The following is a 288,358-nucleotide window of genomic DNA, read 5'->3' on the forward strand; positions in this document are numbered from 1 at the left end:
GGGGGAAATTACTCTAACAAGTCAAAGTCTTAACTAGGTAAACTGATCTGACCGATCCTCAAGTCACATAGTCAGATCAAGAAGAGACTTGCACTTGGTCCATGGAATCACCACTTTTTTCCTCATTTACGAGGCCGCTAATCCCCTCCCACATAACAAGGTCTTCTCAGGATTTAAACTAATTAACATAACTAATCGTATCTAGTTGTTTCTTAGGAATCCTCTGATGCAGCCCATGGGTTAGCCACCGACCATTGTATTGGTGGGACTCCTTTATAAATATTTGGTTGTGTTTTTTCCCGGGTACCGAGGAAAAGAGTTCCTAGGCCTCCTAGCCGGCGATTCATGCAAAAATTAAGGTAGGCATACCACGTACACACCCAATATGAAATTACCATTTATAACAGATTCGACTGACTTTAAAACAATCCTTCAATAGAAATCATAATATTTTTGATCATCATTTTTCAAAATTTTGAGTCCATTGTATTACAATAATATTCTCTGGACTCTCCGTTGAAGACCAGCTGACCAACCAACGAGATTCAGTATCAAAATTTAGTTCCCAAAAATCTTTCCTTTTAGTCCATCCGAAATCTTCCTTAACGTACGCATGGGTGTCCTAGCAATCTCACGAGCCCGTGCATCACCTGGTCAGAACCCTCTAGGATCCTCCTTAGGTGTCCTAGCAATTCACTCAGGGACCGCTTCGTCTCGGTCCTCGCCCATTGTACCGGAAGCGCACCATTTTAACCGTACCGAGGCTGGTCAAGACCTCGGTAGGCTTTGCCGCGAGCAACGTCCCTTGACGACTCCCTGCCAATTGTTCCAACGAACCTCCTCTTAGAAAAACATAAGCCAAATACTTCCTCCAGCATTCTGGCATAAAACAGTCCTTTGAATAAAAAATAGAGGTTCCAATGCAAGTGAAATTCCAATTTGAGATTAGTTCCAAAAACCCTTTTTCCATAATTCCCTGTTTCAAAACGAAGATCCTTGATCTCTCATCAGTGGTGGCCGAACAGGTAATCAAAAATATGGTCAGCAGCAACAATAGTCCCAGGATTCGCAACAACAACACATAGGTTGAAGAGGCTAGTTTAGAGGCAGGGGGAGTCAAAGAGGTCATGGTAATTGGCAAAGTCAGCATAATGATACACGAGGTTGTTTTTACTATGGTAAACCTAGCAACAAAGTGGTAAGCCTAGCAACAAAGTGGGCAGAATGATACACGAGGTTGTTTTTACTGTGGTAAGCCTAGCAACAAAGTGGGCAGAATGTTTACATTGAATGTAAATATGCCTGAAGTGAGTGCTGCATTGTTTGCAAATGGTTCAAGAGTTTTTGCAGATACATACATTTGGCATAAGAGAATTGGGCATGTAAATGTGCAAAGAATGAAGTCTATTTAGACTAAAGAAATTGTAACAAGGCTGCCTAAGTTCAAAGTTGAAGATATGCAAAAAGTGTGTGAAGCATGTCAATTCGGAAAGCAAACAAAGCATGTATTTCCACATGACAGAAATGTGAGCATGAATGTACTAGATGTTATGCATTCAGATGTATAGGGTCCTGCGAAGACTATCTCTATGGGTGGCTGCAAGTACTACGTAACATTCATTGATGACCACATGAGGAAAGTGTGGGTGTACTTCATGAAGGAGAAGAGTGAAGTGTTCACTCATTTTCAGAATTTCAGAGTGATGGGCTGTAAAACAGACAGGAAAGCATGTGAAGTGCCTAAGGTTAAATGTATAGAGTCCTGCAAAGACTATCTCTATGGGTGGCTGCAAGTACTACGTAACATTCATTGATGACCACATGAGGAAAGTGTGGGTGTACTTCATGAAGGAGAAGAGTGAAGTGTTCACTCATTTTCAAAATTTCAGAGTGATGGGCTGAAAAACAGACAAGAAAGCATGTGAAGTGGCTAAGGTCACATGGAGGGGATGGTCCTAGTTTGTTGCTTCCTCTGCTTTTCTTTTTTTTTCTCGATCTTTGTTTTCTTTTGCGTTGTGTTTCATATCCCTAGTGAACTTACGTTCTTGGGATGGGAGTACAATAACCTGTAACATATAAACTTATGGTAAATCCCCACTTTTGTATTGCATAGAAAGAGAGAGAGAGGTAGAGAGATCAGTGTTCAGACTTACAAAGTTTCAACCTCTTCCAACTCTTGTAGTTCCACCATGTTTCTCTTTTGTGTATTCAGTTGTACAGAGAAAGAGAGTATTCAGTTGTCTCTGTGTGTGTGTGTGGGAGGGGGAGAGAGAGAGGGGGGAGAGAGAGAGAGAGAGAGAGAGAGAGAGAGAGAGAGAGAGAGAGAGAGAGAGAGAGAGAAAAAGACAGAGACAGACAGACACACAGACAGAGAAAGATAGTATTTAGCCATCTATGTGTATGTGGGGGGGAGAGAGAGAGAGAGAGAGAGAGAGAGAGAGAGAGAGAGAAATGCAAGCTTTGTTTGTGTATGGGCACATGAGCATGAGAGAGAGAGGGAGAGAGAGGAGAGAGAGAGAGAGAGAGAGAAATAGAAAGGAACTCTAGCCCACGACGTGGAAGAAGGAAATCATGAATTGTAAAACGTAAAAGTTTGAATAAACTCTATTCCACAACATGGGAGAAGGGAATCATGAAGGTTTTAAAACCTAAAAGTTAGAATTGTGAGGTCTTTTTCATAGAGTAAAATGGATTTCTTAAAATCTAGCTTTACATCTTTCAAAGATCTAGTTCACTACCCAAATAGCATTGTACGAGACACAGCTTTTGTGTAAACATATTCATTCTTCCACCCTAGTACCTAGAGCCCCCCATAGACATAGTCTTCAAAGGACCCCATACATCTGAATGCACAAACTCTAGTACATTCCTGCTCATATTTATGTCCATGTGGAAATACATGCTTTGTTTGCTTTCCAAATTGACATGCTTCACATACTTTCTGCATTTCTTCAACCTTAAACTTAGGCAGCCCTGTAATAATTTCTTTAGTCTATATAGACTTCATTCTTTGCACATTTACATGCCCAATTCTCTTATGCTAAATGTCTGTATTTGCAACAACTCCTGAGCAATTTGCAAACATTGCAGCACTCACTTCAAGTATATTTACATTCAATGTAAACATTCTGCCCACTCTGTTGCTTTTTGCAACCAACCTGCACGCACTTATCTTTAAAGTCTTCTACATAACAGCCATCAGGCTTAAACCAGACCTGCAAACCCTACTCAATCATATCGCCAACAGAAACCAGATTCTTTGTAATGTTTGAAACATGAAGTACATCTGCAAAGTTACTTCACCTTACCATCCTACATAGACAATGGCACACCTTCAACATGGGCAATCGGATGAGCAGTATCATCTCCTATTTCAACAAAACCTAGTCTTTCAAGACTCTTCATTTCCTTGAACCACTCACCCTAACTTGTCATGTGGTTTGAAGCACCTGAATCAACATACCATACATCATTCTTACATGCTGCTACATCATTTCCATACACAGCATTAACTATATGTTGCATAACAAATAACCTCTCATTATCCTCATTATTTCTGCTAGAGGATGCATAGTTGTTTTGCTGCATTTTTCCATGAGTGGTTTAGAGTGCTTGACAGTACTAAAATTTTGTATGATAGGACATTAGAGTGCTTTACCATGCTTCCAAATGTTTGCAAGTGCCTCATAGTGCATTACAATGCTTAACCATGCACTATAGTGCTTTACAAAGCTTTACAATTGATTTCAGATGCTTCTGAATGCTTCATGGTGATTCCAAGAAATTCCAAGTCATGAGTGCATCTTAGTGCTTTTGAGCATTTTTAGACCACTTCTGAGTGCCTGACAGTGCACTATATTGCTTAACCATGCTTTATAGTGCTTGACATACTTCTTCACGTGATCACAAGTGCTTCTAAGTGGTTCATAGTGGTTCCAAGTAATTTTATGTCATTCCAACTGCATCTAAATGTTTCTGTGTGCTTCTAAGTGCCTTTTGTTGCTTCTGAGTGCTTAATAGTGCTTCAAAAAGCTGCCAGCACAGCAGGTGCCTGAGAGTTCTTCCAAATGCTTCCATTGTGAAAATGCATTCCAAGCCAAGCATCATGCTCATCCCTCACATTGTGCAAGAGCATAGACTCTATTGTGCCTCTTGGCCTTCTCCTCATCGAAGATGAACTAACCTCCATGGTATAAGCATAGTAGAGAGAGAGAGAGAGAGAGGCGTGAATAAGATGAAGGTCTAAACACAGTAGAGAGAGAGAGAGAGAGAGAGAGAGAGAGAGAGAGAGAGAGGCGTGAATAAGATGCAAGGTCTAAGCACTGTTGAGAGAGAGGGGGGAGGGAGGGAGAGAGATTATTGTAGGCGGGCATAAGCTGCAGGACTACGCACAATAGAGAGAGAGAGAGAGAGAGAGAGAGAGAGAGAGAGAGAGAGAGAGAGAGCTATGGAGATTTGATATATATATATATACCTAGATGAGTCCAGGAACATGCCCAAATTCACCTTTTAGGAACGTGCATGTTATATACTCATGGTAGTCACCCCACAAGACTATATAACTATCAACTCCATTATACATAGTATGGACTAGATACTACGACATCCCCACTAATGTCATTAGTGCCCAATAGTGGGTGTAGAACTCTGTATCAAGATGTTGGAGGGGAGAATGGAGTGTAGGCTGATGTTGGAGGGGTGAATGGAGTGTAGAGAGAGAATGGAGTGTAGGGTAATGTTGGAGGGGCGAATGGAGTGTAGAGAGAGAAGATGGAGGCAAAAAAACCCTTTTTTAATACAATATCATTTGGTTTGGGTTTTTAGGGGGGGTCACTTTTTTGAAATTAAAAAAAAAACCCATTTTTAGGGTTTTTTGACCCACGAGAATGATGGGGGCTGAAAATGATGGAGCCCCCTACTTTTAGTTACCTACCCCCCCCATTTATGAAGGCTAGCCCCTACTTTTTGAACCCCATATTTATATTAATGAGCAAGATAAGCCTAGTTTCCTCGTACTTTTGGAATAGACAAAATGTGCACACTTCTATCTTCTCATTGGTCCATTGCTAATGAGGGTCATTGCAAAGGGCCCAAAAGATGTCCAAAGGTTTTCTAATGGCATTTGCAGTTTTGTGTCTCTAAGAATATATTGAAGAGTGGCTGATTGAGTTTTTTGCAGATGTGTATTTCCTCGCTTCCCATGCCCATATGCCTACAATAATGCCTAGGGATTTCGATACAATCCGTAGATTGAGGTACATATATGACAGTTTATTAGCACCTATTTCTATTAGCAATTGTTGTAATATGCTGGAGATCCCGACGATCCTACCCCTCCATCCTCATGCAAGGCTAGTTGTTGAGAACACCCATGCTAGTCATGATAGGGACACCCGCTCTCGGACTTAGAGAAGAGTAAAAGCACAAGACCAGCCGTAGCAAGCTGCCGCACAATCATAACCTCATACACAACCAGAGCCGGAGGCACAACCACAAAAACAATCGAAGGCTGTTGCTGCACAACCACAACCCTCCAGTTCTGTCAGTGATGGTGATAATTTTAGTGATTGATCTAGAAAATGTTGATGCAGGCCAAGAAGCCAACAGGATTCGTACAGAAATTAACATCATTGAAGTAGAAAATATCAGAGAATTAAGGGATTTGGAGAGTATTACACCCGCCAATATGGCATTTATAATTCGGGACACAAGGCTTGTTACCAGCTTAGATGCACGTGTTTTGCGATGTTGCAGGATATTGGAAGTCACAAACACAGTCATGAATGTAGCACTATGGTATGTTGGCATGATTGTGTTGTATTCTATTTTCTAATTCTAATTCTATTTTTCTCAAATCCTAATTCTATTTTCTCACAAATTATAATTCTATTTTCTATTCATTGTTGCTTGTAGGTATTGTTTACCACTTCTACCCCCCAGAAGAGATACAAAATACTACATATGTTATTAATCCCCTCATATCAGGGCAATTGCAAAATGAGGGGACATCATTTTTGGACCTCATGGTCTGGTTTCAAACGGTCAACCTTGATCATGCAAGAATTATTGTCACGCCTTATAACAAAGAGTGAGTCTCATGTTAAGTTATAGATTGACAACATATATTAGGTATTTTGTATGTGTTTTTTTATAACACCTATGTCCTGTTTGTTTTTTGAACCAACATTGGAGTTTGCTTCTATACGACATTGCCCAAAATATATGTTACTTTGCAAAATTTGTTCAAGGATATCATGGTCATGTTAGAGAGTAAGTTCATATTGACATTTCCCTCTTCCACAAGCATATGGATAGATTTATTTAAGTAGGATAAACTAATGCTTGTTTTGTCGACCTCTCAGATGTGCTCAAAAGTTTGCATTAGTTGTGGAACACCTTGTATGGGAGCCAAATCGTTTTTAGAACATGAGATATCGAAGGATAAGGGTGCCAGTCTAGCCTACAAATGTCAACTATGGATGGAGGATGTGCCTAAACACATTTCTTTTGTTAAAAAATATTGTTAATATTCCTGGTGTAAGAGATGTTTATAATCTACATCTCCATCATCTAACGTAGCTATGAGGTTTCTGACAAAACATTTCCTTTGTGTACAAGAACTTAATATACACAAATATAATCCATTGCACGTAAAACAACTCATGACCAAAGCTATACACAAAATTATTTTGGTGGTCCATGATCATGTAGAAGAAGAGATCAGATAGGTAGGTGAATTCGCAAGCAAAGGCATAAGTAAGAGGAACAGTACCAAAGGGAAGTTGAAGCGCACCAAGTTGCTATCAAAGAATATTAAAGGTGCACAACTGAGGTGGAGGAATGGATGGAATTTAGGAGGCAAGATGAGCTGGAGGCCCAGAGGCAAGAACAAGAGGCTAGCAGGCAAGCACAAGAAAGATTGTGGATTGTGGGAAGAAATGGAAAGAGCGGAAGAGAGCCTTAATCTAAGGCCACCCCAGTCAAAGTCACATTCACATTCATCACAGACATCTCGCCACCGTCCCTCACAATCTTCTTCTCGTCATTGCCCCTGAAATTCTCCCACATATACATAGAGTGACACACATGTATATTTCCTGGAATATATGAATACATCAGCTAAAATTCACAAGATATTGAATATTGTTGTCTATTTTGTTTCATTAGAAACATGTCAAGTATGCTAACAATTGGATGGCATGATGTTTTACAAAACATAATGTATCTAACAATTATGCTAAAAATTTAATGGCATACTATTGTACACAGCATCATGTACCTCAGGGGATAGGACAAACAAAGTTTTGTTAATTGGGTGTGGGTCCATTGGAAGTTTTATTGCTCGTACAAGATGCGTCACTATCAAGGCCTCCGACTTGTCATCCCACAACTCATAGGTTTGCTTGTCTTTAGGTGCATAGAAAAACCCTTTCACAATAAAATAACCTAGTGCAATGGCATTCCTCCATCCATCCTTTGTAAGTCTCTTGCAGAGCTCTTTCTCCTTTGTGCATTTCAAGACGTAGAAGTCCACATTTTCTAGATTTCCTTTTTCAGCCTGTCACCATGAAATTGTCTCCTACTACAAGAAAGACATCACTAAGGGTATCATGGTGCCCTTTGTGGGTGGCCTCCTCAATGTTTACGATGTTAACATCAATGTCAACATTGTCTTCTTCAGTGCCATCAACCCAATGGCTCAAGGGCAATGTAGTCCCAGCTATGAATATGAGACTGATTACTGCATCTACACCATAAGTGTTTCATACAATTACTACAATAACATGATAATAAACCGATGCACTCTTAATGCTATTGGATCATGATGAGAGTATGCAAAGACTGAATGTAGGGATCTTGTGTTTGTTATATTCTTAATATTCTATGCCTCATCTCTATCTATATCACCCAACTTTATCTCCCCAAAAGACTCTACTAACGTATCGAGCTTGTGATACATATGTGGACTCGGCTCTAGTGGGTGAGCATTTCTTGCAAAAACTTTATGACATTAGCTACATATTGGAGATTAGCACCATTGGGCTTGAGTTTTTCATGAGTTAGTGCTCTCTTCACTACATCCCCTGCATCGTGCTCTCCCTTTCCATGACCAGAGCCAAAGAAATTCCAAGTCATTTGCAGCCCTATGATGGCAGTGTACCTAGAAACAAAGTAGAAAGTCCTTTTTGCTTTGAATTGAGATGAAGCGCCATTAGACCAAACCAATGACATTGTAGGGGAATACCAAAGGGTAATACCCAATTATAATGTATCATGAAACAATGTTGCACAAAATGGATATCATGCTTCTCATCATCAGAGATATAAAAGTGTTATCATTTTGTGGATATCACTTGTAATGCAAAAGTATGTAATATGCACAAATATGGACACTTGTCTTCAATACCAATGCATTGATTGTATCTCATTTCGCTCCTTAAAAGAGTAATTCTCAGCAAAGTCTACAACAGATATTACCACATCTTTGGGGGGGAAATTGGACAAGCAATCTTTGTATTGCTCAACTTGCCACTTGTACACAAAATTATGTTTGATAAACTTTCCGATCTGATCGTTGAACATTTAATTTAGTGCCTTGCATGACATTTCCTGTTGTATTAACTCTTTCCTCTTCTTTGTCTTGCCATCATCAGTGGTTCCACATTCTATGTCCTGAAAGATCTTCACGGTGACAAGCCGACCAACATATGCAGATTCAACTAGACAAATTGCTATGTTTCGAGGACCACAGCCAATGCAAATCCCCATCAGATACTTCAAAGCATGGAAAATACTACCTTCAACTTTGGGATATAAGATTTACTCCCATGCGCTTGTAATGCTCTTGTAGGACTTCTTTGCAGCCTTGCACCCACTTGGCTAAGAACCCACATTACAAATGACACAATCACATTGACATGCTTTGCCATGCAACCCAAAAGTAGATCCTCTAATCTGGTTCAAGGCATCTTTTAAGAATGACATCTAAACATGTGTTATGACATCTAAACATGTGTTATGTAACAAGTGTATCGATCCTTAAGCTTGCACACAAAGTATGCCTTTAATTTCTCGAAATCTCATTGATAAACTAGTGCCTATGGATGAATCTCCTTAAACAACAAATATAGTTCAGCCCCTGCAATACAAAGCCATCGTAGCAAGTTAAACATTTGGTTATAGGTTCCTAGGTGTATGCAGCTGGTTCACCAAAGTGATATCTTATTGGTTTAACACCAATATCATATTGTTTCAAAACTGGTGTTGCCTAAAGAAAAGTTGATATTTACCTTATATCTAATGCATGTTGCATAGAGCTAATGTTCCAAACGGTATCATACTAGTACAAAACAGTGGTATCATATGGCCACCCCAATCTATCCTTCTAGTCTTTACCTAGTATCATACCAATGTTGAACCGATATAATACCAGTTAGAAAATTTGCTAAATACAGAGTACATTAGAGGATACCATGATTTTAAGCCAGTATGATAGCAGTGTTTAACTAGAAGCTGGTCTTTTCACTATCTCAGTAGTGTTAGTTGTATACAACTATCATTCCACAAATGGTATCATATTGGTTTGGGACCGGTATGATACTGGGTGAAAAGCCCATTAAGTTTGTTTTTGCTATAGCCTAAGTCTATACAACTTGCTTTCCATCAAACATCTTACTAGTTTAACACCAATCTCTTACTGGTTTTACACCGGTTTTCTTGGTTTTGTTTATTGCCGCCCAAGTTGAAAACCATTTCAAACCATGCCCTACCTTGTGAGGGAGGACAGTTTCTTTTTATATGCTAGATTTTCTAGTCCTAAACTTCCCCAAGTAGTCCAAGAACTAATTGAAAATCTGACAGTCACACATAATACACACACACGATAAAAGAAGGAAACAATGCATAGACAAGGATGATAGAATCATAGAAGAGTAGAGAATTTGGCATTTGTTTGTATACCGGTTGGAAACATCTAATCTAGTATTTGGCATCATCACAAAGCATTTGAATCTATACTGAATGAATATGTAATGTATAAAAGAACACCAAATCAGCATTGGTGTTGGAGCACGAGTTGTTTATGTTACCTAAGATTGATCGAGAAGGTGTGTCGGATGCTTAACATAATATTTTCTACCAAGGCACTTGCAACATACATCCTTTTATTGGGTGAAACACGAGTATGGCTTAACCAAAAATTGAAAACAAGCTCTTTCATCTCTTCACTGATTATGCCCACTACACGGTCTTGCTATGGCATGAAGATAATGGCAAAATACCATCAGCAGAGGTTTTCAAATGCTCTCTAGCTGCATAGAAATTGTCTATGTATGTTCAACTACCTTGAAGCATCTGCAATGTTAAGAGAGGATGTATTTGTTCTGGCGCCGTTCATAAGAATGATTGGAATAGACCTTTTAAAAAATAGATCCTCAGAGTTTTTAAACACTTTCATTGCTTCAAGTGTATTTCGTATGCCCTCTATTAGACTTGTCTGGCTCCATATTGGAAAACTACTAGAAATTTCCTTCATGGAGCAATGTTGGAGAACCTGAGATAATATATCAAACCTCGTCTTCTCATCTAGACCCTTGGTCCGCTGATTAAAGTACTGAACAACATCATTGCATATTTTTTGACGCATCTCCTCGTTTACACCATGAATTGCATTGTTCTCTTGTTCTTCTTGTAGCTTAGACATCATCCTTGCACATTATTCTTGCTTCCTTTGCGCATGATAATCCTTGATTGCATTGGCAAAAAACTTTACACATGACTCGCAACCATCTACATAGCCTGAACTTCTACATCTGCCTCTAAATGCATGGGAATCTATGATGGTGGGTGAAAGGTCCGTGCATATGTGTGTGTCAGTGAAACAACATTAAGAGGCTTGCAATAGGCAAAGAGAGAGAGAGAGAGAGAGAGAGAGAGAGAGAGAGAGAGAGAGAGAGAGAGAGAGAGAGGTAAGCAATAAGGCAGCAGTGATGCAAGTTTAGGGTACAGAGGAGACGGGAAGAGATATAGTGGGCAAGTGAAAGAGAGAGAGCTTGTGAGAGAGAAAGAGAGAGAGAGAGAGAGAGAGAGAGAGAGAGAGAGAGAGAGAGAGAGAAAGGTGGCGGAATGAGTGCACCATGAGCTACTTGTAACTATTTTTTTTGTTTTTAGGCTTTTCAAACGTACAAAATGTGGGAGAAAATGAGGGAAAATGACTTTTTCAAATGTCTAAAAGCCAGTTTAAAAGCCATGTCCCCAGGACATAGGTTTTGAGTCCACCTTACCATGCATCCACCCATGTAGAAGATGGACCAGCAGGGTGCAAAAAAGACTTGTGCGCGAGGCCTGCACAAAGGCAATTTTCGCACCCCTAGTTGGATTTCGATGTTTTATGAAAGAATTAAATAACTCAAAATCTCATGTCAATTCTATTCATTTTTGCATCTCAAAGTAATCGTACCATTTAATTTGTGAAAAGCCTTCTCTCTTTATTGACCTATCCACATGACGGATCCGAAGGGTGCGAAAAAGGCGTGTGCCGGAGACCGGCACAGGGCATTTTCACCCCTCTGGCCCTTTGGATTTCGATGTTTTGTGCAATGTTTGTGATTTTTTAAATGTAAATAGTGATGTTTACATTTAAGATGGATCAAAAAATTATGGCCCCTTTGGATTTCGATGTTTAAATAACTCAAAATCTCGTCAATTCTATTCATATTTCCGTCTCAAAGTGAAAAGCCTTCTCTCTTTATTGACCTGTCCACATAATGGGCCAGAAGGGTGTAAAAAAGGCCTATGCAGAGGCCCACACAGGGCATTTTCGTACCCCTCTGGCCCCTTTGGATTTCGATGTTTTGTACAATGTTTGTGTTTTTTTTTTGTGCAAATAGTGATGTTTACATGTAGGATGGATCAAAAAACAATAATGCATCCATGCAAGAATTAAATAACTCAAAATCTCATGTCAATTCTATTCATATTTCCACCTTAAAGTAATCGTACCATTTAATTCGTGAAAACCCTTCTCTCCCCTAAGCTATCCATGTAGTTCTGGATGCACATGAGACTTTATGTGATACACATATCAATGTTTCTGGATTTTTTTCTGCATATCAATGCTTTAATATGTGTCCAAAGATTGCTATACCACGTTTACTAGGTAAGAAGATTGGTCCACATGATAGGCCAGAAGGGTGCAAAAAAGGGCTTTGCAGGAGGCCTGCATAGGGCATTTTCGCACCCCTATGGCCCCTTTGGATTTTGATTTTTTGTGCGATTCGAATGCGCGGATAAGCTCACAGAGAACAAAAAAAGGCGAATCATATACAAACTCCATAAAAGATGAATTGCAATTTGAGAGAGCCATTTATTTGGATTGCAATATAGTTCGACAACGATTCATAGAGATTGCAAAACAAAACATTTTGAAAGAGATCATTTACATAAGACTTTACATATGAGATGGTGGGATTCGTCCTACAAGGGATGTCCGATGCTTTTTAGCTATGGGTAGTTACCCTATTAAGATTGCTTCTGCTATGTCCTTGGGCAAGTTTTGGCCTACGGATTGTGCAATTCCTATTTGGGCTAACACCTTGCCTCTATAGTTGGTAATATCACATAGCTACTGACTGGCCTAAAGTGGCCACACAACACAGCTACTTTGCAAATGCTTTCAATGCAAAAAGTGGGAAAGTGGCAGATGGGGTGAAGTCCTTATGGATTATAACAAAATCATCCACAAGGAGATGGGGAATATAATGGTTTAGGGCTGGGTATGGGCCAGTGCAACTACACGACCCCCCACCTCGCATGGCCCAATTGTCAACCTCCACCACAACTTCCTAATTTTCATCTTCATCTTCATCGGCTTTGCGTTCCAAATAAATCTTGGACCTCGTCTTATCCAAATATTCCCTCTTTGGACTCCCGCCACCCATCTCCCAGCACGGCATGACCACAAGTTAGAGATTTTTATGGGGTAGTCTAAAACTCCTCGTCAATTACATGAGCTTGTTCCACGCTCTTCGTTGCCTCTAATGCAATTACCACTATGTCCTCCATGGAATCTATCAATGGTAGGAGCATATCCTTAAGGTAGCCTATACCAGAATCATCAATAGGGAATTCGCATTTCACTTTGAGCATGCTAAGGCACTCATCCATGCGAATCCCACAAGATTTTTTGATGTTGTGCAAAAAGAGAAAGAGCTCCGCCCCAACCACCACTAGACATAAAGTTTAGATTTATATTTTTGGAATGGGGGCAGAGTCATCTTCGTCTTCGACCACCCTTCCGCTAGCATTGGCCTTCAAGTAATGAGGGTTCTCGACCAATCCTCGTGCACCCTCAGGGAAGTCTTTTTGGATGAGCACTGATTCACTGGGATCGGTAGTGGCTACCCTGTGTTGCTCACCCTTCCGTGTGGTGACAAAGCCCCCATAGCCGGGGGAGCTCAACCTCACCTTCCTCCTCTCCTTCAAAAATGTGGAAGACAAAACATGCCATGAGAGGAAGTGCTGGCCAATATCCCCTTTACCGAGCTTGCAAACTTATTTTTTTCAAGCTCTATGAATTAATCTGAGAGTGCCGCCATACGTTGAAATCTTTTAAGCTATTTTTTGAAGGGTTTTTTCATTGTGGACTATGTTCTCAAGTAGTTTACATGGCACCCATAAGCCATCATCATCCCCTACTGCTAATGAGTGCAGCCTCAGGTGGGTCTCCATGTAGGTGAGTGTGTTAGCAAATAGATCTGACTGCAATTGAATGGTGGAGGTCCATTCAACCACACGAGTGAACATAGAGTGTAGGTGCATGGCCTCAGGGAAGTCAATCTCACGTAGGAAGTCCATGAATTGCTCTAGGGGCATCATGTGATGAGGAGGGCTGTTTAGGTTCTTTGGTGCTCTAGAGAGTGCAAAGAAAAAAATGAAACATAAAAGGGGCCTTGGGTATTTATAGAAGGTTTGCTTCCTATCACACTAGACCAAAAAAAACCCTAAAACGGGCCTTGGGCATTTATAGAAGGTTTGTATGAAAATAAACCAACCATACCACAAAACCACAATTTCACTAAACCAAAATGCCTATTCATTAAACCAAAGTACCATAAAAAATAAATATATTTATAAAACTATGTAACGGAGTGAGATTACAGAACAACTCCAAAATGGAGTGAGATTACAAAATGGACACTACTGGCTTAGGTCCCTTGAGCCAAAGTGACATCATCCTACCCCCAATCCAAGGACACCTCGGTTTTTTCTGCTAGCCACCTTCCAACCTATCCAAACACACCTCATTTTATAAGTGAACTATGATAGTTATATGCAAATACATTTGTTTAAAGAGCAAACAACCCTTACCTTCTTGCCTTGGAATTTGAAGCAAGCATTGCTGATTCCCTCGTGCCCCAAGATGCATAGGTGATCGTGAACATTCAATAGGCTCCAATGCTTGCTTGCTTGGACAATCTCCCACCCCACATTTTGTAAGCATATCGAGAGAGCTATGGGCTATGCAACCTCCTCTTAAGCTTGTAAGGGAATCCATGCTCCCTTCTTCCTCATCCACCGCTCATAACAAAATTGAATACACAAAGTGGCACGTGCTCCCAAGAATCAAAAGGGGACACTGGACTGTACTACATTGCACTTGAAATTCTCCCCTTTTTGCTACTCCTCCACAAGGTCCCACCCTTGGCCAAGTAAATTGACCATCTCTTCAACACCCACAACCTTGCACATGTACATGGTGGGTGTTTGTGTGCACTCAAAGGCCTGAAACATGTGGAAGAACACATGCATAGGGCATGCCCAAGTAAGACCCACTGATCTTGAGGCCTTGGTGTACTTCAAAGAGGCTTGTATATCACTAGCCATATTTGCCTTAAGAGAAATCGTAGTCTAAACATTAGGCGTTGGCCCCATTCAGTGCTAGAGAGAGGAGGGGATGGGATTTCTTCAAGCTTACCAATCCCGTTGGCCTATGTGGGCACTACATAGTTGTGTGTGTAGAAGAAAACTTTCCGACGAGCAAGGTTAGAAGGGGAAATGTTGGAGAGCATTCCATCCCCTATATGAGCATAAACGCATAGAATGTCCTTATTAGGCTTTGTACATGCTACTTCTCAAAATGAAGGGGAAATGTTGGAGAGCATTCCATCCCCTATATGAGCATAAACGCATAGAATGTCCTTATTAGGCTTTGTACATGCTACTTCTCAAAATGAAGTTGGAATGGGAAATATCTAGAAACAAACAAACCCATCAATTGAGGTTGAAAACAAGATCCCATGTAAACCAACCTACTAGAGATAAATCCATACAGTTATTACAAGGAAAAAGAGGAGTGTTCTATTGGGGCCGCAATGAAATATCTATCTATTGCTGAGTACACATGTTGTACAAGAGCCACCAGCCCATCACGCCAGGATTCCTTGAAACCTAGTAGATGCCCCTTCCAATGGTGCTTAACCACATCTCGACGTCAAACTCGATGGGGTGGTCCAATGGCATTGGGTTACACAAATAGACCCAATCTTTCTTTTGAAATTGAATCCCAATCCAAGCATCATGCTCATCCCTCAAATTGTGCAAGATCATAGGCTCTATCATGTCTCTTAGCCTTCTCCTCAATGAAGATGCACTACCATCCATGGTTGCTTATGCTGCAATAATTGGAGAGAGAGAGAGAGAGAGAGAGAGAGAGAGAGAGAGAGAGAGAGAGAGAGAGAGAGAGAGAGGCGTGAATAAGTTGCAGGTCTAAGCACTGTAGCGAAAGAAAGAGGGAGAGGAAGGGAGAGGGAGAGGGAGAGAGAGAGAGGGAGAGAGATTATTGTAGGCGTGAATAAGCTGCAGGACTAAACATAGTAGAGAGAGAGAGAGAGAGAGAGAGAGAGAGAGAGAGAGAGAGAGAGAGAGAGAGAGAGAGCTATGGAGATTTGAGTTGCTAGTTTTGGGGGGGATGGAGTATAGGGTGATGCTGGAGGGGAGGATGGAGAGAGAAAGAGATTATTGTAGGCGTGAATAAGTTGCAGGACTTTACAAAAGTAGAGAGAGAGAGAGAGAGAGAGAGAGAGAGAGAGAGAGAGAGAGAGAGAGAGAGAGAGAGAGAGAGAGAGAGAGAGAGAGAGAGCTACGGAGATTTGAGTTGTTGCTTTTGGAGGGAATAGAGTGTAGGGTGATGTTGGAGGGGAGAATGGAGTATGGAGAGAGAAGATGGAGGTGAAAAAAGCTATTTTTTGATACAATATGGTTTGGTTTGGGTTTTTAGGGAGGGAGGGGGGATCACTTTCTTGAAATTTTTGAAATAATCCATTTTTAAGGGTTTTTTGACCCACGAGATTGATGGGGGCTGAAGATGATGGAGCCTCCCAACTTTTAGTTACCTACCTCCCCTCCCCCAATTTATGAAGGCCAGCCCCTACTTTTTGAACCCCGCATTTGTATTAATGAGGAAGACAAGCCTAGTTGCCCCCTACTTTTGGAGGAGACTAAATGTGCACACTGATCTCTTCCCATTGGTCCATTGCTAATGAGGTTCATTAGGCAAAGGGCCCAAAAGATGTCCAAATGCTTTCTAATGGGAGAGTTGAGCTAAGTAGATTCTCCAAAAATTGGCTTAGCCAATGATTGTTAATATGAGGAGAAATCAAAGTTCCAATGGCAATGAGTTATGAAGGAGAAGAAAAAAAAACCTAAAAATGAGAAAATTGATTATTTCCTAATCATGATTAAGCTAAAATGATTAAGAGCTTGTTGTGAGCATAACGGTTGTGGATCAGGACTCTAATTGGATAATTATTAAAGAGCTTGTTGTGAACATAATGGTTATGGATTAGGGCTCTGATTGTATGTTATAATTGGGTGGGGGGGCTAAGTCTTGGGTGGGAAGTCACCCATCCTAGTTGTGTTCATGCCAATGCGCACTTAATTGTGAAGTTTCCACAAATCAATCTAGCCATCCAAACCACAAAACCTTAAGTCATTGGGGAACCTTCAGTTTATCTATTTTTTGGAAATCTCCTAGTGCTATGCTTTGGCAACCACTTTTCTAAGGACCCCCCCTTGGTGCCAACTTGTCCATGTTTTCTTAGCTTAGAGGTTGAACGTGTCAATGCTTTTTTTCCCTCAACACAAATGAGAGGTTTTTAACCATACCATATACATGAAAAAGGAGATTAAAACAAATAGATGTTTAGTGTAATGCATTTACGTGAATTTATAAAAGGGGTCATTTAACTCAAAATTCAAACATGTATAAACAAGGTTCAAATTATACAGTGCATGCAACCACATTTTGATACCATGCTTCATTTGATGACAAGTCTATTAAGGGACTTTTTTGCTATTTGGACTTCATCTAACAAAGTCAAACTCCCAAAACTTAATCCTATGGCATCCTCATGTTACTTTACCTGTTAGCTTACTAATCTGTGTACCATTCATAAGCTCCACTCATTTGTCATCCATAGTTCCTACTTCACTCTATATATAGGTCTTATGTAGGAGGGATTTTCTATTCTAGATCTTTGAATAATGCGAAAACCTTCATCTTTACAACCGTAAAATATTTTCGCTCACTAAATCCACAAACAAGAGATCGATGGAGAGCCTTTAGCTCTTTCAAACTCCATAGAACCTACAAACTAGAAAGAGCACTTTGTAACATAGAAAAATGGGAATCCATAGTAAGAGAGAAAGTAAGAGATTCATTCACATTGCAAGTTTAAGCATTTAATAGTTCCTCAGAGTGTAGAGAAAATGGCTTTTATGCAAAATTCTTCACATATGGCCTTATAATTCTTAGTCCTTTTATACCTTAGTTTATATTAAATTCTTTTTCTCTCTATCAAACTAGTAAAAAAAAAAGTATTTTCCAAGACACATATACTGGCAAACCCTTATGCCCTTCTAACCTTTTAATCTATGACTATGTATCCAAGTAGTGTGGTGGCATTGAGCATAGTTTTGTGTCACAAATTTGATGGTGTATGTGCCATGGTTAAAACGATTAGGTGCACCTGCTTTAAGAGAGAATAGAGAAAAAAACTTGTTTATATAATCTTCAATAATTTTTTATTTATTCTATGAATAGACTGGGACACTAAAAAATCAAAGTACACATTGTTTGATTACCAATTGCAAAATAAAATTTGAGCTCATTTCACATAGTCAACCTTGCTCATTATTTAACAAAACAAAAATTGTGTTCATTTCACACAGTAGTTGATCTTGTAACTCATGAGTAACTCATAGTGTTTAGGGAAACTTTATAAGGAATGTGTTGAAATCAAGTGTTGGCTTAAGGTGAAGGGGGTTAATCCTTATAGTTTATGCATAGTATTTGAAATGTTTATAACTTTAAATTATGGTTAGTGAATGGTGTTACTATATTCAAAAACTTTCAAGTATAATATAAACATCATAGTTATTAATTTTCTAAAACAAACATTGATAAATATTTGTATACACTTTAAAGATGTGGTTAAATTGAAAAAGCTAAAACCACTTTGAAGATTTTGTGATAGAGCACATGCTTTTATATAGAATCATTTAAAAAAGAAGATGGAGACATAAGAAAAATCCAAAGTGTGGATAACAATCATATGCACGTGTCTATTCCCTAATATGCTAAAAATGAAAAATGTATATTTAATTAATAAAGAAAAGTTAGGAATGCATATATTAAAATTTGAGAAAAGGGTCAACATTGCGAATCTCACGTGAAATAACTGTACCATGCAATCGTGAGAAGTGTAGGCTGAAGCAAATTAATAACTTTAGTTTAAAAAGGTGTTGCCAAAATGTAACAAACCCTAGTAGCATGAAGTTAGGTTTTTCTATAGAATGGAGTAAGTAGGGCACGTGCTTGAAGAATATTTATGTATAATGGGAAGACCTAATGATTTCCTAAAATCTTGGTAGATAGCACATGGGTGGGTGGGTGTTAGTAGGTGTACATCTGAAGTATGTTCGAAGCTTTAACATTGTTAATGTTTGAAGCCTCACCATCTATTTTGAGCAGGTTACATTGAAGATTCTTCATTTGGTGGATGCGTTGATGGGTTTACTATGAGTCCTAATGTGTACACTAAGGTTCTTGTGAATAGAAGTGAATAGGATCAATTAATGCCTTTGAATAGAAATCAATCCCTCAATGAAGGATACTTCATGACTTGGTCTCTCTCCTTTGAGCCTTTCACAAATAACCATCTCTCCCCCAAGGACAAGAAAGCACATAACTATCTAGCAAAAGAGAAGACGAGTCTAGAAATGTACAAAGATGTCATATTAATAATGGGAAAAATGGTGCGAGTACAATCAAGTACCCAAGCACCTTAACTACCTCACTCACTTTTACATTTACTATTGTCTAACATAATGAGTAAAAAAATTTATTCTCAAAAGTTGTGTATAGATTTTACAATGCCTCTCTCCCATTGACATCCTTAGTTGTAATCGTGAACTTTGGGTAAGTGCATATGGGAGACTATCATACTTAGACTTTACTGCTGTAACTTTGTGCTAGGTCCAATACAAACATTGTGCAACTCAAGAAAGGCATCGATATGAAAATAAGATGCGAAATTTTTCTTCGCCTATCAAATGCTCAAAATTTAGCACTTTTCATCTGAATTGTATGTAGCCACATGAGTGCACTATCATCAGTTTAAGCATTTGGTGCACTTTCCTGCATGTGCTCAACAATTTGGTGTCGAAGGGATGTTTGCTCATCAATTCTAGTGTGGAGGAGATGCATACAATCGATTTTAAGTTGAAGTGATGGCTAGATGTATATTGTAGGCTTATGAATGTTGCAATGCATGCTAACACGTGCTTCACATGTATATAATCCCCAACTTTTGTTTTGGAAATTTCTAGAGTTATAGGATCCCACTTGTGTTTAATTAAAAACACAAATTTGCAACAAAATTTGATTACTTTTAAAGCCTAAATGATTGATTTTTTGGTCAGAAATATGTGTGTTTAATTAAAAAACACAAATTTGCAATAAAATTTGATTACTTTTGAAGCCCAAATGATTGAATTTTTTGTCAAAAATAATTTGAGCTATAGCTTGGAAGGAACTCAAGGCATCTACTTCAAGATAACCAATGATAGAAAACTACATATAGTAGAGTCCTAATAGAAAACAATTTCCAATGCAACTTGCAATGTGGAACTAGTAGAATAATACATTGTTCAGAATCTGAGAGCACAACACAACACAATTTATTCCACTTTAATCACATCTTAAGACTTTTTGCAAACTTCAAACGTAATACAAACAATGAGCTAAGAGTAAGAAAGGTGTTTTAATTGTGGGTGGTTGGCCTCATGAAATGCATGATGCCATTGGAGCACCTTGGTGGTTTACAACCATTGGCAGTCAAATTATTGTGAGGTGAGAACATGCCCCTTAATAGATTATATCTTGAAGACATATTGTCTTTTTTTATTGGATGGTTTTTTACTAGAGCTACTTTCATCTCAGCTCTACTTTGAACATATAGATTTCGAAACATACATTTAAGAGTTATAGTTAATCAACAACCCAACTGAACATTTTCAACATTATGATGGGATGTTTGAGACTTGTGGTGGGGAGTTTTGATGGGTTACCCATGAGGGGAGCGAGTGGAACCAACCTAGAAAATGGTGGTTTTTTCCTAGAGCTTCTTTCATCTCACCTTTACTTTGAACATATAGATTTGCAAACATGCCTTTAAGAGTTATAGCTAGTCAACAAGCCAACAGAACATTTAGAACATTTTCAACATTATGATGGGATGTTTGAGACTTGTGGGGAGTTTTGATGGGTTAAGCATGAGAAGAGCGAGTGGAACCAACCCACAAAATGGTGGTTTTTTACTAGAGCTTCTTTCATCTGACCTTTACTTTGAACATATAGATTTCAAAACATGCATTTAAGAGTTATTGCTAATCAGCAAGAATTTTCAACATTATGATGGGATGTTCTAGACTTGTGGGGATTTTGACTCCTCACCTTTTTAAAGGCACCCTAGGATTCCTTTTTTGAAATAGAGAGAAAAATAATTATGTTATAGAATAAGGAAGTATGTAGTATGTACATCAATGATCAGCAAGCATCCTTGAAGCGAGATGCTGTACCGAATTGACACCCTAAGATGCCTTTGATTTATGGGATGAGAAAGAAAAATTAATTTGTGCTTAGAGAAAAGTCGAGAAAAGAAGATTAATTTTTGGAGATGGGAACTTGGGAAGGGTGACAAAAACAAAACGGGGTGCGTCACGGGAATAACGTCGAACTTAGACGGCGCGTTGACGGCATTGGGAACTCAAGTAAGTTGCAACCGTCACGTGGACTAATGGCCTTGCGACACATTTCAAAGCGCCCGTATTCAGCTGAGCTGGCGGCAAATCTTGCCGTCGCTGGTAGGCCCCGCAAACGATGGATTGGCGGACACGTGGAAATGACCCCAGCGGAATAAAGGTTCGCTCAAACGCCCTTTTTTCGGACGGACAGTTTAAAAAACGTGATAAACTGTTTTTTTTAATGGGGCCTTTTGCTGAGATGTCGTGTACACGTGCCTTGCAATGGTTCGCTTTGGGCAGTGTATATATTTCGCCCCCGCCGCCGCCTACACCTACCCTTCCAACTAACTCTTTGCTCCCTCAATCGTGATTAGAAACCTCTTAATCTCTATTAGCAGCAGCAAGTCCCGTCTCTCCCTAGGCTTCATCCTCACTTTCAAGTACATTACCAGCAATTAATCCGTCACTAATCCTTCCTTTAGTTCACATTTTCACCTCAATGGAGCAACTAATCCGCAAAAGTACTCAACCGTTAAGAAGCTATTCTGCCTAATTCAGTCTACCGCACCTATAACAGCCCTCCAATTTATCGCTCAATTGTAAGCAACCGTCTTCATTTTTCTCCGGAATTATTGTCATTGTCCATAATAATGTCTCTAAGGTTATGGAATATGCAGCTAGTACTTGTAGATCATGTTTCTAAGGTTATGGGCTACTAACTAGATTACATAAATCTCTACTAATTGCTTCATCTTTATTATATTCCGGTCACAGGTTAATCGCAATTACTTCCATCAAATGGGAGGATCAAGTGCTTCAGCAACTGACAGCAATATTTACTATTCACATGATCAGCTAGTTTATTACAATAAACCTCCTGAAAACATTAGGATATCTGTGGATGGTTATCCGAGCTACGGGGGTACTCCAAGCTATGGGGGCACTCCACGAGCCACTCCGGGCTGGGATGCGACGACCCCGACTAGCTGGGGCTCATTAACCCCTGGAAGAAAATCAATAGATCCTAATCTCGGATTAGAGGGCCCTCGCAGATCTGCTTCTCTCATATTAAAGGGGGCGCTCTCTAGTGGGCGAAAGGTAATTAGTGGGAGATTAAGCGATGCTGATGAGCTGCAAAATCAATACAATGCCTATTACGAGGAAGCTCGTCTCTCTAATGCTAGCCCGATGAGAATTCCCTTCTCAATTTCCGGCCCTGTTCAAATCCCCGAAACGGATCTCTACACAGACGGTAATAATTATAACCCACAAAACAGTCATTAGTTTCCTTGATTTTCTATCTAATTAGGAAGATAATGTAACAATCCTTTGCTTAGTGCTGTAGTAATTAGCGTTGCTGCATTATGGTATAATTAACCACAATTCGTGATGAGAGCATTATATATTGATGCTAATTGATGGGTGCATGGTGTCATCCTGTTCCAATCATTCAATTTAAGACGGGCTGGATACTAATTCTAATTAATATTTGCTTAGTTTTGATATAATCTGAGTGTTGTTGTTTCATAACTACGTGCAAGTATTTACTTTATCTGAGCAAAATATCCTTGTTCCTTCGCGTTTGATGATGCAAAATATGCGTCATTGCCCGACTCTAGTTTTACTATTGAGAAAGCGTGATATCTGGCAGTTAGAACTCCATCGATTAATTAGAAATTTTAATGTGCTAATTACGAATGATTGCTTGCAGTGGAGGCTGCCAGAGCTTATGCGGTGACTGCTGTAGGAGAAGAGCCTGAAGACATAGAAGTGGACATTGGCAAGCCTGTTAAGGATGAGAAGCCTCCTCTACGAATCGATTTAAAGGTACTAACTAAAATTTCACATTTGTAATTGCTATTCCAATAGGATTAGCAGTGCAAGTGTGTTTAATGAAAAACCTTCTATCAAATAGGAGTTATCCTTAATCTAGCACATTTTCTTAACGCAAAGCTACATCTATGGAACTCAATTGTGCTATAGTACATAATTTATAATCATGTATATTAGCAACTCCATTGAGAGTTCTTATGCTATCTAACACTCCATGTAAACAAAAATCCATGATTCTATCGAACTCTTGTGCTGGCTTAGATAATATTTTTGGATTAACTCTTGTGTTAGGCTTACTAGATAATATTTTTGGGTTAACTCTTGTGATCACCTATGGTATGGGATAATCTAGTTCTTTAAGCTCTTGCCTTTGTGTGGATGCAGTTTACGGATGTGAAGTACAAGGTGGTTCTCCAAGAGGGAACCAAGTGGAGAGGGAAAGTGGCTGTGGAGAAGGAGATTGTGCATGGCATCACGGGGTGTGTGGCCTCAGGGGAGATGTTGGCTATAATGGGCCCCTCTGGAGGTGGCAAGACAACCTTCCTCAACCTCTTGGGTAGCAGAAAATCCAATCCCCAAAATGTCACTGGATCAATCCTCTACAATGAGCTCCCTTACACCAAAAACTTGAAAAGAAGGTATCTGAAGTAGCATCAATTCTGTTGGAGCTGTCTCTAATTCCTTCATCTTCTTCTTTCTCTGCCCCCCCTAAAATGCTTCTTATACAAGTGGCATATTATAACGAGTGCACATGATTAACATTACTGGCACCGCAAAGAGAATCATTAGACTTGATGATTGAGCCCTTAAACTTGATGATTGAGCCCTTAAGCTTTGCCCATATGGATACTAGCGATGGCTTGGCAATTGACGCATTCATAACTTTTTAGCAACTTTTACATACATGCATGCTTACATACTTGACCGAGCCCAAGTTTCATCGAATTTTAATGCACGAGCTTTGCACAAAGGAATGCATATACAGCAATGGCTTGGCGCTTAAAGAATTAGATTGCTCAGGGATTATGCATGGGTAGAGCAATGATTCCCTTCATCAATAATGTGGGTGTTAAGCTTGGCACAAATGGATGCTAGCGATGGTAACGTGCAGGCATTTGGAAAGTTTGATGTTTTAAGCAGCAAGCAATCATACATGGGTGGAGGAGTGATGATTTTCTTGCTATAGTTTGATTAATGCGGCGGGTAACTTTATGTGCAGGATGGGGTTTGTCACCCAAGATGATGTGCTGTTCCCTCACTTGACTGTGAGGGAGACACTCACATTCTCTGCACTCCTGAGGCTCCCCAAGAGGCTGACGAAAGAACAGAAAGTTGAGAGGGCAGAGAATGTGATGGCGCAGTTGGGCTTGCAGAGGTGCTGTGATACGGTCATTGGCAATCAATTCTTGCGTGGAGTCTCCGGGGGTGAAAGGAAAAGAGTGTGCATTGGCCAAGAAATACTCATAGACCCTTCCCTCATCTTCCTGGATGAACCCACCTCCGGTCTAGACTCCACAACTGCTTTACGTCTAATTAAGCTCCTCCAAAACATAGCGCATGTAAGCTATTGATCAAACTACTCGATTAATCTAATGTATGCTATCAGTAATTCATATAAGTATTATTCTGATCATCACGTGTGTGCGCGCGCGCGCGCGGATTGCAGTGTGGGGGATCCAATTTTAATTGAAAACATTGTATAAGGTTGGCTCTAAACATGGTCATTGCTTGTTTATGACACAACCAGGAGGGTAGAAGCGTAATTACTACAATTCATCAGCCATCAAGCAGGGCATTCCACATGTTTGACAAACTATTGCTACTCTCAGAGGGCAATTCGGTTTACTTTGGCGAAGCCAGGGGGGCAATGACTTACTTCGATTCCATTGGCTTCTGCCCTTGCATAACCATGAACCCAGCTGACTTCCTATTGGACCTCTGCTGTGGCACCACCGCTGATATCTCCCTACCCTCCAGCCTGATCAAACAAATCAATTGTTCGAAGCAGCAAATTAAGCCCGGCAGCATCGAAAACACGAGTGTACCTCCTCCAACCCCCTCTACCCTCCTTGCAAAGGACGTGAAGAAGGTAATTATAATTTCAAATCACAACTTGTCGTGTTTAAAGCTTTGATGGCTTGGATTAGCGTGCATTTAGCTTAATCCTTAATGATGCTATTGGCTGGTTGATTGCATTGTTAAGGCGAGGGCTAGATATTAAATAGCCATAATTGACTAAACACACAATACACGTATCCAATGCCCATTGATGGCGCATATATACATATATATGTAGCATATATCTATCGATGGTTTTAAGGTGTATATTTATCTTAGCCAAAGCCATCGGGCTTCATGATTAGAGCTGAATCATGAGAAACCGATTCACTAATGGAATGTGCATGGAGTAAGCATCATTTGGGTAGCGTGATCATGGACTGTAATTAGGGTTAAGATTGATTGGATTAATGAGGATTAAGCATGGATGCGTTGATGATGGGATGGGGATGGATTACAGTATTTGGTGGAGTGCTGCGAGAATCAAATAACTAGCATGGAGAAGATGGCAAAATCAGTGGACGGGGACAAGCTGGAGCGGCAAGGGATATTCCATGAAGAAGAGGAAGATGAGAAGGGCGGAGCGGCGTGGGATCAGCAGAAGCGCATGTGGGGGACAACGTGGTGGGAGCAGTTTACGATTCTGCTGGTGCGGGGCTTCAAGGAGAGGAAGCACGAGTACCTTGGCGTGCTTCGCATCGTACAGGTGGTGGCCTCCGCACTCCTTGCCGGTTGCCTTTGGTGGAAATCCAAGCACTCCACCCCCCCACAACTACGAGATCAGGTGAGCTAATCCTAGCCATCCACGTGTACGATTCTATGGCATCCTAATCTTTCATTCAGTCGCTTCACCATATAACTTATTAAAGAACTTAAGGGGAGATAAACAGCTTTTGAACAGCTTCCGTTAATATATATAATTATTATTGATCCTTCATAATTTAAAAAAAAACTTAAGGGGACTCAAAATTAATTCAACCCACATGATGTCTCCCATTTACATGGTCCACTCTAATCCTAGAAAGAAAGTATCGCCCTTTAGTGTATTTTCCACATCAAAGAAAAATAATACGGTTGAAAATTCGGCTTGCCTTGAGTCAATGAAATTAATGGCTAAGATGTTGAAAAAGTTTTGAAACCGATGAATGTGTAGATGTTTGAACAGAAAACCGGCCAAAGGCCAACAAGTCTCCTTTCTTCTTGGACTTTCTAGGAAAAATGCACTAGTCCACCCAACAAATGGTACAAGGTCACTTTTGCGACGACCAATATAGAATCTAGTTATGGGTAAATGTCAAAGTGTTGAAAGTCTTGGCTTTGATTATAAGTGAATATAAATGCTCTTACACATATTTACAAACTGTTGGCAGGTGGGTCTCATCTTCTTTATGGCAGTGTTTTGGGGGTACCTTCCACTCTTCAGTGCCATCTTCACATTCCCACTCGAAAGGGCAATGTTAGCCAAAGAACGTGCTTCAGACATGTATCGCTTGAGTGCTTATTTCATGGCTCGCACTCTAGGTGACCTTCCCCTAGATCTAGCACTCCCCTTTGTGTTTATGGCCATCTTGTATTTCATGACCAATCTACGAAGAACTGCCACTGCTTTTCTCTTGACCCTTCTTACAATCTTCCTCACAGTGATCACATCTCAGGTAACTATTTGTGTAAGCGTTTTCATTGCTTTTGGTAGTGTATGTGGAAATTTGGTTATCAATGGCGTAATGGTATTTTTAGATTTGATCATGGATCGTTTTTCAATTGGCATAAAAATAGGATAAGAGCATACATCATGCATGATATATAACCTTATGTAGCCACTCAAGTTTACACTTAATTGGTGAGAAAATGGTTGTCATATGGGGCCTTGAAAAGCATGATAAATGCATGCACGAAAGATTATTTATGTAGCCACTTAAGCAGCTATTACAAATCCTATGAGCACTTAATCAATCATTGAAAAGCTAATAGATAGAATCCACATATTAAAATGGTCTAGCACTTTCATGTGGCCATTCTAGGCTAGTGCAAATGGCATAAACACTAATGATTGCTATACATAGTTTATAATGTGATAATTGTAAAAATGTGGGATAACTAGACATTTTGATATGTATTCACAATTGCTTTCAAATCTTATATTGCAGAGTTTTGGGTTGTTTATTGGTGCTGCCATGATGGATGTACAAAAAGCAACTACTTTTGCTTCTGTAGCAATCCTAGCTTTCATGCTAACTGGAGGCTTCTTTGTGAAGGTGCTACTCTCTTTCCTTGGATCCCACCACCTAACTTCTAGTAATTTTTTAAACTTTTCTATACGTCACTTTTGCATGACATTGTATGCTTTGCTTTTGTTCTTTTTGATTGATATTGAAGTTCTTTCCTAATGAGTACATCAACCACATGTTTAAAGAATTCTTCTATTATAAAAAACACATCCTAATGGAGTATGCTAGTATCACTATGTTTTTCTCCATGATTTTTTGCAATAATCTTAACTTGGTCTTTCATGAATATTATGATTAATCTCAAAGGAGTTTGTTTTGGTTGTTTTAGTAGTTCTTGATTTTACATCTTCAAGTAAATAACTTTGATATTGTATTTTTGTTTGCAGTATATTCCACCTTTTGTTGCTTGGATCAAGTACTTCTCTTTCCAAGCACACACCTACAACATTTTAATCCAAGTCCAATATGCAAATGACAAATCATACAATTGCACAAGTGAGGGTGGTTGCCAAAGCATAGAAACATCCCCTACTCTACACAATACATCTTTGCATGGTGGTGTGAAGGCAATGTTAGCCATGTTGGTTATGGTCGTTGGATACCGTCTTTTTGCATACATTGCTCTTCGTCGCATGAGAACGGCTGCTTAGAGGGTGCAAGAAGTCACAAAAATTTAGCGACTCTAACAAAAGGATTGGAGTGACAATAATGATGGGTCTAATCAAGCACTTTTGATAAAAATGACCAAGTCACTATCTCAAAGAAAAGTGAATATGATGGACGCCCACATTGATCTTTAAAATGGATTCAAGAACACAATTCTTTAAATTCAAAAATTTAGCGACTCTAACAAAAGGATTGGAGTGACAATAATGATGGGTCTAATCAAGCAATTTTGATAAAAATAACCAAGTCACTATCTCACAGAAAAGTGAATATGATGGACGCCCACATTGATCTTTTAAAATGGATTCAAGAACCCAATTCTTTAAATTTTAGGCAATATTTTCCAATATGAGCTATCAAAACAAACCCTTACCTTTGTTGGTCTTACAAGAACACTTTTCTACAAAAGAGAATCTAGATAAAGTATTTGTAATGCCTACCTTGACATGACATCACATCTTGTTGCCTACCTTGACATCACATCACATCTTGTAGAATAAACACATGCCGGAGGAATAGTTTTACTCGATTAAGAAATCTAATCTTAAAAGAAAAAGATTCACCTCACCCATTACTTTTACTTGATTATGAAATCTAATCTTAAAAAAAAAGGATTCACCCACTATGTTTTACTCGATTAAGAAATCTAATTTTAAAAGAAAATGACTCACCGAATACATTTTATACATTCACAAAAAAGGTTGGTCTTGTTTATTTCCATCTTTATCCCTTGGTGGTTGGCTCACTCCGCTTTAGTTTTGTTTTCTCACATGGTTATGAAGGGCTCATGATTCATTTAAAGATTTGTGATTCTTTCAAAACGACATTAAAGGAAAATAGTTGTCTCACTAGTCCCTCTTGCTTTTATATATTTTAAACTTTTTTTAATGCATAATAATGTTGCATTTTTTACACTACCATATTTTCAACGACCATTCTTTGTTGTAGTTATTGATGCGAGTGGACAAGGCTTTGGTGCTGTTCTTCTTATGGAAGATGGACATCCCATTGCTTATGAAAGCCATAAGCTTAAACCAACATAAAGAAATTATAGTACATATGATGAAGAATTAGTTGTTGTTGTGCATGCTTTAAGACTTTGGAAACATTATTTAATGGGATTTGAATTCTTAATCAAGACAGAGCAGCACAACATTCGTCATTTGTTGACCCAACCATTGATCTCTGATCGACATATCAAATGGGATTCATTTATCCAAAGCTTTTAACCCATGATTCAATATCAACCAGGCAAAGAAAATGTAGTGGCAGATGCTTTAAGCAGACGTCCTAGTGTTACAACATTTCTGTTATTCAAAGTGAACCATTGAGTCCTATGAGAGAATACTATGATAAGGACCCAAATTTTGCTGAAATTTGGATTAAACTTAGAGACAATTATTGGAACCCTATTGGTGATTATTCATGCCATGATGATTATCTTTTCTTCCAAAAGTATTACACAATCTTTCAGATAGTTCATATTGGAGGAAATGCATCAACCACCATATATGGATCATCGAGGTGTTTTAGTTACTCTACAATTAGTTTTTAAAGAATTCTTTTGGCCTTATCTTAAACAATATGTAGAAAAATTTGTGGCTGAATGTTCTATTTGTCAGAAAATTAAAAGCTACAAAGGTAAGACCCAAGGATTTGTTACTCCTCTACAAATCCCTAATGATAATTGGGAACAAATATCTATGGACTTTGTTACAGGTTTGCCTACTACATCGACTCATATTAAGTAAGCAAGCATATTTCTTACCTTCTAAGAAAACTTTGATTTCTCAGCAAGCCGCGATTATGTTTATCAAAAAAATCTTTGGACATCACGGATTGTCAAAAGTCATTGTTTCTGAGACAGAGACTCAAGGTTTTGTAGTAACTTTTGGATCACTCTTTTCTCCAACTTAGGTACTAAGGTCTCCATAGCTTTCCATCCGAAAATGAATTGACAAACCGAGGTTACTAATAGTACTATCATAGTATTCTCTAAGTTTAATCCAAATTGTCTCTAAGTACATTCATCTTCTCTAGTTTTCTTACTACTCCTCATTCGGCTACTGGTCGAGCACCTTTCAAAATTATGTATGGAAAACCTTTTCTTATTCCGGCAACTAGACTTTCCCACAAAATCGAGCTGCTGATCAACTCACTATCGGTTTTAGTAGCATTTTGAATGATATAAAACATTCTATTGCTCATGCTCAAGAACAACATGGTAAAAAAGCAAACGGTAAACGTAAAGCAATATCTTTTAAAATTGGAGATTAATATGTACTTTTGAGAATTTAAAAACGTCGACTTAAGAGTGTTGAAAAATTTCCAGCTTGTTAAGCTTGCCCTAAGATTTTATGGACCTTTTAAGGTGATTCATAAAATTAATGATGTTGCATATAAACTTGAATCAGTTTCTCATTGGCAGATTCATAACTTATTTCATCATGTGAGTTTGTTAAAACCTTTCAAGGGACCACTTCCCACTCACCCTTTATATGAGGAACCACCTCTTATTTAGAGTGAGAAAGATTTTTTTCTTCCAGATACTATCATTGATCATCAGATTACATCAACTCATAATGGAAATCAATATATCCAATATTTAGTGACTTTCCAAAATCATCCTCGTGAAGATGCAAGATGGGTGCTTGAGAAATATTTTTGTGTCTTCCCTGAGATCCTCCGTTCTTTTCAACAAACCCGCAATTGAGAGCAATTGCAAACTCAAGCAAGAGGGAATGTTATGGGAATATATTCAAAGCCCTCTTAAAAATATTATTCTACTCTCTTAGATAGTTTAGGGATGCTTGGATTATCTTTGCAGCATCAAACCAAATCATGTTAATATCATGAGTTATTCCATTATAAATATCAATACATTTGGTGTATATCGACATACGGTTGGGGCCTCCAATGTTTGTTTTCAGTTAGTTTATATGGAAGGATGATTCTCGGGTTACTTACGCTTGGCAAACATGTGTGTGGTTATGTTTTGTATACTTATGAAATATTTTTTTACCAATTTATTGTTGGAAGAGGATTCTAAAAATTGAGGAGAATTTGTATATAATTACTACTTGGCACACATTTTTGTAAACAAGCATTGTATATACATGTACTAGCTTGTGCACATTTTGATTTATTTTGGAAAGCCTTAGTTTATCAAGCATAGACTTGAACTTTAATATTTTGTAAAGCGTTATATGCTTTAAACCCTAGCCTCAATTTATGGACACTCTATTTTGAGCATAAGAGAGTGTCGTGCAAGAAAAGCACCGTTTTGTATTTTTGGAGGCTATGGCCTAATTTGGAATAAAGTATTGCATAAATACTCATGTGTGTGGGAGAGGTCACACATATGAGGGGGGATGATTGCACCCAATCTTGGAGTCGTGATTTGTGAGCAAAGTATTATTGGTTATTCACTCAAATATTGAACATGTGATTTTTGATGAATTATTTGGTTTGATTTAATCAAATTCTTGCAAGTTTCTTTTAACTATATTTTCCTAGAATTGGATCCGTGTCACCCAATCTTGGAGTCATGATTTGTGAGCAAAAGTATTATTGGTTATTCACTCAAATTTGAACATGTGATTTTTGATGAATTATTTGGTTTGATTTAATCAAATTCTTGCAAGTTTCTTTTAACTATATTTTCCTAGAATTGGATCCGTGTCACCCAATCTTGGAGTCATGATTTGTGAGGAAAGTATTATTGGTTATTCACTCAAATATTGAACATGTGATTTTTGATTAATTATTTGGTTTGATTTAATCGAATTCTTGCAAGTTTCTTTTAACTATATTTTCCTAGAATTGGATCCGTGTCACCAATGCCAACTCCAAGCTTGCTCTCTCTCTCTCTCTCTCTCTCTCTCTCTCTCTCTCTCTCTCTCTCTCTCTCTCTCTGCTCAGTCCACCACTGGATCTATTAGCTGTGGGGCTAGGATCTACTAGATCCGCTAGATATGCTAGATATACCCCAAGTCCAGCTCCTTAACCACTAGATCGATTGGTTGTGGGCTAGGATCTAGTAGATCCTTTAGATATACCCCCCCTCCAATTTTGATAAAAGGGGTTATTTCTACTTTGGGGGGATGTTCTACCTCATTTAGCAGCAAAATTAAGATAGTTGTCCAACTAATAAATTGCTTGCCAATGTTGAAGTATCCCAAGTCTTTGATCTTCTTTGTCAAGAACTTTTTGACATGTTTTGCTATCAGATTTTCCATTAGGCATGTAAGTCTACGTGTGGAAAATCAAGCTCTGCATTGATGTGGATGAGGAGGTTACAAGGGACCCAATTTTCATCCGTCCTTTTGAATTGCATAACAAAAGGTTTGATGTGCTCGTTCACATAGCTAATATGTGGGTCTAAGTCGCATGTGTGCCATGAGATAGTGTCAAAGAAATTAACTTCTTGATTGAAGATGCAATAAAGCTCTTCTCTTCCTTTCCACTCAATTTGAGCTAGAAATTGAGTGAATTTGTCAAAGGGAGAGTTGTCCATGGCTAAGAGTAGTCGAAAGGTAAATAGAAAGTGAGGAGTGGTTAGAGAATTCTACAAAGTGTCAATAAGAATAAGCAAAAATGAACCAGGACACTCTCCCTTTTCTAGACCTTTTAGGGTGTGGGCATGCTCATACTAGGTGCCCAATGTAGTACATGTGAACATAACTATAATTAAAATTTATAAAATAATATAATTTGATACAAATATAATCAAGATCTCAAAGTTGTTTGACAATGAAAAAAAATATGAGAAAAAGGAAAGATATTAACAGAAGCCATTTTTTCATCTTGTACATGGTGTCCGAAAAAGAAAAACATTTTACATAGTCAAGGATTTCTTGTTTACAAAACAACATCAAGGACATTCAAATAGTTTGAAAACATGAAAGTTTTCTCCAAACATTTGCTCACCTATTTATTATCAAGCAAAGAATATGTGTGAATAAGACAATAATCCCAATGCTAAAGAAAATCAAACTCACTAAAAACAATTCAAAGAATCACCAACCTTTCTATGTGCTACTCAATAACTTGTATTCTCTAACTCAGGTGCACCCATTAAAAAAATGATCTTGAACATTGAATAAACTCCATCACAAGTATTCATTGAAACTAGCTCTATAGTCCCGGCATGTTCACTTGGAGATATATGGGTGTCCCAAGGTATATATACCTTGGACTCCAATGGTATCCAAGTGTTGTCTTTCTTCATCCAATGTCAGTAGTAGAAGCGTATGTACAATGTATAGTGCATTATCAAATATGGAAACATGATACTTGATGTAGCCACCCTACAAGAGTACAAATCACCCTTGTGTATTCCATCAACTTTCTCCCAACCTTCTTCTTCTAAGATAGATTTCAAGAAGTGCTCTTTGACCTCTTTACAAATGAACATGAAGGGGCTTCGATGTGGGTTCAAGAGTTGAAAAATATGAACAAAAACATGAATTGGCACAATCCAAGATAGACCAATAGACCTTAAAGCTTTTGAGAATATAAGGAAGTTATGGATATCAGACATCATCCAGGATTTCAAGAGTTCTATAGACCACTTATCAGGGATAGGATAGGCCATTCTAAAGAACCCAAAGAAGGACCAAGAGCTGATTCTAGACTACCATATTCATTAACCAGTAGTAGGAATAACATAATTAAACTTGTAAAAAAAGATTTTGTCACTTAAAAGAGATACACTCCCAGCAAACACAAGCTCGCCCACAATCACGTGAAAAGCCTCAAATAACCCTGTCAACCTCATCATGGGTTGGTCTTCCACCAAGTTTCAGAGAAATATCTATTTAGGAAAACCATAGGCAAAATTGTCAAATAATATTAGAGTTAACAATACTAATATCAGCTTGAAAAAACATTTAAAGGCATACAAGGGAAGATAGGATTCCTAATGTTGGGACCAAGTTTTAAGTCATGAGCAGTGAAGACATGTTGCACGATAGCCACTAGATCGTTCTCCCTCCTTGTTTCCTTAAAGGCATACAATTACAAGGGAAGATAGGATTCCTAATGTTGGGACCAAGTTTTAAGTCATGAGCAGTGAAGACATGTTGAAAACATTTAAAGGCATACAATTACAAGGGAAGATAGGATTCCTAATGTTGGGACCAAGTTTTAAGTCATGAGCAGTGAAGACATGTTGCACGATAGCCACTAGATCGTTCTCCCTCCTTGTTTCCTTAAACCCAAGTAGATTTCCTTTTCCAATGATTCTCTATTACACCACGATGGCTACCCGAGGCTACATGTATACCCAAGAGTCCTTCTTGAATGTTAATGCGTGACCATTATCATCTTTGACATTGTGAAGAATAACTAAAGTAATAGAGTCTCTAGGACATCTTTGTGAACCTATGGAAGCCATTGGAGATCAAAAGTCTAAAAACACCTAATGTTGGATCTACAAATAGACTAGATACAAATGAAAACAAACAAGATTCCAAGAAATTGAATCTTCTATGCATGTCACACAATATTAGAGGTTGGAGAATAATGAAGAAAATTGTTGAGAGAATGGATGATTTCTATGGGTAAAGACGCTTGGAAATATTGTTTTGACCATATATTGGTGCAAGAGGGACTTCAGAGGGGAAGGGGGACGTTTTTTAGTTGGGCTTTTTTAAATAAATTTTGGGGCCACTTTTGCGCGAGTCCAAATGTGGGACCTCTCTACTCTCTTTTGTTGGGGGGTGGTGGGGGGTAAAGTGTTAGACCTAGGGGGGTAAGTGGAAGAGTGGGGAGACAAGCCTAGGGAGTGGGGGACCAGCCCAAAATCTCCTCCCCAATGAGGTTTGAGTGGACTTTTAAAAATGTGCACATCACCTAGGGGGGGTAAGTGGAAGAGTGGGGAGACAAGCCTAGGGAGTGGGGGACCAGCCCAAAATCTCCTCCCCAATGAGGTTTGAGTAGACTTTTAAAAATGTGCACATCACCTCTCTCCTATTGGTTCACCTCAAATCTTTTCTCATTAGAAAAGGGACTAAAGAGGTCCTTTCATAGTCCATTCCACCCCTAATAAGTTGCAGTGCCAAATAGAATAGGTACAAAATGATGAACCCATACTATATAAGACAAGTAAAGGAAGAAATAGACAAGTTGCTCAAGGTAAGGTTAATTTATCCCATTGATAAAACAAAATTGTTGTCACCCATTTTGACAGTGCCGAAATAATGGGAAGATGAGAGTCTATAGTAATGCCAAAATAATGGGAAGATGAGAGTCTACAGCAATTACATAAAATTGAATGCAGCCACAAATGCACATCCCTTTATGTTGCCATTTATTGACTCACTTCTGGATGCACTAGAAGGACATGAGATGTCCTACTTCCTAGATGCATTTAGTGGTTACAACAAATGCACATCCCTTTATGCTGCCATTTATTGACTCACTTCTGGATGCAGTAGAAGGACATGAGATGTCCTCCTTCCTAGATGCATTTAGTGGTTACAACCAAGTCCAAATGGATCCAAAAGATCATGAAACCATTGAATTCATCATATAATGGGAAGCATTCGCATCAAATATAATGAATTTAAGCCTTGGGAATGCACCACATCAACTTTCCAACGGCGGATGGTACAAGAAATATTTGAGGAATATCTCACCACATTCAGGAGGGTGTTTGTTGATGATATTAGTGTGTTTGGAAAGAAGATTGAACATTTGCATGACCTGATGCTATGTCTAGAAAAGTGCAAAAAAGAAAGACTAACAACAAAGTGTGCATTTGTAGTGAGACTAGTGGAGCCCTACTAGGCTATGTGGTGTTGGGAAGTGGCTTGGCAGTGTGGATCCAACCAAGGTGGAGGTGATTTTGAAGCTACAAGCACTAAGAAACATAGAAAACAATCCAAATTTCTTGTCCAAATCAAGTGTCATAGTAGGTTCCTCATATTTTTAGTAGATTTAACAACACCACTATACTGCTTGACTATAGAAAACACTGAGTATACTTGGTCTCGAAGATGTCCAGGGGCATTCCAAAATCTGAATAAAATGTTAGAATTTGTACCCATCTTGCAACAGTAGGTAACCCAACTTTGAGCTAATCTTTCATATATTTGTGGATACATTAGATGTAGTAATTGGGAGTGCATTAATGTAGGAAAGCACAAAAAGGTTGGTTCTGGCCAGTGTATTATACAAGTAGAAGACTTGCAAAGGCAGAGAGGAACTACTACACCACCCACAAAGAAGGAAGAATTGGGAATGATCTACTCCACCAAGAAGTTTAGGCATTACCAGTTGGGAAACCTATTTGAATTTCATGTGGATCACAAGACATTATTATACAACAAGGAAGCATTGGGAATGATCTACTCCACCAACAAGTTTAAGCATTACTAGTTGGGACACCTGTTTGAATTTCATGTGGATCACAAGGGATTATTGTACCTGGTGATGTGAACGAGCCATATATCTAGCAAGAAAATTGGCAAGGTGGATAATGTTATCATAGGAATTCACCTAAATTATCACCAAGCACATGCTAGGCAAGGAACATGTGGTGGCAGACTTCTTATCCAAATTAGAGTGTGGTGAAGCCTCTGTGGGAGTAGAAGATGTTTTTCCATATGCACATCTATTCCCAGTAGATTAAGACAAGAGTAACTAGTATGATGAGATGCTGCAATTCTTGGCAGATCTCTCTTTTTTAGAAAATATGTATAGAGAGCACATGAAAAATTTGGTCTTGAGGAGAAACTCATTCATGTGAGGATAGCACGGAAGTTGTACAAAATGGACATAGACCAAATATTAAGAAGATGTGTTCCGGATCATGAACATCAGGCTATCTTGGACACCAAAGCACATCAAGGAATAAGTGGGGGTCACTTCCCCGAAGACATAACAAGAAAGAAGGTCTTCCAAGTTGGATTGTGGTGGCCCTTTCCCTTAAGGATGCTCACAAATTTATAAAGGAATGTGATGTGCTAGAGAGTGGGATAGTCCAATGCAATAGATAGGATGCCTCACCAACCCATATTACCTCTAAAACCATTCAACAAGTGGGGCTTGGACTTTGTAGGGCCATTCAAACTTGTAGCCTAGAAAATAGGCAATAAATACATCTTGGTGGCAACAGATTGCACCAAATGGGTGGAGAATATGGCAATGAGGGATTGCAATAAATACATCTTGGTGGCAACAGATTGCACCAAATGGGTGGAGAAAATGGCAATGACGGATTGCAAAAGGTAGAGCCAAGCTCCTGTATAAAGTTATTATGACAAGGTTTAGGTGCCCAATTGAGCTAGTAAGTAATCAAGGCACCAACCTCCTAAATGCAGTGATCAAGAAGCTAAACGGAAGAACACATGGTCATGCATAAGAAATCCACAGGTAGCTGGCCAGGTCAAGTCAGCCAGCATGATCATGAAAGGAATTTTGATCAAGATAATGAATGAGAATAGGAATGATTGGGACATGAAACTCCACTATGCATTATGGGTGAAATTTTTGAAAGAACACACCTTTCACAACATGGTGTATGGTCTTGAGGTAGTGGTACCCATGGAATTATTAGTGCCTAGTCTCAGAATAGCAGGATAGCTATCATAAAAAGGTTGAGTCTAGAAGACTCATAGAGCCGCAGAATTCTACAATTTTGCTAGGGGCTGCATGAAAAAAGACTACTTAGTGCCTAGACCGTTGAGATAGTGTAAAAGAGAAGGAAGATGCAAGTCGACAAGAATAGCAAGGTTAAAATCTTTAAAGAAGGAGATACATTTCTATTATTCAAATCAAGGTAGACCCCTCAGTAATGGATATAATCTCAAGAAATATCATGGTCTTATACTAGGCAAGAGCACCAAAAACCCCAATCGAGATGTTACCTAAATTGGTAAATTTCTAAAATTATTTTTAGAAGAAGAAAGGGACCAAAATGAGATGGGTGTGTTGGGAAAAGGAAGAGCAAATGTTACCTAAATTGGTAAATTTAGAAGAAGAAAGGGACCAAAATGAGATGGGTGTGTTGGGAAAAGGAAGAGCAAATGTTACCTAAATTGGTAAATTTCTAAAATTATTTTTAGAAGAAGAAAGGGACCAAAATGAGATGGGTGTGTTGGGAAAAGGAAGAGCAAATGTTACCCAAATTGTTAAATTTCCAAAAGAAGAAAGGGCCCAAAACAAGATGGGTGTGTTGGGAAAAGGAAGAGATAGATATCAAACTCGCAACACAAATAATAGGGGAAGAGAGGGCTACATGTAGAATTTCTCAGATGGCGACGAGGAAGGAAACAATGGCATTAAATACCCATCCCTAACCACTCATTATTTCCATAACTTTTGGGTGGTTGCAAGATGAGGTTATCTAGTTTCATGTAGTGGCGCCCTTGGCTTTAGCTGGAAAACAGGCACTAGCTGGGCGCCCTTGGCTTTAGCTGGAAAATAGGCATTAGCTGGGCGCCCTTGGCTTTAGCTGGAAAACAGGCATTTTTTCAAGAAGAATAGCCAATCTCTCCTAGTTAGCCAAGGAGTTTCACTTCAAGGTCTTCTAATGAAACATCATATGCAAAGTTGGGCACCTAAAACTATAATCTGATCAAATATCCAATAATTTCAAATCCCCTTTTCTTTGGGAACCAAGTTTGTATACAGGCCCTGTCGTAGGTTTAGACAGGTACAGTGAATGTGAGTAAATTGCCTATAACTTTTACATTATTACTCATATGATGTTCCCACTTTGCATATCACAAATACAAATAACATAGAGCTTAACTTGATTTATCGAGTAATTTTTGATGTGTTCTACTATTTTCTATATTATTTAAAAGGTATTAGAATTGTTAAAAAATATATTATTTTATCCTCCCACCACATCTACCATTTAAAATGCTCAAATTGTATGGATCTAGTGATGATTAGATTGGGAAAGATTAGTATAATATGGGTATAAGGTAAAGTTACAAATCTAACAGTTGGATTTTTGTAGATTTACTTTGGAAAATTTGTTATGACTATCAGAGGCCCATTGAATCAATTGTAATTTAATTCTAGAAAATTAAATATTCAATCTTTAAATCTAAAAACTCTAGGGATCAATACTCTTGTTGCCATGAATTTATTAAAAAAATTAGCTTAATTTGATTATGGGAAGGTCCATTTTCAATCCCCCCAAGTGAAAATTTCCATATTGTGTCCACTCTCCCCTTTTCAAGTCTAAAACTAATCCTAGTTAGGTTTGGAAATCTAGGCTTGGTAAACTTCAAAGCTTAGGTTTCATTCCATGTGTGAGGCTTGGGTAGGCACAAATCTTATATATGCATGCCACTTTATGTCCACATGAGCTTCAAGAGGATCCACATAAGCAGCTTGCCACCTCAGCTTGCCACCTCCACCCTCCATGTCAACATGGTCAACCTAGTTGACTCCCCACCTCATCATCCTAGTTATCATTAATGCCACATCTTCTTGCCACCTTTGCATGCCACCTCGCACTTGGTGACATGGCATGCCACATCATGCACGCATGTGACACGTGGCACCTCCTTCCCACCTCCCCTTTTTTTTTCAAAAACATATTTTTGAAAAAGTTAATTTAGTAATTTAGAGAAATAGAATATAGAATTTTAAATAATAAAATATATATAACTTATTAAATAAAAGAATTTAAAATCACTAATTTTAAAGGATTATATTTTGGGATTAGATCAATAATAATATTATTAAAGTTCATATTATTTAATTTAAAAAATAAATTTTTTAATTTAATATTCCTTGAAAAATTTTTATGTAGAATAAACATTTGAATAAAATTTTAAAAAAATACTTTATGTAGAATAAACCTTTGAATAAAATTTGAAAAAAATACTTTATTAAAAAAAGCAGTTGTATAATTATAAAATAAAAGATAAATTTAAAGATATATTTATATATCTAGTAATGATAAATATTTAGATTGATTAATAAATATTATTAATAATATTAATTTTTAAGTGGATAATAGTTTATCTTTATGTTTATCTTAATTATCCAATCAATCTTAGATAGGAAATCCAATGAGATTTGAAGTGGATAACCTATATTTCCTATATAATCACATCTCTAGTACTATCCCACACTTATCTCTAGTACTATCCCATCGTTGAGCCTTTATAATATTTTCTCTCTTAGCTTCCTTGAGAATGGGTTCTCAAAGTCGTAGGAGTCGGAAATGTGATAGGACTAGACTTCCCCCCGTCCACCAAGTTCAAGAGGAGGAGAGGAGAAGGGTAGCTCGTGAGAGAAAGAGAGAGTGGAGAGCACGTCAACGAGCAACACCTTCCGTTGGGCGATGATCTAAGCCTTGCTCCTCCTCTTCCACTTTCTCTCCCTCCGCACTCGTCCCCCCCACTACCCCTTAGTTTAGATAATCCACATGAACCCGCCCTTCCTGAGTCCCCTTCTCTTCTACAAGAACCCACCCCCCCTGGGTGCCCCTAGTGTGGATAGGAAAGAACTATCAAAGTCAGGGGCACATCGTCGTGCCCATGCAATCTTCCATTCCTATTTCAAAGACCTCACGCCTTCATCACAAGCATGTGTGCTTGATGCTTTGATTGATCTGCCCAACGTGGCCAACTCTGCAGGGCACTTTCCGACATTGGAGGTCGAAGAGAGAGGAGAGCTGGCATGGCGGGGCTACAAAGTGTTTGTCATTCCTATATAGTTAACAAGAAGAGGAACTCTGCGGATGCTTTGGCTACTCGACGGGCTATTGTGGCAGCCATAAGTAGCTCCCAAATGAAGGGTAAGGTTAGTGCCACATCTCGCATCCTTTCCATAGCACCACACGCACTTAGAGTTGGGTCTATTAGGCGACAAAGTTTAGATGCCAATGAGGTTGGTGCTTTGTGGGCGAGTAGTGGTCGTGAAGCTAGGCATGATCGCCTACTAGATGAAACCACTAGAACCTTGATAGAAAGTTTTTGGGAGGAGAATTGTCGTGCCTCACCAGTTTTCAAGAAAGCTTTGCATAAGAGAGTGACAAGAGGAGTGTTCATTGAGCACGGTGCTTGCTTTCTTGAAATGACCCAAATTGAGTTGTATTCTCAGTTTGTGGCTTCGTATCCAGAGCTTAAAAATGGGCAAAGGTCATTTGAGGGGTGTAAGCCTTGGTTTGTGAGGTACTCACGTCAGCGTGACACATGTTGTTGTCGCTACCATGTTGAGTTCAAACTTTTTTATGATGTGTTCCGTTCTCTTAGTGGGCATAGAGAGTTGCCTCGTAGTCCTCCTGATTTCATCCACTCTCTTTTGTGTGCACGCACGGAGGATGCCCAGTTCCATAGGATGCCTTGTGTGGAGAGCAATTGCACATCATGTGGTTCACTTGCACATCTACAGATGGTAGATCTTGATGCAAGTGACCAAGAGATAGTGGCATGGCAACATTATGAGTATGTGACACACCAGCTCCAGAGTGGTGGGGGATAGTCCAGGAAGTTGCAGCTCGTGGACAAACATACACCACGTTGTCACTTTCACAACCACATTTAGGGAGCAAATCTACCCCTATATACGGCACAGTCATTGTGCCAAGTGGCAGGATCGTCAGTTCCGAGCATGCCTGGCAGAGTTTCCTATTGGTGTGGTCATCTCTGTGATTGATTTTGCAGAGAACTATACCTTCACACCTTTTTCAGGAGATACAATCTGAGTATTACTTCTCGGAGCAGGTAATGGTTATATTTCATAATATTTGTTTCGTGTTTGAGCTACATTACTTATTTGATTTTTTGTGTCTTTAACGTCTGTATTGCTTACCTCACCAGGTTGCTATTATGGTCTAGCTATCGACATGCAGATGCTCATGTAGATGGGATAGCGAGTACCCCTGAGACCCGTGTCATTATTCGAGAGTATCATTTCTATATCAGTGATGATCGTTCACATGATGCACATTTTGTGCAACACTAGTTTCGTCTCCATGATGATTTTTCAGGAGATTGTGGGATCATACGTGGCCAGCGATGGGTTTGGTCGGATGGTGTGCCCCCACTGAGGAGAGCTCAGGTATTTCTCTTACGAGGGTGTATGCCCCAGAGTAGGAGATTGAAGGAAGGTGTTTCCAGTTTTTTTTTTGGTTTGAAGGTGAAGCTTGGGGATCAAAATGATGTCATATCCGGAGTTTTTTGGTGGTCCTAATGAAGATGTGGCAGATTTTCTGGAAAGGATGGAGGTTGCATGCATAAGCAACCACATCAATGAGCCGGCACAGGTATTGCGGTTGCTGAATATATGCTTGAAGGGGGATGCAAGGATTTGGTACTACAGAGCTTATGAGGAGTCGTTTAAAGGATGCTGAGCCACGCATTCCAATGACTGAGGATGGATTGAAGACTGCACTTTTGAACAGGTTCAAGAAGATTGAGGATCCAGATAGGGTTTGGCATGAAGTGCAGGGGTTGATACAGGGCGAATTGGAGCCAATTGAGGATTATGTGAAGAAATTCTCTTTGTTGTGGGAGACTTTGTGCAGGGCTTTGGGGGAGGATCAAGTACCTCCAGACATGATGAAGAAGGATCGTTTTATTGCAGGATTGAAGGGAGGTATTCGCTGGAAGGTTGAGTTAAAGAAGCCCAGGTCTTATGAGGATGCAGTGGAGATTGCTGAATCAAAGGATTGGAAATTGCAACGGATGAACCAGCTGGGGATGGTTCCAGTGGGGCAGTGAGGCCTGAAATGAGAAGGGTAGAAGCGGTACCGATGAGAACCGTGTTGGAAAGAGTGCAACCGACAGAAGCTCAGGTGAATAATGCCACACCACAGGGGACAAAGGTAGCACCCACAGCTGTTACAGCTTCTGATGAAAGGCTTCAACAGGACATGAGACAAATGGTGGATTGTATGAAGAATCTGAGTTTGAAAATGATGGAGAACACAGGTGGTGGACGTGGCTGAGGTAGAGGTTATAATCAGGAAGGGGTTGAAGGTCAGCAGCAGCAGACAGCACGCTATGGAAGTGGCCGTGGTTTTGGCAGGGGTAGACGGTTCATTCCTACATGTTGGAATTGTGGTGAACTTGGACATCTAAGTACAGATTGTGATAAGCCTCAATGAATGGGAGGTGATATGTATCCCTTACCCTCTCAGATTCCCAATAGGGAAAATGATTATGGAATTGAAATAAAAGGTGAAGCAGGGACCAGTGGGTTGACAAATGAGGAGAAAGGTAAAACTAAGGTGATAGATGTGGTCACCCTTGAGAAGACAAAGGAAACGGAAGAAGATGTGATGCCTTTGGGGAAACGGATGCCACAGGAAAGGGAAAGCAGGGATGCTGTAGGACCCATCAAGAAGAAAGGTAAAGTGAAGGAAGGAGGATATGTAAAGGTCAAGCAGAAGAGAAAGTCTCGTAGGAAGTTTCAGGTGACTGATTTTCCGCTGGGGGTTGGGCAGGATAGCTACAATTTGCAGGAGGACATGGCTGGAAGGAAAGCTAATATTACTTTTGGGCAATTGATAGAGTTAGCTCCCAACTTGAAGCGTCAGTGGAAAAGACTTGTGAACCCGAGAGAGAAGGAACCTGCTGCCGCTGATGACTGTTTTATCTGTTCAAGAGTTGCCTGATATATGTCCTGTGGTGAATGTATGGTACAAAGGGAAGAATCTGGGAGAAGCATACATAGATGGTGGTGCACAAATTTGTGTAATCACATTGGCAGCTGTGGAGAGGCTTGGTCTTAATTTTATTGAAGCGTCTGGTTTTCGTATTTGGCTGGCCAATCACCAGAAGGTCAAATGCTTAGGTATGATCAAAGAGTTAGAATTGCAAGCTTTTGATGTAAAGGTGCTTGTGGATTGTCATGTTATGCCGGCAGGAATGGGTGCATTCCCCATCATTTTGGGAAGACCATGGCTGAGAGCGGTGAAGGCTGTTCAAGATTGGAGGAAAGGGGTCATTACTCTGTATGACAGAAGAGGGGATAAAAAACAGTTTAATATGGATAACCAAAAGCCTGTTCATGATGAAAGGGAAAGTGAAGCTGATTCGAGTGTTGATGATACGACTAGTAGCACCACTACTAGTGAAGGAACAGAAGACACTTCATCCACCAGTGAGGAGGATGCAAACATGGATGCCCTGGTTATTGATGAGGAAGTGCTTAGTGATGAGGTTTCCCAACAAGAAGAGGTCATACAGGAAGAATGCGAGGAGGTACAAGTGAATCATGAGCAAAGGTATGCATGTGATGTGAAAGAGTATGCTTTGAAGTCTTTGGATGATGTACCGTTATGGGATGAGTGGGATATAGAAAGTCTGCAGGATGATGAACCTGAGTTGGAGTTGGATGATTAGATGTGCATTAATGTTAAGAAAGCCATGAGCAGAATTGATGCTATGGATGATTATGGATGAAGGAGGAGCAACACCAGCAGTCTATGGATGATGTTGATGCTATGGATGAGATTATGGATGCTGTGATAGATGAATTTCTTATTGGCCTTGATAAAGATGAGCATATAGGAACTGAGGTGGATGGTTTGGCAATGGTGCCTTTTGAAGGGGAGTTTGTTTTGCCTGTAGTGGTTGGCTTTGATGGTGATGTTTCTTATGTTGATGGACAGGAAAGTGTTATGGCACAGCAGGTTTTTCTTGATGAAGCTTTCATCACTTATTACCCTCAGCAGGAATTGCTTCACTGGTTCTCCAATATTGGTGTTGGCTACATCAGTGATTTTGGAATTGAGATGAGGTAGGATGGTATGTATGTCAAGAGCTTTATTTTCAGAAGTGCTTATGTTATGCTGTGGGAAGTGGGATGGCAAACTATGCCTTTGGAAGATGATAGTGTTTCTTTAATCACATGGAATAGAGATGTTTTGGTTACATTGTATGATGCTAAAAGGATTGATGGAGGGAAACGTGGTCATTTGCTTGCTGCTGATCATGAATGATTCAGCAGGCTAGGGGTTGGGCAAAGTATGTCAGGTAAAAATCTGAAAGGTGTTTTGGGTCTGTGTACATATGGATGCGTGGTTTGTGAATAAACTTTGCCCTGAATGCCTTGGCAAATGTACAGAGCGGGTGGTTTTGCAGTGAGCTGGTATGCATGTCGTTTTTTTTTGGGAGCAGATGCTGGAGATTTGGAAGTTTTTTTATTGCAGCAGTATGGTGTGCGGGTGGTTGCCAAATGCAGGGCACCGACTGATTGGGAAAAAGTGGCAGCTGGTGTGAAGGTGACCGCCTCTGAGAAAGAATGGATGCTTCTTTTGTTGGCGACGCCGGATAGCTGAAAAGTTGCTTTGGGGGTCTCTGTTTAAGTGGCCATCTTCTAGGCTTTAAAGGAAAAAAATAAAAAAATAATATAAGTGTGGCCAGCTTGGGAATGACCACATGGAAGTTCTTTTGGCTGCCAGCAAGACCATCTGGAAGGCTGGCGAAGACACGAAGAGAGTGAAGGTGGCCGCTTTGAAAAAGTGGAGCTCGGGTCCAGAAAGAGATCGCTTGCTAAGGCGCTGCAGAGCGTACGGCGAAGACAGTGAGCCGCCTTGTGCTAGAGCCTCTGGGGTGGTTCTGCTGACAGGCACAAAGGAGAGGGCTGTAGTGAAGAGGGTAGCCGCCTTGTGCTAGAGGCAGCTCTGGTGATTCAGCGGCGACTGCTCGCGGTGACTAAGCGAAGAGGGTGGCCTTGTTGTGTGTGGTTGGCACAGCGACTGGCAGCTGGCGAGACGGGAGAGAGATGGTGCTGCGTTAACCTTAGTTGGCTGTGGTGGTGGCAGCAAGAGGGACCGCCTACAGAGGGAGTCTTGTAGAGACGGGCTGGTGTGGGCCGCGTGGGTGAAGCCGTGGTGGTGACTAGGGAGCACTGAAAAGGAACCGACGGGGTGACTGAAGTTGAGGGTGGTTGGGCTGGATGCAAGAGAACGTGATGCTGCATTGAGCAGTTGGTGTTGGTGCTAAAGAGATTGTGCAGAGGCTCTGTGGTTGGCAAAGCTGCTGGTCACGACACACAGAGAGTGAGAGCTGCTGGAGTTGAGGGTTGCTGGTGGGGCGCCCTCTGAAGAGTGAAGTGGCTGGTTTTGTGTGGGCGACGACTGCAGGCAGAGAGTCGATGCTGACCAGAGAGAGAGCCTAGAGCACAGTGCAGAGTTGGAGGCCGTCTCGAGGGTCACTGGCACGTAAAGCAGCTGCAGAGGTGGCTGGTAGTGCCGAAGATAGGTGAGAAGTGGCCGGTTTTTTGTGTGTGTTGGCTGCGGCAGTGAAGCATAGGAAACTGAGGGTTGCTAGTGGGGCGCCCTCTGAAGAGAAGCAGAGACCAGGAGACAAAGGCTTGGTTGTTAGACGCAAGGGTTGAAAAGATGCAGGGGGGAAGAGAGCTTGAGCTCTTGCAAGCACACACACACACTCACAAAACCCTAATAGAGAACACACAAGGTGAGAGGCTGAAAATCTTCTTCTTCTCTACTCAACACTCAACAAAACCATATACAAGATAAGAGTACACAATAATATGAAAGGTACTCAACCAAATACATACACGGTTTCTCTATAGTATGAACCCGACTAAATGAGCTGGCGCTATAACTATGCCAGTCTCTAGAGTGGCTGTCACACAGCCTGTCATCCCACTGGCCGCATATCTCCCATGATCTCACCAACCATGCCAGTGGTGTAAGTGCGGGGCCTATCCCCCAGGCGGGTCATCAGTGGTGGCCACCGCCTCACTAGACGAGCTCGATATCTCAACACTCCCCCTCGAGCTCAACTCCATCTCATGTACACCAAGCGAAGCCCTGAATCTGCGGAGCTTCTCTGTAACCAATGCTTTGGTGAAGATGTCAGCTACCTGATCCTCTGTGCTGACATAAACAAGGTCAAGGTCTCCTGCCAAGACCTTCTCTCTGACGAAGTGGTAGTGGACCTCTATGTGCTTCGTACGAGCATGAAAGACTGGGTTCCTGGCCAACTGTATACTGCTAATGTTGTCACAGAAAATGACAACTTGTCTATCCACTGATAGACCCAAATCTGCAAGTAGCTTTTTCAACTAAGATACCTCACATGCTGCCATAGCAGCTCCTCTGTACTCGGCCTCCGTACTCGATAGAGCAACTGTAGGCTGCTTCTTGCTGCTCCAAGTCACAGCAGCACTCCCCAAAGAAAACATGAATCCACTGGTAGATCTTCTGTCTGAGATACTACCAGCCCAATCAGCATCTGTGTACCCATGTACACATATCTCTGTCCCAGTCTCATAGAATAGTCCACAATGCAAAGTAGACTTCACATACCTCAGTATGCGTCTCACTGCATCCAAATGCGGTTTCCGTGGAACCTGCATAAACTGACTCACCAACCCAACAGCATAGCTCAAATCTGGTCTGGTGATCGTCATGTAGATTAAACTTCCTACTATGCTCCTGTACATAGTAGGATCCTCCAAGATCTCTCCTGAATCTGCACTCAACTTGCCATTCTGATCCAATGGCACAGAAATAGGCTTACAGCCTGTCATACCATACTTGGACAACATGTCCAAGCCATACTGTCTCTGCAGTAATCCAATACCATGTGGTGACCTAATCACCTCAATGCCCAAGAAATATCTGAGCTCCCCCAGATCCTTCATCTCGAACTTCTGTCTAAGCAAGATCTTTACATCAAAGATCTCTGCATCATGGTCCCCCGTAATGATCAAGTCATCTACATAGATGACAACAAGCACAACTCCTCTATCACCATGTCTCACATACAATGAGAAATCTGCATTGGCTATATGAAAGCCAATAGTGACAAGATATTCAGAAATCTTGTCAGAACATGCTCTTGGTGCTTGCTTTAAGCCATACAAGGCTTTCTTCAACCTGCAAACATGCTCGGGGTGACCCACATCCTCATAACCAGGTGGCTGCAACATATACACCTCTTCTTGCAAATCCCCATGCAAGAATGCATTCTTTACATCCATCTGATGTAAAGACCATTGCTTTGACGCAGCCACTGCTATCACAACTCTCACCGTTGCCATCTTGGCAACTGGGCTGAAAGTTTTCTCATAATCAATCCCATATGTCTGCGCATATCCTTTGGCTACCAATCTAGCCTTGTACCTGTTTATGCTTCCATCACTGTTATGTTTTACTTTGTACACCCACTTGCATCCAATGGCTTTCTTGCCTTCAGGCAATTGCACTAAATCCCAAGTTTCATTTCCATATAGTGCATCCATCTCCTCATCCATAACTTTCTCCCAACACACATTTCCAACAGCCTCATCAATGCATGTGGGCTCAACAACCTGCACAACCTTTGCCATATATGCATAGTGATGTGCCACATAACCATCATAGGTAAATCTCTGCACAGGATTTCTCACTCTCCCAGATCTTCGCAGCTTCTCATTCATGGCTTCCATAGCCTTCTTTACACCAGGTGTTCTCATAGCTGGGATTCCAAGCTCCTCATCAAGGCTCATATCTGAGCCACTAGAGTCTCCATCAACATGAGAATGCCCTGCAAAAATGTCAGGCATATTTGTAGGACTAGTATTATGACGCAGCCTGCCACTCCATAGTCTATCAATAGACCCACTAGATGAGGACTCTCCTGGTCCACTCAAAGACTGTGATTGCTGACCTGCATTCTGTGCAACCACACTTCCACTCACATCAGCCCCAACAGCTTCTTTCTCAGCAGCATACCAGCTGCTCATCTCATCAAAGACAACATCCCTGCTTACCCTCAACTCACGTGTAGCAGGGTTATAACACCTGTATCCCTTTTGCTCAAGGGAATATCCAATAAACACACATTTTTCAGCTTTCGGATCCAGCTTAGTTCTCAGCTCATCTGGCACATGCACATATGCAATGCATCCAAAGACTTTCAGATGAGATAAATCTGGTTTTCTGCCAGTAAACCTCTCCTCTGGAGTTACATCATGTATGGCTGCACAGTCGGAGTCCTGTTCATGATGTATACTGCTGTAGAAACAGCCTCAGCCCAATAGAAATGCGGCATATTCTTCTCTTCCATCAATGCCCGCGCAATCTCAGCAATGTGCCTGTTTTTCCGCTCAGCAACTCCATTTTGCTGCGGAGTGTATCTGCATGTATACTGTCTCCGAATACCATTCTTCTTCAAATATTCAGAGAACTCATTGGAGAAGTACTCTCCCCCTCCATCTGACCTTAGGCACTTTACATATTTTCCTGTTTGCTTTTCAACCAAAATTCTGAAATTCTGAAAATGAGTGAACACCTCACTCTTCTCCTTCATGAAATATACCCACACTTTCCTTGTGTGGTCCATCAATGAAAGTCACATAATACCTGCAACCTCCCATAGATATGGTCTTCGTAGGACCCCATACATCTGAATGCACAACATCTAGTGCATTTCTGCTCACATATCTGGACGTGGAAACACATGCTTTGTTTGCTTCCCAAATTGGCATGCTTCACAGATTTTATGCATACCTTCCACTTTAAATTTTGGCAGCCCTATCACAATTCCTTTTGTCTGCATAGACTTCAATCTCTGCACATTCACATGTCCAATTCTTTTATGCCATATGTCTGTGTCTGCAACAATTCCTGAACCATTTGCAAACATCGCAGCACTCATCTCAGGCATGTCTACATCCAACGTAAACATTCTGCCCACTCTGTTGCCTTTTGCAACCAACCTGCACTTGTCTTTGAAATCTTCAACATAACACCCATCAGGGTTAAACCGAACCTGCAAACCCTGCTCAATCATCTGGCCAACTGAAACCAGATTCTTTGTTATGTTCGGTACATGAAGTACATCTGCAAGGTACTTCACTTTGCCATCCTGCATAGACAATGGCACATCTCCAACGTGGGCAATTGGATGAGCTGTGTCATCCCCTGTTTCCACAAAACCTGGTCTTTCCGGGTTTTTCATCTCCTTGAACCACTCCCCATGACTCGTCATGTGGTTCGAAGCGCCTGAATCCACATACCATACATTATCTTTTTGTGCTGCATCAACATTTTCAGACATGGCATTCACAACATGCTGCATAACAAACAACCTTTCATTATCCTCATTATTTCTGCTTGAGGATGCATAGTTGTTTTGCTACACTTTCCCATTTTGCATGTCAGCCTGCTTCTTATAACATTCTGACTGCACATGTCCAGGCTTACCACAATAATAGCATTCATGTGCATCATTATATTGCCTTTGCCAATTTCCATGGCCTCTTTGACTCCCCCTGCCTCTGAATTTGCCTCTTTCACCTGCGTGTTGTTGTTGTTGTTGTTGATTCTGGGACTATTGTTGTTGCTGCTGCTGCTGACCATAATTCTGATTACCTGTTCGGCCACCTCCTTGACCGCGTCCACGGCCTCCTCTACCTCGTCCTCTTCCTGAACTCGTGTAGAAGGCCTATTGCTCTGAATGGTTTTTGCTTTGTGAAGACTGTTGGTCTTCACCCAAGCTCTTCTCTTTTATAATCAGCATAGACACCAAATCTGTAAAGTTGGGAATGTTTTCCCGAGTCTGAATAGACGTCTTAAACGCCTTGTATTGTGGCCCGAGACCACGTAGACAGACTTCCACCTTGTCATCATCATCTACTGACACACCAATAGATGCAAGGGATTCCACAATACCCTTTATCTTCAACGCATAGTCATTCACAGACATGCTCTTTTTCTCCACAGTATGAAGTTCATTCTTCAACTGTATCTTACGTACCTTGGTGTTTGTTTCATAAAGCTTTACCAAGGTGTCCCACGCCTCCTTGGGGGACTTGGCATCCTGAATGTGCCCAATCATGGTGTCCTGTATACTAATGGAAAGCCAATACATAACCTTCCTGGCTCCTTGGTTCCAGTCTTTAAACTCTTTCACATCTGCAGCAGCAGTCGGTATATCCGGTATCTCCGGTGCCTCTTCATGCTCACCTTCTATGTAGTCCCAATAGCCTTTTCCCATCAGGAAATTCGTCAACCTGAACCTCCAAGCATGGAAGTTATTCTTATCCAGCTTCTCAGCCACAATCTGTGTTATGCCATCATTAGACATCTTGCCAAACACACAGTTTTACCAGAAACTGCACTCTGGTTTTTTCTGCACAAACTGCTGTATTTTCTGCACAGCGGTACTATCGTACTCTCAAATGTCACAACCACAGTGACGTCAATGTGCATACATACACCCAATGGAAACTGTAGACCTCTTTGCAGCACCCACAGTGTCTGCACAGTCAATCTGTCTTCCTGCAGTTCTTAAAACAGAGTTCTGCAGAGAATCGATGACTTACCCGCAGTGCTCGAAATCGCATGCTTTCTGAAAAACGGAGGTCCAGACGCGCCCGAAACGCGTTTTCGGCCCAAAAATTTTAGTCCGAAGGATTGTATGGTTGCCTTATAGCTTTACTCCCACGAAGAAAGCTCCTCAATCAGAGATCGTTTGCCGGTGCCTCCCGTAGAGCTCCCGACAAGGGTGTAGTCACCAACACAATAGGGAAGAGTAGTTGAAGCTCTTACCCTCGTACCGCTTCTTGTGGTTCTCTTGCTTGTAGCTCAGCCCTTAGCATGAACCAGGCTCTGACACCATGAAAAGATGCAGGGGGGAAGAGAGCTTGAGCTCTTGCAAGCACACACACACACTCACAAAACCCTAATAGAGAACACACAAGGTGAGAGGCTGAAAATCTTCTTCTTCTCTACTCAACACTCAACAAAACGATATACAAGATAAGAGTACACAATAATATGAAAGGTACTCAACCAAATACATACACGGGTTCTCTATAGTATGAACCCGACTAAATGAGCTGGCGCTATAACTATGCCAGTCTCTAGAGTGGCTGTCACACAGAGCCTGTCATCCCACTGGCCGCATATCTCCCATGATCTCACCAACCATGCCAGTGGTGTAAGTGCGGGGCCTATCCCCCAGCCTCACTAGACGAGCTCGATATCTCAACAAGGGTGAATTTCCTTGGTAGTAAATCCTAGCCAGAGTCTTTTGGTTTGGTGTAATTTCTGAGTTTGTACAGTGTGTATGGTGCTGTGTGTTTCGCTGAATGATCACTGTCTATCGTGGTTTTAAGCTATCTTTCTGGTGTGGGTGGGTGGTGAAGTGTGAGAAGTGTTCCAGCCGGTGGGGCTGGTGGTGCCTCCGTTGTGTTTGTATTTTCAAAGTTTGGGAGGTGAAGGGCTATAGAGGCGTGGTCTTTTTTCTTTTTTTCACCTCACAACGTGGACGGTGGAGATGGGCTAGTCAAATATGCCTAAGGGGATACAGCATGGCCGTGATGTGGATCCGAGTGGCATAGATATCTCGATCGAGATAATGTGGTGGCGGTGACATGTAATGGTGACATGGATGATGACTAGAACCCCGAACCTGCTAGCGTGGCATTAGTTGGTATCTCGATCGAGATATGTCGATTTAGGCTTGGGAGGCACGTGTCGTGTTTTAATTCAGGGCGATATCACGATCGAGGTACTCCACCCGAGATGCATGGATGTCCCAATTTTAGGGAGAGTGAATGAAAGTGAGTACCCTCATCTTGCAACCTCCCATGTTACTACCTAACATGCCAGCATATGGTGCAGCTGGCACATGCTGACATCGAGCTTGAATCTCAAGAAAACGTACCTTCTCAGCCCCATCATTCTGTTTCCTAACCCATGCATCTAGGTTTTCCCCAGTGATTGCTCTATCACCATGTAGAGAGTCCGAGAGGTCAATGCGTGGTCGAGGTCCAAAGACCTCCTCTTGCAACCTCTTAAATTCTCCATATGAGATATCATAGTCAAGAGCAGCTTCTGCAACACTTCTTTGGATGTGGATGATTCCAAAGACATCATCCATGCTCGTGCCATCCTATCGGCCAATCTCAGTTACTTGTGGAGGGACATCCACAGTGTCAAAGTCAATGAGTTCTTCATCAACATCCCAGACAAGGTGGTAGTACAGCTCTTCCTCCCTCAAATCCAAGCCCTCAAGGACATCCTGCATGAGCAAGTACTCAACACCATCTATAGTGATGACACTCAATGATGCACGTTTTTCATTCTCAGTAGTAGGATAAGATGTCTCCTAGTGGATAGTCGACAAGTCCAAAGACAAGCTACGTGCCTCCTCCTCTTGCTTGTCCAGGACTATCTCCTTTGGCTCCTTCTCTTCATAGGTGAGAAGAGGCACCACTTTTCCTCTTGAAAATCAAAGCATAATATACAAATAGCAAAGGCAATATCTCGCTCGATGAGATCGATCGGGTATGCCTCCTCAAAAGTGAGGGGCATAGAGGTAGATCGGAAGGGAGGGGGAATGTGCAAGTGCTCTTTGCACAACCTTTCTATGGTTGTGTCACCTCTCGGGTTTTCCACTTGATTCCCTATCTTTCTTGAGTTCTCAACCATTCAGTATATTTCTCTCTACCTGATGAATTCTCAAATCGTGCCTTTCTAACCTCACATATGACTCTTTGTATTGCCTATGATCCATTGGACATAGGTTTCTTCTCCTCTAACCTTATTACTATCTTTCTATACCACCATAGAAGTAATTTTTTGGATTGACATCATAGATTCCACCTCCATGAGCAGTTGTCTTTTGGAAAGCACATCATGCTTGCCAATGAGATCCCTCCATGCCCTGTATAGACCATATCTCTAAACTTCCTTCATTTGCAAAGTAAGGACTATGAGCATGCAATATATGCTACATCAATAAACAACATAATCATAGTTAGTGTCTAAAACCATATAAATTAATTGTAATGTCACACTTATTATAATGTCACACTTACCATGTAATGTGCTATACTACTACTTGAAGTCTCGGCTTCAACAACTAATGCATAGAATATACTAATCACCTTTTTGAACTCCTTGGAATAATTTGGTCCAAATGTCATCTTCTGTAAAAGCACTGCCAATTTATCAAGAGCAATCCACACATTTGCTTTTTCTACTCTAGTCTTTCCTCCCTCCATTGCTTCGATCAGGAACGGCCATATGTAACTTTTTTCATGCTTCATATTTCTTTGGTTGTTGTACTAGTAGTTCTCCATTTTCATTTCGTGGTGTAGAGAGGAGTTTCCTTGCTTTTGAGCCGCCAAAGCAAGGCTTGCATGCTACATTGCCGCTTGCTCTCCGGACTTTTTTTCATCCTTCTTTATTTCTACCTGGCCTCAATGTAAACCCATCCCAGATAATACTTCTTCCACCCTTTTACATGTTTCTTGGGCATCAGAAGCTGGTTGCATTTTATAAGCAAAACACACATATTCATAAACCAATTTGTCTATGATCCTCACTAGTGCATGCAAAGTGCAAAAGTGTACTCTCGTCAAGGGGATGTCAAGAATAGGATCCCACTTAGGATCTACTTGTACCATTTGGCTCCCATAGCAAACAAATTGATCACGTGTAGGACACCCTTCTCTGCCTATTTCTTCACATTCTTACCTTTCTTTCTAGACTGCATACAATATATGCAAGAAAACTCTACATTTGCTACCGTGTCATTTTTTGTAACTGTGCAAAGAGCTTAATGATAAAAGAGACATAGGATGACCCGATATTATGGCTTGTGTAATGCCGATCATAGGAAATAGTTGTACATAGAGCTAGGAAGACTAGTTTTGGGACCCCAATTGTCAATGGGTGGCCAACCATTGTAAACTAAGAGCTTTTCTTTATAAGACATTTTATGAAATATGAAAAGGGAAAATCCCATTAGCCTCATTTGAGTTTTGCCTCTCTCTCTCTCTCTCTCTCTCTCTCTCTCTCTCTCTCTCTTGAGCTTGAGCTTGTGGATGCATGTTTTCTTGGTTGCTGCTTGCATGCTTGATTGTTGTTGTGTATGCTTATAGGGATGGTGATGATCTAGCTTCTCCTCTCCTCTCTCCTCTCTTTTCTCTCTACCAAGGTCCCTCTTGCATGCATGTGGCATGGAGTGAAGTTTGAGCTTTCCATAGCTCCCTCCTTCTTCCTCTCTATCTAGATCTTGAATCTCCACTTGGGTGACACAGGTGGATGTGAGCAGCCTCACAAAGGGGAGTTAACCCTCATTAGGGTTGGCTAAGTGCACATCTTCGAACTCGACCCTTGCAAAAATTTAAGAAAATACCTGAAATTGTAAAAATTAGAGGAGGAAACAAGGCAAAATTCCATTCTAGATGCTTTTCTGAGAAGCAAACTGACGTTCCCTTCACAAGCCACATTGGTGGAAAATATGCCATGCCTGTACCATTCCATCTGGGCAAATCTTAGAAAATCTTCCACCTTGAATGTGGTAGTTAGCATTAGAAATATAATATTTGCATTAAGCAGGTATAAATTATATTTTTTAAGGGGGTACAGCTGCACAGGGAATATTGTAGGTGGCAGTCAGAGTTGTAGCCTTAAATTCTCTAAAATTTGACAATGCCACGACTGTTCCATTTTTTCCATGTCCGTTCCATTTTTGCCATGGCCATTCCTTCCCAGAGCATATGCCCGTACCAATGTGTTCCTCTCCCCTGCCATGTCCGTGTAAGTTTTGCCATGCCCCTACTCCTCCAGTAAGCATATTCTCGTATACTAGTTCTCTTTTCTCCCTTCCCCAGCAAGCATATTCTCGTACCAGCTCTCTTTGCCCCTGCTCCAGCAAGTATATTCTCATACCAGTTCTCTTTTCTAAAGCGTACGCCCATGGGGCAATGTAGGATCCCAGTGCCCTCTCCGCACACCGGATTCCCGGTAGCTGGCAGGCAGAAGTATCTCCCTCATGTGCGGGGCAAGGTTTCCCACTCGAGGCCTCACCCTTGAATGTCTAGGCACGAGACTAAGCTGGTGGTCATTCCGAAAACCGAAACCGGAAAAATTTCCTATGCCCAGAAAACAGGGACGATTCCACCATTTTGAATTTCTTAATGAATTTTTCTAACGAGGTCAAGATACTGAACTAGCCTTGATCTGAATAAACCAGATAGAAGGGAAACTATTATAGACGTAACTTGAAGGGATCGACGCTTTTTTCCTGATTGAATCAGGTAGAGCCGTTGATCTATTCATTAGAGAAGTCTTCAGGCTTTTATTTAACTACTCGAGTTCTAAACATATTCCTATTAATCAATTTTATTATTAAAACTCTACTGATTCCAGCCTACCCCATCTAGCCCATGGATTAGCCACTGCCTAGCCGCTGGAATTGGTAGAACCAGACAAGTACTCACCCACCCATAATTGAATGCCTTTCTTAACTTTTGCTCTTTAGAATACAGATACACACACTCCTCTTTAAACTTTAACTTTTAAAACAATCCATTAACAAATAATTATTGGTTACAGATGTCATAACTCAAAATTTTCATTCAATCCTTATTTATCTCACAAACAGTATCACTCTAGACTCTCCGTTGAGACCAGCAGGTCAGCAAACGAGATCCAATAACAGATTATAATAATTTTCTCGTCATCATACATATATATATCTTCCACGACATAGGCATGCGTGTCCTAAGCATTGCAAGCCCGTGCATCACACCTGGTCAGAACCCTCTAGGATCCTCCTTAGGTGTCCTGACACTTCAATCAGGGACCACTTCGTCGGCCCTCGCCCATCGTACTGGAAGCACACCATTTTTCACCATACCCAGGCTGGTCAAGACCTGGGCAGGTTTTTGCCGTGTGAGCCGTCCTTTGAACACTGCCCGCCAGCTGTTACAACCGAACTTCCCTTAGAAAAACACATATACCAAATGCTCCCTCTAGCATACTGGCGTAAGATAGTCCTTTAAGAAAAATAGAGTTTCTATGCAAGTTTTCAGTTTTGATTTTCTTTTGAATATAATGAGTATATCTTAAATCTGTATCCCAATACTTCTAGATCATAGATCGCAGGTTTGAAATCCAACAGAATTTCCTGAATTCTATAACCTTGATCCTCAGATCAGAATCAAAGGGTCTTAACTTGATTTCAGATTTGGTGGGTGATTTGAGTGAATTTTCTTGAATTGGTCACATCGTCTTTTCCTGAAACTGATGAAGGAGATTAAGTCTTGGTCGTAGTCTGATTCAGGGAAAGGTTCTCCCTGAACAAACTTTCTCAAAGGGTAATATTGTAATTACTACTACTAAATTTCAATCATTGAGTATTTTGCTTGACTGAATTTAAAACTAATCATGAGTATTTTACTTGACTGAATTTAAAACTAATCATGAATTCCTATGAGGAATAAATTAATCATTTATCTAAAATTTCGACTTCGATAGTTTTTCTGAATTTTCTCATTACCATCCTAGAGAATATGAAACGGTAGAATTTTCTCATTACCATCTTAGAGAATATGAAACGGTAGAATTTTCTCTTACAGAGTATTTACTTATTCATTTACCAATATTTATGGGATTTAAACCTAGGATTAAAGAGAACTCTTATTTTGATATAAAAATTATGTATGCATCTATTTATGCATAAAATCCAACTTCTATGGAAATAACACTTTTATATAAAAGAAAATCCTTTTATGCATCTATTTATATAAAAATTTTAATTTTGATGAAAGTAATACTTTTATAATAAAAAAAATAACGAATATGCATCTTTCTATGCATAGAATTTAAATTTTAATGAAAATAACACTTTTATAATAAAAATATTTCTACTATGCATTTTTCTATGCCTTGAAAATAACACTTTTAGAATACACAAATGGTGGGGATTACTCTTTTTGAATAATAAAAGATAAAACTTATTTCACAAAATTTAAGAAAATTTTGCCATAACCTCCTTTGTATGGCTGGCCATTTTTCAATTTTTTCTATTCTCAAGCTACTAAAAAATTATCCCAAATGGTTTAAAGCATTCTAAACTAATCAAATTCCACTTTTAAAAGAGCAACAATATGAAAAGTTTAATTCTAGAAATTTGATTACTTATCTAGGATAAAGAAAGGCTAAATTTAAGAATGAAGAGATGGGGAAAGTCTTTCCAACAAGGCATAACATCATTTTTTCATTTTAAAGAAAACAAAAATTAGAAAACCATTAAAAGAAATAAAGAAAAAGTAGGATTTCTAGCTTACTTGAATTTCTGTGAGCTTTCCTTTGGCTTGATGGTTTGAAAGATCTACTCTTGTTTGCAACAACAAGAGTGGCCACCAATTCTTTTGAAGAGGGAAAGGTCAAAAACTAATGAATTATCAATAAATTCACTGTTTTTGGCTCTGGGGTTGAGTAGAGTAACAGTGCATAAAACACTATTAAGCTACAACAAAGGGGGAGGCTTCTATTTATAGGAGAAAGTGAGCTTCTAACAAGCAAACTGATTCTAGAATTTTCCAAATCAGTTTGGTCAATTTTTGACCATTTTTGGGTCAATTTAGCTTACTTTTTGGAACTAGACTTGAATTAGGAGAGAGGAGAGATGAAATATCTCAATATTTGAGAATTTAAAACTCCACCACACATGTGAAATAGGCGCCTCCTTCATGAGGGGGAATCCCCACTCCGAGGTGTCAAAAATTCATTTTTTTAAAGTATTTCCTTTGGTCCTAGTCCACTCTTCATCTTATGTGAGTATTTACTCATTTTTGGGGGGATTTTCTTTATGTCTTCAATTTATCTCCTCCATACATTTGGATGAATTTGATTGGCCCCTGAGAACCTTAATTTAAAAATTTCAAAAAATCTGGACCCTTAGGATAAGGTCTTTTGAACATATTATAATTTATTTCTAATGCACCTTCTGAAAATCTTTTTGAACTTCTATTTTGGGGGAATTTATTTTAACAAGAAGAGATATTTTTCCATCCAAAAATATCTAAAATCTGAATAATCTCTCTCTAGAACATTTTCTCTCTCTAATCTAAAATAGGTAGAAACAAGATCTTTTATTATTCTGAAGAGGGAATTGATTACAAGGGAAGATACTGGACATCTTAAGGGGCTGGGGAGGAATCTTACAGGCAAACTTGCCATGCATGTACCTTCTCCATCCAAAAGCGCATGCTCGTTGCTTCTTGAAGCCATGCCCATTTTTGAGGAGGAAACAAGGCAAAAATCCCATTTTGGGAAGCGAATGGATGTTCCATTCACAAGCCACGCCAGTGGTAAATATGCAATGCCTATACCATTCCATCTAGGCAGATCTTGGAAAAATCTTCAGCCTTGAATGTTGTAATTGTTGAGATATCGAGCTCGTCTAGTGAGGCCGTGGACGCTGATGACCCGCCTGGGGGATAGGCCCCACACTTACACCACTGGCATGGTTGGTGAGATCTTGGGTGATATGCGACTAGTGGGATGACAGGCTATGTGACAGCCATTCTAGAGACTGGCATAGTTATAGCGCCAGCTCACTTAGTCGGGTTCACACTATAGAGAACCCGTGTATGTATTTGGTTGAGTACCTTTCATATTGTGTGTACTCTTATTCTTGTATATGGTGTGTTGAGTGTTGAGTGAAGAAGAAGAAGATTTTCAGCCTCTCACCTTGTGTGTTCTCTATTAGGGTTTTGTGAGTGTGTGTGTGTGCTTGCAAGAGCTCAAGCTCTCTTCCCCCCTGCATCTTTTCATGGTATCAGAGCCTGGTTCGTGCTAAGGGCTGAGCTGCAAGCAAGAGAACCACAAGAAGCGGTACGAGGGTAAGAGATGCAACTATTCTTTCCTATTTGTGTTGGTGACTACACCCTTGTTGTCGGGAGGTCTACGGGAGGCACCGGCAACGATCTCTGATTAAGGAGCTTTCTTCGTAGGAGTAAAGCTATAGGGCAACTATACTGTCTTATCGGACAATATTTTCTGGACCGAAAACGCGTTTCGGGTGCGTCTGAACCTCCGTTTTTCAGAAAGCAGGCGATTTCGAGCACTGCGGGTAAGTTATCGATTCTCTGCAGAACTCTGTTTTAAGAACTGCAGGAAGACAGATTGACTGTGCAGACACTGTGGGTGCTGCAAAGAGGTCTACAGTTGCCCCATTGGGTGTATGTATGCACATTGAAGTCACTGGTTGTGACATTTGAGAGTACTACAGTACCGCTGCAAAAAATACAGCAGTTTGTGCAGAAAAACCAGAGTGCTATTTCTGGTAAAATCGTGTGTTTGGCAAGATGTCAAATGATGGGATAACCCAGATTGTGGCTGAGAAGCTTGATAAGAATAACTTCCATGCTTGGAGGTTCAGGTTGACAAATTTCCTGATGGGAAAATGTTGAGATATCGAGCTCGTCTAGTGAGGCGGTGGCCACTGATGACCCGCCTGGGGGATAGGCCCCGCACTTACACCACTGGCATGGTTGGTGAGATCTTGGGTGATATGCGGCCAGTGCGATGACAGGCTGTGTGACAGCCACTCTAGAGACTGGCATAGTTATAGCGCTAGCTCATTTAGTTGGGTTCACACTATAGAGAACCCGTGTATGTATTTGGTTGAGTACCTTTCATATTATGTGTACTCTTATTCTTGTATATGGTGTGTTGAGTGTTGAGTAGAGAAGAAGAAGATTTTCAGCCTCTCACCTTGTGTGTTCTCTATTAGGGTTTTGTGAGTGTGTGTGTGTGCTTGCAAGAGCTCAAGCTCTCTTCCCCCCTGCATCTTTTCATGGTATTAGAGCCTGGTCCGTGCTAAGGGTTGAGCTACAAGCAAGAGAACCACAGGAAGCGGTACGAGGGTAAGAGCTTCAACTACTCTTCCCTATTTGTGTTGGTGACTACACCCTTGTCGGGAGCTCTACGGGAGGCACCGGCAAACGATCTCCGATTGAGGAGCTTTCTTCACGGAAGTGAAGCTATAGTGAAATTTTCGGGCCGAAAACGCGTTTCGGGCACGTCTGGACCTTCGTTTTTCAAAAAGCAGGCGATTTCGAGCACTGCGGGTAAGTCATCGATTCTCTGCAGAACTCTGTTTTAAGAACTGCAGGAAGACAGATTGACTGTGCAGACACTGTGGGTGCTGCAAAGAGGTCTACAGTTGCCCCATTGGGTGTATGTATGCACATTGAAGTCACTGGTTGTGACATTTGAGAATACTACAGTACCGCTGTGCAGAAAATACAGCATTTGTGTAGAAAAAACCAGAGCGCAGGTTCTGGTAAAATTGTGTGTTTGGCAAGATGTCTAATGATGGCATAACACAGATTGTGGCTGAGAAGCTTGACAAGAATAACTTCCATGCTTGGAGGTTCAGGTTGACGAATTTCCTGATGGGAAAAGGCTATTGGGACTACATAGAAGGTGAGCATGAAGAGGCACCGGAGATACCGGATATAAATCCAACTGCTGCAGATGTGAAAGAATTTAAAGACTGGAACCAAGGAGCCAGGAAGGTTATGTATTGGCTTTCCATTAGTATACAGGACACCACGATTGGGCACATTCAGGATGCCAAGTCCCCCAAGGAGGCGTGGGACACCTTGGTAAAGCTTTATGAAACAAACACCAAGGCACGTAAGATACAGTTGAAGAATGAACTTCATACTGTGGAGAAAAAGAGCATGTCTGTGAATGACTATGCACTGAAGATAAAGGGTATTGTGGAATCCCTTGCATCTATTGGTGTGTCAGTAGATGATGATGACAAGGTGGAAGTCTGTCTACGTGGTCTCGGGCCACAATACAAGGCGTTCAAGACGTCCATTCAGACTCGGGAAAACATTCCCAACTTTACAGATTTGGTGTCTATGCTGATTATCGAAGAGAAGAGCTTGGGTGAAGACCAACAGTCTTCACAAAGCAAAAATAGTTCAGAGCAACAGGCCTTCTACACGAGTTCAGGAAGAGGACGAGGTAGAAGAGGCCGTGGACGCGGTCAAGGAGGTGGCCGAACAAGTAATCAGAATTATGGCCAGCAGCAGCAGCAACAACAACAGTCCCAGAATCAACAACAACAACAACACGCAGGTGGAAGAGGCAAATTCAGAGGCAGGGGGAGTCAAAGAGACCGTGGAAATTGGCAAAGGCAATATAATGATACACGTGAATGCTATTATTGTGGTAAGCCTGGACATGTGCAGTCAGAATGTTATAAGAAACAGGCTGACATGCAAAATGGGAAAGTGCAGCAAAACAACTATGCATCCTCAAGCAGAAATAATGAGGATAATGAAAAGTTGTTTGTTATGCAGCATGTTGTGAATGCCATGTCTGAAAATGTTGATGCAGCACAAAAAGATAATGTATGGTATGTGGATTCAGGCGCTTCGAACCACATGACGAGTCATGGGGAGTGGTTCAAGGAGATGAAAAACCCGGAAAGACCAGGTTTTGTGGAAACAGGGGATGACACTGCTCATCCAATTGCCCACATTGGAGATGTGCCATTGTCTATGCAGGATGGCAAAGTGAAGTACCTTGCAGATGTACTTCATGTACCGAACATAACAAAGAATCTGGTTTCAGTTGGCCATATGATTGAGCAGGGTTTGCAGGTTAGGTTTAACCCTAATGGGTGTTATGTCGAAGACTTTAAAGACAAGTGCAGGTTGGTTGCAAAAGGCAACAGAGTGGGCAGGATGTTTACGTTGGATGTAGACATGCCTGAAATGAGTGCTGCGATGTTTGCAAATGGTTCAGGAATTGTTGCAGACACAGACATATGGCATAAAAGAATTGGACATGTGAATGTGCAGAGATTGAAGTCTATGCAGACAAAAGGAATTGTGACAGGGCTGCCAAAATTTAAAGTGGAAGGTATGCATAAAATCTGTGAAGCATGCCAATTTGGGAAGCAAACAAAGCATGTGTTTCCACGTAACAGATATGTGAGCAGAAATGCACTAGATGTTGTGCATTCAGATGTATGGGGTCCTACGAAGACCGTGTCTATGGGAGGCTGCAGGTACTATGTCACTTTCATTGATGACCACACAAGAAAAGTGTGGGTATATTTCATGAAGGAGAAGAGTGAGGTGTTCACTCACTTTCAGAATTTCAGAGTTTTGGTTGAAAAGCAAAAAGGGAAATATGTAAAGTGCCTAAGGTTAGATGGAGGGGGAGAGTACTTCTCCAATGAGGAGCGGAAAAACAGGCACATTGCTGAGATTGCGCGAGCATTGATGGAAGAGAAGAATATGCCGCATTGCTATTGGGCTAAGGCTATTTCTACAACAGTATACATCATGAACAGGACTCCAACTGCAGCCATACATGATGTAACTCCAGAGGAGAGGTTTACTGGCAGAAAACCAGATTTGTCTCATCTCAAAGTCTTTGGATGCATTGCATATGTGCATGTGCCAGATGAGCTGAGAACTAAGATGGATCCAAAAGCTGAAAAATGTGTGTTTATTGGATATTCCCTTGAGCAAAAGGGATACAGGTGTTATAACCCTGCTACACGTGAGTTGAGGGTAAGCAGGGATGTTGTCTTTGATGAGATGAGCAGCTGGTATGCTGCTGAAAAAGAAGCTGTTGGGGCTGATGTGAGTGGAAGTGTGGTTGCACAGAATGCAGGTCAGCAATCACAGTCTTTGAGTGGACCAGGAGAGTCCTCATCTAGTGGGTCTATTGATAGACCATGGAGTGGCAGGCTGCGTCATAATACCAGCCCTGCAAATGTGATTACTACATCACGTAAAGGAAAAGAGAAAGTGGTTGAGCCCCTTGGTATGCTTGACATTTCTGCAGGGCATTCTCATGTTGATGGAGAGTCTAGTGGCTCAGATATGAGCCTTGATGAGGAGCTTGGGATCCCAGCTATGAGAACACCTGGTGTAAAGAAGGCTATGGAAGCCATGAATGAGAAGCTGCGAAGATCTGGGAGAGTGAGAAATCCTGTGCAGAGATTTACCTATGATGGTTATGTGGCACATCACTATGCATATATGGCAAAGGTTGTGCAGGTTGTTGAGCCCACATGCATTGATGAGGCTGTTGGAAATGTGTGTTGGGAGAAAGCTATGGATGAGGAGATGGATGCACTATATGGAAATGAAACTTGGGATTTAGTGCAATTGCCAGAAGGCAAGAAAGCCATTGGATGCAAGTGGGTGTACAAAGTTAAACATAACAGTGATGGAAGCATAAACAGGTACAAGGCTAGATTGGTAGCCAAAGGATATGCACAGACATATAGGATTGATTATGAGGAAACTTTCAGCCCAGTTGCCAAGATGGCAACGGTGAGAGTTGTGATAGCAGTGGCTGCATCAAAGCAATGGTCTTTACATCAGATGGATGTAAAGAATTCATTCTTGCATGGGGATTTGCAAGAAGAGAGGTATATGTTGCAGCCACCTGGTTATGAGGATGTGGGTCACCCCGAGCATGTTTGCAGGTTGAAGAAAGCCTTGTATGGCTTAAAACAAGCACCAAGAGCATGGTCTGACAAGATTTCTGAATATCTTGTCACTATTGGCTTTCATGTAGCCAATGCAGATTTCTCGCTGTATGTGATACATGGTGATAGAGGAGTTGTGCTTGTTGTCATCTATGTAGTTGACTTGATCATTACGGGGGACCATGATGCAGAGATCTTTGATGTAAAGATCTTGCTTAGACAGAAGTTCGAGATGAAGGATCTGGGGGAGCTCAGATATTTCTTGGGCATTGAGGTGATTAGGTCACCACATGGTATTGGATTACTGCAGAGACAGTATGGCTTGGACATGTTGTCCAAGTATGGTATGACAGGCTTACACTGTGCCATTGGATCAGAATGGCAAGTTGAGTGCAGATTCAGGAGAGATGTTGGAGGATCCTACTATGTACAGGAGCATAGTAGGAAGTTTGATCTACATGACGATCACCAGACCAGATTTGAGCTATGCTGTTGGGTTGGTGAGTCAGTTTATGCAGGTTCCACGGAAACCGCATTTGGATGCAGTGAGACGCATACTGAGGTATGTGAAGTCTACTTTACATTGTGGACTATTCTATGAGACTGGGACAGAGATATGTGTACATGGGTACACAGATGCTGATTGGGCTGGTAGTATCTCAGACAGAAGATCTACCAGTGGATTCATGTTTTCTTTGGGGAGTGCTGCGGTGACTTGGAGCAGCAAGAAGCAGCCTACGGTTGCTCTATCGAGTACGGAGGCCGAGTACAGAGGAGCTGCTATGGCAGCATGTGAGGTAGCTTGGTTGAGAAAGCTACTTGCAGATTTAGGTCTATCAGTGGATAGACAAGTTGTCATTTTCTGTGACAACATTAGCAGTATACAGTTGGCCAGGAACCCAGTCTTTCATGCTCGTACGAAGCACATAGAGGTCCACTACCACTTCGTCAGAGAGAAGGTCTTGGCAGGAGACCTTGACCTTGTTTATGTCAGCACAGAGGATCAGGTAGCTGACATCTTCACCAAAGCATTGCGTACAGAGAAGCTCCGCAGATTCAGGGCTTCGCTTGGTGTACATGAGATGGAGTTGAGCTCGAGGGGGAGTGTTGAGATATCGAGCTCGTCTAGTGAGGCGGTGGCCACTGATGACTCGCCTGGGGGATAGGCCCCGCACTTACACCACTGGCATGGTTGGTGAGATCTTGGGTGATATGCGGCCAGTGGGATGACAGGCTGTGTGACAGCCACTCTAGAGACTGGCATAGTTATAGCGCCAGCTCATTTAGTCGGGTTCACACTATAGAGAACCCGTGTATGTATTTGGTTGAGTACCTTTCATATTATGTGTACTCTTATTCTTGTATATGGTGTGTTGAGTGTTGAGTAGAGAAGAAGAAGATTTTCAGCCTCTCACCTTGTGTGTTCTCTATTAGGGTTTTGTGAGTGTGTGTGTGTGCTTGCAAGAGCTCAAGCTCTCTTCCCCCCTGCATCTTTTCAAAAAAGGCTATTGGGACTACATAGAAGGTGAGCATGAAGAGGCACCGGAGATACCGGATATACCGACTGCTGCTGCAGATGTGAAAGAGTTTAAAGACTGGAACCAAGGAGCCAGGAAGGTTATGTATTGGCTCTCCATTAGTATACAGGACACCATGATTGGGCACATTCAGGATGCCAAGTCCCCCAAGGAGGCGTGGGACACCTTGGTAAAGCTCGATGAAACAAATACCAAGGCACGTAAGATATAGTTGAAGAATGAACTTCATACTGTGGAGAAAAAGAGCATGTCTGTGAATGACTATGCACTGAAGATAAAGGGTATTGTGGAATCCCTTGCATCTATTGGTGTGTCAGTAGATGATGATGAGACAAGGTGGAAGTCTGTCTACGTGGTCTCGGGCCACAATACAAGGCGTTCAAGACGTCCATTCTTCAGACTCGGGAAAACATTCCCAACTTTACAGATTTGGTGTCTATGCTGATTATCGAAGAGAAGAGCTTGGGTGACGACCAACAGTCTTCACAAAGCAAAAACAGTTCAGAGCAACAGGCCTTCTACACGAGTTCAGGAAGAGGACGAGGTAGAGAAGGCCGTGGACGCGGTCAAGGAGGTGGCCGAACAGGTAATCAGAATTATGGCCAGCAGCAGCAGCAGCAACAACAACAGTCCCAGAATCAACAACAACAACAACACGCAGGTGGAAGAGCCAAATTCAGAGGTAGGGGGAGTGAAAGAGGCCGTGGAAATTGGCAAAGGCAATTTAATGATGCACGTGAATGCTATTATTGTGGTAAGCCTGGACATGTGCAGGCAGAATGTTATAAGAAGCAGGCTGACATGCAAAATGGGAAAGTGCAGCAAAATAACTATGCATCCTCAAGCAGAAATAATGAGGATAATGAAAGGTTGTTTGTTATGCAGCATGTCGTGAATGCCATGTCTGAAAATGTTGATGCAGAGAATAAGAGTACACACAATCTGAAAGGTACTCAACCAAATACATACACGGGTTCTCTATAGTGTGAACCCAACTAAGTGAGCTGGCGCTATAACTATGCCAGTCTCTAGAATGGCTGTCACACAGCCTGTCATCCCACTAGCCGCATATCACCCAAGATCTCACCAACCATGCCAGTGGTGTAAGTGTGGGGCCTATCCCCCAAGCGGGTCATCAGTGTCCACTACCTCACTAGACGAGCTCGATATCTCAACACTCCCCCTCGAGCTCAACTCCATCTCATGTACACCAAGCGAAGCCTTGAATCTGTGGAGCTTCTCTGTACCCAATGCTTTGGTGAAGATGTCAGCTACCTGATCCTCTGTGCTGACATAAACAAGGTCAAGATCTCCTGCCAAGACCTTCTCTCTGACGAAGTGGTAGTGGACCTCTATGTGCTTTCTACAAGCATGGCCAACTGTATACTGCTAATGTTGTCACAGAAAATGACAACTTGTCTATCCACTGATAGACCCAAATCTGCAAGTAGCTTTCTCAACCAAGCTACCTCACATGCTGCCATAGCATCTCCTCTGTACTCGGCCTCTGTACTGGATAGAGCAACCGTAGGCTGCTTCTTGCTGCTCCAAGTCACAGCTGCACTCCCCAAAGAAAACATGAATCCACTGGTAGATCTTCTATCTGAGATACTACCAGCCCAATCAGCATCTGTGTACCCATGTACACATATGTCTATCCTAGTCTCATAGAATAGTCCACAATGCAAAGTAGACCTCACATACCTTAGTATGCGTCTCACTGCATCGAAATGCGGTTTCCGTGGAACCTGCATAAACTGACTCACCAACCCAATAGCATAGCTCAAATCTGGTCTGGTGATCGTCATGTAGATCAAACTTCCTATTATGCGCCTATACATAGTAGGATCCTCCAAGATCTCTCCTGAATCTACACTCAACTTGCCATTCTAATCCAATGGCACAGAAATAGGCTTATAGCCTGTCATACCATACTTGGACAACATGTCCAAGCCATACTGTCTCTGCAGTAAGCCAATACCATGTGGTGACCTAATCACCTCAATGCCCAAGAAATATCTGAGCTCCCCCAGATCCTTCATCTCAAACTTCTGTCTTAGCAAGATCTTTACATCAAAGATCTCTGCATCATGGTCCCCCGTAATGATCAAGTCATCTACATAGATGACAACAAGCACAACCCCTCTATCACCATGTCTCACATACAGCGAGAAATCTGCATTGGCTACATGGAAGCCAGCCATACAAGGCTTTCTTTAACCTGCAAACATGCTCGGGGTGACTCACATCCTCATAACCAGGTGGCTGCAACATATACACCTCTTCTTGCAAATCCCCATGCAAGAATGCATTCTTTACATCCATCTGATGTAAAGACCATTGCTTTGACGCAACCACTGCTATCACAACTCTCACCGTTGCCATCTTGGCAGCTGGGCTGAAAGTTTCCTCATAATCAATCCTATATGTCTGCGCATATCCTTTGGCTACCAATCTAGCCTTGTACCTGTTTATGCTTCCATCACTGTTATGTTTAACTTTGTACACCCACTTGCATCCAATGGCTTTCTTGCCTTCAGGCAATTGCACTAAATCCCAAGTTTCATTTCCATATAGTGCATCCATCTCCTCATCCATAGCTTTCTCCCAACACACATTTCCAACAGCCTCATCAATGCATGTGGGCTCTACAACCTGCACAACCTTTGCCATGTATGCATAGTGATGTGCCACATAACCATCATAGGTAAATCTCTACACAGGATTTTTCACTCTCCCAGATCTTCGCAGCTTTTTATTCATGGCTTCCATAGCCTTCTTTACACCAGGTGTTCTCATAGCTGGGATCCCAAGCTCCTCATCAAGGCTCATATCTGAGCCACTAGACTCTCCATCAACATGAGAATGCCCTGCAGAAATGTCAGGCATACCAAGGGGCTCAACCACTTTCTCTTTTCCTTTACGTGATGTACTAATCACATTTGCAGGACTGGTATTATGATGCAGCCTGCCACTCCATGGTCTATCAATAGACCCACTAGATGAGGACTCTCCTGGTCCACTCAAAGACTGTGATTGCTGACCTGCATTCTGTGCAACCACACTTCTACTCACATCAGCCCCAACAGCTTCTTTTTCAGCAGTATACCAACTGCTCATCTCATCAAAGACAACATCCCTGCTTACCCTCAACTCACATGTAGCAGGGTTATAACACCTGTATCCCTTTTGCTCAAGGGAATATCCAATAAACACACATTTTTCAGCTTTCGGATCCAGCTTAGTTCTCAGCTCATCTGGCACATGCACATATGCAATGCATCCAAAGACTTTCAGATGAGACAAATCTAGTTTTTTGCCAGTAAACCTCTCCTCTGGTGGAGTTACATCATGTATGGCTGCAGTTGGAGTCCTGTTCATGATGTATACTACTGTAGAAATAGCCTCAGCCCAATAGCTATGCGGCATATTTTTCTCTTCCATCAATGCTCGTGCAATCTCAGCAATGTGCCTGTTTTTCCACTCAGCAACTCCATTTTGCTGCGGAGTGTATCTGTATGTAAACTGTCTCCGAATACCATTCTTCTTCAAAAATTCAGAGAACTCATTGGAGAAGTACTCTCCCCCTCCATCTGACCTTAGGCACTTTACATATTTCCCTGTTTGCTTTTCAACCAAAACTCTGAAATTCTAAAAGTGAGTGAACACCTCACTCTTCTCCTTCATGAAATATACCCACACTTTCCTTGTGTGGTCATCAATAAACGTCACATAATACCTACAGCCTCCCATAGATATGGTCTTTGTAGGACCCCATACATCTGAATGCACAATATCTAGTGCATTTCTGCTCACATATCTGTTACGTGGAGACACATGCTTTGTTTGCTTCCCAAATTGGCATGCTTCACATATTTTCTGCATACCTTCCACTTTAAACTTTGGCAGCCCTGTCACAATTCCTTTAGTTGCATAGACTTCAATCTCTGCACATTCACATGTCCAATCCTTTTATGCCAAATGTCTGCGTCTGCAACAATTCCTGAACCATTTGCAACATCGCAGCACTCATTTCAGGCATGTCTACATTTAATGTAAACATTCTGCCCACTCTGTTGCCTTTTGCAACCAATCTGCACTTGTCTTTAAAATCTTCAACATAACATCCATCAGGGTTAAACGGAACCTGCAAACCCTGCTCAATCATCTGGCCAACTGAAACCAGATTCTTTGTTATGTTCGGTACATGAAGTACATCTGCAAGGTACTTCACTTTGCCATCCTGCATAGACAATGGCACATCTCCAACATGGGCAATTGGATGAGTAGTGTCATCCCCTGTTTCCACAAAACCTGGTCTTTCTGGGTTTTTCATCTCCTTGAACCACTCCCCATGACTCGTCATGTGGTTCGAAGCACCTGAATCCACATACCATACATTATCTTTTTGTGCTGCATCAACATTTTCAGACATGGCATTCACGACATGCTGCATAACAAACAACCTTTCATTATCCTCATTATTTCTGCTTGAGGATGCATAGTTATTTTGCTGCACTTTCCCATTTTGCATGTCAGCCTGCTTCTTATAACATTCTGCCTGCACATGTCCAGGCTTACCACAATAATAGCATTCACGTGCATCATTATATTGCCTTTGCCAATTTCCACGGCCTCTTTGACTCCCCCTGCCTCTGAATTTGGCTCTTCCACCTGCGTGTTGTTGTTGTTGTTGATTCTGGGACTGTTGTTGTTGCTGCTGCTGCTGGCCATAATTCTGATTACCTGTTCGGCCACCTCCTTGACCGCGTCCACGGCCTTCTCTACCTCGTCCTCTTCCTGAACTCGTGTAGAAGGCCTGTTGCTCTGAACTGTTTTTGCTTTGTGAAGACTGTTGGTCGTCACCCAAGCTCTTCTCTTCGATAATCAGCATAGACACCAAATCTGTAAAGTTGGGAATGTTTTCCCGAGTCTGAAGAATGGACGTCTTGAATGCCTTGTATTGTGGCCCGAGACCACGTAGACAGACTTCCACCTTGTCATCATCATCTACTGACACACCAATAGATGCAAGGGATTCCACAATACCCTTTATCTTCAGTGCATAGTCATTCACAGACATGCTCTTTTTCTCCACAGTATGAAGTTCATTCTTCAACTTATCTTACGTGCCTTGGTATTTGTTTCATCGAGCTTTACCAAGGTGTCCCATGCCTCCTTGGGGGACTTGGCATCCTGAATGTGCCCAATCATGGTGTCCTGTATACTAATGGAGAGCCAATACATAACCTTCCTGGCTCCTTGGTTCCAGTCTTTAAACTCTTTCACATCTGCAAGCAGCAGTCGGTATATCCGGTATCTCCGGTGCCTCTTCATGCTCACCTTCTATGTAGTCCCAATAGCCTTTTCTGAAAAGATGCAGGGGGGAAGAGAGCTTGAGCTCTTGCAAGCACACACACACACTCACAAAACCCTAATAGAGAACACACAAGGTGAGAGGCTGAAAATCTTCTTCTTCTCTACTCAACACTCAACACACCATATACAAGAATAAGAGTACACATAATATGAAAGGTACTCAACCAAATACATACACGGGTTCTCTATAGTGTGAACCCGACTAAATGAGCTGGCGCTATAACTATGCCAGTCTCTAGAGTGGCTGTCACACAGCCTGTCATCCCACTGGCCGCATATCACCCAAGATCTCACCAACCATGCAAGTGGTGTAAGTGCGGGGCCTATCCCCCAGGCGGGTCATCAGTGGCCACCGCCTCACTAGACGAGCTTGATATCTCAACACTCCCCCTCGAGCTCAACTCCATCTCATGTACACCAAGCGAAGCCCTGAATCTGCGGAGCTTCTCTGTACGCAATGCTTTGGTGAAGATGTCAGCTACCTGATCCTCTGTGCTGACATAAACAAGGTCAAGGTCTCCTGCCAAGACCTTCTCTCTGACGAAGTGGTAGTGGACCTCTATGTGCTTCGTACGAGCATGAAAGACTGGGTTCCTGGCCAACTGTATACTGCTAATGTTGTCACAGAAAATGACAACTTGTCTATCCACTGATAGACCTAAATTTGCAAGTAGCTTTCTCAACCAAGCTACCTCACATGCTGCCATAGCAGCTCCTTTGTACTTGGCCTCCGTACTCGATAGAGCAACCGTAGGCTGCTTCTTGCTGCTCCAAGTCACAGCAGCACTCCCCAAAGAAAACATGAATCCACTGGTAGATCTTCTGTCTGAGATACTACCAGCCCAATCAGCATCTGTGTACCCATGTACACATATCTCTGTCCCAGTCTCATAGAATAGTCCACAATGTAAAGTAGACTTCACATACCTCAGTATGCGTCTCACTGCATCCAAATGCGGTTTCCGTGGAACCTGCATAAACTGACTCACCAACCCAATAGCATAGCTCAAATCTGGTCTGGTGATCGTCATGTAGATCAAACTTCCTACTATGCTCCTGTACATAGTAGGATCCTCCAAGATCTCTCCTGAATCTACACTCAACTTGCCATTCTGATCCAATGGCACAGTGTAAGCCTGTCATACCATACTTGGACAACATGTCCAAGCCATACTGTCTCTGCAGTAATCCAATACCATGTGGTGACCTAATCACCTCAATGCCCAAGAAATATCTGAGCTCCCCCAGATCCTTCATCTCAAACTTCTGTCTTAGCAAGATCTTTACATCAAAGATCTCTGCATCATGGTCCCCCGTAATGATCAAGTCATCTACATAGATGACAACAAGCACAACCCCTCTATCACCATGTCTCACATACAGCGAGAAATCTGCATTGGCTACATGAAAGCCAATGCAGATTGGCTACATGAAAGCCAATAGTGATAAGATATTCAGAAATCTTGTCACACCATGCACTTGGTGCTTGCTTTAAGCCATACAAGGCTTTCTTTAACCTGCAAACATGCTCGGGGTGACTCACATCCTCATAACCAGGTGGCTGCAACATATACACCTCTTCTTGCAAATCCCCATGCAAGAATGCATTCTTTACACTGATGTAAAGACCATTGCTTTGACGCAACCACTGCTATCACAACTCTCACCGTTGCCATCTTGGCAGCTTGTGTAAGATCCTTGTTCCCACCGAGCAACGGATTCGGGGTACTGGCAGCGGAGGTAGCGCTTCTCGCGCGGAACAGGGGTCCCACACTCGGGGCCTCGCCCACGGATATCCGGATAAGCGACTAATCCGTCGGTTGTTCCAAAACCGAACCCGGAAAAACTTCCATTACCGGAAAGCACGGGTGATTCCACCAGGATAACTTTTTACTCTAACGTAGTCAAGATCATTTCTGATCGAGATGATCCAATTACATCTATAAGATACTTAGTCAATTCAAGGAAGAAACTTGCACTTGGATCATTGGGATCAACGCTTTTTTCCCCATTCAAGAGGCACAGCTGTTGATTCCTATCCATAGAACGGTTACTGTCCGAGATTTATTTTTTTTCTATCGTAAAAACAAAAATTTGAGTCTCGATTTACGGATCCATCAGTCCAGCCTAACCCCATCCAGTCCCATGGGTTAGCCAACCGCCCAACCACTGTAGTGATGGGATCCAATTAAGAATTTGGTTAGGTTTTGTCCCGTGTACCAAGGAAAAGAGTTCCAAGGCCCCCTAGCCGGATGTTCATGCAAAATAAAACTAGTCACACCACTCACACACCCAATATGAATTTACCTTTTCACAGATTCAACCAATTTAAAACAATCCTTTAGTAAAACCATAGTATCACTGATCACCATCTTCCAATTTATCCAGTTGATTCTTAATTTTTCCATCAGTCCTTCATCAGAGTATCTATGGCATCATTGGCAACTAGGACGCTCACCACCTGTCCACTCAGGGGCCGTTTCTTAGTTCCTAGCCCTTAATACTCGGTAATATAATCACTTATCAAGATGGACTCTCGTTGAAGATCAGCAAGATCAACCAACGGATCCATATAAGGAGCCATGGACTCATCCATTGAAGACCAGCAAGGTCTATCAACCAGATCCATGCTCGATTTCAGAAAACAACTCCAACTCTGTTCCAATATCTTCCTCGACGCACGCGTGGGTATCCTAGGCGACCCAGAGCCTGAGCACCGTATGGTCAGCACCCTCTAGGATCCTTCGCAGGTGACCTAGCGCTTCACTCATAGGCCGCTTCCTTGGCCCCTCATCCACCGTACCGGAAGCTCACCATTTTAATCGCACCGAGGCTGGTTAAGACCTCGGCCGACCTTGCTACGCGAGACGTCCTTCATTGACTCTCCGTCAGCAGTTGCAACATTATCAGCTAGGTCTCACGACCTTAATCACAAGATAGTCACAATGCTCCCCCAGCAATCTTGACATAAAACAGTCATTTACAAACAGCATTTACAAACAGTTTACAATACAGTTCCTATTTTAACTTTCATTTTTCCACATTATCTCTCATCAATCCACATTACTTATTCCATATTCCATTTATATGTATACTCATCCCATCACATCATTTTCCATCTCAACACTTCATATTCCTTCACATCACATATCGTATATTCACATCCATACATATATCCACATCCACATCCACATTCACATCCATACATCCACATCTACATCCATACATCTATTTTCACATCCACATCTACATGCACATTCATGCATCCACATCCATACATCCACATCTACATGCACATTCACATCCATACATCCACATCTATATGCGTACATTCTCATCTACATGCATACATCCACATCTCTATGCATACATCCACATCCACATTCACATTCTCCTCATACATCTACATCTACATGCATACATCCACCTCCACATTCACATCCACATCTATACATCTACATCTACATGCATACATCCACCTCCACATCCACATCCACATCTACATCTACATGCATACATCCACCTCCACATCCACATCCACATCTATACATCTATATCTACATGCATACATCTACATGCATACATCCACCTCCACATCCACATCCACATCTATACATCTACATCTACATGCATACATCCACCTCCACATTCACACTCACATCAATACATCTACATCTACATGCAACATCCACATCTCCATGCATAATAAAATTCTTTTAATTAATCTAGGATGATAGTTCCTAGAATATGGTAGGAAGTCCTCTTTTTATGTTTTGAATGAATTTATTTTATGCGTAATTTCTATAAAAATTTTGCCATAGCTCCGCTACTATGACTGATAAATCTCAATTTTTTTTTTCTAAGGGATAAAGCTTATCATTAAGGATATAATTAGAATGGTCTCTAATTGGGTCATCAATCCATAAGGGATTGAATCCTCAATGTGCATAAACTAAAAGTATAGAAAAAAGCCATTAATTTGGCCTCAAGCATAGCTTAATCTTGGATTAAGAAAAAGCTTTATGAAAAGCTTCATTTGGATTGAGAATGGGTCATGAGTATGACCCTTTCTTGAGTGAGAGAGAGAAATTACATAAAAACCATTAGAATTTAAACATAAATGGAAATTAACTTCAATAGCATTTATTAAATTAAGTAACTCTTCACTACTATTCACTAATTAACTTCAATAGCATTTAAAAAAAACCATACCAATTAAGCTTCTCAAGCTTGAGAGGGGTTGAGAAGAGAGAATCATTGAGAAATTATAGAAAAGATCAAAATTCAATATACTTACCTTATAATTTGCTTGATTCTTTATTCACAGTAGAGGCCCCCAACCAATCAATTGGTTTAGTATGTTGATGGAGCCACCAATGGGGATTGAAGAAAGAGAGAAGTATCAAAAACTAGTGAATTATTAAAGAATTCACAGTTCTTGGCTTAGGTAGAGTAGAGTAACAATGCATAAGACACTCTATATTTTGGCTTAGGTGGAGTAGAGTAACAAAGCATAAGACACTATATATTTTGGCTTAGGTGGAGTAGAGTAACAAAGCATAAGACACTATATATTTTGGCTTAGGTGGAGTAGAGTAACAAAGCATAAGACACTATATATTTTTCAACAAGGGGAGGCTTCTATTTATAGGAAAATTTGAGCTCCTAACCAAACAAACTGATTCTAGAATTTTCCAAGTCAGTTAGGTCACTTTTTGACCATTTTTAGGTCAGTTAAGCTAACTTTTTGGAACTAGACTTGAATGAGGAGAGAGGAGAGATGAAATATCTTAATTTTTATGAGTTTAAAACTCATTCAAACATGTGAAATATGCACCTCCTTTAAAGAACTCCCCTTCCTTACATATGTGTCAAAATTCTATTGCTCATAGTTTTTTTTACTAATAAACCTTGTACATTTTCAACTCTTCATCTTATGTGAAATATGCACCTTCTTTAAAGAACTCCCCTTCCTTACATATGTGTCATAATGAAATCATTTTAATATTGCTCATAGTTTTTTATTAATAAACCTTGTACATTTTCAACTCTTCATCTTATGTGAAATATGCACCTCCTTTAAAGAACTCCCCTTCCTTACATATGTGTCATAATGGAATCATTTTAATATTGCTCATAGTTTTTTACTAATAAACCTTGTACATTTTCAACTCTTCATCTTATGTGAGCATTTAAGGCACTCCCCTTCCTTACATATGTGTCATAATAAAATCATTATTCCCAAAATATCTCATATTTTTAATATTGCTCATAGTTTTTTACTAATAAACCTTGTACATTTTCAACTCTTCACCTCATGTGAGCATTTACTCATTTTTGGGTATTTTCTTTTTTACAATTTGGATTTATCTCCTCCCTACACATGGATTGATGCTATTGGCCCATAGAAACCTTACTTGGACCATGGTCTAAAGATTTCTGAAAATCTAGACCCTTAGGCTAAGGTTCTTTATACCTATTTCCAATTAATTCCAATTGCACATTGGAAAATTCTTTTTAAATTTCTGTTTCAGGGGAACTCATCTGAATTATAAGAGATATTTTTCTATCCAAAAATATTCAAAATCTGAATATTCTCTCTCTAGAATATTTTTCTCTCTCTAAGCTAAAACAGTTAGAAACAAGGTCTTTATATTTCTGAAGAGGGATTGATTACAGGGGAAGATACTAGACATCAAAAAAGGGTTGGGAGAGGAATCTTACATTCTACCCCACTTAAAAAACGCGAGATGTCCTCATCTCGCAGGTGGAGTATGCTCTCTTTCATCATCTTTTTCTTCTTCAATCACATTCAACGTTACGCCTTGGAAGTGGACGGTCGATTTTTCCCTGGTATTCTGCTGGATTATGGATGACTTGAGAATTGTCGGTTAAGCCCTTGGTTTTTTTTTTTTCGATTGCAATAAGGATCTGCCCTTCTTTCCTCTTCTACTTCTTCTGCAATTGTGACTGCTCTGGCTGCTGCAGTCTGAGGTGGAATTCTTTCTCTTTGGTTGCCCCTATTCTGGAAAGGAGTTCTGAGGTTACTCTGGATAGAGGCAGATGGTTGATTTGGAGTTCTTCTGGGGTTATCCTGGCTTGGGCGAGACGGACCCTGATTAGACTGGTATGAAGGAATTAGTCTCTGAATTCGGGGTCCTAGACTTCCCTGTCCCCTTGACATGGCAGGAGTTTGGGCAGTCTTTTAACTGATGACCAAAACCTTGGCATCCAAAACACTGGTTCTCACTTCTGGTCTCATTGTTCTGCATCCTTAAAATAGATGGTCCTCCTGAGAAAGTATTCTGGGGGAAGGATCTTCCTTCACTTTGGAATCTTCCTACATATTGATTCTGAATTGGTCCTTGCTGCCTCTTTGGGGGTGGAAAGTTTGAAGTACCTTCCTGGGCTTGGAATCTTTTAAAGTTAGAGGGTGCAGGCTTTGGCGGGACCTTTACTACAAAGGCCTTGGCAAAATCCTTTGCCATTTTTACTGCTTCAGCCATGGACACTGGTTTGGCATTTTTGACCAATGTGTCTAAGGGTTCGTTCATTCCCTGAATGAACCTGGCCATGAGCTGTTCTTCATCTAGAGGTGGTGAGTATTTGAGTAGAAGAGCAAAGGCCTGGTGATATTCTTCAATGGTTTTGTTCTCCTGCTTTAGTTCTAAAAATTCGTTCATTTTGGTTTCCAAAAATCCAGGGGGACAAAATCTCTTTCTCAAATAGGTTTTTAGGTCATTCCAAGATTGAGTATTTCTATTCAGACGGTTGGTGTCACAGTGGTTCCTCCATGCTACCCTGGCTGTTTCCACTATTTTCAACCAGCCAAGAGCCATTTTGCTCAGCTCATTATAACCTGTGACGTCAAAATACTCTTCCATGGCTTCCACCCATTTCTCCACAGTCTCACCCAGGTTCTCCCCTTCTCCTTTGAAGGGTCCTGGCTGAGTCCTATGAAGAGCCTTGCGAACATCAGGGTCAAGTTCGTTATCTTCAAGGATAGGGTCTGGCTGCTGCTGACGGCTACGGTTTCCTCGTCTCATGATTCTATCAAAATTTATATATTAGAGAGAGAATAGTTATAAGATCAGAAGGGAGATTCTTATTTTTGAATACTTCAATAACTGGGGAGAATTTTTACATTCTACCCCACTTAAAAAAGTGCGAGATGTCCTCATCTCGCAAGGTAGAGGATAAATCTTTTTCTTAAGATCCAATTTTTATTCTGGGGTTGCTTATATTCTGGTCAACCCAACAGAACACTGGGATAAATATCCCTTATATAGAACTCATCATTAAATAACAATTCATTTAACATGATAATGGTCCATTAGACCGAAAAGTTTCCTTCGGAACATTCCTCCATGGAAACTTCAGTCAAGCAAGTTCTCAATTTGACATCCCTTAACTTGATCTACCGGTCAAGTATTAATAGCAGCAATCTGACAGCACAACCCACTAATCTCATAGTGATTTGCTGAATTCATTATCATCATTCTAGTTATGAATATCATCACAGGGACTCGTCCCATTCCCCCTCATTGTGGTTTCATTATATTTCAACTAAATTTTAAAAATCATCATTTTTCAATCAGAATTTTCAACAAGAATCCAAATCAATTCATCAATTCTCAAACAGAATTAAAAATCATATCAATCACATTCGAAATCATCATCTGGATAGCATTAACGCTTATAATTTCAAGTCTTAGATTTACTCGTATATACTGTCAGTAAAGAGCTGCAGTATACTCTCGGTATATACAGGTAGTCACGGCCCTTGGAATTATAAGGTAAATACTATCATGTCTAGGCCTCAAGCAAGTCAAGGATTCTATATAATTGCGGTGCTTCCATTTGAAGACCCAATTACCAAATTACGAGTTTCAGTTTGAATATCAATTTGTATGAATTATATCACACAATTATAACCTTTTTGTCTTTCTAGATAAATTTTTGACATATTTGTCTTCTCAGTTGATCTTTATTAACCAAAGGCTCTGATACCAACTGTAAGATCCTCGTTCCCACCGAGCAACGGATTCGGGGTACTGGCAGCGGAAGTAGCGCTTCTCGCGCGGAACAGGGGTCCCACACTCGGGGCCTCGCCCACCACGGATATCCGGATAAGCGACTAATCCGTCGGTTGTTCCAAAACCGAACCCGGAAAAACTTCCATTACCGGAAAGCACGGGTGATTCCACCAGGATAACTTTTTACTCTAACGTAGTCAAGATCATTTCTGATCGAGATGATCCAATTACATCTATAAGATACTTAGTCAGTTCAAGGAAGAAACTTGCACTTGGATCATTGGGATCAACGCTTTTTTCCCCATTCAAGAGGCACAGCTGTTGATTCCTATCCATAGAACAGTTACTGTCCGGGATTTATTTTTTTTCTATCGTAAAAACAAAAATTTGAGTCTCGATTTACGGATCCATCAGTCCAGCCTAACCCCATCCAGTCCCATGGGTTAGCCAACCGCCCAACCACTGTAGTGATGGGATCCAATTAAGAATTTGGTTAGGTTTTGTCCCGGGTACCAAGGAAAAGAGTTCCAAGGCCCCCTAGCCGGATGTTCATGCAAAATAAAACTAGTCACACCACTCACACACCCAATATGAATTTACCTTTTCACAGATTCAACCAGTTTAAAACAATCCTTTAGTAAAACCATAGTATCACTGATCACCATCTTCCAATTTATCTAGTTGATTCTTAATTTTTTCATCAGTCCTTCATCAGAGTATCTATGGCATCATTGGCAACTAGGACGCTCACCACCTGTCCACTCAGGGGCCGTTTCTTAGTTCCTAGCCCTTAATACTCGGTAATATAATCACTTATCAAGATGGACTCTCGTTGAAGATCAGCAACATCAACCAACGGATCCATATAAGGAGCCATGGACTCATCCATTGAAGACCAGCAAGGTCTATCAACCAGATCCATGCTCGATTTCAGAAAACAACTCCAACTCTGTTCCAATATCTTCCTCGACACACGCGTGGGTATCCTAGGCGACCCAGAGCCTGAGCACCGTATGGTCAGCACCCTCTAGGATCCTTCGCAGGTGACCTAGCGCTTCACTCATAGGCCGCTTCCTTGGCCCCTCATCCACCGTACCGGAAGCTCACCATTTTAATCGCATCGAGGCTGGTCAAGACCTCGGCCGACCTTGCTACGCGAGACGTCCTTCATTGACTCTCTGTCTCAGCAGTTGCAACATTATCAGTTAGGTCTCACGACCTTAATCACAAGATAGTCACAATGCTCCCCCAGCAATCTTGACATAAAACAGTCATTTACAAACAGCATTTACAAACAGTTTACAATACAGTTCCTGTTTTAACTTTCATTTTTCCACGTTATCCCTCATCAATCCACATTACTTATTCCATATTCCATTTATATGTATACTCATCCCATCACATCATTTTCCATCTCAACACTTCATATTCCTTCACATCACATATCGTATATTCACATCCATACATATATCCACATCCACATCCACATTCACATCCATACATCCACATCTACATCCATACATCTATTTTCACATCCACATCTACATGCACATTCATGCATCCACATCCATACATCCACATCTACATGCACATTCACATCCATACATCCACATCTATATGCGTACATTCTCATCTACATGCATACATCCACATCTCTATGCATACATCCACATCCACATTCACATTCTCCTCATACATCTACATCTACATGCATACATCTACATCTACATGCATACATCCACCTCCACATTCACATCCACATCTATACATCTACATCTACATGCATACATCCACCTCCACATCCACATCCACATCTACATCTACATGCATACATCCACCTCCACATCCACATCCACATCTATACATCTATATCTACATGCATACATCTACATCCACATCTATACATCCACATCTACATGCATACATCTACATCCACATCTATACATCCACATCTATACATCCACATCTACATGCATACATCTACATCCATATCTATACATCCACATCTACATGCATACATCCACCTCCACATCCACATCCACGTCTATACATCTACATCTACATGCATACATCCACCTCCACATTCACACTCACATCCATACATCTACATCTACATGCAACATCCACATCTCCATGCATAATAAAATTCTTTTAATTAATCTAGGATGATAGTTCCTAGAATATGGTAGGAAGTCCTCTTTTTATGTTTTGAATGAATTTATTTTATGCGTAATTTTTATAAAAATTTTGCCATAGCTCCGCTACTATGACTGATAAATCTCAATTTTTTTTTTCTAAGGGATAAAGCTTATCATTAAGGATATAATTAGAATGGTCTCTAATTGGGTCATCAATCCATAAGGGATTGAATCATCAATGTGCATAAACTAAAAGTATAGAAAAAAGCCATTAATTTGGCCTCAAGCATAGCTTAATCTTGGATTAAGGAAAAGCTTTATGAAAAGCTTCATTTGGATTGAGAATGGGTCATGAGTATGACCCTTTCTTGAGTGAGAGAGAGAAATTACATAAAAACCATTAGAATTTAAACATAAATGGAAATTAACTTCAATAGCATTTATTAAATTAAGTAACTCTTCACTACTATTCACTAATTAACTTCAATAGCATTTAAAAAAAACCATACCAATTAAGCTTCTCAAGCTTGAGAGGGGTTGAGAAGAGAGAATCATTGAGAAATTATAGAAAAGATCAAAATTCAATATACTTACCTTATAATTTGCTTGATTCTTTATTCACAGTAGAGGCCCCCAACCAATCAATTGGTTTAGTATGTTGATGGAGCCACCAATGGGGATTGAAGAAAGAGAGAAGTATCAAAAACTAGTGAATTATTAAAGAATTCACAGTTCTTGGCTTAGGTAGAGTAGAGTAACAATGCATAAGACACTCTATATTTTGGCTTAGGTGGAGTAGAGTAACAAAGCATAAGACACTATATATTTTGGCTTAGGTGGAGTAGAGTAACAAAGCATAAGACACTATATATTTTGGCTTAGGTGGAGTAGAGTAACAAAGCATAAGACACTATATATTTTGGCTTAGGTGGAGTAGAGTAACAAAGCATAAGACACTATATATTTTTCAACAAGGGGAGGCTTCTATTTATAGGAAAATTTGAGCTCCTAACCAAACAAACTGATTCTAGAATTTTCCAAGTCAGTTAGGTCACTTTTTGACCATTTTTAGGTCAGTTAAGCTAACTTTTTGGAACTAGACTTGAATGAGGAGAGAGGAGAGATGAAATATCTTAATTTTTATGAGTTTAAAACTCATTCAAACATGTGAAATATGCACCTCCTTTAAAGAACTCCCCTTCCTTACATATGTGTCAAAATTCTATTGCTCATAGTTTTTTTTACTAATAAACCTTGTACATTTTCAACTCTTCATCTTATGTGAAATATGCACCTTCTTTAAAGAACTCCCCTTCCTTACATATGTGTCATAATGAAATCATTTTAATATTGCTCATAGTTTTTTATTAATAAACCTTGTACATTTTCAACTCTTCATCTTATGTGAAATATGCACCTCCTTTAAAGAACTCCCCTTCCTTACATATGTGTCATAATGGAATCATTTTAATATTGCTCATAGTTTTTTACTAATAAACCTTGTACATTTTCAACTCTTCATCTTATGTGAGCATTTAAGGGACTCCCCTTCCTTACATATGTGTCATAATAAAATCATTATTCCCAAAATATCTCATATTTTTAATATTGCTCATAGTTTTTTACTAATAAACCTTGTACATTTTCAACTCTTCACCTCATGTGAGCATTTACTCATTTTTGGGTATTTTCTTTTTTACAATTTGGATTTATCTCCTCCCTACACATGGATTGATGCTATTGGCCCATAGAAACCTTAATTGGACCATGGTCTAAAGATTTCTGAAAATCTAGACCCTTAGGCTAAGGTTCTTTATACCTATTTCCAATTAATTCCAATTGTACATTGAAAAATTCTTTTTAAATTTCTGTTTCAGGGGAACTCATATGAATTATAAGAGATATTTTTCTATCCAAAAATATTCAAAATCTGAATATTCTCTCTCTAGAATATTTTTCTCTCTCTAAGCTAAAACAGTTAGAAACAAGGTCTTTATATTTCTGAAGAGGGATTGATTACAGGGGAAGATACTAGACATCAAAAAAGGGTTGGGAGAGGAATCTTACAGCTTGGCTGAAAGTTTCCTCATAATCAATCCTATATGTCTGCGCATATCCTTTGGCTACCAATCTAGCCTTGTACCTGTTTATGCTTCCATCACTGTTATGTTTAACTTTGTACACCCACTTGCATCCAATGGCTTTCTTGCCTTTAGGCAATTGCACTAAATCCCAAGTTTCATTTCCATATAGTGCATCCATCTCCTCATCCATAGCTTTCTCCCAACACACATTTCCAACAGCCTCATCAATGCATGTGGGCTCTACAACCTGCACAACCTTTGCCATGTATGCATAGTGATGTGCCACATAACCATCATAGGTAAATCTCTACACAGGACTTTTCACTCTCCCAGATCTTCGCAGCTTTTCATTCATGGCTTCCATATCCTTCTTTACACCAGGTGTTCTCATAGCTGGGATCCCAAGCTCCTCATCAAGGCTCATATCTGAGCCACTAGACTCTCCATCAACATGAGAATGCCCTACAGAAATGTCAGGCATACCAAGGGGCTCAACCACTTTCTCTTTTCCTTTACGTGATGTACTAATCACATTTGCAGGACTGGTATTATGACGCAGCCTGCCACTCCATGGTCTATCAATAGACCCACTAGATGGTCCACTCAAAGACTGTGATTGCTGACCTGCATTCTGTGCAACCACACTTCTACTCACATCAGCCCCAACAGCTTCTTTTTCAGCAGCATACCAACTGCTCATCTCATCAAAGACAACATCCCTGCTTACCCTCAACTCACATGTAGCAGGGTTATAACACCTGTATCCCTTTTGCTCAAGGGAATATCCAATAAACACACATTTTTCAGCTTTCGGATCCAGCTTAGTTCTCAGCTCATCTGGCACATGCACATATGCAATGCATCCAAAGACTTTCAGATGAGACAAATCTAGTTTTTTGCCAGTAAACCTCTCCTCTGGTGGAGTTACATCATGTATGGCTGCAGTTGGAGTCCTTTTCATGATGTATACTACTGTAGAAACAGCCTCAGCCCAATAGCTATGCGGCATATTTTTCTCTTCCATCAATGCTCGTGCAATCTCAGCAATGTGCCTGTTCTTCCACTCAGCAACTCCATTTTGCTGTGGAGTGTATCTGTATGTAAACTATCTCCGAATACCATTCTTCTTCAAAAATTCAGAGAACTCATTGGAGAAGTACTCTCCCCCTCCATCTGACCTTAGGCACTTTACATATTTCCCTGTTTGCTTTTCAACCAAAACTCTGAAATTCTAAAAGTGAGTGAACACCTCACTCTTCTCCTTCATGAAATATACCCACACTTTCCTTGTGTGGTCATCAATAAACGTCACATAATACCTACAGCCTCCCATAGATATGGTCTTTGTAGGACCCCATACATCTGAATGCACAATATCTAGTGCATTTCTGCTCACATATCTGTTACGTGGAAACACATGCTTTGTTTGCTTCCCAAATTGGCATGCTTCACATATTTTCTGCGTAACTTCCACTTCAAATTTTGGCAGCCCTGTCACAATTCCTTTAGTTGCAGAGACTTCAATCTCTGCACATTCACATGTCCAATCCTTTTATGCCAAATGTCTGTGTCTGCAACAATTCCTGAACCATTTGCAACATCGCAGCACTCATTTCAGGCATGTCTACATTTTAATGTAAACATTCTGCCCACTCTGTTGCCTTTTGCAACCAATCTGCACTTGTCTTTAAAATCTTCAACATAACATCCATCAGGGTTAAACGGAACCTGCAAACCCTGCTCAATCATCTAGCCAACTGAAACCAGATTCTTTGTTATGTTAGGTACATGAAGTACATCTGCAAGGTACTTCACTTTCCCTTCCTGCATAGACAATGGCACATCTCCAACATGGGCAATGGGATGAGTAGTGTCATCCCCTGTTTCCACAAAACCTGGTCTTTCTGGGTTTTTCATCTCCTTGAACCACTCCCCATGACTCGTCATGTGGTTCGAAGCACCTGAATCCACATACCATACATTATCTTTGTATATGGTGTGTTGAGTGTTGAGTGAAGAAGAAGAAGATTTTCAGCCTCTCACCTTGTGTGTTCTCTATTAGGGTTTTGTGAGTGTGTGTGTTTTTGCAAGAGTTCAAGCTCTCTTCCCCCCTGCATCTTTTCAGCAGTTAGCATTAAAAATAGAATATTTGCATCATTAAGTAGGCATAAATTGTATTTAACCAAGGGGGTATAGCTACATTGCTAGGGAATATTATAGGTGGCACGTCAGATCTACTGCCTGCAGCCTTAAATTCTTTGAAAAATCTCTGAAATTTGATAGTGCCACAGTCATTCCATTTATGCCATGGCTGTTCCATTTTTGCAATGACCTTTCCTTCCCAGAGCGTACGCCCGTACCAATGTGTTCCTATCACTTGCCACGTCCATGTTAGTTTTTCCACGCTCGTGTCATTCTCTTTGCCCCTGCTCGAGCAAGCGTATGCTCGCACAAGTTCTTTTTCTAAAGTATACTCCCGTGGTAAACTTGCCATGCCCATACCATTCGCTTGCCATGCCCATACCTTCTCCATCCAAAAGTGCACACCGGTTTCTTCTTGAAGCCACGCCCATGTCTAAGGAGGAAACAAGGAAAAAAACCCATTCTATATGCTTTTTTGAGAAGCGAACAGATGTTCCATTCACAAGCCATGCTTGTGGAAAATGTGCCACACCTATACCATTCCATCTAGGCAATCTTGGGAAATCTACAGCCTTGAATGTGGCAGTTAGCATTAAAAATAGAATATTTGCATTAAGTAGCCATAAATTGCATTTAACCAACGGGGTACAGTTGTATTGTACTCAAGTAATATTGTAGGTGGTAGTTAGACCTACAGCCTTAAATTCTCTAAAAAATCTCTCAAATTTGACAGTGCCACGATTGTTCCATTTTTGCCACGATCGTTCCTTCCTAGAGCGTATGCCCGTACACCACCGTGTTCCTCTCACTTTCCACGTCCGTGCCAATTTTACCACGCCCATGCCATTCTCTTTACCCTTGCTTGAGTAAGTGTATGCCTGTACTAGTGCTTTTTTCTAAAGCGTACGCCCATGGCAAACTTGTCATGCACATACCATTCGCTTGCCATGCCCGTACCTTCTCCATCCAAAAATGCACGCCCATTCCTTCTTGAAGACACACCCGTGTCTTTTAGGAAGTGTACCTTCGTGCCATCCCCTCTCCCTAAAAAGTTTATGCCCGTTCCCTTCTGAAGTGTACACCTGTACCATCTCAAAGAGTACGGCCGTATCATTCCCAAAATCAAAACATAGAATATTCAGAGAGGGGTTCTGCACAGTAGTTCCACAGATTCATGCACCCACGTTTAGGTAAATTGGTGTGAAACAACCTTCTCTTTTGTTTGCGAGGGAAATGGCCGCTTATTCCCCTAGAAACCTACTGAGAGTATGTGGCTATGCACATAGCATACACTAGGTGGATACAAATCCAACACAAAACAGACACAACACATAGGCCATTGAAAACTACTGGTGATTTCCTAATGAACAATGCAAGAACAAGATGACTTAAAAGATAACTCTACCAAATATAACATACAAAACGGAAATGAATACACAAAGGCACAGCAAGAGGTGCATGTACAGAAGAGAGAACAAAAAAGAAGAACGGTCTTGCTTCCCAAAAGGAATATGATACAATTGGCAGCCAACCTTTACAAAGTTCAAGAACCATCCTTTTATACTACCTGCTTGCAGTATCCATTGGTGTTGTGATTCCCTTGGTGATAATATGTGTCGCTTGGGTGCTAGGGAAGCGCCATTCAAAATAATAAAGTATTATAGCTACCATTTGGCTAGCCTTGATAATTGGCAGTGTTGACATATGACTATCCGACTGCTATGCTATGCCACTATCCCGCGGCACAGGCTAGCCTATGGCTAACACTTGGCACGCCTAGTGGGTCAGATTCCCAATTTGACTACTCGAACCCAAAAAGTTGTAGTCATCTAGAATTTTAGACGCCTTTTAGCCACTTGGTGAGTTGTGATTATGGCTTGTAGAGGCATTACTGATTATCTCTAATTTGGCACTTTTAGTGGTGGCCACATCCTGAATCCTGTGGTGGCAGGAACATCCTAGCTTTTGATGTGGAAGGGCGAGTCTAGAAGGTGGAAGATAAATAACTCCTTCCACACAAGATGAATTTCGGAGATTGATTTTCAGAAGCAGACTTCTGGATAAATTATTCCGGAGTAGTACTAGCTTCTTCCCAATGTGCTTGCCTTGAGTTCCTTGTTTTGGTCGAGGATCTTGTTGCTGCCGTGGTTGTTTTTTTGGCGCTACTCTTTGTAAGACATCATCATGGTGATTAGCCAATCATGGCGCTGGTCATAGTTCTTCTAGAGAGCCATGGCATAATCATTTAGTAATTCTAACAATTGTAGATTTTCCATGTCGATAGGAGTCCTTGGATTTTATTCTGTTTTGTCGGGTTTTTCAGAGTGCAAAGGAATCCTCTCTTTGGGATGATGTGAGGATGGCTCTGCCTCTTCTAGTGATATCCCAGTTATACCTGGTAGTAGCACCAACATGGGAGGTGGAGGAGTTTCCCATGATCATTGAATATGATCCCTCTAGCTTTCAAGATGCTGGCTTCTTTACTCTCTCACAACAGAGTAACCTCTCCTACCACCGGCGGACCCATGGCTTCCCCATGCTTCACCGCCATGACAACCAGCCCCACCTTGGCGGCTTTCATAGTGATAAAATCACTATAGCTGAAAAGGGGCCTTTTGATCCCACCCTACGATCTCCAGTCCTGCAAAGCCTAGTGGTGCTCTTTCTGGTCATCCTCGGCCTCTCCCATTGTTTGTAAGGGTCTTTACTGCCCGCCACCAGATGACTGGCCTTCACTGTAGAAACTCCTATGAGAGGCCTAGAAAGGTGTTGTAAGGGTCTTTACTTCTCGCCACCAGATGACTGGCCTTCACTGTAGAAACTCCTATGAGGGGCCTAGAAAGCTGTTGTAGGTATTGCCTTCCCTTTTAGGGTAATAGTAAACTCGGCTTGCGTACCCAAAATCAGAAGAAGGAACTAGGGCCTGTTGAATTTCTGGAGTGTGTTGTGCCTCATGGGGTGTGGGTGTACAGATGGGTGGTTCTTTGGTTTTGGTTATTGTGGCTAGGTTTTCAAGGGTTAGTAGCTAGCCCTTTGGTATATATATGATATTCTTCATGGCTGGGTGTAGTGGCTTCTAGAACCGTTCTCCGAGCGTGCCGAGTAAGACGGTGCCATCATAGAATTTTTCCAATATCCTAAATAGTCTTGTCCACCGAAGCTTCAATTTTCTAGGATGCAAACCCATGCGCAACTGAAATAACAGGACTGGATCTTCTTCCTCGAACATGTGGAACTTTGAGTGGTAGTCGACCCACTTCTTCCTTCTTTTCTAGATGACTATGGAGATGAAGAAACTCTTGAAGCGCGCTTCATCCAGTGCAAGGAGCTAGTCTAGGTTATGTTGCAACAGGGACTCTGCCAAGCTTAACTTTTCTCCAATGGCAATGCGGAGACTTGGTACTAGGAATTCCATTGGTATGACTACCTCTGTGTCATATACTAGTCTGAATGGGGTCATTCCAGTCAAGATCTTGTAGGCTATGCAGAATGCCCATAAAGCTGAATACAACTTCTCATCCTAGTCATTGCAATTTTGATTGACCAACTTTGTGAGGATCTTCTTGAGGATTTTGTTGGTGGACTCGCCTTGACCGTTGGTTTGCGGGTGGATAGTACACTATGGAGCATTTACGGATGATGAGATGTTGGGTAACCAATTCTTTGATGACATCATTGACAAAGTGTTTGGCTTGGTCACTAATTAGCTCAATCGGGCATCTGAAAAACGAGTGATTTCATCTCGTAGAGGAATTTGGCAATTGACTTTGTTGTATTATTGCGGGAGAGCACGGGCTTCTACCCACTTGGTGTTGTAGTCTGTGGGGCTACCAGGATATACTTGTGACCAGTGACACAAGCTAGCGGCTAAAATGGTGGTGGGCGATAAAGTTGAGGCCCCATTTCTGCAATGGTTCTAGGGGGAGGAGTGGGTTGTGCAGCATCTTGTCTCCATCTATTGGCTAGCTAAGACATTGGCATACATCACACTACTTGGCCCATCTTTAGGCATCACCAAGTATTGTCACACTAGAGTCCTACTTCGGGGGTTTTCCTTTCGGTGACTTCTCTAGTGAAGTGTCCTCCACACTAATTCTTTGATGAGCTTCTCTGAGCTTCCTGCTCATGTGGTGGGATGCACCTTCGGAGGATTTGGTCAATCCCCTTCTAGTGTATAACTGGTCGGCTATGACTTAGAAATGTCGGCTCTATAGACCCTAATCCACTTTTGCTAATCTTTGGAAAGATCATCCTCCATCAAACCTGTGAGACAAAAAATGTTAGCATTTCACCATATCATGTCTGGGGGACGGGGATGACTGTGCCAGTTGAATATCTCAGCATCCGATAGGTCATCTGCTACTTGGGTTGGCGGACTCCAATTGGGATAGATAGTCTTCCACTATATGATTGGTGCCTGGGGTGTGCACTATTGTGAACTCGAATTCTTAGAGGATTAAAATCCATCTAGCTAGTTTTCCTGCTAAACTTTACAAATACAGCAGCGCGGAGTGATCCACATGAAAGGTAAACTTATTACCCTATAAAAGTAGTGCTGAAACTTGGTGACTAAGTAGATCATGCCAAGAGCTTTTCTGTGTGGTTGAGTAGTTACATTTGTCATTTGGAGATCCTTTGATTGGCATAGTAGACAGGCTAGAACCATTTCTTATTAGCCTCTTACATCAAAACACTACCAATTGCCACATTAGAGGCATCCACAAAGACGTGAAAGGGAAGTCCCCACAGTTCAGAGCTTGGACAACAGGCACTTCCGACAACATGAGCTTGAGATGCAAGAACATGATGTTGCATTCTACTATCCAGTTGAAATTTTCTTGCCTCAACTGCTTAGTCAACGATGTTTTGATCGGTAAAAATGTTATGGACCATGCATTGAAATGTAGTGGGGACATTATTGAGGCCAAATGTCATGAAGTTTGATGCAAGGCTTTCAATTCTATGATAAAAGCTATTTTTTGTCGATCTTTAGGGGCCATTTGAAATTGTATATATCCACTGAACCCATCTAGGGATGAGTACATCTTATGGCATGCTATGTCATCAAGCAAGAAATCCGTGAATGGCAAAGGGAAAGGATCTGGAGATGGTTGTGGCATTCAACTTTCAGTAATGTACATAGATCCACAACTTTTGGTTTTTCTTGGGCACAATCATGATTGGGGACAACCATGTTGCCCGATCAATCAGATATATAAATCCGACTTGTAGCAGCTTGTCTATTTCTTCCTTCACCTTTTGGCATAGTTCGAGTTCATTTGGTGTCTTTGTTGCCAATAGGGATGGCATCCTCCTTCAGATTTATCTGGTGTTGGTTGAAGCTGGGATCAATCCCTTTCATCTCTATGTAGCTCCATGCAAACACATCCTTGAAGGATGTGAGCAACACCCGGACTTCCTCTCTAAACACAGTGTCCAGCTTGGCACTGACCCGGACCATCTTGGGGTCATCATCAATTCCCGAGGTTCATCTCCACCATCAATTCATCCTCTTTGACCCTCTTGGAGTGCTTGAGATCTTTGTCAAAATCCTTTTCTGCTCAGTGAGCTATTGTAGGCTTAGAGGAGTGTCATCCTAGGCCAGAGCCTCACAAAAATCTTTTGCTTTTTCAGACTATGTCCTTCAGTCCGCATAGCAGAATTATCCTTGGGAACCTCATCCTTGTGCGAAATGCTAAAGATAATGTGGGGGAGAGAGAGAGCTTCAACAAACCCTAGCAAGCAAACACACACACACAAGAGAGAGCAAGACACAAGAGAGATGGATAGCTAAATTTTCTTCTATCTTGTTCTTCTCTACTCAACCAACATAACATAAAGATAAGAGTACACACTATATGGGTTAGTACTAAACTACTACGACATACAAGGGTCGTTCTATAATGTGAACCCAACTAAATGAGATAGTGCTATAACTATGCCAGTCTCTAGTAATCAAAAATGGCTATCACATAGCCTGTCATCCCACTTGCTGCATATCACCCATAATCTCACCAACCATGCTAGTGGTGTATGAAAGATACCTGTCCCCTCCGCGCAACGAATTCGGGGGTACTAGCAGCGGAAGTAGCACTTCTTGCGTGGGACAAAGCCTCTCACTCGGGGCCTTTGTGCCACGGATATCCGGACAAGAGACTAATCCCTTGGTTCTTCCAAAAACCGAACCCAAAAAAACTTCCCTCGCCCAGAAAGCACGGGCGATTCCTCTAGGATATTTTTACTCTAACGTAGTCAAGGTTATAACTAACCAAACTGATCCAACCAAACCCATAAGTCACATGGTCAGATCAAGGGAAAGACTTGCACTTGGATCATAGAGACCAAGGCTTTTTTCCTCATCGAGAGGCAGAGCCGTTGATTCTTTTAAATAGAACAAAGGCTGTCCAAGATTTACTTCATCTATCGTACCATAACAGACTTGAGTCTCATTTTAGGGATCCATCAGTCTATCCTAACCCCATCCAGTCCCATGGGTTACCCCACCACCCAGCCACTGTAGTGATGGGATCCATTTAGGAATTTGGTTAGGTTTTGTCCCGGGTACCAGGGAAAAGGGTTCCCAGGCCCCCTAGCCGGATCTTCATGCAAATTTCAAGCTGGACACACCACTCACACACCCAATATGAAATTGCCTTTTTCACAGAACTGTCTTTAAAACAATCTTTTAATGAAACCATAGTATCACTGATCATAATCCTCCAAAATATCTGGTTGAATTCTAATTTCCAATCATTCCTTCATCGATGTACCTATGGCATCATTGGCAACCAGAACGCTCACCACTGTCCACTCAGGGGCCTTTTCAATAGTTCCTAGCATAGTACCTAGAAATATTTTCACTTATGAAAATCCAGATGGACTCTCCATTGAAGATCAGCAAGATCAACCAACAGATCCATATAAAAGAGCCATGGACTCATCCGTTTTGACAACGACCAGCAAGGTCAATCAACCAGATCCATGCCCAAATTCAGAAAACAACTCTTACTCCTTATTCCAATATCTTCCTCGATGCACGCATGGGTATCTTCAGAGACCTAGAGCCCGAGCACCGTATGGTCAGCACCCTCTAAGATCCTTTGCAGGTCACCTAGCGCTTCACTCATAGGCCACTTCCTTGGTCCCTCATCCACTGTACTGGAAGCTCACTATTTAAATCGAACCGAGGCTAGTCAAGACCTCGGCCGACCTTGCTACACGAGACATCCTCAATTGACTCTCCATCAGCTGTTGCAACTTTTCACTTAGGTCTCCACCACGACCTCATTCACAAGACGGTTAAAATGCTTCCCCAGTATTCTTGACAGAAAACAGTCATTTAAAAACATGTCATAAATACAGTTTCTATAACGAGCTCTCGTTTTTCCACATTGTTTTACACCAATCCACATTACTTAATCCAAGTCCAATCATATGTATTCCCATCATCCTTCATCCGTTCTCATCCAATCACATCATTTTTCATCTCATCACATCCGTTCTCATCCAATCACATCATTTTTCATCTCATCACATCTTTCTACATTACTCAATCCAAGTCCAATCATATGTATTCCCATCGTCCTTCATCCATTCTCATCCAATCACATCATTTTTCATCTCATCATATCTTTCCACATTTATACTCATCACATCTCATCCACCCATATCCACATAGCATTTGCCTTCGTTTTTTGCACGTAATTTTGGAGTATATTTCTTGTACTTTTGTACATATTTCAACTCGAATACCTAGTTGTTTATGTATCTAGGTGAGTTATTTTTCTACGCTAGCTTTATTGTGTTTATTGGGTAGTTATCATTAGAAAGGCACCAATAATTCAATTTATTTTCTAATGATGTACTTGGAAAGAGTTATTCCTTGATATAGTCTCAGGAATATAGAGACATGCTTTAGTATGTGAAAGTCTAGGACAAGGCCATCCTATTCCTTTTATATAGGATTTTATATTTCCTAGACAGCATACTAGGGAGTTTTCAATTTGTTAAGGTATGTATGGGTGGTATCATGGTCGTATGGGGGATGCTAGTGATCCCTCACATATATTATCTTATGGGATAATTTGGGCTCAAGATTGTTGGTTTGCTTACATCACTTAGCATGTTGACCTCAACATTCAAAGACGATCTCATTTTCTAAATTCACTAAAAGTTATAGTGTGGGCATTCTCTAGATAAACTTCTTTTATCTATAGCCTACATGTATTGATGAGTCTAATCTTGTCGGCATTTTCACTTGTTGAAATCTTTTTCTTCAGAGTTCAACGAGTTTATCTTATTGTGTTCGGATTAAGGAAATTTGGATTTTTCCTTTTGTTGGCATTTCTTTCTCTAGTTTCGTGCTTTAGGTGATTTATACAATCAACCTGATGGTTTACAGATGGACATATGTGACTCATCGAGACACTGATGGCTCTCTATGTTGATATGGGTAACTCTGGACATCGATTATTCCATGTGCAGATGTGGGTACGTCGGGGCGCTGATGAATCCATGGTTCCTACTATTATAATGCAATGTTTTCCTACTTTATTTCGAATGGTTTACCAACAACGAGGAAATCACTTTGAGTATGAATTCCTCTGATCATCCGCAATCTGATGGGCAAACAAAGCGTATGAATTAGATTGTAGAGGATATGCTTTGTGCATGTCTCTGGAAAAGCATCAAATTGGGAAAAATATATTCCAATGATGGAATTTGCCTATAATAGTTTTAAACATACGGCTATTGGTTTTAGACCGTTCATGCTTATGTATGGGTATTAACCTAGGGCACCTATTGATGTCGGTCTTAAGGACATCGAGCTTGATGTATCGAGGGATTTCGTGCATGATATGCAGGAAATGCTGACCGAAGCTTGGGATTCTATCAGGAGTGCTCAGGATAGGGCACGGTTCTATGCTGATAGAGGACGCTCAATTTGGTCTTTTGAACCAGGAGCGTTGGTTTATTTAAAAGTTCCTAAAGATTCTCAGACTTTGTCAATAAGAAAATGCTCGAATTTATCTCCTAGATATTGTGGTCCATTTCGATTTATACATCGGATTGGCACGGTAGCGTATGAACTTAAACTACCTCCACATGTTAGAGTTCATCTAGTCTTTCATATCAATAGATTGAAAGGAAAATTGGGAGGTGAGGATAACATAGTTACTCCTCAAGAACTTGTTGAAGTCGAAGAATTATCCTATGTTCCACATGAACCTGATAAGGTACTTGAATTCAGGGAAAGGAAACTTTGAAGTTGACTAATCCCCGAGGTTAAAATTAGGTGGAAAGATAGGGAAATAGAGGATTCGACTTGGGAGTCGGTTGATATTGTTCAGTGCAGTTCTCCTTTTTTTCATTGTAAGAGTGCAATGTTTTGAGAGAGGGGAAGTATGTTATATGCACATTATGTGTGCATATACTAGGAGGCTAACCCACATTAGATTTGTGAGCATGAGAGCATGGGAACAAGCTCTAGTGGAGCATGGGTTAGGACTAACCTTAAGGGTTAATGAAAGATCCATGTCCCCTCCACACAACGAATTCAGGGGTACTAACAGCGGAAGTAGCACTTCTTGTGTGGGGTAGGGTCCCTCACTTGGGGCCTCACCCACGGATATCCGAACGAGAGACTAATCCATTGGTTCTTCCAAGATCGAACCCGGAAAAACTTCCCTTGCCCGGAAAGCATGAGCGTTCCTCCAGGATAATTTTTCTCTAACGTAGTCAAAAGCCTTAACTAATTGAACTGATCTGACCGAACCCGTAAGTCCCATAGTCAGATCACGGAAAAGATTGCACTTGGATCATAGAGACCAGCACTTTTTTTCCTCATGAGGCATAGCCGTTGATTCTTTTCCATAGAATAATTTTTGTCCCGGATTTACTTCATCTATCGTACCATAACAGAATTGAGTCTCAATAATTGGATCCATCAGTGTCCAGCCTAACCCCATGGGTTAGCCAATTGCCCAACCACTGTAGTGATGGGATCCAATTAGGAATTTGGTTAGGTTTTGTCCCGAGTACCATGGAAAAGAGTTCCCAGGCCCCCTAGCCGGATATTCATGCAAACTTAAAACTAGTCACACAACTTACACACCCAATATGAAATTGTCTTTTTCACAGATTCAGCCTGTGAAAAATAATCATTTAATGAAATTGCCACAGATTCAGCTGTCTTTAAAACAATCATTTAATGAAATCATAGTGTCACTGATCATAATCCTCCAAAATCTTTGGTTGAATCCTTATTTCCAATCATTCCTTCATCAGTGTACCTATGGCATCATTGGGAACCAGAACGCTCACCACCTATCCACTCACGGGCCTTTTCGATGGTTCTTAGCTCATAGTGCTCGGAAATATATTCACATATCAAAATAGAATCTCCGTTGAAGATCAGCAAGATCAACCAACAGATCTATATAAAAGAACCATGGACTCATCCGTTGAGGACCAGCAAGGTCAATCAACCAGATCATTGCCCGAATTCAAAAAACAACTCTTACTCCTTGTTCCAATATCTTCCACGATGCACGTGTGGGTATCTTCGACGACCCAGAGCCCGAGCACCGTATGGTCAACACCCTCTAGGATCCTTTGGAGGTGACCTAGCACTTCACTCATAGGCCGCTTCCTTGGTCCCTCATCTACCGTACCGGAAGCTCACCATTTAAAAAAATCAAACCGAGGCTGGTCAAGACCTCAGCCAACCTTGCTATGCGAGACGTCCTCCATTGACTCTCCGTCAGCTGTTGCAACTTATCAGATTAGGTCTCCACGACCTCATTCACAGGACGGTCAAAATGCTTCCTCAGCATTCTTGACATAAAACAGTCATTTAAAAGCAGGTTATAAATACAATTTCTAAAATGAACTCTCGTCTTTCCACATTGTTCCACATTATTTAAATCACATCCATTTCATAAGAATTTCCATTCTCATCCGATCACATCATTTTCATCTCATCACATCTTTCCTCATTTATCCTTATCCGATCTCATCCACTCGCATCTACCCATCTCCACATCTCATCACATCACATTCATTCACATCTCATCACATCACATTCATTCACATCTCATCCATTCAGATCCCAATTCCCATCACATTCACTTAAATCCATCACATTCATTCTCATCACCATCCTATCACATACATAACATCACATCACATCTATCCACATCATATCTCATTCATACACATCCATCCAACCGTTCACATGTACGACTACCCACATCTATTCATATATTCATATCTATCACTTCACATCCACATATATTCATGTCACATCAAATCACATTCTTTCACACATACACATCCACATCACATTCTTTCACATACACATCCACATCCATTCTTCACATACATAACCACATCCATTCTTTCACATACATCCACATCCATTCTTCACATACATAACCACATCCATTCTTCACTTATACATTCACATCCATTTTCATCACATATCATTCATTTACATCCTAATTCACATGACATCACATCTCATCAATTCATTCACATCCATTTTCATCACATATCATCAATTCATTCACATCCATTTTCATCACATATCATTCATTTACATCCTAATTCACATGACATCACATCTCATCAATTCATTCACATCCATTTTCATCACATCTCATCAATTCATTCACATCCATTTTCATCACATATCAATTCATTCACATCCATTTTCATCTCATCAATTCATTCATTTACATCCTAATTCACATGACATCACATCTCATCAATTCATTCACATCTATTTGATTCACATCACATCTCATCACATCTATTCACCTCACATCTCATCACCTCTATTCACATCGCATCCATCCATCCATTCATTCACACCTATCTGATTCTCATCACGTCTCATTACATCTATTCACCTCACATCTCATCACCTCTATTCACATCACATCCATCCATCCATTCATTCACATCTATCTGATGATTCACATCACATCTCATCACATCACATCTGATTCACATCACATCTATCTAATGATTCACATCCACCATCCATCCATTCATTCACATCTATCTGATGATTCACATCACATCACATCTCATCACATCTATCTGATTCACATCACATCTCATCACATCTATTCACCTCACATCTTAATACCTTTATTCACATCACATCACATCCATCCATCTCATCACATCCATCCATCCATTCATTCACACCTATCTGATTCACATCACATCTCATTACCTCCATTCACATCACATCTCATTACCTCCATTCACATCACATCCATCCATCACATCCATCCATCCATTCATTCACACCTATCTGATTCTCATCACATCTCATTACATCTATTCACCTCACATCTCATCACCTCTATTCACATCTCATTACATCTATTCACATCACATCCATCCATTCATTCACATCTACCTGATTCACATCACATCTCATCACATCTATTCACCTCACATCTCATTACCTCTATTCACATCACATCCATCCATCCATTCATTCACACTTATCTGATTCTCATCACATCTCATTACATCTATTCACCTCACATCTCATTACCTCTATTCACATCACATCCATCCATCCATTCATTCACACCTATCTGATTCTCATCACATCTCATTACATCTATTCACCTCACATCTCATTACCTCTATTCACATCACATCCATCCATCCATTCATTCACATCTATCCATCCATCCATTCATTCACATCTATCTGATTCACATCACATCTCATCACATCTATTCGCTTCACATCTCATTACCTCTATTCACATCACATCTAGCCATCCATTCATTCACATCTATCTAATTCACATCACATCTCATCACATCTATTCACTTCACATCTCATTACCTCTATTCACATCGCATCCATCCATCCATCCATTCACATCTATCTGATTCTTATTACATCTTATTACATCTATTCATAGAATTTAAACATAGAATTTAAGAGAATTCTAATTTTGATATAAATATTCTTTACGCATCTATTTATGCATAAAAATCAACTTCGTGTGGGAATAACACTTTTATAAAAATCCTTTTATGCATCTATTTATGCATAAAAATCAACTTTAATGAGAATAACACTTTTGAAATAAAAATAAATCCTTTATGCATCTTTCTATGCATAAAATCAATTTTAATGAGAATAACACTTTTGAAATAAAAATAAATCCTTTATGCATCTTTCTATGCATAAAATCAATTTTAATGAGAATAATACTTTTGAAATAAAAATAAGTCCTTTATGCATAAAATCAATTTTAATGAGAATAACACTTTTGAAATAAAATTAATCCTTTATGCGTTTTTCTATGCATAAAATCAAATTTAATGAGAATAACACTTTTGAAATAAAAATAAATTCTTTATGCATCTTTCTATGCATAAAATCAATTTTAATGAGAATAACACTTTTGAAATAAAATAAATCCTTTATGCATAAAATCAATTTTAATGAGAATAACACTTTTGAAATAAAAATAAATCCTTTATGCATCTTTCTATGCATAAAATCAATTTTAATGAGAATAACACTTTTGAAATAAATAAATCCTTTATGCATCTTTCTATGCATAAAATCAATTTTAATGAGAATAACACTTCTTAAATAAATAAATCCTTTATGCATCTTTCTTTGCATATATAAATTAAATTCAATGAAAATAACACTTTTATAATAAAAATTTCCATTATGCACCTTTCTATGCATAGAAATTAAATTCAATGAAAACAAAACTTTTATAATAAAAATTTTCATTATACACCTTTCTATGCATAGGAATTAAATTCAATGAAAACAACACTTTTATAATAAAAATTTTCATTATGTACCTTTCTATGCATAGAAATTAAATTCAATGAAAACAACACTTTTATAATAAAAATTTTCATTATGCATCTTTCTATGCAAAGAAATTAAATTCAATAATTAATATTCGTGATATCCATGCAGATTCATAACACAAAATTCTAGAAAATTTTGCCATAACCTCCTTTGTATGGTTGACCATTTCTCATTTTTAACATTCTATTTTCAATTTAAATTAACCCCAATTAGATGTAAAGGACTCTAATCTACACAATTTTTAATTTCCAAGAGAGTAAACAATAAGAAAAGTTTAATTAATCTTTTTGTTAAACATTCTAGGATAAAGAAAGGCTGAATCGTAAAGAAGAGAAGGGGATGGCCTTTTCATCAAGGCATAGCATTAGAATTTACTTTAATCAACTAAATAAACAAAAAAAATAAGAAAACCATAGATTTAAAATTAAAAAGTAAGAAAAACTTAGCTTACATGGGGTTGTAAGCTTTCCTTTGGCTTGAAGGATTGAGGGTTCTACTCTTGTTTGAAGCAAGAGTGGCCACCAATTGCTTTGGAGAGGATTAAGGTAAAAATAATTAAATTATCAAGAAAATTCAATGTAAATGGCTCTGGGTAGGAGTAGAGTAACAGTACATAAAACACCATTAAGCTTTTACAAAGGGAGAGGCTTCTATTTATAGGAAAAAGTGAGCCTCTGACCAAGCAAACTGATCCTAGAATTTTCCAGATCAGTTTGCTCAATTTTTGACCATTTTTGGGTCAGTTTAGCTTACTTTTTGGATCTAGTTGAAATGGGAGAGAGGAGAGATGAAAATATCTCATTATTTTTTAGTTCAAAACTCCTCCATACATGTGAAATATGCACCTCCTTCATGAGAGGAGATCCCCACACTGAGGTGTCAAAATGCATCATTTCCTCTAAATATCTCTTTTTTTTAAACTAATAAACCTTGTCCTTAGTCAACTCTTCATCTTATGTGAGCATTTACTCATTTTTGGGGGATTTTATTTTATTCTTCAATTTATCTCCTCCCTAATCTTATTGGTCCATAGGAACCTTAATTGGACCATAATCCAAAAATTTCTAAAAATATGGACCCTTAGGCTAAGGTCCTTTATACCTATTTTTAATAAATTCCAATTGCACATTGGAAAGTTATTTTTGAATTTTTGTTTCAGGGGAAATCATTTTACACTAGGAGGATTTTTATATCCAAAAATATCTCAATTTTGAATTACCTCTCTCCAGACATTTTCTCTCTCCAGGCCAAAACAGGGTAAAACAAGATCTTTCTTTTATTTCAGAGAGGGGAATAATTATAAGATCAAAAAGGGAGGTTCTTACACCTGCACACCTCAAAAGGTGGAGGGAGGAATCTTACAGTCAAGGTTAGGGTCAAGCATCCAAGGGTCACACATGGGAAATTGAGAGTTAAGAGTCACTTGAGGGCCCTCCTATATGATAGGGGCATGGGGCACACTCAAGGGAGGCTAAGACTATGTTAGCTTGAGGTTAGGTTATGTTATGCTCTCTAGTGTAGAGGATCATAACTACTCACCTACCATTTCACACTATAGCTACATGCTATTGGATTGGAGTTATACCTCTTGATGGTATGGGACATCAAGGTAGAAGTATGATGTATTTCATTATATTTCATGTGTGCATCCCTTGGGCTCAGGGGTGGTGAGTGGATGAGTTTATGCATGTTTATGCATAACAATTATCTAGAGAGATCTTAGGGTTTTAACAATGGTGCTCATCTTTGACAGTACCAGTGACAAAGAAGACCATTCGAGCACAGGACAAGAAACTCCTGACCTCGAGATAAGAGAACCCAAAGCAGCTGAGTGTATGGACAGACCACCTGTCCAAGAGAAAGACCCTACCTCTCTCCCACACATTCGCAGAGAAGCCTTTCTTTGAGGATTTGTAACTTTATCCTGGGGAACACATGTTTAGATTCAAGCTCGATGTCAGCTTGTGCCAGTTGCACTATGTGCTGGCATGTTAGATAGTAACATGTGTGAGACATAAATGACCACATCCAGCTGGTCATAGTGTGTGGACAGTAGCTAGGGTTAGCTGTGTGTGGACACAACACATGTAGTGTGTTGTAGCTTATGGATTATGGCTTTATGCATTGTGTGAGAAGGGACATGGCTTCCCTCCATGGTTAGGGTTTGACTAATACATTAGGGTTTGCTCCTATCTATGTGTCTCCTCTCCCTCTACCTGTTTTTCATCATGGTATCAGAGCCTGGTGCTCTCTATTAGGATTTATGAGTGAGTGAGAGAAGAGGGAGAAGACGTTGTGAAGAAAAGTTGTGGAGCTTGCCATTGGAGCTGTGAAGCTTGGAGCACACCGATTTTCACCAAATCTAAGAGCTTGGCCCACCGGGTAAGGAACACTAAACATCCTTGAGCAGATTGCATGTGCAAAAACACAAACAACGGAAAGAAAGGAGTATTCATGATTATGTACAAGAGATAAAGAAGGATGCAGATGCATTGGCAACTATCAATGCCCCCATGCCTAATGATGATTTGGTAGACATTGCCTTGCGTGGTCTTGGCAAGGAGTACAAGTCTTTTGATACATCTATCTCTGTTCGGAGTACAGGTTTACCAGATTTTGATGAGTTGGTTTCCCTCTTGCTTGTTGAGGAAATCAAACTCAGTGACTCTTTTCATGATGCATCTACTAGCCATGACTATAATGGCACAAATCAGGCTTTCTATTCACAAAGGGGATTTAGAGGCAGGGGGAGATTTGCATCATGAGGTCATGGTAATGGTCGTGGATGGCAAGATAGGTCACCACAATAGAATTTTTAGCCTTCATATGGTGCTAGAGGTGGTCGTGGATATACACCTCAGAGAGGCAGAGGTAATCCTTGTGGAAGAAGACATTGGCAAGGCCAACAAGCATCTATGCAAAATGTGGACTGCCATTACCGTGGGAAGTTTAGTCATATGGCACGTGATTGTTACCGCAAACAAAATGATTTGATAGGGGGTAGAGCACAACATGGTGGGCATTTTGCATAACATGGTGGGGAAATTATGCAAATGGTGGCAATTTTGCATCAAGCTGTCATGATGGCAGTGCAAATCACTTGTTTGCCATGAAACATGTCGTGGGATCTATGATGACAAATGGTGACAGTGATGACACTTGGTATATGGACTCTGGAACATCAAACCATATGACTTGTCATGGTGGCAAATGGTTTGAACATATGAAGCCAATGGATGTGAAAGGCTATGTGGAGACAGGTGATGATTCCCAACATGCTATCACTCATGTTGGGAGTGTACCATTGGTGATGCACAATGGTGAAACAAAGTCTATGGCACAGATGTCTTGTATGTGCCTTCTATTACAAAAAGTTTGGCCTCAGTTGGTCAAATGGTTGAACAAGGTTTACAGGTTCGGTTCAACGAGCATGGTTACTTCGTTGAGGATTTCAAAAATGGATGTAGAGTCATTTCCAAAGGCAAGAAATAAGGCAGGTTATTTAAGTTGGATGCTGGGATTCCTGAGTTGAAATCAGCCATATTCTTTAAAAGCTGAAATGTGGTACAAGACATTGAAATGTGGTAAAAGGATGGACATGCGAGCATACAAAGGTTAAAGAACATGCAGGCAAGAGGCATTGTTTGTGGGCTGTCTAGATTCAAGTATGATGGGAATATGCATGTCTGTGATGCTTGCTAGTTTGGAAAGCAAGCAAGGTTGCCATTTCTTAAAGAAGGCAACATGAGTAGCAGGCCACTTGAGATAGTTCATAGTGATGTATGGGGTCCTACTTAAAACCCATCCATTAAATGCAGCTTATATTTTGTGACATTCATTAATGATTTCAGCAGAATGACTTGGATTTACTTTCTCAGATAGAAAAGTGAAGTGTTGGATTCAAAGCTTTTGCAGAGAAGCAATACGGCTCTTAGATAAAATGTTTGAGGACAGATGGAGGTGGTGAATACACCTCACATGCTTTTGAGAATTTCTTGAGAAAGCATGGCATAAGAAGGTAGCTAACTTGCATGTACACACCTCAGCAAAATGGTGTTGCTGAGAGGAAAAATAGAGTCATTGGTGATGTGGCTAGGGCAATGCTCAATGAAAAGAGCATGCCAGACTATTATTGAGTAGAAGCGTGTGCCACAGCGGTGTATGTACTTAATAAGACACCCATAGCTGCCATACATGGAAGTACGCCAGAGATGCATCTTACAGGTTTTAGGCCAGATATTGGACACCTCAAAGTGTTTGGTAGCATAGCTTATGTGCATGTGCCAGATGAGAGAAGGAAGAAGTTGAGGCAGAAAAGTGCATTTTTGTTGGGTATGCACAAGATCGCAAGGCATATAAATGTTACAATCCACATACTAGGCAAGTGGTTATCTCACGAGATGTGGTGTTTGATGAACTTGCTAGTTGGTACAAGGCAAAGAATGAGGGTGTCATTGATTCCGTTGATGTTGATGTGCATGTGAACTTGCCACAAACAAGTTCTATTTCTATATCTAGGTGAGCAGAGTCTAAGAGTAGAACTATACGTCCATGGTCAGGATGCTTGAGACATGAGAGTGTGAGCACTGGGAGTAGTGCTGTGGATAAAGAGAAAAAGAAGGTTGAAGGAATTGACATTACAGGTTATGAGTCGTCAAGTTCAAAAAGTTTGGATGAGGAACTTGGCATACCAGTTTTACGCACACCAGATGTGCAAGGCAAAATATAGAGGCTAAATATAGGGGAGCAGCTATAGCTACATGTGAAGGAGTATGGTTAAAGAGTCTCTTGGCTGATTTGGGTTATTGATGGCAAGGTTGTCATTCATTGTGACAACATGGGCAGCATACGTCGGCCAAGAATCCATCTTTTCATGCGCGGACCAAACACATAGAAGTCCACTATCATTTTATCAGAGAGAAAGTGTTGGATGGTACAGTGTATTTGCAATATGTGAAGAGACTGAAGAGCAAATGGCCGACATCTTTATAAAGCCACTTAGCAAGGAGAAGTTTGAGTACTTTCGTACTATGTTGGGAGTACATGGGATGAGCTTGAGGGGGATTGTTGAGAGCTTTGATAGCCCAAGCTCATCTACATCTTCATCTATGGCAGTACATCATGAGCTTGAGAGGGGCTGTTGAGATTCAAGCTTGATGTCAGCTTGTGCCAATTGCACTATGTGCTGGCATGTTAGGTAGTAACATGTGTGAGACATAAATGACCACATCCAGTTGGTCATAGTGTGCGGACAATAGCTAGGGTTAGCTGTGTGTGGACACAACACATGTAGTGTGTTGTAGCATATGGATTATGGCTTTATGCATTGTGTGAGAAGGGACATGGCTTCCCTCTATGGTTAGGGTTTGACTAATACATTAGGGTTTGCTTCTATGTGTGTGTCTCCTCTCCCTCTACCTGTTTTTTGAACATCAAAACAACACACAGTCGAAAGAGCCGCAGCCCAAGGCGAGAGGTATGTAACATCAACAAGAAAGTGAGCCCAAGGCGAGAGGTATGTAACATCAACAAGAAAGTGAGCCCATGCCATCTCTAGATCCTAGAGTGGAAATAGGGCAGAGTGAGAGCCATCAAACCCAAACTCAACCACTAGTCTGGAGAGCCATGCCTGTCTCACTGATTCATATAGGGCCCAAAGACCCATACAAAACCTAGGGCCAGGTCCATCATCCCAAGGATTGGAAATATCATACCAAAGAGAAAGGGCCTACCCGGCGCAATCTCATCAGCCCAGTCAACCTTTATATCAACAGTACCCACCACAAGGAGTATACCCAAGGTACCACATGGGACCACAAGGGGCACAACCTAACCCACCCATAAGACAAGGACCTCCAATGGTCTATTATCTGCCTGGCCCTGCTCCTCCTCCAATCATTCCTCAACCAACACCTGCTCCAGCCATGGTAGGGCTAACACTAGAAATGTTAAGATTAGCCATGGAAATAGGGAGGGGGTGGCTGTGGTATCACACCCCCCCTCAACCAGCACCAGAACTCAGAATATAGCAGAATAAACCCAAAAATATCTCAAAGATAATCACTAAATTTGATGGGAGATTGGAGACCCCATCCCAGACTTAGAGATGTTCAACCAAATCTGTGAAGCCTTTGGCCACATGGAAGATCAAGTTAAGGCAAGTGCCTTTGGTAAAGCTTAGGTCCTTGAAATCTGAGGACAAATCCACCATTAAAGCCTTGAAAGAGGCCTTCAAGGTAGGATATTCTTGTCAGGGTACTGATGGAATCCGGTGGAGCAGCTACACAACGTTAGACAAAGGCATGGTGAAACCATCCGAGACTATATTAACAAAGTCAGATATCTCCACTCCCACTGCAGTGCCAAAGACAAGTTCTCTGATGAAAGATTAATAGGGAGATTTTTGATGGATGACTTACCCTTACATAATTCATTGTGTATTCCTTGGCCCATACCTCCTTCGAGCAATGCTGCAGTAGTGCTATGGACTTTGAGGACAACTTCAAGGGAACATGTTCCCGAGAACTTCTTGAGGGTACATCAGAAGCCTCATTCAAGACCACCAACATAAAATCTGATAAAAAGAGAAAGGAGTCCACATCTAGACAGCAAGTTGAGCAGTTGGTTGCTGCATTAATATAGCAAATGACCCAACATTGGAGAACTGGGCAAGGTCGGGATTGGGTCGCGGACAATGGGTCGCGGACAATACCATCTCTATCCAAAGAGGGAGCTAGTATGGTGCCTGATATGTCAAGCTAACCATACCATCAACAAGGAGTGTCCACATTTGCAACTGTCCCACCCTCTATTGCACATATTTCAAAAGATGGGGCAATCACAAAGTCACGAATTGCTATCAGCAAAGGGCTGCTCAAGCCCACACTCTACCTCAAGCCTTCCTTGCAAACCCAAGGCAACTATTGGCTTTGCACCTTCTCTCCACAATGCACCTCAACTAGGCCAAGAAGTGTCCCCCCAAAGAGAAATTCTAAGGGTACCTAAAATGTACTTACCACCCCTAGTTCTTCCACCTCAACCCCCATTGTCGCGAATCACACCTATTCATCAACTAACCTTGACAAAAATCTTTGAGGAAGGGGATGAGGGGGAAACTCCTAAAGGTCCTACCTATGAACCCCTCGAGCCAACTAGTCCATCGTCTCAAATTCTAAGCCACTACATGATGGAGGGAGACCAAATGTAACCAGTGTACTTAGCTGTCCCAATGCCATGGGGCCGAGACATCAATACAATGGCAAAATGACCACCCATGAAATGCTATCATTGCGCACGACCTCACCGAGTGGCTGAGTGTCCTATCAAGAAAGGGATGGCAAGTAACTCTGTAGTAGGTGCTCTTGCATTAACCTGTTTATGCGCGTTGGGTGTGGAATTGACCATATGTATAAAGACTTTCCACTGAGACCTGGAACAACAAGGAAGGCTCGTGAAGCCAATCCCAACACCAACATTAACCTAATGAGTGTAAGAGATGGCTTCATCCACATGGTCCCTCTACGTGCTATAACTAGATTACAAAATAGACAGAGGGTCGCAACTCATGCAGTAGAGGCATCAACCTCACAAGACCAGAGATAGGAAGAGGTTGGCGAATGGGGGGGCTACGTTGGGGACAAGGAGCTCTAGATGCCTATTGGTGAGGGGGATGATGGGACCTTTTGGGGATCCACATTTTAGATGCTCCCTCATAGTAGCCTTGTCCTGTGAAGTTGCTTGGGAACCCTGGTGGAAACTCGAGAATGAGCCACACTTTGTTGTCATCGGCGGTTGAAATTTCATGCCTAGAGATAATGTTTCGAGAATGTTTCTCAAGATCACACCATGTCAGACCCAAAATTAACATTTGAGAGGGCTCAACGAGATGCGATATAACCTGAATCTTTCTAGCACTTTGCGCAGACATACTAGGTGCTCCTTTCTAAGAGGAATTGACACAAAGGTCATCCATAAGACTTCAAGGAACTTCCATAGATATTCCTTGTAAGACGTACACATTAGGCATTGGAAGGTTCCGGGGGCATTGGTCAACCCGAAGGCATGGCTCGATATGCATATGTACCCCATTCTGTGGGCAAAGTCAGTTTTGTGCTGGTCCTTGGGATCAATCAACACCTGGTTGTATCCTAAAAATCCATCTACGAAGCTGTAAACTTCATTTTCGGCTACTCTTTCTAGCACATGTTCAGTGAATGGGAGGGGATAGTGGTCCCTAATGGTGGCGGGATTAAACTTTTTGACCTGGATTAAACTTTTTGAGGTCAACACACACAAACAACCTCTCATTATCCTCATTATTTCTGCTCGAGGATGCAGAGTTGTTTTGCTGCACTTTTTCATTTTGCATGTCACTTTGCTTCTTATAGCAATCTGCCTGCACATGCCGAGGCTTACCATAGTAAAAATAGCCTCATGTATTGTTATGTTGCCTTTGCCAATTACCACGACCTCGTTGACTCCTCCTACCTCTAAACTGGCCTCTTCCACCTGTATGTTGTTGTTGTGAATCGTGGGGCTGTTTGCTGCTACTGACCATAATTCTGATTACATGTTCTGCCACCACCTTGGCCACGTCCACAACCTCTACCTGCACTTGTGTAGAAGGCCTACTGCTCTGAACTATTTCTGTTTTATGAAGAGTGTTGATCTTCACCCAAGTTCTTCTCTTCAATGATTAGCATTGACACCAAATCTGTGAAGTTGGGAATGTTCTCCCAAGTCTGAATAGACGTCTTGAATGCCTTGTATTGTGGTCTGAGACCACAATGTTCTCCCGAGTCTGAATAGACATCTTGAATGCCTTGTATTGTGGCCCGAGACCACGCAGGCACACTCCCAATAGAAACACCAATCAATGCAAGGGATTCCACAATGCCCTTGATCTTTAAAGTATAATCATTCACAGAAATATTCTTCTTTTCCATAGTATGAAGCTCATTCTTCAACTGAATTTTTCGTGCCTTGGTGTTGGTTTCATCAGCTTCACCAAGGTGTCCCATGCCTCCTTAGGTGACTTGGAACCCTGTATATGCCAATCATAGTGTCTTGTATGCTGATAGAAGGCCAATACATGACTTTCCTTGCTCCTTGATTCCAATCCTTTAACTCTTTTATATCTGTAGTAGCAGTTGGATTAATCTCTAGTATCTACGGTGCCTCCTCATGTTCACCTTCAATGTAGTCCCAATAACCTTTTCCCATCAAGAAATTTGACAATATAAACCTCCAAGCATGGAAGTTGTTCTTGTCAAGCTTCTGTGCAAACAATCTGGATTATTCCATCATTTGACATCTTTTCTGCAACACAAATTTACTAGCACAACAACACTCTTGCTTGACCTGCACAAACTGTAGTATTCTCTACAACAACGGTACTATACTGCACCCAAATTGTCACAACCAATGACCTCATAGCATATATACACCCAATGGAAACTTTGAGACCTCTTTGCAGCACACATAGTGTCTGCAGCACAACCAATATGCATGCATATTAGAGCATTCACATAGATCTAATATTATGCATGCATGCATAGGAGTTTTAAGTACTTATATTTATGCATGAATAGATGTCAAACAATTTGTCGTGCGATGTTACACTTAAACAAGAGTAGATATCCCAACAATCTTTGTAATTATGTTGCCTCGAATTCTATCTTACCTTTTAAGAAAAAAAGGTTACCTTATAACAACATTAAATATATGATAGCTTATTTGTTTGTATGTCTATAGCTTGAAGTAGTGGACCGCCTCCCTATGGAGGATGAATATGATTTTGCATTACAACGGGTTTTGGAAGCTCTCTTTGAAAGGGTGCAAGACAAAGGATGGATTGTAATTTCTGGAGGCCATGCTTGGCAAGCATGGCAAGTAAGCACATTCCTAAAACCATAACCTCTTTGTTTTATCCTCACTTGTGTTAGTTTTGTTGTATTTTAGTATCATGTTACTATAAACTATGCTACTGCAAATGGTGCAAATGTGCAAGCAAGAAGTAATGGAAATGTGAGAGAAGAGGGTGGAGAGTTGCAAGGGACAATAATAATCAAAATGTGAGATGTAGACCCCTCGATGCAGCCCCTACCTTTGTAGATTTTCATTATGCTTTATTTTGTATGTGGCCTTTTTGGACTCATACACTTATGTAAATTTGCCACGTATTGTAATATAATTATGACATTTACCAAATGAATTGAACATCTTTTTTTTTGTATTTGTAATGTTTTATATTATATATGTACAAAAAAGGGGACAAAATGGGAGAGATGTGAGGGTCCAAACTTGTGCAGGTCGTGATCTTCATGTTCTCATGGTCACCACAAAGTCACTCTTATGAGCTTTTGTGGTCTGAAATACACTAGGAGTATTTGGAGCTGCCTTGCATCATATACAATTAGCATGTCTTCATATGGCATGAATTTGAATTATGAGTCACTTCAAAGAGAGACAAGAGATTAAAGAGATAGGAACCGCACTTATATATCTGGTAGACCTTACACTCATGGAAATATAGTTGGACTTATAAATAGTTGTAGAGTATTGTATAGTGTACAACCAAATTGTGCTTTTGTGGAGCGCACATGTTGTGAGGAGTTTAACAAGCTTTATCATGTCAAAAGGGCGATGTTTCTACCTTACCCAAACCACAATCAAAATCTGCTCTCGAAGCTCCAAAACAAATGATGTGGATAATTGATGAGTACTCAAGTGAGGGCCATGGCTGGCATGTTCCAACTACTCTAGTTGCTGCTCAAAGAAGGCCAGGTAAGAAGGAGTTATCAATGTGGCTACCCAAAGATGCGTACAAACTTGTACCATCTAGTCCAGTTGCTAAGCCTCCTAAGAAGCACATCATTTCCAAGCCTAAACCTCGGGATGGGTCCCAAAACATGTTCTTAAAGCACAAGGCTATTATGAGGGTGCAACAGCAATTTGGCTTCCAAAATGCTATGCTTTGACAGGGGTAAAAGAGTGTTTCAGAAAGATTCCAAAAACCACCCTTGATTGTCCATATCAGTGGGTGCAAAAGAAATCAATGCAAACTCTTCAAGAAAGGAAAGGTGGCCGTGATAGCACCTACAAAACAACTTGTGTTGATCTTCCTAAAACATGTATTGAAACACCGGTTGTCCCGATTTCTCCTTGTAACACAATTCAACCATCAACTTGTGTACCTACGACAAGTCCAAATGTGTCTCATTTGAGCATAGATTCTAGCATTTCAAAGCCTAATTCCTCTTATCTTGCTCAAATTCCAAGACAATTGCTAAAGTTTCCACCGCTTAAAAAGGATATACCAAAAACTAAAGATAAGGCATTAACACTACAATTAAAGCTCTTTGGTAGATCAATGTTTGCATAGTGTGGTTCCTTATGCCTTTAAAGGATTATGTTCTTTTTAAGATGATCTCCACCACCAGCGCAAGGGTAAGTTTAACAACTCCATAATAAGATCGACAAGCCAGGGCACTTTTCTCCCATTGGGTTTTTCCCCTAGGCTATATTCGGTGTTTGGCACCAATGGCAAATTTTATTTTATTTTTTATTTTTATTTTTTTTCTTTCTTCTTTTCTTTTCGTATTTGTTAATAAAAATTTTGCAGAAATCTTCGCTAAAACAAGAGCATCAAACACGCCCCAATAGTCCACCTATCGTGCAAACAAACTAGGAAGGGGGGAGACATGCTACGCTTACAAAGATCAAGGAGGAGCAATCTGCACAAAATCAGCAATGCATCAATGCAAACGAACAACATCAACAGGGCACTACAACAGGTGTATTCAAATCTTAATCTTTATTTCTTTATGTGCTTTTATCTTTCGAGTATATGGTTTGCATGTTCACACAATGTTGGCTGATTTAAGTTTTTGATTAGTTGTTAAAATATGGTGAGTGAATTCTAGAGTCTTAGAAGACTTAGGAAAAGATATTTCTATCTAAAGACAGTGTAGGATATATACCAAGGGAATATGACAAGTTCTTATGCTTTCAAGGTATATTAGTTATCCTTAGTGGTGGCTACCTCTTAGATATGAGCTAGGTGCTAGGAGTAATAATAATTTATAAAAAAAATTATACCCTAAAAAAATATATATCCAAAGTAAATTGAGACATGACGTGTCTACAGCCATGAGAAATGCTTGGTAGGACCTGGGGTTGTCTTAGCACCTTGGGGCCGATGCCTTGGTTTCCATGGGGTGAACACTGATGTCGAAAAGCTTCAGAAAAAGACCTTTGAGGAATCTATCGCCTTGATGGATGTTGGTAGGACTCGGGGGTACACTATGGGCCCTCGAGACCGATGCCCTCATCTTCATGGGGTACTCCTTAGGTCATAAAAGAAAGAAAAAGGGTCTATCGCCCTTGAGATACTTAGCGGTCTTTAGATTCTCTTGGCGGAGGTCTCTTGGCCATTGCTTGGGTCTCTTTGGGATAGAACCTTAATCTTTATCACCTTCTACACACATATTAAGAAAAAAAAGAAAAGAAGAAAAAAAGAGTTCCAATCACCTGTGCTCATATTTAGGAGTAGGTTTGCCACTTAGGAATAACTTACATACTTGTAGGACATTGAGACTGCAGTCATAACTGGCAGTAGCAGAGACTTTCTCTACATACAGTGCTGTTGTGGATGCATTCCTATAGTACAAATCATCTAGAAGATCACGTGGTTGTACCATTCGTATAGGAATAATATCATATCCATCTGAGTCACAAAATTGAATTGGCTTCGGTAAAGCACATGTCGATAATGTTGCAAGGACATGACTCCATTCTAATGGATCAATTAAATGCTCAGGGAAGGGTTGTGGAATGTATGCCTCGTCTGATACACTTCGATTACCTTTAAGTCTCTCGGTGTTGAAATTCCTACATGAGGCTCCGCACATCCATAGATCTTCTCGCCCATCGGACAATGTAACTCTTGAGCCCTCAGATGAAACAGAATCAAACTCATCTATTGGAGACCTTGTTACATCACGATATGAGTGATTCCTTAGGTTGACCCTTGTGATGACAGAATCATGTCGGAGGTACAAATAATTGTATCCCCAATCTTGAATCATTTGAAATTGTCGCATGAATGGTCTACCCAATATTACTTCGTAGTTTGGATGTTTTCCAAAATCCACTACTGCAAAGGTGTGCTCATATTCAATCCCACATGTGGTGACCAATATGTTCTCAAGCAGCCCAAGGGGATGTTCTAAGCTTCCATCTGCTAGCTGCAAGCGCATCCTGGTACTCCTAATAGCTGGTTTGTCCCATTTTTCCCAAATGGACCTTGTGACAATGCCCACTCCTGCACCACTATCAAGTATTGCAGTTGAAGATACTTTTCGCACTTCTAATGGGAGGGTAGCATTTCCCTGATCGTCCTCACAAAATTTTCCTACTTTGTTGATAGGAACTGGCATAACATGTTTTGTCTCAGGGTGTATAGTACACTCATGGTGACCCTTTTGTAGCAATACCTGCTCTGACAAACATGTGGCAATATCATTCCACAACTCAGGTCGAATTTTTATCAAATCGAGCAAAGGTAAGGTACAAGCCACTGGTGCTGACAAAATAGCCTGCACCATACTCATATCTTTCTCCTTTGTCAACCTTTTATGCATGGAGGGTATCCTCAAGGTTTGAGAACAGTTCTCATATTCTCCCAGATATGATGGTAAGGTTTTCATTGTATGCTTACTTCTAGGAGAAACATTTGTTTGAACTTCCTCCTGGATGCTTGGGTGTCTAAATTTATTTTCCGTGCCCCTGGTAAAATCCACCTCAGAGAATGGAGGCGAACTAATGGAAGACATGTTCTCATGAACTTTCTCATGAACTGCGGCCCACATCTCATTTGCCATGTCCTCATTAGCATCAATAACTTCATCATTGCATGGGAAGACAAGGCTAGGTGGTGGCAGATTACCCCCTTTCAATTGGGTGTCAATTGGTGCAGACCTTTCACTATGAGCTTGTGAAATGAGCTCACTTTTCATTTCCCGACTTGACGACACTTCTGGTATGGTTTCTAATGTTGGCTTAAGAGAGGTTGGGCCCCGAGGAATAGGTGGTGGTGGTCCCTCAAGTATTGACTGAGCTTCCCTAATGAGTTGCTGATGTACAGCTAAATTGATCTTCTCCTCACGAGGGTTTGGGTATTCTTGAAGCTTCCTGGGTAGCTCAGATAAAGCTGCAATGCGACTTCTATGAGCATCAATGATGGCCTCTAGAGTCTCATTCACTTTATCCACAAAAACAGAACCCCCAAAACTAACCTCAGTCGTACTAGCCTCATCTTGTTTAACACTAGGCTCAGGTTGAGGTTGATGTTCCTCACGCACTTCTTGGGATGTAAAAGTTTGATCCCTCATGTTTTGTTTAGATGCTTCTTGAGAACCAGTGGATGTACTTTTAGTTTGTTTGTTTCGGTTCTTCTTCCTCCGAGTGGTCTTTTTTCTACTGGACTGTAGGGTCTTGTCCACTAGATTTGTCTTTGCATCCCTAGTTCGAGGTGTCTCATCAGTTTGCATTTCTGCATTTCGTGTCTGTGATCTAGTCATGACTCTAAGTGGCACGACATCCTCATTCTCAGATGAAGGTGGCGATGGAACTGTGCCTACAAGGTTGAGTGATACCTTTGGTTGAGAGGTGCCTTCCTCATGTGGTTTCAGCAGACAATCCTTTGGGAAGTGTTCTACACAACACCCTAGACAATATCTTTCAATTGGTGGAAACTGTTGTACTGTTGTATTGGACCGAGATGCTTGCCTAGAGCGATGTGGACAATCACGAGCCCAATGGGGTTCCCCGCACTCATAACAGGGGCCCATTGGTTTGGCCTCTACTTTCCTTGGCTGCCATTGACCTGAGGGGCCTCGAGTCCTAGGTTGGTAGCCGCCTAGCAACATTAAAGAGTTTTGTTCCCCTGGTTGAACGTCTAGTGCTGGGCTTGGGTATGCGGGATTTTCAAAGATATTTTCTTTGGATGAATATGATACATATTCTTCCTCCACATAACCTGGGTTTACCAATTCTCTACACATATTTGAATTGTCGTAGTCGACTACCCCTCACAGGAGCAGTCCCTGGAGCAGGAGGTTGAGCACCAAGAACAGGTCGTGCTTGCTCTTGTGCCATCGGTGGCTTACGTTCAAAATTAGTATACTGTTGATACATTTGTGGATCCACTCCACCCCTTGGCTGCTCACGTTCTTGTCTCATTCTCGCAATGCGAGTGCACTCCTGTGTGGTATGGGTAAAGTTCCAAGCACAGGCTTGGCACCACTTCTTTGTGGGTTGGTTTGTGACTAGAGGAGAAAAGGTGTTACAATCCTCTGTTTTATGGTTACCGCCACATGCTCCACAAAGATGAGGACCTGTAGGAAGTACACTCCTCATTCTCTGCTGCTGTTGTTGTGGCTGCATGGGTGGACGATAGGTCTGTCCCAATCTCCGTAGTACTAGGTTAGCTATCTGGTCTGGATTTACTAGCGCGCTAGACCCTGAACTTTGGTCATCACCCCACTGATCTCTAGGTTTCACCTCAAGGCCAGAACCATCCTGGAATTTGAAGTTATCGGTGAAATCCATAGCATCATGGCAACACTCATTGAAACTTGTATGCTTCTTCGCATAGAGATGTGTATGCAGTGTCGAATTTTTGAGTCCTTTTAAGAAGAGAGAAATTAATCGACTTTGGGCGGGCTTCTCATCTTCTGGGCAACGATTAATGTACTGCTTCATTCTATTTACACAGTCTCTAACACTCTCATTCTCGCCTTGTTTGAAAGAGTAGATGTGTGCTACCGTGTCATGTTGAATTCCCATCAAGGAAAAAGCAGCAATGAATCTCTCTTCCAAAACTCGTAGAGAAGATTTGTCTGAAGCCTCTAATGCCTGAAACCAAGCGAGGGCTTTTCCTTCAAGAGTGAGCCCAAATCCTTCAATTTGAGTATGCTTATCAGCCACTTGCTCAGCTCGAACTGCTTGCCTAAATGCTGCTACATGGTCGTATGGATCTCCCGACCCTTCATACTTCTTTACCAGTTTCTGAAGAGTTGATGGCCTTACTTGTCTTGAATACTCATCATAGGGCCTACGGCCTCTCATTCTCAGTGGGAATTGTTCCTCTCGTTGGAAAGATGGTCCACATGTTTCCAAAATTGGTGTGGGTACCCTATTACCAGCCTCACCAAACCCCTCCAAAGATCTTGTCACCCGCATTTCAGGATGTGCATTAATAGGAGGCCGAGTTGGCTCCCCTATCCTCCGATTGTTATAGTGAGAAAGATGTTGGTGTGGTGTGACCTGTGGTCGCACATTTGGTGTAGGACGATATCTTGGTGCTAGAGTTGGGCTACTAGCAGTGGTCCACTTAGATGTTGAAGGTCCCTCTCTAGTGAACTCTCGTAGGGGAGGAGCAACAGTTTCTCCAAGAAAGGCTGTCTCTCCTGGTTTGGCTGTATTTGTTGAGAACACTTCCATAAATAATGGTTGTCCTTTCCACGTGAGTTCCCGAATCTCCTTCCAATCTAAGGTTCGGTATTCATTGGCCCATTTATCAATTATTCTGTTCATGTGTCCTGCAAGCTTCTCAACTACCACCACATGAGCTAGAGGAAGATCCAGCTGTGGCAATCTAGTTGTGGCATAATATCCCTCTAACGAGTCCTTATAGACCTCTTGAAGTGGGTCATCCTGTAAGACCTTTGTCACAGGAATTTGTCGTACAAACTCCCATTAGCATTCAGCCCCCTGATCCAGTTTACACTTGCCTTTCCTATCCCTTTCCAAATTTAGATCTACAAGAAGTAAATCATCAATGGATGGCTTTGAGGACTGGGCATTGGATGGTCCAGGCATGTCCGGCTCGATGAGCCAGTCATCTCTAGACTCCCTTGCTCTGGAAAGTTCTGATAAGTCTACGAACTCGGTTTTAGAGAGCTCCCCTAATTTGTCTACCTTTTCTGGATGGTAGGTCATCTCCACCCATGTACATGTTACCCTGGTCATTGACTAGAGGTGCTCTATCAAGTTCTGAGAAAATGTCTGCGATCTTAACAAGATACCGTTGTTGTGGGTCCCTAAAGATCTCAGCTCCTTGAGCATTTGTGTAGACATATTGGAGTCTCACATTGAGTGTTAACCCCATGGTGTCAGCTTCAAATGGATTAAAGGATCTTGTGGGTGTCCTATTTGGGGCTACGGGATGACTATTTGTCGGCCCTAGATTGTCCATGGACAATGAACTAGTTGTTCTAGAGGAAAGGGTATCGGATTGGGATTCAGAAAGGGTTTCAGCAATATCTGCCAAATTGCCTACCGATTGGGTCCCACTTTCTTGCGTAGGTACTCTAGAAGGTGCCCTAGGCTCTATGGCAGAATCTACAAGACGTCCCGACCGCAAGTGCATAAGGTCAAAAAAATTTTTGGTTTTTTATGTGTTTTTTTGATAAAAAAATATATATATATGTATATATATATATATATTTTTTACCCTACCTAACCACTAAAGGCAACTAAAAATGGGTATGTGTGGTGTACTATCTATCCTATTTTTTTATTATTTGTTTTTTAAATGGTTTTTTTTAATAATTTTATGATTTTATGATTTTTACTTTTTTTTTAATTTACACAAAAATTATGAATCACACTAAAAAATACTAATTATGCACAAAGTTACAAAAAATTAAAAAAAATGCAGGTTACACTAATTATGCAAAAAATTAAAAAAATGAAGAATTACAAAATATGCAAAAAAAATAGACTCCTAAAAAAAACACGTAAGTTAAATTTTTTTTTATTTTTTATTTTAAATTTTCTTTTGTTTTCTTTTGTTTTTTTTCTCCTTTTCTTGTGTTTTTGTTTTGTTTTGTTTTTTTTAAATAAAATGAATAAATTTCGTGCCAATTACAAAGAATATAAATCTACTAGTTATGCATGCAACTACAAAAATAAAAATAAAACATGCAAGCTACTTTAATTATGCAAAAATTTAAATAATGAACAATGGATTCAAAAAAATAAATTTATTATTTTATGGGTTTTTTTTCTCTTTTTTTCTTTCTTTCTTTTTTCAAAAAAATATTTTTTTTTGTTTTTTTATATTTATTATTATTATTATTTATTTAAAAATACAAAAAAACATGAAAAAAATTAATAATAAAAAAATAAAAAATAAAAAAAATACACCAACCTTATCTTCCGCCTCCCGGCTCGCCCGGATTCCGCGTTGGCGCACCCACTTGGATTCTTCAATGCACCAGCTCACCACCGACGCCTTCCTCTCCCAACTGGCCAACCTTCACAACTGCTTCGATGCAGCGACGCCTCTGCTCCTCAACAACGGCCTGTTGTGCCTTTATATTCGACCACGTCAGCTGCTGCAGGTGCTTCTGTTCGACGGCCTCTCCACACTTCGACAGCTTTTGCTGCCCCTTCTCCAGCTGCCAGCCGCCTCCACTGCTCGCTCTTCCTGTTGCGCCACCAGCTGCTAGCTGCTTCGACGCTTCTCTTCGCACCCGCCTTCTTGCCTCCACACGGCCTCTCAAGCCAGCCACGCAGGTCTACTCGCCAGCCGCCTTCAGCTTCACGCCTCCATCTGCGCTTCTACACGCTGATGTTTGGCCGCCTTCCACAGCTTCTACACGCCACACGGCCACGTCCTGCCTTCAACTGCTGCGCTTCAACGCCTTCACTTCTTCAGTCTTCTTCGCCGGCTCCAGCTGCCTCCACGCAGACCTTCTACTGCCACTGTCCGCCTTACAGCTGCAACACCACCGGCCACACTGCTCGCCGCCTACGCCGACGCCTTCTTCCACCTTCGCTTGTCGGCCTTGCGACCGCCACCTCCACTCCACACGATCACCCCTCCTTCAGCCGACTTCCACTGCAGCAGCGCCTTCACCACTGTTGGCTTCTTTTTTTTTTCTCTTCGTCGCTTTTCGCGGGTGAGCTGACGCCACCCGCCTCACCTTTCCACCTTCGCTCCTCCCAGCTGTAGCAGCCACCTTCGCAACTGTTGGCTTTTTTTTTTTCTCTTCGTCACCTTCCGCACCTTCCGCCACCGCCTACTGCTCTCCTCCCGCCTCCTTGCAGCCACCTCTCGCCGGCAGCTCTTCCTTTTTGCGTTCGCCTCTTCCCGCCTTGCTTTCAGCCGCCTCGACGCCTCCTTGCCCTGCTTGCAGCTACAGCCACGGCCACGTCAACGTATAGAATATATATATATATATATATATATATATATATATATATATATATATATATATATATATATATATATATAAAACCACCGTCTGCTCTCCTTTCAACCGGCCTTCCAACAGCCGCACACACACACACATATATATATATCTAAATAGATATATATATATATATATATATATGTTTATTTATTTTATTTTTTTTCCTGCTGCGACGCCTCCCCACAAAACAACAAAACAACAAAACAATAAAGGAAAGAAAGCCGCTTCACTACTTCCTACCTATCTCTCGCCAACTTGCAACAAAAATACAAAAACAAAAAGTACTTAAATTCTGATTAATGGCGGGATTACTCAACCGCAATGGGGTTTAAATTTTTTCTTGCTTCTCATAAAAAAAACGAAAACACACAAGGCACCCTTGAGATCACACACTCAATGCCCTAAACCTCAAAACAAAAAGAAATAGTGGTAGTAATGCAAGCTTCTCAACCGGTTTTGAGTCTTCTCCCCGGCAACGGCGCCAATGGAGAGACGGAAAAACTCTCTCACTTGTAGCAAGAGTAGTATGATCCACACTTAGCTCAATCCAATGGGATTTGCATCCCTTTCGGAGCTAGGGATTCAACCCGTACCGGTGCACAAAAGCTTATCCATTTGATGGAGAGATTGCTAAGAAAACTACTACTATTGACATAGACTCAACACACACTCAAGCTCAATCTTGCTATTGCTCACTCAACTCCACATTCCACTCATCCATACATCCAAGCAAGAAGAAAGCTTAGCTATTGCTTACACAAGATCAAAGCATTCTTCATTCTCAAATACTCATTTCTCTAGCATGCACACAACCCTTGAAGCTATCAATAAGAAACATGCATACTAGAGAATTGACATGAGAAGAGAGACAAATATCAACTCATTGCATTGAATTAACAAAAGAATAGAACTTACAACAATGTAGATGGGGAGAGAGAAGAGCTTGCACCTCTATGGAAGAAGAGGGAGAGCTAGTCTCAAGAGAGCTCAAACATGAGTTTGCCCAATGTGTCCATGCTCTCAAATGAGTCACCTTTTATACAAAAATTCTAGAACTCCCAAAAGTTCCCATGTGGGATTATTGTCAAGACCTCTCCCACATTCATCTACAAAGTGGAACTCTTTACAAGAGCCCTAAGTATCTTTTTTTGTTGCATCCTTGTATTAATCTTCATTTGTCATGCAACAGTCAACAATATGTAGTAGTTATCGCTACACGTTCTCTGCAGGTTGGAGAGGAGCTACTCAAAGACTACTCATTTCAAAGACCTCTTCCTACTTGATGTAGATGTGAGTAAGTAGGGTTAACATTAAATGTACCATTAGGATGCCAGCCGTCTATGCCTAGGATATAATGTTGAGATATCGAGCTCGTCTAGTGAGGCGGTGGCCACTGATGACCCGCCTGGGGGATAGGCCCCACACTTACACCACTGGCATGGTTGGTGAGATCATGGGAGATATGCGGCCAGTGGGATGACAGGCTGTGTGACAGCCATTCTAGAGACTGGCATAGTTATAGCGCCAGCTCATTTAGTCGGGTTCACACTATAGAGAACCCGTGTATGTATTGGTTGAGTACCTTTCATATTATGTGTACTCTTATCTCGTATATGGTGTGTTGAGTGTTGAGTAGAGAAGAAGAAGATTTTCAGCCTCTCACCTTGTGTGTTCTCTATTAGGGTTTTGTGAGTGTGTGTGTGTGCTTGCAAGAGCTCAAGCTCTCTTCCCCCCTGCATCTTTTCATGGTATCAAAGCCTGGTTCGCGCTAAGGGCTGAGCTGCAAGCAAGAGAACCACAGGAAGCGGTACGAGGGTAAGAGCTTCAACTACTCTTCCCTATTTGTGTTGGTGACTACACCCTTGTCGGGAGCTCTACGGGAGGCACCGACAAACGATCTCCGATTAAGGAGCTTTCTTTGCGGGAGTGAAGCTATAGGGCAACTATACAGTCCTACGGACTTAAATTTTCGGGCCGAAATCGCGTTTCAGGCACGTCTGGACCTCAGTTTTTCAGAAAGCAGGCTATTTCGAGCACTGCGGGTAAGTCATCGATTCTCTGCAGAACTCTGTTTTAAGTACTGCAAGAAGACAGATTGACTGTGCAGACACTGTGGGTGCTGCAAAGAGGTCTACAGTTGCCATTGGGTGTATGTATGCACATTGAGGTCACTGGTTGTGACATTTGAGTGGACTGCAGTACCGCTGTGCAGAAAATACAGCAGTTGTGCAGGAAAAACCAGAGTGCAGTTTCTGGTAAAATTGTGTGTTTGGCAAGATGTCTAATGATGGCATAACACAGATTGTGGATGAGAAGCTGGATAAGAATAACTTCCATGCTTGGAGGTTCAGGTTGATAAATTTCGTGATGGGAAAAGGCTATTGGGACTACATAGAAGGTGAGCATGAAGAGGCACCGGAGATACCGGATATAAATCCGACTGCTGCAGATGTGAAAGAGTTTAAAGACTGGAACCAAGGAGCCAGGAAAGTTATGTATTGGCTTTCCATTAGTATACAGGACACCATGATTGGGCACATTCAGGATGCCAAGTCCCCCAAGGAGGCGTGGGACACCTTGGTAAAGCTTTATGAAACAAATACCAAGGCTCGTAAGATACAGTTGAAGAATGAACTTCATACTGTGGAGAAAAAGAGCATGTCTGTGAATGACTATGCGCTGAAGATAAAGGGTATTGTGGAATCCCTTGCATCTATTGGTGTGTCAGTAGATGATGATGACAAGGTGGAAGTCTGTCTACGTGGTCTCGGGCCACAATACAAGGCGTTCAAGACGTCCATTCAGACTCAGGAAAACATTCCCAACTTTACAGATTTGGTGTCTATGCTGACTATCGAAGAGAAGAGCTTGGGTGAAGACCAACAGTATTCACAAAACAAAAACAGTTCAGAGCAACAGGCCTTCTACACGAGTTCAGGAAGAGGACGAGGTAGAGGAGGCCGTGGACGCGGTCAAGGAGGTGGCCGAACAGGTAATCAGAATTATGGCCAGTAGCAGCAGCAGCAACAACAGTCCCAGAATCAACAACAACAACAACAACACGCAGGTGGAAGAGGCAAATTCAGAGGCAGGGGGAGTCAAAGAGGCCGTGGAAATTGGCAAAGGCAATATAATGATACACGTGAATGCTATTATTGTGGTAAGCCTGGACATGTGCAGTCAGAATGTTATAAGAAGCAGGCTGACATGCAAAATGGGAAAGTGCAGCAAAACAACTATGCATCCTCAAGCAGAAATAATGAGGATAATGAAAGGTTGTTTGTTGTGCAGCATGTTGTGAATGCCATGTCTGAAAATGTTGATGTAGCACAAAAGGATAATGTATGGTATGTGGATTCAGGTGCTTCGAACCACATGACGAGTCACGGGGAGTGGTTCAAGGAGATGAAAAACCCAGAAAGACCAGGTTTTGTGGAAACAGGGGATGACACTGCTCATCCAATTGCCCACGTTGGAGATGTGCCATTGTCTATGCAGGATGGCAAAGTGAAGTACCTTGCAGATGTACTTCATGTACCGAACATAACAAAGAATCTGGTTTCAGTTGGCCAGATGATTGAGCAGGGTTTGCAGGTTCGGTTTAACCCTGATGGATGTTATGTTGAAGATTTTAAAGACAAGTGCAGGTTGGTTGCAAAAGGCAACAGAGTGGGCAGAATGTTTACGTTGGATGTAGACATGCCTGAGATGAGTGCTGCGATGTTTGCAAATGGTTCAGGAGTTGTTGCAGACACAGACATATGGCATAAAAGAATTGGACATGTAAATGTGCAGAGATTGAAGTCTATGCAGACAAAAAGAATTGTGACAGGGCTGCCAAAATTTAAAGTGGAAGGTATGCAGAAAATATGTGAAGCATGCCAATTTGGGAAGCAAACAAAGCATGTGTTTCCACGTAACAGATATGTGAGCAGAAATGCACTAGATATTGTGCATTCAGATGTATGGGGTCCTACGAAGACCATATCTATGGGAGGCTGCAGGTATTATGTGACTTTCATTGATGACCACACAAGGAAAGTGTGGGTATATTTCATGAAGGAGAAGAGTGAGGTGTTCACTCACTTTCAGAATTTCAGAGTTTTGGTTGAAAAGCAAACAGGGAAATATGTTAAGTGCCTAAGGTCAGATGGAGGGGGAGAGTACTTCTCCAATGAGTTCTCTGAATTTTTGAAGAAGAATGGTATTCGGAGACAGTCTACATGCAGATACACTCCGCAGCAAAATGGAGTTGCTGAGCGGAAAAACAGGCACATTGCTGAGATTGCGCGAGCATTGATGGAAGAGAAGAATATGCCGCATTGCTATTGGGCTGAGGCTATTTCTACACAGCAGTATACATCATGAACAGGACTCCAACTGTAGCCATACATGACGTAACTCCAGAGGAGAGGTTTACTGGCAGAAAACCAGATTTGTCTCATCTGAAAGTCTTTGGATGCATTGCATATGTGCATGTGCCAGATGAGCTGAGAACTAAGCTGGATCCGAAAGCTGAAAAATGTGTGTTTATTGGATATTCCCTTGAGCAAAAGGGATACAGGTGTTATAACCCTGCTACACATGAGTTGAGGGTAAGCAGGGATGTTGTCTTTGATGAGATGAGCAGCTGGTATGCTGCTGAAAAAGAAGCTGTTGGGGCTGATGTGAGTGGAAGTGTGGTTGCACAGAATGCAGGTCAGCAATCACAGTCTTTGAGTGGACCAGGAGAGTCCTCATCTAGTGGGTCTGTTGATAGACCATGGAGTGGCAGGCTACGTCATAATACCAGTCCTGCAAATGTGATTACTACATCACGTAAAGGAAAAGAGAAAGTGGTTGAGCCCCTTGGTATGCCTGACATTTCTACAGGGCATTCTCATGTTGATGGAGAGTCTAGTGGCTCAGATATGAGCCTTGATGAGGAGCTTGGGATCCCAGCTATGAGAACACCTGGTGTAAAGAAGGCTATGGAAGCCATGAATGAAAAGCTACGAAGATCAGGGAGAGTGAAGAACCCTGTGCAGGGATTTACCTATGATGGTTATGTGGCACATCACTATGCATATATGGCAAAGGTTGTGCAGGTTGTTGAGCCCACATGCATTGATGAGGCTGTTGGAAATGTGTGTTGGGAGAAAGCTATGGATGAGGAGATGGATGCACTATATGGAAATGAAACTTGGGATTTAGTGCAATTGCCAGAAGGCAAGAAAGCCATTGGATGCAAGTGGGTGTACAAAGTTAAACATAACAGTGATGGAAGCATAAACAGGTACAAGGCTAGATTGGTAGCCAAAGGATATGCGCAGACATATGGGATTGATTATGAGAAAACTTTCAGCCCAGTTGCCAAGATGGCAACGGTGAGAGTTGTGATAGCAGTGGCTACATCAAAGCAATGGTCTTTACATCAGATGGATGTAAAGAATGCATTCTTGCATGGGGATTTGCAAGAAGAGGTGTATATGTTGCAGCCACCTGGTTATGAGGATGTGAGCCAACCCGAGCATGTTTGCAGGTTAAAGAAAGCCTTGTATGGCTTAAAACAAGCACCAAGAGCATGGTCTGACAAGATTTCTGAATATCTTGTCACTATTGGCTTTCATGTAGCCAATGCAGATTTCTCGCTGTATGTGAGACATGGTGATAGAGGAGTTGTGCTTGTTGTCATCTATGTAGATGACTTGATCATTACGGGGGACCATGATGCAGAGATCTTTGATGTAAAGATCTTGCTTAGACAGAAGTTTGAGATGAAGGATCTGGGGGAGCTCACATATTTCTTGGGCATTGAGGTGATTAGGTCACCACATGGTATTGGATTACTGCAGAGACAGTATGGCTTGGACATGTTGTCCAAGTATGGTATGACAGGCTGTAAGCCTATTTCTGTGCCATTGGATCAGAATGGCAAGTTGAGTGCAGATTCAGGAGAGATCTTGGAGGATCCTACTATGTACAGGAGCATAGTAGGAAGTTTGATCTACATGACGATCACCAGACCAGATTTGAGCTATGCTGTTGGGTTGGTGAGTCAGTTTATGCAGGTTCCACGGAAACCGCATTTCGATGCAGTGAGACGCATACTGAGGTATGTGAGGTCTACTTTGCATTGTGGACTATTCTATGAGACTGGGATAGAGATATGTGTACATGGGTACACAGATGCTGATTGGGCTAGTAGTATCTCAGACAGAAGATCTACCAGTGGCTTTATGTTTTCTTTGGGGAGTGCTGCTGTGACTTGGAGCAGCAAGAAGCAGCCTACGGTTGCTCTATCGAGTACAGAGGCCGAGTACAGAGGAGCTGCTATGGCAGCATGTGAGGTAGCCTGGTTGAGAAAGCTACTTGCAGATTTGGGTCTATCAGTGGATAGACAAGTTGTCATTTTCTGTGACAACATGAGCAGTATACAGTTGGCCAGGAACCCAGTCTTTCATGCTCGTACGAAGCACATAGAGGTCCACTACCACTTCGTCAGAGAGAAGGTCTTGGCAGCAGGAGACCTTGACCTTGTTTATGTCAGCACAGAGGATCAGGTAGCTGACATCTTCACCAAAGCATTGGGTACAGAGAAGCTCCGCAGATTCAGGGCTTCGCTTGGTGTAATGGAGTTGAGCTCGAGGGGGAGTGTTGAGATATCGAGCTCGTCTAGTGAGGCGGTGGCCACTGATGACCCGCCTGGGGGATAGACCCCACACTTACACCACTGGCATGGTTGGTGAGATCATGGGAGATATGCGGCCAGTGGGATGACAGGCTATGTGACAGCCATTCTAGAGATTGGCATAGTTATAGCGCCAGCTCATTTAGTCGGGTTCACACTATAGAGAACCCGTGTATGTATTGGTTGAGTACCTTTCATATTATGTGTACTCTTATCTTGTATATGGTGTGTTGAGTGTTGAGTAGAGAAGAAGAAGATTTTCAGCCTCTCACCTTGTGTGTTCTCTATTAGGGTTTTGTGAGTGTGTGTGTGTGCTTGCAAGAGCTCAAGCTCTCTTCCCCCCTGCATCTTTTCATATAATTGTAGTCCATTTTGATACAAGCTATATAATGGTTATCATCATCATGTTTTATTTCCCTAATTGTTTCATTCTTGGATTGAATGGTTAAAGTTTTTGGAGATAATATAACTTGTGATAATATGACTAAATAGTATTATCTTATATTGAGTTATTGAATGTTTTAGAGAGGAATTTATTTAAGATTGTGACTTTTTATGTTTTAGATAAATGATGATATAGATGAGGTGGACTTAAGAAACCATGGCCTTCATCGTGGACCACATATTTCACAATTTTCACGAGATCATATCAAGATGATAAGACAAAGAGAGCTGGCACAATATGAATCACTAAGATATGGGGGAGCCCATATGGAAGATCTTGATTCGCTTGACCTTGATGACCCCTTCGATGATGGGGTTGGTAATTTATTAGGCAATTGGTTTGACCATGATACATATGACATGGATAACATCAAGGTCCAACAAGAAAGGTAAAAGAATCAAAAAGATGTGAGTAGTTACAAATGTAAGGCAAATTACCAATGTTTAAAGATGCCCACACATCTCTCCCATTCTGTCCCCCTTTTTTTTTACACACTACAACACCACTATAGATGTGGCTACAGGCACGGCTATAGGCGTGGCTATGCCCCTAGTCATGTGCATATCCATACCTATAGTCGTGTGAAGGATTTGTTTTCTAGCAGGTTTCTTTTATAAGCGCATGGTTTTGAACGCGTCTATGCTCCCCATGTGTTATAGTGTAGTTCCGCTTCCAATTGTACATCACTTCCATGCCACATCACTTCCACACCACTTCCATTTCCATGCCACTTCCACATTCCACATCACATGACTTCCACTTCCTCTTCTACACCACTTACATGCATCATCACTTCCACACCACTTTCAGTCGTACATCACTTCCATATTTCCATGTCACTTTGCAAACCACTTCCATTTCCACAGCACTTCCATGTCACTTCCATGCCACTTCCACATTCCACATAACATGACTTCCACTTCCTCTTCTACAGCACTTCCATGCCTCATCACTTCGACACCACTTCCACTTCCACATCACTTCCATGCCATGTCACTTGCACACCACTTACACGTCACTTTTGCACCACCTCCACATCACATGACTTTCCCGCCCCACTTCCATGACATGACCCTTCCATTTCCTTTTTCACTTCAACACCATGCCACTTTTGCACCACTTCCACTTTCACATCTACACTATGTTCACACTCCACTTCCATGCTACTTTTGGACCATTTGTGTGCCACTTCTCATGTCTTGATTGGATCATGGATTCACTCAAGGTAGGGAGAGCACTTGAGCTTGGAGACTCAAAGTGGATGAATTAGCTAGCGGCTAGAGTAAGTAAGATGGAGAAGAGAGGATGAGGCAATTCATGTCTTTGAGTAGAGAACTTGGTGTTAGTATCTCTCTCAAATTTGGTGCTAGCTCTTCCACATGACTATTAGAAGAGGGAGGAATGAGTAGATCAAACAGTTCTCACCTCAACAAAGTAGTTACTCACGTGGCTAGTGAGGGTTAGCTTTTCTAAGTGAGGTAGGAACAAGTAGATCATGATCTTCATGTTCTCATGGTCACCACAAAGTCATTCTTATGAGCGTTTGTGGTCTGACATACACTAGGAGTATTTGGAATTGCCTTGTGCATCATATACAATTAGCATGTCTTCATATGCCATGAATTTGAATTATGAGTCACTTCAAAGAGAGACAAGAGATCAAAGAGAGAGGAACCGTACTTATATAGATGGTAGACCTTACACTCATGGAAATATAGTTGGACTTATAAATAGTTATAGAGGATTGTATAGTGTACAGCCAGATTGTGCTTTTGAGGAGCGCACATGTTGTGAGGAGTTTATGGGCCAACAAGGTCAACAATATATAATAGTTATCGTTACACATTCTCTCCAGGCTGGAGAGGAGCTACTCATAGACTACTCATTTCATAGACCTCTTCCTGCTTGATGTAGATGTGAGTAAGTAGGGTTAACATTAAATGTACCATCAGGATGCCCGCGTCTAGGCCTAGGATATGATTGTAGTCCATTTTGATATGAGCTATATAATGGTTATCATCATCATGTTTTATTTCCTTAATTGTTTTGTTCTTGGATTGAATGGTTAAAGTTTTTGGAGATAATATAATTTGTGATAATATGACTAAAGAGTATTATCATATATTGAGTTATTGAATGTTTTAGAGAGGAATTTATTTAAGATTGTGACTTTTTATGTTTTAGATAAATGTGGTGATTTATTAGGCGATTGGTTTGACCATGATACATATGACATGGATAACATAAAGGTCCAACAAGAAAGGCAAAAGAATCACAACAGATGTGAGTAGTTACAAATGTAAGGCCCTATACCAATGTTTAAAGATGTCCACACATCTCTTCCATTCTGTCCCCCTTTTTTTGTTACACACTACAGCACCACTATAGATGCAACTATAGATGTGGCTACAGGCACGGCTATAGGCATGGCTATGCCCCTAGTCGTGTGCATATCCATACCTATAGTTGTGTGGAGGATTTGTTTTCTAGCAAGTTTCTTTTATAAGAGCGTGGTTCTGAACGCGTCTATGCTCCCCGTGTGTTATAGTGTAGTTCCACTTCTAATTGTACATCACTTCCATACCACTTCCACATTCCACATCACATGACTTCCACTTCCTCTTCTACACCACTTACATGCATCATCACTTCCACACCACTTTCAGTCGTACATCACTTCCATATTTCCATGTCACTTTGCAAACCACTTCCATTTCCACAGCACTTCCATGTCACTTCCATGCCACTTCCACATTCCACATCACATGACTGCCACTTCCTCTTCTACACCACTTCCATGCGTCATCACTTCCACGCCACTTCCACATCACTTCCATGCCACTTCTACACCACTTCCATGCGTCATCACTTCCACTTCCACTTCCACATCACTTCCATGCCATGTCACTTGCACACCACTTCCACGTCGCTTTTGCACCACCTCCACATCACATGACTTTCCCACCCCACTTCCATGACACAACCCTTCCGTTTCCACTTTCACTTCAACACCATGCCACTTTTGCACCACTTTCACATCTACACTATGTTCACACTCCACTTCCATGCTACTTCTGGACCATTTGTGCGCAACTTCTCATGTCTTGATTGGATCATGGATTCACTCAAGGTAGGGAGAGCACTTGACCTGGGAGACTCAAAGTGGATGAATTAGCTAGCGGTTAGAGTAGGTAAGATGGAGAAGAGAGGACATGTCTTTGAGTAGAGAACTTGGTGTTAGTGTCTCTCTCAAATTTGGTGCTAACTCTTCCAGAAGAGGGAGGAATGAGTAGATCAAACGGTTCTCACCTCAACAAAGTAGCTACTCATGTGGCTAGGGAGGGTTAGCTCTTCTAAGTGAGGTAGGAACAAGTAGATCAAAAGTGGTAGTGACGTAGTGATGGTTAGCTCTTCTAAGTGAGGTAGGAATGAGTAGATCAAATAGTTCACCCACCTCAACTAAGTAGCTGCGTGTGTGGCTAGTGAGCGCAACCTCGCGCAACCTTAGAAAGAATGCCATTTATACACCCGCGGTTGGGTTAACTCGCTTATGATGGTCAAATGGAAAGAATAGATCCCATGCAAAGCTTGTAAGTATTTTCACCTCTCATAAGTGGTCCAATGGATTCCATGCACAACTGGTAAGTGTTCTCATCTCTCATTAAGTGTACTTTGATTACTTTGATTTTCTAATTGGTATGCATATATATGAGTTAATAATCAGGTAGCAATTAGTCAATATCTCACAGAAGTTGAATGTTTGTATTTATCCTCACATAGTCTGTGGATGCTTTTCTTAAACATGCTAGAGGTTGATGGTGTGAGACTCAACAAATTTGCATATCCAAGGGATGACTAGCTATTTAACTTACAAAAAATTTCATTCTTCAAGATTTAATTGCACATATGCACACATTCTACATTTAGAGAATAGTACCTTGAAAATTCTAAATAACAACTAGTCACCTTATGATGATGCTTGAACATATGCTTTTGTGTAAGTGCATGTCCAATTGTGGCCAAACCAAACTTCAAAGCTAGTACTTCTTTTATTGTCAAATCTTTTGTATCACCTCCTTATTTTTCTTCTTTTTTTTTGGAACGGAGGGGAAGGGGGAGGGGGGGATATATATCCAAGCTAATAGCAAGGCTTTTGTGTTGCTTGCAGTGATATCTGTCGGACTTGCTATAAGCAAAGGAATTGCTAATTATATACCTCCCATAGGCTCCATACATTCAATAATTATGGCTTTACATAAAAACGCATGTTAAAATGCCTATTAAATAGCTTGAATTATTACTATTGTGGACAGACATAGCTGAACATATAATATAATCCTTTGAGTAGTGGGTGGATCTGCAATTCAGAATGGCAAAACTAAACATCTAATACCTTATGCTGGCTCGGAATGGTGATTTATTAACTCTTATATGGGATTCTTTCTCTAGCCTGATGTGCATGTAGAAGTTGGTGATAAAAGCTTCGGCTCGCCTGTGGAGCTCTTCCAAGGACATGGCTGGCTCTTTGTTAATCAAGCTGCCTTGATCTTCCCAATTATCATTGGCCAGGGGGCCTAATCCAACACAATTATCGTCTACATCATCAATACTGGCAATTGATTTCTTCTCCAGATGGTGTGTGGGGCAGGTTGTAGCTGGCCATGTACTGGGTGCTTGAGCACAAGCAGGAGATGCATCCTCATGCTCATCATCAGCAGCAGCATTATCAGATATAGAAGCTGGAGCACCAAAAGCAATAATCTTCTCCTTACTATTTGCAAAAGAGGCTTCTTCATTATGGCTTAACGCAGTAAAAGCATTTGAATAAGGAGAGCCTTCAACTTTATCAACAAATACAGAATTAAGACCCTCTGAGCTCATCATTGAGCTTAATTCAGTTGCAATAGGTATACTACCAGGCATACTGTTGGCTAATTCATCTGCTGAATCACTTGTTATAGGACCCTTGCAGTCTATATTATTTGACACAGCTATAGCCACTATGATCAGATTTAAAAGCAAGAAAAGTAGAGTTGGGCTAGTCAAGCTGGGGAGGCCCTTCCAAATCTGTTGTAACATGTCCTGCATGCATTCAAAATGCAGCTTAAGAGATGTGAGATCCATGAGCTGCTTTAAATAAGGCACGAGGGCAGCACCCATAAGCAAAAGAAGGAATGCCGCTTGCCAAATATAGTACATTACTATCATTTTGATCCTGGTGACCTTTGAAGAACTCCAGAAACCCATGACCTCCTCTCTCTCTCTCTCTCTCTCTCTCTCTCTCTCTCTCTCTCTCTCTGTTTCAAGATAATTTGTCAAGACAAAGGTAAACCTGATCTGATCTCGCTTCAGGAATGGGCCGGAAAGTGAAATAAAAACATGCAGATAATATGCAGTAGGGTGAAGAACCCTAATAGAAATATACAGCCTTGATAAGCCATTTAATGAGAGCTTAATTATATCACACTCTAAACAGTGTTATAAATGGAATGGCAATGAAACGATGGTCTAAAGACTGATCACTGCAAGTTTTGCATGCAGGATGGAAACTCGCAGTGAAATTGAAGGGGTTTATAAGGGGAGAAACCGGGTGTGGGTCTGCTTATTGATGAATCAGAAACCTCCTAAGGATACATCAATATACTAGAGCCCTCTAAGAATAGCCTAGCCTACATTAGCATTACGGTAGTGGGGCTAGCCTACCCTACATAAACATACTAGAGTAATAAGCTTTAAAAAAAACCCTTTATAATGTACTGTCAATAATGACAAGAGATAGCTAGTATAGTAATAAGGTTTATAACCCTTCATTCAATCATAAGGTTTAAGACCCATTGGATTGGACGCCTGCAACATACTCTAGTAATAAGGGTCAAAAACCTTCTTATGGTACTGTGTGTGTGTATATATATATATATATATATATATACATATTTTGCAAAACAAAACAGACCATTATACGTATTATAAGAAACACGTGCCTGAGCTTGCATCTATCATCACTACAAAATATGATACTTTAGAGGGACGTTCATGCATGCATACAAACAGCCAGAAACTACAAGTTGATAAGAGAAGCATGTGGTGCATACCCTAATCTAGGGCACCTTTTGTGCTCAAGAAGCCTAGTGCATAGAGGCTCTAAGTTCAAATCCTCCCTTTTTTTTTTTTGAGATACCCTATCTAGTGTGTGTTCACGTGCAAGTTGCACGTAGCCGTGATAGTATCTTTATCCCACACATTAGTCAAGTCATCGTTACATCTTCTAGGTGTTTCCATCTCATTATTGACAATCCCACGGTGATAATAGTGTGCCATGCTTGCCTCTGAAGCTTTCACGATGGTGACTTCGACAATGGTTTCAAAAGTGGCCAATATTTGGAAAATGTTGTGGCACTCTGGTGTTGTATGTAGAAGTACCCAACCACTGTAGGGTACACATAGAACCCTATCTTTAAAAAAATAAAAAATAAAGATCCATGGATACAATCAATAGTTTGGGTCTAGGTAATTAAGACCTTATTAACATTGTAAGCTAGACCTAACTTTGTGGGTTTGATAAATTTGATAATCAGGGATTGAAATTGGAAGCTTGTGACACCATTTGCACGTCAATATTGGAAGTTTAGTTGAGAAGGTGATGTCTGTATGGGTATTCTATAGTCTATTGATTGAAGTGGCCTAGAAAATTAAATATCAACTCTTACTACTATAATGAACATGGTATTTATTTAAGTTAAGGATTGTTATTGACTGGGTGGTGATGATTGTAATTTGTGCGTATGTAGAGGGGGGATCTGGAAATTAGATTCGGTGACTTTTTTGAGTTGGTATTAATTTTTATTTTGGTTGTGTGTGTGTGTGTGTTTGTTTTTGTTTATTGAGTTGAGGTTGGGAAAAAAAAAACTTTTTTAGTGTTTTTTTAAAAGAGTGATCAAGAGTACTCTTTGGAGAGTACTCTTTCGAGAGACAGCGCATGAGCCCGGGATTCCTTTGCGAGTTCCGAAATATGAGAGTTGTTTTCCCCTCTCTTTTTGTGCACGGGCATCAGCCTCATTTTGCTCTCCTCTGGATCCTCACCCAAAATTTATTTTTTTTTTTTAAAGAAATTTTGAGGAGACCTTGCAAGTTACTAGAGTCAAGCCATCCTCCAATGGGAAGGAGCCGGCACCTTTTCCATCTAAAAATGCACTCCCAAAAAGCCATAAAAACTAACAATTCCTCAAATAATCATGTACCCATAACTATCCAAATAAAAATTCCATAAATATAGGCCTAAATAGGTCACGAAATAAAAATTCCATACATATAGACCTAAATAGGTCACGCTTCACACCTTATGAGGTTCCATGAGAGAAGGACTTTGCCCCCAAAAGACAATGAGGTTCCATGAGAGAAGGACTTTGCCCCCAAAAAAAAAGACCCTTGAATGCATTAACTAAAGCAACATTATTTCGCATGACTCTCTCTTTGAAGGTCCTTCTTGGGTGAGCTCATTTGGATCGTCTTCATTGAAACCAAGCTCCAATGCCAATGGGTCATTAAACTAGAGAATGCATCCACAATTCTAGCCATTGGAAAACTCGCAGGCTTCAAATATGGCTCCAATTTAACCCAAAATAGCATTGTTCTTTAGTTATTAAACCAAGACGAACCTGCAAAATTCTCTCTCTCTCTCTCTCTCTCTCTCTCTCTCTCTCTCTCTCTCTCTCTCTCTCTCTCCATTCACTAAGTAAAGAAGATATCAAGACAAGATATACTATTTGTCTTTTTACAATATGCACCACCTTCTTCTTTCTTATTATGGAACTTTACTAGAATTCTTCACTATGCCTTCTTTCATAGAAGAAGATAGCATAAATGTGTGCACATACATACACACACACATGCACACAAATGTACACGTGCACGCATGCACATGCATATGCACACGTGCACGTGCGCACACACACACACACACACACACATATCATATATATAGCATCATATATATAGCACCTCTTGTTTCCTTATGTAACTAAGTCTTTGGGAAGATTATCAGTATACACTATTCCAAAATACAGATTCATAGTTGGTATAAAACAATACCTCATCTAATATAAAGATTAAGCATTTCTCTAGGTTGCATAAAATTTTCAAATAGTTTTTTTAAAACATTATATTTATTTAAACAATCTTAAAAAGTTATCTCTAAAAGATACCCTTATTTTTATTTATCAAATTATGCTTCGAAAAAAATGTAGGATTTCAAAGTGATTTTCTAAGGAGTCTAAGTTTGAAGTCAATCTTGTTCTTAATATGTAATGGCTAAAAGTTTTGTGCATTTTCCTTCCTTTTAAAAAGAAATGGTACTCAATGAGTTGATGAGAGTTATCAACCTACAAATTTTTATCAAGTTCTCGTTCAATTTGAGGGCCTTGTGTAACAAGTTCTAGTTCAATTTGAGGAGCTTTCTTCGTGGGAGTAAAGCTATAGGGCAACTATACTATCCTATATCGGACTTATTTTTCCGACCGAAAACGCGTTTCGGGCGCATTAAGAACTGCAAGAAGATAGATTGGTTGTGCAGACATTATGTGTGCTGCAAGGAGGTCAACAGCTGCAGATGTGAAAGAGTTCAAGGATTGGAACCAAGGAGCCATAAAAGTTATGTATTGGCTCTCTATCAGTATAGAGAACACCACGATTGGGCACATGCAGGATGCCAAGTCCCCCAAGGAGGTGTGGAACACCTTGGTAGAACTCTATGAAATGAACACCAAGGCACGAAAGATACAGTTGAAGAATGAACTTCATACTGTGGAGAAAAAGAGTATGTTTGTGAATGACTATGCATTGAAGATCAAGGGTATTGTGGAATCCCTTGCATCTGTTTCAGTAGATGATGATGATAAGGTGGAAGTTTGTCTACGTGGTCTCGGGCCACAATACAAGGCATTCAAGACATCTATTCAGACTCGGGAAAACATTCCCAATTTTATAGATTTGGTGTCTATGTTGATTATAGAAGAGAAGAGCTTAAGTGAAGACCAACAGTGTTCACAAAACAAAAATAGTTCAGAGCAACCGGCCTTCTACACAAGTTCAGGAAGAGGACGAGGTAGAGGAGGCCGTGGACGCGGCCAAGGAGGTGGCCGAACAGGTAATTAAAATTATGGCCAGCAGCAACAACAACAATAGTCCTAGAATTCACAACAATAACAACATGCAGGTGGAAGAGGCCAATTCAGAGGCAGGGGGAGTCAAAGAGGTCGTGGAAATTGGCAAAGGTAGTATAATGATACACGTGGATGCTTTTATTGTGGTAAGCCTGGACATGTGCACACAGATTGTTATAAGAAGCAAGCTGACATGCAAAATGGAAAATTGCAGCAAAACAACTATGCATCCTCGAGCAGAAACAATGAGGATAATGAAAGGTTGTTTATTATGCAGCATGTTGTTAATGCCATGTCTGAAAATGTTGAAGCAGCACATAAAGATGATGTATGGTACATTGATTCAGGTGCTTCGAATCACATGGCAAGTCATGGTGGGGAGTGGTTCAAGGAGATGAAAAACCTTGAAAGACCAGGTTTTGTGGAAATAGGGGATGACACTGCTCATCCAATTACCCATGTTGGAGATGTGCCATTGTCTATGCAAGATGGCAAAGTTAAGTACCTTGTAGATGTACTTCATGTTCCGAACATAACAAAGAATCTGGTTTCAGTTGGCGAGATGATTGAGCAAGGTTTGCAGGTTTGGTTTAACCTTGATGGTTGTTATGTTGAAGACTTTACAGACAAGTGCAGGTTGGTTGCAAAAGGTAACAAAGTGGGTAAAATGTTTACATTGAATGTAAACATGCCTGAAGTGAGTGCTGCGATGTTTGCAAATGGTTCAGGAATTGTTGCAGACACAGCCATTTGGCATAAAAGAATTGGACATGTGAATGTGCAGAGAATGAAGTCTATGCAGACTAAAGGAATTGACAGGGCTGCCAAAGTTTAAAGTTGAAGGTATGCAGAAAATATGTGAAGCATGCCAATTTGGAAAGCAAACAAAGCATGTATTTCCATGTGACAGAAATGTGAGCAAAAACGCACTAGATGTTGTGCATTTAGATGTATGGGGTCCTACGAAGACCATGTCTATGGGAGGTTGCAGGTATTATGTGACATTTATTGATGACCACACAAGGAAAGTGTGGGTATACTTCATGATGACGGAGAAGAGTGAGGTGCTCACTCATTTTCAGAATTTCAGAGTTATGGTTGAAAAGCAAACAGGGAAACATGTAAAGTGCCTAAGGTTATGTTAGATATCCGTAACGCCACTACGGGTGTTACCACGAGAGGGGACGGCCTCTGGCTCACCACCCAGGCATAGAGGAAGAATGAGGATTGCCCCTCATCCCCCAGGCTATATAGTGTGTGGCCTGCCGTCTACACTAGCCTGGCCGCCCATGACTCCGCAGGGGCGTCCTCTCCCACTGAACCCCGGATATGGCCATCCGGTCTGCCGTCGGTCACAAGCATTACAGCCTACGTGACATTACCCCCCCTTAAGAAGAGTTTTCGTCCTCGAAAACAAACTGGGGAAACCTTATGAAAATTGCACTGCGGCGTTCCCAGGTAGCTACCTCCTCATCCCATCTGTCCATTTAACAAGTACCTCCTGGTACACTTTATGTCGGATCTGTCTATCACGATACTGTAGAATCTTTTCAGGTTCATGTGGTATCTTTGGTGGCTCTATCAAGTCCACCAAAATCTCTGGAGAAACTGCGTTCTCTAACCCGTGAACTAATTTCTTCAGTTTACTGACATGGAAGACAGGATGGACTTGAGAACTCTCTGGTAACTCAAGTTTATATGCTACGTCCCCAATCTTCTTAAGGATTTTAAAAGGACCACAATATCTTGGAGAAAGTTTATTACACTTTCCCGTTTTCATGGTTTCTGACTGCGCAGAAACCTTGAGGAATACAAAGTCACCTTCTGCAAAGGTCACCTTTCTTCGTCCTTTATCCGCATAAGTTTTAGCGCGATCCTGGGCGCTACGAATGCTCTCACGTGCGGCTCTGAGCATATCATTCATATCTTCAAGGAAATCCTTGACAGATTGAATCTTCTCCTTTTCTAGGCCTACAGCCATCGGAGATCTCGGCTGGAATCCATACATTAACATGAATGGTGTAAATCCAGTCTCGCTGAGTGTTTGGAGCTATTATAGGCAAACTCCAGTAAGGGTAAGTACTCTTCCCAATTAGATTGCTTCTTACTAACATAAGAACGCAACATATCCTCTAGAATTTGGTTAACTCTTTCAGTTTGACCATCAGACTCCGGATGATCTGCCGTACTCATACTCAGAGTAGTATCCAACTTTTTGAAGACTTCCCTCCAAAAATGACTGTTGAACTTTCTATCTCTATCCGACACTATATCTGCGGGCAGGCCATATAGCTTGTAGAGATGTTCAATAAAGAGTTTTGCCAACTCTGGCGTTTTAATAGTTTTCTTCGTGGCAATAAACTTTGCCATTTTAGTTAACCTGTCCACTACCACCCACACCGAGTCATTCCCTCGACTCGTCTTGGGTAAACCAGTAATGAAATCCATGGAAATGCTTTCCCATTCCCCTTGAGGAATCTCCAGCGGATGGAGTAGTCCTCCAACCTTAAGACGTTCATGTTTATTGACCTGGCACTTACTGCATTTCAGCACATAAGTCTGGATGTCCTTAAACAAACTAGGCCAATAAAACTGTCTTTTTACTAGTGCATAGGTCTTCTGAATCCCGGGATGACCCGCACTTGGACTATCATGACTTTCTTTAAGAATTTGGGCCCAAAAGTCACCAATAGTTGGTACACATATTCTACCCTTGTAGAGTAAGTACCCATCGTCAATGGAGTAATTAGCATATTTCTCCCTCCGACGAATGACAATTGTCAAAACAAGTGCAGCTGCTACGGTCACCTTGAGCTTGTCAAAGCTCTTCTGTTGGGCGTCCCCCCAACTAATGTTTTTTGTTTTTGACCGTAACTGGTCAGTCAACGGGACTGCGATCTTCGCGTAGTCCTTCACATACTGTCAGTAGAACCCCGACATGCCAAGAAAAATCTGCAGTTCCTCAAGATTCTTCGGCGCTGGCCATTTAAGAATAGCCTCTACTTTTTCTGGCTCCATCCGCATACCATCGGCGGATATAATATGGCCAAGGTAGTGAATTTCTGTTTCAAAAAATTCACATTTGCTTTTCTTCGCAAATAATTTGTGCTCTCGCAACAACTCAAACACTAGACGCAAATGCTCTATGTGTTCTTTCTGTGTCTTACTGTACACAAGAATATCATCTAGGAAAACTACTACGAATTTTCCCAGATATGGACGTAAAATACTGTCCATTAGCGTCATAAACGTCGCTGGAGCATTGGTTAGCCCAAATGGCATAACCAAAAACTCAAAATGCCCGAAACGGGTCCTAAATGCTGTCTTCGCAACATCTTCTTGTTTAATTCTAACCTGATGATACCCAGATCTCAGGTCTATTTTCGTGAAGTATCTCGATCCATAGAGTTGATCAAACAACTCATCCATACGTGGCATCGGATACTTGTTCTTAATCGTTATTTGATTAAGAGCCCTATAGTCTATGCTGTTGAAATTTGAGCTAAATGATGAGCTATGGTGGATCAAACACTAGAATCAACATAATTAACAAAGTGATTAGTAAGTGATTAAGACGTAATTAGTGAATAATTAGCACGTAGATTAATGTAGGCATGGATACTCAAAAACCAGCAAATTCTCATTAGGGCTATGCCTCAATTTATAGAGTTTACATCAAGCATCTAATCCCATTGATTTCTCCATGATTCACTCCCTGAATATCTCCACCTCTTGCCTGATTCTCTCCACCTCTTCTCTTTTCCCTGATTATCTCCCAGAATAACTCCACACTCCTAAATTCCCTCATGCTACCCATTATTCTCTCCCAGTAGATTCTCCTAACCTTTTCACAGGTTCTTTCACAATTACATCTCCTCTTTTACAGCCTCTATCCAAGAGCTTGTTCCCACACACACCTATTCACTTGTATATTTCAACACCTCCCCTCAAGTGAATAATCCTAACACACCTGGACCCTGTATCAAGTTTCCCTCTTACTTGATAGCCCGCGACCAGTGCCTCAAGTCCCTAAACTCCATAGTCCTTGACACTCTCTCTCTCTATGTGTCCAAGGCTACTATAAGTGCCCGCGACCTTGACTAAAGTGCTCACACATACATCTACCACTTGGCCTACATCATCGGTGGCTCAGAGGTGGTTTTACTTTATTGGGGTAGGTTACATTGGGTTGTGGGGTCTCTCTCTCTCTCTCTTTCAGAAAAGATGATCCGACTCCACTTCTCTTGGAGCCTCCATGAAGTTTGCCGATGTCGTTCCTTCTTCACTGGGTTTGTTGTAGTAGTCTCTCGCCATGTGTCCTGGCTTTCCACATTTGTGGCAAGTGAAGGTCCTCCCTCCTACTCTGCCTCTTCCTCGTCCTCGTCCTCGAGAGAATCCTCCTCGGGTGAAGAATGCTTTTTCCTCTCCTGCTGTTGAGTCGAGCTCTTTCTTCTCTTTGCCTCTGCTCTCTTTCTCTAGTAGAGCTGCTTCTATCTCATGTATCTTCAGTTCAGGTACATTCTTTAGTGTTGCTACAATGTTTTCATAATCGCCTTTGTCCACACTCTTCAAAAGTACAGCTAATGCTTCATCATCTTCTACCTTTTTGCCAAGAGCTGCCAGCTGTTGCTTAATGCTTTTATATTTGTTCAAGTGTGTGATTAAAGGTTCACTTTCTTTCATGTCCAGTTTGTAGAATTGCATTAATAGATTTATCTTAGAATTTTTTGCTTGTGTACCAAATAATTTATTGAGTTCATCCCATGCATCTTTTGCCCACTGTATCCCTGTGATATGATGAATGATCTCATCATTTAAACTGAGTGCAATAAGCCCCAATGCTTTTTTATTCCTACTCTTCCACTCATTTTCCCCTCTCTCTGGGCATTCATCTCTCCCTTCAACTAATCCCCACAGATTTTTCCTCATCAGCAAATACATGGTTTTTGTTTGCCATGTATAAAACTGTTCCCCATTAAATTTGGCTATTTCCTGTGCTGAATTCATGGTGATGTGAAGGGGGTCTTACCTCTTGATCCAAATTCAAGATTCAAGGGCAGTGTCTACCCTTTTACAACTCAATCTGGTGTTTAATAGATGATTACAATAATTTTATCAGCATAAAATCACCAGAAATTACATTAAATTGAGAGTAACCAATTTGTACGGGATGGTTGGAGTATCAAACCAACTCCGATTTGCAATCTGAAGCTTTAGGGATCTGTATCAGATACCTAATGGTTAATTTGAACCCTCAATTGCACCAAAGTACAGTGATTAGCACTGATTAATCATTGATTAGCAAATTAATGCTCTGGTTTGTGTGCAGAAAACAGAGTATGCGGGGAGCCCAGATCTAGTGCCTTCCACTTCAAATGAGCTCAAATGCTTTCAAAGGCATCAATAGCAATGAGTCTAGTAGAGGATTAAGCCAAGAAACACAAGATTTGACCAAATAATGAAAGCTTAATCTCTGTTTTACCAAAGTCACCTGCAGAATTGATGAAGAGCTTGGATCTCTCTGTAGACTTGATGAAATTGATTTCTGTCTTCACCAGCTTGTAGAGCATGCTTGATTACCCCTTGGGCTAGGAGGAATTGAAGTAATTTGACTTGAGCAAGTAGTAATGGCAAAAACTGCAGAGAAAAAAGGCGCCTGCAAAAAACGCGAAATCTCCTGATTCCTTCGACGGTTTGCTGCGCCGTTTCGATGGGCTGGTAGACAGGGTGTTGGCTAGCTTAATCTAGAAGCTTGTGACCTAATGTGATGTGTGCTAAGTGCTAGAGACCCTCCACTGGCTGGGGGTGAAGGGGAAGAGTGAAAACTCACTAAAAAACTTGATTTTTTGCTAATTACCTACTAATCCTGATTAATTCACTAATGGGCTCATAAATCTAGTTGATTCTAGGCATGGCTCTGATACCATGTTGAAATTTGAGCTAAATGATGAGCTATGGTGGATCAAACACTAGAATCAACATAATTAACAAAGTGATTAGCAAGTGATTAAGACGTAATTAGTGAATAATTAGCACGTAGATTAATGTAGACATGGATACTCAAAAACCAGCAAATTCTCATTAGGGCTATGCCTCAATTTATAGAGTTTACATCAAGCATCTAATCCCATTGATTTCTCCATGATTCACTCCCTGAATATCTCCACCTCTTGTCTGATTCTCTCCACCTCTTCTCTTTTCCCTGATTATCTCCCAGAATAACTCCACACTCCTAAATTCCCTCATGCTACCCATTATTCTCTCCCAGTAGATTCTCCTAACCTTTTCACAGGTTCTTTCACAATTACATCTCCTCTTTTACAGCCTCTATCCAAGATCTTGTTCCCACACACACCCTATTCACTTGTATATTTCAACATATGCACATCCGCATAGATCCGTCTTTCTTCTTTACCAGAAGAATAGGTGATGCCCACGGACTTGAACTAGGCCGAATAAAGCCTTTGTTCAAATATTCCGTCAATTGTTTTTCCACCTCCTGTGCCTCAGAGTGGCTTAATCTATAAGCAGGTTTGCTTATAGGTTTTGATCCTGGCATAACTTCGATGCCATGGTCTACTTCTCTAGATGGTGGTAAACCATCTGGTAAATTATCTATAAGCAGGTTTGCTTATAGGTTTTGATCCTGGCATAACTTCGATGCCATGGTCTACTTCTCTAGATGGTGGTAAACCATCTGGTAAATTATCAGGAAAAACATCCTGAAATTCCTCTAATAAATTCCTTAAAGTATCTACGTACTTTTTCTTTAATGTCTCATTCACCTTGGATTTTTTCTTGTTTGAATCACATGCATGCCAAACAGGGTTTTCAAACAGTGGGTCTCGTCCAAGGTTATTTTGTTTTTCTTGTTTGTCTACGCAAACATCATTTATCGTTTCATCTACGGAAACAGAATTCAAAAGAGGGTAACAAGCATATACCTCTGCTATCTGGTCTCTACGGACCGTTGTACACAGCTCCATGGAGGAAATAAGTGATGTGGCAGGGACAGTACGGTCGCCCTGCAGGGTGATGACTCTACCTCCGTGCTCAAAACATAGCGTATTATGTAAGTAATTCCGAGCTAGACTAGGGCCCAAGCCATACAGCCACTCCCTGCCTAGATATACGTCTACTCTGGCTAAGTGCATGACCTGAAAGTCAAGCGGAGCCTTGTAGTCCTGTATAGATAATGGGACCCCCAATACTACGGTATTCCATACCGTTTTGTCATATCCGTTGGCTAGGCCAACAGTATACTCATGATCACTCCGGGTCTCAGTCAATCCCAACTTCTTGACTAACGAGTAGTTCAAGAAGTTGTGACTAGCTCCATCATCAATAAAAACTGTGACTCTACGGCCACCTATGGTGCCATACATGCGCACCATGTCATGCGGACCTACAGTAGGCTGCCACATCGCTGGTGTCACTGAACAAGCGTGATGCTCATCACAATGACACACTGTCACCTCTCTGAACTCTGCGGAACTGAGAGGGAGTCTCTACACTGTATGCAACTGCCTAGAAGATTTACCATCTTTTTTGGGCTCGTTGCCACTCGTGCTGGCTTTAAGCTTTGGACACTCAGCCTTCGTGTGTCCTACTTCATTGCAATTAAAGCAGTGATTTTCCTTTCGCGCTTTAATATATTGCTCTTTCTTTTGGTTTTCGGTGTCTCTTTTTTTCCTGGATGGTCGCGGTTTTTTAAACCAATGACCACCCTGTCCTTCCTGGTGGTCCATCCTATCCCCTTGTTTGTCACTGCGGAACCCTTTTCTTTTGAGGCCTGACCTTCTCTTTTCACTACCCTCGGCCTTGCTACTAGAACCACCACGCGCACTACAGCGCTTGATGTCATCGAATATCTGTGCATATTGAATTGCCTCTGCTAAGTCTTTAGGCTGTAGGGGTTCTACGTACTCAAGGTAATCATCTTTGAGGCCTCTCTTAAAGCCTCGCAATGTCTGGAATGCATCGATTCCCTTTAGCTTGAGTACTGTCTCCCTGTAGTTTGAGATGTACTGAGTTAGGGATTTGTTCTCCATCGAGCACTTGTCCCATAACTCCCAGCTTCTCTCTGCCTCATTAACAGGCAAAAATTCTTTTCGAAACATTGTTTCAAATTCTGTCCAAGTGGCAGGGCGAGTTGTCAAACTCATCCACCACTTGTACGCTTTGCCGGTTAATGAGAGGCTAGCCTCTACGGGCTGTATACGGCTAGGTTGCTGTCGCAACGTGTGCAAATCTGACCACTTCGCTAGAAACATATTGACTGAGTCCTTGTTTCTCTCCTTTTCCTCGCCACCAAAACTAGGCGGCTTTAAGTCTTTTAACAACGACGAAGCTGTCGCTATGGACGGCCCCGCAGGCGCATCAGCCTGTACTCCTGCAACCACTGGCGAGGCTACGCTTACCCGTGCCGCAGGAGCTCGGCTACCACGAGGAGTCGGAGTATTAGCTGAGGCGGCTGTCAGTGCATCTAACCATATGGAGATGCTCTATAGCATCGTGACTAAATCAGCCTCGACTTTACCCATAGTGTTCAATTTGGCATTAAGATATTTAAACAGTCCACTAGAGAGCTCCGTCTCTGTCAGGACATCAGCAGGGTCCAATAGGTCATAGTCATCGTCGTCATAATCCAAGAGGTCCTCCTCGGTCCCCTCGGCGACGTCAGTGTTCATGTCCTCTGGCTCATCGGCCAGAAAGGGGTCATTAGCCAATGCGGCCGCTGCGGGCTCGCTGGGTCCTAAGGCAGGGTCAATAGACGAGGAGGGCGCTGGCAGATCACGAGTGATCGATAAGCGTGCTCCGGACCGAACAACGGTCGGGCGTGTACGGCCTGACAATTCGGTCGGGATCAAACCCGCGACCGAGGACAAGAGACTGGAAAAACCTAGACAAGTAGAAGGCGGTGGGGACACACTATGCCTAGCAGACATTTTTAATTCTTGCAAAAAATAATGCGAGAACTCGAAAATTACTAAAAAAAACGCTAATAAAAATGAGCAATGGTGGAGAGAGAATAATAGTCACCCCCCTTTATGGTCGCCTGTCGAATTGTTGTGCGTTGCGGGCCTCTACCAGGATGCTTCCGGGATGCTCCGATCCACGAGAAAAATGCCTGCAACTCATAACAAGAATTTAAATGATCGAGAGGTGCCTTGTCGGGATTATTTCTTGCGGGGATGATTCTCCTCCCCAGCCAAGAGAGAGTGTTTTCTTGAATTTTTTGATTTTTAATTTTCAAGGAATGAATAATGAAAATTAAATTTAAAAAAATAATTTTTTTAAATCTTTTTTTTGGGTGTCTGGCCGCTGGTGGGTTGGATGGCGTGTGCTGGCGTTGTGGCCCTTGGCCGCCGCCGCCGTTGGCTGGCCGCCCAGGGCTGGCCTGGCTGGCTGGCCGCCGCCGCCGCTTGCCGGCCTGGCTGGCTGGCCGTGGCCCTGGCCGCCTCCTCCCCGCAAGGCTGTACGACGGCGAAAATCAGACGTGGTCTCCTGCGCCTCACACTCGTCGCTGTGGTCTCCTGCGCCTCCCCCCCTCTACACACGTGGGCTTTGGGGTTGATGTGTGGTTGGCTCCTCCCCCCGCTCTCTACACAGGTCGTGGGGAATGCTCTTTGTCCCACACACACACACGAGCTTCACTCTGAAAACCTTCTCTCGTGGGGTTTTCGCCGCCCCACCCCCACACGCGTTTTTTTATTTCATGGGGTTGGTCTGCGCCCCCCCACCTCCACACAGGTTTCAATCTTTTCGCAGCCATTCAACGGAGAGCATTTCACAGCCATTCAACGCAGAAAACAAAAGAAAACAACCAAAAATTTTCTTACCTGCGATGTTGTGTGTGTCGGGGAGAGAGAGTGAGAGAGAGAGAGAAAGAGTTCTTCCCTTCAAAAGGCTTGGCCCTCCTTCCTCCACACACTCCCTTGTGGAGATAAGGGTGAGAAGATTGTGGATGAAAACCATCGAGTGGGCTCCGGTCCCCCGTTCGCGCGCGGACTCTCACGATCCCCTCGAACCACGCTCCGATACCAGTGTTAGATATCCGTAACGCCACTACGGGCATTACCACAAGAGGGGACGGCCTCTGGCTGACCACCCAGGCATAGAGGAAGAATGAGGATTGCCCCTCATCCCCCAGGCTATATAGTGTGTGGCCTGCCGTCCACACTAGCCTGGCCGCCCATGACTCCGCATGGGCGTCCTCTCCCACTGAACCCCGGATATGGCCATCCGGTCTGCCGCCGTCGATCACAAGCATTACAGCCTACATGACATTGCCTAAGGTTAGATGGAGGGGGAGAGTACTTCTCCAATGAGTTCTCTGAATTTCTGAAGAAGAATGGTATTCAGAGATAGTTTACATGCAGATACACTCCGTAGCAAAATGGAGTTGCTGAGTAAAAAAACAGGCACATTGCTGAGATTGCGCGAGCGTTGATGGGAGAGAAGAATATGCCGCATAGCTATTGGGCTGAGGCTGTTTCTATAGCAGTTTACATCATGAACAGGACTCCAACTGCAGCCATACATGATGTAACTCCAAAGGAGAGGTTTACTTGCAGAAAACCTGATTTGTCTCATCTGAAAGTCTTTGGATGCATTCCATATGTGCATGTGCTAGATGAGCTGAGAACTAAGCTGGATCCAAAAGCTGAAAAATGTGTGTTTATTGGGTATTCCCTTGAGCAAAAGGGATACCGGTGTTATAACCCTGATACACGTGAGTTGAGGGTAAGCAAGGATGTTGTTTTTAATGCAATGAGCAGCTGGTATGCTGCTGAAAAAGAAGCTGTTGGGACTGATGTGAGTGGAAATGTGGTTGCACAGAATGCAAGTCAGCAATCACAGTCTTTGAGTGGACGAGGAGAGTCCTTATCTAGTGGTTCAGTTGTTGATAGACCATGGAGTGGCAGGCTGTTGTCATAATACCAGCCCTGCAAATGTGAAGAGAAAGTGGTTAAGCCCCTAAGTATGCCTAACTTTTCTGCTGCAGGGCATTCTCATGTTGATGGAGAGTCTAGTGACTCAGAGATGAGCCTTGATGAGGATCTTGGGATACCAGCTATAAGAACATCTGGTGTAAAGAAGGCTATGGAAGCCATGAATGCAAAGCTGCGAAGATCTGGGAGAGTGAAGAATCATTTGCAGAGGTTTACCTATGATGGTTATGTGGCACATCACTATGCATACATGGCAAAAGTTGTACATGTTGTAGAGCCCACATGCATTGAGAAGGCTATTGGAAATGTGTGTTGGGAGAAAGCTATGGATGAGGAGATGGATGCACTATATGGAAATGCGACTTGGGATTTAGTGCAATTTCCTGAAGGCAAGAAAGCCATTGGATGCAAGTGGGTGTACAAAGTAAAACATAACAGTGATGGAAGCATAAGCAAGTATAAGGCTAGATTGGTAGCCAAAGGATATGCGCAGACATATGGCATTGATTATGAGGAAACTTCAGCCCAGTTACCAACATGGCAACAGTAAGAGTTGTGATAGCAGTGGGGCTGCGTCAAAGCAATGGTCTTTGCATCAAATGGATGTAAAGAATGCATTCTTGCATGGGGATTTGCAAGAAGAGGTGTATATGTTGCAGCCACCTGGTTATGAGGATCTGAGTCCCTGAGCATGTTTGCAGGTTGAAGAAAGCCTTGTATGGCTTAAAACAAGCACCAAGAGCATGGTCTGACAAGATTTCTGAATATCTTGTCACTATTGGCTTTCATGTAGCCAATGCAGATTTCTCGCTATATGTGAGACACAGTGATAGAGGGGTTCTACTTGTTGTCATCTATGTAGATGACCTGATCATTTTACGGGGGACCATGATGCAGAGATCTTTGATGTAAAGATCTTGCTTAGACAGAAGTTTGAGATGAAGGATCTGGGGGAGCTCATATATTTCTTGGGCATTGAGGTGATTAGGTCACCACATGGTATTGGATTACTGCAGAGACAGTATGGCTTGGACATGTTGTCTAAGTATGGTATGACAGGCTGTAAGCCTATCTCAGTGCCATTGGATCAGAATGGCAAGTTGAGTGCAGATTCAAGAGAGAATTTGGAGGATCCTACTATGTATAGGTGCATAGTAGGAAGCTTGATCTACATGATGATCACCAGGCCAGATTTGAGCTATGCTGTTCGGTTGGTGAGTCAGTTTATGCAAGTTCCTCGAAAGCCGCATTTGGATGCATTGAGATGCATACTGAGGTATGTGAGGTATACTTTGCATTGTGGACTATTTTATGAAACTAGGACAGAGATATGTGTACATGGGTACACAGATGTTAATTCGGCTGGTAGTATCTCAGATAGAAGATCTACTAGTGGCTTCATGGTTTTCTTTGGGGTGACTTGTAGGAGTAAGAAGCAGCCTATGGTTGCTCTATCCAGTACAAAGGCCGAGTACAAAGGTGCTGCTATGGCAGCATGTGAGGTAGCTTGGTTGAGAAAGCTACTTGTTGCAGATTTGGGTCTATTAGTGGATAGACAAGTTGTCATTTTCTGTGACAACATTAGCAGTATACAGTTGGCCAGGAACCAAGTTTTTCATGCTCGTACTACAAAGCATATAGAGGTCCACTACCATTTTGTCAGAGAGAAGGTTTTGGCAGGAGACGTTGACCTTGTTTATGTCAGCACACAGGATCAGGTTGCTGACATCTTCACCAAAGCATTGGGTACAGAGAAGCTCCGTAGATTCAGGGCTTCCCTTGGTGTACATGAGATGGAGTCGAGCTCAAGGGGGAGTGTTGAGATATCGAGCTCATCTAGTGAGGCGGTGGACACTGATGACCCGCCTGGGGAATAGACCCCACACTTACACCACTGCCATGGTTGGTGAGATCATGGGTGATGGGATGACAGGCTGTATGACAGCCTGTCTAGAGACTGGCATAGTTATAGCGCCAGCTCATTTAGTTGGGTTCACACTATAGAGAACCCTAGTATGTATTTGGTTCAGTACATTTTCATATCATGTGTACTCTTATCTTTGTATATGGTGTGTTGAGTGTTGTGTGAAGAAGAAGAAGATTTTTAGCCTCTCACCTTGTGTGTTCTCTTTTAGGGTTTTGTGAGTGTGTGTGCTTTTGCAAGAGCTCAAGCTCTCCCCTGCATCTTTTCAATAGCAACTTTCAAGATGTGGAGGCTATGGATGAAGAATTTTTAGGTAAGCATGGATTATTATTGGAACTTGAAGATTTATTAGCTCTCTCCTCTCGTTATGTGTCCTTTGATATTTGACTAGCCTTGGGGCCCCAAACTTGTTTACTTGATGATAATGAATCTTGAGTTTGGATCTGCTTTCCTTTGTGTGGCAGACTTAGAATGCTAGTGTCCATATTAAGGCTTTGGTTTAGATGCAAACACTATGGTAGAGGCTTGAGACCTTCCTTGTGTGGAAGCATTGGTGACTTGTTTTCGATTTGGGATCCATATCCAAGAATTACCCTCGTAGATAGGTAGCCTTGTGTTGCTAGAAGTTTCACTAGGACCCAACAAGGGTAATTTGTTGCTTGGATATTTTATCGCAGGCTGTTTCTCCCTCTATTGTGGGCATTTGCTGTTTCTCCCCACACTTACACCACTGGCATGGTTGGTGAGATCATGGCTGATATGCGGCCAGTGGGATGACAGGCTGTGTGTGACAGCCATTCTAGAGACTGCTAGCATAGTTATAGCGCCAGCTCATTTAGTTGGGTTCACACTATAGAGAACCCTAGTATGTATTTGGTTGAGTACCTTTTCATATTGTGTGTACTCTTCTCTTTGTATATGGTGTGTTGAGTGTTGTGTGAAGAAGAAGAAGATTTTTCAGCCTCTCACCTTCTACGTTCTCTTTTAGGGTTTTGTGAGTGTGTGTGTGCTTGCAAGAGCTCAAGCTCTCTTCTCCCCTGCATCTTTTCAGTATCCTAGATAAAGATCTGAAGGAGGGAGTGATGAAACTTATACCAGAAGGCTGCATGTTATAGGTTTAACCACTGGAGACCGATAACTTTGCTAACTATAATCTACAAAACTCTGGCCAAAGTCATTTTTTTAAGGATTTCTCATATTCACCAAGATATTGTGTTTAGGAAACAATATGGTTTCATAAAAGGTAGATCCATATATGATAACATATTTTTTTCTATGTTATGGAGGGATGTGGCCCAAAGGACTAATTAGAAATGCATTCTACTTCAGCTGGATTTGGAGAAAGAATATGATAGGATCCATTGGTCTTTTGTGGTGGCAATGGAGAAATTGGGCTTTAGATTTAAGATGGCTTCCTGTATCTACACACTTACTCTTTGGGGACACTTTAAATTTCTTTTGAATGGCAGACTTGTGGGAGGGTTTGAGGTCAAGAGGTCAGTGAGACAAGGATGTCCTCTTGCCCCTTTGCTTTTTGCTATTACCTCTCACCCTCTCATTGTGGCCCTTGAAGATGCTAGTGAAAAAGGGAGGGTGACTAGACTAAAGCTGAGGAGTGGTGAACAACTAGTAATTCAATGTTTCGTTGATGTATCATTGCTTTTTCTGAGAGCAGATAATGATAATGATCATTTGAGGAAGAAATTATCCATTATACATGAATGTGTTGAAGCTTATGGTTCTAGATTCAACATTCCTAAATCCAAGATAATTAGTCTGACTGATGAGGATAATGATTTTGATCTAGAAAGATGGGGATGTGATAATCAAGAGCGTGTTTCTCACTGATTTCCTTATTATTAGAATGGCAAAATAGCAGTCTGGTGTGGCAGACTAGTCAAGCAATGTCATGGGAGACATGAAGACTCCTGCCAGAGGTTCAGGGTTCAAACACCAATTTTAAAGTGGTTGTGGGGAATGCTCCGGACTTCTCTCTCATGGGAAGGCTTGAGTGTTGTGAATATGCATCACTCCCTTCCTCGCTCAGCTCTCACACTTAGCATGTACACATGAGCAGAACTACAACATAATCATTCACTATACAGAGTAACAATTGACACGAAAAGGAAGAGTAATAACAAGTATGCCTTTTGTTCCATTCCAAAAGTATTATAAAGTGAGACAGAAGACATTTGTAAGACTTTATTCACTACAGAGTAACAATTGACACGAAAAGGAAGAGTAATAACAAGTATGTCTTTTGTTCCATTCCAAAAGTATTATAAAGTGAGACAGAAGACATTTGTAAGACTCTAACACATTAAAATCTCCATGACATGACAATCAATTAACATTGCAAGCTTATAAGGCTACACTGTAGTACACACACCATGAGTCTACACACGCACATGCCAACACAATCTCCTCATCTATCTCTCTCTTTTTTGCAATAGTTGATCACTCTTTTAAGTTGTGCCTTCTTGATCTTGGCAACGGCTCCAAGGTGGTTACAGTCCGTCGCCTCTACACATGTGATACCAAGGTGGTGCTCACATCGTGCGTTGTGGGTTGACTGCTCCGCCAATTGCCACTGACCCTTCTGCTACTATTGCACCACCAAACGCAACACCTAGCACACCCGGTGATAGAGCTTCTACTTCCAAACCAGTTCCCTTGATAAATTTTTTCTTAAACTTAAAGAACATCTCTGGGGAGTGTGATCCGGGATGTAAATTTTGTCAGAGTAGGTGGCACTTTTTTGAATCTTTTTCATCTTCTCTACATGTTCTTCTGAATAGCCCAGACCCCTATTGGTTGCTTGTGATTTCCTTTCATCAAAAAGTCTCACCACCACTGGTCTAAGTGGAGTTTTCCCTAGAATCTGCTTTTGTGCCATTAGTATTGGTGTCCACTAAACCTGGGTGGCCTCCTCATACTCTTCCGGATTATCTGAAGAAGGGCTTTTTTTTATTTCCCGCTACTGCTTCTCCGGTGCTCCATTCCCATGTGTTGATACTTACGGGTGGTTGCATTTTGGGTGGAAGCATTATCTTTCCCTCGGGTTTCCTCATGAGAAAAAAAATTGGGTGCACGGGTGCTCCAGGGGAAGAGGTTTTTGGGTAAGTATAGACTTTATTCTTTCTACATTTTTAAAGCACTACGGCAACTCTATATTCACCTTCAACAATTCAAAAAACATTACATGACATGCCTCAAAGAATGGGTTGTCTATGCTGGCCCATAGAGCTAAGGAACTGTTGACCAGACAGTCTTCAAGAGTTCATTTTCTTGAGTAAAGCTTGGTTGGCATCCTGCAGCTTCCAAACCTCAACCAGTAGTTCACCTCGTTCCTTTTTGGGTACACCGGGTGACAGAATCTGTGTGTTTTCAGTGCGCTCAGCTCCACATCTACTCTTACTTTTACATTCTCTGCTTGGAGTTTGGGCGAGTGGAGATTTAATGATGCTATGACACTTGTCCTTCATATGCAATCATCCACGTGGCTTGGGTTGGCACATGTCTGGTCACTTTCTCTTTTGTCATTCAGGCTATAATTTGTTACAGTATCCAAGGATTTAGTGGTTTGATAATTCTTGCAGGCTAACCACTCTTCCGTAGTCTTGTGATTTATATGATCTTTCGCATTGGCTTCCACTAATGAAATCATGCCGGAAAATGCCCCTTACTGTCTCTTGATCTTCCTCTTCTTCTCCTTCTGGCGGGACTTCCACCAGATGGCCTTTATACGTGCTCATCCTGAAACCATTAACCGTTTTCAGGAAGGGCGTACCATCCAATTTCTCTAGGGAAAAAGCATTTTGGCTAATCATGTCTTTCACTTTGAATGGTCTTATCCACTTGATCTTGAATTTCCCCAAATGGGGTCCGAGTTTGGCATTGTAAACTAACACAAAGTCACCTTTTCCAAAAATTCTATGCTTGAGATGTCTGTTTGTCCAAGCCCCTTCTTCGTTGCACTATTTTTGCTTTCAACAAGGAGTTGATTTGTCTTTCTTCTTCTAAGGCTAGGAGGTCCTGTATTCTATGCTCCTATGATTCTTCCATTGGAAGCTTCTCTTGAATTGCTATTCCAAATCATAAACCATTTTGAAAGGCGTTTGCCTAGTAGCAACCTTGAATGTTGTCCGGAATACCAATAGGGCAGCATCTAACTTCTGGCCCCAATCATTCTTGTTTCCATTTATGATCTTCTTCAAAATCTTGGTAAGCACTTTGTTGGTGGACTCTGCCTGACCGTTGCACTATGGATAGTAAGGTGAGGACTTCTCGTGATTAATCAAGTATCTTTCCATTAATCCCTTCATCACCTTGTTCAAAAAATGTGATCCTTGGTCATTGACTATTTCTACTGGCAACTGGTGCCTTGTAATAATGTCTTTGAAGAGGAACTTGCAATAATGTCTTTGAAGAGGAACTTCACCACCTCTTCTGGCAGAGTTGCTTTTCATAGGCTTGGCTTCTGGCCACTTGGTGAAGTAGTCTATTGCCCATGATGAGGTATTCACATCTGCTGCCTTTTATGGGTGGTTTGATAGGTCCAACAAAATCCAATCCCCACTTCATGAATGGTGCTAGGGGAAATATGGGTGTGATGGGTATCCTATCAGAATTTCTGGGTTGGCCCATTCGGCTGACAGACATCACAGTTCCTTGCTTCCATGTTGGCATCTGTCATGACAGTTGGCCACCATAGGCCTACTTGTAAAAATTTTTGGGCTCTTATTTCGCCACCCCTCTGATGATGCTGCAGTGCGCTTCCCTTAGCATTGCTAGTAGTTGTTCATGATCGGAAATGCATCTTCTCAAAGAATTTTATCTATCAACCACTGTAGTGATGGGATCCAATTAAGAATTTGGTTAGGTTGTCCCAGGTACCAGGGAAAAGAGTTCCTAGGCTCCCTAGCCGGATATTCATGCAAACTTAAAACTAGTCACACCACTTACACACCCAATATGAAATTGCCTTTTTCACATATTCAACAACAGTCTTTAAAATAATCATTTAATGAAACCATAGTGTCACTGATCATAATCCTCTAATTATCCAGTTGAATCCTTATTTCCAAACATTCCTTCATTGGTGTACCTATGGCATCATTGGCAACCAGAACGCTCACCCCTTGTCCACTCAGGGGTCTTTTTGATAGTTCCTAGCTCATAGTAACCGGTAAGTATTCACTTTAACAAAAATGGAGTCTCAGTTTTGAAGATCAGCAAGATCAACCAACAGATCCATATAAAAGAGCCATGGACTCATCCGTTGAGGACAGCAAGGTCAATCAACCAGATCCATGCCCAAATTCAGAAAACAACTCTTACTCCTTGTTCCAATATCTTTCCCAACGTACGTGTGGATATCTTCGGTGACCCAGAGCCCGAGCATCATATGGTCAGCACCCTCTAGGATCCTTCGTAGGTCACCTAGCGCTTCACTCATAGGCCGCTTCCTTGGTCCCTCATCCACTGTACTGGAAGCTCAACATTTAAATCAAACCGAGGCTAGTACACGAGACGTTCTCCCCATTGACTCTCCATCTAGCAATTGCAACTTTAACAAATAGGTCTCCACGACCTCATTCACAAGATGGTCAAAATGCTTTCCCAGCATTCTTGACATAAAACAGTCATTTAAAAACAGATTTCACATACAAATACAGTTCCAATAATATTTCCATCTTTTCTCATCACTCCACATCCTTTCACATTAGTCCCTATCTTTTCTCATCTTCCCACAATTTTTTTTCTTCATCGATCCCTATCACATCACATCATTCCCACATCAAATCACATCCAATTGCATCATCCACACATCAATCCACATCATCCATACATCCATCCACATCATCCACATCATCCACATCAATCCACATCATCCATACATCCATCCACATCAATCCACATTATCCACACATCTTCCATACATCAATCCACATCAATCCACATCATCCATATATCCATCCACATCAATCCACATTATCCACACATCAATCCACATCATCCATACATCCATTCATATCAATCCACATTATCCCCACAAATCAACCCACATCATCCATACATCCATCTGGGAGTTGTCCCATTCATACTCATTATGGTTTTGCTTAGTTTATTACATTTCAACCAAAATTCAGGAATCTTTATTTTTCAATCAGAATCTAAATCAACTCATCGGTTCTCAACCAGAATTTAAAATCATATCAACCACATTCGAATTCATCGTCTGCATAGTATTAATGCTTATAATTTCAAATCTTAGATTTACTCGTATATACTGCCAATAAAGAGCTGTAGTTATACCCTCGGTATATACGGGTAGTCACGGTCCTTGGAACTATAAGGTAAATACCATCATGTCTAGGCCTCAAGCAAGTCAAGGATTGCATACAATTGCGGTACTTCCATCTGAAGACCCAATTACCAATTTACAAATTTCAGTTTGAATATCAAATTGTATGAATTTTATCACACAATTACAACCTTTTACTGCTTCTTCATAAATTTTTGACATTTTTGGCTTCTCGATTGATCCTCATTAGCCAATTCACTCTGATACCAGCTGTGAGGTCCCTATCCCCACCACGCAATGAATTCAGGGGTGCTAGCAGAAGTCGCACTTCTTGCGCGGGGCAAGGTCCCACACTCGGGGCAAGGTCCCACGGATATCCGGACAAGAGACTAATCCATCGGTTCTTCCAAAGCCGAACCCGGAAAAACTTCCCTTGCATGGAAAGCACGGGCGATTCCTCCAGGATAACTTTTCTCTAACGTAATCAAAAGCCTTAACTAACTGAACTGATCTGATCAAACCCGTAAGTACCATAGTCAGATCAGGGAAAAGATTATACTTGGATCATAGAGACCAACACTTTTTTCCTCATTGAGAGGCACAACCGTTGATTCTTTTCCATAGAATAATTTTTGTCCGGGATTTACTTGATCTATCGAACCAAAACAGAATTGAGTCTCAATTTAGGGATCCATCAGTCCAACCTAACCCCATCCAAAGCCCCATGGGTTAGCCAACCGCCCAACCACTGTAGTGATGGGATCCAATTATGAATTTGGTTAGGTTGTCCCGGGTACCCAGGGAAAAGAGTTTCCAGGCCCCCCAGCCGGATATTCATGCAAACTTAAAACTAGTCACACCACTTACACACCCAATATGAAATTGCCTTTTTCACAGATTCAACAGTCTTTAAAACAATCATTTAATGAAACCATAGTGTCACTGATCATAATCCTCTAATTAAATAGTTGAATCCTTATTTCCAAACATTCCTTCATCGTGTGTACCTATGGCATCATTGGCAAAACTAGAACGCTCAGTGCTCACCCCCTATCCACTCAGGGGCCTTTCCGATAATTCCTAGCTCATAGTAATCGGCCAGTATTTACTTTAACAAAAATGGAGTCTCCGTTGAAGATCAGCAAGATCAACCAACATATCCATATAAAAGAGCCATGGACTCATTCGTTGAGGGGGACCAGCAAGGTCAATCAACCAGATCCATGCCCGAATTCAGAAAACAACTCTTACTCCTTATTCCAATATCTTCCCCGACATACATGTGGGTATCTTCGGTGACCCAGAGCCTGAGCACCGTATGGTCAGCACCCTCTAGGATCCTTCGTAGGTCACCTAGGGCTTCACTCATAGGCCGCTTCCTTGGTCCCTCATCCACTGTACCAGAAGCTCACTATTTAAATCAAACCGAGGCTGGTCAAGACCTCGGCCGACCTTGCTACGCGAGACGTCCTCCGTTGACTCTCCGTCTCACAACAGTTGCAACTTTAATGGATAGGTCTCCACACGACCTCATTCACAAGGCGGTCAAAATGCTTCCCCAGCATTCTTGACATAAAACAGTCATTTAAAAATAGATTTCACATACAAATACAAGTCCAACAATATTTCCATTTTTTCTCATCACTCCACATCCTTTCACATTAGTCCTCCCCATCTTTTCTCATCTTCCCACAATTTTTTTTCTTCATCGATCCCTATCACATCACATCATTCCCACATCAAATCATCAGAAGGGGAGATTCTTACACCTACACACCTCAAAAGCCGGAGGGAGGAATCTTACAGTTTCTTTCCACTCTTGTGAGAGCCTTGCTAGCATAATGTATAGACTACATGTACCCTTTTTGTTTCTCTTGCATAAGTGTGCTGCCTAACAGCTCTATCTGAGGCATCTACATAAACATGAAATATTTGACTCCATTTAGGATTGATCATTATCGGTGAAGAAGATACCATGCACTTAAGCCAGTGAAATGTCTTCTCACATTCTGGGCTCCATTCATATTTAGCATCCTTCTTTGTTAGAGCATATAACGGATATGCTACATGAGCCAAATATTTCAGAAACCCTGTATGCCATTTCACTTTGCCAAGAAATGTTTCAAGCTGCTTTATGTTCTAGGAGGGGACATTTTGGTTATGGCCTCCACATTAGCTGGATCTATGGCCAACCCTTGGCCCGACACAATGTGTTCTAACAGAGTTCCGAATTTTACTGTAAATGCACACTTGATCGGATTTTACTATAAATGCACACTTGGCCGGATTTAACTTCAGCCTTGTGTCCCTACATCTCTGCAAACATAACCTTAAGTGATAAATGTGTTTAGCCTTATCCCCGGACACACTGAAATCCTCCACAAAAGCTTTCATAAAATCTATCAGGTAGTCATATAATATTTCCTGCACCATTCTCTGGAAAGATCCTGGTGCATTCTTCAAGCCAAACATCATGACACTTGCCACACAAAGACCCCCCATTCAGTGTCTTTTCTCGATCTTTCGAAGCCATCTTCACTTGATTATATACACCACTGAAACCATCTAAGAAGGAATACATTTCCTTTCCGGCGGAAACCTCATCAAGCCGGGAGTCCATGAAAGAGAGCGAAAAAGGATCTGAATTGGTTGCTACATTTAGTTTGTGATAATCCACACATATTCTAATCTTCATGTTTGTGAGACCCCTACCCCCTCTGCGCATCGACTCTGGAGTGCTGGCAACGGAAGTAGCAACCTTGCACACAAAAGGCAGAGCTTCCCACTCGAGGCCTTGCCCACATGAATGTCCAGACACAAGAGACTAATCCGGCGGTTCCTCCGAACCCGAGTTTGGAAAGACTTCCCTTGCCCAAAAAGCATAGGCGATTCCTACCACGAAAAATCTTCTGACAAAAATTTTATCTAACGGGTCACGGCCTTAACTAGATTTTCTATTCCGACGACCCAACCCATAGGTCACATGGCTAGATCAAGGAAGGGACTTGCACTTGGTTCATAGAAATCATCGCTTTTTTTTCCCTAAGCGAGGCGGCACAGCCGCTGACTCTTTTCCCACAGAACAAGAATCTTCTTGGGACTTATTCTAACTAACGTAACTTGAATGTATCTAACTGTATCACAAGAATCCACCGATCCCACCACTCTGTTGGTGGGATCCCTTTATATAAACATTTGGTTGTGTTTTGTCCCGGGTACCAGGGAAAAGAGTTCCCAAGCCCCCTAGCCCCGGCACTCAAGCAAAATACAAAATAGACACCACTTACACACCCACCAATATGAAATTGCCTTTTTCACAGATTCAGCTGTCTTTAAAACATAATTGGAATGAAACCATAATGTTTCCATCATAAGCCTCAAAATTCTAGTCCAATATTTTACAATCAAAATGTCATCTGGACTCTCCGTTGAAGACCAGCTAGTCAACCAACAAGATCCAAATTCAAGTTCCAGTTCACATACATAATTCCTTATCAGTCCATCGATATCTTCCTCCACATACGCATGGGTGTCCTAGCAACCGTGAGCCCGTGTATTGCCTGGTCAGAACCCTCTAGGATCCTCCTTAGGTATCCTAGCACTTTACTCAGGGACCATTTTGTGGCCCATCATACCGCAAGCGTACCATTTTAACCATATCGAGGCTGGTCAAGACCTTGGCAGGTTTTGCCGCCAACAAGCGATGACGACTCCCCGCCAACAGCTATTACAATGTAACTCTCCTTAGTTTAAACCATAAACCAAATGCTTTTGCCAGCATTCTCACATAAGACACTCCTTTTCAAAAAATAGAGTTTCTATGCAAGTAAGAAGTTTCCGTTGACTTTGATTCCACATGACCCTTTTTCTCAAAATCCATATTTTCTTAATGAAAATCACGAATCTCGTATTTTGGTAATCCACCCATCAATTTTAATGAATTTCTGACTTATTTCTCAATGATTTTAGGTCTTAAGGAAATTTCTCTAAATCACCAGTAATCCATTCTTCGTATTGAAGAAATGGGAATGGTCACAAGGTTTTGCTTAATTTCTGATTCGAGAGATAGGTAAGCATCTTACTGGCCCACCGTTCTCACGTGGTCATGGTCTAACCATAAATTACTCGGATTTAATCCTAGCTTAGATTCCTAAGGATTTTTCTTCTATTTATCTGATAAATTTACAAGGATTTTCAATCGTACGAAAAAATTTAAAATTATGAAAATTTATTTTTTCCTGATCACAATAGAACTATAAATAGTTCTATTCGAGAATAATGGAATTTTATAAAGATAACTCTTTTTCTAATAATCCATTTGTGAATATGCATCAATCATTTTATTGATTTATTCACATAGAAATATCTTAAAATATTTTTCTCTCTATTTTCATCCTCAACATTAATATACCATAGTTTTTTACATGAAAATATGGTGAAACCTTCTCTTTTAACACCGAAATTAATTTATGCATTTTCTAATTAAAGTACGATGAGAATTCCTTTTTTAAATAAATAAAAATACCGTGTAAATGCCGTTTTTGGCAAGGACTGCTGCCATCGCTTCTTCCTGCTGCCACGCCTATGCAACCTTATGCCAAGACCTAGAAGAAGCCTAATCACACCGTCATGCGACGTGACAGTTGACACTAGGTTAGAGCTATGTTCCACACATGGCACCATGAAACCTTTGCCCCACAATGTTGAGAGAGTCCCATCATGTTCAAGCCTTGGGTTTACGATATGAAGGATAGCATCTGACTCTCCGGAATCACATAAATTTTACAAAATCAAAGGATATTCGACTCCTTTTGTGATTTTTTTATTGTTCACTTCTATCCAAGGCACCACCTACTCTAACCCATATACGAAGAGAAATTTTGGTTGGCGTGATGGATAGTCAACATGATTACCAGCGGTACCATGGGCAATCCTATCAATGAGTGTAATTGTGATCTTGTGAAACATTAGCGTACATAGCCATGATTGACTAATGGGCAAGGCAGCATGGACATCATGTAGGGGACAACCGCTATTGTGACATGACTACATTCCTAGTGTGTCCTTCAACCCTAGGCATGAATCCATGATGTCAAGGTTTATTTATTTATTTATTTTTAAAGATAGTGCCAATTTCCTTCTTGCACCATACAACAAGTGCACACACACAATCTCTCTCACCTACTCTTTCTCACCCCATACAGCCCTACACATTTCTCTCTCTCCCTCGCCCTCTTTGCAATGCATGAAACTGCAAAAAAACAAAAAACAAAAAATCACGTGGTGCAAGGAGATTGACATCGTGACATCTCCACAAGCATAACCTATAAAAGCATTTTAGAGGCTTCGGACCTGCACCATCTTGAAACAAGCGAGAGCTTTACCAGCTGCATCCTTTCCATTCGCTGGTTGGATAGTGACACTTTTTGTATTACACTAGTTGTGTGATAGGAAATTAGTAGCCAGGCACAAGCCAACTGCTCCATAATCTTGAGTGGTCTGATATAAGCTTTGTGGAAGCTGATGAGAGAGCTTGTGTTGCTAATGTCCTGACAATCCACATCACATCATGGGAGCATCTGTAGAGGCAACCGCTTTAGCTAAAAGAGGGAAGGTCAAAAAATTCATCCTCTACCTCATAAGGGAAACACCCACATAACAAACCATCACCACATCTAAACACCAGTGGAGGCCGACTTGGTTTTCATCTTGATCAATAATGCACTAGTATTTGGCAGCCTTTCTTCAATCTGACTGGTGTCTTGTTACAATGGAAACTTGAGTTTGTGAATGCCATCGAAGACGAGCACTGAGTCCATAAATGATGCAGTTATGGTAATAAGAAGTATGATAGAAGATTCTAAGTCTAAAGCTAGACACCCCACACAAAAACAATTGCCACATCTAACTTTCAAAGATATTTGCAAGGAGGAAACTTCAACATCAAGAAAATGTAATGTCACCTCCTTGAACCCACCCACACCAACTTCACCTAGTAGTTCACAAGTCTCACCATCCACATCTAGCTCTCCAAAGAAGAAGAACCATAGAAAAATTCAAAAAAATCAACCGCAACTTGCCTTTCAAGAGTCATAATATATAGTCTCTCCACCTACTGACAACATCAGCAAAAATGCCCACAATAGAGGGAGAAACAGCCCGCGATAAAATATCCAAGCAGCAAATTACCCTTGGTTGGGTCCTAGTGAAACTTCTAGCAACACAAGGCTACCTACAAGGGTAATTCTTGGATATGGATCCCAAATCAAAAACAAGTCACCAATGCTTCCACACAAGGAAGGTCTCAAGGCTCTACCATAGTGTTTGCATCTAAACCAAACCCTTAATATGGACACTAGTATTCTAAGTCTGCCAACAAAGGAAAGCAAATCCAAACGCAAGATTCATTGTCATCAAGTAAACAAGTTTGGGGCCCCAAGGCTAGTCAAATATCAAAAGACACATAACGAGAGGAGAGAGCTAATAAATCTTCAAGTTCCAATAATAATCCATGCTTACCTAAAAAATCTTCATCCCACATCTTGAAAGTTGCTATTGAAAAGATGTAGGGGAGAAGAGAGCTTGAGCTCTTGCAAAAGCACTCACACACTCACAAAAACCTAAAAGAGAACACACAAGGTGAGAGGCTAAAAATCTTCTTCTTCTTCACACAACACTCAACACACCATATACAAAGATAAGAGTACACACGATACGAAAAGGTACTCAACCAAATACATACTAGGGTTCTCTATAGTGTGAACCCAACTAAATGAGCTGGCACTATAACTATGCCAGTCTCTAGAATGGTTGTCACACACAGCCTGTCATCCCACTGGCTGCATATCACCCATGATCTCACCAACCATGCCAGTGGTGTAAGTGTGGGGCCTATCCCCCAAGCGGGTCATCAGTGTCCACCGCCTCACTAGATGAGCTCGATATCTCAACACTCCTCCTTGAGCTCAACTCCATCTCATGTACACCAAGGGAAGCCCTGAATCTGCGGAGCTTCTCTGTACCCAATGCTTTGGTGAAGATGTCAGCAACCTGATCCTATGTGCTGACATAAACAAGGTCAACGTCTCCTGCCAAAACCTTCTCTCTAACAAAATGGTAGTGGACCTCTATATGCTTCATGCGAGCATGAAAAACTGGGTTCCTGACCAACTGTATACTGCTAATGTTGTCACAGAAAATGACAACTTGTCTATCCACTAATAGACCCAAATCTGCAACAAGTAGCTTTCTCAACCAAGCTACCTTACATGCTGCCATAGTAGCACCACTGTACTCGGCCTCTGTGTACTGGTGGATAGAGCAACCGTAGGCTACTTCTTACTGCTCCAAGTCACAACAGCACTCCCCAAAGAAAACATGAAGCCACTAGTAGATCTTCTATCTGAGATACTACCAGCCCAATCAGCATCTGTGTACCCATGTACACATATCTCTGTCCCAGTTTCATAAAATAGTCAACAATGCAAACATACCTCAATATGCATCTCACTGCATCCAAATGCGACTTCCGAGGAGCCTGCATAAACTGACTCACCAACCCAACAGAATAGCTCAAATCTGGCCTGGTGATCGTCATGTAGATCAAGCTTCCTATTATGCACATATACATAGTAGGATCCTCTAAAATCTCTCCTGAATCAGCACTCAGCTTGCCATTCTAATCCAATGGCACTGAGATAGGCTTACAGCCTATCATACCATACTTGGACAACATGTCTAAGCCATACTGTCTCTGCAGTTATCCAATACCATGTGGTGACCTAATCACCTCAATGCCCAAGAAACATCTGAGCTCCCCCAGATCCTTCATCTCAAACTTCTATCTAAGCAAGATCTTTACATCAAAGATCTCTGCATCATGGTCCCCCGTAATGATCAGGTCATTTACATAGATGACAACAAGCACAACCCCTCTATCATTGTGTCTCACATACAGCGAGAAATCTACATTTGCTGCATGAAAGCCAATAGTGACAATATATTCAGAAATCTTGTCAAACCATGCTCTTGGTGCTTGTTTTAAGCCATACAGGGCTTCCTTCAACCTGCAAACATGCTCGGGGTGACTCACATCCTCATGACCAAGTGGCTGCAACATATACACCTCTTCCTGCAAATCCCCATGCAAGAATGCATTCTTTACATCCATCTGATGTAAAGACCATTGCTTTGATGCAGCCACTGCTATCACAACTCTCATTGTTGCCATCTTGGCAACTGGGCTGAAAGTTTTCTCATAATCAATGCCATATGTCTGCGCATATCCTTTGGCTACCAATCTAGCCTTGTATCTGCTTATACTTCCATCACTGTTATGTTTTACTTTGTACACCCACTTGCATCCAATGGCTTTCTTGCCTTCAGGAAATTGCACTAAATCCCAAGTCTCATTTCCATATAGTGCATCCACCTCCTCATCCTCCATAGCTTTCTCCCAACACACATTTCCAACAGCCTCATCAATGCATGTGGGCTCTACAACCTGCACAACTTTTGCCATGTATGCATAGTGATGTGCCACATAACCATCATAGGTAAACCTCTGCACAGGATTCTTCACTCCTTCACAGCTTTGCATTCATGGCTTCCATAGCCTTCTTTACACCAGGTGTTCTCATAGCTGGTATCCCAAGATCCTCATCAAGGCTCATCTTTGAGCCACTAGACTCTCCATCAACATGAGAATGCTATGCGGAAATGTCAGACATACTAAGGGGCTCAACCACTTTCTCTTTGCCTTTATGTGATGTACTAATCACATTTGCAAGACTGGTATTATGACGCACCCTGCCACTCCATGGTCTATCAACTGAACCACTAGATGAGGACTCTCTTGGTCCACTCAAAGACTATGATTGCTGACTTGCATTTGTGCAACCACATTTCCACTCACATCAGCCCCAACAGCTTCTTTTTTAGCAACATACCAACTGCTCATCTCATCAAAAATAGCATCCCTGCTTAACCTCAACTCACGTTGTCGTGTTGTGGCACGTCTATGCAGTGAAAGCATGTTCATGGAACAACTTATGTGGAATCTGGGCCTTGAGCAGCAAGGACAGATATGGAAGGTATTCACTCAGATACAGTGGCATTGGAAGCTGTATGAAGGTGTATGGAGTGGGCACTCGTATACTGTGTTTGAAGTTGTACTGGAAGCGTGGGCGACAGTTTGTCCAGGAAAAATACAAGGAAGAGGAGGAGCCATTGTATTGTGTGGCCATTATGAAGCTTTAAAAAAGAAAATAAATGAAAAATGTACAATATAATGTGGCCAACTTGTGGACCACGTGGAAGATATGGTGGCTGCCAACACGTAGCCTAGAAGCTGGCAAAAAATCCAGAAGGTGGCCGCCCAGAGGAGAAACCGCCGAGTAGAGAAAGAAGGAGGGGGGGGAATCGCCTTACAAAAGGCGGCAGGTAACCAGGGAAGGGGGGCCGCCTCGTTGATGAGGAGAGCCCTGTGTGTTTTGTGTGGGGCGCTGCAGAAGATAGGCGCTGCTGCAAAGGGGGGGAAGCTCTTCACTCAGTGGCAGCTATGGAGGATGCAGGCCGTCATGGTAGAAGAGAAGCCATGCCAGGCTTGATTTCAGATGTCTTGGTGCCGGAGGAGGCCGATGTGTCGCTGCCGGATGCTCAGGTTGATGCAATCCATAGCTCGCTCTTCAAGGGATGAACCATCGCCTTCAAGAAAGATCCGAAGAGCATTATGGTGATAGTCAAGATCAATTTTACAGGCAGTATGATGGCTCTGTCCAGGCAGGGCTTCTGGATCTCAATAATTACTCAGATGGTGAGGATGAAGTCGAACATGGTGAAGCAGATCATGACTTTACACCCTCTGAGGCAGCAGAGGGGGTTGATGATGCTGGAAATAATCTGCATGTTCACAGACATGACTCTGAAGTGCTCGAAGCTCAGAACATGCCTGTTGGTAACGATGATGGAGACACTTATGTTGGGAACCCAGGAGATTACTTGGATGCAGAAGGCCTCGAGGTATTCATCCAACAGCTCATTCATAATAATGATTCTAACAGGGGATCTCCGCCAGCTGCCAAGTTAGCTGTGGAAACACTTCCCTCAGTCCTCATCAAACAAGAGAATATAGATGATGGTTCTGCTTTGTGTGTTGTTTGAAAGGAAGTATGTTGCTGAGGAAGACCATGAACATCTATGTCTTTTTAGGAAGCCTGTGAATAGTGAAGGTGACAGGCTTCTGTGGGCCTGTTGGCTATGGTTTAAGGTGTTTATGGGATTATGAGCTATCTTTGCTCATGGTTTTTATTGTGATGATGATTATATAAATGTGGTGCCCCTTGAAGTTCAACTACTACTCTCACAGCCAGACACCCAGTGTGTTCCCGGCTAGACCGCACACGTCACGACAGCTCTTTGGTGAACCCGACGTGAAATTGCTGGGGTGAGAGTGTGGTGAAATCCCCGTGAACTATGTATGTGATGATTTCAGCATATGTATGAGGCAGAAAACCTTGATGGCCTATGATCTAGAGGGTATTCCTTAAGGGTACAGGCAGCAGAGCCTGTATGATTTGTTGGTACCATTTGACCCAGGTGGATTAGGGAAGAAGAAGGATTACAAGGGCTTATGACACTTGTTCACCTCAAGAGAAGGGGGTAACAAGGAGCTTGTATAGACTTGTAGTTCTCTCTTAGGACTGTAGAATGGGCAACAAGGGCTTGTGACACTCATCCTTCTCAACAGCTGAGGAAGGAGAGGAGCTTGCAATGACTTGATCCATTCCTGCCACTTCAAGGGCCTATGACACTCATCTATTCCAATAACCAAGGATAGAGAGGAGCTTGTAGTGACTTGAAGCTAACCCTTTGTCTCAAGGGCTTACGACACTCGACCTTTTTGATAGCTGAGGAAGGTGAGGAGCTTGTATTGACTTGAGGTCTTCCCTACAAGTTGCAAAACAGTTAGAATGCTCAAGAACTTATGAATGCCGGAAAGGTGGACACTTCTTTGTACTCTAATTGTCGGAATATCTGAAAGAAACTCTTTGAAAAACAGGGCTAAATGTATGCAATGATAATCTGAATGAATGGTTCGACATAGAGAAAGCCCAAAACATCAGAAGGATAAAAGGAATGCCAATGCAGAATGCTGTAGAATTGAGTGTATGAACATGGAGATTAAAGCTCTACTCGTTGTTCAGGAAAGCCATATATGATGGCATTATATGTACACATGGAATGCTCATTTGTAATACATGAATAAACTATGTGCCAGTTAATGGCTGCAACCAGTTAGAGTCTTTGAAAAGAAGCTCATGGTGATTTGAAGCAGTACAGGGCATCGGTGGAAGGGGAAGGCAGGCGCATGCATAACCACGTTATGGTCAATGCATTTGAGTCAGACCTTGTTGTGGGAACAGCTCTTTTGAACATGTATGGCAAGTGTGGTATGTTGGAGGATGCTTGCAGAGTATTCAAGAATATACCCCAGCGGGATGCAGTTGCATGGACAGTCATTGTTGCAGCACATGTTCAGCACGGGCATGCCAAGGATGCCCAGAGACTTTTGGACCAGATGAGGCAGGAAGGAGTGGTACCTAATGAAATCACCTTTGTTAGTATACTTAATGCATGTAGCCATTTTGGCTTGGTGGATGAGGGTCGCCAGTGGTTCAGATCCATGAAGACAACTTACGGCATCACACCGGTGGTGGATCATTACAATTGCATGATTGATCTCCTAGGGAGAGCAGGACTGATTGAAGAAGCAGAGACTCTTATTAATGAAAAGCCTTATACTCCCACTTCAATAACTTGGACAACTCTGCTTGGGGCATGCAAGGACCAGTTTGATGTACCAAGAGGTGAACGTGCTGCAGAGAATGTGTATGAGCTGGCTCTGGAGAAGGCCTCACCATATGTGACACTATCAAATATCTATAGCGCAGTGTGCAGAGGCAATTGTGCAGCAAAGCTGTTTAAGCCTGAAGGGAAGTACATAGTGGGGCAGTATAAAAGAAGACAGCACGACTAATGGTACATTTGCCACCCTTGCCTCCTTGGCACTTGCCCTTCTTTTTCTTCACACATATATGAAATCATGTGACACACATCAAGGGAGGAGGTTTTTGCATATCGCCTTACATACCCATCAAAACCTTATGTGTCGGTCACAACAACGAGGGTCTCCATGGGATGCTGCCACCTATGCTTCTCTTTTGAAGAGGTGTGACAGCTTAAAGGCCTTATGTGATGGCAAGTACATCCATGATCACATTGTCAGAAATGGGCTTGATCAAGTTCTACCTCTTAACAACCTCCTCTTGCAGATGTATGGAAAATGCGACTCTGTGGAGATGGCAGATGGGCTTTTTGCTCAAATGGGTGAAAAGGATCTATACTCTTGGAATTTCATGATAAGAGCACACACCCGGCAGGGGCAGTGCAAAGATGCTTTTCTCCTTTTCCGACGAATGCAAGCAGAAGGGTTGATGCCAAACAAGTACATTTTTTCTAGTCTTTTATCTGCATATGCCAGCCAAGCGGCTTTATCTGAAGGCCAGCAAGTGCATGTCCAAGTTGCAAGTAGTGGGTGCATGGATGATAATTATGTTGGCACAGCACTGGTCGGCATGTATGGAAAATGTGGCAGCGTGGAAGATGCACGGAGAGTGTTTGTTCAAATGCAAAAACAAGATGCCATCTTCTGGAATACAATGATTGCTCTCTATATTGAGCATGGGCTCATTGTAGATGCTTTGGAGCTTTACTGTAGAATGCTATGGGAAGGAACATTGCCGAGTGATGTTACATTCATCAGCATTCTCGATGCATGTAGTAGCATGGAGGCCCTAAGTGAAGGCAAGCGGATACATGTGCATGTTTTGTTTAGTGAGTACAAAAAAGACACTGTGGTGGGGACTGCCCTCATGAACATGTATGGAAAATGTGGTGTATTGAACAAAGCATGGAGGATGTTTGATGAGATACACGAGAGGGATGGGGTATGCTGGAATGCCATGGTTGCAGCATATGTGCAGAATGGTGAGAGTAAGGCCGCCCTTCAGCTTTTTCGCAGAATGTGGCAGGAGGATTTAGTCTCGGATAAGTTCACTTTCTGTAGCACTCTATCTGCATGTGCTGATGAAGGGGCTCTAGCAGAAGGCAAGAGATTTCATGCTCTCCTCTCAGCGCATGAATTTGATTCAGATACCATGGTGGGGAATGCCCTTGTCAATATGTACGGAAAATGTGGCAATCTAGAGGGCTCATGGAGAATGTTCTGCAGTTTACGCGATCGTGATGTTGTTTCATGGAATGTCATCATTGCAGCCTATGCCCAGCATGGCAAAGATAGTAGTAGTCTCCAAATCTTTGAGCAAATGCAGCAAGAGGGAGTACTGCCAAACAGTATCACACTCGTCAGCATTTTTGAGATATGTGGCAGCCAGGCTGTTCAAGGTAACGGTGAGCGATTGCATGCTAGTATTTTTGGCAGAGGACTTTATTTAGATACTGCTGTGGGAAATGCCCTTGTGAACATGTACGGAAACTGGGGCAGGCTAAAAGATGCTCAAAGTATACTTGATGAAATGCCTAAAAGAGACAGGACCACCTATATAAACTTTCTTTTGGCATGTGCAAGCAAAGGATCACTTGAGGAAGGCGAGGAGCTGCATGCCCATATTGTTGCTGTTGGGTTTGACTCTATGCTTGCAGTGGTGAGTGACAGCTATTGTTACCATGTACGGCAAGTGTGCAAGTGTGGAGGATGCATGGGTGTCGTTTGTTAAACTGTCAGAGCGAGATGTGGTCTTATGGACTACCCTGAGCGTAAGGCACCAGCCTCTGAGACAACAGGGAAGGTTAATATCAATGGGGGTTCAACACCATTATCACTAGAAGGTTTGAACGAGGATGATGTTGGCTTAACCATGCAATATGGGCAATACTACGATGCAATGCTATCTTTTGCAGATATTCTCGACACGCATGGGGAATCTAGAAACACAGTTGTGGACTGATCTGAGAACAATCAAACTGTATCTTATGAAAGTAAAAGCTGTGAGAATTTCAACTAGGGGAATGCCAAACCAACACTTGTGTAAGTTGCATTAGCTGGCAAAGAGAATGGAGATGGAGTTTTAACAACCCTTGAAAATAGGCTTCTTATGAGCAGGATGATCAATACAGGAAATTCAACCAATCAGGAAAACCTTGATGATGATTTGGCACATACCAGAGGATGTGCAGGTTTAGAGGGGGTGGATGTCGTGCTGTGGCACGTCTATGCAGTGAAAGCATGTTCATGGAACAACTTATGTGGAATCTGGGCCTTGAGCAGCAAGGACAGATATGGAAGGTATTCACTCAGATACAGTGGCATTGGAAGTTGTATGAAGGTGTATGGAGTGGGCACTCGTATGCTGTGTTTGAAGTTGTACTGGAAGCGTGGGCGGCAGTTTGTCCAGGAAAAATACAAGGAAGAGGAGGAGCCATTGTATTGTGTGGCCATTATGAAGCTTTAAAAAAGAAAATAAATGAAAAATGTACAATATAATGTGGTCAACTTGTGGACCACGTGGAAGATATGGTGGCTGCCAACACATAGCCTAGAAGCTGGCAAAAAATCCAGAAGGTGGCCGCCCAGAGGAGAAACCGCCGGGTAGAGAAAGAAGGAGGGGGGGGGGATCGCCTTACAAAAGGCGGCAGGTAACCAGGGAAGGGGGGCCGCCTCGTTGATGAGGAGAGCCCTGTGTGTTTTGTGTGGGGCGCTGCAGCAGATAGGCGCTGCTGCAAAGGGGGGGAAGCTCTTCACTCAGTGGCAGCTATGGAGGATGCAGGCCGTCATGGTAGAAGAGAAGCCATGCCAGGCTTGATTTCAGATGTCTTGGTGCCGGAGGAGGCCGATGTGTCGCTGCCGGATGCTCAGGTTGATGCAATCCATAGCTCGCTCTTCAAGGGATGAACCATCGCCTTCAAGAAAGATCCGAAGAGCATTATGGTGATAGTCAAGATCAATTTTACAGGCAGTATGATGGCTCTGTCCAGGCAGGGCTTCTGGATCTCAATAATTACTCAGATGGTGAGGATGAAGTCGAACATGGTGAAGCAGATCATGACTTTACACCCTCTGAGGCAGCAGAGGGGGTTGATGATGCTAGAAATAATCTGCATGTTCGCAGACATGACTCTGAAGTGCTCGAAGCTCAGAACATGCCTGTTGGTAACGATGATGGAGACACTTATGTTGGGAACCCAGGAGATTACTTGGATGCAGAAGGCCTCGAGGTATTCATCCAACAGCTCATTCATAATAATGATTCTAACAGGGGATCTCCGCCAGCTGCCAAGTTAGCTGTGGAAACACTTCCCATCAAACAAGAGAATATAGATGATGGTTCTGCTTTGTGTGTTGTTTGAAAGGAAGTATGTTGCTGAGGAAGACCATGAACATCTATGTCTTTTTAGGAAGCCTGTGAATAGTGAAGGTGACAGGCTTCTGTGGGCCTGTTGGCTATGGTTTAAGGTGTTTATGGGATTATGAGCTATCTTTGCTCATGGTTTTTATTGTGATGATGATTATATAAATGTGGTGCCCCTTGAAGTTCAACTACTACTCTCACAGCCAGACACCCAGTGTGTTACCGGCTAGACCGCACACGTCACGACAACGTGTAGCAGGGTTATAACACCTGTATCCCTTTTGCTTAAAGGAATACCCAATAAACACACATTTTTCAGCTTTTGAATCTAGCTTAGTTCTCAGCTCATCTCGCACATGCACTTATGCAATGCATCCAAAGACTTTCAGATGAGACAAATTAGGTTTTCTGCCAGTAAACCTCTCCTCTGGAGTTACATCATGTATGGTTACAGTTGGAGTCCTGTTCATGATGTAAACTGCTATAGCCTCAGCCCAATAGCCATGCGGCATATTCTTCTCTCCCATCAATGCTCGCGCAATCTCAGCAATGTGCCTATTTTTTTGCTCAGCAACTCCATTTTGCTGCGGAGTGTATCTACATGTAAACTGTCTCCGAATACCATTCTTCTTCAAAAATTCAGAGAACTCATTAGAGAAGTACTCTCCCCCTCCATCTGACCTTAGGCACTTTACATATTTCCCTGTTTGCTTTTCAACCATAACTCTGAAATTGTGAAAATGAGTGAACACCTCACCCTTCTCCTTCATGAAGTATACCCACACTTTCCTTGTGTGGTCATCATAACACCTGCAGCCTCCCATAGACATGGTCTTCGTAGGACACCATACATCTGAATGCACAAACATCTAGTGCATTTCTGCTCACATTTCTGCTCACATTTCTGTCACGTGGAAATACATGCTTTGTTTGCTTTCCAAATTGGCATGCTTCACATATTTTTTTTTCTGCATACCTTCAACTTTAAACTTTGGCAGCCCTGTCACAATTCCTTTAGTCTGCATAGACTTCACTCTCTTCACATGTCCAATTCTTTTATGCCAAATGTCTATGTCTGCAACAATTCCTGAACCATTTCTGCTCACATTTCTGTCACGTGGAAATACATGCTTTGTTTGCTTTCCAAATTGGCATGCTTCACATATTTTTTGCATACCTTCAACTTTAAACTTTGGCAGCCCTGTCACAATTCCTTTAGTCTGCATAGACTTCATTCTCTGCACATTCACATGTCCAATTCTTTTATGCCAAATGTCTGTGTTTGCAACAATTCCTGAACCATTTGCAAACATCGCAACACTCACTTCAGGCATGTTTACATTCAATGTAAACATTCTGCCCACTCTGTTGCGTTTTGCAACCAACTTGCACTTGTCTTTAAAGTCTTCAAACATAACAACCATCAGGGTAAATCGAACATGCAAACCCTGCTCAATCATTTGGCCAACTGAAACCAGATTCTTTGTTATGTTCGGAACATGAAGAACATCTGCAAGGTACTTCACTTTGCCATCCTGCATAGACAATGGCACATCTCCAAACATGGGTAATTGGATGAGCAGTGTCATCCCCTGTTTCCACAAAACCTAGTCTTTCAAGGTTTTTCATCTCTTTGAACCACTCCCCACATGACTTGTCATGTGGTTCAAAGCACCTCAACGTACCATACATCATCTTTATGTGCTGCTTCAACATTTTCAGACATGGCATTAACAACATGCTGCATAACAAACAACCTTTCATTATCCTCATTGTTTTTGCTCAAGGATGCATAGTTGTTTTGCTGCAATTTTCCATTTTGCATGTCAGCCTGCTTCTTATAACAATCTGCCTGCACATGTCCAGGCTTACCACAATCAAAACATCCACGTGTATCATTATACTACCTTTTCCAATTTCCATGACCTCGGTCTCTGAATTGGCCTCTGTGTTGTTGTGAATTCTGGGACTATTGTTGTTGCTGCTGCTGCTGGCCAAAATTTTGATTACCTGTTCCACCACCTCCTTATTGACCGCGTCCACAGTCTCGTTTACCTCGTCCTCTTCCTGTGAAATAAAAATAAATCTTTTATGCATCTTTCTATGCATAAATTCAATTGTAATGACTCTTTTGAAATAAAAATAAATTTCTTTATGCATCTTTCTATGCATAAAATCAAAATTTATGAGAATAACTCTTTTGAAATAAAAATAAATTTCTTTATGCATCTTTCTATGCATAAAATCAAAATTGATGAGAATAACGCTTTTATAAAAAGAAAATTCTTTTATGCATTTATTTATGCATAAATTCAATTTAAATGAAAGAACACTTTTATAGTAAAAAAAATCTTTTATGCATCTATTTATGCATAAAAATCAATTTTGATGAAAGTAACACTTTTATAATCAAAATATTCCCAATATGCATCTTTCTATGCATAGAAATTAATTCTAAAGAAAATAACACTTTTATTATAAAAATATTTCTAATATGCATTTTTTTATGCATGGAATAAAAATAACACTTTTACAATACACAAGCAGTGGGGATTACTCTTTTTCAATAATAAAAGATAAAATTTATTTCACAAAATTTAAGAAATTTTTGCTATAACCTCCTTTGTATGGCTGGCCATTTTTCAATTTTCTTCATTCTTAAGTTACTTAGAAATTATCCCAAATGGTTTAAAGCATTCTAAACTAATCAAATTCCACTTTTTATAAAGAAATAATATGAAAAGTTTAATTCTAACAATTTGATTACACATCTAGGATAAAGAAAGGCTGAATTCAAGAATGAAGAGAGGGGAAAAGCCTTTCCAACAAGGCATAGCATCATTTTTCATTTCAAAGAAAACAAAAATTAGAAAACCATTAAATGGAATAAAGAAAAAGTAGGATTTCTAGCTTACATGAATTTTTGTGAGCTTTCCTTTGGATTGATGGTTTGAGAAATCTACTCTTGTTTGAAACAAGAGTGGCCACCAATTCTTTTGAAGAGGAAATGGTCAAAAACTAATGAATTATCAATGAATTCACTGATTTTGGCCCTGGGGAGGAGTAGAGTAAGAGTGCATAAAACACTATTAACCATTTACAAAAGGGGAGGCTTCATTTATAGGAAAAAGTGAGCCTCTAACCAAAAGTAAACTGATTCTAGAAATTTCCAGATCAGTTTGGTCAATTTTTGACCATTTTGAGGTGTCAAAAATGCATCATTTCTTCTAAATATCTCTTCTTTTTTAACTAATAACCTTGTCCTTAGTAGTCAACTCTTCATCTTATGTGAGTATTTACTCATTTTTAACGGGATTTCCTTTTATTCTTCAATTTATCTCCTCCCTACATTTGGATCAATCTAATTCGTCCATAGAAACCTTAATTCAAAAATTACAGAAAATCTGGACCCTTATAGGCTAAGGTCCTTTTTACCTGATTTCAATTTATTCCAATTGCACATTAGAAATTTCTTTTTGAATATCTATTTTAGGGAAAACCATTTTAGACACTAGGAGGATTTTTATATCCAAAAATGTTTCGATTTTGAATTATCTCCCTCTAGCCAAAACAGGGTAAAACAGGATCTTTCTTTTATTTCAGAGAGGGGAATAATTATAAGATCAGAAGGGAAGTCTTTACACCTTCACACCTCAAAAGCCGGAGGGAGGAATCTTACATCCTACCCCAATTAAAAAACGCAAGATGTCCTCATCTCGCAAAATTAGAGGAGAACTCTTTTCCTTAAGATCCAACTGACTCTAGGGTTCCTTATAGTCTGGTGAACCCAACAAAATCCTCGGATAAAGATCCCTTATATAAAACTCATCATCTGATAATAATTCACTCAGATCGTATCATTCAAATCCTTATCACAATAATGGTCCATTAGACCGAATTTTCTATCTAAATAGTCCTTCATGGAAATTTTCAATTATACAGATTTATAATTTGACATCCCTTAACTTGATCCACTGGGTCAAGTGTTAACAGCAGCAATCTGCCCCAGCACAATTTACTAATGTCATAGTGATTTGCTGAAGTCGTTAACGTCATTCTAGCTACGAACATCATCATAGGGACTCGTTCCATTCATACTCATTGTGGTTTTGCTTAGTATATTACATTTCAACCAAAATTCATGAATCTTCATTTTTCAATCAGAATCCAAATCAACTCATCAGTTCTCAACCAGAATTTAAAATCATATCAACCACATTTGAATTCATCGTCTGGATAGTATTAATGCTTATAATTTCAAGTCTTAGATTACTCGTATATACTGCCAGTAAAGAGCTACAGTTATACCCTCAGTATATATGGGTAGTCATGGTCCTTTAAGGTAAATACCATCATGTCTAGGCATCAAGCAAGTCAGGGATTCCATACAATTACGGCACTTCCATCTGAAGACCCAATTACCAACTTCCCTTGCTCGGAAAGCACGTGCGATTCCTCCAGGATAACTTTTCTCTAACATAGTCAAAAGCCTTAGCTAACTGAACTGATCTGACCGAACCTATAAGTCCCAAGTGAGATCAGGGAAAAGATTACACTTGGATCATAGAGACCAATGCTTTTTTCCTCATTGAGAGGCACAGCCGTTGCTTCTTTTCCATAGAATAATTTTTGTCCGGGATTTACTTCATCTATCATACCATAACAGAATTGAGTCTCAATTTAAGAATCCATCAGTCCAGCCTAACCCCATCCAGTCCCGTGGGTTAGCCAACCATCCAACCACTGTAGTGATGGGATCCAATTAAGAAATTTGTTAGGTTTTGTCCCGGGTACGAGAGAAAAGAGTTCCCAGGCTCCCTAGCTGGATATTCATGCAAACTTAAAACTAGTCACACCACTTACACACCCAATATGAAATTGCCTTTTTATCAGCATCAACTATCTTTAAAACAATCATTTAATGAAACCATTGTGTCACTGATCACAATCCTCAAAATCTCCGATTCAATCCTTATTTCCAATCATTCCTTCATCGGTGTACCTATGGCATCATTGGAAACCAGAACGCTCACCACCTATTCACTCAGGGGCCTTTTCGATAGTTCCTAGCTCATAGTAACCGGCAATATATTCACATATCAAAATGGAATCTCCGTCGAAGATCAGCAAGATCAACCAATGGATGCATATAAAAGAGCCATGGACTCATCCGTTGAGGACCAACAAGGTCAACCAACCAGATCCATGCCCGAATTCAGAAAACAACTCTTACTCCTTGTTCCAATATCTTCCCCGATGTACGTGTAGGTAATTTTCGACGACCCAAAGCTCGAGCAGCGTATGGTCAGCACCCTCTAGGATCCTTCACAGGTCACCTAGCGCTTCACTCATAGGCCTCTTCCTTGGTCCCTCATCCACTATACCGGAAGCTCACCATTTAAATCAAATCGAAGCTAGTCAAGACCTCGGTCGACCTTGCTACGCGAGACGTCCTCCGTTGACTCTCCGTCAGCAGAGTTGCAACTTTAACAGATAGGTCCATACGACCATATTCACAAGATGGTCAAAATGTTTCCCCACTATTCTTGACATAAAACAGTCATTTAAAAATAGATTTCACATACAAATACAATTCCAACAATATTTTCATTTTTTCTCATCGCTCCACATCCTTTCATATTAGTCCCCATCTTTTCTCATCTTCCCACAAATTTTTTTTCTTCATCGATCCCTATCACATCATATCATTCCCACATCAAATCACATCCAATCGCATCATCCATTCATCAATCCAGATCATCCATACATCCATCCACATCATCCACACCAATCCACATCATCCATCCACATTATCCAGACATCTATCCATATCTTCCATACATCCATCCACATCAATCCACACGTCAATCTACATCATCCATACATCCATCCACATCAATCCACATTATCCACACATCAATCCACATCATTCATACATCCATTCACGTCAATCCACATTACCCACAAATCAATCCATATCATCCATACATCCATCCATAGTATCCACTCATCCATCCACATCAATCCACATTACCCACACGTCAATCCACATTACCCACACATCAACCCACATTACCCACACATCAATACACATCATCCATACATCCATCCACATCATCTACATCAATCCACATTATCCACTCATCCATCCACATCAATCCACATTACCCACACTACCCACACATCAATCCACATTCATTTCATAAGTATTCCCATTCTCATCTAATCACATCTTTTGCTAACTCATCACTTATTTCCTCATTTATCCTCATCAGATCACATCTACTTGTATCTACCCATACATCTCATCACTTCACATACATTAACATCTATCCAGTTTACATCGCATCTTCTCACATCCATTTCATATCACATCTCATTCATTCACATCCCGATTCACATGCTAGTTCACATTCTTTCACATCCCTTATCGTTCATTCACATCCCCATTCATGTTATCACATTCATTCACGTCTCTTATCGTTCATTCACATCGCGATTCACATGTTATCACATTCATTCACATCCTATATCATTCATTTACATCCTGATTCACATGACATCACATCTCATCTATTCATTCACATTTATCTGATTCGCATCTCATATCATCACATCTAATTACCTTTCATTCTCATCACATCCATCCATCCATTCTTTCCCATCTATCTGATTCGCATTACATCTCATCACATCTATTCACCTCACATTCTTGTCACTCCTATTCTCATCGCATCCATCCATCCATTCATTCCCATCTATCTGATTCGCATCACATATCATCACATCTATTTATCTCTCATTCTCATCACTTCTATTCTCATCACATCCATCCATCCATTCTTTCCCATCTATCTGATTCGCATCCCATCTCATCACATCTATTTACCTCTCATTCTCATCACTTCTATTCTCATCACATCCATCCATCCATTCATTCCCATCATTTCTATTCTCATCACATCCATCCATCCATTCATTCCCATCTATCTAATTGGCATCCCATCTCATCACATCTATTTACCTCTCATTCTTATCATTTCTATTCTCATCACATCCATCCATCCATTCATTCCCATCTATCTGATTCATATCCCATCTCATCACATCTATTTACCTCTCATTCTCATCACTTCTATTCTCATCACATCCATCCATCCATTCTTTTCAATCTATCTAATTCGCATCCCATCTCATTGTTGCTATATACATAGGCAGTGATGTGTGTGAACACACTTAGGACCGTCGGGGTACTTTTTTCCTCTTTAGGAGGTTTTTCCCCCAGGTTGTATATACGCCCATTATTCTAGGGCTAACTTAACTTTTGTACATAGACACAATCTAATACACTGTGTGTTGTGTGCATTCTTGCTTCTTCTTCTCCAAGCTCGGTGTGCTTTCCTGCAACCCTAATTCCAGCAATTGGTATTAGAGCAGGCATCGACTCCCAGGGCTATGCCGCTAGCACCCTTTGACTCACGTTCTCCGATTGAGGTGATCTGTCACGAGCGCTTGCAGGTCCCTATAGTCAGCAAATTGCATCTGAGGTTGTTTCGGGCTCCGTTTTTGCATTACAAGTTCTGCACAGGTGTTTTCGTCATTTTGTGCAGAAAACAGTGCAGTTTTTTGCAAAACAGGCATACGTATTCTATTGTGGACCGTGCTACATAGCACGAGTTGTTTTCTATTCAGTCTTTGCTTCATTACAGGGAAGCTTTTGCATCAGTTTCAGTCAGTGACCATGGCTAATAATAGCAATGATGTATTTCGCATGTTGTCTGCTGGGCTGCTGATGACAAATTGGATGGAGACAGCAACTACCCACTTTGGGCATACATGATGCAACATATTTTGGTTGCAAAAGGAGTGTGGAACATTGTGCAGGGTATGGATGTACGTCCAGGTTCTATGGATGTAGGATCTGTTGAGGATGTTGCAGGTTCTAGCAGCTCTACTGTTGCTGCTGTTTTACCCACTGCTGAACAAGCTCGTTGGAATGGTAAAGATGCACAGGCTCATGCCTTGATTACACTTTCTATCAAACGTAACATCACTCCACATATTCGTTCAGCTAAAACATCAAAACAGGCTTGGGATATTCTAGCTGGTTTGTATGCAGGTCGTTTAACGAGGCAAAAATCTCTTACCTGCGTAAAGAGCTAGAATCAAATATTATGCATAAAGATGATGACATGAATGTTTTTCTTCCTGAGATTAAAGATCTCAAAGAACAATTGATTTCTACAGGTAAGATTATTCCTGATCATTCTCTTGTGCAGACTGTTCTTGATGCTTTACCTGAATCATATCAGACTTTTGCTTCCATGTGGAGACTTATTTTACTGAGGACAGACCTGATGTTGTCAAGTATGATACTTTAGTCAACAAGCTTTTGCAAGAAGTGCAGTCCAGGCAAAACAGGGCTAGACAGCGTGTAGTTGATCAGGCATTTGTTGCTGCCCAGTAGAGAAGAAGTGGTAAGGCAGTCCCTTCCACTATTTCTTCTCCTATTAGTAGGTCTGCAACTTCTTCTCCTTCCACAGGTAGCAACAATAGGTCTGAGAAAACTCTTGATAAAGGCAAGAAAAAGATCAAGTGCAACTATTATAAGGCAGCTGATCATGTCATTAAGAATTGCCCTAAGCTAAAGGCTAAAGAGGCAAAGAAGAAAGAGTCAAATGCAGCCACAATAGCGGATGCTTCGACAAATGCAAATTCTGTAAATGTTGTGCAGGATACAGAATGGGTGTTTAACGTGTATTGCCAGTATGACCCATCTGTCCATAATGCATGTTTGGCAGTTTCTATTGACTCTAATGTATGGTATTTTGACAGTTGTGCTACAAAGCACATTACCTCGCATCGTGATATGTTCACTTGTCTTGAGGCTATCCCTAATGGGAATACTATCACATGTGCTAATAATGCTTCTTACCCAATGAAGGGCGTTGGGTAAAATTATGCTTACTGCTGCATATGGCAGCGCTTTCACACTTTCAGATGCTTTGTATATGCCAGGGATAAAGAAGAATCTATTGTCTGTCTCTGCATTTGCTAGACTTGGACTTGTAGTCAAATTTGTGGATGATAGATGTACTATTCATGATTTGACTTCTGGTGATACGATTATTGCATATGGCACCTTGTTTCGTGAGCTGTATAGGCTCAATTCTTATGTGACAAGTGTGTGGAAGATTCAGCAAATGCAGTTTCTGATGAAAAGGCAGTTTCAGATGCAAAACTATGGCATGCTCATTTTGGTCATTTGAACTTTGCTAGTTTGCTGCATTTGCAAAAATTTGATATGGTTGCTTCATTGCCCCCTCTTGAGGCACCATTGAAACATGTTTGTGAAGGCTGTATTTTGGGCAAAATACAGCGTTCTACGTTTCCAAAGGATGGTTCTGTGCGGGCCACTCGCAAATTGCAACTTGTACATAGTGAGCAGTTGCGAGAAACCTAGTTTTTCATGCTCGCACAAAGCACATTAAGGTGCATTATCACTATGTCAGGGAGAGACTCTCAGCAGGAGAGATCAACTTGGCCTATGTGCCAACACAGAACAACCTCGCCGATCTTTTCACAAAGGCGCTTCCTCGTGAGAAGTTCGAAGCTTTCCGAAAAGCTTTGGGCTTGCTTCCCTTTGTGGACTGATCTACTTCGGGCATGGCACTTCCCTATACATGAGTCCCAGCTCTCGTTCACACCATCACTCCCAGGGGAGATTTGTTGCTATATATATAGGCAGTGATGTGTGTGAACACACTTAGGACCGTCGGGGCATTTTTTCCATCTTTAGGAGGTTTTTTTCCCCGGTTTGTATATATGCCCATTATTCTAGCGCTAACTTATCTTTTGTACATGGACACAATCTAATACACTGTGTGTTGTGTGCATTCTTGCTTCTTCTTCTCCAAGCTCAGTGTGCTTTCCTACAACCCTAATTCCAACACTCATCACATCTATTTACCTCTCATTCTCATCACTTCTATTCTCATCACATCCATCCATCCATTCATTCCCATCTATCTGATTCGCATCCCATCTCATCACATCTATTTACCTCTCATTCTCATCACATCCATCCATCCATTCATTCCCATCTATCTGATTCGCATCCCATCTCATCACATCTATTTACCTCTCATTCTCATCACTTCTATTCTCATCACATCCATCCTCTATTCATTCTCATCTATCTGATTCATATCACATCTATTTATAGAATGTAAGAGAATTCTTATTTTTGATATAAAGATTCCTTACGCATCTATTTATGCATAAGAACAACTTCAGTGGGAAATAACACTTTTATAAAAATCCATTTATGCATAAATTCAATTTTAAGGAGAATAACACTTACAAAATAAAAATAAATCTTTTATGCATAAATTTAATTTTAACGAAAATAACTCTTTTGAAATAGAAATAAATTTCTTTATGCATCTTTCTATGCATAAAATCAAAATTGATGAGAATAACTCTTTTGAAATAAAATAAATTTCTTTATGCATAAAAACAAAATCGATGAGAATAACTCTTTTGAAATAAAAATAAATTTCTTTATGCATAAAATCAAAATTGCTGAGAATAACTCCTTTGAAATAAAAAAAAATTCTTTATGCATCTTTCTATGCATAAAATCAAAATTGATGAGAATAACGCTTTTATAAAAAGAAATTTCTTTCATGCATCTATTTATGCATAAATTAAATTTTAATGAAAGTAACACTTTTATAATAAAAAAAATTCTTTTATGCATCTATTTATGCATAAAAATCAATTTTGATGAAAGTAACATTTTTATAATCAAAATATTCCCAACATGCATCTTTCTATGCATAGAAATTAATTCTAAAGAAAATAACACTTATTATAAAAATATTTCTAATATGCTTTTTTTTATGCATAGAATAAAAATAACACTTTTAGAATACACAAGCAGTGGGGATTACTCTTTTTGAATAATAAAAGATAAAACTTATTTCACAAAATTTAAAAAAATTACCATAACCTCCTTTGTATGGCTGACCATTTTTTATTTTTTTTATTCTCAAGTTACTTAGAAATTATCCCAAATGGTTTAAAGCATTCTAAACTAATCAAATTCCACTTTTTAAAAAGAAACAATATGAAAAGTTTAATTCTAACAATTTGATTACACATCTAGGATAAAGAAAGGCTGAATTCAAGAATGAGGGAAAAATCCTTTCCAACAAGGCATAGCATCATTTTTCATCTCAAAGAAAACAAAAATTAGAAAACCATTAAATGGAATAAAGAAAAAGTAGGATTTCTAGCTTACATGAATTTTTGTGAGCTTTCCTTTGGCTTGATGGTTTGAGGGATCTACTCTTGTTTGCAACAAGAGTGGCCACCAATTCTTTTGAAGAGGAAATGGTCAAAAACTAATGAATTATCAATAAATTCACTGTTTTTGGCTCACAAGAGGAGGAGTAGAGTAGCAGTGCATAAAACACTATTAACATTTACAAAGGGGGAGGCTTCATTTATAGGAAAAAGTGAGCCTCTAACCAAGCAAACTGATTCTAGAATTTTCCAGATCAGTTTGGTCAATTTTTGACCATTTTTAGGTCAGTTTAGCTTACTTTTTGGATCTAGTTGAAGCAGGAGAGAGGAGAGATGAAAATATCTCATTATTTGAGTTTAAAACTCAACCACACATGTGAAATAGGCGCCTCCTTCATGAGGGAAATTCCCCCACACTGAGGTGTCAAAAATGCATCATTTCTTCTAAATATCTCTTCTTTTTTAACTAATAACCTTGTCCTTAGTCAACTCTTCATCTTATGTGAGTATTTACTCATTTTTGGAGGGATTTCCTTTTATTCTTTAATTTATCTCCTCCCTACATTTGGATTAATCTAATTCGTCCATAGGAACCTTAATTCAAAAATTTCAAAAAATCTGGACCCTTATAGGCTAAGGTCCTTTTTACCTGATTTCAATTTATTCCAATTACACATTAGAAATTTCTTTTTGAATATCTGTTTCAGGGGAAACCATTTTAGACACTAGGAGGATTTTTATATCCAAAAATATCTCGATTTTGAATTACCTCCCTCTAGACATTTTCTCTCTCTAGGCCAAAACAGGGTAAAAGAGGATCTTTCTTTTATTTCAGAGAGGGGAATAATTATAAGATCAGAAGGGAAGTTTTTACACCTACACACCTCAAAAGCCGGAGGGAGGAATCTTACATCCTACCCCACTTAAAAAACGCGAGAAGTCCTCATCTCGTAAAATTAGAGGAGAACTCTTTCCCTTAAGATCCAACTGATTTTGGGGTTCCTTATAATCTGGTGAACCCAACAGAATCCTGGGATAAAGATCTCTTATATAAATTTCATCATCAAATAATAATTCACTCAGATCGTATCATTCAAATCCTTATCACAATAATGGTCCATTAGACGGAATTTTCTATCTGAAGAGTCCTCCATGGAAATTTTCAATTATATAGATTTTTAATTTGACATCCCTTAACTTGATCCACTGGGTCGTGTTAACAGCAGCAATCTGCCAGCACAATCCACTAATCTCATAGTGATTTGTTGAAGTCATTAACGTCATTCTAGCTACGAACATTATCACAGGGACTTGTCCCATTCATACTCATTATGGTTTTGCTTAGTTTATTACATTTCAACCAAAATTCAAGAATCTTCATTTTTCAATCAGAATCCAAATCAACTCATCAGTTCTCAACCAAAATTTAAAATCATATCAACCACATTCGAATTCATCGTCTGGATAGTATTAATGCTTATAATTTCAAGTCGTAGATATATTCGTATACATTGCCAGTAAAGAGCTGCAGTTATACCCTCGGTATATACGGGTAGTCACGGTCCTTGGAACTATAAGGTAAATACCATCATATCTAGGCCTCAAGAAAGTGAGGGATTCCATACAATTGCGGTACTTCCATCTGAAGACCCAATTACCAATTTACGAATTTCAGTTTGAATATCAATTCGTATGACCACATTCGAATTCATCGTCTGGATAGTATTAATGCTTATAATTTCAAGTCGTAGATTTATTCGTATATATTGCCAGTAAAGAGCTGCAGTTATACCCTCGGTATATACGGGTAGTCATGGTCCTTGGAACTATAAGGTAAATACCATCATATCTAGGCCTCAAGCAAGTGAGGGATTCCATACAATTGCGGTACTTCCATCTGAAGACCCAATTACCAATTTACAAATTTCAGTTTGAATATCAATTCGTATGAATTGTTTCACACAATTACAACCTTTTATTGCTTCTTCATAAACTTTTGACATTTTTGGCTTCTCAGTTGATCCTCATTAGCCAATTCGCTCTGATACCAGCTGTGAGATCCCTCTCCCCACCACGCAATGAATTCAAGGGTTCTAGCAGCGGAAGTAGCACTTCTTGCGCTAGGCAAGGTCTTACACTCGGGGCCTTGTCCACGGATATCCGGACAAGAGACTAATCCATCTGTTCTTCCAAAACCGATCCCGAAAAAACTTCCCTTGCCCGGAAAGCACGTGCAAATCCTCCAGGATAACTTTTCTCTAACGTAGTCAAAAGCCTTAACTAACTGAACTAATTTGACCGAGCCCGTCACCAGATTAGGGAAAAGATTGCACTTGGATCATGGAGACCAACGCGTTTTTCCTCATTGAGAGGCACAGCCGTTGATTCTTTTCCATAGAACAATTTTTGTCCGGGATTTACTTCATCTATCCTACCATAACAGAATTGAGTCTCAATTTAAGGATCCATCAGTCCAGCCTAACCCCATCCAGTCCTGTGGGTTAGCCAACCACTGTAGTGATGGGATCCAATTAAGAATTTGGTTAGATTTTGTTCCGGGTACGAGGGAAAAGAGTTCCCAGGTCCCCTAGCTGGATATTCATGCAAACTTAAAACTAGTCACACCACTTACACACCCAATATGAAACTGCCTTTTTATCAGCATCAACTATCTTTAAAACAATCATTTAATGAAACCATTGTGTCCCTGATCACAATCCTCAAAATCTCCAGTTGAATCCTTATTTCCAAGATTCATTCCTTCATCGGTGTACCTATGGCATCATTGGCAACCAGAACGCTCACCACCTATTCACTCAGGGGCCTTTTCGATAGTTCCTAGCTCATAGTAACCGGCAATATATTCACATATCAAAATGGAATCTCTGTCGAAGATCGGCAAGATCAACCAATGGATCCATATAAAAGAGCCATGGACTCATCCTTTGAGAACCGGCAAGGTCAACCAACCAAATCCATGCCCGAATTCAGAAAATAACTCTTACTCCTTGTTCCAATATCTTCCCCGACGTACGTGTGGGTATCTTCGGTAACCCAGAACCCGAGCACCGTATGGTCAGCACCCTCTAGGATCCTTCACAGGTCACCTAGCGCTTCATTCATAGGCCGCTTCCTTGGTCCCTTATCCACTATACCGGAAGCTCACCATTTAAATCAAATCTAGGCTAGTCAAGACCTCCGCCGACCTTGCTACGCGAGACGTCCTTTGTTGACTCTCCGTCAGCAGGTGCAACTTTAACAGATAGGTCTCCACGACCTTATTCGCAAGACGGTCAAAATGCTTCCCCAGCATTCTTGACATAAAACAGTCATTTAAAAATAGATTTCACATACAAATACAGTTCCAATAATATTTCCATTTTTTCTCATCACTCCACATCCTTTCACATTAGTCCCCATCTTTTCTCATCTTCCCACAATTTTTTTTTCTTCATCGATCCCTATCACATCATATCATTCCCACATCAATTCACATCCAATCGCATCATCCATTCATCAATCCACATCATCCATACATTCATCCAAATCACCCACACCAATCCACATCATCCATACATCCATCCACATCAATCCACATTATCCACACGTCCATCCACACCTTCCATACATCCATCCACATCAATGCACACGTCAATCCACATCATCCATACATCCATCCACATCAATCCATATTATCCACACATCATCCATACATCCATTCACGTCAATCCACATTGCCCACACATCAATCCATATCATACATACATCCATCCACATCATCTATCTATATCATCCATACATCCATCCACATTGCCCACACATCAATCCATATCATCCACACTTCTATTCTCATCACATCCATCCATCCATTCATTCCTATCTATCTGATTTGCATCCCATCTCATCACATCTATTTACCTCTCATTCTCATCACTTCTATTCTCATCACATCCATCCTCTATTCATTCTCATCTATCTGATTCATATCACATCTTATCACATCTATTTATAGAATGTAAGAGAATTCTTATTTTTGATATAAAGATTCTTTATGCATCTATTTATGCATAAGAACAACTTCAGTGGGAAATAACACGTTTATAAAAATTCATTTATGCATCTATTTATGCATAAATTCAATTTTAAGGAGAATAATACTTTCAAAATAAAAATAAATCTTTTATGTATAAATTCAATTTTAATGAAAATAACTCTTTTCAAACAAAAATAAATTTCTTTATGCATCTTTCTATGCATAAAATCAGAGAATAACTCTTTTGAAATTAAAAAAAATTTCTTTATGCATAAAATCAAAATTGATGAGAATAACTCTTTTGAAATAAAAATAAATTTCTTTATGCATCTTTCTATGCATAAAATCAAAATTGATGAGAATAACGCTTTTATAAAAAGAAAATTCTTTTATGCATCCATTTATGCATAAATTCAATTTAAATGAAAGTGGCACTTTTATAATAAAAAATTCTTTTATGCATCTATTTATGCATAAAAATCAATTTTGATGAAAGTAACACTTTTATAATCAAAATATTCCCAATATGCATCTTTCTATGCATAGAAATTAATTCTAAAGAAAATAACACTTTTATTATAAAAATATTTCTAATATTTATGCATAGAATAAAAATAACACTTTTAGAATACACAAGCAGTGGGGATTACCCTTTTTGAATAATAAAAGATAAAACTTATTTCACAAAATTCAAAAAAAAATTGCCATAACCTCCTTTGTATGGCTAACCATTTTTTATTTTTTTTCATTCTCAAGTTACTTAGAAATTATCCCAAATGGTTTAAAGCATTCTAAACTAATCAAATTTCACTTTTTAAAAAGAAACAATATGAAAAGTTTAATTCTAACAATTTGATTGCACATCTAGGATAAAGAAAGGCTGAATTCAAGAATGAGGAAAAAATCCTTTCCAACAAGGCATAGCATCATTTTTCATCTCAAAGAAAACAAAAATTAGAAAACCATTAAATGGAATAAAGAAAAAGTAGGATTTCTAGCTTACATGAATTTTTGTGAGCTTTCCTTTGGCTTGATGGTTTGAGGGATCTACTCTTGTTTGCAACAAGAGTGGCCACCAATTCTTTTGAAGAGGAAATGGTCAAAAACTAATGAATTATCAATAAATTCACTGTTTTTGGCTCTCAAGAGGAGGAGTAGAGTAGCAGTGCATAAAACAGTATTAACCATTTACAAAGGGGGGGGCTTCATTTATAGGAAAAAGTGAGCCTCTAACCAAGCAAACTGATTCTAGATTTTTCCAGATCAGTTTGGTCAATTTTTGACCATTTTTAGGTCAGTTTACCTTACTCTTTGGATCTAGTTGAAGCAGGAGAGAGGAGAGATGAAAATATCTCATTATTTGAGTTTAAAACTCAACCACACATGTGAAATAGGTGCCTCCTTCATGAGGGAAATTCCCCCACACTGAGGTGTCAAAAATGCATCATTTCTTCTAAATATCTCTTCTTTTTTAACTAATAACCTTGTCCTTAGTCAACTCTTCATCTTATCTGAGTATTTACTCATTTTATTCTTTAATTTATCTCCTCCCTACATTTGGATTAATCTAATTCGTCCGTAGGAACCTTAATTCAAAAATTTCAAAAAATCAAGACCCTTATAGGCTAAGGTCCTTTTTACCTGATTTCAATTTATTCCAATTACACATTAAAAATTTCTTTTTGAATATCTGTTTCAGGGGAAACCATTTTAGACACTAGGAGGATTTTTATATCCAAAAATATCTCGATTTTGAATTACCTCCCTCTAGACATTTTCTCTCTCTAGGCCAAAACAGGGTAAAAGAGGATCTTTCTTTTATTTCAGAGAGGGGAATAATTATAAGATCAGAAGGGAAGTTTTTACACCTACACACCTCAAAAGCCGGAGGGAGGAATCTTACATCCTACCCCACTTAAAAAACGCGAGAAGTCCTCATCTCGTAAAATTAGAGGAGAACTCTTTTCCTTAAGATCCAACTGATTTTGCGGTTCCTTATAATCTGGTGAACCCAACAGAATCCTGGGATAAAGATCTCTTATATAAATTTCATCATCAGATAATAATTCACTCAGATCGTATCATTCAAATCCTTATCACAATAATGGTCCATTAGACGGAATTTTCTATCTGAAGAGTCCTCCATGGAAATTTTCAATTATATAGATTTTTAATTTGACATCCCTTAACTTGATCCACTGGGTCGTGTGAACAGCAGCAATCTGCCAGCACAATCCACTAATCTCATAGTGATTTGTTGAAGTCATTAATGTCATTCTAGCTACGAACATTATCACAGGGACTTGTCCCATTCATACTCATTATGGTTTTGCTTAGTTTATTACATTTCAACCAAAATTCAGGAATCTTCATTTTTCAATCAGAATCCAAATAAACTCATCAGTTCTCAACCAAAATTTAAAATCATATCAACCACATTCGAATTCATCGTCTGGATAGTATTAATGCTTATAATTTCAAGTCGTAGATTTATTCGTATATATTGCCAGTAAAGAGCTACAGTTATACCCTCGGTATATACGGGTAGTCATAGTCCTTGGAACTATAAGGTAAATACCATCATATCTAGGCCTCAAGCAAGTGAGGGATTCCATACAATTGCGGTACTTCCATCTGAAGACCCAATTACCAATTTACGAATTTCAGTTTGAATATCAATTCGTATGAATTTTTTCACACAATTACAACCTTTTATTGCTTCTTCATAAACTTTTGACATTTTTGGCTTCTCAGTTGATCCTCATTAGCCAATTCGCTCTGATACCAGCTGTGAGATCCCTCTCCCCACCACGCAATGAATTCAAGGGTTCTAGCAGCGGAAGTAGCACTTCTTGCGCTAGGCAAGGTCTCACACTCGGGGCCTTGTCCACGGATATCCGGACAAGAGACTAATCCATCTGTTCTTCCAAAACCGATCCCGAAAAAACTTCCCTTGCCCAGAAAGCACGTGCAAATCCTCCAGGATAACTTTTCTCTAACGTAGTCAAAAGCCTTAACTAACTGAACTAATTTGACCGAGCCCGTCACCAGATTAGGGAAAAGATTGCACTTGGATCATGGAGACCAACGCGTTTTTCCTCATTGAGAGGCACAGCCGTTGATTCTTTTCCATAGAACATTTTTTTTCCGGGATTTACTTCATCTATCCTACCATAACAGAATTGAGTCTCAATTTAAGGATCCATCAGTCCAGCCTAACCCCATCCAGTCCTGTGGGTTAGCCAACCACTGTAGTGATGGGATCCAATTAAGAATTTGGTTAGATTTTGTTCCGGGTACGAGGGAAAAGAGTTCCCAGGTCCCCTAGCTGGATATTCATGCAAACTTAAAACTAGTCACACCACTTACACACCCAATATGAAACTGCCTTTTTATCAGCATCAACTATCTTTAAAACAATCATTTAATGAAACCATTGTGTCACTGATCACAATCCTCAAAATCTCCAGTTGAATCCTTATTTCCAAGATTCATTCCTTCATCGGTGTACCTATGGCATCATTGGCAACCAGAACGCTCACCACCTATTCACTCAGGGGCCTTTTCGATAGTTCCTAGCTCATAGTAACCGGCAATATATTCACATATCAAAATGGAATCTCTGTCGAAGATCGGCAAGATCAACCAATGGATCCATATAAAAGAGCCATGGACTCATCCTTTGAGAACCAGCAAGGTCAACCAACCAAATCCATGCCCGAATTCAGAAAATAACTCTTACTCCTTGTTCCAATATCTTCCCCGACGTACGTGTGGGTATCTTCGGCAACCCAGAACCCGAGCACCGTATGGTCAGCACCCTCTAGGATCCTTCACAGGTCACCTAGCGCTTCATTAATAGGCCGCTTCCTTGGTCCCTTATCCACTATACCGGAAGCTCACCATTTAAATCAAATCTAGGCTAGTCAAGACCTCCGCCGACCTTGCTACGCGAGACGTCCTTTGTTGACTCTCCGTCAGCAGGTGCAACTTTAACAGATAGGTCTCCACAACCTTATTCACAAGACAGTCAAAATGCTTCCCCAGCATTCTTGACATAAAACAGTCATTTAAAAATAGATTTCACATACAAATACAGTTCCAATAATATTTCCATTTTTTCTCATCACTCCACATCCTTTCACATTAGTCCCCATCTTTTCTCATCTTCCCATAATTTTTTTTTCTTCATCGATCCCTATCACATCATATCATTCCCACATCAATTCACATCCAATCGCATCATCCATTCATCAATCCACATCATCCATACATTCATCCAAATCATCCACACCAATCCACATCATCCATACATCCATCCACATCAATCCACATTATCCACACATCCATCCACATCTTCCATACATGCACCCACATCAATGCACACGTCAATCCACATCATCCATACATCCATCCACATCAATCCATATTATCCACACATCATCCATACATCCATTCACGTCAATCCACATTGCCCACACATCAATCCATATCATCCATACATCCATCCACATCATCTATCTATATCATCCATACATCCATCCACATTGCCCACACATCAATCCATATCATCCACACTTCTATTCTCATCACATCCATCCATCCATTCATTCCTATCTATCTGATTTGCATCCCATCTCATCACATCTATTTACCTCTCATTCTCATCACTTCTATTCTCATCACATCCATCCTCTATTCATTCTCATCTATCTGATTCATATCACATCTTATCATATCTATTTATAGAATGTGAGAGAATTCTTATTTTTGATATAAAGATTCTTTATGCATCTATTTATGCATAAGAACAACTTCAGTGGGAAATAACACGTTTATAAAAATTCATTTATGCATCTATTTATGCATAAATTCAATTTTAAGGAGAATAATACTTTCGAAATAAAAATAAATCTTTTATGCATAAATTCAATTTTAATGAAAATAACTCTTTTCAAACAAAAATAAATTTCTTTATGCATCTTTCTATGCATAAAATCAAAATTGATGAGAATAACTCTTTTGAAATAAAAAAAAATTCTTTATGCATAAAATCAAAATTGATGAGAATAACTCTTTTGAAATAAAAATAAATTTCTTTATGCATCTTTCTATGCATAAAATCAAAATTGATGAGAATAACGCTTTTATAAAAATAAAATTCTTTTATGCATCTATTTATGCATAAATTCAATTTAAATGAAAGTGGCACTTTTATAATAAAAAAATTCTTTTATGCATCTATTTATGCATAAAAATCAATTTTGATGAAAGTAACACTTTTATAATCAAAATATTCCCAATATGCATCTTTCTATGCATAGAAATTAATTCTAAAGAAAATAACACTTTTATTATAAAAATATTTCTAATATTTATGCATAGAATAAAAATAACACTTTTAGAATACACAAGCAGTGGGGATTACTCTTTTGAATAATAAAAGATAAAACTTATTTCACAAAATTTAAAAAAAATTGCCATAACCTCCTTTGTATGGCTGACCATTTTTTATTTTTTTTCATTCTCAAGTTACTTAGAAATTATCCCAAATGGTTTAAAGCATTCTAAACTAATCAAATTCCACTTTTAAAAAATAAACAATATGAAAAGTTTAATTCTAACAATCTGATTACACATCTAGGATAAAGAAAGGCTGAATTCAAGAATGAGGAAAAAATCCTTTCCAACAAGGCATAGCATCATTTTTCATCTCAAAGAAAACAAAAATTAGAAAACTATTAAATGGAATAAAGAAAAAGTAGGATTTCTAGCTTACATGAATTTTTGTGAGCTTTCCTTTGGCTTGATGGTTTGAGGGATCTACTCTTGTTTGCAACAAGAGTGGCCACCAATTCTTTTGAAGAGGAAATGGTCAAAAACTAATGAATTATCAATAAATTCACTGTTTTTGGCTCTCAAGAGGAGGAGTAGAGTAGCAGTGCATTAAACACTATTAACCATTTACAAAGGGGGAGGCTTCATTTATAGGAAAAAGTGAGCCTCTAACCAAGCAAACTAATTCTAGAATTTTCCAGATCAGTTTGGTCAATTTTTGACCATTTTTAGGTCAGTTTAGCTTACTCTTTGGATCTAGTTGAAGCAGGAAAGAGGAGAGATGAAAATATCTCATTATTTGAGTTTAAAACTCAACCACACATGTGAAATAGGCGCCTCCTTCATGAGGGAAATTCCCCCACACTGAGGTGTCAAAAATGCATCATTTCTTCTAAATATCTCTTCTTTTTTTAACTAATAACCTTGTCCTTAGTCAACTCTTCATCTTATGTGGATATTTACTCATTTTTGGGGGGATTTCCTTTTATTCTTTAATTTATCTCCTCCCTACATTTGGATTAATCTAATTCGTCCATAGGAACCTTAATTCAAAAATTTCAAAAAATCTGGACCCTTTATAGGCTAAGGTCCTTTTTACCTGATTTCAATTTATTCCAATTACACATTAGAAATTTCTTTTTGAATATCTGTTTCAGGGGAAACCATTTTAGACACTAGGAGGATTTTTATATCCAAAAATATCTCGATTTTGAATTACCTCCCTCTAGACATTTTCTCTCTCTAGGCCAAAACAGGGTAAAAGAGGATCTTTCTTTTATTTCAGAGAGGGGAATAATTATAAGATTAGAAGGGAAGTTTTTACACCTACACACCTCAAAAGCCGGAGGGAGGAATCTTACATCCTACCCCACTTAAAAAACGCGAGAAGTCCTCATCTCGTAAAATTAGAGGAGAACTCTTTTCCTTAAGATCCAACTGATTTTGGGGTTCCTTATAATCTAGTGAACCCAACAGAATCCTGGGATAAAGATCTCTTATATAAATTTCATCATCAGATAATAATTCACTCAGATCGTATCATTCAAATCCTTATCACAATAATGGTCCATTAGACGGAATTTTCTATCTGAAGAGTCCTCCATGGAAATTTTCAATTATATAGATTTTTAATTTGACATCCCTTAACTTGATCCACTGGGTCGTGTTAACAGCAGCAATCTGCCAGCACAATCCACTAATCTCATAGTGATTTGTTGAAGTCATTAACGTCATTCTAGCTACGAACATTATCACAGGGACTTGTCCCATTCATACTCATTATGGTTTTGCTTAGTTTATTACATTTCAACCAAAATTCAAGAATCTTCATTTTTCAATCAGAATCCAAATCAACTCATCAGTTCTCAACCAAAATTTAAAATCATATCAACCACATTCGAATTCATCGTCTGGATAGTATTAATGCTTATAATTTCAAGTCGTAGATTTATTCGTATACATTGCCAGTAAAGAGCTGCAGTTATACCCTCGGTATATACGGGTAGTCACGGTCCTTGGAACTATAAGATAAATACCATCATATCTAGGCCTCAAGAAAGTGAGGGATTCCATACAATTGCGGTACTTCCATCTGAAGATCCAATTACCAATTTACGAATTTCAGTTTGAATATCAATTCGTATGACCATATTCGAATTCATCGTCTCGATAGTATTAATGCTTATAATTTCAAGTCGTAGATTTATTCGTATATATTGCCAGTAAAGAGCTGCAGTTATACCCTCGGTATATACGGGTAGTCATGGTCCTTGGAACTATAAGGTAAATACCATCATATCTAGGCCTCAAGCAAGTGAGGGATTCCATACAATTGCGGTACTTCCATCTGAAGACCCAATTACCAATTTACGAATTTCAGTTTGAATATCAATTCGTATGAATTTTTTCACACAATTACAACCTTTTATTGCTTCTTCATAATTTTTTGACATTTTTGGCTTCTCAGTTGATCCTCATTAGCCAATTCGCTCTGATACCAGCTGTGAGATCCCTCTCCCCACCATGCAATGAATTCAAGGGTTCTAGCAGCGGAAGTAGCACTTCTTGCGCTAGGCAAGGTCTCACACTCGGGGCCTTGTCCACGGATATCCGGACAAGAGACTAATCCATCTGTTCTTCCAAAACCGATCCCGAAAAAACTTCCCTTGCCCGGAAAGCACGTGCAAATCCTCCAGGATAACTTTTCTCTAACGTAGTCAAAAGCCTTAACTAACTGAACTAATTTGACCGAGCCCGTCACCAGATTAGGGAAAAGATTGCACTTGGATCATGGAGACCAACGCGTTTTTCCTCATTGAGAGGCACAGCCGTTGATTCTTTTCCATAGAACAATTTTTGTCCGGGATTTACTTCATCTATCCTACCATAACAGAATTGAGTCTCAATTTAAGGATCCATCAGTCCAGCCTAACCCCATCCAGTCCTGTGGGTTAGCCAACCACTGTAGTGATGGGATCCAATTAAGAATTTGGTTAGGTTTTGTTCCGGGTACGAGGGAAAAGAGTTCCCAGGTCCCCTAGCTGGATATTCATGCAAACTTAAAACTAGTCACACCACTTACACACCCAATATGAAACTGCCTTTTTATCAGCATCAACTATCTTTAAAACAATCATTTAATGAAGCCATTGTGTCCCTGATCACAATCCTCAAAATCTCCAGTTGAATCCTTATTTCCAAGATTCATTCCTTCATCGGTGTACCTATGGCATCATTGGCAACCAGAACGCTCACCACCTATTCACTCAGGGGCCTTTTCGATAGTTCCTAGCTCATAGTAACCGGCAATATATTCACATATCAAAATGGAATCTCTGTCGAAGATCGGCAAGATCAACCAATGGATCCATATAAAAGAGCCATGGACTCATCCTTTGAGAACCAGCAAGGTCAACCAACCAAATCCATGCCCAAATTCAGAAAATAACTCTTACTCCTTGTTCCAATATCTTCCCCGACGTACGTGTGGGTATCTTCGGCAACCCAGAACCCGAGCACCGTATGGTCAGCACCCTCTAGGATCCTTCACAGGTCACCTAGCGCTTCATTCATAGGCCGCTTCCTTGGTCCCTTATCCACTATACCGGAAGCTCACCATTTAAATCAAATCTAGGCTAGTCAAGACCTCCGCCGACCTTGCTACGCGAGACGTCCTTTGTTGACTCTCCGTCAGCAGATGCAACTTTAACAGATAGGTCTCCACGACCTTATTCGCAAGACGGTCAAAATGCTTCCCCAGCATTCTTGACATAAAACAGTCATTTAAAAATAGATTTCACATACAAATACAGTTCCAATAATATTTCCATTTTTTCTCATCACTCCACATCCTTTCACATTAGTCCCCATCTTTTCTCATCTTCCCACAATTTTTTTTTTCTTCATCGATCCCTATCACGTCATATCATTCCCACATCAATTTACATCCAATCGCATCATCCATTCATCAATCCACATCATCCATACATTCATCCAAATCATCCACACCAATCCACATCATCCATACATCCATCCACATTGTAAGAAAGCATTATGGGCCCAAGGCCATGGACAACTAGTAAGTAGGTGTGAACTCTTGGGTGGAGTATAAATACCAATGTAAATGGGATTATGGCTCATTCATGATAATGTTATCTGTTCCAAGAATCAATGGTGAGCTTCTCCCGTGAGATGCTAAGTGGTGACTCCTTCATGAGCCACTCCCTTGGTGAGGGACTAACCCACCCCTGTTACTTTCTTTCATTGGTATCAGAGCATGGCTTTTGATCCATGATTTTTAATTTTTCTTTTCTTCTTCTCATTTTGTGAAATTTCTGCTTCATTTGATTCATGGGGGAAGGGGATATGGCTAAGGTAAAGTTTGTGGTTCAAATCTGAGCACATGGACCTATTTTTTTTTTGGAATGAGTGGACCAAATTGGGAAAAATTTCTAGTCTTGATTAGCAGTTGTTAATCAAAAACGTTTTTTGTTTGGGAGCTTTCTTGCAAACCCTAGCCATGGAATCTCAACATGAGCAAAGGGCATTGAGTCTCTCATGTATCTAGCAATGTTTTATGAAGTATTTCACCTATTTTCCATGAGCAATGGGGCTCCCAATGTGGCTGAAAATCACTACCAAAGCTGCCCACGTTTTTCACCAAAGTGACCCTAATCTTCATCTCCTTCAACAAATTCAAGCATTAAGGCTTCCCGGGTGACATTGGTGAGTTGCTCCATCACTTCCTTACAATTTTGAAGCATTCTTTCAAGCTATGGAGTGAATTAGGGTTTTATTACACATAAAACCCCCATTTTCAGAAATTGGACTTTAATCATGGCCATTCATGCTTCTCTTTATGCATTATGAATACTTGAATGCTACACATAGCCATTCAATGCTATGCCTTGCATATTGGCATAAGTGAGCATAGCTTTGGGCACATTTGGGGGATTGAATAAAATGTTTTGGGTTGGAAGCCTGCTTTTTGGTGACACCGTTTTCCATTGCCGGTTGCACGTTTTTGGTCATAACTCTCTCATACGAACTCCGTTTTTAGAGTTCTAGTACTCAAAACGACCGGCTCGTCGTCCTCTTCGAGACGAGCTATAGGTCTTGAGGTGCAGGATTCAGCAAGTGCTCTCTGTTTTCACTTTTGTACTGGATTTTCTAGTCCCGAGCGGGAACTCGCGCCCAGAACGCGACCCGAGTACACCGCTTCATAACACTTGGATGTTGTTGATGTATGTGGAAATGTATTGACATTGCCATGAGTGGATGTGATGAAGGAAGCACTATGAACCATGTATTATGATATGAATGAGCATGAGTCATGCTATAAATCAATTGTAAGTCAACTCTACTCATTCATTTGAGCTTGTAACCACATTCCACTCACGATTGTACCCCACTTTATTCCTAGAATCTAGAATGAAGTAAGGGTACCTTGGCATTTGGAGGAGAGGCCAAGGGGAGAATGTCTTGAATCTTCCTTGCCGTTAGTGCCGGGTAACGCGGTAAGGAAGAGGATTAGGTACTTGGTGGTAAAGAAATGGCCTCAACCTTCACCTTGGATGTAAACTTGGTGAAGGGGTGAGAAGTGCTTGGCCAGGAGATCGGCAAGCATCGACGCGCTTCATCGACCACTTCATTCGACTTGAGCAAACAAGCAAATCCTCTACATCGACTTCTTATGCAAAAGGACAAAATTGATGCCATAAGGTCACATGCTCAGATGGAAAAATGATTGAGGATTGATTTGCTTACAGTGGTCAAATGCATAAGGATTTTAATACTTGATTGAGATGCTTTGATTTGATTGAGATTTGGTGCAAAAAGAGGGGAGACTATGGCAAAATTTTTACAAAATTTGCCTACTTGCAGCCAGGACAAATCCTTGAATTTCTAGGGTTTTTCAAAAGCTTTTCAAATCTGTCCTGAAAGCCCTTCAATCTACCCGAAAACCTCTTTCAAACAAGCTAAAGATCACTCAAATCGGAGTAGTATTGAGCGGTCAAAGTCAAGAGTTGACTTTCAGCTAGAATAGTTGACTGGTCAAAGGCTGTTGACTTTTTCAAATCTATTTTTGGGGATCCTTACTCATCTCGTCAAGAGCTTCGCATCGATATAAAGATCACCCAAATCGGATAAGAATTGAGCGGTTAACATCAAGAGTTGACTTTCAGCCGGTATAGTTGACTGGTCAAAGGCTGTTGACTTTTTCAGATCTGTTTTTGGGGATTCTTATTCGTCTCGTCGAGAGCTTCGCGTTGATATAAAGATCACCCAAATCGGATACCGTTTGAATAGAGAAAAAAAAAATCAAGTAAGTGGTCTTTGCAAAGGGGGATCAATTAAGCGCATGGAAATGACTAGAGGAGGTCAAAACAAGGGAGCCCGGAATGAAAATGATCAAAGACAACCGGAAGCAATGATGGCAACGAGTTCATCAACGAGGAATGAAGAAAGTTCAACCATAAAAGCACCATCTCCAGATGAATCTCAGCCAATGGAAATGCCTCAATCTTTGGGAACTACTCCGCTAACAGTGGACATGATGTTAATGGCTATGGAGAGTATGTTTCAAAGGATTGAAAATAACCAAACAAATCGGCAACAACAATTTGGTGAACACCTCATGGAACAGTTCGACAAGCGACACCACTACCTGGATGACGTGATGCAAAGAGGGTTAAAAGACTTGGAGAAAGCCATTAGTGCATTGGCTCCTCTCAAGCTCAACCAAGAAGCCGATATGAATGCAATGGATGGTGTACATTATGATGCCAAACATGATGGAAAGCCTTCTATGCCAGAAGAGAACAAAGTAAGACAAATGATGCCACCTCAAATGATGCCACATTCTTCTTACATGGACAAGGGCAAGAGACCTATGGGTGATGCTTCTTATGAGAGATCCAATGCCAGTATTCCAAGAACTTCATCCTTTATGCAAGATGCAAGAAGAGGGTATGAACAGAAGGGATTTAAAGATGCAGGTGATTGGCAATTGGAAGATGAGCAAATGCATAGACACTTGGGTGAAGGAAGAGGATTTGATGATCCAAGAGTACGGCAGAGGGGTTCAAGAATGCATGGTGATTTTAACAATGCTGTGAAGGACAAAATCATATTTAATAAGTTCAAAGGAGAATCAAATTCTATCGAAGACTTTGAAGAGTGGGCAAACAAGATGGATCTCTACTTCGAAATCAGCCCAAGGAGCGAGATTGCCAAAGTCTACTTTGCCTCACTTCATCTTGAAGGTTTTGCTCACACTTGGTGGAGGAGGAAGCAATCTCATGGTTATGTCATCACTACTTGGGAAGAATTCAAGAATGACATGGCAGAAGAGTTTACTTCTCGCATGCAAAGGGACAATCACATTGTGGAATGGGACAAGCTAGAGCAAATCACTACCGTGAAGGAATATTCTCATAAGTTTCTAAAGCTTCTATTATACTTGGACGACTTTGATGAGCATTATCTTGTTGTTAAGTATATAAGGGGCTTGAAAGCTCCTATTGGTGGTGATGTCAAGTCTCATGAACCCGCCACTTTGAAGAAGGCAATGATGCTTGCAGAAATTCATGAAGAAAAGTACTTGACAAAGTGGGCTAGCAAAGGGAATATCAAAGGGGAAGTGATCACAAGGACTGAAATGGGTTCTCATGCAAACACAAGACCTAACCTTCCAAGATTTCCTACCGTGTATGGTAGAGGGTCTAATAGACTTCCATTTAAACCACCATTTATGTCCAACAAAGCTACATACAATGAGTCCAAGCCAGCAAATGGGGGTTCAAAAAGCAAGGTTATCAAGGAGGACCGTTTGCATGAAATGAGGCTCAAAGGTCTATGTTTCAAATGTGGAGAAAAATGGAACAAGGATCACTTCAAAGTATGCAAATCCAAGGATATGTCCATAAGCTACATTATCACTGAGGACAATGCTAATCATGAGGAGGAGGAATTCCTTGAATGCAATGATGCCTTAGGATGGGGAGATCCTCATGAGGGTGGAGGTTCTCATGATGATGGTTTTGATGAAGAAAATCCCGAGTTTCCTTTTGATCCGGGTGGGAAACTAAAGTTTGCTCATGACAAAATGGATGATGGGATGCCTCTATGCGTGTGGGATGAAGACAATAGTGCACATACTACCTTGTGTACAATCTCTCATGATGCTTATGCAGGAAGTAAGGGTGCCAACACATTGAGATTGAAGATCAAGGTGAATGGGAGAACAGCATATGCACTCATTGATACTGGAAGCACGCATAGTTTTGTCAATAAAAGGTCTTTGAACACTCTCAAAATGCAACCAACTTCTTTACCAAACAAGCACATGGTGCAAGTGGCCAATGGTGATTCAATGAGTTGCAATATGAAGTGTCAAAGTACAGAATTGGAGTTGTCCAAGAACTACTCTTGCAAAGTTGATCTTTTGGTGATTGAGTTGGGACCAATTGACATAGTACTTGGATGTGATTGGCTGTCCACTTTGAACTCTTTTACCATGAACTTACAGAAAAGTTTCATGAGTTTTGTGCATCATGGAAGGGTTATTACATTGAATGGAATGCAAGGGTCCAAGCTCTTCATGATCAATGCTACTCAAATGAAGAAAGAGTTCAAGAAAGAGGGCTATGTTTATGTACTACAGCTTTGCAAAGAGGAAGATAATAGCAAAAAGGATTGCATCAAAAATGTGGACATGGTTAAGCTACTCAAGGATTATGAAGATGTGTTTACCATGCCAAAATCAATGCCGCCAAAGAGGAGTGTTGATCATGCTATTGATTTGGAACCAAATGCCAAACCAATCAACAAGCCTCCCTATCGTTTGTCAAAGGTTGAAAAGGAAGAGGTGGCAAAGCAAGTCAAAGAACTCATTGACATGGGATGGGTTGAACCAAGTCAATCTCCTTTTGCTTCTCCGGTGCTACTTGTGAAGAAAAAGGATGGTACTTTTCGCATGTGCATTGATTACCGTGATTTGAATAAGATCACCATCAAAAATCGATTTCCAATACCAAGGGTGGATGATCTTTTGGATGAGTTGAAGGGTGCCACATGCTTTTCAAAGATTGATTTGCGTTCCGGATACCATCAAATAAGGATGAAAAGTGGTGATGAGTTCAAAACAGCATTTCGTACAGAAAGGGGTCTTTACCAATTCATGGTTATGCCGTTTGGATTATGCAATGCACCGGCAACTTTTCAAGCATTGATGAACAAAGTGCTTCAACCTTTCCTCTACAAGTTTGTATTGGTCTTTTTCGACGACATACTTATCTATAGCAAAGATGAGGAAGTGCATTTGAAGCACGTGAAAGAGGTTTTGGAGGTCTTGAGGCAAAACAAGTTGTATGTTAAGGAGACAAAATGTACCTTCATGGCACATGAGGTGGAATATTTGGGTCACATTGTGAGCAAGGATGGCATTTGTGTGGATCCAAAGAAAGTGGAATGTATTAGGAATTGGCCGGTTCCTTCAAACACTACTCAATTGAGGGGATTTTTGGGGTTATCTTCATTCTATAGGCGCTTTATTGCCCACTATGCAGAAATTGCAGCCCCAATGACGGATAAATTGAAGAAGGAAACCTTCTTTTGGGATGCCATTGCCAACAAAAGCTTTGAAGATATGAAGAAGATGCTCACATCAGCACCTATTTTGGTATGTCCAGACTTCACCAAACCTTTCACAATAAGGGCGGATGCAAGTGGAAGAGGGATTGGTGCGGTACTTTACCAAGACCATGGAGTCATTGCTTATGAAAGTAGAAAGCTGAATGACAAAGAAAGAGAACTCCATGTGTATGAGCAAGAGATGATTGCTATACTCCATGCTATCAAGAAATGGCACCATTACTTATATGGGAGTCATTTTTATGTGAGAAGTGATCATAGGGTGCTGAAGTATTTCCTCACACAACCCAATTTGTCTCCTAAGCAAAGAAGGTGGGTAGCAACACTACAAAACTATGATTTTGAAATCACATACACAAAGGGCAAAGAAAATGTGGTTGCCGATTCCTTGTCTCGTATGTGGGCCTGCTCATTGTATGCTATTTCTGAGGTGCATAAAGATTGGATCATGGAGATACAAGAAGAGTACTTGTTTGATGAAGAAACCTCACAAATAGTGCAGAAATTACAGCAAGGTGTATGTGAAGAGTTACCCCATTATGAGCTGAAAAATGGTCTCCTCTACTACAAAGGAAAAGTCTACTTGGTTCCTACTTCATCATTTATCAAGAAGATCATGGAAGAGATGCATTGTACTCCTATGGCTGGTCATTTGGGTGTCTACAAAACCTTTGATGCAATAAGGAAAAGTTTCTTTTGGAAGGGGATGTGGAAGAGCATTCATGCTTATGTAAGTGGGTGCCGGTCATGTCAATTGAACAAGGATCCTACACATAAACCGGGAGGTTTGCTTCAGCCATTGCCCATTCCCGAAGGCAAATGGAGTCATATATCAATGGATTTCATTACTAACCTTCCGCGCACAAAGAAAGGGTGGGACAGCTTGTATGTTGTGGTGGATAGATTGACCAAAGTGGCCCATTTCATTCCTTCCAAGGTCACATATTCAGCCCAAAATGTTGCCAAGCAATTTGTTGATGGGGTTTTCAAGTTGCATGGTATGCCGTCACAAATGTGAGTGATCGCGATGTCAAATTCATGAGCACTTTTTGGAGAACATTGTTTGAATATATGGGAACCAAGCTTACTCCAAGCACCGCCTATCATCCCGAAACCGATGGTCAAACAGAAAGAGTAAACAAATGGGTGGAAACATATCTACGCCACTATTGTCATGATACTCAAAGCACATGGGATGATTGGTTACCTTTGGCTGAGTTTGCTTACAACTCAACATATCATGTGAGCATTGGCATGTCACCCTTTGAGGCTTTATATGGTTACAAGGTCAATTTGCCTATGTTGGTGGGTACATATGAGACTTCTAACCATAATGCCAAGGAGGAAGCTGAAAGGATGCAAGCTTTGTTGCAACAATGCAAAAGTAATTTGAAGGTTGCACAAGAGAAAATGAGACAATATGCCAATGTTCATCGAAGACCATTGGAATTCAAACTGGGAGATTGGGTTCTTTTGAGAATACCAAAGTCAAGATATGTGTCTTTGAAGGGAAGCACAAACACCAAACTAGCTCATCGCTATTATGGTCCTTATCAAGTGATACGAAGAGTTGGGGAGGTTGCATATCAACTCTTACTTCCATCTACAACAAAGATTCATGATGTGTTTCATGTCTCTCACTTGAAAGGATATGTGGGTATGATCGATCAAATGGTTGATGAGTTACCTCCAATGAATGAAGAGGGAATGATTGAATACATTCCAGAAGCTATCTTGGGTACAAGGAAAAAGGTACTTCGCACTCGTACCTTGATGGAGTATCTTGTTCAATGGAAGGGTTTACCTAAGGAAGAAGCTTCATGGCAACCTATTTCAGCATTGGAGGGATATGAAGCATTGATAGAGCAATATGGGTTGGTGTAAATTCAGCCACATGGAACATTCTTCTCCGAATTTGGGGTATTCATTTGAGGTTTCGAGGACGAAACCATTGGGGAAGGGATGGTTTGTAAGAAAGCATTATGGGCCCAAGGCCATGGACAACTAGTAAGTAGGTGTGAACTCTTGGGTGGAGTATAAATACCAATGTAAATGGGATTATGGCTCATTCATGATAATGTTATCTGTTCCAAGAATCAATGGTGAGCTTCTCCCGTGAGATGCTAAGTGGTGACTCCTTCATGAGCCACTCCCTTGGTGAGGGACTAACCCACCCCTGTTACTTTCTTTCACACATCAATCCACATTATCCACACATCCATCCACATCTTCCATACATCCATCCACATCAATGCACACGTCAATCCACATCATCCATACATCCATCCACATCAATCCATATTATCCACACATCATCCATACATCCATTCACGTCAATCCACATTGCCCACACATCAATCCATATCATCCATACATCCATCCACATCATCTATCTATATCATCCATACATCCATCCACATTGCCCACACATCAATCCATATCATCCACACTTCTATTCTCATCACATCCATCCATCCATTCATTCCTATCTATCTGATTTGCATCCCATCTCATCACATCTATTTACCTCTCATTCTCATCACTTCTATTCTCATCACATCCATCCTCTATTCATTCTCATCTATCTGATTCATATCACATCTTATCATATCTATTTATAGAATGTGAGAGAATTCTTATTTTTGATATAAAGATTCTTTATGCATCTATTTATGCATAAGAACAACTTCAGTGGGAAATAACACGTTTATAAAAATGCATAAATTCAATTTTAAGGAGAATAATACTTTCGAAATAAAAATAAATCTTTTATGCATAAATTCAATTTTAATGAAAATAACTCTTTTCAAACAAAAATAAATTTCTTTATGCATCTTTCTATGCATAAAATCAAAATTGATGAGAATAACTCTTTTGAAATAAAAAAAAATTTCTTTATGCATAAAATCAAAATTGATGAGAATAACTCTTTTGAAATAAAAATAAATTTCTTTATGCATCTTTCTATGCATAAAATCAAAATTGATGAGAATAACGCTTTTATAAAAATAAAATTCTTTTATGCATCTATTTATGCATAAATTCAATTTAAATGAAAGTGGCACTTTTATAATAAAAAAATTCTTTTATGCATCTATTTATGCATAAAAATCAATTTTGATGAAAGTAACACTTTTATAATCAAAATATTCCCAATATGCATCTTTCTATGCATAGAAATTAATTCTAAAGAAAATAACACTTTTATTATAAAAATATTTCTAATATTTATGCATAGAATAAAAATAACACTTTTAGAATACACAAGCAGTGGGGATTACTCTTTTGAATAATAAAAGATAAAACTTATTTCACAAAATTTAAAAAAAATTGCCATAACCTCCTTTGTATGGCTGACCATTTTTTATTTTTTTTCATTCTCAAGTTACTTAGAAATTATCCCAAATGGTTTAAAGCATTCTAAACTAATCAAATTCCACTTTTTAAAAAGAAACAATATGAAAAGTTTAATTCTAACAATCTGATTACACATCTAGGATAAAGAAAGGCTGAATTCAAGAATGAGGAAAAAATCCTTTCCAACAAGGCATAGCATCATTTTTTATCTCAAAGAAAACAAAAATTAGAAAACTATTAAATGGAATAAAGAAAAAGTAGGATTTCTAGCTTACATGAATTTTTGTGAGCTTTCCTTTGGCTTGATGGTTTGAGGGATCTACTCTTGTTTGCAACAAGAGTGGCCACCAATTCTTTTGAAGAGGAAATGGTCAAAAACTAATGAATTATCAATAAATTCACTGTTTTTGGCTCTCAAGAGGAGGAGTAGAGTAGCAGTGCATAAAACACTATTAACCATTTACAAAGGGGGAGGCTTCATTTATAGGAAAAAGTGAGCCTCTAACCAAGCAAACTAATTCTAGAATTTTCCAGATCAGTTTGGTCAATTTTTGACCATTTTTAGGTCAGTTTAGCTTACTTTTTGGATCTAGTTGAAGCAGGAAAGAGGAGAGATGAAAATATCTCATTATTTGAGTTTAAAACTCAACCACACATGTGAAATAGGCGCCTCCTTCATGAGGGAAATTCCCCCACACTGAGGTGTCAAAAATGCATCATTTCTTCTAAATATCTCTTCTTTTTTAACTAATAACCTTGTCCTTAGTCAACTCTTCATCTTATGTGGATATTTACTCATTTTTGGGAGGATTTCCTTTTATTCTTTAATTTATCTCCTCCCTACATTTGGATTAATCTAATTCGTCCATAGGAACCTTAATTCAAAAATTTCAAAAAATCTGGACCCTTATAGGCTAAGGTCCTTTTTACCTGATTTCAATTTATTCCAATTACACATTAGAAATTTCTTTTTGAATATCTGTTTCAGGGGAAACCATTTTAGACACTAGGAGGATTTTTATATCCAAAAATATCTCGATTTTGAATTACCTCCCTCTAGACATTTTCTCTCTCTAGGCCAAAACAGGGTAAAAGAGGATCTTTCTTTTATTTCAGAGAGGGGAATAATTATAAGATCAGAAGGGAAGTTTTTACACCTACACACCTCAAAAGCCGGAGGGAGGAATCTTACATCCTACCCCACTTAAAAAACGCGAGAAGTCCTCATCTCGTAAAATTAGAGGAGAACTCTTTTCCTTAAGATCCAACTGATTTTGGGGTTCCTTATAATCTGGTGAACCCAACAGAATCCTAGGATAAAGATCTCTTATATAAATTTCATCATCAGATAATAATTCACTCAGATCGTATCATTCAAATCCTTATCACAATAATGGTCCATTAGACGGAATCTTCTATCTGAAGAGTCCTCCATGGAAATTTTCAATTATATAGATTTTTAATTTGACATCCCTTAACTTGATCCACTGAGTCGTGTTAACAGCAGCAATCTGCCAGTACAGTCCACTAATCTCATAGTGATTTGTTGAAGTCATTAACGTCATTCTAGCTACGAACATTATCACAGGGACTTGTCCCATTCATACTCATTATGGTTTTGCTTAGTTTATTACATTTCAACCAAAATTCAGGAATCTTCATTTTTCAATCAGAATCCAAATCAACTCATCAGTTCTCAACCAAAATTTAAAATCATATCAACCACATTCGAATTCATCGTCTGGATAGTATTAATGCTTATAATTTCAAGTCGTAGATTTATTCGTATACATTGCCAGTAAAGAGCTGCAGTTATACCCTCGGTATATACGGGTAGTCACGGTCCTTGGAACTATAAGGTAAATACCATTATATCTAGGCCTCAAGAAAGTGAGGGATTCCATACAATTGCGGTACTTCCATCTGAAGACCCAATTACCAATTTACGAATTTCAGTTTGAATATCAATTCGTATGACCACATTCGAATTCATCGTCTGGATAGTATTAATGCTTATAATTTCAAGTCGTAGATTTATTCGTATATATTGCCAGTAAAGAGCTGCAGTTATACCCTTGGTATATACGGGTAGTCATGGTCCTTGGAACTATAAGGTAAATACCATCATATCTAGGCCTCAAGCAAGTGAGGGATTCCATACAATTGCGGTACTTCCATCTGAAGACCCAATTACCAATTTACGAATTTCAGTTTTAATATCAATTCGTATGAATTTTTTCACACAATTACAACCTTTTATTGCTTCTTCATAAACTTTTGACATTTTTGGCTTCTCAGTTGATCCTCATTAGCCAATTCGCTCTGATACCAGCTGTGAGATCCCTCTCCCCACCACGCAATGAATTCAAGGGTTCTAGCAGCAGAAGTAGCACTTCTTGCGCTAGGCAAGGTCTCACACTCGGGGCCTTGTCCACGGATATCCGGACAAGAGACTAATCCATCTGTTCTTCCAAAACCGATCCCGAAAAAACTTCCCTTGCCCGGAAAGCACGTGCAAATCCTCCAGGATAACTTTTCTCTAACGTAGTCAAAAGCCTTAACTAACTGAACTAATTTGACCGAGCCCGTCACCAGATTAGGGAAAAGATTGCACTTGGATCATGGAGACCAACGCGTTTTTCCTCATTGAGAGGCACAGCCGTTGATTCTTTTCCATAGAACAATTTTTGTCCGGGATTTACTTCATCTATCCTACCATAACAGAATTGAGTCTCAATTTAAGGATCCATCAGTCCAGCCTAACCCCATCCAGTCCTGTGGGTTAGCCAACCACTGTAGTGATGGGATCCAATTAAGAATTTGGTTAGGTTTTGTTCCGGGTACGAGGGAAAAGAGTTCCCAGGTCCCCTAGCTGGATATTCATGCAAACTTAAAACTAGTCACACCACTTACACACCCAATATGAAACTGCCTTTTTATCAGCATCAACTATCTTTAAAACAATCATTTAATGAAGCCATTGTGTCCCTGATCACAATCCTCAAAATCTCCAGTTGAATCCTTATTTCCAAGATTCATTCCTTCATCGGTGTACCTATGGCATCATTGGCAACCAGAACGCTCACCACCTATTCACTCAGGGGCCTTTTCGATAGTTCCTAGCTCATAGTAACCGGCAATATATTCACATATCAAAATGGAATCTCTGTCGAAGATCGGCAAGATCAACCAATGGATCCATATAAAAGAGCCATGGACTCATCCTTTGAGAACCAGCAAGGTCAACCAACCAAATCCATGCCCAAATTCAGAAAATAACTCTTACTCCTTGTTCCAATATCTTCCCCGACGTACGTGTGGGTATCTTCGGCAACCCAGAACCCGAGCACCGTATGGTCAGCACCCTCTAGGATCCTTCACAGGTCACCTAGCGCTTCATTCATAGGCCGCTTCCTTGGTCCCTTATCCACTATACCGGAAGCTCACCATTTAAATCAAATCTAGGCTAGTCAAGACCTCCGCCGACCTTGCTACGCGAGACGTCCTTTGTTGACTCTGCGTCAGCAGGTGCAACTTTAACAGATAGGTCTCCACGACCTTATTCGCAAGACGGTCAAAATGCTTCCCCAGCATTCTTGACATAAAACAGTCATTTAAAAATAGATTTCACATACAAATACAGTTCCAATAATATTTCCATTTTCTCTCATCACTCCACATCCTTTCACATTAGTCCCCATCTTTTCTCATCTTCCCACAATTTTTTTTTCTTCATCGAACCCTATCACATCATATCATTCCCACATCAATTCACATCCAATCGCATCATCCATTCATCAATCCACATCATCCATACATTCATCCAAATCATCCACACCAATCCACATCATCCATACATCCATCCACATCAATCCACATTATCCACACATCCATCCACACCTTCCATACATCCATCCACATCAATGCACACGTCAATCCACATCATCCATACATCCATCCACATCAATCCATATTATCCACACATCATCCATACATCCATTCACGTCAATCCACATTGCCCACACATCAATCCATATCATCCATACATCCATCCACATCATCTATCTATATCATCCATACATCCATCCACATTGCCCACACATCAATCCATATCATCCACACTTCTATTCTCATCACATCCATCCATCCATTCATTCCTATCTATCTGATTTGCATCCCATCTCATCACATCTATTTACCTCTCATTCTCATCACTTCTATTCTCATCACATCCATCCTCTATTCATTCTCATCTATCTGATTCATATCACATCTTATCACATCTATTTATAGAATGTAAGAGAATTCTTATTTTTGATATAAAGATTCTTTATGCATCTATTTATGCATAAGAACAACTTCAGTGGGAAATAACACGTTTATAAAAATTCATTTATGCATCTATTTATGCATAAATTCAATTTTAAGGAGAATAATACTTTCGAAATAAAAATAAATCTTTTATGCATAAATTCAATTTTAATGAAAATAACTCTTTTCAAACAAAAATAAATTTCTTTATGCATCTTTCTATGCATAAAATCAAAATTGATGAGAATAACTCTTTTGAAATAAAAAAAATTTTCTTTATGCATAAAATCAAAATTGATGAGAATAACTCTTTTGAAATAAAAATAAATTTCTTTATGCATCTTTCTATGCATAAAATCAAAATTGATGAGAATAACGCTTTTATAAAAAGAAAATTCTTTTATGCATCTATTTATGCATAAATTCAATTTAAATGAAAGTGGCACTTTTATAATAAAAAAATTCTTTTATGCATCTATTTATGCATAAAAATCAATTTTGATGAAAGTAACACTTTTATAATCAAAATATTCCCAATATGCATCTTTCTATGCATAGAAATTAATTCTAAAGAAAATAACACTTTTATTATAAAAATATTTCTAATATTTATGCATAGAATAAAAATAACACTTTTAGAATACACAAGCAGTGGGGATTACTCTTTTGAATAATAAAAGATAAAACTTATTTCACAAAATTTAAAAAAAAATTGCCATAACCTCCTTTGTATGGCTGACCATTTTTTATTTTTTTTCATTCTCAAGTTACTTAGAAATTATCCCAAATGGTTTAAAGCATTCTAAACTAATCAAATTCCACTTTTTAAAAAGAAACAATATGAAAAGTTTAATTCTAACAATCTGATTACACATCTAGGATAAAGAAAGGCTGAATTCAAGAATGAGGAAAAAATCCTTTCCAACAAGGCATAGCATCATTTTTCATCTCAAAGAAAACAAAAATTAGAAAACTATTAAATGGAATAAAGAAAAAGTAGGATTTCTAGCTTACATGAATTTTTGTGAGCTTTCCTTTGGCTTGATGGTTTGAGGGATCTACTCTTGTTTGCAACAAGAGTGGCCACCAATTCTTTTGAAGAGGAAATGGTCAAAAACTAATGAATTATCAATAAATTCACTGTTTTTGGCTCTCAAGAGGAGGAGTAGAGTAGCAGTGCATTAAACACTATTAACCATTTACAAAGGGGGAGGCTTCATTTATAGGAAAAAGTGAGCCTCTAACCAAGCAAACTAATTCTAGAATTTTCCAGATCAGTTTGGTCAATTTTTGACCATTTTTAGGTCAGTTTAGCTTACTCTTTGGATCTAGTTGAAGCAGGAGAGAGGAGAGATGAAAATATCTCATTATTTGAGTTTAAAACTCAACCACACATGTGAAATAGGCGCCTCCTTCATGAGGGAAATTCCCCCACACTGAGGTGTCAAAAATGCATCATTTCTTCTAAATATCTCTTCTTTTTTAACTAATAACCTTGTCCTTAGTCAACTCTTCATCTTATGTGAGTATTTACTCATTTTTGGGGGGATTTCCTTTTATTCTTTAATTTATCTCCTCCCTACATTTGGATTAATCTAATTCGTCCATAGGAACCTTAATTCAAAAATTTCAAAAAATCTGGACCCTTATAGGCTAAGGTCCTTTTTACCTGATTTCAATTTATTCCAATTACACATTAGAAATTTCTTTTTGAATATCTGTTTCAGGGAAAACCATTTTAGACACTAGGAGGATTTTTATATCCGAAAATATCTCGATTTTGAATTACCTCCCTCTAGACATTTTCTCTCTCTAGGCCAAAACAGGGTAAAAGAGGATCTTTCTTTTATTTCAGAGAGGGGAATAATTATAAGATCAGAAGGGAAGTTTTTACACCTACACACCTCAAAAGCCGGAGGGAGGAATCTTACATCCTACCCCACTTAAAAAACGCGAGAAGTCCTCATCTCGTAAAATTAGAGGAGAACTCTTTTCCTTAAGATCCAACTGATTTTGGGGTTCCTTATAATCTGGTGAACCCAACAGAATCTTGGGATAAAGATCTCTTATATAAATTTCATCATCAGATAATAATTCACTCAGATCGTATCATTCAAATCCTTATCACAATAATGGTCCATTAGACGGAATTTTCTATCTGAAGAGTCCTCCATGGAAATTTTCAATTATATAGATTTTTAATTTGACATCCCTTAACTTGATCCACTGGGTCGTGTTAACAGCAGCAATCTGCCAGCACAATCCACTAATCTCATAGTGATTTGTTGAAGTCATTAACGTCATTCTAGCTACGAACATTATCACAGGGACTTGTCCCATTCATACTCATTATGGTTTTGCTTAGTTTATTACATTTCAACCAAAATTCAGGAATCTTCATTTTTCAATCAGAATCTAAATCAACTCATCAGTTCTCAACCAAAATTTAAAATCATATCAACCACATTCGAATTCATCGTCTGGATAGTATTAATGCTTATAATTTCAAGTCGTAGATTTATTCGTATACATTGCCAGTAAAGAGCTGCAGTTATACCCTCGGTATATACGGGTAGTCACGGTCCTTGGAACTATAAGGTAAATACCATCATATCTAGGCCTCAAGAAAGTGAGGGATTCCATACAATTGCGGTACTTCCATCTGAAGACCCAATTACCAATTTACGAATTTCAGTTTGAATATCAATTCGTATGACCACATTCGAATTCATCGTCTAGATAGTATTAATGCTTATAATTTCAAGTCGTAGATTTATTCGTATATATTACCAGTAAAGAGCTGCAATTATACCCTCCGTATATACGGGTAGTCATGGTCCTTGGAACTATAAGGTAAATACCATCATATCTAGGCCTCAAGCAAGTGAGGGATTCCATACAATTGCGGTACTTCCATCTGAAGACCCAATTACTAATTTACGAATTTCAGTTTGAATATCAATTCGTATGAATTTTTTCACACAATTACAACCTTTTATTGCTTCTTCATAAACTTTTGACATTTTTGGCTTCTCAGTTGATCCTCATTAGCCAATTCGCTCTGATACCAGCTGTGAGATCCCTCTCCCCACCACGCAATGAATTCAAGGGTTCTAGCAGCGGAAGTAGCACTTCTTGCGCTAGGCAAGGTCTCACACTCGGGGCCTTGTCCACGGATATCCGGACAAGAGACTAATCCATCTATTCTTCCAAAACCGATCCCGAAAAAACTTCCCTTGCCCGGAAAGCACGTGCAAATCCTCCAGGATAACTTTTCTCTAACGTAGTCAAAAGCCTTAACTAACTGAACTAATTTGACCAAGCCCGTCACCAGATTAGGGAAAAGATTGCACTTGGATCATGGAGACCAACGCGTTTTTCCTCATTGAGAGGCACAGCCGTTGATTCTTTTCCATAGAACAATTTTTGTCCGGGATTTACTTCATCTATCCTACCATAACAGAATTGAGTCTCAATTTAAGGATCCATCAGTCCAGCCTAACCCCATCCAGTCCTGTGGGTTAGCCAACCACTGTAGTGATGGGATCCAATTAAGAATTTGGTTAGGTTTTGTTCCGGGTACGAGGGAAAAGAGTTCCCAGGTCCCCTAGCTGGATATTCATGCAAACTTAAAACTAGTCACACCACTTACACACCCAATATGAAACTGCCTTTTTATCAGCATCAACTATCTTTAAAACAATCATTTAATGAAACCATTGTGTCATTGATCACAATCCTCAAAATCTCAAGTTGAATCCTTAGTTCCAAGATTCATTCCTTCATTGGTGTACCTATGGCATCATTGGCAACCAGAACGCTCACCACCTATTCACTCAGGGGCCTTTTCGATAGTTCCTAGCTCATAGTAACCGGCAATATATTCACATATCAAAATGGAATCTCTGTCGAAGATCGGCAAGATCAACCAATGGATCCATATAAAAGAGCCATGGACTCATCCTTTGAGAACCAGCAAGGTCAACCAACCAAATCCATGCCCGAATTCAGAAAATAACTCTTACTCCTTGTTCCAATATCTTCCCCGACGTACATGTGGGTATCTTCGGCAACCCAGAACCCGAGCACTGTATGGTCAGCACCCTCTAGGATCCTTCACAGGTCACCTAGCGCTTCATTCATAGGCCGCTTCCTTGGTCCCTTATCCACTATACCGGAAGCTCACCATTTAAATCAAATCTAGGCTAGTCAAGACCTCCGCCGACCTTGCTACGCGAGACGTCCTTTGTTGACTCTCCGTCAGCAGCAGGTGCAACTTTAACAGATAGGTCTCCACGACCTTATTCACAAGAACTAATGAATTATCAATAAATTCACTGTTTTTGGCTCTCAGGAGGAGGAGTAGAGTAATAGTGCATAAAACACTATTAACCATTTACAAAGGGGGAGGCTTCATTTAAAGGAAAAAGTGAGCCTCTAACCAAGCAAACTGATTCTAGAATTTTCCAGATCAATTTGGTCAATTTTTGACCATTTTTAGGTCAGTTTAGCTTACTTTTTGGATCTAGTTGAAGCAAGAGAGAGGAGAGATGAAAATATCTCATTATTTGAGTTTAAAACTCAACCACACATGTAAAATAGGCGCCTGCTTCATGAAGGGAATTCCCCCACACTGAGGTGTCAAAAATGCATCATTTCTTCTAAATATCTCTTCTTTTTTAACTAATAACCTTGTCCTTAGTCAACTCTTCATCTTATGTGAGTATTTACTCATTTTTGGGGGGATTTCCTTTTATTCTTCAATTTATCTCCTCCCTACGTTTGGATTAATCTAATCCGTCCATAGGAACCTAAAATCAAAATTGATGAGAATAACTCTTTTGAAATAAAAAAAATTCTTTATGCATCTTTCTATGCATAAAATCAAAATTTATGAGAATAACGCTTTTATAAAAAGAAAATTCTTTTATGCATCTATTTATGCATAAATTCAATTTTAATAAAAATAACACTTTTATAATTTTTTAAAAAAATTATGCATAAAAATCAATTTTGATGAAGGTAACACTTTTATAATCAAAATATTCCCAATATGCATCTTTCTATGCATAGAAATTAATTCTAAAGAAAATAACACTTTTATTATAAAAATTTTTCTAATATGCATTTTTTTATGCATAGAATAAAAATAACACTCTTGGAATACACAAGCAGTGGGGATTACTCTTTTTGAATAATAAAAGATAAAACTTATTTCACAAAATTTAAAAAAATTACCATAACCTCCTTTGTATGGGTGACTGGTCATTTTTCAATTTTTTTCATTCTCAAGTTACTTAGAAATTATCCCAAATGGTTTAAAACATTCTAAACTAATCAAATTTCACTTTTTAAAAAGAAATAATATAAAAATTTAAATCTAACAATTTTATTACACATCTAGGATAAAGAAAGGCATAACTCAAGAATGAAGAGAGGAGAAATACCTTTCCAACAAGGCATAGCATCATATTTCATTAATAAGAAAACAAAACTTAGAAAACCATTAAATGGAATAAAGAAAAAGTAGGATTTCTAGCTTACATGAATTTTTGTGAGCTTTCCTTTGGCTTGATGGTTTGAGGGATCTACTCTTGTTTGCAACAAGAGTGGCCACCAATTCTTTTGAAGAGGAATTGGTCAAAAACTAATGAATTATCAATAAATTCACTCTTTTTGGCTCTCGAGAGGAGGAGTAGAGTAATAGTGCATAAAACACTATTAACCATTTACAAAGGGGGGAGGCTTCATTTATAGGAAAAAGTAAGCCTCTAACCAAGCAAACTGATTCTAGAATTTTCCAGATCAGTTTGGTCAATTTTTGACCATTTTTAGGTCAGTTTAGCTTACTTTTTAGCTTACTTTTTGGATCTAGTTGAAGCAAGAGAGAGGAGAGATGAAAATATCTCATTATTTGTGAGTTTAAAACTCAACCACACATGTGAAATAGGTGCCTACTTCATGAGGGGAATTCCCCCACACTGAGGTGTCAAAAATGCATCATTATCTCTTCTTTTTTAACTAATAACCTTGTCCTTAGTCAACTCTTCATCTTATGTGAGTATTTCCTCATTTTTGGGGGGATTTCCTTTTATTCTTTAATTTATCTCCTCCCTACATTTGGATTAATCTAATTCGTCCATAGGAACCTTAATTCAAAAATTTTAGAAAATCTGGACCCTTATAGGCTAAGGTCCTTTTTACCTGATTTCAATTTATTCCAATTGCACATTCAAAATTTCTTTTTAAATATCTATTTCAAGGGAAACCATTTTAGACACTAGGAGGATTTTTATATCCAAAAATATCTCAATTTTGAATTATCTCTCTCTAGACATTTTCTCTCTCTAGGCCAAAACAGGGTAAAACAAGATCTTTCTTTTATTTCAGAGAGGGGAATAATTATAAGATCAGAAGGGAAGTTTTTACACCTGCACACCTCAAAAGCCAGAGGGAGGAATCTTACATTCTACCCCACTTAAAAAACACGAGATGTCCTCATCTCGTAAAATTAGAGGAGAACTCTTTTCCTTAAGATCCAACTGATTCTGGGGTTCCTTATAGTCTGGTGAACCCAACAGAATCCTGGGATAAAGATCCCTTATATAAAACTCATCATCAGATAATAACTCACTCAGCTCGTATCATTCAAATCCTTATCACAATAATGGCCCATTAGACCGAATTTTCTATCTGAACAGTCCTTCATGGAAATTTTCAATTATACAGATTTTTAATTTGACATCCCTTAACTTGATCCACTGGGTCAAGTGTTAACAACAACAATCTGCCAGCATAATCCACTAATCTCATAGTGATTTGCTGAAGTCATTAACGTCATTCTAGCTACGAACATCATCACCACATGGACTTGTCCCATTTATGCTCATTGTGGTTTTGCTTAGCTTATTACATTTCAACCAAAATTCAAGAATCTTCATTTTTCAATCAGAATCCAAATCAACTCATCAGTTCTCAACCAGAATTTAAAATCATATCAACCACATTCGAATTCATCGTCTGAATAGTATTAATGCTTATAATTTCAAGTCTTAGATTTACTCGTATATACTGCAAGTAAAGAGCTGCAGCTATACCCTCGGTATATACAGGTAGTCACGGTACTTGGAACTATAAGATAAGTACCATCATGTCTAGGCCTCAAGCAAGTCAGGGATTCCATACAATTGCGGTACTTCCATTTAAAGACCCAATTACCAATTTACAAATTTCAGTTTGAATATCACTTCGTATAAATTTTTTCACACAATTACAACCTTTTCCTGCTTCTTCATAAACTTTTGACATTTTTGGCTTCTCAGTTGATCCTCATTAGCCAATTCGCTCTGATACCAACTGTGAGGTCCCTCTCCACACCGCGCTACGAATTCAAGGGTTCTAGCAGCGGAAGTAGCACTTCTTATGTGGGGCAGGGTCTCACACTCGAGGCCTCGTCCCCACGGATATTCGGACAAGAGACTAATCCATCGGTTCTTCCAAAAACAATCCCGAAAAAACTTCCCTTGGCCGGAAAGCACATGCGATTCCTCCAGGATAACTTTTTTCTAAGGTAGTCAAAAGCCTTAGCTAACTGAACTGATCTGACCAAACCCATAAGTCCTAAGTTAGATCAGGGAAAAGATTGCACTTGGATCATAGAGACCAACGCTTTTTTCCTCATTGAGAGACACAGCCGTTGATTCTTTTCCATAGAACAATTTTTGTCCAGGATTTACTTCATCTATCATACCATAATAGAATTGAGTCTCAATTTAAGGATCCATCAGTCCAGCCTAACCCCATCTAGTCCCGTGGGTTAGCCAACCGCCCAACCACTGTAGTGATGGGATCCAATTAAGAATTTGGTTAGGTTTTGTCTCGGGTACAAGGAAAAAGAGTTCGATATTCATGCAAACTAAAAACTAGTCACACCACTTACACACCCACCAATATGAAATTGCCTTTTTATCAACATCAGCTATCTTTAAAACAATCATTTAATGAAACCATTGTCACTGATCACAATCCTCAAAATCTCCGATTGAATCTTTATTTCCAATCATTCCTTCATCATCGGTGTACCTATGGCATCATTGGCAACCAGAACGCTCACCACCTGTTCACTCAGGAGCCTTTTCGATAGTTCCTAGCTCTAGTAGTAACCGGCAATATATTCACATATCAAAATGGAATCTCCGTTCGAAGATCAGCAAGATCAACCAACGCATCCATATAAAAGAGCCATGGACTCATCCGTTGAGGACCAGCAAGGTCAAGCAACCAGATCCCTGCCCGAATTCAGAAAACAACTCTTACTCCTTGTTCCAATATCTTCCCTGACGTACATGTGGGTATCTTCGACGACCCAGAGCCCGAGCACCGTATGGTTAGCATCCTCTAGGATCCTTCACAGGTCACCTAGCGCTTCACTCATAGGCTTCTTCCTTGGTCCCTCATCCACTGTACCAGAAGCTCACCATTTAAATCAAATCGAGGCTGGTCAAGACCTCGGCCGACCTTGCTACGCGAGACGTCCTCCGTTGACTCTCCATCAGCAGTTGCAACTTTAACAGATAGGTCTCCACGACCTTATTCACAAGACGGTCAAAATGCTTCCCCAGCATTCTTGACATAAAACAGTCATTTAAAAATAGATTTCACATACAAATACAGTTCTAACAATATTTCCATTTTTTCTCATCACTCCACATCCTTTCACATTAGTCCCCATCTTTTCTCATCTTCCCACAATTTTTTTTTCTTCATCGATCCCTATCACATCATATCATTCCCACATCCAATCGCATCATCCATTCATCAATCCACATCATCCATACATCCATCCACATCATCCACACCAATCCACACCAATCCACATCATCCACACCAATCCACATCATCCATACATCCATCCACATTAATCCACATTATCCACACATCCATCCACATCTTTCATACATCCATCCACATCAATCCACACGTCAATCCACATCATCCATACATCCATCCACATCAATCCACATTATCCATACATCCATTCATGTCAATCCACATTACCCACACATCAATCCATATCATCCATACATCCATCCACATCATCCACATCATCCACATTATCCACTCATCCATTCTCATCAATCAACATTACCCACACATCAATCCACATCATCCATACATCCATCCACATCATCTACATCAATCCACATTATCCACTCATCCATCCACATCAATCCACATTACCCACACATTAATCCACATCAATCCACATTCATTTTATAAGTATTCCCATTCTCATCTAATCACATCTTTTTCTAACTCATCACTTATTTCCTCATTTATCCTCATCCCAATCACATCTACTTGCATCTACCTATACATCTCATCACTTCACATACATTAACATCTATCCAGTTTACATCGCATCTTCTCACATCCATTTCACATCACATCTCATTCATTCACATCCCAATTCACATGCTAACACATTCATTCACGTCCCTTATCGTTCATTCACATCCCGATTCACATGTTATCACATTTATTCACATCCTCTATCATTCATTTACATCCTGATTCACATGACATCACATCTCATCTATTCATTCACATTTATCTGATTTGCATCTCATATCATCACATCTATTTACCTTTCATTCTCATCACATCCATCCATCCATTCTTTCCCATCTATCTGATTCGCATTACATCTCATCACATCTATTCACCTCACATTCTCGTCACTCCTATTCTCATCGCATCCATCCATCCATTCATTCCCATATATCTGATTCGCATCACATATCATCACATCTATTTACCTCTCATTCTCATCACTTCTATTCTCATCACATCCATCCATCCATTCTTTCCCATCTATCTGATTCGCATCATATCTCATCACATCTATTTACCTCTCATATCTCATCACATCTATTTACCTCTCATTCTCATCACATCCATCCATCCATTCATTCCTATCTATCTGATTCGCATCCCATCTCATCACATCTATTTACCTCTCATTCTCATCACTTCTATTTTCATCACATCCATCCATCCATTCATTCCCATCTATCTGATTCGTATCCCATCTCATCACATCTATTTACCTCTCATTCTCATCACATCCATCCATCCATTCTTTCCCATCTATCTGATTCATATCCCATCTCATCACGTCTATTTACCTCTCATTTTCATCACTTCTATTCTCATCACATCCATCCATCCATTCATTCCCATCTATCTGATTCGTATCCCATCTCATCACATCTATTTACCTCTCATTTTCATCACTTCTATTCTCATCACATCCATCCATCCATTCATTCCCATCTATCTGATTCTCATCCCATCTATTTACCTCTCATTCTCATCACTTCTATTCTCATCACATCCATCCTCTATTCATTCTCATCTATCTGATTCATATCACATCTTATCACATCTATTTATAGAATGTAAGAGAATTCTTATTTTTAATATAAAGATTCTTTACGCATCTATTTATGCATAAGAACAACTTCAGTGGGAAATAACACTTTTATAAAAATCCATTTATGCATCTATTTATGCATAAATTCAATTTTAAGGAGAATAACACTTTCGAAATAAAAATAAATCTTTTATGCATCTTTTTATGCATAAATTCAATTTTAATAAAAATAACTCTTTTAAAATTTAAAAAAAAATTCTTTATGCATCTTTCTATGCATAAAATCAAAATTGATGAGAATAACTCTTTTGAAATAAAAAAAATTTTCTTTATGCATCTTTCTATGCATAAAATCAAAATTGATGAGAATAACACTGTTATAAAAAGAAAATTCTTTTATGCATCTATTTATGCATAAATTCAATTTTAATGAAAGTAACACTTTTATAATAAAAAAATCTTTTATGCATCTATTTATGCATAAAAATCAATTTTGATGAAAGTAACACTTTTATAATCAAAATATTCCTAATATGCATCTTTCTATGCATAGAAATTAATTCTAAAGAAAATAACACTTTTATTATAAAAATATTTCTAATATGCATTTTTTATGCATAGAATAAAAATTACACTTTTAGAATACACAAGCAATGGAGATTACTCTTTTTGAATAATAAAAGATAAATTTTATTTCACAAAATTTAAAAAAAATTTGCCATAACCTTCTTGGTATGGCTGACCATTTTTTACTTTTTTTCATTTTCAAGTTACTTAGAAATTATCCCAAATGGTTTAAAGCATTCTAAACTAATCAAATTTCACTTTTTAAAAAGAAACAATATAAAAAGTTTAATTCTAACAATTTGATTACACATCTAGGATAAAGAAAGACTAAATTCAAGAATGAAGAGAGGGGAAAATCCTTTCCAACAAGGCATAGCATCATTTTTCATCTCAAAGAAAACAAAAATTAGAAAACTATTAAATGGAATAAAGAAAAAGTAGGATTTCTAGCTTACATGAATTTTTGTGAGCTTTCCTTTGGCTTGATGGTTTGAGGGATCTACTCTTGTTTGCAACAAGAGTGGCCACCAATTCTTTTGAAGAGGAAATGGTCAAAAACTAATGAATTATCAATAAATTCACTGTTTTTGGCTCTCAAGAGGAGGAGTAGAGTACCAGTGCATTAAACACTATTAACCATTTACAAAGGGGGAGGCTTCATTTATAGGAAAAAGTGAGCCTCTAACCAAGCAAACTAATTCTAGAATTTTCCAGATCAGTTTGGTCAATTTTTGACCATTTTTAGGTCAGTTTAGCTTACTCTTTGGATCTAGTTGAAGCAGGAGAGAGGAGAGATGAAAATATCTCATTATTTGAGTTTAAAACTCAACCACACATGTGAAATAGGTGCCTCCTTCATGAGGGAAATTCCCCCACACTGAGGTGTCAAAAATGCATCATTTCTTCTAAATATATCTTCTTTTTTAACTAATAACCTTGTCCTTAGTCAACTCTTCATCTTATGTGAGTATTTACTCATTTTTGGGGGGATTTTTTATTCTTCAATTTATATCCTCCCTACATTTGGATTAATGTAATTGCTCCATAGGAACCTTAATTCAAAACTTTCAAAAAATCTGGACTCTTAGGCTAAGGTCCTTTTTACCTGATTTCAATTTATTCCAATTGCACATTGGAATCTCACTTGCTTTTAATATTCTCCGCCTTTCTTTTCCATTCCCCATATCTTCTGTGCACCTCTACCATGATATCAAACACAGGGCACGTAGACCTCAAGCATGCAAATCATCCAAGGACCTATTCAATGGCTAGAATCTTTGCAGCTGAGGCATTATGGGGGTTGATTTGCCCTGTTTTACAGCGTTTGAGCAAAAGGGGTCACCTATGCGGTGTGGTGAAAGATTCCGAGCAACAATTGAGCAGCTTCCCTAATGGTGAACGTAGCAGCATTTTACTGCACACCCTCTTCTTTGGCATCTTTACCCTTCCAACCTCCCTACAGTATTTTCTAGCTTACATGAATTTTTGTGAGCTTTCCTTTGGCTTGATGGTTTAAGGGATCTACTCTTGTTTGCAACAAGAGTGGCCACCAATTCTTTTGAAGAGGAAATGGTCAAAAACTAATGAATTATCAATAAATTCACTGTTTTTGGCTCTAGGGAGGAGGATTAGAGTAACAGTACATAAAACACTATTAACCATTTACAAAGGGGGAGGCTTCATTTATAGGAAAAAGTGAGCCTCTAACCAAGCAAAATGATTCTAGAATTTTCCAGATCAGTTTGGTCAATTTTTGACCATTTTTAGGTCATTTTAGCTTACTTTTTGGATCAAGTTGAAGCAAGAGAGAGGAGAGATGAAAATATCGCATTATTTGTGAGTTTAAAACTCAACCACACATGTGAAATAGGCGCCTCCTTCATGAGGGGAATTCCCTCACACACTGAGGTGTCAAAAATGCATCATTTCTTCTAAATATCTCTTCTTTTTTAACTAATAACTTTGTCCTTAGTCAACTCTTCATCTTATGTGAGTATTTACTCATTTTTGGGGGGATTTTATTCTTCAATTTATCTCCTTCTTACATTTGGATTAATCTAATTGGTCCATAAGAACCTTAATTTAAAATTTTCAGAAAATCTAGACCCTTAGGCCCTTAGGCTAAGGTCCTTTTTACCTGATTTCAATTTATTCCAATTGCACATTGGAAATTTCCTTTTGAATATCTGTTTTAGGGGAAACCATTTTAGACACTAGGAGGATTTTTATATCCAAAAATATCTCAATTTTGAATTATCTCCCTCTAGACCTTTTCTCTCTCTAGGCCAAAATAGGGTAAAACATGATCTTTCTTTTATTTCAGAGAGGGGAATAATTATAAGATCAGAAGGGAAGTTTTTACACCTGCGCACCTCAGAAGCTAGAGGGAGGAATCTTACATACCTGCTCAATCTGCATCTATATACCCATATAACTCCAATGGTACATCAACCACATAAAACAATGCCTAATCAACAGTGGCCCTCAAATACCGAAGTGTGCATCGCACACTGTCAAGATGTGGTTTGTATGGAACCTGCATAAACTGCCTCTTTAAGCCAACAGTGTAACTCAAATCTGGCCTACTGATCGTGACATAGATCAAACTCCCCACAATCTTCCTATACATAGTGGGATCCTCCAATATATAACCTACATCTGTACTAAGCTTGCCATTTTGATCTAATAGCATCAAGATTCACTTACTATCAGCCATCCCATACCTGGACAACATGTCCAATACATATTGTCTCTGTGTGACAGCCAAATACCATCAGGTGTGCGAATGACCTCAATTTCCAAAAAGTAGCATAGATCTCCCAAATCCTTCATCTCAAACTTCCTTTTGAGATGACTTTTCACATGCTCAATCTCATCCAAGCTGTCACCCCCAACAACGAGATCATCTACATAGATGGTGATGATCACAATACCCTTATCACTCTTATGCACATACAAAGAGTGATCGTCTACATAGATGGTGATGATCACAATACCCTTATCACTCTTACGCACATACAAAGAGTGATCGTCTACATAGATGGTGATGATCACAATACCCTTATCACTCTTACGTACATACAAAGAGTGATCGACATCTACCATATGAAAACCAATAGTGACAAGATACTCAGCAATCTTGTCATGCCATGCTCGTGGAGCTTGCTTCAGCCCATACAAAGCCTTACGAAGCTTACATACATACTCCCGGCAGTGACCTGTATTCTCAAAACCAAGTGGCTGATCCATATACACTTCTTCTTGCAAATCACCATGCAAGAACGCATTTTTTACATCCATCTGATGTAAAAACCAGCCTTTAGTTGCACCCACCGCAACAATCACAACACTCATAGTTGCCATCTTTACAACTGGGGCAAGTGTCTCCTCATAATCGATCCCATGTGTCTACGTATATCCTTTGGCTTCTTCCAATCTAGCGTTATACCTCTTTATGCTACCATCACTATTATATATTACCTTATACACCCAATAGCTTTCTTGCCTTCTTCCAATCTAGCGTTGTACCTCTTTATGCCACCATCACTATTATATATTACCTTACAACCAATAGCTTTCTTGCCTTCAGGAAATGGTACCAAATCCCAAGTCTCATTTCCATACAATGCATCCATCTCCTCATCCATAGCTTTCTCCCAACACACATTTTCAATAACCTCATCAAAACATGTGGGTTCTACAACCTGCACAACTTTTGCCATATAAGCATAGTGATGTGCCACATAACCATCATAAGTCAACCTCTGCATAGGGTTTTTAACTCTTCTAGGTCTTCGTAACTTTGCATTCATGGCTTTCATAGCCTTCTTCACACCAGGTGTCCTCGTTGCTGGAATCCCAGGCTCCTCATCAAGGCTCATCTCCGAGCCACACTAGAGCCTCCATTAACAAGAGAATGCCTTGCAAAAATATTAGGCATACACTAAGGGGGCTCAACTAATTTCTCTTTGCCTTTATGTGATGTACCAACTACATTTCCAGACTGGTATTATGACGTAGCCTACCACTCCATGGTCTATCAACACGACCACTAGATGAGGACTCTCCTGGTCCACTCAATGACTGTGATTGTTGACTTGCATTCTATGCAACCACATTTCCACTTACATCAACCACGTTTCCACTTACATCAGCCCTAACAGCATTCTTTTTAGCAGCATACCAACTACTCATCTCATCAAATACATCCCTGATTACCCTCAATTCACATGTAGCAGGGTTATAGTATTTATATCCCTTTATTTATATCCCTTTTGCTCAAGGGAATACCCAATAAACACACATTTTTCTACCTTTGGATCTCATCTGGCACATGCACATATGCAATACATCCAAAAACTTTCAAGTGAGACAAATCAGGTTTCCTGCTTGTAAACTTCTCCTCTGGTATTACATCATGTATGGCTGCAGAGTAGGAGTCATGTTCATGATATAAACTATTGTAGACACAGCCTCTTCCCAATAGGTATGCGGCATATTCTTCTCTAACATCAATGCACATGTTATCTTTGCAATGTTCCTATTTTTTCGCTCAACAACTCCATTTTGTTGGTGGAGTGTATCTACATGTAAATTATCTCTAAATGCCATTCTTTCGTAAGAATTCAAAGAACTCATTGGAGAAGTATTTTCCTCCTCCATCTGACCTTAGGAACTTCACATGCTTTCCTGACTGTTTTTTAGATCACTCTAAAATTCTAAAAATGAGTGAACACTTCACTCTTCCTCTTCATGAAATACACCCACACTTTCCTCGTGTGGTCATCAATGAATGTTACATAGTACTTGCAACCACCCATAGAGAGCTTTGATAGCCCAAGCTCATCTACATCTTTATCTATGGCAGTACATCATGAGCTTGAGAGGGGCTATTGAGATTCAAGCTCGATGTCAGCTTGTGCCAGTTGCACTATGTGCTGGCATGTTAGGTAGTAACATGTGTGAGACATAAATGACCGCGTCCAGCTGGTCATAGTGTGTGGACATTAGCTAGGGTTAGTAGTGTGTGGAACAACACATGTAGTGTGTTGTAGATTATGGATTATGGCTTTATGCATTGTGTGAGAAGGGAGATGGCTTCCCTCTATGGTTAGGGTTTGATAATACATTAGGCTTTGCTCCTGTGTGTGTGTCTCCTCTCCCTCTACTTGTTTTCATCATGGTATCAGAGCCTCCTTCTCTCTATTAGGGTTTATGAGTGAGTGAGAGAAGAGGGAGAAAAAGCTATGGTTTGAGCATATGAAGCCAATGGATGCGAAAGGGTATGTGGAGACAGGAGATGATTCCAACATGCTATCACACATGTTGGAAGTGTACCATTGGTGATGCACAATGGTGAAACAAAGTCTATGATGGCAGATGTCTTGTATGTGCCTTCTATTACAAAAAGTTTAGCCTCATTTGGTCAAATGGTGGAACAAAGTTTACAAGTTCGTTTCAACGAGCATGGTTGCTTCATTGAGGATTTCAAAAATGGATGTAGAGTCATTGCCAAAGGCAAGAAAGAAGACAGGTTATTTAAGTTAGATGCTAGGATTCCTGAGTTGAAATCAGCCATGTTCTCTGCAGACAAGAGGCATTGTTAGTGGGCTACCTAGATTCAAGTATGATGGGAATATGCATGTCTGTGATGCTTGCCAGTTTGGAAAGCAAGCAAGGTTACCATTTCCTAAAGAAGGCAACATGAGTAGCAGGCCACTTGAGATAGTTCATAGTGATGTATGGGGTCTTGCACAAAACCCATCCATTAAAGGTAGCCTGTATTATGTGATGTTCATTGATGATTTCAGCAGAATGACTTGGATTTACTTTCTTAGAGAGAAAAGTGAAGTGTTGGGAAAGTTTATGGACTTCAAAGCTTTTGCAGAGAAGCAATATGGCTCTTGGATGAAATGTTTGAGGACAGATGGAGGTGGTGAATACACCTCACATGCTTTTGAGAATTTCTTGAGAAAGCATGGCATAAGAAGGCAGTTAACTTGCAGGTACACACCTCAACAAAATGGTGTTGTTGAGAGGAAAAATAGAGTCATTTGTGATGTGCCCAGGGCGATGCTCAATGAAAAGAGCATGCCAAATTATTATTGGGCAGAAGGGTGTGCCACAGCGGTGTATGTACTTAATAAGACACCCACAACATCCATACATGGAAGTACACCAGAGATGCGTCTTACAGGTTTTAGGCCAGACATTGGATACCTCAAAGTGTTTGGTTGCATAGCTTATGTGCATGTGCCAGACAAGAGAAGGAAGAAGTTGGATACTAAGGCAGAAAAGTGCATTTTTGTTGGGTATGCACAGGATCGCAAGAAGGCATATAAATGTTACAATCCACAAACTAGGCAAGTGGTTATCTCACGAAATGTGGTGTTTGATGAACTTGCTAGTTGTTACAAGGCAAAGGATGAGGGTGTCATTGATTCCGTTGATGCTAATGTGCATGTGAACTTGCCACAAGCAAGTTCTATTTCTATGTCTTGGCCAGTAGAGTCTGAGAGTAGTACTATATGTCCATGGTCATCAGGATGCTTTTTGAAACATGAGAGTGTGACACAGGGAGTAGTGCTATGGATAAAGGGAAAAAGAAGATTGAAGGAATTGGCATTACAGGTTATGAGTCGTCAAATTCAGAAAGTTTGGATGAGGAACTTGGTATACCAGTTTTACACACACCAGGTGCAAGGCAGGATAGATATGTGTCTCCACATGCTAGAGTGACAGGTGTTCAAAGTGATCCGCATGCATTGCGGAGGTCCCAAAGGGTTAGTTATCCAGTTGACAGGTTGATATATCATGACTTTGCTATGCATTATGCATATATGACCTCTTTGGTAAAGCATGTGGAACCTACATGCTATACAAAAGCTATTGGGAAGCATGTATGGGAGAAGGCAATGGATGTTGAGATGGACGCATTGGTTCATAATGAAACTTGGGATTTGGTTGCCTTACCACACGGCAAAAATGTCATTGGTTGCAAATGGGTTTATAAGGTGAAATGCAAATCAGATGGTTCCATTGAGCACCATAAAGCGCAGTTGGTAGCTAAGGGTTATGCACAAACCCAAGGCTTGGACTATGATGAAACATTTAGTCCAGTTGCCAAGATGGGAACAGTGAGAGTAGTCATTGCTATGGCTGTAGCAAATGGTTGGGAAATGCATCAAATGGATGTGAAAAATGCATTTCTAAATGGTGATTTACAAGAGGAAGTTTATATGGCACAGCCAGAAGGATATGTACACCCGAGGTACCCCACTCATGTATGTAGATTAAGGAAAGCATTATATGGTTTGAAGCAAGCACCTCGTGCTTGGAGTAATAAGATAAGCCGATATCTTATCTCCCTTGGATTTCAGGTTTCTTCAGAAGATTCTTCACTCTATGTGAAGAAAATAGATCATGGGATTGTCTTACTTATCATCTATGTGGATGACTTGATTATCACAAGAGATCATGGGATTGTCTTACTTATCATCTATGTGGATGACTTGATTATCACAAGAGATCATGCTACAGATGTTATACATGTCAAGAAGGCATTAAGTGGATAGTTTGATATAAAAGACTTGGGTGAATTGAATTATTTTCTTGGGATCGAAGTGATCAAAGACCATTCATGGTTAGTGCAATGCCAATTTACATTGGATATGTTGGCGAAATATGGGATGACAGGGTGTAAGCCAATGAGTACACCTTTGGAGTAGAATGTGAAGCTGCGGGCTGATTTTGGTGAAGAGTTGGATGATCCATCTATGTATAGAAAAAGATGGTTGTTGGCAGTCTTATTTACATGACTATCACACGCCCCGATCTCAGTTATACTGTGGGGCTAGTAAGCCAATTTATGCAAAGCCCCAGAAAACCTCATTTGGATGCAATGAGATGCATTATGCTCTATATAAAGACCACTACACATTATGGTCTTCTTTATGATCATGGTAAAGGCTTGGATGTACACGGCTACACAGACATAGATTGGGCAGGTAGCTCGTATGATAGGAGGTCTACTAGTGGTTATGCCTTTACATTTCGAAATGCAGTGGGTGAGTTGGAGCAACAAGAAGCAACCTACTATTGCTTTATCTAGTATAGAGGTTGAATACAGGGGTGCAACCATTGCTACATGTGAAGGAGTATGGTTAAAGAGTCTCTTGGTTGATTTAGGTGAGCCTATTGATGGCAAGGTTGTCATTCATTGTGACAACATGAGTAGCATATAGTTGGCCAAGAATCCAGTTTTTCATGCGCGGACCAAACATATAGAGGTCCACTATCATTTTGTCAGAGAGAAAGTGTTGGATGGCACAGTGGATTTGTAGTAGTGAAGACTGAAGAGCAGGTCGACATCTTTACAAAGCCACTTAGCAGGTGGCATTTTGAGTACGTCCATACTATGTTGGGAGTACATGGGATGATCTTGAGGGGGAGTGTTGAGAGCTTTGATAGCCCAAGCTCATCTACATCTTCATCTATGGCAGTACATCATGAGATTGAGAGGAGCTATTAAGATTCAAGCTCGATGTCAGCTTGTGCCAGCTGCACTATGTGCTGGCATGTTAGGTAGTAACATGTGAGACATAAATGACCGCTCTAGCTGGTCATGGTGTGTGGACATTAGCTAGGGTTAGCAATGTGTGGACACAACACATGTAGTGTGTTGTAGATTATGGATTATGGATTTATGCATTGTGTGAGAAGGGAGATGGCTTCTCTCTAAGGTTAGGGTTTGATAATACATTAGGGTTTGCTTCTATGTGTGTGTCTCCTCTCCTTCTACCTATTTTTCATCAACATCTACTACATTCCTGCTCACATTTCTATCATGTGGAAATACATTCTTTGTTTTCTTTCCAAATCGACATGCTTTACATACTTTTTGCATACCTTCAACCTTAAACTTAGGCAGCCTTGTCACAATTTCTTTAGTCTACATAGACTTCATTCTTTGCACATTTACATGCCCAATTCTCTTATGCCAAATGTCTGTATCTGCAACAACTCTTGAACCATTTGCAAACATTGCAGCACTCACTTCAGGCATATTTACATTCAATGTAAACATTATGCCCACTCTATTGCCTTTTGCAAACCAACCTGCACTTATCTTTAAAGTCTTCTACATAACAACTACCAGGGTTAAACTGGGCCTACAAACCTTGCTCAATCATCTAGCCAATAGAAACTAGATTCTTTGTAATGTTCAGAACATGAAGTACATCTGTAAGGTACTTCACCTTACCATCCTGCATAGACCATGGCACATCTCCAACATGGGCAATTGGATGAGCAGTGTCATCCCCTATTTCAACAAAACCTGGTCTTTCAAGACTCTTCATTTCCTTGAACCACTCACCATGACTTGTCATGTGGTTTGAAGCACCTAAATCAACATACCATACATCATCCTTACATGTTGCTACATCATTTCCAGACACAGCATTAACCACATGTTGCACAACAAACAACCTCTGATTATCCTCATTATTTCTGCTAAAGGATGCATAGTTGTTTTGCTGCACTTTTCCATTTCGCATGTCACTCTGCTACTTATAGCAATCTTCCTACACATGTCCAAGCTTACCACAGTAAAAACAACCTTATGTATCATTATGCTACCTTTGCCGATTACCACGACCTCTTTAACTCCCCCTGCCTCTAAACTGGCCTCTTCCACCTGTGTGTTGTTGTTTTGCAAATCCTAGGACTATTGCTGCTGTGCTGACCATAATTCTAATTACCTATTCGGCCACCACCTTGGCTACATCCACGACCTCTACCTCGTCCTCTACCTAAACTTGTGTAGAAGGCCTACTACTCTCAAGTATTTTTGTTTTGTGAAGACTGTTGATCTTCACCCAAATTCTTCTCTTCTCAATGATCATCATTGACACCAAATCTATAAAGTTGGGAATGTTCTCCTAAGTCTAAATAGACGTCTTGAATGCTTTGTATTGTGGCCTGAGACCACATAGACACATTTCCACCTTATCATCATCAACAGAAACACCAATTGATGCAAGGGATTCCACAATGCCCTTGATCTTCAAGGCATAATCATTCATAGACATATTTTTCTTCTCCACAGTATGAAGGTAATTTTTCAACTAAATCTTTCATGTCTTGGTGTTGGATTCATATAGCTTCACCAAGGTGTCCCATGCCTCCTTAGGTGACTTGGAATCTTGTATATGCCCAATCATGGTGTCCTATATACTAATAGAAATCCAATACATGACTTTCCTTACTCCTTGATTCCAATCTTTGAATTCTTTTACATCTACAAAACAATTGGATTAATCTCTGGTATCTCTCATGCCTCCTCGTGTTAATGTAGTCCCAATAACCTTTTTCCATCAAGAAATTTGTCAATCTAAACCTCCAAGCATGGAAGTTGTTATTGTCAAGCTTCTCTACAATAATTTGGTTTATTCCATCATTCGACATCTTGTCTACAACACAAATTTACCAAAAAACAACTCTTGTTTGACCCTGCACCACAAACTGCTATACTATACCGCACCCAAATTGTCACAACCAGTGACCTCAATTTTCATACATACACCCAATGGCAACTTGAGACCTCTTTGCAGTACACACAATGTCTGCACAACCAATCACCATTCTTACAGGTCCAAAAATAGAGTTCTACAAAGAATGAAACTTACCTGCAGTCGCGTGGATGCTTGCGAGCTGAAAAACTGAGGTCCAGACATGCTCGAAACGCGATTTTGTTCCAAAACATTTTATCCAATGGACACTATAGCTACCCTATAGCTCTGCTCCTACAAAGAAATCTCCTCAATCAGAGTTCATTTGCTGGTGCCTCTCTCGAAGAGCTCCCGACAAGGGTGTAGTAGCCAACACAAAGGGGAAAGAGTAGATGAAGCTCTTACCATCGTACCACTTCCTGTGCTTCTCTTGCTTGCCGCTCAGCCCTTAGCATGAACCAGGCTCTGATACCATGAAAAGATGCATGGGAGAAGAGAGCTTAAGCTCTTGCAAGCACACACACTTACACAAACCCTAGAGAGGAGAACACACAAGGTGAGAGGCTAAAAATACTTCTTCTTCTTCACATAACAAAAGAGGTCTACAAGGATAAAGTGACTAACACACATAATAGAGTATATACAAATAGTCCATAATGGGAACACGCAAAGAGGAGTGAGCAAAATTAGACTAGTCGATGTAGTCCAGCTATAGAATCTCTAGTGGGGCGAAGATCTGTCGGTCCAGCTACCAAACCCACCAATGATGTAAATGTCGAATGGTCATGTAGGCACCTCTCGTGAGTGTCAGCTCATGTTGAGCTTGACATCTCAACAGACTACAAGTGCTTTGGACAACATTAGCTTGAGTCGCCTGAATGTAATGTCGCATTCCTCCGTATTCAAGGTTTGCTTACTGGTTCAATGGCATTTTTATTTATGCCATTTGGTGGTTCAGGGGAACTTCTATGTGTGCTAGATGGCAAAGCATTCGACTATGCCACATCTGACTTGCCCCTATAACCTTCTCAGCTCGGAGCTTTTCAAATCACCTCCACCTTGGTCGGGTCTACTACAATGCCTTCCTAGGATACTATACGACCAAGGAGCATACCGTTTTTTTGGACAGCAAAGGAACATTTAGCAAGATTTGGTCTGGAACCTCGGGATTCATCCAATATCTTTGTTTCTAGATGGGGACTGCATCTTCCCTCAGATTGATCCGATATTAGTAAAATTGGGGGGTCATTCCCTTTCATTTCAGTGTAGCTCCATGCAAAAACATCCTTGAAGGACGTGAGCAACACCCGAAGCGTCCAATTTTGCATTGACTCTGACCATCTTCGGGCCAGCATTTGTACCTTCATTCATCTCAATGAGTTCGTCTTCTCTTACTCATGGGCTGATTCAGGTCTCTTTCAAAGTCTTTCCCTAACGCAATGATTTGTTGTAGACTCAGTGTACTGCCATCATCAACTAAGGCTTCATAAAAATCTTCGGCCTCATCAAAAATTTACCCTTCACTCAGTGGATCAGGCTGATCCCTGGCGGCTACATTCTTGTGATGATGGGGTTGTTGGTATCTCTCCATGATACATATCACATCAACCTCAAATGGGCTGATTAGATTTGCATTCTTCTGGAGATATTCCTCCTCTTCATCGAGGTTAAGTCCTTTTCCAACATGTTTAGTCCCTTGGCATCTTTCAGCTGTGCTGCTGTGAGAAGGATTCTCTACTTTCCTTTGACTGGCTACGGAAATCCTTACTTTTTGTTTTCTCTCCATATAGTTATCCTATCCACATCCCAATCTTGCTTAATCCTTACATGCCTGCCAAGTAACATCAGTAGGAACCTTTTATGTCCTCCATGCAAAGCACCACTATTGCAATCTGGAAAGTGAATCCAGAGACTTCCAGTGTGAGCTCGTGGATTAATCCGAGTGGCTAAAATCGCCGCCCTACTGATCAACCATTTGTATGGCGAATAGGGCTGAATCCCATCTGCTCAACCCAAGCATTCTACATGTCGTATATCTGACAAAATGTTGACTCCTGATCCACCCATCCTGCAGTACTTCTGCTATGTCCACTACTCCAACCAACTTGAACTGGATCATCAGGATGGCTTCATCATAAATCAGGGCTTCACTCGGTAGAGTTTCTGTCCTCTCAATTGTTGAAAATACAAGCAAATAGGGTGTGTGCGGGAACAATCCCTTGGTTAGAGGCTGTAAAAGAGAATGTGTAAATGTGAAAGAACTTGTGAAAAGGTGAGAAGAATCTACTGGGAGAGAATAAAGGGTAGCATGAGAAGATTTAGGAAGTGTGGAGATATTCTAGGAAGTGTGGAGATATTTTGGGAAAAGTGAAGAGGTGGAGAGAATCAGGGAAAAGAGGTGGAGTGAATCATGGAGAAATCAGTGAGATTTGATGCTTGGATGTAAGCTCTATAAATTGAGGCATTGCCCTAATGAGAATTTGCTGGTTTTTGAGTATCCATGCTTACATTAATCTATTTGCTAATTACCCACTAATTATATCTTAATTATTTGCTAAATCACTTTGTTAATGATGTTGATTCTAGTGTTTGATCCACCATAGCTCATCACAATGCTCAAATTTCAACATGGTATCAGAGCCATGCTAATTTGTGAGCCCATTATCTTGTTAATTATTTGGCTAATTAGGATTAGTAGAAAATTATAATTTTCCCTCTTTTTTCAACTAGCTTCTGTACCCCCAGACAGTGGGGAGGAGCTCCGTCTCCTTGCACACATAAAATTAGGCCAAACCCTTCTAGCACATGATAGGTATCTTATAGCTCTTTAAGCTCATCTAAACAACATAGCAAACCGCCGCCGGATGAAGGAGAAATCGCTGTTTTAGCAGGCTACGTTTTTTCAGCAGAAGATCTCAAATCTACACTCACTCAGGGTGAATCACTCTAATTCCTCTTAGCCCAAGGTGTTTTCAAGCATGCTCTACAAGCTGGTGAAGACAGAATTCAGTTTCATCAAGTCTATAGTGAGATCCAATCTCTTCATCAAATCTGCATGTGACTTTGGTAAAACAGAGATTAAGCTTTCAATATTTGGTCAAATCTTGTGTTTCTTGGCTTAATCCTCTACTAGACTCATTGCTATTGATGCTTTTGAAAGCATTTGAGCTCATTTGAAGTCTAAGGCAGCAGATCTGGACTCCCCGCATACTCTATTTTTTGCACACAAAACAATGGATTAATTTGCTAATCAGTGAGATTAATCAGTGCTAATCACTATATTTTGGTGCAATTGAGGATTCAAATTAACCATTAGGTATCTGATACAGATCCCTATAACTTCAAATTGCAATTCGGAGTTGGTTTGATACTCCAACCATTCCGTAAATTGGTTACCCTTGATTTAATGTAATTTTTGGTAAAATTGTGCTGATAAAATTGTGATAATCATCATTTTGCATTTAACCCTTGGTTAATGCCTGTAAATCTCACTCAAATTCAAGATTATTCATAGCCAGAGTTGCATTTGGAATGTGCATACGAATGAATGCTATACGCATTATGTATTGGGCACATTGCATCAGTGCAAATATGGGATCAGACACTGCCCTTGTCCAGAATAAGGCAAGAGGTAAGACCTCCCGCATAGATTTGGGTTTTCATTGCATAATGACACAAGATAAACATCAAAAACCCAAAGGGACTATCAGCAAAACATTTAAACATGCTGCTCACATGGAGCAAGAAGACCTGACGGACAAGCTCATGGCCCCAGCCATGAAAGAAGAAGAACATCTCCTTCCAAGAAGAAGATCCACACCAAGAAGATCTAGAGGAAGCATTGAAGGAAGACATGGACACGAGAAGAGAAGCTACTGCCATAAGAAGAGAAGCTGCCACAAGAAGACTGAAAGAAGAGACGAACGCGTGGAGAGAAGCTGCCACGACAAGAAGACTGAAAGAAGAGACGAACGCGTGGAGAGAAGCTGCCACGACAAGAAGACTGAAGACAAGAGAAGATATGAGGCTCCAAAGAGTGAGGAGCCATGTGAAAATCTCTGAGAGAGAGAGAGAGAGAGAGAGAGAGAGACCCCACAACCCAATGTAACCTGTCCCAACAAAGTAAAACCACCTCTGAGCCACCCCCGATGATGTAGGCCACATGGTAGATAGATGTATGTGTGAGCACTTTAGTCAAGGTCGCGGGCACTTATAGTAGCCTTGGACACATAGAGAGAGAGTGTGTCAAGAACTATGGAGTTTAGGGACTTGAGGCACTGGTCGTCCAGGCTATCAAGTAAGAGAGAAACTTGATATAGGGTCCAGGTGTGCTAAGATAACTTGAGGGGAGGTGTAGGCACTAGTCGCGGGGCGGACTATCAAGTAAGGGGAGGCAAACTTGGTATAGGGTCTAGGTGTACTAGGAGTATTCACTTGAGGGGAGGTGTTGAAAATACAAGTGAATAGGGTGTGTGCGGGAACAAGCCCTTGGTTAGAGGCTATAAAAGAGAATGTGTAAATGTGAAAGAACCTGTGAAAAGGTGAGAAGAATCTACTGGGAGAGAATAAAGGGTAGCATGAGAAGATTTAGGAAGTGTGGAGATATTTTGGGAAGTGTGGAGATATTCTAGGAAAAGTGAAGAGGTGGAGAGAATCTAGGAAAAGAGGTGGAGAGAATCAGGGAAAAGAGGTGGAGTGAATCATGGAGAAATCAGTGGGATTTGATGCTTGGATGTAAGCTCTATAAATTGAGGCATTTCCCTAATGAGAATTTGCTGGTTTTTGAGTATCCATGCCTACATTAATCTATTTGCTAATTACCCACTAATTATGTCTTAATTATTTGCTAATCACTTTGTTAATGATGTTGATTCTAGTGTTTGATCCACCATAGCTCATCACAATGCTCAAATTTCAACATCAATGTGCATGGCTTCCAGAGGCTATGAGGGTGTTGTCTTCTCCTCTTGGGGCACCAGGCAGCACAACAACTGCTCTTTGAAGTTGGCACTAATGTGAGGAGATGCTCCACTAATGTGAGGAGATGCTCCACTAACATATGGATTGGTTGCCACTTCAGATCTTCCCACAGATCATACAGCAATGTTTCCCCTTCTCTGAGCCTACTTCGGCTTTCCTCCTTCTTTTTTGGTACCTCCACACCTTTCTCCGGTCGCGCAGTGTTTCTGCACCTTTGTCTTGGTTCTCATCGGGTCATGGAAAGGTCACTTTGCCTCCCTAATTTGTGTATATCGGTTGTATGGTGACTTCGGCTTCCTATACTGAACAGATGAGCCTGGGCCTTTCTGGCTACAACCATGGCTTAGTTGACCAGTGAAGGAGAAAAGTCCCCTCCCAAAGTCTGGTCAGGCACTTGGTGTTTGAGGTGTCGGAAGCATGGACATAGAGCTAAAGAATGCAGCTTAAATGAGCTCTCGTGTGCCATTTATAGAATTTCCACACACACCACAGAGGCATGCATATAGAATGGGAGGAGAGTGCCTCAACAACTTGCAATCCAAGCCCCAGTGCTGGCGGCAATTCAACCCACCATACCGAAGGCCACCATTCTGCCCACATGGGAATTTTCCTCCTAGGGATGTGCTTGGTTCTCAATGACCCGCTTTCACATGCTTCTATTGCCATGCCCCAGGTCTGTGAGATCTAGAGGAAGCATAGGGCTAAGGTAGAAGGATCCCATGCCTCAATATCACGCCCGCTAGCAGTAAATGCCATGGAAATCCAGGCTCAGGATGAGAAAGACGTAATCAGGCCGACGACAACAGAGGCAGTGGAATCATTAGCCATGGCAGTGTGACAAGATCCATGCAACCCAAAAATCGGAGGCAGGGAAGTAACTCGGATAAGAGGGGGGAAGCAAAAAGTTATCACCTAGTTGTAGGAGAAAAAAAAGATATGGACGAGGTGTCCAATTGGGTGGAAAAGTAGCAGGCCCGAGAGGTGCTGTGATGAAAAAAGGAGCCCTTGATTTTTTTTCTTGCCTTCTTTCTCTTTGACCTTGCCTTGCAAGTTCCTCAAACACCAAGTGCCTGACTAGACTTTGGGAGGGGACTTTTCTCCTTCACTGGTCAACTGAGCCATGGTTGTAGAGCGAGTTCCTTGGTTTTTTTTCTTGCCTTCTTTCTCTTTGACCTTGCCTTGCGATCCTCCTCCGATTCCTCACTTGAAGAAAAGTGGTCAAAATCATCCTCCTCCTCCAAAGAGTCGAAAGCAGACCTTTTGGACTTCCTCTTGCTTTTGCTCTTGCCTTTGCTCTGAGAGACCCTACCATGCCCTAAGAGTGGATTCAACCATCTGCTCCTCCAAAGTCATTGGAAAGTGAAACATTCTGTAAGTCCCATCGTGATCGCCAAAGTGTTGTAGGGGATGACTACTACCTCGATCATCCTACTACCTGGACAAATGTGTGGAAAGCAACCCGGATCTTTCTTGTTGTGTTCAGATGCGATTCGACTCATTTCGGATCTGAAACTCTGTTATGGCAATTTTGCACTATCTTCGTCGGGACCCAACTATGACACATTGGGAGAAGTGATTGCGATGCCCAAATCCATGCACGGAGTGATGTGGACATAGAGAAACTTCCCTAGCACAAGTCCGTGTGGTTTGTTCTTTGATGGGGTCTCGGATCCTCAACTTCTAACTGTCTGAATCCGGGTTCTCAAAAAAGATGCACGAGTATGGTAAATGGCAGAAATTTCCAACAGGGGCCCAAACGGCGTCGAAGAGGCATGAAAATCGAATCATGCAAGGACAAATGTGTGGCAAGAAACCCAGATCTTGCTCATATTTTCTTACAAAAAGATTGAGTTCACATTTCCTTACAAGAAGATATATGGTTGGTACAACTCCTTTACGATAGCATCGCAAGCTACCTACAATAAGACTTTAGAGTACGTGACAGTATACTCCATCCCAAAGCAAGATAAAAATAATATTGGTTCAAATTTTCTTACAAAAAGATTGACTTCACATTTCCTTACAAGCTTAAGTAGGCACAAACATAAGAGGCTTGATTAAAGCTTAAGTAGGCACAAACATAAGAGGCTTGATTAAAGCTTAAGTAGGCACAAACATGAGAGGCTTGATTAAAGCTTAAGTATAGGCACAAACATCCTTGCTTCAAGGACATGATAGTATATTATCCACTTCCTCTGGTGATAGTGTCGGTTGATGCATTACCATATCCTTATTCTTATGTAATCCCAAAACTCACAAGAAGACAAAATAGATATGCTTACATGCAACGTTAGACTTTCCTCTAGATTCTCTTTGCATGAAATCAGGACATGTACACCAAGGTTGTACCTTGATGTGTAAAAAATAGTCCTCTCCACTCTCACATGCCAAATGAAAAATAGAGTAGGGGGACGGCTACATTGCACTCTCATTATAAGGACTATCGCTGTTATGGCCTCGGCACTACCAATCCTCTTTTCTACTTCTTTGGAAATCCAATGCCTCCACTTGGTTGATCTCTTTGTATTCTGTGTAGTGCATCATGTGGCCTCTTGTCACTTTCTTTGTTGCCCGCTGCTTGTGTGGACGTTTCTCCCACCCCTGACACAAAAGGTTCTTCATGAGTAACATCTAACTTGAACCCTGCCTTTACTAATTTCTCTACTTCTTGGCTGGTTATGTTGGTCCTAACATCCACTTTCCACATATCTGGGTATGATGGCTTGTATATTATGTTTGGATCTACATGCCATGTGTGTGAAACATCTGAAGGACAAAACCACATCATTTGAGCCTTTGGCCCTCTCGGACCAGGATGTCGTCGCTCTGAGTAGAAGCTAGGGGCAACAACTCCAATAGAGCTTCCCTGTATGTATGAGTTAAGTCTTCCATCAATACCTCCCAAACATTTGACTTTTGAGTTCAATGGGGTTCGTCTAATGGCCCACATTGTGCGTCCAACGGCCTCTTCCTTTACATGCATTTGTCCTCTGCTCATTGTGCCATAATGTTGTTTAGGCTCTTCATGTCCGACATCTTTGTTTCCTCCAGTCATTGGACTTTTTGGTCCTCCCCTTGAAGCGTGACTTGCTGCACTGTTTGTTCTAGATCTATCTCCAAAACTTACTCTTCTTGCTGTTACTCAATTTTGACGATGTCTGCTTTGCATAACATAACCTGGACGATGTGAGCATTGGTCTACTTCCGTTGTCCTCACCCTCTTCCGTTGAATAGTCTCCTTATCTCCATGTAGAGGCCTTGATTCCTCATACATAGGAGTATTAGCTACTCTTTCATGGACCATGCGCGAGCCACTTGTGGTGGTGTCAATTTTGACCTTGCTGCCACCCTGTCCAGCAACTTGCTCAAGCTTGGTCCCTCACCTTTGTGCTTCCCCATCTGATATGCATATTGCTTTGCACTTTGTAGTAAAGCGTTTGCCATATCTGAAATGCATGCATCATACAAGCTAACCTTTTCCTTGTATCCTTCACTAGTAAGCCAACTCCCATGTACACTTTCAGATAAGTTTGTTCGAGGGGTTTGTGCTAAATCCACCGAGCTTAAGACCACCTGCACACAAGAGGTTTCATACATGAATTCACAAAATTGACTCCAATGCAAATACATCCATACAGCATATCTCTCCATAAAATTTCTCACCCTTGACATGAGGTTGCCCCAATGTGCGATTTGTACTTCCCACCAACTCATCCACGTATCCATCATCACTGATAGTTTTCCCTCATGAACATGTCCATTTCTCCACCACTCACAAATCTCTTTACTTTTTAAGAAAGCTGACTCCTTATTGGTTGCCAATCTCCATTCTTCACACAAGTCAATATGGTGTTGTCGACTTTCTGCCTTCACACATTGTTTAGCATGCTTCATTAAACTTTGTTTCCAATGGAATAAGCACGTTCGCTCCCTGTCCTCCACAATGTTGTGCGGACCCCCATTGAAAACGGTCCTAACTGCACACCAATTGGACCCTACTTCATCAGCCTAAACCCAGTGTGCGGGTGCATAACCGCATTGCTCCATTGTGCTATTCAGCATTTCCCAAAATAGTACTTGGCTTTTTGTATCCTCCTCTTCATTTCGCATGTGGCAATTGTCAACAGCTCTTGAACACTGTAGGATTTTGGAGAGAAATTTTTTCAATCAGCTATCATTCAAGGTAAATCAAGGTAAATGAAAGAAAGGAAAAAATTGAAGTACGTAGTCTCACCTTGGGTCGTAAACATGACAAGCCATTGTTGACCAACCAAAAACTCGATGAGTGTGATCAAACAAAACCCAAGACTTTGACAAGTCACCTCCACTATCACACCGCATGCGATTCACCAAGTCTACGCCTGATGCTGGTCCTCGCAAAGACATCTTAAAGACATAACATTTGTCATCAGGGCCACCTTGTCCTGGGAAACGGCTACCTTGTATAAATGAATAGCGAGATCTTCTCTGTATAAGAAGGATGCTATCAAAGCCCTCTCCTGCCAGCATCAATTTTCTTTTCTCCTGGGATACAATGCGTCTAAACCTAAAAAACATAATTTCACAATAAAGAGAGGACCGAATGTAGAAAAATACATCCAAATATAATTAAGTTACAGAATGAATACTCACCTCGAAGTTTCCACAAGAGGACTCAACTCCTCCAAAAAATTACAGAGCTCATGATCCCCAATACTTAGGTAGCTCATCATTTTGATTCATCATGGAGGAAAACAGCATATCCTTCACAATATCCATCTGTATTTTTCGAGAACCTGCACTTCTCTGGGCTTTCAACACTTGAGAAACAAACATTTTCACGCGCTGCAACATTGACCTTGAAGTTCCTGGCTGAACTAGCTGTTCATGCAGCCCAGTGTGGAGCATCATTCTTGTAATAGTTGTGTCACGAGGCATTACGTAATACACAATACATCTACACACTTGCACACAGTGTGCAATTTTGTGACAAAAGTGACAAACTATTTTAGTTTTCTCATCCTCTGTCAAGAGTGCAACTGCAATCTTTTTTGTCATGTAAGATTCCTCCCCAGCCTCTGAAGATGTCCAGCATCTTTCCCTGTAATCAATCCCCTCTTCAGAAATATAAAAGATCTTGTCTCTACCTATTTTGACATAGAGAGAGAAAATATTCTAGAGAGAGAATATTCAGATTTTGAATATTTTTTGATAGAAAAATTTCTCATATTATTAAAATGAATTCCCCTAAAACAAAAATTCAAAAAGAACTTTCCAATGTGCAATTCGAATTTATTAGAAATGGGTATAAAGGACCTTAGCCTAAGGGTCTAGATTTTCAGAAATTTTTGAATTATGGTCCAATTAAGGTTCCTATGGGCCAATAGCATCAATCCATGTGTAGGGAGGAGATAAATCCAATTTGTAAAAGAAGATACCCAAAAATGAGTAAATGCTCACATAAGATGAAGAGTTAAAAATGTACAAGGTTTATTAGTAAAAAACTATGAGCAATATTAAAAATATGAGATATTTTGGGTATAATGATTCCATTTTGACACATATGTAAGGAAGGGGAGTTCTTTAAAGGAGGTGCATATTTCACATAAGATGAAGCGTTGAAAATGTACAAGGTTTATTAGTAAAAAAACTATGAGCAATATTAAAAATATGAGATATTTTGGGTATAATGATTCCATTTTGACACATATGTAAGGAAGGGGAGTTCTTTAAAGGAGGTGCATATTTCACATAAGATTAAGAGTTGAAAATATACAAGGTTTATTAGTAAAAAAAACTATGAGCAATATTAAAAATATGAGATATTTTGGGTATCCAAAAATGAGTAAATGCTCACACAAGATGAAGAGTTAAAAATGTACAAGGTTTATTAGTAAAAAACTATGAGCAATATTAAAAATATGAGATATTTTGGGTATAATGATTCCATTTTGACACATATGTAAGGAAGGGGAGTTCTTTAAAGGAGGTGCATATTTCACATGCTTGAATGAGTTTTAAACTCATAAAAATTGAGACATTTCATCTCTCCTCTCTCCTAATTCAAGTCTAGTTGCAAAAAGTTAGCTTAACTGACCTAAAAATGGTCAAAAATTGACCAAACTGACTTGGAAAATTCTAGAATCAGTTTGTTTGGTTAGGAGCTCAATTTTTCCTATAAATAGAAGCCTTCCATTGTTGAAAAAAATATAGTGTCTTATGCATTGTTACTCTACTCCTCCTAAGCCAAGAACTGTGAATTCTTTAATAATTCACTAGTTTTTGACACTTCTGGTTTTTGAATGCTATTAAAGTTAATTGATTAATGATAGTAAGAAATTACATAAATTTTCATTTATGTTTAATTCTAATGGTTTTTTCTTTCTCTCACTCAAGAAATGGTCATACTCATGACATATTCTCAATCCAAATAAAGCTTTTCATAAAGCTTTTTCTTAATCCAAGATTAATCTATACTTAAGACCAAATTAATGGCTTTTCCTATGCTTTTAGTTTATGTATTTCATGAATGATGATGATTCAATCCATTATGGGTTAATGATCTAATTAGGGATCATTTTAATCAATCTAATCATTTTCTTAATGATAAGCTTTATCTTTTTAGATAATTGAGATTTATCAATCATAGCAGCGGAGCTATGGCAAAATTTTTATAAAAATTACACATAAAATAATTTCATTCAAAGCATGAAAAGAGGACTTCCTACCATATTCTAGGAATTATCATCCTAGATTAATTGAAAGATATTCATTGTAAGCCTAGAGAAATTGATTTTTATATTATGTATAATTGATTTTCATGCATAGAGGTATGCATAAAAGATTATTATTTTAACATAAAAGTGTTACTTTTATCATAATTAGATTTCATGCATAGAGGTATGTATAAAAGATTATTATTTTAATATAAAAGTGTTACTTTTATCATAATTGAAATTCATGCATAGAGGTATGCATAAAAGATGAATATTTTATTATAAAAGAGTTACTTTTAGCATAACTTAATTTCATGCATAGAGGTATGCATAAGAGATGAATATTTTATTATAAAAGAGTTACTTTTAGCATATTTGAATTTCATGCATAGAGGTATGCATAAGAGATGAATATTTTATTATAAAAGTGTTACTTTTAGCATAATTGAATTTCATGCATAGAGGTATGCATAAGAGATGAATATTTTATTATAAAAGAGTTACTTTTAGCATATTTGAATTTCATGCATAGAGGTATGCATAAGAGATGAATATTTTATTATAAAAGTGTTACTTTTGGCATAATTGAATTTCATGCATAGAGGTATGCATAAAAGATATGGAAAGTGATAAGATGTGATAAGATGCATGTGAGATGAGTTAGGATGTGATAAGATGAGTTAAGAAGTGATAGGATGTGTATGGGATGAGGTAAGAAATGTATGTGATGGGATAAGATGTATATGGGTTGTGATAGGGTGAGATTATGGATGCGAATGTGGAGGTGGATGTATGCATGTAGATGTGAATGTGAATGTGGATGTATGGATGTGAATGAGGATGTAGATATAGATGCATGGATGTAAATGTGGATGTATGCATGTAGATGTAGATGTATGAATGTGAATGTGAATGTGGATGTGGATGTATGCATGGAGATGTGGATGTATGCATGGAGATGTGGATGTATGCATGTAGATTGTATAGATGTGGATGTGAATGTGGAGGTGGATGTATGCATGTAGATGTAGATGTATAGATGTGGATGTGAATGTGGAGATGGATGTATGCATGTAGATGTAGATGTATGGATGTGAATGTGGATGTGGATGTGGATGTGGATGTATACATGGAGATGTGGATGTATGCATGTAGATGTAGATGTATGAATGTGGATGTGGATGTATGCTTGTAGATGTGAATGTACGCATATAGATGTGGATATATGGATGTGAATGTGCATGTAGATGTGGATGTGAAAATAGATGCATGGATGTAGATGTGGATGTATGGATGAGAATATGGATGTATGGATGAGAATGTGGATGTGGATGTGGATATATATATGGATGTGAATATATGATATGTGATGTGAAGGAATCTGAAGTGATGAGATGGAAAATGATGTGATGGGATGAGTACACATATAAATGGAATGTGGAATAAGTAATGTGGATTGATAGGGATAATGTGGAAAAATGAGAGTTTATATAGAAACTGTATTTGTAAACTGTTTGTAAATACTGTTTGTAAATGGCTGTTTTATGTCAAGAATGCTGGGAAAGCATTTTGACCATCTTGTGATTAAGGTCGTTGAGACCTAACTGATAAAGTTGCAACTGCTGACGAAGAGTCAATGGAGGACGTCTCGCGTAGCAAGGTCGACCGAGGTCTTGACCAGCCTCGGTGCGATTAAAATGGTGAGCTTAAGGTACGGTGGATGAGGGGCCAAGGAAGCGGCCTATGAGTGAAGCGCTAGGTCACCTGCGAAGGATCCTAGAAGGTGCTAACCATACGGTGCTCGACCGAGGTCTTGACCAGCCTCGGTGCGATTAAAATGGTGAGCTTCTGGTACTGTGGATGAGGGGCCAAGGAAGCGGCCTATGAGTGAAGCGCTAGGTCACCTGCTGCAAAGGATCCTAGAGGGTGCTGACCATATGATGCTCGGGCTCTGGGTCACCCAGGATACCCACGCGTGCGTCGAGGAAGATATTGGAACAAGGAGTAAGAGTTATTTTCTGAAACCGGGCATGGATCTGGTTGACTGACCTTACTGACGGATGAGTCCATGGCTCTTTATATGGATCTGTTGGTTGATTTTGCTGATCTTCAACGAGAGTCCATCTTAATAAGTGATTATATTGCCGAGTATTATGGGCTAGGAACTATTGAAACGGCCCCTGAGTGGATAGGTGGTGAGCGTTCTAGTTGCCAATGATGCCATAGATACTCTGATGAAGGAATGATGGGAAATTGAATCAACCGGATAATTTGGAAGATTGTGATCAATGATACTATGGTTTTATTAAAGGATTGTTTTAAAACTAGTTGAATCTATAAAAAGGCAATTTCATATTGGGTATGTAAGTGGTGTGACTAGTTTTATTTTGCATGAACTTCCGGCTAGGGGGCCTTGGAACTCTTTTCCTTGGTACCCAGGACAAAACCTAACCAAATTCTTAATTGGATCCCATCTACAGTGGTTGGGCGATTAACCCATGGGACTGGATGGGGTTAGGCTGGACTGATGGATCTGTAAATCGAGACTCAACTTTTGTTATTATGATAGATAAAGTAAATCCCGGACAGTAATTGTTCTATGGATAGGACTCAACGGCTGTGCCTCTTGAATGGGGAAAAAAGCATTGATCCCAATGATCCAAGTGCAAGTTTCTTCCTTGATCTGATCAAGTATCTTGAAGATGCAATTGGATCAGCTTGATCAAAAATGATCTTGACTACGTTAGAGTAAAAAGTTTTTTTTTCTTGGTGGAATCGCCCGTGCTTTCTGATAAAGGAAGTTTTTCCGGGTTCGACAACCGACGGATTAGTCTCTTATCCGGATATCCGTGGGTGAGGCCCCGAATGTGGGACCCCTGTCCCACGCGAGAAGTGCTACTTCCGCTGCCAGTATCCTGAATCCGTTGCTCGGTGGGAACAGGAATCTCACAGTTGGTATCAGAGCGAATTGGTTAATAAAGATCAACTGAGAAGCCAAATATGTCAAAAATTTATCAAGAAGCACAAAAAGGTTGTAATTGTGTGATATAATTCATACAATTTGATATTCAAACTGAAATTCGTAATTTGGTAATTGGGTCTTCAGATGGAAGTACCGCAATTATACAGAATCCCTGACTTGCTTGAGGCCTAGACATGATGGTATTTACCTTATAATTCCAAGGGCCGTGACTACCCATATATACCAAGAGTATACTGTAGCTCTTTACTGACAGTATATACGAGTAAATCTAAGATTTGAAATTATAAGCGTTAATGCTATCCAGAGGATGATTTCGAATGTGGTTGATATGATTTTTAATTCTGTTTGAGAATTGATGAATTGATTTGGATTCTGATTGAAAAATGATGATCCCTGAAATTTGGTTGAAATGTAATAAGCTGAGCAAAACATCAATGAGGATGAATGGGACGAGTCCCTGTGATGATATTCATAACTGGAATGATGATATTCATAACTGGAATGATGATAATGATTTCAGCAAATCACTATGAGATTAGTGGATTGTGCTGTCAGATTGCTACTATTAATACTTGACTTGGTGGATCAAGTTAAGGGATGAAAAATTGAGAACTTGCTTGACTGAAATCCCCGTGGAGGAATCAGAAAGAAATTTTTTTGGTCTAATGAACCATTGTCGTGTTAAAGATATGAATGATATGATTTGAATGGATTGTTATTTATTGATGAGTTCTATTTAAGGGATAATTATCCCCGTATTCTGTTGGGTTGACCAGAATATAAGGAACCCCAGAATAAATTGGATCTTAAGAAAAAGAGTTGTCCTCTACTTGGCGAGATGAGGACATCTCGCACTTTTCAAGTGGGGTAGAATGTAAGATTCTTCCCCCAACCTTCGAGGTATACAGGAGGAAGAACCTCTCTTTCTGATCTTATAATTATTCTCTCTCTAAAATAAAAGAAAGATTCTGTTTAAAAAAGGAAGAACCTTTCCCCAGAATACTTCTCAGGAGTCCCACCTGTTTTAAGGATTCAGAACAATGAGTTCAGAAGTGAGAATCGATGTTTTGGATATCAAGGTTTTGGTCTTCATTCGAGTACGGCCCAAAAGAAGTTCTTTATCTCTTGGGAAGTATAAGAAGTTATCCCCCATATATTATGGACCAAAGAAAATAGGTGACTTAGCCTACGAACTTCTTTTATCTCCTCATCTCAAAGTTCTTAATGCCTTCTATAGAAAAATGTGCCAAACCCAAATCATGGAAAGACGGTAAAACTTCAGAGGCAAGTTACCATTGGCTTCTAAGTTACGCTAGCTCCTTCCTTTAGATAAGTCGTTACTTTTACTTGTCGCTCACAAAAATCTTACTCCCATCGATCTCCTTTCTTTCTTAATCTCCTTCATGGCTTGGCAACAGGAATTAGTTTTATCCATGATGATTTCTCACCTTCAAGACGCAAGAGAGTCTGTGAAGAAAGATTTTATAGAACAGTATGAGCGCTCACTTTTCCCTCACTTGGGAACTTCTGTAGCGCAGACCAAATGGCGGACCTATCAAGACATAACTAGGGTAACACCCTGGGGTCAGCAGCACTTTTGTAACAATGTCCGCTTGGCCATGGTTATTGAAGCCTTAGGTTTCGGTCCCCGATACTACTGCGTCATGAGATCAAGGTATCTTGGGTTTTCTGAGCGGGTCTTCTTACTGGCGTGTTTTCTTCCTTATCAAAATATATGCCTTTACCCCATTTTTGGCTTGCCTCTCAGAGGTCCTTTTGTTAAATCACCTCATACCACCACTGAGATAGGTGCGGCAATAACCAACAGAATTATTCCCATAGATGAGTTACCTTATACGTGCGCAGCTTGTGAGCGCTGCTTTTGTGATCATATGATGGACGGGCTTATGGAAGTGTAAAGAGTTCTTCTATCTTTACTGTATATGTTCCGAGAATGAATAAAGTTGAAATCTTGTTCTTGTCTTGAATCTTGCTCTCTTTGAGAGTTTTCTTGGTGGTTAATCTTAATTAAATTTTCTCTTAGTCTCATATTCGTGAATCTTGCGAAAATACCCCCAGTTTGAGAGATAAGGACATCTCGCGTTTTTCAAGTGGGAGAGAATGTAAGATTCCTCCCCAGCCTCTCAAGATGTCCAGCATCTTCCCCTGTAATCCATCCCCTCTTCAGAAATATAAAAGATCTTGTCTCTGCCTATTTTGACATAGAGAGAGAAAATATTCTAGAGAGAGAATATTCAGATTTTGAATATTTTTAGATAGAAAAATTTCTCATATTATTAAAATGAATTCCCCTGAAACAGAAATTCAAAAAGAACTTTCCAATGTGCAATTAGAATTTATTGGAAATGGGTATAAAGGACCTTAGCCTAAGGGTCTAGATTTTCAGAAATTTTTGGATTATGGTCCAATTAAGGTTCCTATGGGCCAATAGCATCAATCCATGTGTAGGGAGGAGATAAATCCAATTTGTAAAAGAATATACCCAAAAATGAGTAAATGCTCACATAAGATGAAGAGTTGAAAATGTACAAGGTTTATTAGTAAAAAACTATGAGCAATATTAAAAATATGAGATATTTTGGATATAATGATTCCATTTTGACACATATGTAAGGAAGGGGAGTTCTTTAAAGGAGGTGCATATTTCACATAAGATGAAGAGTTGAAAATGTACAAGGTTTATTAGTAAAAAAACTATGAGCAATATTAAAAATATGAGATATTTTGGGTATAATGATTCCATTTTGACACATATGTAAGGAAGGGGAGTTCTCTAAAGGAGGTGCATATTTCACATAAGATGAAGAGTTGAAAATGTACAAGGTTTATTAGTAAAAAAACTATGAGAAATATTAAAAATATGAGATATTTTGGGTATCCAAAAATGAGTAAATGCTCACACAAGATGAAGAGTTGAAAATGTACAAGGTTTATTAGTAAAAACCTATGAGCAATATTAAAAATATGAGATATTTTGGGTATAATGATTCCATTTTGACACATATGTAAGGAAGGGGAGTTCTTTAAAGGAGGTGCATATTTCACATGCTTGAATGAGTTTTAAACTCATAAAAATTGAGATATTTCATCTTTCCTCTCTCCTAATTCAAGTCTAGTTGCAAAAAGTTAGCTTAACTGACCTAAAAATGGTCAAAAATTGACCAAACTGACTTGGAAAATTCTAGAATCAGTTTGTTTGGTTAGGAGCTCAATTTTTCCTATAAATAGAAGCCTTCCATTGTTGAAAAAAATATAGTGTCTTATGCATTGTTACTCTACTCCACCTAAGCCAAGAACTGTGAATTCTTTAATAATTCACTAGTTTTTGACACTTCTCTCTTTCTTCAATTCCCATTGGTGGCTCCATCAACATACTAAACCAATTGATTGGTTGGGGGCCTCTACCGTGAACAAAGAATCAAGCAAATTGTAAGGTAAGTATGGTGAATTTTGATATTTTCTATAATTTCTCAATGTTTCTCTCTTCTCAACCCCTCTCAAGCTTGAGAAGCTTAATTGGTATGGTTTTTGAATGCTATTAAAGTTGATAGTAAGAAATTACATAAATTTCCATTTATGTTTAATTCTAATGGTTTTTTCTCTCTCTCACTCAAGAAATGGTCATACTCATGACCTATTCTCAATCCAAATAAAGCTTTCATAAAGCTTTTTCTTAATCCAAGATTAATCTATGCTTAAGACCAAATTAATGGCTTTCCCTATGCTTTTAGTTTATGTACTTCATGAATGATGATGATTCAATCCATTATGGATTAATGATCCAATTAGGGATCATTTTAATCAATCTAATCATTTTCTTAATAATAAGCTTTATCTTTTTAGATAATTGAGATTTATCAGTCATAGCAGCGGAGCTATGGCAAAAATTTTATAGAAATTACACATAAAATAATTTCATTCAAAGCATGAAAAGAGGACTTTCTACCATATTCTAGGAATTATCATCCTAGATTAATTGAAAGATATTCATTGTAAGCCTAGAGAAGTTAATTTTTATATTATGCATAATTGATTTTCATGCATAGAGGTATGCATAAAAGATTATTATTTTAACATAAAAGTGTTACTTTTATCATAATTAGATTTCATGCATAGAGGTATGCATAAAAGATTATTATTTTAATATAAAAGTGTTACTTTTATCATAATTGAAATTCATGCATAGAGGTATGCATAAAAGATGAATATTTTATTATAAAAGAGTTACTTTTAGCATAACTGAATTTCATGCATAGAGGTATGCATAAGAGATGAATATTTTATTATAAAAGAGTTACTTTTAGCATATTTGAATTTCATGCATAGAGGTATGCATAAGAGATGAATATTTTATTATAAAAGTGTTACTTTTAGCATAATTGAATTTCATGCATAGAGGTATGCATAAGAGATGAATATTTTATTATAAAAGAGTTACTTTTAGCATATTTGAATTTCATGCATAGAGGTATGCATAAGAGATGAATATTTTATTATAAAAGTGTTACTTTTAGCATAATTGAATTTCATGCATAGAGGTATGCATAAAAGATATGGGAAGTGATAAGATGTGATAAGATGCATATGAGATGAGTTAGGATGTGATAAGATGAGTTAAGAAGTGATAGGATGTGTATGGGATGAGGTAAGAAATGTATGTGATGGGATAAGATGTATATGGGTTGTGATAGGGTGAGATTATGGATGCGAATGTGGAGGTGGATGTATGCATGTAGATGTGAATGTGAATGTGGATGTATGGATGTGAATGAGGATGTGGATGTAGATGCATGGATGTAAATGTGGATGTATGCATGTAGATGTAGATGTATGAATGTGAATGTGAATGTGGATGTGGATGTATGCATGGAGATGTGGATGTATGCATGTAGATTGTATAGATGTGGATGTGAATGTGGAGGTGGATGTATGCATGTAGATGTAGATGTATAGATGTGGATGTGAATGTGGAGATGGATGTATGCATGTTGATGTAGATGTATGGATGTGAATGTGGATGTGGATGTGGATGTGGATGTATACATGGAGATGTGGATGTATGCATGTAGATGTAGATGTATGAATGTGGATGTGGATGTATGCTTGTAGATGTGAATGTACGCATATAGATGTGGATATATGGATGTGAATGTGCATGTAGATGTGGATGTGAAAATAGATGCATGGATGTAGATGTGGATGTATGGATGAGAATATGGATGTATGGATGAGAATGTGGATGTGGATGTGGATATATATATGGATGTGAATATATGATATGTGATGTGAAGGAATCTGAAGTGATGAGATGGAAAATGATGTGATGGGATGAGTACACATATAAATGGAATGTGGAATAAGTAATGTGGATTGATGAGGGATAATGTGGAAAAATGAGAGTTTATATAGAAACTGTATTTGTAAACTGTTTGTAAATACTGTTTGTAAATGGCTGTTTTATGTCAAGAATGCTGGGAAAGCATTTTGACCATCTTGTGATTAAGGTCATGGAGACCTAACTGATAAAGTTGCAACTGCTGACAGAGAGTCAATGGAGGATGTCTCGCGTAGCAAGGTCGGGCCGAGGTCTTGACCAGCCTCGGTGCGATTAAAATGGTGAGCTTCCGGTACGGTGGATGAGGGGCCAAGGAAGCGGCCTATGAGTGAAGCGCTAGGTCACCTGCGAAGGATCCTAGAGGGTGCTGACCATACAGTGCTCGGGCTCTGGGTCGCCCAGGATACCCACGCGTGCGTCGAGGAAGATATTGAAACAAGCAGTAAGAGTTGTTTTCTGAAACTGGGCATGGATCTGGTTGACTGACCTTGCTGGTCCTCAACGGATGAGTCCATGGCTCTTTATATGGATCTGTTGGTTGATCTTACTGATCTTCAACGAGAGTCCATCTTGATAAGTGATTATATTGCCGAGTATTATGGGCTAGGAACTATTGAAACGGCCCCTAAGTGGACAGGTGGCGAGCGTTCTAGTTGCCAATGATGCCATAGATACTCTGATGAAGGAATGATGGGAAATTGAATCAACCGGATAATTTGGAAGATGGTGATCAGTGATACTATGGTTTTATTAAAGGATTGTTTTAAAACTAGTTGAATCTGTGAAAAGGCAATTTCATATTGGGTGTGTAAGTGGTGTGACTAGTTTTATTTTGCATGAACTTCCGGCTAGGGGGCCTTGGAACTCTTTTCCTTGGTACCCGGGACAAAACCTAACCAAATTCTTAATTGGATCCCATCACTACAGTGGTTGGGCGGTTGGCTAACCCATGGGACTGGATGGGGTTAGGTTGGACTGATGGATCTGTAAATCGAGACTCGACTTTTGTTATTACGATAGATAAAGTAAATCCCGAACAGTAATTGTTCTATGGATAGGAATCAACGGCTGTGCCTCTTGAATGGGGAAAAAAGCGTTGATCCAAGTGCAAGTTTCTTCCTTGATCTGATCAAGTATCTTGAAGATGCAATTGGATCAGCTTGATCAAAAATGATCTTGACTACGTTAGAGTAAAAAGTTTTTTTTTCTTGGTGGAATCGCCCGTGCTTTCTGGTAAAGGAAGTTTTTTCAGGTTCGGTTTTGGAACAACCGACGGATTAGTCTCTTATCCGGATATCCGTGGATGAGGCCCCGAATGTGGGACCCCTGTCCTGCGCGAGAAGTGCTACTTCCGCTGTGCCAGTATCCTGAATCCGTTGCTCGGTGGGAACAGGGATCTCACATGTCAGATGTCCATAAAAGAAGGTGTTGTTATACCTTTTATTGTTCAAGTAAAAAGTTCAAGTAAAAAGGACAGCTGAGCCTATGGCACTCCAAAGTACCAACACAATAGCTAATACGCACGATACAACTTACAGACATGTTTGATGTTACTGGACGTGTCCATAGGTGACCGTCATATTTTTTCTCCATTCCATCCATATTTCTTATTTTGTCGATGGAATCACCATCATAATGTCCTAGCACCTCCTGGACTTGGATGACTCGAGTAACTTTTTCCAACAATGAACGTAGAAGAGAAGGTTGCTCCTTCTTATGAAGAACTGAAAGTATACTCTCCGAAGCAATACATTCATCTTCAGAGATCTTGTGCTTTGAACCTTTTGGATTGCTTGTGCCTTCACCTGGTTGCAAAACAGTTGCTGAGCCATTCAAGTCACTCTCAGAGGAGGAGCTCGAGATATGAACATGGGTTTTTTGTGTCCCTAATTCTTTATCCACTGAAGTCTCCAAATGTCAGACATCTTGGGCAATGTCACTAGAATCAAGGCTATCAGCAACACAGAGAGGACTACATTGTAGCATATATGTTTTACTTCGAGTAATATCTACGAGGTAGTTTTTATTGCCCTCCATATCATAATGAGCGATGATTTCCTGTAGGCTTCCATCGGTCCTAGTAGCTTTCACTCCAGAAAGGGCGTGTGATGAAGGCAGAAACCTTTGTAGATATCCATGACTGACAAGCGTGATCTGGTGGAGAAGTATTAAAGTTTGAGATTTTTTGCTGCAACCATCAAGCTCCCACTCAAAGGTGACAGTGTGCTCCATAGGGAAGGCAATATGAAGATGCAGAAAGCACAGAAGAGACGAAAATGTGAAATGAAAATATAAAAACGAAAGAACAGGTGGAGCAATCACGATTGAGAATGTAGGCGGTTGAAATGATAAAACAAGGTGAAGCAATCACGATTGAGAAAGTAGGCGGTTGAAATGATAAAACAAGGTGGAGAAATCACGATTGAGAATGGTCACGATGAATTTTTTTCTAAAAAATATACAAATATATATGTATCTACAAATATATAAAAAAATATACAAAAATTTATTGATTCTAAGTATTATTTTTATAAAAGGCTAGTCTGTTTGTAAATACACACACACACATGTCTATATTTATATATTATATTGTATATATTTTAGGCTAAGAATCTATTAGGATATATGTATTTTAGTGTGTGTGTGTGTGTGTGTGTGTGTATTTACATAGAGACTAGCCTTTTATCTATTTTAGGATCTATAGATATATTATATCTATTAGGCTACACACACACACACCACACACATTTATTAAAATACATATAGCTTAATGTGTGTGTGTGTGTGTGTGTGTGTGTGTGTGTGTGTGTGTGTGTGTGTGTGTGTGTGTGTGTAATCTAATAAACACCTAGACTAATATATATATATATATACATCAATATATATATATATGAACATATATACATAGCCTAAACTATATTCTCTCTCTCTTTTGAGCCTCAATGTTTAAAAATGTTTTAAAAGAGCATGAGTTTTATCTTTTTTGTAAATCACATACTCTCTCTCTCTCTCTCTCTCTCTCTCTCTCTCTCTCACACACACACACACACACATTTTTCAATGGTTCAATATGTGTGGCATACTTTTTTAAAATGTTTCTATTATTTAAGTTATTGAAATTGTTTTTCAATGGTTCAATATGTGTGGCATACTTTTTTAAAACTTTTCTATTATTTATGTTATTGAAATTGTGTGTGTGTGTGTGTGTAATAAAATACATATAGCTTAATACATTTTTAGCCATACATATGTGTGTGTATATATCTATCTTTAGGCTATATATATTTTAGGCCACACACACATATGTGGTACACATATTTTAGGGTACATGAAGGAAAAGACGTGGATACTCTCAACTTAGCAACAAGCAGCATGCAAGAAAAGAGGTATTTTTCTTTTTCATTTCTTTTCTCTGTGCAGTTCTTTTTTGTTAGAGCCGACGGGCAGAGTGGTTCGGGTGTCGACAGAGGTGGAGGAGGTGGAGGCGCAGCCAGTGGAGAAGATGGAGGAGGTGGAGGTGCAGCCAGTGGAGAAGATGGAGGAGGTGGAGGCAGAGCCGGTGGAGGAGGTGGAGGAGGTGGAGGCGGAGTAGTTGAGGCGCATTTAGTGGAGAAGATGGAGGCGGTGGAGGCGGAGCCGGTGGAGGAGGTGGAGGTGGAGGCAGAGCATGCATTGGGCCCTTTGCTCCAGCCTCTCCAATCCCCCGGCTCTGTCGGGGGACTGGAGAGGCTGGAGCAAAGGGTGCAATGAAGGCCAGGTTTGGCATTTTATTAGAGCTATCGGTGGAGTGGCCAGGGTGTCGACAGAGGTGGAGGAGGTGGAGGCGCAGCTAGTGGAGAAGATGGAGGCGGTGGAGGCGGAGCCGATGGAGGAGGTGGAGGCAGAGTAGTAGGCGCATCCAGTGGAGAAGATTGAGGAGGTCGAGGCGGAGCCGGTGGAGGAGGTGGAGGCGGAGCATGCATTGCGCCCTTTGCTCCAACCTCTCCACCAGTCCCAGTGCCGGGGGACTGGAGAGGCTGGAGCAAAGGGTGCAATGAAGGCGTCGTGGAGGTGGAGTCGGTGGAGGCGGAGTCGGTGGAGGTGGAGCCAGTGGTGAAGATGGCCGGTGGAGGTGCAGCCGCTGATGGAGGTGCAGCCGCTGATGGAGAAGATGGTCTCGGTGGAGGCAGAGTTGGTGGAGGAGGTGGAGGCGGAGCATGCATTGCGCCCATTGTTAGAGCCGGCGGCGCTGGTGGAGGCGGAGAAAACCTAAGCTAATAGGAAGCTTATCACTGTTTCCTATTACTATAAAATGGTGTTTATTTTCAACATTGTTCTTCTAATTTCCACACGTTATACAAGATCCCTTTTTTCTCTAAAAGGAGGTTCTACTTTTATGGATTTATTTAAAAAATTTCATATGTTATATGGGATCCTTTTGCCCTAAAAAAAAGGAGGTTCTACTTTTATGGATTTACTTAAAAATTTTCATATGTTATATGGGATCCCTTTGCTCTAAAAAAAAGGAGGTTCTACACACTTACAACTTTTCTTACACTCCTACAGACATTCACAAAGGCACACATAAATACACATGCACATGTCCTTATACCTTGTTTTACCCTTTAATATTTTTAAATACAACTTATAACCATCTTTAGGTTCTTTTATCATTGTTTGATTTTAATTCTAAACCTCTTACTCATGGCCTTATTTGATTAAGCCATATAAACCTGCACATATAGTTTATTTGTTAGCTACTTTTACTTATTTACTAATAGTAAATAAGAGTATACTTAGGACTTTGCTTACACTCCTACACACATTCACAAAGGCACACATAAATACACACACACATGTCCTTATACCTTGTTCTACCCTTTAATATTTTTAAATAAAACTAAATTAAAATCCTAAGATATAACCATCTTTAGGTTCTTTTATCGTTGTTTGATTTTAATTCTAAACCCCTTACTCATGGCCTTATTTGATTAAGCCGTATAAACCTGCACATATAGTTTATTTGTTAGCTACTTTTACTTATTTACTAATAGTAAATAAGAGTATACTTAGGAAGCTTATCACTATTTAAGTTGAGCCCCGTTGTTTAGTTGTCGTTTTTCGTCATTGTCTTCCCTAGATTAAGCATTGAATCACGCATGAATTGTTCTAATAGTGAGCCGCGTAGCTGCGTTTTCCATAGCCATGGTTGCAAGCTTAAACTTACTTAAGTTTGGTTGAAGCATTGCAAAGCTTAAGTTTAGCTACAAGGGACTTCAAAGGCTGCAGATTTTGCTACGTTCTTTTGATATTACATGCTAGACCTAGTCGTGGGAAGATTACATGAAGAGAGACGCCTTACAAGCTACGAATGGGCATGATTGTGATCATATTCCTCAAGTTGATGATGGGTGAATGTTTCTTTCCTAGAGGTTTCTTTGAATAGGGCCTATAGTTACGGCCCGATCTTGGTTTTGGTATCCGGCCTTGTGAGCTTATTGATCTACTCTTTGAAGTTGTGTGCTAGCCTCTAGAACTTTCACCATCCTGAATGTTTTCTTAGACATGTAGTAATCTTTGTGTGTGAGGTTGATGTTTTCCTATAGACATGAAGTAGGGTTTATGTGTGAGGTTGATCATCTCTATATGTCATTCAACTCAAACTTTTTGCTACTCATATTCAGGGCAAAAGAGAGAGAGATGGCTCCAAGAAAAGTAAGAAAACAACAGGCAAAGAGAGAGAGATGGCTCCAAGAAAAGTAAGAAAACAACAAGCAAAGACTAAGAAAGATATATGATGTGAATAGCCAAGATTCTTCTGAGATTGTGTTTTAATGTTTTAGATATGCTTACTTGGGCTTGGTGTGTGTGTCTTATAGATAACAGGGGATACTCACTTAGATTTGGGCGTGTTTGTTTGACTCTTAGAGCGAGGAAGCTCAATCACGGACACCTGTGTCCTCACATGTATCTCCTATTAGAGAGGAAACAGAAGTGCATAATTCTCTTGTTCACATGAGGAAGAAGCGCTTGTGTTAGAGAACGAAATGAGCTCACCTCCTCCAACTCACACGGAGATTCTTGAATCTAGTACTGGTCAAGGGGAGACCCATATAAGGCTTCTTGGAAAATCTATTGAATTGGGATTTCTTGGTGATGTATTTACTAAGTTTTTTGTGCAACACAATTCCTCTACCCCATTGGTCCCTTTATGCAGGAGGATGATTCCAAATGAAGCCATCCGTACAGTTTCTAGCTAACTTGAGGTGTTTTGTGATTCCTTTGACTGCCATGGTTATGTCGAAGCATCTCCTCCTTTTTTAGTTTCACTTACACATCTTGGAAGCTCTATGTATTTCGCGGTCACACAAATAGACTTGCAAGAATGGGGACCAAACTAGGTGGTACAACATGATAGATTTGAGGATGAAATCAGAGGAACTGAGTGGGAGGATCTCAGTGGTAAGAAGTTTCTTGTTTGGGATGGCAATCATCGTGTGAAGGCATGGATGTCTCGAGTGCATGAAGGTATGTTCTTTTGAATGCCATAGATTGGTTTTATGCAACATTAAAAGTAATATATTGTAATATCTTTATTTTGTTTTCTCTAGCTTGGTCTCATAGCCCCTCACGCCATGTCCGGGTCAAATGTCAATTTTTGGTTGTGGACAAGAAGCAAGAAGGAGAATTGCTATTGGCTTTATGATCTCAAAATGAGTAAGTGATCTCTCTCTACTTAATTACGGACATTGTGAAGTCATTGTTAAGTTTTTGGCTCATTGTGACTCTTTACAATAGATTGGTGCGCACTAGTGTTACACCCACATTGTCACATGAGATCTTCATGTTTCAACGATTTGGAATGGCGGACAAATCATCCATATTGGATTACCTTGGTGAAGACGTAAGGAGGTGGGCTTTAATGGAGCTTCGTTTGGAGCGACGAAGTGGAGAGCAATGGTACAATGCTCCAGCTACAATCTTGGCATAGCTTGTGTGGAAGGTAGTGTTTGCATTTCCCATCTTTTATTAATAAATGGATTATCAATGTTTTTTAATTGTGTGAGTGATAATGAGTCCTTTTCGTTATACGTAGACATCGTTTTAAAATGCGGTGAAGCAAGCTATATCATGCATTGATAGACATGCCATGGGGTTGCAAGAATATGAGACAAAATGTGAGAAAGCCAGACGTGGTGTAGAGCAAACATTTCGAGATAGAGCGTACAAGATGCTCATAATTGCAAACATTTCGAGATAGAGCGTACAAGATGCTCATAATTGCAAACCCATCCAATGGTGATGCATTCTTTCAACTCGTATATAACTATGATTGGTCTAAGAAGGGATTGGTTGCTCTGACCAAAGAAAAGCTCTACATAGTCGCCATATCTCAGATTTCAACTCAAAGGTATGTCACATGTCAATAAACCTCCCTTAACATAAACTAACCTTAACATCTAATCTCTTATGGTTTTGGTATGATGCTGAAATAGGAAGACGGAATTGCTTCAAATGCTTATGACCGAGAGGGCAAAGGACAAGGTAATTTTGGAGTTGTTTGGGGATAACAAAAAGATGTTGCTGCATATGAAGAAAGAGTTGTATTGGGAAGAGCTAATAGGGGAGGCGGACTCTATTTTGGAGAGTTTATTGGTATATGATGATGTTATCTACGTCCTGCCATTTATGCAATGGGTGCAAGAGGAGCGATCAAAACACATACCATGGGCCTTCCATGAGATGTGGGCAAAGATTGGAAAAGTGAAGGAAGGCCAAAAGCAACCTGAGGTGGAGAATGCTGCAAAGAGGGTTGTCTGCAAGTATATATCTTCTAATGCCATTACATTTTTGTAGAAAATACATATACGCATTAAAAAAAATATTTTAGTGCTGTTTGTTTTATTATGGATATGTAGGTGGGTGCAGCTACTCATTGGCCAAGGTCTAATGGACGAAGAGACGGAAGCAATCAAAGAATGGGTAGATCCAAAATTCCTCGGAAACAATGTACCCGAAGGAATGGGTTGAGAGAGGGGTTTCTGATTGGGAATATAAGAGATGTCCTTGGTGGCTGGACTATCCTCTAAATCATGTGCCTCCAAGTGAGAAAAAGGTACTTTTTTGCTTTCTACTGAATTATATGCATGTAAATGTATATGTATATGTATATGTAAACCTTCCTACCTATACAAATACATACCTATACATACATATAAATATATATAAACTATCCATAGGCATATACATATTAGATACATATACATACAGATAAATACATATACAAATACATATGTAAACATATATGTACATATACATATGCATACATAAATACATACCTACATACATACACTAAATTATATACTAAATTCCTACATACATACAAAGTTTTTGTTACATTTAAGATTTGGCATGTTAGATTTTAAAGAAACATTGTTAAGTTTTGAAGTTTATTTTGGGATATTTTAGAAAATGCAAAGGAGATGCTGTCCAAATTTTTTGCAAATTTGTACATACATACGTACGTACATACATACATACGTACATACGTACATACATAGTTCATGTTACATTTAAGGTTTGGCATATCAAATTTTAAAGAAACGTTGTTAAGTTTTGATATATACATACATACATACATATACATATAAATAGATACATATACCTACATACATATACATACACATACATATACATAGATACATACCTACATATATATACATATACATATGCATATACACATACACATACATGTACATATACATATACATAGATACATATACATCTACATACATATACATATACAAAAAGGTCTGGGGATTTTTACCTTTTTACTAAATAATCTTGATCTATTTCTTGAAGAAATTAAGAATTGCCAATTTGAGCTTGAAAGAGAGCCCCCAACTCAAGAAGACTCTAGAATACCTTCCCCGCAGCCAACAAACTTGACCTAGTCTCCAGTAGTTGGATCCTCGCGCGTGGCCTCAAAACCATCCACACCACTATCACGAGTGCCACAATCACACCAAGAGCATACATCTACATCGTCTCAAGTGCAACGTGAGAGGCGAACAAAGAGACATCTTGACATTATGCATGATGTTCAAGAGGGAGACCCCACAAATGAAGATCAAGAGAGAGACCCTCCAGAGCATCTTCAAGAGGGGGAGGTGTCAGGATAACGTGACATCATGGACATGACTAGTAAGAGTACTTTCCATCGTAAATTTATTTTGAGAAGTGTGTGCTTTCGAAATGCATCTCATTTTTTGTCTTGTTTACTTGTTGCAGGTGAGAGATGTTTTTCACACATATTGCTAGTAGACATCCACACTCTTTCGGAGGGCTCAGATAGGTAAAAAGAATAATTTCACCATATAATTAGTTTTCTAAGTTATACTTCCAAAACCAAACATCATAAATCTTTTATGTAGTGTGGAAGAATTCTTGATGAAGATTCCCAAGGCTCTATCTCATAGAGGTGCTCCCTCAGATACAGTGGCTCGCCTCGTATGGGCTGACTTTCCTACAAGTTTACAGGTTGTTGATGTAGATACAGATGGGTGTCCCTCATGGAATCAAGTTTCTTCATCATTGATACGTGCCACACTCAGTTTTGTTGGTTTGTTTGTGGCTGATGAGGGTTGGTTTGTGTGTTTGAGTCTAATGGATCAACTTCCTAAAATATATTCCATGGGAAAGAAAGTTGGACGGGTCATGCATCGAACAATGTCTGTTCATGTGGAATCAAGTTATTTGTATGACAGTGAAGAATGGGTAAGTCATAATCTCTCAAATATTTCCCTTTATGTATACATGTTATGTGGTATGGATATCCAAACATAATGTTTTCTCGTTATGGTAGGTGGATACATTGGCGCTTAGTATGTTCTATTGAGTAAATTGCCATGTCCCTATTATTGATCTCGTGAGGCTGGGCAAAATGTTTCAAAGAAGTTAAGCATCCATTCCAACGCACGATGGTCTTGGAGCGCTACATTCGAGGTGGTGCAGAAAGATCTCCTATGTTCTTTAGGTGAGACAATTTTCATTCTGTTCATTTTCCTAGCTACTTTTTCAAAATACTTAGATGCACGTTTATGATTGTATTTCATTGTAGGTGGCTAGTGGAGACCTTCTCAAGTGAAGGAGATGGTGTCTTGGACGTTTTTGCAGGATGTGGAGGCTTGGGACGTGCATGCCAAGAGTTAAAAAGGCACTATATGGGGATAGAGAATGACATGGAGGTAGCCAAAGCATGTCTGGGAGATTTCTCATTAGGTCAGGATGACATGTAGAAGAATTCTATAATTTGTGGATCAAAAGACTTTGTAATCGAGATTATCATGGTTTGGAAGTTTAAAGATCGATATATACATTTTTGATCTTTAAAAGATTGTGTTATATATTTAAGTAAGTAAGAAAGTATATATGTAATGTATGTATATATGTTAGTGCTACATAGGTAGCTCTTGTATGTATGTATGTATATGTATATGTATGAGGTGTATGAATTTAGGTAGATATATGTATATATATAATCATATCAATAAGTATGATGTGGATCAAGACTTTGTAATCGAGATTTTCATGGTTTGGAACTTTAAAGATCGATATATACATTTTCATTTTTTATCTTTAAAGGATTGTTTTTTATATTTAAGTAAGTAAGAAAGTATGTATATATGTATGTATGTATGTATGTATGTATGTATATATGTTAGTATGTAGGTAGCTCTTGCATGCATGTATGTATATGTATATTTTGTATGTGTATATGTATGAGGTGCATGAATTTAGATAGGTATATGAATATATGTAATTATATCAATAAGTATGATGTGGATCAAAAGACTAAAATTTATATTGTTGATCTTTCAAAGCTTGTTATTTATATGTAAGTAAGTTCTTGGTCCTTTACAAAGCTCATAGTAAGTTCATGGTCCTTTGCAAAGCTCGGACTCCTTATTCATTGCTCCAAAAGCTCGACAAAAAAAGCTCGCAAAAAAAATCCCCCTGTCTCGGTGGTGCCAGCTACCAAACCCACCAATGATGTAAATGTCGAATGGTCATGCAGGCGCCTCTTGTGAGTGTCAGCTCATGTTGAGCTTGACATCTCAACAGACTACAAGTGCTTCGGACAGCTTAGCTTGAGTCGCCTGAATGTAATGTCGCATTCCTCCGTATTCAAGGTTCGCTTACTGGTTCAATGGCATTTTTATTTATGCCATTTGGTGGTTCAGGGGAACTTCTATGTGTGCTAGATGGCAGAGCATTCGACTATGCCACATCTGACTTGCCCTTATAACCTTCTCAGCTCGGAGCTTTTCAAATCACCTCCACCTTGGCCGGGTCTACTACAATGCCTTCCTAGGATACTATGCGGCCAAGGAGCATACTGTTTTTTTGGACAGCAAAGGCACATTTAGTAGGATTCAGTCTGGAACCTCGGGATTCCTCCAATATCTTTGTTTCTAGATGGGGACTCCATCTTCCCTCAGATTGATTTGATATTAGTAAAATTGAGGGTCATTCCCTTTCATTTCAGTGTAGCTCCATGCAAAAACATCCTTGAAGGACGTGAGCAACACCCGAATCTCTTGTCGGAATGAAGCGTCCAATTTTGCATTGACTCTGACCATCTTCGGGCCAACATTTGTACCTACATTCATCTCAATTAGTTTGTCTTCTCTTACTCATGGGTTTATTCAGGTCTCTTTCAAAGGCTTTCCCTAATGCAATGATTTGTTTTGCAGACTCAGTGTACTGCCATCATCAACTAAGGCTTCATAAAAATCTTCGGCCTCATCAAAAATTTACCCTTCACTCAGTGGATCGGCTGATCCCTGGGCGGCTACATTCTTGTGATGACGAGGTTGTTGGTATCTCTCCATGATACATATCACATCAACCTCAAATGGGCTAATTAGATTTGCATTCTTCTGGAGATATTCCTCCTCTTCATTGAGGTTCAGTCCTTCCAACATGTTTAGTCCCTTGGCAACTTTTGGCTGAGAAGGATTCTCTACTTTCCTTTGACTGGCTACGGAAATCCTTACTTTTTTTTTCTCTCCAGATAGTTATCCTATCCACATCCCAATCTTGCTTAATCCTTACATGCCTGCCCAGTAACATCAGTAGGAACCTTTTATGTCCTCCATGCAAAGCACCACTACTGCAATCTAGAAAGTGAATCCAGAGACTTCCAGTGTGAGCTCATGGATTAATCCGAGTGGCTAAAATCACCACCCTACTGATCAGCCATTTGTATGGCAAACGGGGCTGGATCCCATCTGCTCAACCCAAGCATTCTACATGTCATATATCTGACAAAATGTTGACTCCTGATCTGCCCATCCTGTAGTACTTCTGCTATGCCCACTCCAACCAACTTGAACTGGATCATCGGGATGGCTTCATCATAAATCAGGGCTTCCCTCGGCAGAGTTTCTGTCCTCTCAATGTGCATGGCTTCCAGAGGTTGTGAGGGTGTCATCTTCTCCTCTTGGGGCATCAGGCAACACAACAATTGCTCTTTGAAGTTGGCACTAATGTGAGGAGATGCTCCACTAACATATGGATTGGTTGCCACTTCAGATCTTCCCACAGATCATATAGCAATGTTTCCCCTTCTCTGAGCCTACTTCAGCTTTCCTCCTTTTTTGGTGCCTCCACACCTTTCTCCGATCGCAGTGTTTCTGCACCTTTGTCTTGGTTCTCATCGGGTCATGGAAAGGTCACTTTGCCTCCCTAATCTGTGTATATCATTTGTATGGTGACTTCGGCTTCCTACTGAACAGATGAGCCTAGGCCTTTCTGGCTCCTTTTTTCATCACAATGCCTCTCGGGCCTGCTACTTTTCCACCCAATTGGACACCTCGGTCCATAGCTTTTTTTTCTCCTACTAGGTGATAACTTTTTGCTTCCCCCCTCTTATCCGAGTTACTTCCCCGCCTCCGAGTTTTGGGTTGCATGGATCTTGTCACTGCCATGGCTAATGATTCCACCGCCTCTGTTGTCATCAGCTTAATTACGTCTTGCTCATCCAGAGCCTAGATTTCCATGGCATTTACTGAAAAGATGCAGGGGGGAAGAGAGCTTGAGCTCTTGCAAGCACACACACACACTCACAAAACCTTAATAGAGAACACACAAGGTGAGAGGCTGAAAATCTTCTTCTTCTCTACTCAACACTTAACACACCATATACAAGAATAAGAGTACACACAATATGAAAGGTACTCAACCAAATACATACATGGGTTCTCTATAGTGTGAACCCGACTAAATGAGCTGGCGCTATAACTATGCCAGTCTCTAGAGTGGCTGTCACACAGCCTGTCATCCCACTGGCCGCATATCACCCAAGATCTCACCAACCATGCCAGTGGTGTAAGTGCGGGGCCTATCCCCCAGGCGGGTCATCAGTGTCCACCGCCTCACTAGAGCTCGATATCTCAACACTCCCCCTCGAGCTCAAATCCATCTCATGTACACCAAGCGAAGCCCTGAATCTGCGGAGCTTCTCTGTACCCAATGCTTTGGTGAAGATGTCAGCTACCTGATCCTCTGTGCTGACATAAACAAGGTCAAGGTCTCCTGCCAAGACCTTCTCTCTGACGAAGTGGTAGTGGACCTCTATGTGCTTCGTACGAGCATGAAAGACTGGGTTCCTGGCCAACTGTATACTGCTAATGTTGTCACAGAAAATGACAACTTGTCTATCCACTGATAGACCCAAATCTGCAAGTAGCTTTCTCAACCAAGCTGCCTCACATGCTGCCATAGCAGCTCCTCGGTACTCGGCCTCTGTACTCGATAGAGCAACCGTAGGCTGCTTCTTGCTACTCCAAGTCACAGCAGCACTCCCCAAAGAAAACATGAATCCACTGGTAGATCTTCTGTCTGAGATACTACCAGCCCAATCAGCATCTGTGTACCCATGTACACATATCTCTGTCCCAGTCTCATAGAATAGTCCACAATGCAAAGTAGACCTCACATACCTCAGTATGCGTCTCACAGCATCCAAATGCGGTTTCCGTGGAACCTGCATAAACTGACTCACCAACCCAACAGCATAGCTCAAATCTGGTCTGGTGATCGTCATGTAGATCAAACTTCCTACTATGCTCCTGTACATAGTAGGATCCTCCAAGATCTCTCCTGAATCTGCACTCAACTTGCCATTCTGATCCAATGGCACAGAAATAGGCTTACAGCCTGTCATACCATACTTGGACAACATGTCCAAGCCATACTGTCTCTGCAGTAATCCAATACCATGTGGTGACCTAATCACCTTAATGCCCAAGAAATATCTGAGCTCTCCCAGATCCTTCATCTCAAACTTCTGTCTAAGCAAGATCTTTACATCAAAGATCTCTGCATCATGGTCCCCCGTGATGATCAAGTCATCTACATAGATGACAACAAGCACAACTCCTCTATCACCATGTCTCACATACAATGAGAAATCTGCATTGGCTACATGAAAGCCAATAGTGACAAGATATTCAGAAATCTTGTCAGACCATGCTCTTAGTGCTTGCTTTAAGCCATACAAGGCTTTCTTCAACCTGCAAACATGCTCGGGGTGACCCACATCCTCATAACCAGGTGGTTGCAACATATACACCTCTTCTTGCAAATCCCCATGCAAGAATGCATTCTTTACATCCATCTGATGTAAAGACCATTTCTTTGACGCAGCCACTGCAATCACAACTCTCACCGTTGCCATCTTGGCAACTGGGCTGAAAGTTTCCTCATAATCAATCCCATATGTCTGCGCATATCCTTTGGCTACCAATCTAGCCTTGTACCTGTTTATGCTTCCATCACTGTTATGTTTAACTTTGTACACCCACTTGCATCCAATGGCTTTCTTGCCTTCAGGCAATTGCACTAAATCCCAAGTTTTATTTCCATTTAGTGCATCCATCTCCTCATCCATAGCTTTCTCCCAACACACATTTCCAACAGCCTCATCAATGCATGTGGGCTCAACAACCTGCACTACCTTTGCCATATATGCATAGTGATGTGCCACATAACCATCATATGTAAATCTCTGCACAGGGTTCTTCACTCTCCCTGATCTTCGCAGCTTTTCATTCATGGCTTCCATAGCCTTCTTTACACCAGGTGTTCTCATAGCTGGGATCCCAAGCTCCTCATCAAGGCTCATATCTGAGCCACTAGACTCTCCATCAACATGAGAATGCCCTGCAGAAATGTCAGGCATACCAAGGGGCTCAACCACTTTCTCTTTTCCTTTACGTGATGTACTAATCACATTTGCAGGGCTGGTATTATAACGCAGCCTGCCACTCCATGGTCTATCAACAGACCCACTAGATGAGGACTCTCCTGGTCCACTCAAAGACTGTGATTGCTGACCTGCATTCTGTGCAACCACACTTCCACTCACATCAGCCCCAACAGCTTCTTTTTCAGCAGCATACCAGCTGCTCATCTCATCAAAGACAACATCCCTGCTTACCCTCAACTCACGTGTAGTAGGGTTATAACACCTGTATCCCTTTTGCTCAAGGGAATATCCAATAAACACACATTTTTCAGCTTTCGGATCCAGCTTAGTTCTCAGCTCATCTGGCACATGCACATATGCAATGCATCCAAAGACTTTCAGATGAGACAAATCTGGTTTTCTGCCAGTAAACCTCTCCTCTGGAGTTACATCATGTATGGCTGCAGTTGGAGTCCTGTTCATGATGTATACTGCTGTAGAAACAGCCTCAGCCCAATAGCAATGCGGCATATTCTTCTCTTCCATCAATGCTCGCGCAATCTCAGCAATGTGCCTGTTTTTCCGCTCAGCAACTCCATTTTGCTGCGGAGTATATCTGCATGTGAACTGTCTCCGAATACCATTCTTCTTCAAGAATTCAGAGAACTCATTGGAGAAGTACTCTCCCCCTCCATCTGACCTTAGGCACTTAACATATTTCCCTGTTTGCTTTTCAACCAAAACTCTGAAATTCTGAAAGTGAGTGAACACCTCACTCTTCTCCTTCATGAAATATACCCACACTTTCCTTGTGTGGTCATCAATGAAAGTGACATAGTACCTGCAGCCTCCCATAGACACGGTCTTCGTAGGACCCCATACATCTGAATGCACAACATCTAGTGCATTTCTGCTCACATATCTGTTACGTGGAAACACATGCTTTGTTTGCTTCCCAAATTGGCATGCTTCACATATTTTCTGCATACCTTCCACTTTAAATTTTGGCAGCCCTGTCACAATTCCTTTTGTCTGCATAGACTTCAATCTCTGCACATTTACATGTCCAATTCTTTTATGCCATATGTCTGTGTCTGCAACAACTCCTGAACCATTTGCAAACATCGCAGCACTCATTTCAGGCATGTCTACATCCAACGTAAACATTCTGCCCACTCTGTTGCCTTTTGCAACCAACCTGCACTTGTCTTTAAAATCTTCAACATAACACCCATCAGGGTTAAACCGAACCTGCAAACCCTGCTCAATCATCTGGCCAACTGAAACCAGATTCTTTGTTATGTTCGGTACATGAAGTACATCTGCAAGGTACTTCACTTTGCCATCCTGCATAGATAATGGCACATCTCCAACGTGGGCAATTGGATGAGCAGTGTCATCCCCTGTTTCCACAAAACCTGGTCTTTCCGGGTTCTTCATCTCCTTGAACCACTCCCCATGACTCATCATGTGGTTTGAAGCGCCTGAATCCACATACCATACATTATCTTTTTGTGCTGCATCAGCATTTTCAGACATGGCATTCACAACATGCTGCATAACAAACAACCTTTCATTGTCCTCATTATTTCTGCTTGAGGATGCATAGTTGTTTTGCTGCACTTTCCCATTTTGCATGTCAGCCTGCTTCTTATAACATTCTGACTGCACATGTCCTGGCTTACCACAATAGTAGCATTCACGTGCATCATTATATTGCCTTTGCCAATTTCCACGGCCTCTTTGACTCCCCCTGCCTCTGAATTTGCCTCTTCCACCTGCGTGTTGTTGTTGTTGTTGTTGATTCTGGGACTGTTGTTGCTGCTGCTGTTGGCCATAATTCTGATTACCTGTTCGGCCACCTCCTTGACCGCGTCCACGGCCTCCTCTACCTCGTCCTCTTCCTGAACTCGTGTAGAAGGCCTGTTGCTCTGAACTGTTTTTGCTTTGTGAAGACTGTTGGTCTTCACCCAAGTTCTTCTCTTCGATAATCAGCATAGACACCAAATCTGTAAAGTTGGGAATGTTTTCTCGAGTCTGGATAGACGTCTTAAACGCCTTGTATTGTGGCCCGAGACCACGTAGACAGACTTCCACCTTGTCATCATCATCTACTGACACACCAATAGATGCAAGGGATTCCACAATACCCTTTATCTTCAATGCATAGTCATTCACAGACATGCTCTTTTTCTCCACAGTATGAAGCTCATTCTTCAACTGTATCTTACGTGCCTTGGTATTTGTTTCATAAAGCTTTACCAAGGTGTCCCATGCCTCCTTGGGGGACTTGGCATCCTGAATGTGCCCAATCATGGTGTCCTGTATACTAATGGAAAGCCAATACATTACTTTCCTGGCTCCTTGGTTCCAGTCTTTAAACTCTTTCACATCTGCACAGCAGTCGGATTTATATCCGGTATCTCCGGTGCCTCTTCATGCTCACCTTCAATGTAGTCCCAATAGCCTTTTCCCATCAGGAAATTAGTCAGCCTGAACCTCCAAGCATGGAAGTTATTCTTGTCCAGCTTCTCAGCCACAATCTGTGTTATGCCATCATTAGACATCTTGCCAAACACACAATTTTACCAGAAACTGCACTCTGGTCTTTTTCTGCACAACCTGTAGTATTTTCTGCACAGCGGTACTGTAGTACTCTCAAATGTCACAACCAGTGACTTCAATGCACATACATACACCCAATGGCAACTGTAGACCTCTTTGCAGCACCTGTAGCTTCACTCCCGCGAAGAAAGCTCCTCAATCGGAGATCGTTTGCCGGTGCCTCCCGTAGAGCTCCCGACAAGGGTGTAGTCACCAACACAATAGGGAAGAGTAGTTGAAGCTCTTACCCTCGTACCGCTTCCTGTGGTTCTCTTGCTTGTAGCTCAGCCCTTAGCACGAACCAGGCTCTGATACCATGAAAAGATGCAGGGGGGAAGAGAGCTTGAGCTCTTGCAAGCACACACACACACTCACAAAACCTTAATAGAGAACACACAAGGTGAGAGGCTGAAAATCTTCTTCTTCTCTACTCAACACTTAACACACCATATACAAGAATAAGAGTACACACAATATGAAAGGTACTCAACCAAATACATACACGGGTTCTCTATAGTGTGAACCCGACTAAATGAGCTGGCGCTATAACTATGCCAGTCTCTAGAGTGGCTGTCACACAGCCTGTCATCCCACTGGCCGCATATCACCCAAGATCTCACCAACCATGCCAGTGGTGTAAGTGCGGGGCCTATCCCCCAGGCGGGTCATCAGTGTCCACCGCCTCACTAGAGCTCGATATCTCAACATTTACTACCGGTGGGCATGATATTGAGGCATGGGCTCCTTCTACCTTAGCCCTATGCTTCCTCTAGATCTCATAGAGCTGGGGCATGGTAATAGAAGCATGTGAAAGCGGGTCATTGAGCACCAAGCACATCCCTAGGAGGAAAATTCCCATGTGGGCAGAATGGTGGCCTTCGGTATGGTGGGTTGAATTGCCGCCACCACTGGTGCTTGGATTGCAAGTTGTTGAGGCACTCTCCTCCCATTCTATATGCATGCCTCTGTGGTGTGTGTGGAAATTCTTTAAATGGCACACGAGAGCTCATTTAAGCTGCATTCTTTAGCTCTATGTCCATGCTTCCGACACCTCAAACACCAAGTGCCTGACCAGACTTTGGGAGGGGACTTCTCTCTTTCACTGGTCAACTGAGCCATGGTTGTAGAGCGAGTTCCTTGGTTTTTTTTCTTGCCTTCTTTCTCTTTGACCTTGCCTTGCGATCCTCCTCCGATTTCTCACTTGATCTGGATTGCCACATGAAATACAAGACTTAAAAGACGGATTCACAAGAATGATAGACAAGATGAATGTATAGAAAACATAACAGACATGACGAATATACAGAGATGATAGAGAATGATCCTCTGATTAATGAAAAACATCTAGCTCAAAAAAGAAGCAGCTAGCCTCTATATATATACAAAGTTTTGATTACATCTTTATACTGCTTAATGCATAGTTCAGTGTGGTACAACGACACCCTTGAGCTTCGAGCACAGCTAATTCACAGAGGAGGTAACAACCTAATTAATCAACTAGACCTAGACCATAGCGTTAAGTGTGCCGGTTCTGACATTTTGGCTCAGTGGTATTTCAGCTTGGTGGTTGTTCGTTCTCTGGCGGTAGCTATCAGCCTAGCAGTTGTTCGTTCTCTCGCGGTAGCTATCAGCCTAGCGGTTGTTCGGCCCACGGCCCAGAGCCCGCGGCCCAACACGCATCACCATATTGCTCTAGTATCACATGGCTTGGCATATCATCAGGTGTGTGAGCTTGGTCCTATTAGAGATGGAGCATACTTGGACCATTTTCTTGATAGCCATGAGATGTGGCCTAGGGCAAGGAAACCCCTTACTATTTCATGGTGTTCGCATCCTTGTATGGAGGCACATAGCTATAGTCAATATGTTACTGCATATGGGAGGATGCCAAACAACCGTCAAATCCCCATCTACTTTGCAAAGCAGTTATATACAGAGTTTGTCTTAAGGGAGCAAGTTGACTACACTAGCCATCTTCCTCGGGGGTGGTGCTGGTCAAGGTCATCTCCAGGACTAGGGGAGGTAGCCTCCACCAGCCCTTCGTGTAGTTGCTACTCCATTTGTACATTTGTCTATTGTCGAGGCACTAGGCGCTCAAGTGGGGATTGGCATGTGTAGTACCATTGAGAGCATATAGCATGTGGTATGACTATTTTCACGATCATGCCAATAGATTTCAAGGTAATTATACATATTCATTTCTTCTTTAGGTTTTTCGTAGTTGTTTCTTTACATCTTTATATCTACTTTTCTATATTTTAAAATAAATGGTGGTTGATTATGTCACATAGGGTCCGATATCTACAAGTGATAGACTTGCATAGGAGTTGTTAGAGACGAGATTAGAGATTGATCATCTTAGAGTAGCATTACAGACGGTAGAGGCATCCCCCACTACAAAGGTGTGTCAGGAAAGAGAGATTTACATCCACCTAGTAAGTCTCTCTTTTTGTATGTAAAAGAGTTATAATTAAGGTCTAAACTTATAAATTTCTTTAAGTTATACCTAATTAGAGAGACTAATTATTTTTTTGTATGCTTTATTTATTTAGCAAGCCACGACTGAGGTAGAGAGTGTTAGAGCTGAGGCAGAGTAGCATATGATCATGGAGACGATTGTGCAGCATAGGGCAGAGCAGTTTGATTCTACATATTTGAGAGTTCTACAGGTCTTTGACGTGATAGTGCCTTACTTATCCTTGTATCATGGCCTGTTACAAAGGTTTTTCAGTGACCTCTCCCTCAAGATGCACCACCATTTCTCTGACACCTCATGTGCTCTATGCCTTGAGGACATAGATAGTATCAATGGATATGTTCTGGGATGTGGACATTTTTTCCACCTGTCGTACATCACCTAGGAGCTAGTACATTTCTCAACATGTCCCTCTCGTCGAATAGCACAAATCAACTTGGCCACATACAAAGTTCTTGGCATTGATGACCTTCACCCAAGCTTCACACAAGTCAATGCTAGGATTGGCAAGCCTCTAGATTTTACATCAGCTACTAGTGACTTAGGAGTCGATGCCACCAATGACAAAGTTTAGGAGCCCGAGGTGCCTCCAGAGATTGAGTGGAGTGCACACAAGGTTGATTAATACACCAGAGAGTCCTTCATGAGAGTTGGCTCATAGCACACGAGCATGTGTGGGTGGTGCTGGCCCCATTGGAACCTCAGGCGATAGTGGTGGTGGAAGTGCTACCTCACATGAGCAGTGTTTCCTTACAGTAGAGGAGCTTTACACGTGCAGTGGTAGGCATGGACCATTGCTGATTACAGATTTTGGATTAAGCTCACATTCTAATGTACTTAGTTGATGTTTATATTTTATGAGTTATGTCTTTATTGAGGATCATTACATTTTAGTTGATGTACTTAGTTGATGTTTATATTTTATCATTTATGTCTTTATTGAGGATCATTGCATTTTAGTTGATGTTCATGGTTTATGGATTTTTTTATCACTTTGGCTATCATATTTTCTCTTGAAAACTCCGCTCTTCCCCATGCCTTCACCATGCCATCATGCCCAAACATCATCCGCCGATGGTGACCAAACATTGTGAGCATATGGAGCTGTGCCATCACCCCCCCCTCGGGGTGTCGTGCCCTCACACCCCCCGGCCCCTTGTCCCCCTACGAAACCGTGTGTTGTCACCCCCCAGTCACCCCGTCCATGTAGTGCCCTCACATCCCTAACCGTGGGCCCCCCCCCACATGCTCGCAAAGTTTGGTCACCATCGAATGATGTTTGGTATATCAAGTAATGACTAGCATGCATTTTACAAGTCTCTTAGTGCTCAAGCAGCCATGGAAAGTCCTGCTCTTCACCATGCCATCGTGCCCAAACAACGTCCGATGATGACCAAACTTTGCAAGCATGTGGGAGGGGCTACTCCCATCAGATGATGTTTGGTATATCAAGTAGCCCCCATTGTGCAATTTTTAAGACTCTTAGTGCTCACGAGGCCATAGAAAATCCCATTCTTCACCATGCCATTGTACCCAAACATCGTCCAATGGTGACCAAACTTTGCAAGCATGTGGGGAGGAACCCTCCCCCACATGCTCGCAAATTTTGGTCACCATCTGCTGACGATGTTTGATATATCAAGTAGCGCCTAGTGTGTAATTTTCAAGTCTCTTAGTGCTCGAGAGGCCATGGAAAATCCTGCTCTTCACCATGGCATGCTCGGTGTGCAATTTTCAAGTCTCTTAGTGCTTAAGAGGCCATGGAAAATCCTACTCTCACCATGCCATCGTGCCCAAACATCGTCCACATGCCCTCCCACATGCTCACAAAGTTGGATCACCATTAGACGATGTTTGTTATATCAAGTAGTGCCCAATGTGCAATTTTCAAGTTTCTTAGTGCTCAAGAGGCCATGTAAAATCCCACTCTTCACCATGCCATCATGCCTAAACGTCATCCGATAATGGCCAATCTTTGCGAGCATGTGGGGGGGACCCCCGCCACATGCTCATAAATCTTGGTCACCATCGGATGATGCTTGGTATATCAAGTAGTGCCCAATGTACATTTTTCAAGTCTCTTAGTGTTTGAGAGGCCATGGAAAATCCCGCTCTTCACCATGCCATCATACCCAAACATTGTCCCCGATTATGACCAAATTTTACGAGCATGTGGGGGGGTTAACCCCCCCACATGCTTGCAAAGTTTGGTCACCATCAAACAATGTTTAGTATATCAAGTGGTGCCCAATGTGTAATTTTCAAGTCTCTTAGTGCTCGAGAGGCCATGGAAAATCCCGCTCTTCACCATGCCATAGTACCCAAACTTTGTATGACCAAACTTTGCGAGCATGTGGGGGGGGTCCCCCCCCCCACATCCTCACAAATTTTAGTCACCATCATCGGCGGACGATGTTTGGTATATCAAGTGTGGGGGTTGACCACATGCTTGTTGAGATATCGAGCTCATCATCGAGTGAGGCGGTGGACACTGATGACCCGCCTGGGGAATAGGCCCCACACTTATACCATTGGCATGGTTGGTGAGATCTTGGGTGATATGCGGCCAGGGGGACGACAGGCTATATGACAGCCATTCTAGAGACTAGCATAGTTATAGCGCCAGCTCATTTAGTTGGGTTCACACTATAGAGAACCCTAGTATATATTGGTTGAGGACCTTTTCATGTTATGTGTACTCTTATCTTTGTATATATTGTGTTGAGTGTTGAGTGAAGAAGAAGAAGATTTTCAGCCTCTCACCTTGTGTGTTCTCTATTAGGATTTTGTGAGTGTGTGTGTGTGCTTGCAAGAGCTCAAGCTCTCTTCCCCCCTGCATCTTTTCATGGTATCAGAGCCTGGTTCATGCTAAGGGCTGAGCTGCAAGCAAGAGAACCATAGGAAGCGGTACGAGGGTAAGAGCTTCAACTACTCTTCCCTATTTGTGTTGGTGACTACACCCTTGTCTCGGGAGCTCTACGGGAGGCACTAGCAAACGATCTCTGATTGAGGAGCTTTCTTCACGGCGGGAGTAAAGCTATAGGGCAACTATACTATCCTATCGAATATTGACCAATTTTTTCTAGGCCGAAAATGCATTTCGGGTGCATCTAGACCTCCGTTTTTCAGAAAGGAGGCGATTTCGAGCGCTGCGGGTAAGTCATCGATTCTCTGCAGAAATCTGTTTTAAGGACTGCAAGAAGACAGATTGGCTGTGCAGACATTGAGGGTGCTGCAAAGAGGTCAACAGTTGCCATTGGCTGTATGTATGCATATTGAAGTCACTGGTTGTGACATTTGAGAATACTACAATACCGCTGCAGAAAATACAGCAGTTTGTGCAGGACAAACCAGAGTGCTATTTTTTGTAAATTTGTCTATCTGGCAAGATGTCAAATGATGGCATAACCCAGATTGTGGTTGAGAAGCTTGATAAGAACAACTTTCATGCTTGAAGGTTCAGGTTGACGAATTTCTTGATGGGAAAGGGCTATTGGGACTACATAGAAGGTGAGCATGAAGAGGCACCAGAGATACCGGACATAAATCTAACTGCTACAAATGTGAAAGAGTTTAAAGATTGGAACCAAGTGTCAGGCAAAAATTTGAAAGGGGTTTTTTGTTAGTGTACATATGGTGCATGTGGTGTGTGAATAAACTTTGCCCTGAATGCCTTGGCAAGTGTACAGGCCGAGTGGTTTGGCAGAAAGTTGGTTTATGCACGTGTTTTGTTTTCCGGAGCAGACGCTGGAGATCTGAAGTTTTATGGCAACTGTGTGGTGTGCGGATGGTTGCTAAAAGAGGGCACCGACTGGAAATTGTCGGGCTTGGTAGTCATGATGCTGATGAGGGTGGCCAGGAGCAGTTCTGGTATTGGAAGGTTATGGACGCGGTGATGTGGTCCGAAGTACAAGGAAGAGGAGGGGTTTTTAGTATTGAGTGTGGTAATTATTTTGAGCCTTAAAAAAATAATAAAAATGTATTGAGTGGTGGCCACCTTGTAAAGGGGCCACTTGGAAGCTTGTGAAGCCACCAGCATATTATCTAGAAGGATGATGAAGGCGTGAAGGAAAGGTGGCACTTCGAAAGTGTAGGGGGGGTTGCCGTTTATGCCTCGCGGAGGAGTAGCCCACCAGTCGGGGTTCAGCAGGCAAAAAAGGAAGAACCGGGGGCCTCGTAGTGTTGGTGCGTGAGGCGCTGCAGGTAGGAGACGAGAGGCGAGCTGGGGCCGCTGGGTGTGTGGCCATCGTGTAGCAAAAGAGGGGCTGGACCACCTCAGTAGGCGCGTGCTGGAGTGATAGAGGGGCGTGTGACCACACAGGCGCAGAGCGAAGGACAAAGGTGCTGGCGAGTGCAGAGTCGGGAGCTGAGGGTCGCCTTTGCGGAGAGGTTGAAGCTGCGGGAGGCAGAGAGAAGGCCGCCTTGGTCGACTGGGCGCAGCCGACTAGTGTAAAAGGTGCTTGCTGTAGAGAAGGACTGGGTGCAGTGAAGAGGACGTTGACACGGAGGCACCGGCGAAGGGAAGCTAAAGAAGACGCCTGGAGAGCCTGCAGAGACCAGAGGCGAGTTGCTGGCGATGAGTGCTGGCGACAGAGAAGTTAGAGAAGTGCAATTTGTAGTCGGGTAGAAAGGGCTACAGAGGCTGGCGACCTGGTGATCGCGGTCCAGAGGAGAAAGTGACAACTACAAGGCGTGAGGGGGCCTTATGTGGAAGGTTAGCTAGTGTGGGCGCCTTCTAGTGAGAGTAGCTGGTCTTGTGTGGGCGATGATTGCAGGCAGTGCATGGATGCTGACCAGAGAGGGAGCCTTGGTTTTTTGTGTGTGTTGGATGCAGAAGAGGTGCTGATGTGTGGGCTGGAGACAGTGGGGCTCGCCTACGACAATTGGCAGGTAGCAGCTGGGGACAGAGAGTAGCCGGGCTACAGAGAAAGTGAAGAAGGGTTGCTGGTGTGGGCGCCCTCTGAAGATTACAGGGATCGGGAGACAGAGGCTTGGTTGTCAGACGCAAGGGTGTATTCCCTTGGCAGTAAATCTTAGCCAGAGTCCTAGTCTTTTTGGTGTATTTGCTATGTTTATACAGTGTGTATGGTGCTGTGTGTTTTGTGGAATAATCATCTGTTCATTGTGGTCCTGAGCTATCTTATAGTGTGGGTGGGTGGCGACGAATGTTGAGAGAGTGTTCCAGCCGGTGGGGCTGGTGGTGCCCCGTTTGTGTGTAGTGTTTCCAAGTTTGCGAGGTGGAAGAGCTATAGAGGCAGGTATTTCTTTCTTTTTTTCACCTCACATCCTTCTGGTGCCCCCACTGAGGAGTTGCTCAGGCATTGTTTGACTGAGGATAGCTCAGGGATTTCTCTTACGAGGGTGTATGCCCCAGAGTGAGAGATTGAAGGAAGGTGTTTTTGGGTTTTTGCTTGGGATTGGAAGTGAAGTTTGGGGATCAAGATGATGTCTTATCCAGAGTTTTATGGTGGTCCGAATGAGGATGTGGCAGACTTCTTGGAAAGGATGGAGGTTGCATGTATAAGCAACCATATTAATGAGTCGGTACAGGTATTGCGGCTGCTGAGCATTTGTTTGAAGGGAGATGCAAGGACCTGGTACAGAGCTTATGAGGAGTCATTGAGGGATGCTGTTCCACGCATTGAGATGACTGAGGATGGATTAAAGACAGCACTTAGCAACAGGTTCAAGAAAGTGGAAGACCCCGACAAGGTTTGGCATGAGGTGCAAGCTCTGACACAAGGTGAGTTTGAATCAATAGATGATTATATGAAGAAATTTTCTTTGCTATGGGAAACTCTATGCAGGGCTTTAGGGGAAGACCAGGTACCGCCTGACATGATGAAGAAAAACAAGTTTGTAGCCGAGCTTAAGAGGAGTATTCGCTGGAAAGTGGAATTGAAGAAGCCCAGGTCTTATGAGGATGCGGTAGAAATTGCTAAGTCAAAAGACTGGAAGCTGCAGCACAGCAGATGAATCAGATGGGGATGATTCCAGTTGTAGCACAACTGGAGATTCGTAGAGTGGAGGCTACACCCATGAGTGCAGTGATTGAGAGGATGAAGCCCACTGAAGCCCAAGCTATGCAGATGATGCCACAAGCTAGTCAAGGAGTACCTATGGTTTCCGCAGGTTCTGATGAGGGATTGCGGCAGGATATGAAACAGATGGTTGATCTTATGAAGAATTTGAGCTTAAATTTAATGGGAAGTATAGGTGGTGGACGTGGTAGAGGCCGAGGTAATAATCATGAAGGGGGAGATGGACAAGCAGGGTATGGACGTGGTCGCGGTAGGGGCCGTCATTTCATCCCTACATGCTGGAACTGTGGTGAGCTTGGTCATCTGAGTACAGATTGTGATAAGCCTCAACGAATGGGTGGTGACATGTACCCACTACCTTCACAGCTACCTGACAGGTCAAATGATTATGGTATTGATATCAGGGATCAAGCAGGCCCCAGTGGAATCACAGCTGAAGAGAAGGGAAAAACTAAGGTGATAGATGTGGTCACCCTTGAGAAGATGAAGGAGGCAGAAGCTGATGTGATGCCTTTGGGGAAACGGATGCCACAGGAAAGGGAAAGCAAGGATGCTGCAGGGCCCAGCAAGAAGAAAGGAAAAGTGAAGGAAGGAGAGGATGTGAAGGTCAAGCAGAAGAGGAAGCCTCGTAGGAAGTTTCAGGTAACTGATTTTCCACTAGGGGGTGGGCAGGATAGTTATAGTTTGCAGGAGGATATGGCTGGAAGGAAGGCTAACATTACTTTTGGGCAATTGATAGAGTTAGCTCCCAATTTGAAGCATCAGTGGAAAAGACTTGTGAACCTGAGAGAGAAGGAGCCTGCCAGGGGGATAGTGACTGTTCTATCTGTCCAGGAGTTACCTGATATATGTCTTGTGGTGAATGTTTGGTATAAAGGGAAGAATCTGGGAGAGGCATACATAGATGGTGGAGCACAGATTTGTGTGATCACATTGGCAGCTGTGGAGAGGCTTGGTCTTAATTTCACTGAAGCGTCTAGATTTCGAATTCGGCTAGCTAATCATCAGAAAGTCAAATGCTTAGGTATGATTAAGGAATTAGAATTGGAAGCTTTTGATGTGAAGGTGCTTGTGGATTGTCATGTTATGCCTGTAGGAATGGGTGCATTCCCCATTATTTTGGGAAGACCATGGCTGAGAGCAGTAAAGGCTATTCAGGATTGGAGGAAAGGGGTCATTACTCTATATGACAGGAGAGGGGATAAGAAGCAGTTTAATATGGATAACCAGAAGCCTATCAATGATGAAGAGGAGAGTGAAGCTGATTCGAGTGATGATACGACCAGCACCACTACTAGTGAGGGAACAGAAGATACTTCATCCAGTGAAGAGGATGCAGAGATGGATGCCCTGGTTATTGATGAGGAAGTGCTTGGTGATGAGGTTGCTGAACAGAAAGAAGCCATACATGGAGAATGCGAGGAGGTACAAATGAATCATGAGCAAAGGTATGCCTGTGATGTGAAAGAGTCTGTTTTTGAGTCTTTGGATAATGAATCTGTGTGGGAAGAGTGGGAAATAGACAGTCTACAGGATGATGAGCCTGAGTTGGAGCTAGATGACCAGATGTGCATAAATGTTAAGAAAGCCATGACCAGAATTGAGGCTATGAAGGAATAGAAACACCAGAAGGCTTTGAATGATGCTGCTGTTATAGATAAGTCTATGGATGCTGTAATGGATGAATTTCTTGGTGGTTTTGATGAAGATGAGCATACAGGAACTGAGGTGGATGCTTTGGGAATAGTGTCGATTGAAGAGGAGTTTGTTTTGCCTGTGGTGGCTGGTTTTGATAGTGAGGCTTCTTATGCTGATGGACAGGAAAATGTTATGGTACAACAGGTTTTTTTTTATGAGGCTTTCATGAATTTTTACCCTCAGCAAGAGTTGGTTCACTGGTTCTCCGATATTGGTGCTGATCGTATCAGGGATTTTGGGCTTGAGATGAGGCAGGATGGTGTGTATGTCAGAAGCTTTGTTTCCAGAAGCTCTGGTATTGTGTTGTGGGATATGGGATGGAAAAGTATGCCTATGGAGGATGACGGTGTTTCTTGGATCATTTGGAATAGAGATGTGTTGGTTACACTGTATGATGCTCAGAGGATGATGGAGGGAAACGTGGTCATATGCTTTCTGCTGAACATAAATGATTCAGCAGACTAGGGGTTGGGCAAAGTATGTCATGCAAAAATTTGAAAGGGGTTTTTGGTCAGTGTACATATGGTGCATGTGGTGTGTGAATAAACTTTGCCTTGAATGCCTTGGCAAGTGTACAGGCCGAGTGGTTTGGCAGAAAGTTGGTTTATGCACGTGTTTTGTTTTCCGGAGCAGACGCTGGAGATCTGAAGTTTTATGGCAATTGTGTGGTGTGCGGATGGTTGCTAAAAGAGGGCACCGACTAGAAATTGTCGGGCTTGGTAGTCATGATGCTGATGGGTGGCCGGGAGCAGTTCTGGTATTGGAAGGTTATGGACGCGGTGATGTGGTCCGAAGTACAAGGAAGAGGAGGGGGTTTTAGTATTGAGTGTGGTAATTATTTTGAGCCTTAAAAAAATAATAAAAATGTATTGAGTGGTGGCCACCTTGTAAAGGGGCCACTTGGAAGCTTGTGAAGCCGCCAGCATATTATCTAGAAGGATGATGAAGGCGTGAAGGAAAGGTGGCGCTTCGAAAGTGTAGGGGGGGGTCACCGTTTATGCCTCGGAGGAGTAGCCCAGTCGGGGTTCAGCAGGCAAAAAGGAAGAACCGGGGGCCTCGTAGTGTTGGTGCGTGAGGCGTTGCAGGTAGGAGACCAGAGGCGAGCTGGGGCCGCTGGGTGTGTGGCTGTTGTGTAGCAGAAGAGGGGCTGGACCACCTCAGTAGGCGCGTGCTGGAGTGATAGAGGGGCGTGTGACCACACAGGCGCAAAGCAAAGGATAGAGGTGCTAGCGAGTGCAGAGTCGAGAGCTGAGGGTCGCCTTTGCGGAGAGGTTGAAGCTGCGGGAGGCAGAGAGAAGGCCGCCTTGGTCGACTGGGCGCAGCCGACTAGTGTAAAAGGTGCTTGCTGTAGAGAAGGACTGGGTGCAGTGAAGAGGATGTTGACACGGAGGCACCGGCGAAGGGAAGCTGAAGAAGACGCCTAGAGAGCCTGCAGAGACCAGAGGCGAGTTGCTGGCGACAGAGAAGTTAGAGAAGTGCAATTTGTAGTCGGGTAGAAAGGGCTACAGAGGCTGGCGACCTGGTGATCGCGGTCCAGAGGAGAAAGTGACAACTGCAAGGCGTGAGGGGGCCTTATGTGGAAGGTTAGCTAGTGTGGGCGCCTTCTGGTGAGAGTAGCTCGTCTTGTGTGGGCGATGATTGCAGGCAGTGCGTGGATGCTGACCAGAGAGGGAGCCTTGGGTTTTTTGTGTGTGTTGGATACAGAAGAGGTGCTAATGTGTGGGCTGGAGATAGTGGGGCTCGCCTACGACAATTGGCAGGTAGCAGCTGGGGACAGAGAGTAGCCAGGCTACAGAGGAAGTGAAGAAGGGTTGCTGGTGTGGGCGCCCTCTGAAGATTACAGGGACCGGGAGACAGAGCCTTGGTTGTCAGACGCAAGGGTGTATTCCCTTGGCAGTAAATCCTGGCCAGAGTCCTAGTCTTTGGTGTATTTGCTGTGTTTATACAATGTGTATGGTGCTGTGTGTTTTGTGGAATAATCATCTGTTCATTGTGGTCCATAGCTGTCTTATGGTGTGGGTGGGTGGCGAATGTTGAGAGAGTGTTCCAGCCGGTGGTGGCTGGTGGTGCCCCGTTTGTGTGTAGTGTTTCCAAGTTTGCGAGGTGGAAGAGCTGTAGAGGCAGGTATTTCTTTCTTTTTTTCACCTCACACCAAGGAGCCAGGAAAGTTATGTATTGGCTCTCCATTAGTATACAGGACACCATGATTGGGCACATTCAGGATGCCAAGTCCCCCAAGGAGGCGTGGGACACCTTGGTAAAACTCTATGAAACAAATACCAAGGCACGTTAGATACAGTTGAAGAATGAACTTCATACTGTGGAGAAAAAGAGCATGTCTGTGAATGACTATGCATTGAAGATAAAGGGTATTGTGGAATCCCTTGCATCTATTGGTGTGTCAGTAGATGATGATGATAAGGTGGAAGTCTGTCTACGTGGTCTCGGGCCACAATACAAGGCATTCAAGACATCTATTCAGACTCGGAAAAACATTCCCAACTTTATAGATTTGGTGTCTATGCTGATTATAGAAGAGAAGAGCTTGGGTGAAGACCAACAGTCTTCACAAAACAAAAACAGTTCAGAGCAACAGGCTTTCTACACAAGTTCACGAAGAGGACGAGGTAGAGGAGGCCGTGGACGCGGTCAAGGAGGTGGCCGAATAGGTAATCTGAATTATGGTCAGCAACAGCAACAACAATAGTCCCAGAATACACAACAACAACATCAACAATGCACAGGTGGAAGAGGCAAATTCAGAGGCAGGGGGAGTCAAAAAGGACGTGGAAATTGGCAAAGGCAATTTAATGATGCACGTGAATGCTTTTATTGTGGTAAACTTGGACATGTGTAGGCAGAATGTTATAAGAAGCAGGCTGACATGCAAAATGGGAAAGTGCAGCAAAACAACTATGCATCCTCAAGCAGAAACAATGAGGATAATGAAAGGTTGTTTGTTATGCAGCATGTCGTGAATGCCATGTCTGAAAACGTTGAAGCAGCACAAAAAGATGATGTATGGTATGTGGATTCAGGTGCTTCGAACCACATGACAAGTCATGGTGGGGAGTGGTTCAAGGAGATGAAAAACCTTGAAAGACCAAGGTTTGTGGAAACAGGGGATGACACTTCTCATCCGATTGCCCATGTTGGAGATGTGTCATTATCTATGCAGGATGGCAAAGTAAAGTACCTTGTAGATGTACTTCACGTTCCGAACATAACAAAGAATCTGGTTTTAGTTGGCTAGATGATCGAGCAGGGTTTGCAGGTTTGGTTTAACCCTGATGGTTGTTATGTTGAAGACTGATGGTTTAACCTTGATGGTTGTTATGTTGAAGACTTTGAAGACAAGCGCAGGTTGGTTGTTATGTTGAAGACTTTAAAGACAAGTGCAGGTTGGTTGCAAAAGGCAACAAAGTGGGCAGAATGTTTACGTTGAATGTAGACATGCCTGAAATGAGTGACAGGGCTGCCAAAGTTTAAAGTGGAAGGTATGCAGAGAATATGTGAAGCATGCCAATTTGGAAAGCAAACAAAGCATGTATTTCCACGTAACAGATATGTGAGCAGAAATGCACTAGATGTTGTGCATTCAGATGTATGGGGTCCTACGAAGACCATGTCTATAGGAGGTTGCAGGTATTATGTGACATTTATTGATGACCACACAAGGAAAGTGTGGGTATATTTCATGAAGGAGAAGAGTGAGGTGTTCACTCACTTTCAGAAGTTTAGAGTTTTGGTTAAAAAGCAAACAGGAAAATATGTAAAGTGCCTAAGGTCAGATGGAGGGGGAGAGTACTTCTCCAATGAGTTCTCTGAATTTTTGAAGAAGAGTGGTATTCGGAGACAGTTTACATGCAGATAAACTCCGCAGCAAAATGGAGTTGCTGAGCGGAAAAACAGGCACATTGCTAAGATTGCACGAGCATTGATGGAAGAGAAGAATATGCCGCATAGCTATTGGGCTGAGGCTGTTTCTATAGCAGTATACATCATGAACAGGACTCCAACTGTAGCCATACATGATGTAACTCCAGAGGAGCGGTTTACTGGCAAAAAACCTGATTTGTCTCATCTGAAAGTCTTTGGATGCATTGCATATGTGCATGTGCCAGATGAGCTGAGAACTAAGCTAGATCCAAAAGCTGAAAAATATGTGTTTTTGGATATTCCCTTGAGCAAAAGGGATACAGGTGTTATAACCCTGCTACACATGAGTTGAGGGTAAGCAGGGATGTTGTGTGGTTGCACAAAATGCAAGTCAGCAATCACAGACTTTGAGTGGACCAGGAGAGTCCTCATCTAGTGGGTCTGTTTTGATAGACCATGGAGCAGCAGCCTGCGTCATAATACCAGTCCTGCAAATGTGATTAGTACATCACATAAAGGAAAAGAGAAAGTGGTTGAGCCCCTTGGTATGCCTGACATTTCTGCAGGGCATTCTCATGTTGATGGAGAGTCTAGTGGCTCAGAGATGAGCCTTGATGATGAGGAGCTTGGGATCCTAGCTATGAGAACACCTGGTGTAAAGAAACTATGGAAGCCATGAATGAAAAGCTGCATAGATCTGGGTGCAAAGATCTGGGAGAGTGAAGAATATTGTGCACCTATGATGGTTATGTGGCACATCACTATGCATATATGGCAAAGGTTGTGCAAGTTGTAGAGCCCACATGTATTGATGAGGCTGTTGGAAATGTGTGTTGGGAGAAAGCTATGGATGAGGAGATGGATGCACTATATGGAAATGAGACTTGGGATTTAGTGCAATTACCTGAAGGCAAGAAAGCCATTGGATGCAAGTGGGTGTACAAAGTAAAACATAACAGTGAGGATGGAAGCATAAACAGGTATAAGGCTAGATTGGTAGCCAAAGTTGGTAGCCAAAGGGTATACGCAGACATATGGCATTGATTATGAGGAAACTTTCAGCCTAGTTACCAAGATGGCAACAGTGAGAGTTGTGATAGCAATGGTTGCGTCAAAGCAATGGTCTTTACACATCACATGGATGTAAAGAATGCATTCTTGCATGGGGATTTGCAGGAAGAGGTGTATATGTTGCAGCCACCTGGTTATGAGGATGTGAGTCACCCCGAGCATGTTTGCAGGTTGAAGAAAGCCTTGTATGGCTTAAAACAAGCACCAAGAGCATGGTCTGACAAGATTTCAAAATATCTCGTCACTATTGGCTTTCATGTAGCCAATGCAGATTTCTCGCTGTATGTGAGACACATTAATAGAGGGGTTGTGCTTGTTGTCATCTATGTAGATGACTTGATCATTACGGGGGATCATGATGCAAAGATCTTTGATGTAAAGATCTTGCTTAGACAGAAGTTTGAGATGAAGGATCTGGGTGAGCTCAGATATTTCTTGGGCATTGAGGTGATTAGGTCACCACATGGTATTGGATTACTGCAGAGATAGTATGGCTTGGACATGTTGTCCAAGTATGGTATGACAGGCTATAAGCCTATCTCAGTGCCATTGGATCAAAATGGCAAGTTGAGTGCAGATTCAGGAGACATTTTGGAGGATCCTACTATGTATAGGCGCATAGTAGGAAGCTTGATCTATATGACGATCACCAGACCAGATTTGAGCTATGTTGTTGGGTTGGTGAGTCAATTTATGTAGGTTCCACGGAAACTGCATTTGGATGCATTGAGACGCATACTGAGGTATGTGAGGTCTACTTTGCATTGTGGACTATTCTATGAGACTAGGACAGAGATATGTGTACATGGGTACATAGATGCTGATTGGGCTAGTAGTATCTCAGATAGAAGATCTACCAGTGGCTTCATGTTTTCTTTGGGGAGTGCTGCTGTGACTTGGAGAAGCAAGAAGCAGCCTACGGTTGCTCTATCCAGTACTACAGAGGCTGAGAACAGAGGAGCTGCTATGGCAGCATGTAAGGTAGCTTGGTTGAGAAAGCTACTTGCAGATTTGGGTCTATTAGTGGATAGACAAGTTGTCATTTTCCGTGACAACATTAGCAGTATACAGTTGGCCAGGAACCCAGTTTTTCATGCTCGTACGAAGCATATAGAGGTCCACTACCATTTTGTCAGAGAGAAGGTCTTGGCAGCAGGAGATAACATTAGCAGTATACAGTTGGCCAGGAACCCAGTTTTTCATGCTCGTACGAAGCATATAGAGGTCCACTACCATTTTGTCAGAGAGAAGGTCTTGGCAGCAGGAGACCTTGACCTTGTTTATGTCAGCACACAGGATCAGGTAGCTGACATCTTCACCAAAGCATTGGGTACAGAGAAGCTTCGCAGATTCAGGGCTTCGCTTGGTGTACATGAGATGGAGTTGAGCTCGAGGGAGAGTGTTGAGATATCGAGCTCATCTAGTGAGGCGGTGGACACTGATGACCCGCCTGGGGGATAGGCCCCACACTTATACCACTGGCATGGTTGGTGAGATCTTGGGTGATATGCGGCCAGTGGGATGACAGGCTTTGTGACAGCCATTCTAGAGAGACTGGCATAGTTATAGCGTCAGCTCATTTAGTTGGGTTCACACTATAGAGAACCCTAGTATGTATTGGTTGAGGACCTTTTCATGTTATGTGTACTCTTATCTTTGTATATGGTGTGTTGAGTGTTGAGTGAAGAAGAAGAAGATTTTCAGCCTCTCACCTTGTGTGTTCTCTATTAGGGTTTTGTGAGTGTGTGTGTGCTTGCAAGAGCTCAAGCTCTCTTCCCCCCTGCATCTTTTCAATGCTCACAAAGTTTGGTCACTAGATGATGTTTGGGTAATCGAGTAGTGCCTAGTGTGAAATTTTCAAGTCTCTTAGTGCTCAAGAGGCCATGGGGAAAATCCCACACTTCACCATGCCATCGTACTTAAACATTGTCCGATGGTGACCAAACTTTGCGAGAATGTGGGGGGGGGACCCCCTCATATGCTTACAAAGTTTAGTCACCACCATCAGACATCGTTTGATATATCAAGTGGTGCCGAGTATGCAATTAAAAAAATATGAAATCTTAAAACAAAGTTGGTATACAAAATAAAAGAGACACTTAGATGGAGCCATAATTAATAGAACATAATTAATCATCAAGATCACCTACAATGATAAATTACAAAGATAAAATCAAGATCAACCACACTGATAAAGTAAAAAGACATCATCAAGGTAGAAGAAACGTGAACATGAGCAAATATGAAATGACCCTAAAAGTACAACCATGAAATGAACAAAAATACTAAGATGAAAGTAGACTCTCTATCAAGATAGAGATCTAGTCATCATAGCACCCTCTCTAGCTCTCAAATTCTCTAGAATTCTCTCATGGTCATCTGCTCAAAGCCAAAAACACAAGCGAGATCCGTGTTTTTGACCCTCTAATTGATCAAGAGTGAGCCTAATAGCAAGCACTAGATGAGAGGACTGAAATGCCTCTAACTCCCATTGGCACTACTGGAACTCAAGACTCCCCCGATGATGTCCAATCATTGTGGTAGAACCGGCTTGCCACAATCATGTTGTGGGCATCAAAAGAAAACCCATGATCGTCCATCATACTGTGGTCGAGGATGCACTTTGGCCTAGAGCAACTCATAGTAGTCTACTCCCTCTCTGCCCTCATCAGGCAATCAGGGTAAATACATCACCCTCGTGTCAGCTCATCATAGTTGGCCATGAACACACGACCAATGGGCTCATTGAATAACACTCAATGTGAAGGATGCTTGGGAGAGAGCACTATCTGTATACATGCATCTACCCATCCTCTTGAGGCACAATCTGAGCAATTACCATCCATACATGAACCATAATAGCATGCAAACCACCATGTGTGAATCATGGGGGCCACCATACACGTGCTCCTGATGGAATGTAAGCCCAAGATTCCTAGTACCATGTCACAATCATGGGGGCCTCTATAGTCAACCAAGCCACCATCCACATACCAAAAAAATCTCATAACAATCCGAGCATCACGTGAGGGATAGGATGATGCTACACTCCCACAAAAATGCTAGGAGCACGACTCGACCACATGGCATGCATCTCTGAACTGCTAAGCATCTTGTGGCAATTGATGACGTCTCAAATCATGTTTCACACACACGCTCGCACCATCATGTTCACCCTTCTCATGACTAGTCTCAAAGAATGACCAAATCACTGGGATACTAGACTGCACATGCCACCTATAAACCCATAAAAACAAGTCTTTGTTATTCTTTTCTTTAAGATGTTCTAGAGTGAATTTAGTTTATTTATGGATCCTTGAGAACTATAAATAATATCATGTAGAGCTAATAAAGCTATCATGCCCGACTTGAACTGTGCACCACAGCCATCTAACCAAACCCATCTCTAACGCCATGTGACCCCACAATCTCATAAAAAACCATCATGGAGATAAAAACCGTGTTGCACAAAATGTGCATCATGTGAGCGATCACACTAATATATAGAAATGATACTCTTGAACAGTGGCACAAGCCACCTCGGGGGTACTCACTATCTCATCTACATGTGCCTCTACATGTTGATGACTAATGTGGACCATAATAGCAATCTAGTGAGAGGTTGGAGAGAGAGATGATTAGGACGCAAAAAATCAATTAAGTAATATAGCTCAAACACGAAACAAATAATATAAAATATAACCATTACCTGCTCCGAGAAGTAATACTCAAATTGTATCTTCTAAAAAGGTGTGAAGGTGTAGTTCTCTGTAAAATTGACCATTGAGACCGCCACACCAATAAGAAACTCTACCAAGCATGCTTGGAACTGACGATCCTAGTACTTGGCATAATGAGTGTGTCGTATATAGGGGTAGATTTGATCTCTAATGTGGCTATGAAGTGACAATGTGGTGTATGTCTATCCACGAGCTACAACTTCCTGGACTACCCACCACTTTGGTGTGTCACATGCTCATAGCGTTACCCTGTCACTATCTCTTGGTCACTTGCATCAAGATCTATCATCTATAGCTGTGCAAGTGAGCCACATGATGTGTAATTTCTCTCCACACAAGGTATCATATGGTAATGGGCATCCTCCGTGCATGCACACAAAAGAGAGTGGATGAAATCACGAGGATTGCAAGGTAACTCCCTATGCCCACTAAGAGAATACAACACATCATAAAAAAGTTAGAACTCAACATCATAGCGACAACAACACGTGTCGCGTTATCGTCGTCTGAGTACCTCACAAACCAAGGTTTACACCACTCAAATGACCTTTGCCCAATTTTAAGGTCTGGAAATGATGCCACAAACTGAGAATACAACTCTATTTGGGTCATTTCAAGAAAGCAAGCACTGTGCTCAATGAACACTCCTCTTGTGACTCTTGCGCAAAGGCTTCTTGAAAACTGGTGAGACACGACAATTTTCCTTCCAAAACCTTTATATCTAGGCTCTAGTGGTTTCATCTAGTAGGCGATCATACCCAACTACACGACCACTACTAGCCCACAAAACACCAGCCTCATTGGCATCGAAACTTTGTCGTCTACTAGAGCCAACTCTAAGTGCATGTGGTACTATGGAAAAGATGCAAGATGTGGCACTCACCTTACCCTTCATTTGGGAGCTACTTATGGTTAGCACAATAGTCCATCAAGCAACCAAAGCGTCCGCAAAGTTCCTCTTCTTATTAACTACATAGGAACAACGAACACTTTATAGCACTACCATGCCAGCTCTCCTCTCTTCGACCTCCAATGTCAGAAAGCGCCTTACACTCGGCCATGTTTGCTGATCGATCGATCAAAGCATAAAGCACATATGCCTATGATGAAGGCGTGAGGTCTTTGAAATAAGATTGGAAGATTGCATGGACATGACGATGCACCCCCGACTTTGATAGTTCTTTCCTATCCACACTATGGGCACCCAAAGGAGGGAGCTGGGTTCTTTTGGAAGAGAAGGGAGATTCTTGTGGTGGAAGAGAAGGGGGCTCTTAAGAAGAAGGAAGGGCTAGTTCATGTGGATTATCTAAACTAAGGGATAGTGGTGGAGAAGAGGGCAGAGGGAGAGGAAGAAGAGGGGCAAGGCTTGGTTCGTCACCAAAGGAAGGTGTTGCTCGTTGATGTGCTCTCCATTATCTCTTTCTCTCATGAGTTACCATTTTTCTCTCCTCCTCTTGAGCTTGGTGGACGTGGGGAAGTCTAGTCCTATTATGTTTCCGACTCCTACGTCTTTGAGAACCCATTCTCAAGGAACCTTCCATTGGCGAGACAAACCAAGCCATGCCCCTCTCCATTATCTCTTTCTCTCATAAGCTACCGTTTTCCTCTCCTCCTCTTGAGCTTGATGGATAGGGGGAAGTATAGTCCTATTATGTTTTCTGACTCTCCTACACCTTTGAGAACCCATTCTCAAGGAAGCTATGAGAGAAAAAATTATAAAGGCTCAATAATGGGACAGTACTAGAGCTGTGTATATAGGAAAAATAGCTTATCCACTTCACATCTCATTGGATTTCCCATCTATATAGTACGTGATTGATTGGATAATTAAGATAAACATAAAGATAAAAAGAAATCTATTATCCACTTTACAAATTAATATTATTAATAATATATATTTATAAATCTAAATATTTATCATTACTATATATATATATATATATATATATATATATATATAATCTTTTATTTGATAATATAACTACATTTTCTTCCATAATGTGTTTTTTAAAATTTTATTCAAAGGTTTTTTTTACATAAAATATTTTTAGAAAATATTAAATTCAAAAAAATAAGTTTATGAATTGAAATAACATAGACTTTAAAAAATTACTATCTATCTAATTTTAAAAATATAATTCTTTGAAACTAGTGATTTTAATTCTTTTATATTTATAAGTTATATATATTTTATTCTTTAAAATTATATATTTTTATTCTCTTTTTTAGAACGTTTTGTCTCTAATCTATGCATAACCCATTGCCCATTATCTTGATTAGTGGTTTTCCACGAAAAAGATGTGGTGGATTTGATGGTGATTTGTGTGAGATTTGGTGTAGAATAGCTCTCTTTTTTGTTTTTGAAAAGAACGCTTTTTACTTAATTTTTAGATTAATTTGTTGTTTTTGTTGTTGTTTTTGTGGTTTTTCATGTTCTT

General features: G+C 40.6%; 2 protein-coding genes across 2 annotated transcripts; both read left to right on the forward strand.

The window, feature by feature from the left end:
* Positions 1-21,546: 21,546 nt before the first annotated feature.
* On the forward strand, positions 21,547-28,327 carry LOC147631606 (ABC transporter G family member 22-like). Its single transcript, XM_086808133.1, has 10 exons — positions 21,547-21,902; positions 22,078-22,555; positions 23,015-23,130; positions 23,521-23,774; positions 24,356-24,695; positions 24,884-25,225; positions 25,655-25,978; positions 26,565-26,849; positions 27,342-27,449; positions 27,809-28,327. Exons 2-10 carry the CDS (start codon positions 22,102-22,104, stop codon positions 28,070-28,072), a joined length of 2,487 nt encoding a protein of 828 aa, XP_086664259.1. The 5' UTR covers positions 21,547-21,902; positions 22,078-22,101; the 3' UTR covers positions 28,073-28,327.
* Positions 28,328-166,386: 138,059 nt separating this feature from the next.
* LOC147631607 (pentatricopeptide repeat-containing protein At4g39530-like) lies at positions 166,387-168,249 on the forward strand. The gene is made up of 2 exons (XM_086808952.1): positions 166,387-167,975; positions 168,027-168,249. Exons 1-2 carry the CDS (start codon positions 166,387-166,389, stop codon positions 168,247-168,249), a joined length of 1,812 nt encoding a protein of 603 aa, XP_086665078.1.
* Positions 168,250-288,358: the final 120,109 nt, after the last annotated feature.

The sequence above is a fragment of the Cibotium barometz genome, chromosome 14 (assembly GCF_041138505.1).
Source record: "Cibotium barometz isolate CiBa-2024 chromosome 14, ASM4113850v1, whole genome shotgun sequence".
Taxonomy (NCBI): Eukaryota; Viridiplantae; Streptophyta; class Polypodiopsida; order Cyatheales; family Cibotiaceae; genus Cibotium; species Cibotium barometz.

Excerpts from the sequence above, each read along its gene's own strand:
- LOC147631606 (XM_086808133.1), top strand. The coding sequence starts at position 22,102 with ATGGGAGGATCAAGTGCTTCAGCAACTGACAGCAATATTTACTATTCA. Across the intron at positions 23,131-23,520 it reads CTCTACGAATCGATTTAAAG|TTTACGGATGTGAAGTACAA; the intron begins GTACTAACTAAA and ends GTGTGGATGCAG. Across the intron at positions 24,696-24,883 it reads TCCTCCAAAACATAGCGCAT|GAGGGTAGAAGCGTAATTAC; the intron begins GTAAGCTATTGA and ends TGACACAACCAG.
- LOC147631607 (XM_086808952.1), top strand. The coding sequence starts at position 166,387 with ATGTGTCGGTCACAACAACGAGGGTCTCCATGGGATGCTGCCACCTAT. Across the intron at positions 167,976-168,026 it reads AGCTATTGTTACCATGTACG|AGCGAGATGTGGTCTTATGG; the intron begins GCAAGTGTGCAA and ends TTAAACTGTCAG.